Source organism: Ambystoma mexicanum, chromosome 4p, assembly GCF_040938575.1.
Source record: "Ambystoma mexicanum isolate Mex_15411 chromosome 4p, UKY_AmexF1_1, whole genome shotgun sequence".
In the NCBI taxonomy this organism is placed as follows: Eukaryota; Metazoa; Chordata; class Amphibia; order Caudata; family Ambystomatidae; genus Ambystoma; species Ambystoma mexicanum.
In genome coordinates this window covers 241,275,087-241,563,444 of record NC_090927.1, presented here as the reverse complement: position 1 = coordinate 241,563,444, position 288,358 = coordinate 241,275,087, and the positions used below count along the sequence as shown (strand labels likewise).

The following is a 288,358-nucleotide window of genomic DNA, read 5'->3' as shown; positions in this document are numbered from 1 at the left end:
CACTCATGTCTCCCACCACCCCCACCCCCCAGCCACCAGGGGCACCCTCCACCAGGCCCCCACTCATGTCTCCCACCACCCCCACACCCCAGCAGTGCAGGGTCACCCTCCACCAGGCCCCCACTCATGTCTCCCACCACCCCCACCCCCCAGCCACCAGGGGCACCCTCCACCAGGCCCCCTACTCATGTCTCCCACCACCTCCACCCCCCAGCCACCAGGGGCACCCTCCACTAGGCCCCCACTCATGTCACCCACCACCCCCACCCCCCAGCCACCAGGGGCAGCCTCCACCAGGCCCCCACTCATGTCACCCACCACCCCCACCCCCCAGCCACCAGGGGCAGCCTCCACCAGGCCCCCACTCATGTCACCCACCACCCCCACCCCCCAGCCACCAGGGGCACCCTCCACCAGGCCCCCACTCATGTCTCCCACCACCCCCAAATCCCAGCAGTGCAGGGTCACCCTCCACCAGGCCCCCACTCATGTCTCCCACCACCCCCACCCCCCAGCCACCGGGGGCACCCTCCACCAGGCCCCCACTCATGTCTCCCATCACCCCCAAACCCCAGCACTGCAGGGTCACCCTCCACCAGGCCCCCACTCATGTCTCCCACCACCCCCACCCCCCAGCCACCAGGGGCACCCTCCACCAGGCCCCCACTCATGTCTCCCACCACCCCCAAACCCCAGCAGTGCAGGGGCAGCCTCCACCAGGCCCCCACTCATGTCACCCACCACCCCCACCCCCCAGCCACCAGGGGCAGCCTCCACCAGGCCCCCACTCATGTCTCCCACCACCCCCACCCCCCAGCCACCAGGGGCACCCTCCACCAGGCCCCCACCCATGTCTCCCACCACCCCCACCCCCCCAGCACGGTGGGGCACCTGCCAGCAGGCCCCCACCCATGTCCAACTCATGTCCCCCACCACCCCCACCCCCCAGCACTGTGGTGCACCTGCAGGCAGGCCCCCACCCATGTCCAACTCATGTCTCCCACCACCCCCACCCCCCAGCCACCAGGGGCACCCTCCACCAGGCCCCCACTCATGTCTCCCACCACCCCCACCCCCCAGCCACCAGGGGCACCCTCCACCAGGCCCCCACTCATGTCACCCACCACCCCCACACCCCAGCCACCAGGGGCACCCTCCACCAGGCCCCCACTCATGTCACCCACCACCCCCACCCCCCAGCCACCAGGGGCAGCCTCCACCAGGCCCCCACTCATGTCACCCACCACCCCCACACCCCAGCAGTGCAGGGGCACCCTCCACCAGGCCCCCACTCATGTCTCCCACCACCCCCACCCCCCAGCCACCAGGGGCACCCTCCACCAGGCCCCCACTCATGTCTCCCACCACCCCCACACCCCAGCCACCAGGGGCACCCTCCACCAGGCCCCCACTCATGTCTCCTACCACCCCCAAACCCCAGCAGTGCAGGGTCACCCTCCACCAGGCCCCCACTCATGTCTCCCACCACCCCCACCCCCCAGCCACCAGGGGCACCCTCCACCAGGCCCCCACTCATGTCTCCCACCACCCCCAAACCCCAGCAGTGCAGGGGCAGCCTCCACCAGGCCCCCACTCATGTCACCCACCACCCCCACCCCCCAGCCACCAGGGGCAGCCTCCACCAGGCCCCCACTCATGTCTCCCACCACCCCCACCCCCCAGCCACCAGGGGCACCCTCCACCAGGCCCCTACTCATGTCTCCCATCACCCCCACACCCCAGCAGTGCAGGGTCACCCTCCACCAGGCCCCCACTCATGTCTCCCACCACCCCCACCCCCCAGCCACCAGGGGCACCCTCCACCAGGCCCCCACTCATGTCTCCCACCACCCCCACACCCCAGCAGTGCAGGGTCACCCTCCACCAGGCCCCCACTCATGTCTCCCACCACCCCCACCCCCCAGCCACCAGTGGCACCCTCCACCAGGCCCCCACTCATGTCTCCCACCACCCCCACACCCCAGCAGTGCAGGGTCACCCTCCACCAGGCCCCCAAACATGTCTCCCACCACCCCCACCCCCCAGCCACCAGGGGCACCCTCCACCAGGCCCCCACTCATGTCTCCCACCACCCCCACACCCCAGCAGTGCAGGGTCACCCTCCACCAGGCCCCCACTCATGTCTCCCACCACCCCCACCCCCCAGCCACCAGGGGCAGCCTCCACCAGGCCCCCACTCATGTCACCCACCACCCCCACCCCCCAGCCACCAGGGGCAGCCTCCACCAGGCCCCCACTCATGTCACCCACCACCCCCAGCCACCAGGGGCACCCTCCACCAGGCCCCCACTCATGTCTCCCACCACCCCCACCCCCCAGCCACCAGGGGCACCCTCCACCAGGCCCCCACTCATGTCTCCCATCACCCCCAAACCCCAGCAGTGCAGGGTCACCCTCCACCAGGCCCCCACTCATGTCTCCCACCACCCCCACCCCCCAGCCACCAGGGGCACCCTCCACCAGGCCCCCACTCATGTCTCCCACCACCCCCAAACCCCAGCAGTGCAGGGGCAGCCTCCACCAGGCCCCCACTCATGTCACCCACCACCCCCACCCCCCAGCCACCAGGGGCAGCCTCCACCAGGCCCCCACTCATGTCACCCACCACCCCCACCCCCCAGCCACCAGGGGCAGCCTCTACCAGGCCCCCACTCATGTCACCCACCACCCCCTCCCCCCAGCCACCAGGGGCACCCTCCACCAGGCCCCCACTCATGTCTCCCACCACCCCCAAACCCCAGCAGTGCAGGGTCACCCTCCACCAGGCCCCCACTCATGTCTCCCACCACCCCCACCCCCCAGCCACCAGGGGCACCCTCCACCAGGCCCCCACTCATGTCTCCCACCACCCCCACACCCCAGCAGTGCAGGGTCACCCTCCACCAGGCCCCCACTCATGTCTCCCACCACCCCCACCCCCCAGCCACCAGGGGCACCCTCCACCAGGCCCCCACTCATGTCTCCCACCACCCCCACCCCCCAGCCACCAAGGGCACCCTCCACCAGGCCCCCACTCATGTCACCCACCACCCCCACCCCCCAGCCACCAGGGGCAGCCTCCACCAGGCCCCCACTCATGTCACCCACCACCCCCACCCCCCAGCCACCAGGGGCAGCCTCCACCAGGCCCCCACTCATGTCACCCACCACCCCCACCCCCCAGCCACCAGGGGCACCCTCCACCAGGCCCCCACTCATGTCTCCCACCACCCCCAAACCCCAGCAGTGCAGGGTCACCCTCCACCAGGCCCCCACTCATGTCTCCCACCACCCCCACCCCCCAGCCACCAGGGGCACCCTCCACCAGGCCCCCACTCATGTCTCCCATCACCCCCAAACCCCAGCACTGCAGGGTCACCCTCCACCAGGCCCCCACTCATGTCTCCCACCACCCCCACCCCCCAGCCACCAGGGGCACCCTCCACCAGGCCCCCACTCATGTCTCCCACCACCCCCAAACCCCAGCAGTGCAGGGGCAGCCTCCACCAGGCCCCCACGCATGTCACCCACCACCCCCACCCCCCAGCCACCAGGGGCAGCCTCCACCAGGCCCCCACTCATGTCTCCCACCACCCCCACCCCCCAGCCACCAGGGGCACCCTCCACCAGGCCCCCACCCATGTCTCCCACCACCCCCACCCCCCCAGCACTGTAGGGCACCTGCCAGCAGGCCCCTACCCATGTCCAACTCATGTCCCCCACCACCCCCACCCCCCAGCACTGTGGGGCACCTGCCAGCAGGCCCCCACCCATGTCCAACTCATGTCTCCCACCACCCCCACCCCCCAGCCACCAGGGGCACCCTCCACCAGGCCCCCACTCATGTCTCCCACCACCCCCACCCCCCAGCCACCAGGGGCACCCTCCACCAGGCCCCCACTCATGTCACCCACCACCCCCACACCCCAGCCACCAGGGGCACCCTCCAGCAGGCCCCCACTCATGTCACCCACCACCCCCACCCCCCAGCCACCAGGGGCAGCCTCCACCAGGCCCCCACTCATGTCACCCACCACCCCCACACCCCAGCAGTGCAGGGGCACCCTCCACCAGGCCCCCACTCATGTCTCCCACCACCCCCACCCTCCAGCCACCAGGGGCACCCTCCACCAGGCCCCCACTCATGTCTCCCACCACCCCAACCCCCAGCCACCAGGGGCACCCTCCACCAGGCCCCCACTCATGTCTCCCACCACCCCCAAACCCCAGCAGTGCAGGGTCACCCTCCACCAGGCCCCCACTCATGTCTCCCACCACCCCCACCCCCCAGCCACCACGGGCACCCTCCACCAGGCCCCCACTCATGTCTCCCACCACCCCCAAACCCCAGCAGTGCAGGGGCAGCCTCCACCAGGCCCCCACTCATGTCACCCACCACCCCCACCCCCCAGCCACCAGGGGCAGCCTCCACCAGGCCCCCACTCATGTCTCCCACCACCCCCACCCCCCAGCCACCAGGGGCACCCTCCACCAGGCCCCCACCCATGTCTCCCACCACCCCCACCCCCCCAGCACTGTGGGGCACCTGCCAGCAGGCCCCCACCCATGTCCAATCCATGCCCCCCTGCACCTGGGTCCCAACATTCCCCAATCATGTCCGTAATGCCCATCCTCCCCTGCCAAAAGGCCCAACCAACTATCACACCCACCCACATATCAAAGGCAATTACATGTTACACCCCCAATTTAAATAATGCAATTGAACACATGTCTGTCACACACAATGGCTGCAAGTGAATGACAAAACACCCAACATGACATGCCTGAAAGCAATGAGATGATACGACACATTGAAGAATAAAAAAAAATATGTATTGAACAGCAAGTAGAATGGAAATGAAATAAGAAAAAACACAAAGCAAATCAAACAAAACAAGATGAATGTCCAAGAAAATAATCTGAAAAATTAAAATAAGCCAATGAAGAACCATGAAGAAGATCATCCTGGGTCCATGAGCCCAACCAAATTAAACCTAACTATGACTACTAACTAAAAACTGAACTATATACAAAAAAGTGGTGCATTGTCCAATCGCAACCAAAAAAAAATCTAAAAAACAAAGGAAACCTAACCCTAACTATACAACTATATACAAAGGCAGCGGGCTATTCGGACGGCTCACTGGTTGTTGTCATGGGCCAGGGCATCATCGAACTCCTGGTCAATGGCTTGGAGGCGGGCATGTTCCCTGGCCCCGAGGTCCCGCAGGGATAACGCAGTGTCAAGCTCAAACTCCCTGCGAAGACCCTCGAGGCACTCAGCCCGCCTCAGCGCCCTCCGCATGGAGTCCTCCGCCCTGACCATCGTGAGCCGTTCCTCCTCTGCCCGCTGCCGCTCCGCACCTATCCGCTGGCACAACCGCTCCCACACGGAAGCCACTCCCATTCCAGGGTTCTCCTGCCCTCCGGCCGATGCCTGCACCCCTGATGTTGATGGCCCCGAGCTATGATGCCTCCCACGTTGAGCCTGCTGCTGCCTCCGACGCAACTGCCTGTGCCAGCACGACGGCATCCAGGCTGATGGAAACCACCGACGCCGTCGTGCACGTGCCCTGCCCGATGATGCCGTCACATCCTCCATCTGCTGGGGTCCAGTTGCTGTGGTGTCCACCCCTGCTGGATCTCTGACTCCCGACTGTGGCAGGGATGGGATCCCCACCGAGCTGGCTGCATTGGTCGGGGCAGGTCCACAGGGGGCCCTGGTGGCATCTGGGCTGGAAGACGGCAAGGAGAACGACTGGTGGACAGCCTGCACAGAGGAGGAGAGGGCCGCCACATTGGCCAACACATGCAGGAAACCCCCGAACATGGCCGATCCCAATTGGGCCACGTCGGCACGGTGCACTTCGTGATGACGTGCGTGCTCCTCCCGGGAAGCACGCACGGCATCACGAATCACAGCCGTGCGCATCGCGACCCCAATCAGGACCTTCTCCGCACGGCCAGGGGTTCCCACGTCCGCAGGTGGAGGGGAGTCAGGTGACATGGACATCCCCTCTACCTGCGGACAGTCCTGGGACGGGGCATCCCTGCTGGTGCATGGTGGTGCACTCACAGGGTCAGGGACAGCGACATGCACAGGCCCCTCCACGGTGACCTGTGCTGCCTCCTGCCCCTGGCCCTGGACTGCACCACTTGCACCAGCAGGGATGCCCCCACCAGGCCCCATGTGTGCCCCAGTGGCGGCCTCCTCTGTGCAAACCACCAACCTGGATGGCTCCTCACCGTCTCCCACCGTAGCAGGCCCCTGTGGGGGCTCACCCACCCCTACCGCTGCAGCCGTGGGGCATCCCCGCCACCTTGCTCCACAGCGCCGTCTCCGCCCTCTTCTTCACTAGCCGCTGCGTAGAGGGAGACAAAGAACACAAGCATCAGGGCACTGTACAATGGTCCCCTAGACAGGAAGCAATAGCAGATGAGCACCACTGTCAAAGTACACTTCCATCATGTCCCTCCACAACACATGGGTCAGTCCAGGCAAAACACACACAGTAACAGGCATGGTGCATGCCATGGACATTTCCATGCATGTCCAATGGACTCTTGAAACATTCAATGATATGTAACTCACATGCATCATGGCTCATGCCTATCACATGCACACACTTCACCTCAGTCACATCCATCTGGCCCCAAACACACCAAACACAGCGGATACAAGGGTAATTTGGCTGCTTTACTGAATCTGTGCATTGTCACACACATGTGTCATGCATCCATGGCATGCACAAGTCACAGACACGCAGGTCAGGCACACAGACATGGCTACCATATATGTACCTGGCATCAGCACCCATCCCTCACCCCCACCCATGTCCAGGTACAGAGACTGGCATGCTCTCATGTTCAAAATCTGCATAGGGCTCCCCATGCGGCATTTCAACACATGCAACAACCATGTGCATCACACATCACTGGTCGCACATGCATTACCATGATGTCCCTGCACACATACATGCATACATGGCCTATGGCACACATACAGGCAAGTATCATAGAACCAGCACACCGCAACATGCCCTGTCTCACACAGTAATGCATGGACACTTACCGCTCAACTCCAGACGGGCCTCCCTCTCAAGGATCTGGGCGTGGAGCGCTGGGCGTACGCGTTCCAGGACCCTCATCTGGATGGAACTCATGTGGCCCCGGCCCCCCTCCACGAGGCGCCGGGCCTTCACAAGGGTCCTGGACCTCAAGTCCTCCCAGCGTTTCTTGATCTTCAGGACGTCGCGGGTTGCCACCCCCTCCGCGTTGATGGCAACCACACAGTCGGCCCAGATCCTCTGCCATCCTTCCTTGCTGGCGCGGGACGATCCAAAGAGGGCATCATACTGCCCCAGGACATGCTCCACCAGGACACCAACTTCGGTGACAGTGAAGCTGGTGCCCCTCTGCCCCTCTGGCCTGGGGTTGCCACTGGTGCCAGATGTGGAAGTGCCCGACATGGCAACCCCAGAGGCAGGTGTGGGTGGGCAACTGGGTCCTGGGGCTGGGCTGTGGAGCGATGTAATCCCAGTCGGGAGTCTTCAGTTCCAGCAGGGGTGGACACAGCAACTGGACCCTTGCAGATGGCTGATGTGCAGGCACCAAATGGCTGGGCACGGTGGCAGCAGGCAGGCAGGCAGCAGCAGATGGCACGTGGGAGGCTGCTCGGGGCACTGGGGGGCAGTAACTCGGCCTTCTGGGCAGGAGCGTGGTCTTCCGTGTGTTTTCGCGTGGCCAGCTTGATACGGAGTGATTTGGCACGTGAAAATCCTGCACGTCAGCGTGAAATCCGAGGAAAGGCCCTTAGCGCGTAAGCGCCTCAGCACGCATACGCGATTCCATTGGACCAGAGTCCCTCAGCGCGTAAGCGCGTCTGTGACGTGACCCGCACGGGTGTTCCCCACTCAGCACGTGATGACGGGGCACACGTGGAGATACTGCACGTCAGAGTGTCATCGCGTGTAATTGGACAAAAGTGCGCGTACACGCGATTGGCCTATGTACGTGTATTTAATGGGTGCGCGGGCACTTACACACGCAAGTACGTCAGCGAACCTGTATCCCGTGGTGCGTGTGAATTTCCACACGCTATTGGACTGGGAACTGGATTCCAGGGGTGCGCGGGTCACACGCTGTATCCCGTGGTGCGTGTGAATTTCCACACGCTATTGGACTGGGAACTGGATTCCAGGGGTGCGCGGGTCACACGCTGTATCCCGTGGTGCGTGTGAATTTCCACACGCTATTGGACTGGGAACTGGATTCCAGGGGTGCGCGGGTCACACGCTGTATCCCGTGGTGCGTGTGAATTTCCACACGCTATTGGACTGGGAACTGGATTCCAGGGGTGCGCGGGTCACACGCTGTATCCCGTGGTGCGTGTGAATTTCCACACGCTATTGGACTGGGAACTGGATTCCAGGGGTGCGCGGGTCACACGCTCGCCTAGAACACGCGCAAAGCATAAATTTGCGGACTTTAACAATAACAAGCTCAGACGCCAGGATGAACATACCGTTCCTAGCAGCAGTGGCAGTGGGCTACCAAAGGAGGAGGAGGAGGATAGTCAGGGCCAGAATATTCACACCCAGAACCAGCCTTTTCGGGATGCCTGATGACCAGGTGCATGGGAGGTACAGGTTTCCACCACACATCATACTGGACCTGGTGAGTGAGTGGGAGGACGACCTCACATCACCCACCCTGTGCTCCCAAGCACTCAGCCCCCTGGAGAAGGTCTTCAATGTACTGCACTTCTTAGCCACTGGATCATTTCAGCGGACAAGTGCCATTGTGGGTGGTGTATCACAGGCCACCCAGTCATGGTGCCTACACCAGGTCTTGAACATCATCACTGCACGCCCATCAGTCCGCAGGCACATATACCTGCCCAGAACACCTGCAGAAAGGCATGCTGCCGCCCTGGATTTTTACGCTGTGGCACGATTCCCCAAAGTGCTAGGTGCCATCGACTGCACCCATGTGGCTCTACGTCCCCCCAGGGCATCTGAGCACATCTATAGGAACCGCAAGCACTGGCATTCCATCAACGTGCAGGTAGCATGTAATGCCAAGGGAATCATCACCTCAGTATATGCCAACTATCCCGGCTCCACCCACGACAGCTTCATTTACCGAATGTCCACCCTAAGCCGGGACCTAGAAGCTGGGCGGCATGGCGATACATGGCTGCTTGGTGAGTATGTATGCCACTGCACATGCATGCATGTTGGATACTGAGCAAGGTCACAACCCCACCAATGATACCAATCACCACCTCCACAGGGGACAGTGCCTACCCTCTCAGCCCCCACATGATGACGCCAATTCGGAACCCCACCACGCCACCCCAGGTAAGATATAACACAGCCCACATTACAACCAGGGGCATAGTGGAGCGCACATTCGGAGTGCTAAAGTCACGCTTTCGCTCCCTTGACCGTTCTGGCGGGCAGCTGTTATACGCTCCCCCAGTAGTGTGCAGGATCATAGTGGCAGCATGTGTCCTGCACAACGTTGCAACACGCCGGGGCCTGGCCGTGGACATGGTGGTGGCCCCACATCCCCAACCACATGCACAGCCACTGCGCATGGGAGGGGAAAGGGCACGGGGGGAGGCAGCCCGTACACAGCTAGTGGCTAATTACTTCACATAGAAATCACACCCCTGTGGAGTGCACACTGCCCTGGCACATTCCATCTGACAATCAATGATGACTCAACCTGACACTGATCCTGAATGTCTGGAGAATGAACCGGGAATACCATGTCAGCCTGAGATTGTTCACCTGGAAGTGTCACAATGTGTGCATCCCTACCCACACAGACACCACCAATGCAGTTTTGTGAAGTTACACATTGAAGCAGCTAAAATGAATACCCACTTGCAAAATGCAACAAGAGGACAGTGCCATGTCAGCCAACCCAACCCCAGCACCGCCACACGACACACCGTGCCATGTCATGCTAATTGCAGGTAAACAAAGTAATCCCCACAACATGACATCAGTCTCACTATGTACAGTGGCACTATTAGAAACCTGCAACACCTGAAATGCTCACAGCAATGCCGGACCAACAACATACTTGAGCACGTAGTACCATTAACATGACATCACAAATGTTACATATTAGTAGTCTCACCACCTGGAAATGCCTGCACTCCCACCACTACCAACTGTGCAGTGTTGTCGCCATGTAGAGTTGTAGGTGCACTGCTGCCAACATGGACCCCATCTCCAGACTAGAGGTCCTTGTGTGGACATGAGGAAGGGACCTGCAAATTGGGAGGTAGACACAGAAGAAGAGTTACACATCAATGCAACATGCAGTGTACAACACAACAGCAATATGCACTAGGAATGTATACACAGTATTGACTACAGACTGCCCACACAGCTCATGGGAGTCCAACGTCACTGTGTAATTCACTGTCACTTGGGCACACCCTTTGCAAGCCCATGGAAACGGGAAGCAGGAGGGGTGTGTGTGACTCAAACCCAAGCATCTGAACCAAATACATTACAAGCCTGCATGTGCCCAGCCACAATGCAGCGTATGCCCACAGGAACCACGGAAGCCAACAGATCGTCCCAAAAAAATTGGGAATAAAAGAAATCAAAATAAAAATAAAAATAAGAAACAATCAAAAATGGCCATTGATGGGCCCGGGGGGGTTGGGGAGGCCACCCAGGAGGTCCGAGGACAGGATGCACACCAGAACCCACCTGCGTGGATCCTGGGAAGATAAAACACCTCCATGGGCTCATGGCCCACACGGCTACCCTATTGTGGGAGTATCACTGCTGTCGCTATTATCACCCTGTGCAGCTGCATCCGGAGGTGGTTGCACTGTGGGAGGCAGCCCACGCAAGGCCCTAGTCTGCTCCTCCATGGCTGCAAGCATGCGGGTGTGGTAGGTCTGGTTCTGGAGGATGAGTGTGCGGAGGTCCCCATGCAACAACTCACGGGATGCCCGGACCTCCGCCCTCGTTGCCTGCATCTCAGCTGAGAGGGTACGGGTGAGACGCTCCAGCTGCTGTTCTGTCCTTTGGTGTGTTGAAGCCTCAAGCTCAACAAGAGTCGTCCTGAGGTGAAGGAGCTCCTGCCTCAGGGCTTCCCTGTGGCCCTGGGACTCAATGGAGATGGCCTCCTGCAGAGTCGCCAGTGCCGCCCGCCTGTCCCTGTTGGACCCCAACATGTCCTCCCTGTGTGACTGGCAGATGGAGTCGGTTGCCTGCTCTAGTCGCTCCATCAGCCTTTCTGGGGGGACAATGGAAGTGGCCACCCTATCCATGGCCTGAGCCATCATCTCGGATGATGCAGCCTATTGGGTTGCCATACCGTAAATGGATTGCTCCCATGCGGTATTGCCGGGTGGCGTACGGCCACCACGTCGGCGGGCACCACACCTGTCTGGGGCAAGGCGAACTGCGCCTTGCTGTGCCGGCACTGCCTGAGGCTGCAGGACTGCATTCCCCCTCTGATCTGCTGGCCCAGGAACAGGATCAGATGTCGCGGAGTGTGACCCTGCATCCGTAACCACCGAAGGCATAGCTGCCAACACTGACATCCCCATGGAGGGTTCTGACCCTGGTGCAGGTGGGTGAGACAGAACAGAATCCCTCCCTGGAACACTCACCTGCGACGGCACGTAGGTCTCATCCGAATCAACACCTGAGTACAGCTCGGGGGAGGTGCAGCCAGAGACACCCCTTGAGAGCACGACCTGCAGCACTTGTGGGTTCTCCCCCACCACCACACCACGTCCCTCACTGGTGGTTGGTCGGCCCTCGGACCCCTCCTGGGTCTGCACCATCTCCACAACCCCAGCAGTATCAGGTGCGTCTTCCCCTGCAAAGACATGAAAACAAAGAAATGGAAACAGGCATTAGCACCATGGCACACATTGAGGGCTGAGAAGCAAGAGAACCAGTACTTGATTGACACATGTCCCACATGACTAAAACCCTCCCATGCATGCACCCTCACTGCGTATGAAGTGCAGGCAAATGGCACACACTGATGACACCAAGATGGAAGATGAACACATTTTCTGCATGCTGCCTGGCAGTGGCATCACACATTGGCCTGTGATTGGCAGGTGAAACACACATGCCATCACACAGATGGCATGTACCATTGCTATTGAGTGAAGATGGAGAGGAGGGCAGCATCTATTCATTCAGTCCAGTTCCCGCATGTAATTGCTTTTCTAATTCTAACAGGTCAGATTTTTCACCTGGAGCTGCCAGTCTGAAATGGTCCAATTGCACAGGGACATGTGTGTACAAATGATATCCAGGTAACAAAGTCACTCCACTTTACCATACCCATGTCAGACATGTGACTAGTGGACAGCGACATGCCTAGTGAAAGTGGTGGAATGCAAACAAACTGACTGAATGAACAGTGAAAAAGAATAAAATATGTTGTGGCAAGGTGACACTTCAAGGGCAACTGGCGTGCAGTTGGGCTAGATGTCTACTGTTGGCAGAAGGGATACTGCTATGGCCAAATGCAGCTGCGCAGGAAGGATTGCATGAAGCACATGGCTGACCCATACGACTCAGGCGCACACACTCTCACCTGGCACCCGAACAGAAGCCCTCACACACACACCATGCACATGGATGACACACACATGCATGTGCACTCACCGGACAATGCCTCGTAATCAGCCAGATCTCCCACGCCTTGGATCTGTTCCTCCGTGACGTAGGTCCCAGCGACTGACTCATGTGGAGTGAGTTCCATGTCTACTACTGGAGACCCACCTCCAGTCACTAGAGTTGCGGCATGACTTGAGGCCAGCTTACTATTTGCCCTGCGCTTTAGGTCATTACAGCGCTTATAGCAATCATTGGCTGTGCGCCTCACGATTCCAAGGGCACTTACGATGTCCGCAACGGTCTGCCAGTGTGCCTGGCGTTGTGCAGGTGTGGTCTTGGATCCTGCAACAATGACCATCTCGTTGTCATGTCCGGACACATACTCGACAAGTGCATTCAGTTCGTCATCCGTGAAGCTGGGCTTCCTGGACGGGCCGGACTGTGTAGCCGTGTCTGGGGCAGCAGCCTGTGCCGGACGAGCACTCTTCCTCTTCCGCTTGGAAGGTGGTGGTGATCCTGAGTGTCCTGCGCCGCTCTGGACACTAGGGGCAGGAGCCCAGGTGGACTCTGTATCAGGAGTGTGGGATTGCACACTCAGCATGGGAGTTGGTGCAGGCATTGGCTCTAGTGTGATGGTGTCAGGGGGAATGTCAGCAGCATGGACTAGGACCGACACTGTCCTGGCTGGGTGTGTGAGGGCTGGGGTGGATGGAGCCGCAGCTGCCCCTGCAGCCTCTCCGCCCTGCCTCCTTGGTGCAGCAGATGACCTTGCTGCCCCAGATCCACGTGGCATGATGGCATCAACGTGCACCAGCGCACGTGTCGTAGCCCTGCTGACCTAGAAGTCAGCCATGGAGTCAGCCAGGTCTGGTGCCACAATGGGCTGGTCCAACAAGGGCTGAGCATGGATGGTGTCAGCCACATCAGCCTCAATGGGAGGGGGGGTGGGGGGGGAATATGGGTGCCCATGACTGGTCCTCCACACATGGGGGGACAGGCTCACCCTGCAAGTTACGACCACGTCCCCTACCGGATCCACCACGGCCACCACTTGTGGCTCTTCCACCTTTGCCACCCTTACGGAATCCTCGCCTCCCAGCCATGGCACTGATGTTAATGTGCGTATGGGAGTGGATGTAGACTATTGTCCTGGGCAATTGAGGGTCAAAGGGGTTGGGTACCAGATGGTAATTGTACCCTAGTGCTCTAGCAAGGCTGAATGTAACCCCTGGGGAAAGATGACGGGTCACGCAACGCACAGGAGGCCCAAAAAAGGGAGATGACGTGCACGCAACCCCTCCTAGACCACGTGTGCAGAAAGAAAAACCTGCACTACGCTGTGGCACCCAGAAACACAAGAATGAACGTATGCGTGTCACACGCAGCCTAGAATGACCTCTGAAGGGGTAGGCTACACACGGGGCAAGCACAGATGTTAGATACGTGCGTGACTCACCGTCTGCCTGGTAAACGAGCGTGTAAAAGGAGCACGTTTGGTTGGCAACACCCCCGCCAAAAGAAGATTTGTCCGCTGTCTGAGGAGACAGGACAACAGTAGAAGGGAACACTGTTTGAGGGAACAGGCCCAGGTAAACCAGTAAAAGAGAAAAAAGAGAAAAAGCTGTCAGAGGTAACAGGGAATACGAACTTGAAACGCCGTGAAGTAAATCGCGTGTGAAACGACAAGAAGTACAGAATTCACCCACTCGCTCTCCACGAAAAGCACGTACAAGGAAAACGTGTTCTACACGTACCTTTTATACAGGCCCACACGTCCAGCGTCACTTACGCGGCGTGTACGCGCTAGGGCCATTTCCACCTATTACATGCTTTGTCACTTCTGTGTGTAGGGCCATTTCCACCAATCACACGCTTTGTCACTTCTGCGTGTAGGGCCATTTCCACCAATCACACGCGATTACACTCTGACGTGCAGTCTTTCCACGTGTGCTCTGTCATCACGTGCTGTGTGGGAAACACCTGTGCGGGTCACGTCACAGACGCGCTTACGCGCTGAGGGCCTTTCCTCAGTTTTCACGCTGACGTGCAGGATTTTCATGTGCAAAATCACTCCGTACCAAGCTGGCCACGCGTACGCACACGGAATACCACGCTCCTGCCCGGAAGGCCGAACTACTGCCCCCCAGAGCCCGAGCACGCTCCCACCTGCTGCTGCCTGACTGCCTGCTGCCCCTGCACTGCTGGGGGGTGGGGGTGATAGGGGACATGAGTGGGGGCCTGGTGGGGGCTGCCCCTGGTGACTGGGGGGGTGGGGGTGATAGGGGACATGAGTGGGGGCCTGGTGGGGGCTGCCCCTGGTGACTGGGGGGGTGGGGGTGATAGGGGACATGAGTGGGGGCCTGGTGGGGGCTGCCCCTGGTGACTGGGGGGGTGGGGGTGATAGGGGACATGAGTGGGGGCCTGGTGCGGGCTGCCCCTGGTGACTGGGGGGTGGGGGTGATAGGGGACATGAGTGGAGGCCTGGTGGGGGCTGCCCCTGGTGACTGGGGGGGTGGGGGTGATAGGGGACATGAGTGGGGGCCTGGTGGAGGGTGCCCCTGGATGGTGGGGGGTGGGGGTGGTGGGTGACATGAGCAGGTGTGCAGCGTAGTCCCCTGTTTTGTGGGCTGCCTGCAGGGGCCGTGGAGGGTGTACAGGGAACACCTGTGAGGACCCACCCAGCCTAATCGCGTGTGTAACTTCCCACGCACCCCTGTAATACACGTACCAAGCCAAATCGCGTGTGAGAATTCCCGCGCATACCTGAAATACACGTACCCTGCTGAAGTCGCGTGTAAAACTTCCCGCGCACCCCTGAAATGCATGCGCCCAGGCTATTCGCGTGTGGAACTTCCCGCGCACCCCTGAAATACACGCGCCCAGGTTATTCGCGAGTGGGACTTCCCGCGCACCCCTGAAATACACGTAGCACGCTGGGAGACATGAGTGGGGGCCTGGTGGAGGGTGCCCCTGCACTGCTGGGGGGTGGGAAGGGTGGTAGACATGGGTGGGGGCCTGGTGGAGGCTTCCCCTGGTGGCTGGGGGGTGGGGGTGCAGGGGGACATGGGTGGGCGCCTGGTGGAGGCTTCCCCTGGTGGCTGGGGGGTGGGGGTGATAGGGGACATGAGTGGGGGCCTGGTGGAGGGTGCCCCTGCACTGCTGGGGGGTGGGGTGATAGGGGACATGAGTGGGGGCCTGGTGGAGGGTGCCCCTGCACTGCTGGGGGGTGGGGGTGGTGGGAGACATGAGTGGGGGCCTGGTGGAGGCTGCCCCTGGTGGCTGGGGTATGGGGGTGCAGGGAGACATGAGTGGGGGCCTGGTGGAGGCTGCCCCTGGTGGCTGGGGGGTGGGGTGGTGGGAGACATGAGTGGGGGCCTGGTGGAGGCTGCCCCTGGTGGCTGGGGGGTGGGGGTGGTGGGAGACATGAGTGGGGGCCTGGTGGAGGCTGCCCCTGCACTGCTGGGGGGTGGGGGTGGTGGGTGACATGGGTTGGGGCCTGCTGGCAGGTGCCCCACAGTGCTGGGGGGTGGGGGTGATAGGGGACATGAGTGGGGGCCTGGTGGAGGCTTCCCCTGGTGGCTGGGGGGTGGGGGTGGTGGTAGACATGGGTGGGGGCCTGGTGGAGGGTGCCCCTGGTGGCTGGGGGGTGGGGGTGATAGGGGACATGAGTGGGGGCCTGGTGGAGGGTGCCCCTGCACTGCTGGGGGGTGGGGTGATAGGGGACATGAGTGGGGGCCTGGTGGAGGGTGCCCCTGCACTGCTGGGGGGTGGGGGTGGTGGGAGACATGAGTGGGGGCCTGGTGGAGGCTGCCCCTGGTGGCTGGGGTATGGGGGTGCAGGGAGACATGAGTGGGGGCCTGGTGGAGGCTGCCCCTGGTGGCTGGGGGGTGGGGTGGTGGGAGACATGAGTGGGGGCCTGGTGGAGGCTGCCCCTGGTGGCTGGGGGGTGGGGGTGGTGGGAGACATGAGTGGGGGCCTGGTGGAGGCTGCCCCTGGTGGCTGGGGGATGGGGGTGCAGGGAGACATGAGTGGGGGCCTGGTGGAGGCTGCCCCTGGTGGCTGGGGGGTGGGGGTGCAGGGGGACATGAGTGGGGGCCTGGTGGAGGCTGCCCCTGGTGGCTGGGGGATGGGGGTGCAGGGAGACATGAGTGGGGGCCTGGTGGAGGCTGCCCCTGGAGGCTGGTGGGTGGGGGTGGTGGGAGACATGAGTGGGGGCCTGGTGGAGGCTGCCCCTGGTGGCTGGGGGATGGGGGTGCAGGGAGACATGAGTGGGGGCCTGGTGGAGGCTGCCCCTGGTGGCTGGGGGGTGGGGGTGCAGGGGGACATGGGTGGGGGCCTGGTGGAGGCTGCCCCTGGTGGCTGGGGGGCGGGGGTGGTGGTAGACATGGGTGGGGGCCTGGTGGAGGCTGCCCCTGGTGGCTAGGGGGTGGGGGTGCAGGGGGACATGGGTGGGGGCCTGGTGGAGGCTGCCCCTGGTGGCTGGGGGGCGGGGGTGGTGGTAGACATGGGTGGGGGCCTGGTGGAGGCTGCCCCTGGTGGCTGGGGGATGGGGGTGCAGGGAGACATGATTGGGGGCCTGGTGGAGGCTGCCCCTGGTGGCTGGGGGGTGGGGTGGTGGTAGACATGGGTGGGGGCCTGGTGGAGGCTGCCCCTGGTGGCTGGGGGGTGGGGGTGCAGGGGGACATGGGTGGGGGCCTGGTGGAGGCTGCCCCTGGTGGCTGGGGGATGGGGGTGCAGGGAGACATGAGTGGGGGCCTGGTGGAGGCTGCCCCTGGAGGCTGGTGGGTGGGGGTAGTGGGAGACATGAGTGGGGGCCTGGTGGAGGCTGCCCCTGGTGGCTGGGGGGTGGGGGTGGTGGGAGACATGAGTGGGGGCCTGGTGGAGGCTGCCCCTGGTGGCTGGGGTATGGGGGTGCAGGGAGACATGAGTGGGGGCCTGGTGGAGGCTGCCCCTGGTGGCTGGGGGGTGGGGGTGGTGGGAGACATGAGTGGGGGCCTGGTGGAGGCTGCCCCTGCACTGCTGGGGTTTGGGGGTGGTGGGAGACATGAGTGGGGGCCTGGTGGAGGCTGCCCCTGGTGGCTGGGGGGTGGGGGTGGTGGGAGACATGAGTGGGGGCCTGGTGGAGGGTGCCCCTGCACTGCTGGGGGGTGGGGGTGGGGTGGTAGACATGAGTGGGGGCCTGGTGGAGGCTGCCCCTGGTGGCTGGGGGATGGGGGTGCAGGGAGACATGAGTGGGGGCCTGGTGGAGGCTGCCCCTGGTGGCTGGGGGGTGGGGGTGCAGGGGGACATGGGTGGGGGCCTGGTGGAGGCTGTCCCTGGTGGCTGGGGGGTGGGGGTGGTGGGAGACATGAGTGGGGGCCTGGTGGAGGGTGCCCCTGCACTGCTGGGGGGTGGGGGTGGGGTGGTAGACATGAGTGGGGGCCTGGTGGAGGCTGCCCCTGGTGGCTGGGGGATGGGGGTGCAGGGAGACATGAGTGGGGGCCTGGTGGAGGCTGCCCCTGGTGGCTGGGGTGTGGGGGTGCAGGGGGACATGGGTGGGGGCCTGGTGGAGGCTGCCCCTGGTGGCTGGGGGGCGGGGGTGGTGGTAGACATGGGTGGGGGCCTGGTGGAGGCTGCCCCTGGTGGCTGGGGGGTGGGGGTGGTGGTAGACATGGGTGGGGGCCTGGTGGAGGGTGCCCCTGGTGGCTCGGGGTGCAGGGGGACATGAGCAGGTGTGCAGGGTAGTCCCCTGTTTTGTGGGCTGCCTGCAGGGGCCGTGGAGGGTGTACAGGGAACACCTGTGAGGACCCACCCTGCCTAATCGCGTGTGTAACTTCCCACGCACCCCTGTAATACACGTACCCAGCCAAATCGCGTGTGATAATTCCCGCGCACCCCTGTAATACACGTACCTGGCCAAATCGCGTGTGATAATTCCAGCGCACCCCTGTAATACACGTACCCAGCCAAATCGCGTGTAAAACTTCCCGTGTACCCCTGTAATACACCTACCCAGCCAAATTGCGTGTGATAATTCCAGCGCACCCCTGTAATACACGTACCCAGCCAAATTGCGTGTAAAACTTCCCGTGTACCCCTGTAATACACGTACCCAGCCAAATCGCGTGTGATAATTCCCGCGCAACCCTGTAATACACGTACCTGGCCAAATCGCGTGTGATAATTCCAGCGCACCCCTGTAATACACGTACCCAGCCAAATCGCGTGTAAAACTTCCCGTGTACCCCTGTAATACACCTACCCAGCCAAATCGCGTGTGATAATTCCCGCGTACCCCTGTAATACACGTGCCCTGGCTAATCGCGTGTAAAACTTCACGCGTACCCCTCTAATACACGTACCCTGCCAATCGCGTGTTAAACTTCACGCGTACCCCTGTAATACACGTACCCTGGCTAATCGCGTGTAAAACTTCCCGCGTACCCCTGATATGAACGTTACCCGCTTTGCGTTCCTTGTTTGGAAGCCCTGTAAACTGGTCCAGGGTTAGCGCAGCCCTTTGCGATGATTTAGCGATTTTGATGGCTTTTCCTTGCGCGAGGGCGTTCTTGGGGGCGTTACTGGCGCTGCTGCAGGGTCGCTGCGATACTCTGCGCCACGGCTGGTTTGGGAGCCTAAAATCCATGAATACGCTGTGCACGGAAATCGGTTTTAGCGCACGTGCCTGGCGCAGACAATCGCACGCGGACACTCTGCGCCAGCCGCTTGCGACACTTTTCTGCGAAATTCTATGAATTACCCTGCATATGTGGATTTAAAAATTGGATGAGCAGGACTCTGATCCCATAATCTCCTATTACATGACCTCTGACCCAGGAACAACATTAGCAAAACCACAGTCAATGCTTGGGGATAAGTGTGCCACAGGGGAATAGCAGTGGTACGAGAAATGCCCCATTTTGTATCTTCTTCTTGCATTAAAATATCTAATGCTGGACAAGGTTCCAACTGCATGTTAATATCGCCTGCAGTTTGATGTATGTCATCTGGATTACTATGGGTAAGTAGAAGCCGTATATCATTTTCAATTGAGTCAATAGTTATAGGAACAGGTCTGAGATAGAAATTAATAAGAACATAACTATGATTGCAGGGGAGAGTAATTCTAATAGGTTGCATATCTTGCGGTGCAAGGTTAAACGTTCTACATTGGGAGTGAAGAGAAAGCTTAACCCAAATAGCCAGGACCATCTTAAGCACTTTTGGGGCCCGGGGCACTGAACTCTTTGGGGCCCCCCTCCACCGAACTGATCACAACTCCAAGTTTGATATGCTGCATGACAGCAATCAAAATTAGCTGTAGTGAATGCCCACACTATGTATACCACAGTGAACACAAATCATTACAGGATGAATTGATCAGAGGATAATGTATTTGTCAACAGGTAGTCATTAGGTTTAGAACCTCAGCAACATGCCATAAAATATCCTAATGTGCCATTTAAGTTAATGAACAATGGAAACAGACTTCTTTAGCTCAGGCAGCTCCGTGTGGGTATGTGCCCCTTTTGCCCTCCCATAAAGACGTCTCTGCAAATAGCAAGCCCAACTTTTGGCCTCCCCATTTGCCTTTTAGCAGCTAAGGTATTAAATACCCTAAAATCTGGGTGGTCAACAGCTACCTTCACCCAAATTTCCAGGAAGCAAATAATTTCGTGGGATTATGGGATCTCAGCAATCTAGGGCCTCTATTCTTCTATTTACACCTTGTGCATTCAAGGAGAGAAGGGAGATTGTGTTTGAAGGCAAAATAGAGTCACAGTGAGATGGATTTAGGTTTAGTGTAACCATATTATTAGGGTCATGGGCAGGCACTAGCGCCAATTGTAAATTATGGACTTAACTCATTATTTTAAAATCTGTTTACTGGTGTAAATTGTAGGGCATAGATTATGACATAAATGAAAGGCCTACGTGAAAGGGCAACAAGCATTACATTTCTTCAAGCCATTTAATACAGGAACCTTTGAAAACCAGATTAAACCAAACAGAAAAAAAAACAACATAGCTAAGCACCTACCAAACATTCAACTGGTACCCAATTCCATCGCATTACCCCAGCCCTGATACATGCGGTTTTGATCTGGCACCAAACGGATTGGGCATAGGTGCAGTGCCAAAACATGTGCCTCATATCTGCCCCGTTGACACCAAACCATGGGCAGCTAGAAGACCAAGTTCAGTCAAATGCAGTAACATAGAGGAGGGTCATGTAACCTCTGTATAGAACATTAATTTGCAAAAGACAAAACCTTATGTTTAAACCTTTTTACTGAAAATCGATGCAGATTTTCACTGATTGTCACTAACTCTCCTCTCCGAATCTCTTTCCCATTTTCTTTTCAGTCCTAGATGTTTCACAGTATTTATTGTATGCATGTAGTTGTATATCCTGGACACAAGGTGCCACCCATCTTCTAGCTCATACAACAGGTGTAGCATCTGGTACAGTTCAGGTACCCCTGCCAAGTCAGTGATCTCTTTTTTGCTGTCGCTGTCAACCTACGGTAACATAGGGACTGGCACTTGGGTAAACCTTCTGATTGGATCAAGTATATGAGTGTCATGATGCCTACCGCCGGAGCACCAGGCCAAGCCCAGCACCCCCGGGTGCAGGCATCACGCCCCCGGGTAAAAGCCCAGCGGCCCTTTATAGGGGCTCTTTGGACTCTGTCCTGGCACGGTTGGCGCCAGGCTCATGTTGGACATCAGTCCTGGCGCCATAGGCGCCAGGCTCATAAGGGGAAGTGTTTGGTGCACTTACCTGAAGCAGACCATGCTGCACACTCACCTGATGCAGACCATGCTGCATGAAGAACCAAGCCAAATGAGGCTTAGGAGGGACTATTTTTCTGAAGGAACTATTTTGTTACTTGGGTGGGGCTGTGGAAGAATACTCACCTGGAACTTCTTCCAAAGCTATTTAAGCCACGCCCGGACAGCCACACGTGCTTCGCGTAGTTCTGCATCCCAGCAGCTGAACGCTCACCGTGTCTACTCCTGCACCTGGACTCCAGTCACGCCCGCTTCGAACCTGGAACACCTGTAAGGGAATAAGAGAAGAGAAAGGTGAAAACCAAGAACTTATTCAACCTTCTTACCTGCATCCGGAATCTTCACGCCAGCATTCCTGAAGGAAGACTTCCATTTAAAAGCACCGTGTTGCTCGCTGCAGCGCCGCGCTTCACTCACCTGTTCCCGAGACGCCGCCTGGCTCCATCGCGGCTCTCAGCACCGGTCGCCTCATCTATGCACCTAGGGGAGAGAAGAAGAGACAAAAGGTGAGCAAGGGAACACAAGAGGAAAGCCGAATTTTCAGCCATATTACTTACCGTCTTTTCTTGGTGAACCATTCCACATCTCGGGTCGGCGCCGAATCTTTGGCAGGTACCGCAACCCGGCCCCTATGGGGAAAGGACAAAAGACATTACTGGGGAATTATAAAGACATTTAGAAGGGTCGCCCTCATCACTAACTCACCTGATTTTACCACCAGCAATTTAACCCCTCAACGCATCGCCTTTGTTCTGCACCTGAAGTAAAGGACAGAAAAGACAACATAAAAGGAGGCTCACACTTGAACTTTTGCATCTTCATACTTACGGCGAATCGCTCAGAAAAGTCAAGTGGATGTGCCAGCGCCATTCTGAAAACCAGTGAAGTAACTGGACGAACGCGCGCCCCTCCACCAGAAGCAGGATGGAGAGTTCATCCTTCCAAACCATAAGGTGAGTTTAAACCGGGGGTTTTGGAGGAATCAGAGAAGAACGAAGGGAGGAAGGGGGGAGCAAGCACACTATTCAGCAGACAGTTAATCCCCTTTCTCATCTGCAGAAGGATATTCCTACGGGCCCGTCAAGCAAGATTTGGGGGTCCTGTTCAATCGGTGGTCCGAATTCTGCGCATCACGCTTGAAGAGGCCACAGCAACCCAGACCAGACCAGCGCCTCCGTGGGAGCCAGGTGAGCGTTACAGAACGCAAAGCCTTCCTACAAATTCCCACCCAGGCGCTATGGAAACTTCAGAGACTGACCAGTTGGCCCAACTACTGGGGGAATTACGGGCCGAAGTACACGCCGCTCGTCAAGAGACTAATGCTCTCAGGAGGGGAGTGATTGTAACAAAGGAAAGAGCTGATGACCTGGCCAGACAGCTTTTGCAAGGTCAAGCTGCACAAACCCCTTTACCCGGTTCCAGAGGGAACCCCGCTCACGTGCTTTCCAGTAACCCGGTGCAGATTAATCTACCTGGAAACATACCGCTGGCCCCACCCGAACGCTTTGCTGGGGACCCCAAACGGTTCGCCGTATTCATGAATCAGTGTCGTTTGCATTTCCTGTGCAGACCTGGGGCCTTCCCTAATGACCAGACCAAGGTAGCCTTTGTATTGTCATATCTCAGCGGCAGCACTGCAGATTGGTCAGTTCCACTGGTAACTCAAGATGACCCGATTCTTCGTGATTTTCAAGGATTTCAAGCAAGCATGGAAAGGTTATTTGCTCGTCACTCCCAGGGGCAGGCTCTAGATGACGAACTTCTATCTCTGCGACAGGGCAATCAAGACCTCCTTTCCTACATTGCAACCTTTAATAGACTAATTGTGGAAACTGGGTGGCCAGAGGATAAAAGTATCACGTTATTTTATCAAGGTCTACGCAGAGAACTTAAAGATGTCCTGGCCCAAGTTGTAAATCCGCCCCAAGAATGCTCAGAATATATAGACTTAGTGGTCCAATTGGATCACAGACTGCAAAACAGAAAAGCTGATCGGTCCAAGTTTGAGACCCGGGTGTTAGTCAAGACCCACGCTAACCTCAAGTGGGCTGAAGCCTCTGAGCCAATGCAAATCGGAGGAGTTAAAGGACCTTTAACGCAAAAGGAACGTGAAAGAAGACGGCAGATGCACTTATGTCTTTATTGTGGATCCTCTGGACACTTTCTACGCGATTGCCCGGCAAGGCCGCCCAGGAAGGTGGTAGGAGCCTCTGATAAAATCCATGAAACCTCTGTATCGGGAAACGACCCCGCCCGACAAGCGTAGGGGTCCGCTTGCCGAGCTTGAAAACAAACTCTCAGACCTCGCATTTCACTGTGCCAATGGTCCTCGTAGATCCGGAACAGCCTAAGCGGTTGCATGCAATAAAGGCATACATCGATAGTGGGGCTATAGGAATCTACGTGGATCGTGAATTGGTCTCCAGGATTAACCTTCCCCTGCGTCTTAAAACCAGCAAAGATGTCATCACCACAGTTGATGGAACCGAAATTGCCTCGGGACCGGTAACACATTCCACAGCTGAGGTGACACTTGTAGGTCCGGACGACCATCGGGAGGCAGTTGTGTTTGATGTAATCAAGGCTCCACAGTTTCAGGTTATTCTCGGAATCCCTTGGTAAGAGACACATAATCCTCGAATTGATTGGCGAGTGAAGAGAATAACCTTTCCGGAGTGTGCACGAACCTGCTACCCAGAAAATCTGAAGATCAGTCTAGCATCAGTAACCTCTGTCTCCATGCAACTACCTCCGGAATACCAAGACTTTCAGGACGTCTTCCAAAAGGAACAGGCCAACACGTTACCTCCTCACAGATCGTACGATTGCCAAATCGATCTGGTGCCCGGTGCACAACCCCCTTGTAGCAGGATTTATGCCCTTACTGAGCCGGAGAATCTGCATTTGAGACAATATTTAGACCAATACCTAGCCAATGGTTTCATTCGCCCGTCAAAATCTCCGGCATCCTTGGCTTTGTTCTTCGTGCCAAACTTAGAACGTGTATCGATTACCGCGCATTGAACCAGATAACTGTTAAAAATCGTTACCCTCTGCCTTTGATCCCTGAATTCCTTGACCAGGTGAAGGACGCTTGCATATACACCAAGTTAGATCTCCGGGGGGCTTATCATCTGGTACGAGTAAAAGAAGGCGACGAATGGAAAACGGCCTTCCGTACAAAATATGGACTATTCGAATACCAGGTGATGCCTTTCGGGTTGTGCAACGCGCCTGCTGCCTTCCAATTCTTCATAAATTATGTCCTTCGGGAACTCATCGATGTCTGTGTTGTCGTGTATATCGATGACATCCTGGTGTACTCCTCTTCGGAATCTGATCACAGAAAACATGTCAGGGCCGTCCTTGAGAAATTGCGCCAGCACAAACTGTTTGCAAAGCTGGAAAAATGCGTTTTCCATACCACCGAGGTTGAGTTTCTTGAATTCATCCTGACACCTAAAGCGGTCCGAATGGACTCACGGAAAGTGGATGCCATCCTCAAATGGCCATCACATAGTTCGGTGAAAGGTGTCCAAAGCATGCTTGGTTTTGCGAATTTTTATCGCAGGTTTATCCCGGAATTTTCACGGGTGGTGCAACCCATCACTGCACTCTTGCGGAAGAATAAACGTTTTGAATGGACCGAGGAAGCTGAACAGGCCTTTCAGGAATTAAAAGCTAAATTGACGTCCGCACCTATTTTGAAACACCCGCGTCCTGATCTGCCATATATAGTCGAAACCGACGCATCCAGCTTAGCCATGGGAGCTGTCCTGTCTCAGAGAGACCCCGAAACCAACCAACTGCACCCTGTAGCATTTTGGTCCAGAAAGTTCTCGCGGCCGGAGATAAATTATGCAATCACCGATACGGAATTATTAGCCATTAAGTCCGCCTTTACGGCTTGGCGGCGTTATCTTCTTGGCGCCAGGCATACCATCACCGTGATCACTGATCACCGAAATTTACAATATTTAAAAACTGCCAAGGCTCAGTCTTCACGACAGCTCTGATGGGCTTTATTCTTTGCTGCGTTCAATTTTGTAATCACCTACCGTCCCGGCTGTAAGAATGGCAAAGCAGACGCGCTATCTCGAATTGGAATGGGAGAAATGGACACAAACTCAGAACCTGTGCCGATAATTCCCGAACAAAGAATCTTGGGGATAACCACTTTACAAACCCTTGAAGACATTCAAGCACGGGTAAAACTATTCCTGGACTCTTCAGCCTTGCAGGATTGGATCAAAAGGGGATCTGCCTTTTCAATCAACGATGGCTTACCTTACTTCCAAGGACGTTTATTTTTGCCAGAAAAGGAATTGCAAGAACTGGTTATTTCCCGTCATCACGATACTCTGATGGAAGGACATCCTGGCATTGCCAAAACAGAGGAAAAAATTAAACGACAATTCTGGTGGCCATCCTGGCGAAAGGATATTAAATCTTTTGTGATGTCCTGTGGAGTTTGCACCCAAAACAAAGGTCAAAAAACAAAACCCGCCGGTCTTCTTCAACCCTTAGACATTCCACCAGCACCTTGGCACACCTTGTCACTAGATTTTATCACGGACCTGCCCTCTTGTAATGGATACAATACTATTCTGGTTGTGGTGGATTTATTTTCCAAGATGGCCCATTTTATTCCGTTGAAAGGATTACCTTCAGCTTTTGTTCTTGCCAAGGAATTCCTCGAAAATATCATCCGTCTGCATGGATTCCCGTCCATACTAATCTCCGATCGGGGAAGCCAGTTTATTTCTCATTTTTGGAAAAAGTGTTGTCAACTGGCACAAATCGACGTAAGACTCTCAACCAGCCACCACCCACAGAAAGATGGTCAAACGGAGAGAACGAACCAGACCCTTGAACAATATCTACGATGTATGTTGCACCAATCGGAGGGTAATTGGAAGGATATTTTATGGGTGGCTGAATATGCATACAATAACTCGATACACTCTGGAACTGGTCAGAGCCCCTTTTATACCCTATATGGACATCACCCTTGTACTTCAGACTTGGCCTCACCTTTGAGCCTCGAAATGCCCGCAGTGGACCATTTGCATTCTACGATTACTCAAGCCTTCAAGGATGCTACTGCACACTTACAACATGCGAAAGGCAAATACAAAAAGAATGCGCATCTGCATCGAAAGGAAGCGCCTCCATACCAAATAGGGGATCAAGTATGGTTGGCTACCAAACACTTATCGCTCAAGGGACCTCGGACTTTTAACCCAAGGTATTTAGGCTCTTACTCGATCATAGCTATAATTAACCCAGTGGCAGTCAAGCTAGATCGACCAGCTACCATGCGGATTCACCCCGTTTTTCATGTGTCGCTTTTGAAACCAGTGCAACCAGGAACCAGATTAATAAAGCCACCAGAACCAATCCAGATAGATGGGGAGCCTGAATTCGAGGTGAAGAACATTTTGGACTCTAAGATCTCAAAATCAAAACTTTTCTATCTAATTGATTGGAGGGGGTACGGGCCTCAGGAAAGATCTTGGGAACCCAGCTACCACGTACATGCACCTCGGCTAGTAAAAAGGTTCCATCGGAATTTCCCGAACAAACCGAAACCTCCTGGGGAAAAGACCTTGGGAGGGGCCTTGGGGGGGAGTGCTGTCATGATGCCTACCCTCGGAGCACCAGGCCAGGCCTAGAACCCCCGGGAGCAGGCATCACGCCCCCGGGTAAAAGCCCAGCGGCCCTTTATAGGGGCTCTTTGGACTCAGTCCTGGCGCCATAGGCGCCAGGCTCATAAGGGGAAGTGTTTGGTGCACTTACCTGAAGCAGACCATGCTGCACACTCACCTGATGCAGACCATGCTGCATGAAGAACCAAGCCAAATGAGGCTTAGGAGGGACTATTTTTCTGAAGGAACTATTTTGTTACTTGGATGGGGCTGTGGAAGAATACTCACCTGGAACTTCTTCCAAAGCTATTTAAGCCACGCCCGGACAGCCACACGTGCTTCGCGTAGTTCTGCATCCCAGCAGCTGAACGCTCACCGTGTCTACTCCTGCACCTGGACTCCAGTCACGCCCGCTTCGAACCTGGAACACCTGTAAGGGAATAAGAGAAGAGAAAGGTGAAAACCAAGAACTTATTCAACCTTCTTACCTGCATCTGGAATCTTCACGCCAGCATTCCTGAAGGAAGACTTCCATTTAAAAGCACCGCGTTGCTTGCTGCAGCGCCGCACTTCACTCACCTGTTCCCGAGACGCCGCCCGGCTCCATCGCGGCTCTCATCACCGGTCGCCACATCTCTGCACCTAGGGGAGAGAAGAAGAGACAAAAGGTGAGCAAGGGAACACAAGAGGAAAGCCGAATTGTCAGCCATATTACTTACCGGCTTTTCTTGGTGAACCATTCCACATCTCGGGTCGGCGCCGAATCTTTGGCAGGTACCGCACCCCGGCCCCTATGGGGAAAGGCGGCAATTTAACCCCTCAACGCATCGCCTTTGTTCTGCACCTGAAATAAAGGACAGAAAAGACAACATAAAAGGAGGCTCACACTTGAACTTTTGCATCTTCATACTTACGGCGAATCGCTCAGAAAAGTCAAGTGGATGTGCCAGCGCCATTCTGAAAACCAGTGAAGTAACTGGACGAACGCGCGCCCCTGCACCAGAAGCAGGATGGAGAGTTCATCCTTCCAAACCATAAGGTGAGCTTAAACCGGGGGTTTTGGAGGAATCAGAGAAGAACAAAGGGGGGAAGGGGGGAGCAAGCACACTATTCAGCAGACAGTTAATCCCCTTTCTCATCTGCAGAAGGATATTCCTACGGGCCCCACAAGCAAGATTTGGGGGTCCTGTTCAATCGGTGTTCCGAATTCTGCGCATCACGCATGAAGAGGCCACAGCAACCCAGACCAGACCAGCGCCTCAGTGGGAGCCAGGTGAGCGTTACAATGAGCTCCCTCAAGGCCCCCTCCTTGTACATGTCACCCCATGATCTAATCACAAACATTTGACAGCTTCTAGCCACAGCCAACTACTCCATTTCCAAGCAGGCATCAGGCACCATAAGGGCCTGTGGGGAGTATGGATTACGCACCTGTTCTTTCTTTGACCTTGCCCACACTCGTCTCCCTATCATTATTAGAAGTACCGTCCGTACGCCAATATCCATTCACCCAAAAAACCTCCCACAGAGAGATTGGACTGGACAGTACCTGAAATAGCTCCAACTCGGCCGAGGTATCGTCCAACAGCCAGTATGTCACATATTGTAGTTGTGCAGCCAAAAAGTACAATTCAACATGTGACAATCATGTACCCCTATCTTCGTGATGCATACAAAGTGTCTTCATGCTATTTTCTGCCTACAGTGTCCCCGTAGGAAGCCCCTAATTAAAGTGTTCAACCTGTGAAAGAACCCTGCAGGTATATAGTACCAGACATTGGCAAATGGGTAAAGCAGGCGTGGCAATAGAATGATTTTAACCTAAGCAATCCTACCCATGAGGGACAGTGGCAACCTCCTCCAGAACACCATAGACCGCTGTATATACTACAAAGTCCTCTCTGTGTTCATTGTGTGCATGTCTTCAGGGGAATGTGTTATATTAATTCCCAGGTAGCTAAATGCTTTTGGTTCCCATTGCAGCGCTACTTCCGGTAGGTTTCGGGAGTCGTAATGTCTCAACCTTGCCAATGGAAACAAGTGTGATTTCTGCCTATTAAAGGATATACCTGACAACTTTGCAAAGATATCCAAAACCTCCAATGGCATGGTTAGGTTATACTCGTTCACTCACATATAGAAGAACATCGTCAGCATACAGGGAGACAAGGTGCGCCGACCGTCCCACCACTACCCCTGACTCCAGAGATTCTTGTCTTAAGTACACCAATATATAAAGCCTATGTGATAATGGGCACCCCTGCCGGGCACCCCGCTGTACTTCCCAGGCTTCGGAAATCCATTTCCCTATCTGTACTCTAGCCATAGGCAGAGTGTACAACACTTGAACCCATTTGATGAAACCCTCTTCAATTCCAAAGTTTTGCATCGCCGCCAACATCTAGTCCCAATATACGGAATCAAAAGCTGCGCAAAATAACACAGGTGCTGCATCCAGGGACAAACCCAGTCTGATCCTCGTGGATTAGTCTATCACTTTCCTAAGTATGCCTGCAAGCAGCGCCTTCAATATCTTCAAATCTTGATTCAGCATGGCTAAAGGGCGGTATGAGTCATATAGGTCATCCATTTTCCCAGGTTTAGGCATGGGAACCACCTCTGTCTCGCTCATACTGGTGGGTAACCTGCCCTCATTATAGGCCTTATCATATTCTTTGAGGAGCATTGGTGACTGGGTGGGCGCAAAAACTTTGTAAATCTTTGCCGGGAGCCCATCCAAACCCGGGTGTCTTCCCGGCGGGAATGGACCATATCACTTCACCTATCTACTTCTCCGTCAGTGGTATTTCCAGAGAAGCAGCCTGTTCCACAGTGAATTGTTGGGTTTTAATCTGGGAGAAGGCCTCCCAGAGCTCCTCCAGAGCCACTGGAGTCGTGTGTTGGTATAAGGTCTGGTAAAACATGCTAAATGCACTGATTGTTTCACCCTGTGATCTCCAGGTTTCCCCCACTCATCTTTAATCTGCGTTAGCAGTTTTCAGGGTTGTTCAGACCTACATAACTATGGCAACAGTCTCCTTGCCGTATCCCCTTCTGCGTTCATACACGCTGTGTTTTGCCACATGGTCAAACTGCCAAAGCCTTTCCCACTTTATTTCAAGTTGGTTACGTAGGAGGTGTAGGTCTCTTTTGGTACCCTGTGATTTGGCCTTGACCACCTCAATAGCACATATTTCACTTTCAATATATCCCAGTTCCCCCTGCAGTGTTTTCCTGATCCCATCCACTCCTACCATAGCTTGCCCTCTCATAACCACCCATATTGTGCTCCATATGTCTACATTTCCTATGTTTAACTCCAGGAAGTTAACCAGGACTTCTCCCAGCTGGTACCTAAACATTTTGTCCAGAAGGTATCCGGGTCAGGGGTCTCGGGGGGGATGGTCCAACTCACCACCAGTGGGGAATGCTTGGAAATAGTCTGTCCTATATTTACCGCGTTCATGAAGTCTGCCGCATGATCGGCACAAACCAACATATAGTCAATGCGATTGTAGAACCTATTTGGAGCTGAGTATAAGGAATACCCCCTCACCTCCTTGTTCTGTTCCCTCCAAATGTCCACCAGTGCTAAGACTCCAATTATTGTATTCAGGGCGTCGGGTGCCGATAGTGATCTAGGCCGTGAGGAATCAGATCTATCATGGGCTGGGTTCCTCACAGAGTTAAAGTTCCCTTCCACAGAATGAGGGCCCCCTCAAATGGGCTAGTTTAAGTCCTAGGAATCAGAGAAACTGAGGTATTGTGTGTTTTGTGCAGTAGGAATTCCCTATGCACACCACCTGGGGCCTATATATCCATGTACAATCGCATACCTGCCCTCTTTTTCCAGTTCGGTACTGAGATGTCAGAGTGGGACTTTTGTGTCAATCCACAAGAGGACTCCCCTAGCGAATTTGGAGTAAGTAGCTCTGTATCCCCCCCCATTTGACTAGAAGGGACACGTGATCTGCACGCAAAAGGTGTCTCTCCTGCCACAGTGCGATCATGATCTTTGTTCTATGCAAAAAGGACCGCACTCTGTTCCTACATAAATATGTACCCAACCCCCTGACGTTCCAAGTCACAACCTTAGTCAATGCCATCATTATTTGATACACACACACTGTCGCCCGTACCAAGAATCACAGTGTGGGGACATCCCTCTCTCCCACTGCATCACTCCAAGTGGTCCAGTGCAAAGCTCGTGGCAAACCATAGTAACAAAACAAACTGTATCCCAAACAGTACAACCTAAAATGTGGGATAGTAACAGTACCAACAGCTTCCAGCTGTTTGGTGTGTACCCTTACTCATCGTAGCAACAGGCTACCAGGTATACACAGGTGTACTGATTTTCTGGTACCAGTAGTGAACACTACATTGGGGAAATCAGAAGGTCTGCACCCTAAGCAGCGCAGTTGCACCCCTGATAAACAGTGACTATTCCAAGCAGTCAGTTGAATCAGCACCTGTGAAATGAACAGGACCGTGCTTGACAATTTGGCAAGCGCTGTGGGTCTATCCCTTACCCTCAGTGTGGTCTCCATGTTCTTTTCTTGAATCCCATTGTGGTACATCCACATGTTAACCACTTCTGGGGTTTCAAGCATATGTGCCTTCCCTTTGTGTAGCAATTTTGGCCTGGCTGGGTAAATTAGCATCTATTGCAGACCTTGCTGGCACAATCGATCCTTCGTAGATATGTACGTGTTGCGCTTCCTCTGGACTAAAGGAGTGTAGTCTGGGTATATTGCTATCTTAATGTTCCCTCTTTTCAGGACACCTTTCTCTCTTGAGTGTTGTAGTATTACTTCTCGATCCCTGAAGTTGAGGACCCTCGCAATAATCGTTCTTGTGTTGGATCCTGGTGGGGGTCTTATCTGCAAGGATCAATGTGCCCTTTCAATTGTAAATCCCTGAGACAACTTCCCAGTGCCCACCTCCTGCAGGATCAAGTTTTCTATATACGATGTGGGGTCTGCACCCTCACTCCCCTCTGGTATTCCCAGTACCCTGACATTGTTCCATCGGGGGTGTTCCTCCGCATCCTCCGCTCAGTCTTCCAGCATAGCATTTTTAGTGTCTCCAGGGCTTTCAGCCTTTGCCTTAAATCAGCCGTAGTGGAGGTGGTTTCCTGTAACAATGTTTCTGTTGTGGTAGTTCGGTCCGTAAGCGACCTAACATCATGTCTCCGAGGTGTACGTCAACCTTAACTTTGTCTATTTTACACTCTAGGGAGGATCGCAGAGCAGAAATGGCCTATCGAATTTTGTTATCCTGCGAGCCCGAAGGAGTCCTCTGCATGGGGGGCTCATTGTCCTTGTCACCGTTATGGTGGGGGCGCTTTCCCTGAGCTGTGAAAGAGTCCATGATGTTGGGCTTGCTTGTGCCTTTTGGTTTGGAAGATGGCATATTGTGGGCACCAGCAAAACCCCTTGTCCGCAGGCAATCGAGATATGCCTAGCAGGTCATTTGGCATGACCTCCCCACCAATATTTTATCAAACATCTAGACCTTGCAAGGAGGATATTAGGATATTATATAGCACCACAGTGGGTTCCGTTTTCCTCAGAGGAAGTAGACTTGACACGTACTGTGTGTGGTGAAAAAAGACGGGGGGGCCTGCAGCCACGCTGTCTTGATGCCATCTGAAAGGAGGCCAAGTAGGATTATCCTGTCTTCCTTGTTATCAGTGTTTATGTCCCTGAGGGCCCAGCTCAGCACACTGCGCCCACACCTCCCAACGTGGAAGGGTCAGCCAAGTCAGGTGTCCAATTTAGTTCATGGGCCCCCAAATGTGGCATCTGGAGGGCACAGCAGTCTCCTGTCACTGCCTCTCCAGTCCCCAGGGAGCCAACCACCCAAGCCTTGCAGACTGCTGTAGCACCATTCACTGCTGTTATTTCAAGGCATGGCATTCAACCTTGTCTTGTCTTTCTGTCGACTCTTTTCTCTTTGTGGGGTAATCCAGCCCACAGTGTCTTATCAGCCGCTGCGCACTTTGACCCGTGGCTGTCAACCCTGTGCCCCGCTGTGTGCGTAAAGCAGTCAGGCGGCAAATCTGTTGTTTCATAGGGTACCTAAGCACCTTGTCCCAGTCAGGCAGCTCGCGCACAAGATGTGTGCCATGCCAGTACCTCCTCTGAGTGTTAGTGTCATAGAGTCATCATTGTTTCGACATGCCCACCAGCTTGCCTGCTGTTTTGCTCAGGAACCAAACAGCGTATCTTCCCCCAGGTGGTCTGTTTTTACAAAACAATGTTCCACAAGCACCACCAGTGCCTCCTCACCAGGGCTAAGTAGTTCACAGAGGAGACATCCAAGTCCTGCCTTTGCTAAGGAGCTTTTATCAGGATCTAGGCAGGAGCTCTCACTGCACGCATCCTCATGGCATGGACCCTGGCCACACACCCCCATGGACTACACTCATAGGTGATTGGTGGGGCTGAGAATCAGAAGACCTGTGAATTTGTTCCTCTTTGAGTGAGTTTACCAGTATTTTCCTCACCACAAACCGGTTGGACAGAGAAAGGGTGTATTGTTGCAGCTGAATTGTTTATTCCCCGAAAGTAGACTGTTGTGTAGAGCTGTGTCAGTGGGGAGAAATGAACAGTGGAATGTTGCCTTGAATGTCCCTTTATGTTCCTTAGGGGAATGTTTAGGTTGAAATTGAGGCAGTTGAAGGAGGAAGCTGTGAGAGGAGGTTGTGGGTCTTTTGTATATATCTCTACATTGAATAAAGCCTAAACTGTGCCACAGTCTGGAATCTCAGCAGCATCCTTTCATTGCCGACGAGGATGGGATGGCCCCATAGACCCCCCTGACTCAGGACTCCCTCTGACATCACCACGGCTGTTCACTGAGGAGCTGGAGACAGGGACCTGCGCATTGGACTATTGGACCACAGTGGCTGCAGTTGTGTGCACTTAGTTTGTCACTCGACTTGACGGTTTTGGGTTCATGCAAGGTCATTTCATGAGCACTGCGACAAAGGTGCTGGCTTTCTCGACGGCACCATGGTGCAGGGTTTTGATTCAAGGAAGGACCGGCCTGTCTGGCATCATGAATGGGTGGTCAGGAAAAGATAAAACAAATATTGGATTTATAGTTTGTTAATTGTACCTGGGAGCTGTGCGACAGTTTATGGTGTGCGTCTTTTGAGAGGCTGGCGCTTGCAAGGGCGTCCCTCCAGTGTTGGGGCTTACTGAGTGAAGCTTCCCTGCTGATGCAACAAGGTATGTGAGAACGTAACATGGCAATGCTCTGTCATGCCTGGATCTTCTGACCAATAGGGCACTTCTTATTACGAAAAGAAGGAGTGACGTACATCGACAAGGTCACAGGATTGAATCACGGCGACGACGTCTGTTGTGCCTACGGTAGAGATTCTAATTGCCAGATTTTGAGGATTTTGGATCGGAGCGTTCAAGGAAAGGAGACAAGCTCCACAGTCAGACGGAGTGTGCGGTGCGCCCAGGGCCCTTTTCTGGGAAGGCGCACTTAACGAATATGCACTGCTTCGGTTCAGTGGATTTCATGGAACTGCTGGCACATGTAGTTTGTCCCACAAGGTACTAGTCTCCCAGACATTTGATCCTACATCATAACTGTGGCGCTGTTTAGAATAGCTTTCAGGTGCAGGTTTGGGTTGGAGTAAATCACAGGTTCATCATTTTTTTTTAGGTGCTTTTAGGTTTCTGTTGTTTTGTCTTCTTTTACATTGTGAAATAAGGAGACAGACACCCAGCATGGCTATGGCTGGGGTGCCGGGTCGGGTCTGCCAATGTTCATGCCTACTCCTGGACCGCCAAAGATCAGGTGGATGCCCTGGAAAAAAAGGTTTTTACATTATATGAAAGCTGCTTGTGGGAACAATATGTCTACAGAACGGAAGGTGTTGATGTTGATGTATTTTATTGGTTATGAAGGTCAAAGGATCTTTGACACTTTGCCTTACATTGGAGAGTTAGAAGTGGAAGGAAATGTGTATGAATTTGATTTAGCTCTACAAAAACTGGACAGGTATGTTGAGACTCGAATTAGCACAGTATTAGAAAGATATCATTTTGGTATGAGGGTGCAACACGAAGGAGAGTGTGTTGAAGACTATATCACGGCCTTGCGCTAACTGTCATTGAATTGCAAGTTTGGGGACAAGCTCAAAGAGCACATCGGGGTTCAGTTTATGTTACATTGCTCCAATCGGCAAAGAAATTCCATTGAAGGATGACCCTCAAATTGAGGAAGTTATTAGTATGGCAAGGAGGGTTGTGCATACCCTACAGTGTGTAGCAAAAGTTACCGAAAAGGAGACCAAGACTCCCATGAGTGAGGTGTTGAGGGCGGGGGAACAAAAGAAAGAATTTCTCAAGGGTTCGTAAAAGAAAACGAGAGATAAGGAGGGCAAGGGTGGCCAGGTGGTGGAAAAATCTTATGGTGTGAGAGGGGAGAGAAGGGAGGATCGGCTATGTTTTCGGTGTGCTATTTCCAGACATTTTGCAAACTCACCTTTGTCCCGGAAGAAAGGCTGTGTGTGGAAAGTGTGAGAGGTGGGGCCATTTTGAAAACTGCTGTAAGAATTATTCCATAGGAGATGGTAGGAAGGTTTTATATGTTGGGGAAGATGTGGGACAGCCTTCAGAAGATGATGAGGATGATATGGTGGAGGTAGTCCCGGTCAACATGGTGAGGTGTGGAGGTGAGGATGACTGTGAACACCCTTATGCTCTCATTGGGGTAAATGGGAGGATGGTGAGAATGATGGCGGATTTAGGTGTCAAGATAACTCTTATGTCTCGGGAAGTGTATGAGAATGTGGTAGAGGGTAGTGTCAGTGAGTTATTGCCTTCGCATAAGAGGCCAGGTGGGTACAACTGTGGAAGAATGGACGTGATTGGATGTTGTATAGCCCAGTTTGAGTTCAAAGGTAGGCAGACATAGTGGAAAATGTATGTGACGAAGAGTGGAGAGGCTCTCTTGGGTTGGAGGGAGCAGAGAGGACTGTGAATAAGGCTGGATCCCAATACTGATGGACAGGTTCTCCATGTAGGGGATAATTTGAATATAACTGAGAGGTAACCAGAGGTGTTCAAAAAATGTGGGATGCATTAGAGGTATGGTACATAAGATAGTGATGAAAAAGAAGTGTGCCAGTGTGTGCCAAACTGCAATCTGTGCCTTTATACCTCAGTGATGCTGTGCATAATGAACTTGAGAAGTTAGAGGGCTGGAATTATTGAACCGGCAAGGGATGTGGAGTGGATTTCTTCTTTGATTGTCGTAAAGAAGGCGAGTGGGGAGTTGAGGGTATGTGTAGACCTGAGGGAACTGCATAAGTGCGTGGTTGCCGAGAGACATCCCCTGCCAAACATGGGTGAGATGCTGAGCAGAATTGGAAGGGCCAGGTATTTTACCAAATTGGACATGGCTAGTGCTTATCATCAGATTGACCTTAATCAGGAGTCAAGGAAACCTACTGCGTTCATAACATGTATTTTTCAATTTCGCCGCATGTCGTTTGGGTTGATTTCAGCTTGGTCGGTTTTCCAGAAAGTTGTGGACACGATTTTGGGTGGAGCGAACAATGTGTGGTGTTTTCAGGACGATCTCAAACCCAAGAGGGATTTAGTTCAGGGGATTAAGAAGATAAGGTCTCAGAGGGACAAAGCTGAACTGCTGTCATTTCTAGGCACAATATAGTTCTCCCATAGATATGTTGAGAACTTTGCAGATGGTGTGAAGAAGATGAGGGGGTTGTTGAAGAAAGGGGTTGATTTAAAGCGGGATGATGACTGCAAGAATGAGTTTTGTGAAATGAAAAGGAAGTTAGACATGTCTAAGGCGTTAGCCATGTTTGTCTCCAAGAAGAAGAGCATTGTTTTGGTGGATGCTAGTGAGTTAGGGATTGGCGTGGTATTATCGCAAGTGGATGTGGAGGGCATTGAGGAGGTGGTGACTCATGTGTCCAGGATGCTGAGGGGTGCAGAATTAAATTATTCAGTCCTTGAAAACACACATTGCGCACAGATAATAAACCGCTCAAATCTATTTTTGAGTGTAAAGGGTTGGAAAAAGTGTCGAGGCGGGTTGCGTGCTGGTTGGCGAGGCTGCAGTGCCACAAATTCAGCATTGAGGTAATTCCGGGAAAAGCGAATGTGCGCTGACCAAGTTTCGAGATTGCGCAATGATGATTAAGAAATTAATCTGGGGGATTCGGAGGATGTCATTACAGATATGGTTTATGTCACCCATGAAGGGGTTATTACCAGGAAGGAGTGGGAAAATGGGTTGAAGTCAGAAGAGATGTGGAAACGCATTGTTCATTTTGTCCAAAATGGCTGGCCGGAAAAGAGATTATTGAGTGAGAAGGAGAGGGCATTATGGGAAGTGAAGATGGAATTGAGTGTGAAAGGTGGACTGTTATATCGCTGGGATTGGCTTGTGGTTCCGGGGAAGTTGCGTAGGAGACTTATTGAAATTAGTCATTGAGGCCATATTGGGATTTTTAAGACTAAAGAGATCATAAAAGGAGATTATTGGTGGCCTGGATTGGATCGAGAAATTGAGAAGGTGATTGGGTCTTGTGTTGAGTGTGAGAAGTCTGCTAAAAATGTTCATGCTAAGGTACAACCCATGATCAAAGTTGATGCTCATATAGGGGTGTGGCACGATTGGCCATGGACATAGTTGGGCCATGGATTTAGGATGTGGGCGGGGAAGATTTGTCATGATAGTGGTTGGTATGTTCTCCAAGTGGACTGAATTTAGAGTGGTGAGGGAGGTGTCATCTCATTGTATGGTGGAAATTTTACAAGACATTTTTGAGAGTGAAGGTTTTCCGAGGACTATTTTGATGGACAATCGCACGCAGTTTGTGGGAGGTGTGTTCCAGGAGTATTTGAGGAGGTCTGGGATTAAGCATAGATGTACTGCTCTCTATCAGCCAATGGTATGATTGAGAGGGTGAATCAGAGTATTATGGAGGCGGTGCAAATGTGTGCTGTGTCTGGGAAAGATAAGAAAATTGCATTAAAGGAACATTTATATGCTTTGCGATTAGCTCCCCACGTGGAGACTGGTATTAGTCATTCAAACTGATGAGGGGGAGACAACCTAACACATTGGTATCACCAGCATGGCTGCGGAGGGCCAGAGAGACTAGTGTTTTGGTGGATGAAATCAGAATTAGAATGGATATGATGAGGGAGAGATGTGTGAAGAAAGTGAATGAGAGAATTCCAAAGCGTCCAGGTGTAGTTGAGGTGGGAGATTTGGTTCGGGTGAAGAAAGACGTAGTAAGGAGGAAGGGTGACTTGTATTCCGAGCCGGGGCGTGTGTCTCAGGTGTTAAGGGGGGCAGTTAGGTTGCAGAGTGGGCAAGTGTGTGCAATGGTTACTATGTGGTGTTGAAAAATTGCAGTCATTTGCTCGTTTGAGTTTCATCAACTAAATCTTCACACCACTGTTTTTTTGTGTATGATTTTATTTGCAGTTCATTGGTCTTGTGCATCTGTTGTTGAATCTAATGAAAGTAGTGTTGGGCCGTTTTGTTTGTTAGGGTAGGGGGTGTGTTGTGTAGAGCTCTGTCAGTGGGGAGAAACAAACAGTGAAATGTTGCTATGGAATGTCCCATGATGTTATTTAGGGGAATGTTTAGGTTGGAATTGAGGCAGTGCAAGGAGGAAGCTGTGAGAGGAGTTTTTTAAATGTTTTTTTTAATGATTTAATTTAAAAATAAACTTTTTCATCATACTATTTCCATGTTTTATGGTAATATATTTCTAAAAAAAAGTTTTAATTCTTTTTTTTTTTTAAATAACATGAAAAACAATAAACCACAGACAAAGTTCACATTTCTTCTTGGGGGTCTTCTGTATATATCTCTACATTGAATACAGCCTAAACTGTGCCACAGTCTGGAGCCTCAGCAGCATCCATCCGAAATTCAATTGAGAGTAATCCTTTTGCCAGGTCCACATGTGCCAGAATCATTTTAATATAGTCCAATGCTTTGTCTACTTGGTCAGGTAGTCTTTCTACCTCTAAAATGTCAGAATGTATGACCGATAGGCAGCCTTTCCTATGCCTTAACCGGTGAATGCACTTGTTCATAAGTGCATCACCTTTTTCATAGGAGGATGCGTCCTGAAGACCATACGGCCTTCTATTGGTGTATGATGAATATTCTGGAGCCCAAAATTACCTTGAATCGGGATAACTATTGGTATATCCGCATTGTTGCAGTAACTAGATACCCTTCTCCTCGAAGATTTTGTGTCTCCTGTCTCGTGTTTGTGGGTTTGGTTTTTCCTTGGTACAGCATGCCGTTATTTGAAGATGATAATTAGGGAGTAAAAGTGCAAGGTATATTGGACACTTATGGTATTTTGGCCATTGCTTGTTTGTTAGGCAGAAACTTGTGCATTTCCCTCTGGGACCACTGCAAAAAGTTTAAGTCTACAGGAGTTAGCAGTAAACCCAATTGGTAGCAGTCTGCACCACCCAGATTTACCTGGTAGCTGTGGCTGAGCAGTCAGACTTCTCTCAAGACGAGTTAGGCCGTATTTGGAGTATACAAGATAGGGCAATTTACACAGTAGAACAAGCAGACACTGATCAGAGCTTGGGTGTAAAGATATATAATTATTTATTTAAAAACACATCTATGGAAAACACACTGGCACTAATATGGCAAACAACTTCAATCACAGTTACTATAAGTATATATCAATACCGTCACGGGAGAGAATCTGTACGGAGCAAGAGAATGGTAAGGAGAGGACAAGTAATAGCAGGAGGGGGATAGGGTGATGCAGGAGGGAGAGATGCGCAGTGAAAAGAGAGAGTAGAGGAATGAGATGGCAATTTAAAGGATATTATGAAGTTGAGGTTCAATGGTGAACAACGATTCAAAGTAGACATGCGTTAAATGACCACAAGCTGTAATTTTTTAAATACTGGACCTTAGGCGAACAAAAAGAGATGCAAGGTGCAAAGTACATATAACAGAGCAGCTCTGCCAAATGCTAGCCTGTTAGTAATGCATGTTTTGACTAATTACAATACACTTTCATGTTTTGCATTCAGTTACTTGTCACAGTCTGAATGCCACTAGAACAGTCCGAGATTAAAAGAGTTATTTTCACCAGGTGCATATGGACCATCTCACAAATGACATGCCCTTCAAAGCAAACTGTATCACCTTTGACCACTCAATTGGACTCCCTAAGGAAGCTTCAATGCTACAATATTTGGCCAGGAGGCAACTGTGTGCATGTACAGATGTTATAGCACATCCCACGGGATGTTGGTCTTTGGGAGAAGGTAGAAGAAGCACAATGGATTGCTCCATTTGAACTGGGATTTTTTGGCAGTTGACAAGTCCAACATCAATGCTTCCCCGTAGATTGTCAACACAATGCAAGGCTCTTGTTTTGTACAATCCTCCCCTTGTGGTCACACATTCTTTTAGCCATTGCTGGACACTTGATGGTATGATTGTTGTGGCATAGAACATCTAATCGTATTTCACCCTCTATAGTGCCAAGAAAGTGTCCTAAATATTGAAGGAATGCCACAGATTGTGATGTCATTAGCTAAACAATTAGATGTCAACCTATTGGACCTTTGCTTTGCACGTGTTCAAGCTTCTACACGAAAAGCGAATTTTAAAGGCTTACCACTAAGCAGTTATATCCAGGCGTTGGAAGGAACAGGCCTCTAAACAAATTAGTTTCATTTTCTGCCTGCTCTCTGCAACATCTGTTCAAGGAAACCTCCATGCAGGTTAGCATGCATCAAATTGGAACTGCACAACACAGTTTTAGCACATGTTGTGGCTATCATGCGAAATGCAGTTCATCACTCACTGTGTAGCAGGATTCATTCATGTGGTGCTTGGATTATCTCTGCTGGGCCCCGTGTGCTTCCCTCCCCATATGCTTCTGCATGTGCTACTATTGTGGATCAGTCACAATCCAACTATTGTGTGTAGTATTTGACATGTTAAGGAAAATGCAACTCTTGATATGACTCTGACTTGGTTTTTTAGAAACACAAGTGCATAGCGATAGGACAGAAGTGATAGGCATCAAGCTCATCCTCTGACAAACTTTCTCATCATTCTCCTTCATATGTTAGGAACATCCATCCAAATACACGTTTTCATAACCTGTGTGAGTAATTCGACCATCCGCACTGTGGGTGTGCGCTCACCTGCGCTTTTTTGAAATTTTATATGAAATTGAATAATGGTAGATCAGCCTCTGGAAAATGTGTGAGGCTAATCTGCACACATTTTCTTACGCTCACCGCCCAACAGACACAGAGCTGTGTACTCTGGGTGGACACAGCCTAAAGGTGCAGTACTCCCTGCCACATTTAGTTGCAATGTGACACCCAGGAGTACATTAAGGCATCTCAAAAGGGGGAGTGCAAAACCTTCCTCTTGCCATGCCACCGACTTCAAAGGCAATACAGTCTCTCCATCTGCTCTAAGAAGAGGGCTCATGTCCAAGCCTTCATCTCTGGAGCCACCAATAACATGAGCGTTTTAATTTAAGTACCAGTCTATTATGCAAGTCTATGCAAAAAGGACGAGCATACTCGTCTTTGGCACTTAAGGGGTTAAAATATGCAAGGAACCTGCCAATTCTACCGCAGTCTTCTCTTCTCCTCCTCCCTCCCAGGTCCTCTACTCTGCACCGGCTGCCCACTTTTCCTCCAAAACTCTGGACATCCTGTCCTCTGTCATCTTCTCCCCACCGCAAACCCCCTTCTCTCACCTCCATTGGCCCCTCTCAAGCCGCCATAATCTCCTCTTTCTCTCCTATTGCACCACATGAGATCTCTAGAGTTGTCTGCTCTATGAAAGTCTCCTCTAAACAGGTGCTTCCCTGCTCCTCCAGAACATTCAAGGACAATATCACCTCGCTCACTCCATCCTTGGCTGTCCTCTGCATCCACTCATTTATGACTGGCTCCTTCCCTCAACCCCTTAAGCACTCTCTTGTTCACCCGCTCCTAAAAAAACTGGCTGCTGACCCTTCTTGCCTGGCTAACTATCACCCTGTCTTTATCACCCATTGTTTGGGCAAACACATGGAAAAGCTGGTAAACACTCAACTGTTGCTGCACACCAAAACGGTACGGCACGGAAACTGCTCCCTGAACACCCGTGAAGACCTACTCTCTTACCTGGACTCTAACATCCCTCTGTTCTGATCCTCCTCGATCTTTCTTCTGATTTTGACACAGTCAACCACTCCATCCTCATTGTAATTGTAATTGTTTGTTTGTATAGTGCTTATACACAAGTGAAGTGCTTCAAACTGCTTCAAGGCAGGAATGGAACAATGGAATACAGCCGTCATTCTTAGGCCTTGAAGATTCCAAATGGTTTAACAACAATAACTAGCACAGAGGCATATCAACTAGTGAAGTGCTTGACAAAGGATGAGTGCTGACATACAGAAGGGGGAGAGGGAAGGGAACATACAGATCATGAACTATATGAACTATATGAACTACATGAACTACAGTACTGGTCTGGTGAACAATTCAGATTGTTTGATGGCTGGTTATCCAATGCGCTTATGCATGATTATTCAAGCACAACCAAAACCTGTGGGGACGACAAGAGGGAGGATTGGACAGACAGATTTACTGGGCCTAGAACATTCAAAGTTGAGTAAGTGCACAGAAGAGGAAGTGCGCGGGAAGGGAAGAGCGACAAGTTCCCCCAGACCAGCTGAGGCCTGTATTAAGTGCAGAGTGGTTGGCCCTCTGATGGGACCTATTGCAGTAGTGCCAGGCAAAGTGCAGAGGCCTGGAGGCAAGTGCAGGACTGGCGGAGGAGCCTGAAACCTGTGACGTCCTGCAGGTGCACCAGGAAACCAGTCAGCTAACTGAACAGGGGTTGAGACGGAGAGAGGGAAACAGGCAGAAAGAGAAGGGTTTGCAGGGAAGAGAGAGACAGAGAGAAAGAAGAAGAGAAGATTAAAGTCTTGAGAAGTTTCCAGAACTTGAGAAGTTCTGGCTCAATACGAAGAGAGGAAGGGAGGCTGTTCCAGAGGGAAGCACCTGCAGAGGATAGGGATCGGCCCCCAAATCTCTGTTTGTAGAAACAGCTCAATCACAGAGAGTTAGAGGAGGCTGAACGAAGGGCTCTAGAAGGATGGTATTTGGGAAGAAAGTTGTAGATAGTAAGGGCCCAGGCCCCAGAAAGCCTTGTGGACTATGCAGAGGGTCTTGAACTTGGTCCTTGCAGCCATGGGGAACCAGTGGAGAGATTTCAGCACCAGAGAGATGCGGTCCATGGGCTTGAGGCCAAGGATAAGTCTTGCAATTCTGTTCTGGATGCGTTGAAGAGGTTGGAGAGTAGACGTCGGCATATTGAGAAAGAGACTGTTGCAGTAGTCAAGTCTGGAGAGAACCAGGGCTCTGGAGACAGTGAGCCTCTGGGGGAAGGTGAGAAAAGGCAGACTACATCTGAGGAGGTGCGCTGGTAGTGGGACTTTTTGGACATGTACAAGATGTGAGAAGAGAAGGAGAGAATAGAGTCGAAGATGACCCTCAGGTTTTTTGCCTCACTGGTGGGTGGGGGCGCAGGACCAAGGGAGGCCTGGCAGAGTGAGAGTGGGAAGATGGGAGCCAGTGTCCCATTGAGGATGATCTCTGTCTTGCTGGCATTAAGGCAGAGGTTGTTGCACACCAGGACTGAATTGCGGTCAGACAGTCAGGAATGAGCGCGGAGGAGGCAGAGGCAGAGGTTAGCTGGAAAGAGAGCTGAGTGTTATCCGCAAAGCACTAAAATATGGAAGGAAAAGCAGAGATTTTGTGGGCCAAAGAGGCCATGTAGACATTGAAAGCCAAGGGTATAGATTAGATCCCTGGGGCACACCACAAGTAGAGAGGGTAATAGTGGACAGAAAGGACACAAGTTCCATGTGGGAGGGACGGTCAGAGAGAAAAGACACAAGCCACGCCTGGGCCTGATCTGTGATGTCCAGGGTACCACAGACATGGGGGATCAGGATATTATGGTTTACTGTATCAAAAGAAGAGGAGAGGTCCAGGAGAATGAGGACACAGGGAGAGTTGGAGTCAAGGTTTTAGAACAGGTCTTCATGGGTGTTCAGAAGAGAAGTTTCCATGCCTCTGGATGCTCTAAAGCCAGACTGATGGTCATGGAGACAAACACAAGATCCAATGTGGAGGGGAAGTTGAGAGATAGCCAGCTTCTCCAGGAGTTTGCCCACAAAAGGGGTGATGGAGATCAGGTGATAGCTGGCTGGAATGGAAGGGTTGGCAGAGGGGTTTTTGAACAGAGGGTGCACAAGAGAGTGTTTCAGAGAAGTGGGGAAGACTCCAGTGGCAAAGGAGTGTTTGCATAGGTCTGCCAAGGTTGGTGCAAGTTAGTCAATGTTACCCTTGATGGTTTTGGAGGGGCAAGGGTCCACCTGTTTGGAGGAGGCTCTGGAGGAGCAAGGGTCCATCTGCTTGGTGGAGGCTTTTATGGACCAGACTTGTCTAGAAACCTCCTAAGGTGTGACAGGAGAGAAGGGGGAGAGGAGGGAGGGGGGAGTGCTGGATGGGGCTGAGGGGGGCCCAAAAGATGGTGGTGCATTAGTGGGTGCGGTGTAGAGAAAGGAAAGGATGTTCTGTGTGTTGGTGGTGAAGTGTGCAGCCAGGGCCCCACAAAGGGTCGGGTGGGTGGAATAGGGGGTCATGCTGCAGTAGGGTTGGCCAGTTCCTAACAGACTTTGAAAAGTTTGGTCATATTGTTGGAATCTGCAGAGATGCGGGCTTGAATATGGTTTTTTTTGTTGCTGTATGCTGAGTCTATATTGCCTTTGCAGGAGGCAGCAAGCCAGTTCATCATAAACCACCTCCATGATAACCTAGGCACCAAGGACAAAGCTCTGGCGTGGCTGACCTCCTTCCTTTCAAATAGACCTTCCCAAGTGAAAATGGGTCCTTTTGATAGGATTTGATAGGTTATTTATAACACGCTTAATACCCAGAGGTTTCTAAGCGCGTACCTGGGGATCGAACCTGTGGTGCTCCATGTCACCTTGCTTCCAAGGCGAGCATGTTGCCCCTGAGATATCCTCCCAAGAATTTCTCTCCTCCACTTCACTCTTTAGTGGCATCCCTCAGGGATTTCTCCTATCACCATGGCTCTTCAACATCTACCTGGCCTCTCTGGCCCATCTGATCTCCACTTTATCCCCTAATTTCCAGGGTTATGCAGACGATACACTGCTCTCTTTCAAGATTCCTTTCCCTACCTTGAGGATAACTCAGTGGCAACGTGTTCGCCTTCGAAGCAAAACGACACGAAGCAACACAGGTTCGATCCCCGGGTCCGCGCTTAGAAACCTCTGGGTATTTAAGCGTGTTATAAATACGCAACTAAGAAAAGAAAAAAAAAGACAATTACGCAACTAAAAAACAAACAATTCCTGTAACAGTGCCTCGATGCCCACAGGCTGTGTGAGCGGTTTAAAAAATAAAAATAATAATAAATAAATAAATAATACAATAAATAAAATATCTCCTCCTCCTCCTCCCTCATAACTGACTGCCTGAGTGCTCTGCCAATTATCTCTGTCTTGATTCCAGTACAACAGAGACCCTTCTCATTGGGATGCCTATTCCTTGCTTATCCCCCACTGTCAGACCTGACTCGCTCGCCTCGGTCCTCTGCTCTGACCCACTTGTGAGGCAAAGCACCTTGGGATCATCTTTGACTCCTCTCGCCTTTTCTCTCCACACTTCATGGGAATTGCCAAGAAGTCCAATTTTCAGTTGCATCTCCTCAGGGGCATTCCACCTTTCCTCTCCTTCTCCCAGAAGCTCAGCGTCACCAGATCCCTGGTTTGCTCTAGGCTTGACTATTGCAATAGCCTCTTCATCAACCTGCCTCTTTCCTCCCTTTGCCCCCTTCATCTGATCCAGAATAGGACTGTAAGATTTAGCCTTTGCCTCAAGCACAGGGAGTGCATCTCTCCAGTTCTAAAATCTCTCCACTGACTACCAGTGACAGCAAGAATCAAGTTCAAGGCCTGTTGCATCATCCACACGGCTGTCTGGGGCCTTGGACATCTTTACCTCCAGATTTCCCTCCCTAAAAACCACCTGGCCAGAGTCATTAGGTCTTCTGGCTTCAACTCTCTGCATGTTAAGGCAAACGTTTCTCCAAGCAGAGAGTTGGAGGTAGATTCCCTTCCTCGGCTGGCTCCTCCTTCTGGAACGGCCTCCCTCCCCCTTCAGACTTGAGCCGGATCGTCTTAAGTTCTGGAAACTTCTCTAGACTTTTCTTTTCTCCTCTTCCTTACCTTTCACCCTCCTGTGCGAACTCAAAATCCGACGCTGCCACTGTGAGCTGGTTCCTTCAGAGTCTTACAGGGGCCAGACCATCCCTATCAGTCCCCCCAGTATCCTTTCCCAGTACTGGTCCTTTGACTCCCTTTCCAAGACTAGTCCAACTTGGTCCTCCTTGTCCACAGCACTCATCGTCCCTTCCCCCCTCTCCCCCTGGCACATACCACCTTGGCCCACCCAGCAGTTGCCCGCCCCCAGCCTGGGGGTACCCCACTGCTGCACTTCTCCCTCTACCCCTACCCCTTGAATTTACCACATCATCATGCACTTGCATGATAGGATTGTCACAAGGCCAATTTGACCGTTTCTGTTGTTCTACTTTTTGATTCCCAAATCCCCCCACCCCCGTCGTGTCTTGTGGTTCCTGGAAACACATGTGTATAGGCGCCATATACACATGTGTTTCCAGGGTTATTTTCTTTTTCATGTCCAATGAAAAAGAAAATAACCCTGTGGCTTTACGAAATGTGCTATATATTATGCTTTTCATAACAAACTGTATGTCCACTTCTTTGTAAAATCAATAATTATTGAATTTAAAAAATAAAAGGTCAGTTATATGAATATCAGAGTCATCAAGTACTTGCAGTACCTTCTATGATGAGCAGTCCTTGAAAGATATCAAACATATTCGGATGTACCCTCCATTTGCAATGTGCATCTGACTCAAGTTCAGTGAAGTATGAGAGGGCATAAACAGAGCGTTAAGCAGTAGATCATAATTGTGGCCCTGCAAAACAAATGTGTGAGATTCTGAGTCAAAAACACAATAGACACATAAAATAAATGAACCAGTGCCAAAACCCTGGCATACAATGTTAATGTTAATGGGTCTTGTATCACGCACTGTTGCCACTTACATGACCTATTGCACCTTCACAGATCTACAATAGGAGAGGGTTGAAGGTTTTGTCAGTGTGGTTGAGAGGGAGAAGAGCAAGACAGCTTTGATGTGCTGTTGGCAGCTTCAGTTCTGAGAAACCGGTCACCGATTGTTAGTGCATTTTCTCTGTAGCCATCATCATGTGGTGTTGATGCCTGGTTGTGTATGGTCTGGTTTTGTGTTGGATGTTATGAAGTGCCTGCGGTTTGTGGTGTGGTAGAGGTATGCTTGTGCATAGTTCAATGTTTGCGGGTTAGTGTGCTGAATGATGGGTGTTCCCAGCAATCCAGATACATATGGTATATTTCTTTCCCCCAAGAATCCATCTAACTGTGGTATGTTTCCTAGCCCCTACCATCCATCCAAGTTTGACACATTAATGTTCCCAACAATACATCTCAATGTGGTACATGTCCTACCTCCGACCATCCATCTAAGTGTGATACATTTCTGTTCAGAGCAATTCATCTAAGTATGACACATTCATGTTTCCAACAATCCATCTAGGTGTCAGAAGATTCCTACCCCAACAATCCATGTAGTAGGTATATTTCCTATCGTAATAATCCATCTAAGGGTGGTACATGTCCTACCTCCAACAATCCATCTATGTGTGACACATTAATGTTGGCAGCAATCCATCTCGGTGTGGTACATTTCCTACCACCAACAATCCATCGAAGTGTGGTACATTTCCTACCTCCAACAATCCATCTAGTAGGTATATTTCCTATCCCAATAATCCTTCTAAGGGTGGTACATATCCTACCTCCAACAATTCATCTACGTGTGAAACATTAATGTTGGCAGCAATCCATCTAGGTATGGTACATTTCCTACCACCCAACAATCCATCTAAGTGTGACACATTAATGTTCCCAACAATTCATCTAAATATGGTACATTTACTATCCCCAACAATCCATCTAAGTGTGGTATATTTCCTACCCCCAACAATCCAAGTGTGGTACATTTTCTATCCCAACAATCCATCTAATTGTGCTGCATTTCCTATCCCTAACAATCCATCTAGGCGTGGTATATTTCCTACCCCCAGCAAGCTATTTAAGTGTGGTATATTTCCTACTCCCAATAATACAAGTGCGGTGCATTTCCTACCCCCCAACAATCCATCTAAGTGTGACACATTAATGTTCCCAACAATCCATCTAAGTGTGATACATTAAAGTTCCCAGCAATCCATCAAAGTGTGGTATATGTCCTATCCCCAACCATACAGCTAATTGTGGTACATTTCCTACACCCAACAATCCATCTAAGTGTGATACATTAATGTTCCCAACAATCCATCTATGTGTGGTATGTTTCCTACACCCAACAAACCATCTAAATGTGGTACATTTCCTACCCCAACAATCCATCTAAGTGTGGTACATTTCATACCCCAACAATCCATCTAAGAGTGACACATTAAAGTTCCCAACAATGCATCTAGGTATGGTACATTTCCTACCCCCAACAATCTATCTCAGGGAGCAAAGCATAGCACGGTACAGTAGCTACAACATGCTATTCTCTGCACACATGGGTAATTTACTATGGCAAGAAACGTATTCTACATCCCCATATACAAGAATCTAGACAGGCTGAGGAGGATGTCAATTTGACCAATGTTTATCAATTACTGGTAAGTGCAGTGGGGCGATTGTGGTAGTAATGAATCTGAAAGTGATAGTAGCAGGGAAGGCTGAGTGAACAGCAAAGCTAATGACTTTGAGTGATGGGTGGGTTAACATATTGTACTGTTCAAATAGAGCCATTATCTCACAAAGGACCTTGCCCCCATTTCCTTTCCTCCCACTCTCTCAATGAACAGAGCTAGTCAAACACATTTGTAGCACCTCCTGAAGAGCAATGCCATTCCCTGAATTGTTCAGGCTCTTGCGCAGAATGGAGTCAAGCCCGTGATTTTCTAGGCTCTTACATAGACAGTACCTATTCAATGAATGTTTCTGGTTTGCCCACAGAGAGGAGCAAACCCAGCAATTGCACAGGCTACTCCCAAGAGCAGAACATCAGCTGTGGTTTTTAGAAATCTACCACATAAGAAGTCCCTTCCTTTAATGTTTAAACTTCCTACAGAGTCGAGACTTTCCCATAATTCTTCAAGCTCTCCCTCAGAGGATAGTCACAGCAACATGACTGATTCTTTCCTTGAATCATTTCTTCCCATTGGCCAAGTCCCTTATGTGAGGAACTGATGGTGTTAGATCATGTGGCTCTACAGAGCAAATCTTTTGACAGTATGCCCCAGCTCCTTTTTGGCTGGCTACCTGTAGACAGTGCCTGTCCTGAGTAACTATTTCCAGAACTATAAGAGAGGTCGGACCATCCACATCAGAGGCGTTGCTAGGGGATGGGGGGATGAGGGGGCTATAGCTCCGGGTCTTTTGGTTGTAGCCCCGGATGGAAGCTCAGGGACTACAGCGAAAAGGCTAGTTGGCCCTGAGTCCCGCCAGTCCCGACATTAGCTTAGCCCCTGATCTTTTCCAGATCTAGCAATACCCCTGATGCCCATGTCTGTTGGTAATTTGTACCACAGTGATGGCGTGTAAAAGGAGAATGCCTGCTTCCTGGTCGACTTGCTGGCATTGTATGGTTTCTAGTATTATGATGTTACTGCTCCTGTATTTGCAATCTCCTCTAGAGACAGCAGGGTTTTTAACTCAGTAAGATGTGCTTTAGTTGACACTCCTTTATATGTTAAACAGACAGCTGCGAAGATGACCTGGGCTGGCATCAGTAGCCAGTGTTGCTCTGTGACAGTGTGCAAGCTATGCTCGACTTTACTGATGCTGGCACTTAGTCTTGCTGTGGCATTTTCCAATGTTTTAAGGACACAAGGGCTAAGGCAGGGATACCCCTGCGGCCTGAGATAAACCCCTTTCCAGGTGTGACAGTATTAGATATTAGAGGGCAGTCTTGAAGTCAACATTTGGTAAAACATTCTAAATTAGCATGGGAGACTCATATGAACTAAGCCAAGCATTTTATGTGAGGCGCTTTTTGAAATTAGGGCCACAGTCTATAATGAAACCGAGGGATTTGGCACACGGGAGTGGTTTTGCTGTGAAGATCCACGATTCAAAGCAGCTATCCCTGATTGGGGGAGAGTTTCTCTGGTTGGGTTGCAGAGGTGCCCAAACTCAGTTTTAATGGGGTTATGTATTCACCATTCAATATTGTATATTTTCTTTTCTGATGTGTGTGTGTGTGTGTGTGTGTGCGCGCGCTCATTTGTGAATGTGTGTCTGAGACATAGCTGTAAAACATGTGGTCATGTGGAGTATAGTACAGGTACACACTGCCACCTTTTTGTGTACTGGTGTTTGTCTGGGAAACCAGTTAATGCTTTCCTTACCTTTTGTGAATGGGCTATTGTTAGCTGGAAGCCCAATACCTGCCACTTACATCCTTGCATGAAGAGAACATGTAACCATGTATTTGCATGCATCCCCTTTTCTGGGCTTCTTTTATAACAACTTCTTAGTGATGCCTTTCATTTAACATGAAGTGCAACTAAAGAACAGGCTTTTTGAAAATAATCCACCACCTCGATTCTTCAGAGCTCTGTAAAAGTTAACATTAATGAACTTTACGTCTCTTCTCTGCAATGTGCTTCCTTTGAAGGAATGTGCATTAGGGATGATGCGTGGATGCAAGTACGCCGTGTCTGACGTGTGGGGTCAATTCAGCATGGCAGCTGTAAGCCGGTGACATAGACGTGTGTTGACACAACCCTCTTTTTGCTGCAGAATCACAAAGCGAAAGCACCCGAGGCTCTTCTGCCCTCTCCAATAAGATAAAATATAAAAACCTCTTGCTTGTATTAAAAAGAGATCTGTCATCTTGCCGTGTACACTAAATGGTCCATTTTGACTGCCTTGCTTGAGTCCAACCCCAGCCAGAAACTGGAAACATGTGTTAACATTCCGCATGTTTTGGGGCTAGTTGGAAGGGCCTCAGGCTAAGCTGCCGGTTGCCGGCTGGAGGCTAGTCAATAATCATTAGACTTTCAAGTGCTATATGCTGAACTTAAACTGCTCTTATTTTTATTTATTTTTTTAAAGCTCAGAGAAATGCATTATAGAAAGAGCAGCTCCCTTGGAACTGTGAAACAAAAATAAAAATAGAGCTTGGCATATTGAGGCGAACTATTAATCCAATACATTTTTATAGCATAGGCCCACCAAAGTGGAATCATGGCACAGTTTGTAATATGTAGGGCACAATACCCTGTGCACTTCGTAATTAACATTCCCTTTGACTTTGTTATTCCTGCAACCAGAGCAACTACTGTAAGCTTGTTTGTAAGAAAGTGCCCAGATGCCCTAAAGCTTGGCGCGCTATATAAGCAACAAAAAATAAAATTAAAATAAATAGTTATTTGAATAAGGTAATTTAATATTTTTCTCTTCTTTCCTGTTTCTATGAGCAGCATTTCTAAATTGGTGTTATTAGGCAGAACATGTGTAATGCAATTATGAATTTGGTGGTAACTCAGTGGTAAATCTGCCAATTGCCACAGGATTATTAGTGGTGAGAGGGTGGTGTCAATTGTCATTTTTGGAATGCATAAAACTGTATAGGAATTCTGGGCAGATTCACTTCGAGTGGTAGTACCATATGGCAAATCTCCCAATGTTAACGTCAAGGATTTTACAACCACCATCATCCTGGAGGTAAAGACTCCATTTCAAAATCATACTTGCAATTCATTGGTGCAGGGAAAGTGGCAGTAATGATATTACTGCCAAAATAAGTAACAGAATTAATGCTAATTTTTTTACTGTGCTGTTGAGCGAATGAGGCCAATGTATTTGTGCCTCTGTGTGTGTTCAGGAGTCAGGAATGAAACTCGGACACAAGGGGCCTCATTACGACCCTAGCGCTAATGGGTTAACGGTGCCGTAAAAGGCTGTGGCGCCGTTAACCCATTAGTGCCTAATTACGGGGTCCCTTTGCGGGACCCGACCTTAATGGCTGGTCTACACCAGCCGTTAAAGTAGGGACCCGCAAAGGGACCTTCGCGGTAAGTATGGTACAAGCAATTTGCGGTACCGTACTTAACGCCTTCGCCATTCCCATTATGCCCTATGGGGCAAAAATGGGAATGGTGAAGGGCCATGGGGAAATGGGGAAATACCACCCCACCAACCTTGGAATGGGGCGGTATTTCCCCATTTCACCATGGCGGACACGTTACGATACCGGCACCAAACATGGTGCTAATAGCGCCATGGTTTAGCGCCGGTATCGTAATGAGGGCCAAGGGGTTCATAGTTTTGGTCAAAGATTTTTATCAAAATGAAATGGAGTTGGGAAATACCTCTATGTCACAGCCATATAGGAGTTTCCCTACCGAAAATCAAAACTAAGGATCTGTCAGTGGTCAGATTGTCCAAAACAAAACATCCTATGCCCAAAGTTCTATTCTGGCACTCACATTATAACAAATCAACTCTAAAAATAAAAGGGAACATGTCTTTTGCCTTAAGTGATGTATTCATGTTCAAAAAGAAAATGCATAACTCCAACACATAAAGTTCCAAAAGGATAGCATAGCTTGCTCCAGAGGATGGTTCCCTTTCCCTGGATTCCCCTTCACTCTGGTTTCCGTTCAGTATTATCAGTCTCTTGGGTGTTAACACTACTGGCACACCAAACAACTTGACTCTTGGACTTTGTGGTGTTAGGATGCGTGGCATACTCTACTGATAAGTTTTCATTCTCCTTCAAAGTATTACCTCTGCCTTTTCCTGATGTTCTCTGACAGGATTTATTCATTCAATTCCATTTTACTCATCTTTATGCTTGATATGCTTTCCTGTCAGGGCTTTCTTATAAAGACATATATTGACAATTAGCATCCACCTGGTATACTCTCCTGGCAGGGAGTTTCTTTTATGAACACTCTTACAACTTCCATCTGCCTGGTATACTCTCCTGCCAGGGCTTTCTTACATAGGGGGTTTCTTATGCTTTCAAACTGCCCGGTATACTCTCCTGCCAGGCCATTTTTATATGGGCTCTACACACATTTCCAATATTGATATTCTCTTACATTAGCTTTTTCTGGTATCGTATCTGCTTGGTATACTATTCTGCCAGGACATCTTTCATATGTGCATACACTCACACTGTTGCAAGTCTCTTATTCTGGCTGCTGTTCCCTTTTCATATATATGCTCACTTGCATGTTTTCTTTCAAGGGTTGTCTTATTCATAAGTGGTGTTTGTCATGTCTGCCAATATGCTCCGGTGTCTTTGCTTCTCTTTATTGGCTCACCGGTTCATCCTGGAGTATTTTGTCTATCTTTTGTGGTAAACTGGTAACAAGCATTCTGTGTCCTGCTTGCTGTTTCTGTTTCTCAACTTCTCTGCCCCTCATGGTTCCTTATGGGTTAATCAACGCATTCCCCAGCTCCCATAAGGTAGAGGTTGCTTCCTAATGCGGTATTGTTTTTTAAGTCATCTTGATTTTTTTTAATTTGTGCATGTTTGTACAATTTGTGTTTACCTAATAAACAGCCTTTTAATAAAATGAATACTAAACATTGAAAAATAGAGCACTGTAAACAAACATAATGTATTTATAATACTCAACTTTAACAAGTTTAATCAAGAAACCTGATGAAATCAAATGGAATATCATAACCAAAAACGAGGTCTAACATCTCCCACCAAGTTCACATCAAAAATAAAACTGTATCACCATCTACAGACATCGATTAGCGGAGATTGTAACATCTTAATAAAGTGAGGTTTTAGTTCACTTTTTAAGGCCAATCGTTGAAGTCTGAAGGAACATGCTGCCAACAAATCTCAAAATTATAACATTACATTTTATTTGGTCAAGAAAAAAATAATTCTTCCCCAAGATATTTTTGGAGCAGTATGATTTTAACCAATATTTTTGGAAAGAAAGCTATTCTTGTTAGGTTTCTTTTATGTGTTTTTGGAATTCATTGCAAGACATCCTCCACCAGGCCCCATCCGTGATTCTTTTTGAGGGGTGTTTCATGACTTTTCCATTTCCCTACAATTAAGAGACACATGTTTAGTTACTGCATCGGTTATCTTTGCTATTAGCTTTTCACACATAATCCTGGTTCTACTGAGCCCTGTTGTCTCTGGGTAGTTAAAAAAAAAACATCTTTAATACAATAGCAAAAGAATGCAAATTAAGATCATATATATTTGACAAGTTTGAAGAAAGGCCATTTTGAATATCTGTTCTCAAATGATTTTTCTTCCATCGGAAGATGTTCCATTGCTAAAAACCCAGTTTGTTTTTATGAGAAATGCCTTAAAAATAGTCATCATAATTTCACTTGAGCAGGAATGATGAAGGGTAGTCAATGCAAGTAGAGCAATATTGGAGTGGCATTATCATACTTTCAAGCACCACAGCTAAGAATGCAACCTCAAGGAAAAGTTTTTTTTTGCCATCAGTGTGCACACTGATGTCCTCATGAAAATGGAGTCGTCCCCATGAATTTCAAGATCAACAGAATTTAAAGTGTTGTGAACTATGTGATAGGCGGACACCATGTGAGTGGAAGTGGAAAGGAAGGAGGCTTGCTATACTCTACCTGATTTTCCAAAACACCCTGATCCAGCAAGTTCTGATGTAAACCGAAATGGCTTCAAGTGTCTTTGGCTCCACTTTAGTACTTTGGCATAGCTAACAAGAAGTGGATGCCAAACAATAAGAATTAGGCTTAATTTAGTATAGAGATAAATGGGTCAAGATTAAGGCAAATGCACTATTATGAAATTACTTGTGTAACATTGCACAGTATCCATATGGTATCTTAATCAGTTTAGTGCATTGATCACAACACCATACACCATCATAATACATCAACAGTCCAAATCAAAAGGTCACTTTACAAGCTAGACATCAGCAATTCATCATCGATCATAAAGTAGATATCATTGATTCTAGCAAATTATCTTAATTCATAATTCTTATAATTCATTATTTAATTACCCATAATACGTATATCATATTAATACCCGGCGAGAGTCAAGCAGAATGCAACACGCATTCTGATTGGCTCTCGCTGGGTTTACCCGGCCGAGAATCCTTCGATTCTCAGCTGGGATTCCAGCCCCTTTGTCCTCAGCGGGGGGCGTGGCTGCCCCTCAGCCAATGAGGAGGCTCGAAGCGGGGCCAACCCCACTCCGAGCCTCCCCACGGCTGAGAGGCTGCCTTCGTTCCCCACCAGGGACTCAGGTAAGGGTTTTTTCTTTATTTTTTTCGTCCCTTCCCTCCCTCCTCCATGCCCTCCGCACCCCACTTACCCGCTTGCTCCTGCGTCCCCCGTGGGGGACGATACAGCTCCAGCAGTGTGGAGACTCGGAGCGGGGCCATCCCCGCTCTGCGCCTCCACACGGCTGGAAGCTTCCACCGTCCCCCGCCGGGGAAGCAGGTACGTTTTATTTATTTATTTTCTTCCCCTCCCTCCAAACCCCACTTACCTTCTGCTTCTTTTCCGCTCCCGATGGCCGCCATGCAAAGGGAAAATGGACTTCGTTTTCCCTTTGCATGGTGGCCATTTTCTTGGTCGTTTTTGCTTTTAGTGTCCCGGTCACACACATAATGTGGGCCGGGGTACTTATAGCAATATGACCCTCGCGGCAGGGGCATTACCGACTCAGGTATTGTCCCTGGGCTTTCGTTAAGGCGCTCGCTTCGCTCGGGCCTATAACTATGGGCCCCGGGGCATTACCTGAGTCGGTAATGCCTCTGCCGGTCAGGTCAGATTGCCTAATTAATCCCCCTGTTAATCAGTACGGACCATTCATTTTCATAATCATCTACTGACACGTTCAATCGAAATGATACATGCCACTAAATACATATTCAGTGCTGAGAAGAACATACTGTTATTCTCAGCATAAGCATGCCATGGACGCCATTTCTTTATATTGACTGGGCGGCGCAGAGAGTCCGGCTCGAGTCCAGTCACTTGCCAGTCAGCAGACTGTTACTGAGTTGACTTGGCTAAGGACTTGGATGGATCCGGTGCCAGGCCCCCAACATAAACTGAGAAAACTGGTGAGGTGAGATGTTTTTGTCATGAATGAGGCCTCAGACCGATCTAGAAGCCTTTGAAGTACCAAACCGAATTTACACCTACAACTACAAGCTCCTTGCAACCCACCAGCAGAGGATCTGGAGGTATGTGTTTGCGGTGAACAAAAGGTGCAAGGGGAATCAATGAAACAAAAAAGAAACCCTCTCGTGGTTCCCTCGTCCCTGATCTACGCTCCACCCCTACTTGCCTTGCTGTAACTGAAAAATACATCAGACACGGCAGCCACCCTTTTAGAGGTGCCAGAGGTCTCAGAGACCTTGTCAGAGGCATCACCAGCAGCTCTGCCAGTGGCTTTTGTAGCATCAATAATGGCTGCTAATGAAAGCAAAAGGGGCAGAGACACCACTTGCCTCTCCGACCCTTCTTTTAATCATGCTGACAAGGTCGAGGCTCTTTCATATCTTCGCTCCAAACCAGTCATTCACTCTCGACTTGCAAGAGGGAGAGCTTTCTCGACACAGTGACTGTCCAACAAGAGTCTTTCCGCACACCTCCAGGGAACTACGTAAGGACTCACAAACAACTGCAACCCCCCCTCCCCAAGCGCCTGGAGGCTGCTTCAGACATCAACAAACTAAGCAGGCACCCTGGTGGCTCGACAGGAGATAGTACTCTCCCTCGAGTAAACAGCAACTCAGTTCAGAAAAAAAAACCTGATGAACGTTTAGAACTGATTTTGGCTCCAACCTCTCCCTCGCTACAAGAAGAGGAAGGCACACAGATGACAACAGACCTTCTGGAGTCACTGCTTGAGTCCTACCATTCGATTGATACAGGCTCTTTTTCCAATCTGCCCTAAAAAGTGGTCCGCTTAACTGTTCCTTTTGGGAAGAAACTCTTCAGCTTGGCATTGACCAACATGAAGAGACAAGCCCAGCCTAAATGGAAATGGAAATGGAAAGGCAAGCTCCCACAGCCTTCTGGTTCGGAGGTTGGGTGATACCGAAGAGACCAGCGGACTCACCTGCCCAAACATGGATTGGGACGAATGCAACAGCCACTTATGAACCCTCCTGCAGGGACTTGATGGATGGTGAACTGTTGGAAGGTTTCGGAGTCATCGATTGTTGGGATTTGAATCCATCAATGTTGGCTCTACAATGATGATGACAGGGGCAAGAACGCCCATGCATAAAAGAGCCTGCTTAAGCTCAGACTATTCACCAGGGGAGGAAAGTGACACTGAGGGTCTCAGTGTCCACCAATCCTTTGACACAGTCCTACCCAGTGCAACTCGTGATAATGGGTGGCTCTCTGAGACACAATGCACTCAATCTATAAGTCGTAGCGTACGCCAAGATATCGACATCCTGAATGAAAATAATATATTTACTTATGGCGTCTTCAAAACCGTCTAAGGGAGTCAATCTTAGTAGCAGTTCATCAAACTTGGGAGACCCCACAGGGACTAAATTAGTGAATAGAGGCAAACCTTTGCCTGAAAATACAACTGAAACAAGTCCTGAATTATGTCCACCTTATGATAACTCTTAACAAAGACCAAGCAGGCCATCAGGGGAAAACATGCAGAACAGCCGACTTTGATCTCCTGAGAGCTCATCTCTGCCCCATGTGGACCGAGAGGGGGACTGTCCGAAACATCACACAAAGGATGAGAATGCACAAAGAAAATCAGGGAATGACGTCTTTAGCCAAATGTTGGTGGTAACAATTGCAATGGCGCCATTCATGAAACTTTACAAGGCCGTGAATGATACCATAAAAGATCTAACAACCTTTTTGGCAATGCTCCATACTAAAATATCCTATATAGAAAACTTTGTGACTGCATCTATTCAGGTGGGGGAGCAGAGAGTTTCGAATTAAGCAGATTACCAAATATCCAGCAATTGACAGTAAAATGGCAGGAAGGCTTTTAAGGAACTGGCTCCCTCAATTCCAGTGGACTATGCTCTACTGGAAAAACCACTCCCCCTGGGGTAGGGGGAATGGTGCACTTGGGTAGACTTTCAGGGGGATGTGGCACACTTGAATGGATTCTGAGGTTGGGAGTTGTGGTGCACTTGGGTGACTTTCGGGGATAGGAGGTCTGTAGTACTTGGATGAATTTCCAGGATTTTCACCAACAATCCATACTAATAAATTAACTCCTCTGCATGCACCTCTCAAACTCTGGACAGTACACAACCAGAACTCAACAGATCCACATGAACGTACTTCACAACACCACAACAACAAAACAAACCACACATTATCTTGCGGGAGAGCACATGGTGGCAAACTTCCAAAATCACATTGATGCTTAGTGAACATTGTTTCTGTACTGAAGCTCACAACAGCACATCACAGCTCTCTTTCACTTTTCCGCTCAACTTTACTAACCATCCAACCTCCCTCCTTGCATTACAGATCCACTTAAGCATCTAGAGAACACACGCGTGGCATCAGTGCTAGTATAAAAACCTTTAACATTAACATTTACACATGTGTTAAATCTCATATTATTAGTGTCTGAAACTTGATCCTATTTTGTTTTTCTTCTTGTCAAATTTGAATATCCATTACACCATAAGTACTTGCATTAGGACACATTGTTATTCAATGAATAATTACTTCGCCATATTCGTTAGTTATAAGGCATAAAGTTATTTACCTAAATAGCTTTCTTATTTTCAATTGTTTTGTCACATTTGCTGCATCTCATTTTATTAGTTTCTATTTTGTTTTTCTTCATGTGAAATTTGAATATCCATTAAACCATACGCCCTTGCACTAGGACATATTGCTATTTACTAGTATTCAAAAAATTGGTAATTGCTTAGAATTCACACAGTGACATCATGTTAATTGTATATCTCCTACTCATTATTGAAACATTTCCATAGATAAAACCTATAAAATCCTTTTGTTTTTCTTCTATATGAGCTTCACACCGCTTAGCTAGCTTTTTAGCAACACATGTTTTTAGTTGTTTAAAAAAGGTTTTATTATCATGATTCTGAATTGTAAATATTCAGATACATTTATTAAGGTAGACTAGTTCTTTGTGCATGCTAAATTGTAGATTGTTATATTATTTCTCCATTTTATGCCATACTTTACAAAAGTATATTCATGTCATACTCAGCTGTCTATCCTTTTTGTACCTCAATTTTGTGTACATATACTTTAAAAAAACACATTCATCTCAGGCTCAGTATTCAGTCTGTCTTGCGAGGTTTGTAGTTTACATATGTATCTGGATTCCATGTGTCTCAATTTGAATTCACTATTGCCATCCCTCATTCCATAATGTATTCTGTGTACATATTTCTGTCACCATTTTTATGGTATCTTTGCCAACGTGAAGCAAGTGACAATTTAAGGTTTTAACATCCGAACATCCTCTAATTTAGATCTTCTGACAAACATAGAATAGATCTTATACAATAAAAGATATCCAGTGATAATATTGGTGGGGAAATGGCCTCAAAATGGTGACATTTCCCTAGAAATGCACCCTCCAGACAATCAAAAACTTTCCTCAAATATTCTAGGATTGGAGGTAATATTATAAAATTATATCCATGATTCTTCTACCCTGCTCCCCCCCTCACCCTCCTCAAGCTTACTTCTGCAGGAGTCTGTCCTGATAAATTCTGGTTTCAGCATTACCGTCTTGTGGCCAATGCTGGATTTGACTTTTATGGACTTCATTCATTCACGGTGCGCCACCCTTTCTCAAATCTCATGCTGGACTTCCTTTGCATCTTGTACTCACGATGGCCCTGAATCATGCTGTTCCCATATTTATCTTGTATCCTGGCTTGCAACATTATGTGCTACTACTGACTTCTGCAATTGTATTCACTCACCCCTCTTGCTTCTCCACTCTTTTGACTGCTAAATCTCTGTTCTCTCCTCCTTTCCCGTCTCCCTTTTCCTATCTCCTCCCCTTACTTTCTTCTATGCACTTACTCTATCAGAATTGTCCCTGGACCTAGTATGATAGCAACCTCATCTGTCTCCTCCCCCCTCCTCTTACTGTTTTTTTCCTCCCCACTTCCCCTCCAGCACTATCTGAAATGTTGTCAGGGCCAGTATGATAGTCGCTTGTTTTGTTCCTCCCCTGCCTTTCAGTAAGCCTCTCCCTCACCTTTTGTTTTTCTCCAGCTGTACCAGAAATGTCATCAGGCCTAGTATGGTAGTTGCCTGTCTGTTTCCATTTCCTTCCCACTTTCCCCCTCCCTTCCTTATCTATGTATTAGCTCTTGCACTATCTGAAATGTTGTCAGGCCGAGTATGATAGTTAATTTCACATCCTTACTGTTCATGGCCTGTAAGAATGTCATTGTATTTTCCCTTGCCCCCCTCCTTGCCTTGAAGTGCTTTGAAACACATTCTGTATAGGCTGACTTTCTCACAGTGACATTATCACATAGAACCCAATAAATCTGCTCTTACAATTGATACCTTTCAGTTCTCAAATTGTGTTTTTTTTTCATTGCATATTCACACACTGTACAGCCTCTACACTTAGAAAATTCTTTTATATTTAATTTTCTCCACCATGAAGTCTTCTCAGATTCTCTCCTTTTCATGAATGACAGACACAATTGTGCTCTAAGTGTAGCACTTTCGTATATATCGGCATGCCGGTTCCGGGCAAATAAGTTGATTAGTTTCATTGCCCATTAAAGGATGTCCCAATGTCTGTTAAGTACCCCATATGATATATTATCGTCCTTACCTATCTTGTCATTAGTCTGACTTCTCTAATTGTATCCACTGCAAGATTCCTTCTAGGAACCAAAAGTTCCTTTCTGTCTATAACATGTCATGTTTGTTTTGCTTCATCCAATGTGCCTTTTCAATACCCCCTTTCCTGAAATATTCATACTTGAGTATCACATTCCTAGTTACAGTTTTTAACTATGCTTGTCACAATTGATTCTTTTTCCACCAATACTTCTTATGTTAAGGGAAAGGTAGATGTTAAAACAATATTCAGTCAATGCCACAACATTTTTGCTGCTACGACAATATTTTTCAAGAAGGCTGCAGATGGGTTAATTGTGGTGGGTTGACTTTTGAGTACTCCCAACAATGATGTCTAAAAGCCCTGAAATAGTGTAGGTGTTGTTGAGGAACAAACTGTAGGGTGAAGACTTCATATTGGTGGACTTCCTGAGGAAATTCGTCGGATTGATGATTTTGTATCTCTCTTTGTTTTTTATGTAGCGGTTGTAGCAGATGTGCTAAAAACTGTCTTTATGAAATTTAATTGTTCTGACAGAAGAAAACAATATTGATGAAGAATGTAACTTGAAGTATTCCTGAAAAACTCTGTTTGATATTAAATACATATGGCCAATGACATCAAAAGACAAAGTAATTGCACTAAACAAGATGGAGTCCTGTGTCATCTTTCTTCTCCATTTAGTGCAGCACATAGAAGCAACAAATAAATGATGACCTGGTTTCTTATGATATTCTCCACCAAAACCTATGGATATAAAACAAGTGACTTTTTCCTGAAACGTGTCATAGTACAATGTATTGCAGGTATCTATCATTGCTCTGTAGGGATTCCAAGCATGTATTCATGCATTTGCAGGTCTCTTTCCAACAAGGAATCAGAGGTATTCTATGCAAGCAACACATTTCAGAGAGTTCTTCATAGTTAATCCATATGGCTACAACCACGTCCATTTTCGCCCTAAAAAATTGATAGTGCATTCCCATTCATTTATATATCTAGATTAAATAATTTTGTTTCACTGTGATTTTATGTTTTCAGAACATTTCCCAGTGGCTAAAATCAGTTGATTTTATCTTACGCTTTGTTTTGTTCACAGCAGGATGTTTTTTCACGTAGAGTATTCTGTCAACACAAGGTGTTTCAGCCCTTTGATGAGAATGTGCGCATCCCTGCGATTATCTTTCGGAATGTTCTACTGGGCCTTTATCAGGATATACAATAACTTAACCACTATACACAAATCATTTAACTACCCTTTTGTTATATCTTCAGATACTGTAATATAATCAACATGAAACAAGTATAAGTAAGGACTCTTGTATTTGCATATAAGCTGTTTAATGATCAGCTTAATTATAGAGGACTATTGACCTGAATCGTATTCAGACACTGGGGGAAGATTCATTATTTCTTTTGGCTGATGTGTCTTATTGTGTTGATTTGGGTCAATGCCCCTCTATTTCAATTTTCAGTTATAACCTAGCCAGAAGCCTACCATGGCTAGCAATTGTTTATTGAACTTGTTTTTCACTGCAACATTTAAAGGTATGGCTAAGTTAAATGCACCCTGTATGCACTGAGTCTGTCTTTGAGGGATCTGTGGGAATCTGTCTTCCCACATTTTCTGATGACATTTATTCACACCCAGTAAGTATACTCTAAACAATTTCTTATATCTGCTTACCGGTTGGTGGCATAAGGTTTAGGAGGAATTGGCTGTTAAGAAATACTCTTTGTAGTACCTTTGGAGAGTGGCCATGTTTGCTCTCTTGCTGTGAGTGTGTTTTGTACCTTGCTTGTGATTGAATTGCTATTTTAAATTTCTGATTTCAGTGCTGTTATTGTTGGGGCTTGCCCGGATATTAGGGTGTATGTCCTTTCAGGAGAGAACAACGATACTTGACCTTTCAATTGTACTGCTGTTTGCCGCAAAAATAGAATCACAACTGTGAAAAATGTGCTAGCGTTTTTGTGGCCTGTTCAGATCTAAGCAGTGTATCCTGATGTTGTGAGGAATGTATGGCGTGTGTAATCTCCTCTTTAATTGTTTTCAGCAGTATCTGCCACAAAAAACACCACTTTAAGTCAAGTGTTAATGCCTGTACAACATTCAGCCTTATTGGAAAGATTGATCTTTGCATTTTCTCACTCCTCCTTACTAGCAGTGATTAAATGCGCCACCCACACCTAGAGCACAGGCCCTATTTCACTCGGCAATGACAATGATGCAGCAGACAAGATTGCCGAAGAAGCGGCATATCACAAGAACCCAGATGTCACTGTCTATCCTGAGGTGGGAAATCATCAGTTACAGTTAACTTTTACATACACTGCAATATCAATTACAAAAATAATTGAGTTGCAGGGATGGGAACGCCAAGAGAAGAGAAGAGAAGAGAAGAAAGCTATTTGGGTGAAGAGGGGCTACATGCATTCCCTGATGAACCTGATTTGGAGACATCATTTTACAGGTAAGGTGGTAATGTTGCAGGAGTTGCTAATGGTTGCTTTTGAGGAGTGCCACTACCCAGCACATTTGTCGAAACAACACACTACTGGAGATATTTTGGAGGACTGGTTTGTCCCCAAATTGCAAACATTTCTCAACACGTTTTTGGCAAACTGCACAATGTACCTTTACAACACTGGCCAGATGCTCAGGACATTGCGCAGCACATTGCCCAGTCCCACTGGGCCATCACGGGAGCTTCACATTGACTATGTGGATATGTCTAACAGGTGTAGTACTTACTGTTACTTTATTTTTTCAGTATGTTCATTCTCCTGTTGGGTTGAGATTGGCCCCTGTGTGCACCCAGATGCAATATCTGTGGAAACAATTTTATTACGCAAGTTAATTAACTCACTGGGAAAGGTGTGAGGTCCTAAAATCTGATAATGGAACTTACTTTTTAAATTATTTCTTTAAGGAACTTGCATCTCTATTGGCGATACAGCATAAGTTGTGCTCCATATACCACCCACAAGCCAACGGGATTGTGGAAAAGGTGAACAGACTTTTGAAGAGCAAATTGTCTAAGTTATGTGTAACGTTAATGCAGAAATTTGGTGCAGTGTCTTCCTCTGGCTCTAATTAGCCTGAGAACAAAGCCCAGCAAAGATCATCACTTGTCCATGCATGAGATAGTGATGGGGAGAAGGATGTACACACCTCTTACTCCCACATGCACAGCATCAGATGCTCAGAGGGCAGCATGAGATTTGGGGGGGGAGTTTGCTGGGTGCTTGTTTGAATTAACAAAATGTATTATTGTAACCCCCTAACAGATTGTTCCTAGAAGAGATGATGAGCAGTAACATCGGTGACTGATAAACTCACCTTGCCACTGCTACGACTATTTTCAGGAGAAAAAATGTATATTCAAAATTCTGAACCAGCAGAGTTTCGTGGGCCTATACACTAGTGTTTATGGCCCCTTTACTATGATAGTGAAGAAGTTGGGGTATTAGGGTGGCCTATATGACGTTCGGAAGGCACTTGACACCGCTCTACCTTCCCATGAAATGGACCTAAGTATTGACCCAGACTAAGATACATATTGCATTACGTTTCTGATTACCATATTCAAGTTTGACCTGATCCAATTATTGATCTGTGATAAATTGCATCATGCATTACGTTTCCTATTGACCAATTACAGTGTACGGTACACAAGGTTTCGATTTTGACACAGTTGCTCATTGAGATTAAAGTGCATAAGCTATCACAGTCCCTTTTTTAATGTTACAGCTGATTTTAATACCTTTTCAATAATGATGGATTTGTGGTTGTTTGCCTAGGTGTCCGTTTTTTCTCTCCATCTGCAGGTGCAACACCACAGACTTCATGTAATATATATTTTATGTTGTATATGTTGTATATGTTGTTTTTTCTATGGAGGTTTTATATTGTTTCTGTGTGAGTATATCAGCATTATATTTGACATCAAGGCCAATGAGCACCACCAACCCAGAATTGGACAACCTGCGGTATAACTGCATGCTTGATGTGGGGAGGCAAGGTCAAATGAGAGCTGCTATGTATGCTCTTTGACACCACATGCGACAAGCACACCCAAGTTGTTTATACCCCAAGAAATGCTGCCTCTTATAGCCCAGTGTCTGGTGCACTTAGCCCTGTGAAGAGTAGTCTTTTTTTAAGGGCACACTGCCCATGCTGTAATTATGGACAGGGATGATGAAGAATGTGCCAAGAAAAAAGAACAGTCGTGGTCCAGGGAGCAGCCATTCTTGTAGATGGACAGAACCTTTTTTGCCAACAATAGATGGTTGGCAGGAGTAGTCAGCTGTGCAGTCGGGGGCTTACAGGGGTTTCCTTAAGACATGGCTTTCTCAGCTTCTCTTCTAGGGAATGGGAAAGGAGATTTGTCTTTGGAGCTGAACTATCAGTAGAGGGGCTCCCACACTCTTTTTTAATTTTGTAAAACTTGGGGTTTCACCCTACGTAACCACAGGTAATCCAGAAGTGGATTCCTTGCTCACTGTGCCTTAAAGAGGCTCAGCTTCACCTCACTGAGGAGGCCCACTAAGGCTGAAACATGTTTCTTAGTTGCTGATGGTACTCTTGTTCAGAGGGGAATTGCCTAGCATTCCGGTGCTGGACTGTCCTTGTGGGTGGGACAAGGACTGATAAGCAAATGGTATTTTTCTCTCTGTGAAGGGTGCAATGATCCAAACCATTATTGTAGTCCCTCCTGAGTGGAAGAAATTCCATAGAACAGGTTATTTGACCTATGCTTGTTCTCAGTAGAGGGGCTCCCATACTCCTTTTCAATATTGTCTATTCAAAGTATAGTTGGTCTCGCTAAATTACTTTGATAACATCTGGAACAGGAGGGTGCACATCACTTGATGGTCATATATTTAAGAACCTATTGATAAGAATCCACCAATCATATACCTGGGTTTTACAGTGATGATGTAGGGGACCATGTATCTAGCGGAATGGGGGTAGAGTAGATGCGGCCAATCGGTCAAGGGACTATAGGGGGGATTAGCATGTTCTATAGATGGTGGCCAGTGAGGGTGGTGTGATTATGCTGTACTCATCATTATGCATACTACTGTTAATTTTTGGTCTGGCCACTAAAAAACTTGTAACCCTTTGGATAACCAGACAACTCTGTGCCAGTTTGGTTCTACAGGACCATCTGAGACCTTTCTGCATGTAATAAACTTTGCTTTCCCTTGCAAAGAGGTGCAGTGATTATTTTGTCTTTTGCATTGTTGTTATTCCCCAGTTTTTGTGCTGCCCTTCTTTCACACTGTTGAGAAAGGGACGTGACTTTTATTTTTGGCAGATCAGTGTTGGAGGGACCAACGAAGGTGCATGTGCTGTGCGCAATATGTGTCCAATTGTGTTAGGGAAGGAGGAAACAATGTGACTTGGCTAAGATCACAAGTTTGAAAGAAAAGTGCTGTAGAGATCCACACAACAGCATAAGAGCATGGCATCCACACTTGAACCAAGTGGCTTGTACAAGCAACTTCTGCAGAGAACAGAATGTACACATAAATGCCCATGTAGGAGTTCTCAGAAGGCAACCAAAGCAGTGCTACCGAAATAGGTCAGATACAAGAATATTTTTAGATGAGGGGAGAAGATCTGGACCACCTTTCAGGAGCTCAGGAGCTCACCTGGAAAATACATATTCATGCCAGGACTCCTCAGAGGATAGAAGACACTTTCTTGGAGAAACAGCAAATATCACAAAAGTAGGGGCCGTTCTGAATAGATTAAAGGAAGGTATCAGTAACACACGGAACTGCTGAATGGCCCATGGAAATACACTTGCATGATTCTGATCCACCCCCTACAAAGGGATTTGAAAATTAAGATTATAATCACTGCTTTGAGAGACAATAATTTCATATGTGAGTGAAATTAAAATGTACCTTTTAAAGGTAACCACCCATAAAGTCCCGAGCTCTCATTTTGCATTGTGCCAGGAATAGCAGTATAAAAGCAAGGCAAACTGTTTTTACATCTCCATTTCATTCTACAGTCCATTATAACCTTCACACAAGGCGAAGAAGGGTCACAAAGGGGAGTTTTCATCTCTGAACACTTGTTTAAAACTTGCATGAGTATGACAAAATGGAAACTGCTCTGCAGGAGTAAAGGGATGAGAAGTGGCTAAATTGCCTACTCAATTGCACAACACTTCAAAGCAATATTGACCCCAATTGTGAAGGTGGAACAGGCACATTCAAGCAATATACCTCCTTTTGTGGTAGAATGTGCTAAGGGCAAGCTATGCTCTTAGGTGTGCTGTGAATTTGATAACACTAGTGTGGGAGTAACAGTAACAGCACAACCAGCAACAGTACAAGACTCCAAAAGAAAATAATGTCCAATCAAGTTTCTGTAATTATATAGATATTTTAATTAAACAAACCAAGATTCAGATAACTGAATTAAACATAGTCACAAAAACCCACACAGGTGGAAAGAACACAAAAACAGACATGTGATAGCACTCTAGGAAATGGAGCAAGGCTGAATGTGGAGAAAATTGCCAGCATTGTCAATTAATATTATATGTGTTGGTTGAAAAAGTTTCAAAAGGGGGATTATCAGCCATTAAGGTGAACAAGTTGGGAGCAAGATCAGTGCCTCTCATAAGTACCTTATTCTGGTTCTTGGGCGTTTCAAAACCATCTAACTGGGAATCTAGGCTATGCCTTGCTGGTCAAACCAGTGTTGAGCAAGTCATGTTGATGTGGTGAATCATGTTTGAGGAGGGGCTCTGTGGTTTGAGGTGGCATGCAAGCAGTTAAGTTTGATGAGTCCACAAGTAGCCTTTTGATGGTAGAGCTAGTGCAAGACGGTGGGTTGAGTTGACACATAACATAATCCTTCCAGTGGTTCAAGTAAATATCCGGGTTGAATAGATGCAAAGTCCCTCATGAATTGACATGCTGCTCGACGATGCAGTGGTTTGATAACTTTGTGCACCAGTGAGCTGTTGTTCCGATGCAGCAAGGAACTGATTAGAAAGATGGAAACACCAGTTTGAAGGTCAACAGATGTGCCCAAGCCAGCACTGGCGGTCCTGTGTGGCTTGACAGCTTCAAACATTGGTGAATTAGTTTGAGAATGTTTCACAGTGGCAGAAAAAGGGATGTAAACTGCTTTGGGCTTCGAAACTTGCGATAAGAACTGTTCCAGATGCTCTAGAACTAGGTGTGCCAATGTTACTTCTCATTTCCAGTCCAGGAAGTATGGCTAGCACCTGCTGGAGATCATTAAGCCCCATTGAAGAGCCTTGTTCCAGAACAGCTGCTAGAGTGGCAACCCTTGCTACAAACAGCCATGGTTCCCATTGGATGGTTGGAGGAAGAGCTTTGCACTTGTCTTCACCTCTATAGCAGAGTACATTGCAATGGACTGCATTCCCAACAGGCTTCCTGTGGTGACATTCACTTGATGTCCAGGAAAAAAAACAATGATTCCGCTGTTCTGTCAACCACCAGTTTTAATGCCTTCCAGGCAGATACCTAAGTAGTTAAGGCCAGTTCCAGGCAGACATCATTTAGGATGCTGTTCTTCACATGATGAGCACCTGCCACTCAGATGCACTGCCCACCAACCAGTCCTTCTTAGATGTCCTCAGCAATGGATGAAGCAAAGGACCTTACCTGTTTGTGCCTATTCTGTGCTGATAGGGCCTAGGACCATGTCTGCTATCCTGCATTTCATGAACAAAATAGTTTCTACAACTATTACTCGCCAAAATCCATCACTATGTATTGCCTCCCTCCACACACTATCCCCATCCTCACTTGGGTTGGAATGACAAAGCGCCCAAGACAGCCCCAGCAAGCTACCCTCCCAAACTTATTCAACATCAATATTGCCCCAATTCAACAACTACGGACCACATGCACATGCCCCCTCATAATGATCAATGCTTTATTAGCAGTCACTCATGCCGCAGATGTCTCCAACCTAATCTTGTAAAACAAACTTGATACCCTTGACTCCAGCAATTTATTTATTTATTTATTTATTTATTTATTCACATTTGTTAAGCACACAGCAGCCAGTAAGCATTGTGGCGCTGGTTACAATGATAACTCAAATCTTAGTTACATAGATCATACAGTATGTGTGATGGAGAAGAGGCGCTTGTAGTCGTGGAGTGTCTTCGCCTGGTTACAAACAATAATACATTATAAGTTAGCATAATGGCATGGCACTCCAAGTTGTGGGATGAGGTGGTGCAAAGGTGGGTGAGCGGGAGTGGAAACTTAGTTGAAGAGGGCATTTTTTAGGTTTTTTCGGAAGGCATGGAGAGATGTTTTCGGCTCTGAGGTCGGTGGGGAGTGCATTCCATAGCTTGGGAGCAAGATGTGGGAAGCCTATTCCTCCTGCCTTAGCCCTGTTAACTCAGAGCACCATAAGTTGATTGTGTACCCAGGTCTGATGGGCCTTGTTGATAGTGTTCTGGGGAGTGTGCTCGATAGGTATGAGGGTGCAGTGAGATTTATGCATTTGTGGGTGGTGGAGAGAATTTTAAATGTGATACGGTCTTTGACTGGGAGCCAGTGAGCTGATTTTCTAACTTGTGTAATGTGTTCTCTTTTGGGTATATTGAGAGCTGCTCTCAGAGCGTTGTTTTGGGTGGTTTGGAGTCTGGCTAGGTTTTCTTTTTTGATGTACCAGCTAGGAGGGCATTGCAGTAGTCCAATTTGGCTTCTATGGTGGCTCTGGCAATAGAGAGTCAGTTGTCCCTGCTTAGAAAAGGCTTTATAGCATTCATCAGTTTGGTGCTCAATGCGGATGCTGAGACTATGGCGCTAACTTGTTTGTCCATGGATAGAGTGGCATCTATGTGGACTCTGAGCGTTTTGACCGAGGAGAGAACTGGGATGATACAACTGTCGATAAGGAAGATATGTGTCACCTAGTTTGGCTAACGTAGCCTTTTGACCAACAATGAGGATTTCAGTTTTATCCCCATTGAGGCACAGCCTATTCATGGCCATCCTGGCTTGAATAGGAGAGTAGATTTGCTGAAGGGTTGCAGCGTCGTGGTGATAAATCCCTGTGAGGGGAAGGAGCACCTGGCTACCATCAGTATAGTTTGTTTATGTGATCCCAAGAACATCCAGTTTATCAAAGAGGGGCTTTGTAAATAGATTGTACAGAGTAGGGGCTGTACAAGAGCCCTGAGGGACACCACAGTGGATGATGAGAAATATGGCTTCTGCATTGGCTATGTTGGAGAACACTTTCATAGATCTGCCTTCTAAGAAGGAAGTGACCCATGTTGCTGCGTGATTCGAGAAGTGCGCAGCCTGCGTGAGATGCTTGGTGAGGGTATTATGATCCACCAGATCAAACACTGCTGAGAGGTCAAGGAGCAGGAGAAGGGCAGGCTTGCCCTTGTCTAGGATATTAATGATTTGTTTTTTAAATCTAAAATGGCAGTTTCAGTTCTGTGTCTTTTGCGGAACCCAGACTGTCTCTTTCCTAAAATCGAGTTAGTTTTGAGGTATAGTTGAATTTGTTTGTGAGCGGCCTTGTCAAGTATTTTGAGGAGAAACAGGACGGTGGTTATGGGTTGATAGTTGCTAGGTTGAGAGGGGTCTAGGGATGGCTTTTTTTAGGAGCGGGTGCACCCATGCCTCCTTAAGGCTGCCTGGGACTATGCCTGTTTTGAAAGAAGCGTTGATGAAGGAGGTAAGGAGAGGCGCAAGTTGCTCAGCGCATTCTTTGATGATTTTAGGTGGGCAGCTGTTGCCCTTGGATTGTGAAGGTTTGAGATGTTTGAGGATGTCTTATACATCTACTTCAGTGATTTCTGTAAAAGAGAATTTGGGAAGGTTGCTTTTACTGGGTGTGGGCTGGTTCTGTTTCTGTTCAGTCTGTTTAGGCAAGTAATTTTGTTTTGGTTGGAGATCTATTTTTTTTAGCATAGCGGATTGTATGCTGTTGCACCAGGCCTTATCTTTAATGATCTCGTCAGTGCATATGGGAGGTACTGTTAGTTCTTTAAAAATAGTAAAGAGTTCTTTCGTTTGGGAGTTGGCAGAGGTGATCCGATTGTTGTAGGCGTCCGATTTAGTATTGAATATGGAGACCTTGTATTTTTTGGAGATGGAAAGGAAGTTAGCTTTTGTGACATTGCAAGGGTTGGTCTGCCATTTTTTTTTGTGCCTGATATTTAGAGTTGTGGATGTTTTGGAGCTCTCAGTGAACCATGAGTTCGAGTGGAAGGATTTTTTCTCTTTTTTACTTTCTATTGGAGTGACTGTAGATGGCATTGGTGATAGTATTTTTGAATAATTCTGCTAGGATGTTGGTGTCTAGTGAGAATGACGGTGCTAGGCATGGAAGGTTCAGACAAGCCCTGACGTTCTCAGCAGTGAGCTTTTTAGCGCTTGTAGTTAAGGTAGCAGGAGCTTGTATAGTAGACTTAGTGCTAGGTGTGGAGGGGATGGTGAAATGTATGTCCAGGCGAGGCAGATATTAGATACAAGGGCTGTATCGCAGTTATGGTCTGTGATCCAATCAAGGATACAACCTTTTGAGTGCGTGGGCGAGGTAACTTTCTGTGTGAATCCCAAGTCAGTTAGGTCTTTGGTGAGAGAGGAAGCCATTTTATCATTAACGTTGTTGAAACCAAGATTGAGGTCGCCTAGGGCTAGTGTCCTAGTGGATATTTTGATATTTTTCCCTAGGAGGTGGGTGACTTGACCCTGGAAGTCCATTTTAGCTCCTGGTGGACGGTAGATGACATGGATATTTATGGTGTTCTTTGGAGAGAGGGTTAGTTTGGATGATAAGATGTCTACATTTCCTTCTCTTTGGTGGGGTATAAGCATGTCTTCTTTGAAGATTAGCGCTACTCCCTCTCCTGTTTTGTCAGGCCTGTGCTGTCGAAGGATAGAGTAGCCTTCAGAAAGTGTTAGCGTGATGGCCGGTCCGGAGGCTTCGTGAAGCCACGTTTCCGTGATGGCTATTATGTCTAGGTCTTGGCTAGTGATTAGATCATTCACTTCCAGGGCATGGGCATTCAGCAAGCAGACATTAAGTAGGGCGCATTTGTATGGCCGATGATGGTTGCAATTTATAGTGAGATGGTGGGTGTCTTTTTTTGATTGGGAAGAATGTTGTTTTGTGGTGTTGTAGGCAGGTATTTGGTGAGGTGCTTTAGTGAAAGAGTGTTTACAGATTGTGGTGGTGCAGTGGTATCTGCTGTATGTTCTGTAGGGTGTCCGTGATCCTAGGTGGTAGTTTCTGGGTGGTACAGGAGTGGGTACGGTAGTAACATTTAGTGGGTGGGTGCGTGTCCTAAGTCTATGTTGCATGGCGTGAATTAAGGGTGTGTGCGTGGCTGTGTGCGATGTATGTTGGGTGGGGTAGCTCATGGTGTCAGGGTTCTGGCTGCTGGCGGAAATGTGGCCATTTAGCTCTAGTCCGTGCGAGTTCTGTGTGCTTTTGAGGATGGTGAGCACGGAGCCTATCATGCAGATGAGGAGAGGCACGGTGTACATGATGTTGTAGGAGTAACAGTTATAGCAGGTTCTATATGCAGTATTTAGGCTAATCAACTTTTGTTAAGGGTATTTGATAGAGGCCCTATAGGCGTGACAATTTTCCAGATGTGGACTTTGACTAATCAGCAATACTAAAAGGCATTTGGTACAAAGGCACAGCCGGCGTGACAATTTTCTAGATGCAGACTTTGACTAATCAGCAATACTAAAATGCATTTGGTATAAGGCACAGTCGGCGTGACAAGATGCAGACTTTGACTAATCAGCAATACTAAAAGGCATTTATTATAAGGCACAGGCGGCGTGACAATTTTCTAAATGCAGACTTTGGCTACTAAAATTTATTATGGGAGTGTGAATTTAAACAAAGTGCATTATGATCATACAATACAATAGTAAGCACTGGGGCAAGGTATGTAGATGCGCTCGTCTAAGGTGCTAATTACTCCAATACAGTAGCATAATGCAGGCAGTTTCTATGGTGCCGTTCATGCGAGAGTATGGGTATATAGTGTTAGGTAGGCAGATTTCACGGAGCAGGTGACTACTCAGATCAGGTGTGAGGAATATACTTTAGTTCGATTAGAGAGTGGGCCCAGTGGGGAAGTGATAGCTCTGTGATAATGAATGTAGGTAGGAGTGGCCACAACAGCTACTAGGATAAGTTACAGCAGAAGCGGCTGGCCTTCACCATGGGGACCCATGATTATGGAAGTTAGGCTGATTATATAGATCTTGCTTGTATTGTAAAACATGGTATACCCATCGCCCTTGCAGGACAAGGCCACAATGTTGAGCAAACGAGGTGCGCAATAGACGCTGTCCGACTACAAGTTGCATGCTTCGCTACGTCCACACATATGTGCCTATAAGAACCGAGGCACGGACCCTCTGCAGCAAAGCCCTGGCATGACAAGGCCACTGTGTAGATCGATGCAGGTGTTTGGTGGAGATGGGGTTTCAGCATAGAAAGTGACTGCGGACGAGCTTACCCTCCTGTTTGTGGCCACCAGGCAAGAAGTTGCGGGGAGAGTTAGCTTGCTTCATTCCACTAGACCCCCCTGACCTGGTGCCCCTTCTCACTTGTGCACACACATTGTGTTCCCCCTGTGACCTGACCTCCTGCCCCCACGTTGCCCACCGTTCCTTGTGCTTCCTCACATCCTTGGCCATGTGCGTTCACTTGGAAATCCTAGATTGCGTGCATTCCCTCACATCCTAGGCCGCGTGCATTCCCCTCACAATCTGGGATTGTGTGCATTCCCTCACATCCTTGGCCACATGCATTCCCTTGCATTCCTAGATTGCGTGCCCTCACTCGCATTTTAGGCTGCGTGCACACCCTCACATCCTAGATCACGTGAGTTCCATCACAATCCTATATTGTGTGCGCTCACTTGCGTCTTAGGTTGCGTGTGCCCCCTTGCAACTCTAGGTAGGTCTCTCTCGACTCAGTCACATGCCCCCACATTCCCTGTGGGCCCTCTCCTTCCCCTTGCTAGCCTCCATCTCTTTTTCCTTGCACCCTTCCCCTTTCCTATCCCACATCCCCATGCGTTTTGTGTACTGTTTCTGAGGTTTTGTTCTGCACGGTTGTTGGCTATTTTGTATTGCTTGCATCTTTGCTGTGTTCATTTTCTTCTAGGTTCCTTCTGTTTGTTGGCATGTTGTTATCCATGGTTGTTATTGCCTGCATCCCTGCTGTGTTCATTCTTTTCCTCTAGGTCCCCTGTTCAATTGTTCTTTTATTTGGCATCTCTTGTTATCCATTGTTGTTTTCTCACATTGTAGTGCCTGTATCCCTGCTGTGTTCTTCCTTAAATCTAGTTTCCCTAAGTGATTGTTTAGTTCTTTCGTTAAGTTTCTCTTTGGTAGCTTGCTTACATTGTATTGCATGCATCCCAGCTGTGTCCATTCTTTACTCCCAGGTTCCGTTGGCAACTGACTTGTCTATATACTGCAGCTAAATCTCTGTCATTGTTCTGTCCTAAATGTGCTGCTCCCTCCTTCTATGTCCCCCCGCCCCAGTGTTTCCACCCACCTGCCTGCTACCTAGCCCCTCCCTCCACTCCCCACCACAATCTCCCCTCTGCACCCCCTATGGTTCTCTCTTTCTCTACTATCTTATCTAAATGCTTTTCTATCAACTATGCTATCCTTCTCACTAAGTCTGGCAGGAAGAAGTTCAAAAGGGATAGCCCGGTATCCAACCCAGGACTCCCAAACGCTGATACCTACACCAGTGCTTCCTCCAGACAGACCCTTACTGACATCCTCTTTGTCATTCCCTCTCCAGGCCTATGGACCCCCATATGGTCTCTGTTCTCTCTCCTTTTTCCTCTTCACCCATTAATGGTGCACCCGATGGGAGGCCCTCCTGGCCCGTTTCCACTCCTCCAAGACCATCATTGATGTTTACCTAAATGGCACTGTCTTGGTCCAAGGCCTTCAGCCAACCTCCTCCTGTTTAATAGATGCTTCCTGTGCCTTGGCTTCTCATTTCATCACTAAAACAACTCTGGATATCCTGTTCACCCTCTCCTCCTCTTCCTCTTTCTCTTCCTCTTCCTCTTGCTCTTTCTCTTCCTTCTTCTCCTCCACTGCTGGACTGCCTGTGGCCTCCTCTCCTCCTCCCTTTTCTTCCTTTCCATTGTTAATCCCCAATGATGTTTTTAGACAAGTCCGATCTATGAAAGTCTCATCAAAACAGGTTGTCCCCTGTGCTTCAACAACCATCAATGACCACATCAACACCCTTAATCCAGCTCTGTCGGATTTCTGAAATCACCCTTTTGCCACTGGAACCTTCACCCGACCCCTTAACAACTCCCTTGTGCATCCTCTCCTTAAGACATCCTCTGCCAATCCTTCCTCTCTGGCTAACTATCGCCCAATCTCCATCACTCCTTTCCTGGGCAAACTCTTGGAAAAGCTGCCCATCTCCCAGCTTAATCTTCACGCTGAATCTGTTGGTTGTCTCCATGACCACCAGTCTGGATTCAGAGCAGCCAGAAGCATGGAAACTACCCTCAGTATCACTGCTCAATCACCTCAGTATCACTGATCAGCCCTTGGCCTGGCTGACCTCCTTTCTCACTGACTGACCCTCACAGGTCCAGCTGGTGTCCTTCCTCTCTTCTATCTCTCTACCTGTGGTGTAACCCAGGGGCCTAACCGTTCTCACTGGCTGTTCAATCAATACCTGGCAACTCTTGCCCACCGTATCACTGATCTCTGCTCCAACTTTCAGTGCTATTTGGATGATACCCAGCTCTCTTTCAGGCTCTCCTCTGCTGCCTCCACTCCATTCTTTCAAGACTGTGTGTCCGCAATCCCGGAGTTGTGTGCTGCTAATGATCTCTGCCTTAATGCCAGTAAGGCTGAGATCATCCTCATCGGAACAAAAGCTCACTCCTTTCCTCTCTCTTGCTGCCCACGCTTGGCCTTCTTCCTACTCTTACCTGTGAGGCTAAGAAGATTGGGCTCATCTTCGACTCAACCCTCTCCTTCACTCCTCACATCTCTGACATCTCTAAGAAGTTAAACTATCAGCTGTATTCTTCCTTTCCTCGCTTTCCCCAAGAAGCTCACTGTCTCCAGAGCTCTGGTTATCTCTAGGCTGGACTACTGCAACAGTCTCTTTCTAAATCTTCTTGCCTCTACTCTCCTTCCTCCATAATCTATCCAGAACAGGACTCCAAGACTTGTCCTTGACCTCAAGCCAAGGGATCATATCTCTCCATCACTGAAATCTCTTCACTGGCTCCCAGTGGCAGCAAGGATCAAGTTCAGAACCCTCTGCATCATCAACAATGCGTTCTTTAGCCTGGAACTGCACTACCTTCAACATTCTCTTCCCAAACATCTCCCTTCTTGAGCTCTCCGCTCATCCACCTCCAACTCTCTGAGGGTCAGTCACTTTTCCAAGCAGATAGTTGGGGTAGATCTCTTTCTTCGCCTGGGGCCTCCGTCTGAAACAGCCTACCTGGCTCTCCCAAACTTGAGCAGAATCACCTCCGGTTCCAGAAGCAACTCAAGACCTTCCTCTTCACATCCACTTTCTCTCTTCCTCTCCAATGCTGATGACCTATCTGGTCGATGCACTGGTCACCTGGGCACCCTCTGAACTTGGGCTCAGGTCCCTGCATGTCCAGTTATACCTCGCACTGCCTCTTGGGGCCCCCTGCATGTGTGGCCTGTATCTGTAACCCTATAGTCCTCTCTCTCTGCACTTAAGAGCCACCCCATTGGCTGCACCTTCTATTACCTGAACTGATCCACCAGCTGGCTGTACTTTTGATTACCTGCACTTCTCCACCCTCCCACTTTTGGACTTCTCCCCATCCACTTCCCTAAACTTGGAAGATCAGTATGACACAATGCCTATTAAGGTTGCTGTTTTGTCCTATCCTCTTCTGCCCCTCCCCCCTTGTCGTGTTGTGCCTAGAAACACTTGTGTACAGGTGAGTTAAAAATGCCATATCATATCGTGTCCCCCCATGTTTTTGATGTCCTCCTACTTCCAGGCTACTGTGTCACACATGCCAACCGGCTAGGACGGACAGAAGGTGGAGTGGCAATCATCCTAATGAGGGATTGGCCATGCTCCATCATCCCATTTCCCAGAAGAAGTTTGTATGAACCACTTGCCTGCTGGTTCCATTTCTCTAATAAGGAATCAATCACCGTCCACCTCATCTACACACCACCAGACATCAGTCACTCTTTTTCATTGTGGACATCTTCAACTTACTCTCCTCTGCCAAATTAGCACTCACATATAATTTCAGACTCAGAGATTTTACTGTCCCCAAGTTTAACATATACAACCACACTTGAAATGCACTTTTCACACTGACCTTATGAAAATTGTGCTGTCCACTGTGCACAAAAACGGCAAAACCCTAGACTTATTCTTTACTTTCCCACTCCACCGGTCTAACCATGCTGCCATTCCACTTGTGATCACCCACTTAACCATGGCATACAAATGCCAGTCTAATGCCACCCTCACTCAGAGCCACTCATTTAAAACCTTCCTGGTCAACAAGCTTAAAGCATTCTTCACAGACTTCCCCACAGCAGGGAATGCCTTGGTCCTCCTAGAATTATTCAACCACTGAACTCATCACACCCTAAAAAAACAGCTGCACTAAGATCAAAAAGTCTTCCACTGGGTACACCCCAAAGCTCACCTTCAACAAATTCTCTTTCAGAGCTTAAGAGATATGGTGGTGCAAAAACCATATCCTTGGAGTTCTACCTAACCTCAGACCATGGCAGTCTCTAATATGAGCAAAGCTCTCTTCAAAGTAGTAAAGCATTGTACCAAACACTCAACTAACCCAGGCATGCCACCAACACAGGAAAAATGTAACAGAGCCATCTTGTTATTGAAAAATAGACACAATACAACATATCATTGAATCAACCTCCCACAGCATCCACCCTCAGCACACACACTGCAGTTGCCACTCTAGACTTAAGCCTCTCCTCTCTCATCACAGACTTGCTAAAAACAATGGCCTCCCTCAAACCTGCCTCCGACTTTGGTGATATCATTCTGGCCTACATCCTTAAACAATTATCCTGGTGCTCACCAGCATCACTAATGCCTCCCTCGCTGTTCGGCAGAATCATGTGCAGTACCCTTTGGGAACACTACACACAATTAATACTACAAGTGTAAGTACAATTTCACCTTTGGTACAAGCCTGTACTACACAGTAAAGTGGTAGCGGTGGCTGAGCAGCCTGACTTATCTCAAGAGTAAAGTGAGCAGTACTAGAGATTACACCAAACACAACAATCAATATGGTTCAAACAAACACTGATTCAAGGTTTCTGAGTAAAAAAAATACACATTTATTTACACCATCATTTATAGTACAGTTCACGTGGAAGACCTCACAACTCACAGTAACGAAGAACGCATTGAATCAATTAAGATCAGAGAAACCGATGCCACAGAAAGCAAACTCCTAACCACGAAACGCGAGAAGCATGTCACAAAAGATACAGAGGATTACCCTCAGAAAGACCATAAAGCAATAATGGAACTTGAAACATCAAAAAAACATCTGAGATCACATCATGATAAGAGCAAAAATGAGCACTATAAAACCAAGAATGACTCAGTACACAACAAAACAACGAAGAAAGAAAATACGGCAACGCCACAACAGAAATTAACTATAGATGGTACCACAAAAATTACCTGCACGCAAAGAGTCGGCTCAACACCCATTGCTCAACGCAAACTAAGTTCAAACACGAGCAACAAAACAGGAATCTGGGCCTGGTTGCCACGAGCATTAAACTTACATCGTAAACAATAGCCACTCAAGATAGCGGAAGCAGGCACATGCAACGAACCAACAGAAATCACCAATGACATCAAGTTATGTTCATGGAACACACGAGGTCATGTACATCTGACTGCACCGGGAGGCCCCAATCTTGGAGAATTCCATATAATCTGTCTACAGGAAACTTGGTTGCAGCAAACTCCTACACTAGAAGGTTATCAAATCATTCTATCCCCTGCTGCAAGAGGATCTAAAGGACGTCCAACTTCAGGTCTCCTAATAGCCTGCCGAAACGGTTCTGGAGCCTCCATTGTACAAACGATGATTGCAAATCAATCAATTTTGGCAGTAGAAATTGCCTGGCAAGGCGACGCAAATTACAAGACAGAATTTTCAAAACTGGCTATAATAAATCTCTACTGGAACCCAGCTGCAATCACTACAAAAAAATTCATAAACCTTTGTGAAACAACAATTGACGCAATAAGAACTGAGCACGACATAGAAAACATCCTGATATGCGGAGATCTAAATGTCACCCAAACAATTAACACGAACGCAACGGAATCACAAAAGGCGTCCGTACACCGTGGCACAATCTGGCGAAAGTTCACCGACTCTAGTGAGCTACACAACTTGGATGAAGTGTTCATGGAAACAGATAGAATAGCAACCTGGCAGAGAGTATCCTCAGCCTCCACGATCGATTATATCTATGTATCTAAATCCATGTTGCAACGCCTACAATTTTTCAAAGTACGGCACACTCCAACAAGTGACCACAACTTGCTGGAAACTGCATGGAACCTCAAAACCAACAAAAACCGTCAAATGAACACACAAATTGAGGCAAACGCGAAAGGCACCAGAATCAAATTAAGCACTGCTGAAATTCTCAAAATCACAGCAAAATACAAGGCCATTACCACCTCAGCGACATGCCTCAGCATCGACTACCAACCTTTATTGCTGCCGTATATACAATCACGAAAAGAAAAAGAAATGCAATAAACAAAAATCCAAGGCATGCATATAACAAAGTTCTAATTGATAAAAGACGCGAATACAGAAGACTTCTTCGAATAGCTTCCAAGCAAATGCCCACAAATGGCACATCAGAGATGCAAAATATCAAAACAAAATACAAAGCCTGGGTAAGATCATATAGACACAATTTGTACCAAGAGGACGCCGAACAAATAACAAAAGCGCTCATCAACAACAATAGCAGGAACTTCTGGTCCTTAATACATAACGTTGAACAATCCCAGGACAATCAAATTCTAAATAACATCAGTCAATACACATGGGAAAGTCACTTCAGCAAAGTCTTCAAATCCGATCTAAACGCAAAACCACAGGCACAACAACTAACAGGTGAACAATGGTTGAACTTAGACAAAAAAGAAGACATCATCGACATCATCAACAAATTGAAAAACTCTCGTGCGCCAGGCCCAGATGGCATCAGTAATGCAGAACTAAAAAACCATCCAGAGGAATGGGCCACCTTGCTAAGTGTCATCTTTAGGCGATGCAACGAAACGAGATCAGTGCCACAATCCTGGTCCAAAGCAATTGTGGTACCAATCTACAAAAAAGGTAGTCTCACGGATCCAACAAACTTCCGACCTATCGCCCTACTAGATGTCATGGGGAAAGTATACGCCTCACTACTCTTGACGAGATTCCAAAGATGGGCGGCCTCTGCAGAATGTAATGATGAAATGCAAACGGGGTTCAAGAAACACACAGGCACAACATGCAACATACTAGTGTGCAGTATACTAAAAGCAAAAACCCTAGAAAAGAAGCACCGTCTATTTGCAGCTTATATTGACTTTTCGCAAGCGTTTGACAGAGTTGAAAGATCTCTCCTGTGGAACAAACTTGAAGCATGGAAATGTCCCCATGCTCTGTTAGAGCCAATTCAAGCTCTGCACCAGGAAACATCCATAAGAGTCAGACTCAGCCGTGAAGGTGACCTATCATCCAAAATAAACACCACGCGAGGAGTCAAACAAGGTTGCCCATTAGCATCAGCGCTCTTTATCACCTATATAGGTGACATTCAAAATATGAGAAGTCCAACACGAGTCTTCCCACCAACATTAGGTAAAACACAAATTGGACACCTACTCTACGCCGATGACCTAACGATTTTTGATCAAACCCAAATTGGCCTGCAGCGTAAACTTGATGCCCTTCTAATCTACGCCAATAGCAACCACCTGGAAATCAATATCAATAAAACAAAAATCATGATTTTCCAATCCCATCCAAGAAAGGAAAACTTTCAATGGCATTTGGGCAAAACCAAAATCGAAGTGGTCTCAAACTTTAAATATCTAGGAGTCCACATGGACAGTTCCCACCATGAGACCACAATGCAGCAGGAACTACACACAAAAATGAACAAACTAACAGCGCAAGCAAAAAAAATCAATAGTAAATTTGGAAAATTCTCCCTGAAACCAATAATAAACTTCTACAAGATGAAAGTCGTACCTACCTGTAACGCTCACCTGATTCTCGCAGAGGCGCCGGTCTTGACTGGGCGACTACCGTATCTTCAAAGGTGATGTGTAGCACCCGGTTGGCTCTTTGGGCTGGACCTCTGTGCACTGTATGCCTGACGTGTAGAGTAAGATGTCTGCAGATAGAAAATATGGGGTTAATGAACTGGGGTTATTGGGGTGTCCCTATCTCTTTCCTCTTCTCCTCTCCTGTAGACCCCCAAAGGTTAACGCTCTCACCTTAGGTAAGTGAATGCCGAGCTCTCCATCTGCCTCGGGGCAGGGTGCTGTAACCAGTTTCTTCACTGGATAGGTAGCGCAGGCCTCTTGACTTCAGAGGACTGCTGTCCGTCGTTTACTGCACGAACGGTAAGTTTCGAGTCATTCAAATGTCTTTAAAGTCTTTAGTAATGATGTCTCTTGTTTTGCAGGGTTCCGGCGATGGCGGATGACGGGCTGAAGTGAGTTGAAGATGGAGCCCGTGTGATGAATAGAAGCGCCTGGAAGCACGTAAGTAAGCGCTTGTTGCCTGCTTCACTATGCGCTCTAACTGTCTTTTTATTTTGCAGGTACGAGTTCGGAGCGGCTGCAGGGTGCCGGAATACCCACTGGATTAGATGTGGAAAGGAGTAATGGCACGTGAGTATTAAAGTTCCCCAATGTTTTTAAACGCACCTTGTTTTGTCTTTCAGATGCGGGATGCAGCGCCGAAGGCCTCCGGAGCGTGCGAAGAGTTGGTAAACTTTTGTCTTTCAGATGCCGGAAAGCAGTGTGAAGACCTCCGGAACGCACGAAGAGTAGGTAAGCCTTTGCCTTTCAGATGCCGGAATGCTAACCTGTTCTTTCTTGTCTTTATAGGTGTTGCTGAAGACTGGATTCAGGATGGTAAGCCTTTGCCTTTCAGATGCCGGAATGCTAACCTGTTCTTTCTTGTCTTTATAGGTGTTGCTGAAGACTGGATTCAGGATGGTAAGCCTTTTTCCTTAGGCCCAGGACCGGATGCAGAAGACACGATGAGCGTTCTGCTGCAGAGGTTGCAGAATAACGCAAAGCAAGATTCATCCACCGGGTGTGGTTTAAATAGCCTCCTGTAGTGCTTAGAAGTCTCCTTCCACAGCCACGCCTAAGTAAGAAAAGAGTTCCTGGTAAGAAAAGAGTTCCTGCCTTCCAGAAGAGTTCCAGTGTTCTGAATCTAGGGAGTGGCTCCAGCCCCACCCAACAGGAAAAGTAGTTCCAAACAGAAGAGGATCAGAGGCTCAACTGGCAGGCAAGTAAGCAGCATGGTCTGCTGAAGGTGAGTCCACCCAAGCATTATGAGCCCGGCGCTTCCAGCTCTGGGACTGGGCATATTTATGAGCCTGGTGCCACTGGCGCCAGGACTGGGTCCAAAAGGTCCCAATTGGGACTGGTTGGCACTCGGAACCTGGGTTATGGATCTGCTTCCAAGGGAGTTGGGAAAACCCTGACCTTTTGGAAGCAGAGATCATGACAGTACCCCCCCTCAAGGCCCCTCCCAAACCGGGCTTCTCCGGGGGTTTTGGCTTGTCAGGAAATGTTCGGTGAAATCTTTTGATTAGGCGAGGAGCGTGGACATATTCAGCAGGTTCCCAGGATCTCTCTTGGGGGCCGTAGCCTTTCCAGTCAATTAAGTAGAATAGTTTAGATTTGGAGATCTTGGAGTCCAGAATGCTTTTGACTTCAAACTCGAGTTCTCCATTCACTAGGATAGGTTTAGGAGATTTGGTTAGTCGGGTTTGAGGTTGCACGGGTTTTAATAGAGAGACGTGGAAGACCGGATGTATCTTCATGTGCGGGGGCAAGTCCAACTTGACCGCTACTGGGTTTACTATGGTAATGATGGAATAGGGACCAAGGTATCTTGGGTTGAATGTGCGTGGCCCTTTTAGAGATAGATATTTCGTGGATAACCAGACTTGATCCCCTACTTGATAGTGAGGGGCTTCCTTCTGATGTTGATCTGCTCCTTTCTTGTATTGTTCTTTAGCCCTTTGAAGGTGAGAAACAGCTTCCTTAAAGGCTTGGGTGATTGTAGAATGCAGGTAGTCTACTGCTGGTGTTTCAAGATCTTGGAGGGGATCCAACTCCGAGGTTCGAGGGTGACTGCCGTACAAAAGAAAAAACGGGGTTTTCCCAGTTCCCGAATGGACAGAGTTATTGTAGGCATACTCGGCTATCCAAAGGATATCTTTCCAGGTTTTTTCAGTTTGTTGCAGCATGCACCGTAAATACTGTTCCAGAGTTTGATTGGTCCTCTCGGTTTGTCCGTCGGTCTGAGGGTGGTGACTGGTCGATAGTCTCACATCAATTTGAGCCGACCGACAGCAACTTCGCCAAAAATGAGAAATAAATTGACTTCCTCGATCCGAAATTAGAACCGAAGGAAAACCGTGCAGTCGGACGATGTTTTCGAGAAATTCTCGGGCCAGAGTTGCTGCTGTTGGCAAGCCTTTGAGCGGAATGAAATGCGCCATCTTGGAGAATAAGTCCACGATTACTAGAATCGTATTGTATCCGGAGCATGGAGGTAGATCGGTGATGAAGTCCATAGAAAGCGTATGCCAAGGGCGAGGTGGGATGTCAATAGGGCGTAAGAGGCCTGCTGGTCTTTCCTTTTGACTCTTGTTTTGGGCGCATACTCCACAGGACATTATAAAGTCTCTGATATCTTTTTTCCAAGACGGCCACCAGAAGTAGCGCTTGATCTTTTCTGAGGTCTTGGCTATACCGGGATGACCTTCCATTAAAGAGTCGTGATAACAAGAGATTACTTTTTTCTGTAAATCTGTGCTGGGTAGGTATAATCGTTCTTGGAAATACAATAAGTTGTCCTTTACTGCAAAGTCCTTTCCCTGCAGATGCCAATTCTGTATGTCTGCTGGAGTTACAAGTTGCCTGGCTTTATCCTTAACTTCCTCTATGGATTCTGTGACGATTACACCCAGAATTCTTTGTTCGGGAATGATTGGTACAGGTTTAGGGTTGACCAAGTGTTCTTCCACTCCCATCCGAGAAAGGGCATCGGCTTTACCGTTCTTTGTACCAGGTCGATAGGTAATTATGAAGTCAAACTCGGCAAAGAATAATGCCCAACGGAGTTGTCTAGAGGATTGGGCTTTTGCGGTCTTCAAATATTGCAGGTTTCGGTGATCCGTAATCACAGTAACGGTGTGTCGGGCCCCCAGCAGATAATGCCGCCAAGCCTTAAAGGCAGACTTGATAGCCAGAAGTTCCTTGTCAGTAATCGTGTAATTGATTTCAGGAGGCGAGAATTTGCGGGACCAAAATGCCACGGGATGCAACTGATTGGTTACCGGGTCCTTTTGTGATAGACCTGCCCCCATGGCAAGGCTTGAAGCATCAGTTTCCACGATGTAGGGGAGTTCGGGGCGAGGGTGTTTTAAGATTGGTGCAGAGATAAATTTAGTCTTCAAATCCTGGAAAGCTTGTTCCGCCTCGGTAGACCATTCAAAACGTTTGTTTTTCTTTAACAAGGCAGTGATGGGCTGGACTATTCGAGAGAATTCGGGGATAAACCTGCGGTAAAAGTTAGCGAAGCCTAACATGCTTTGCACACCTTTTACGGAGGATGGTGATGGCCATTTGAGAACTGCATCGACCTTCTTTGAATCCATACGCACTCCGCCAGGTGATAATATGAATCCCAAGAATTCAACTTCAGTCACGTTGAAAACACATTTTTCCAACTTAGCGAAAAGTTTGTGTTGACGCAATCTTTCGAGGACCATTTTCACGTGTTTCCGATGTTCAGATTCCGATGAAGAATAAACGAGGATGTCGTCAATGTAAACAACAACACATACATCTATGAGCTCTCTGAGGACATCGTTCATAAAATATTGAAAGGCGGCCGGGGCATTGCAAAGTCCGAAGGGCATGACCTGATATTCAAATAGCCCATACTTGGTGCGGAAGGCCGTCTTCCATTCATCGCCCTCTTTTACTCGTACCAAGTGGTAAGCTCCTCTAAGATCCAGCTTCGTATATATGCATGCTTTTCTGACTTGGTCCAGGAGTTCAGGGATCAAAGGTAACGGATATCTATTCTTAACGGTGATCTGGTTCAGGGAGCGATAATCGATACAAGTTCTAAGGTCTCCTTCCTTTTTTGGAACGAAGAACAAAGCTGAAGAAGCAGGGGACTTGGAAGGACGAATAAACCCATTTGCCAGGTATTGATCCAGGTATTGTCGAAGGTGAAGGTTCTCAGGCTCGGTGAGGGCATAAATTCTACTACAAGGAGGAGTAGATCCAGGTATCAGGTCTATCTGGCAGTCATAAGACCTATGAGGAGGTAGAGAGTTAGCCTGATCCTTCCGGAAAACATCTTGGTATTCTAGGTATTCGGGAGGTAACTGGGGAGTCTCTGAAGAAATTGCGGCCAGTGCAACACCAGGTGGAGGGTGACAAGTAGAGACACATTCTGGAAACTGGACCGTTCTTGCTCGCCAATCGATCAGAGGATTGTGTTTCTCTAACCAAGGTATTCCTAGAATAATCTGAAACTGAGGGGCCTTGATCACATCGAACACGATCTTCTCATGGTGTCCATCTTGACTTACTAGCGTCACCTCTTGAGTGGTATGCGTTACTGGCCCGGAGGCTATCTCCGTACCATCCACCGTAGTAATGACGTCCTTTACAGCCTTGGGACAAAGAGTTAGATTCATCCTCAAAACCATTTCATGATCCACATAATTGCCGATGGCACCGCTGTCGACGTAAGCTTCAATTGCATGTAATCGATCCGGATTATCAGGGCTAATGAGGACCATAGGTATCACGAAATGCGAGGTCACGGAACTGGTTTTCACGCTCGGCAAGAGGACCTCTATTCTTGTCGGGCTAGGTCGTTTCCCTGCTCAGAGTTTGTAACTTTGGTAACTGCAGCTCCTACTGCCTTCTTGGCAGGTTTCACCGGACAGTCTCGAAGAAAGTGCCCTGAGTTTCTGCAATATAGGCATAATTGCAACTGTTTCCTCCTTTCCCGCTCCCTTTGTGTTAGAGGACCTTTCAGACCCCCTATTTGCATGGGTTCCCCGGAGTCTACTCCTTTGGAAGGAGTTGGCGGTTTGGAAAATACTCGAGCATCAAACTTTGAACGATCGGCCTTCCTGTTCTGCAGCCTGTGATCTATTTGAACGACCAAGTCTATATAATCCGAACAGTCTTGTGGGGGATTCACTACTTGGGCTAAAACGTCTTTGAGCTCTCCACGTAGACCTCTATAAAACAGCGTAATCCTTTTGTCCTCAGGCCATTGAGTTTCCACTATTAGCCTATTGAAAGATGCAATATAAGCCAAAAGGTCTTGATTACCCTGTCGCAACGAAAGAAGCTCATTGTCCAAGGCCTGCCCCTGTGAATGTCTTGCGAACAGTTTTTCCATACTAAGCTGAAAGGCTTGAAAATCATGGAGAACCGGATCATCTTGATTAACTAGAGGGATCGACCAGTCTGCCGCATTGCCACTAAGGTACGAAAGTACAAAAGCTACTTTTGCTTGATCAGTTGGAAAGGCTGCTGGCCGGCATAAGAAGTGCAACCGGCACTGATTGATAAATACTGCAAACCTCTTTGGGTCACCAGAAAATCGTTCGGGCGGAGCCAGAGGTACATTCCCAGGTAGGTTGATCTGCACTGGATTCATAGAGGATGTTGAAGGAAGATTTGCCCCTGATGCGGGTAACGGGGTCTGTCCGGCTTGTGACTGTAGCACTTGTCTAGCAAGATTGTCTGTTCTCTCCTTGGAAATAATTAGTTCCCTTCTTAGAGCATTCGTTTCCTGACGAGCTGCATGCACTTCTGCCCTTAGTTCCCCAAGTAACCGGGCTAGGGGGTCAGTATCCGAGGTTTCCATAGCGCCTGGGCGAGAGTTTTGCGGTAGGCTTTGCGTTCTGTAACGCTCACCTGATTCTCGCAGAGGCGCCGGTCTTGACTGGGTGACTACCGTATCTTCAAAGGTGATGTGTAGCACCCGGTTGGCTCTTTGGGCTGGACCTCTGTGCACTGTATGCCTGACGTGTAGAGTAAGATGTCTGCAGATAGAAAATATGGGGTTAATGAACTGGGGTTATTGGGGTGTCCCTATCTCTTTCCTCTTCTCCTCTCCTGTAGACCCCCAAAGGTTAACGCTCTCACCTTAGGTAAGTGAATGCCGAGCTCTCCATCTGCCTCGGGGCAGGGTGCTGTAACCAGTTTCTTCACTGGATAGGTAGCGCAGGCCTCTTGACTTCAGAGGACTGCTGTCCGTCGTTTACTGCACGAACGGTAAGTTTCGAGTCATTCAAATGTCTTTAAAGTCTTTAGTAATGATGTCTCTTGTTTTGCAGGGTTCCGGCGATGGCGGATGACGGGCTGAAGTGAGTTGAAGATGGAGCCCGTGTGATGAATAGAAGCGCCTGGAAGCACGTAAGTAAGCGCTTGTTGCCTGCTTCACTATGCGCTCTAACTGTCTTTTTATTTTGCAGGTACGAGTTCGGAGCGGCTGCAGGGTGCCGGAATACCCACTGGATTAGATGTGGAAAGGAGTAATGGCACGTGAGTATTAAAGTTCCCCAATGTCTTTAAACGCACCTTGTTTTGTCTTTCAGATGCGGGATGCAGCGCCGAAGGCCTCCGGAGCGTGCGAAGAGTTGGTAAACTTTTGTCTTTCAGATGCCGGAAAGCAGTGTGAAGACCTCCGGAACGCACGAAGAGTAGGTAAGCCTTTGCCTTTCAGATGCCGGAATGCTAACCTGTTCTTTCTTGTCTTTATAGGTGTTGCTGAAGACTGGATTCAGGATGGTAAGCCTTTGCCTTTCAGATGCCGGAATGCTAACCTGTTCTTTCTTGTCTTTATAGGTGTTGCTGAAGACTGGATTCAGGATGGTAAGCCTTTTTCCTTAGGCCCAGGACCGGATGCAGAAGACACGATAAACGTTCTGCTGCAGAGGTTGCAGAATAACGCAAAGCAAGATTCATCCACCGGGTGTGGTTTAAATAGCCTCCTGTAGTGCTTAGGTGTCTCCTTCCACAGCCACGCCTAAGTAAGAAAAGAGTTCCTGGTAAGAAAAGAGTTCCTGCCTTCCAGAAGAGTTCCAGTGTTCTGAATCTAGGGAGTGGCTCCAGCCCCACCCAACAGGAAAAGTAGTTCCAAACAGAAGAGGATCAGAGGCTCAACTGGCAGGCAAGTAAGCAGCATGGTCTGCTGAAGGTGAGTCCACCCAAGCATTATGAGCCCGGCGCTTCCAGCGCTGGGACTGGGCATATTTATGAGCCTGGTGCCACTGGCGCCAGGACTGGGTCCAAAAGGTCCCAATTGGGACTGGTTGGCACTCGGAACCTGGGTTATGGATCTGCTTCCAAGGGAGTTGGGAAAACCCTGACCTTTTGGAAGCAGAGATCATGACACTACCATCACATACGGCAGTGAAGCCTTGCCAATGATTCCACAGAAAGTCTGGTGCAAACTAGAAGCTCATTTTTGGCGCAAAGTTCTCAATCTACCAAATTCGACTCCAGGGACAGCAATACGACGCGAACTTAGTTTACAATCCCTAGAATGTGCCGCAACCTGTAATGGAGTCATGCTATACCGCAAATGCAGAATGGACAGCAAAAACAAAATCTTCAGCATCATTAAACAAGAAATGAATGACAACACGTGTAACATGATAACCAACTGGCAAAGACAACATCAAAAAGTATTAGAGGCAATCAACTCAGATGAAGACGAACTCATCACAAATCCATGCAAAGTGCTGAAGAAGATAAAAGACATGGACTGGGCCAAAACGATCGATGACACCTCGATGTTAAAACTCATTGCTCACCTACCAAGTTTCACTGCAAAAAGAAATGAACTACAAAATTATATAAAGCAATTTCCAAACAGGCAAGCACAGATCTTAATTCTACGCGCTAGGCTCAACCTGTTCAAAACAAACGAAATAAGATACGTACGAGGACAAACACAGTCAAACGTCTGCAGATTCTGCTCCAACGATGCACAACCCCCAACAGAGACAATAAGACACTTACTCATGACATGCCCAGCGACCGCAGCACTCAGACAGTGCTATCTGCCAATGATATCAGGCTTCAACGCACTGCCAGAAGAGCAACTGTGGTGGTGCAGACTCATCGGGGGAGACAAAACAACGTGGCAAATAGCAACTGCAAAAATGCTAGAACATATTGATGCAAAGTTACTAAACGCGAACAATGAATAGCAAAACAGAAGTCTGCAAAATAGAAAACAAAGACATGTCTTCCTTTTGTCTTCCTTTGTAGTTCACTACAAAAAGCTTAGAATTGTAAAATCATATTTTGATAAAACAATAAAAAAAAAAAATAAAAAAAAAAAGTACAGTTCACTATCATAAAGCAGCAGGAAATCACAGTCTTAATATACTACAACAACACCCAATCAATTCTGGACAAGTTAAGCTCAAAATGAAGTGTGAGCAAAATGGCACTCCAGCAATTTAAAAGGGATGAAAAACAAGGTTATCCAAAATCAATAGCACCAGCAAGTTACAGGCAGGGCAATCTAGAAAAGGCTACTACAACTGGGATTCAAGTCAATAGGTCTGGGCCAGTGTTGATGGTTCAGAGATTTTGCAGAGGATCGCACAGTTTAAAGTAGTTTGTGGTGAAGTCTTTGCCAAGAGTTCAAAACGAAGTTGGTCGGAGGAAACGTTACTTAAAGGAGAAGGGAAGGACACGCATTCGTAGAGGCAAAAGATTTCCTGCGCCTTCACCGCGGTTGGACGAAACGAACAACCGAATTTACACAGTACCTTTAAAGAAGAAGAATGCTGTAGCTGAGACAGTTTTTCGTGGCAGTTCCTGCAGGCTCATGATTCCTGAAGCTTCTGTCATGGTGACAAGATGGAGGTTCCTGCACTGCCCAGGGGAGAAGCCAGCAACGGAGTAAAACAACGAATAAAGGTGTGCTCCTTAAAACCCAAATTGATTCTCTTCCCACTGGCTATCCGATCTACTACAGAGATGCACAGTAAATTCAACCAGGATGAGGACCGGTGTCTGGTGTTTTGCGAGCTGGTTGTTCCCACTAAGGTCAAGGGAATAAGATTCCTTGCAGATCTCCTCTGTCGTCGAAGTTTCAGGCAATTCGGACCTGCATCAGGGCTTCACTGGGTGTCCAGTAGCTTCAGCTTCCCTTTGGTTCTCTCATTCCAGTGGCGACTCTGTCTTCCAGTCCCAGAGACTGGCTTTTTATGCACCAAATCCCCCATTCACACAGCCTGGCTGTCAATCACACAGCAGGGTGGCTGTCCTGGCAGGGCAGCCACCTAGCCAATCAAACAAGAGTGTGACTTGGGTCTCCAAGAAGACCCTGTGCAGCAGGCTTCTAACCCCTCCCTCACATCCTGTTCACCCAGACACTCAGGCACCTAAGGAGGGCTTCTGTGCAGAAGCCCGCCAAAGGATGGCGAAAAAAGGAACCAAACCTGGTTTGGCGCGCAGAGTAAAACACTATAAAGATCTTTACAAAATTATATGGCAAAAGAACTCGATCGGAACCAAGTTAAAGAAAAAGTGGATTACCGGGTTTGAGATTGAGGCTACCACCATAGCCTCAAATGTTACCGAAGGCTATTTTCATACTCTGCAGTGGAATGAAAAGGTTAGATACCATTGCCACCAGCAAAATGATAGAGAAATTGAAGCATACTAATGTTCCATGAGAATCAGACAAAAGGAGATAACTATTAACCCCTCCAGTACTCTATTGGAAGATAGGGTGTACTGGGTCTGTAAATTTAAAAAGACTAGTAACGTCAATGGTAACTTTACATGCTCTGGGAGACTGTAGTCAGTTCCAGAAAATGGAGTTTAAAGTGGGAAGTCTGAATGTAAATGTACAACACACAACAAAACACATGTAAGAGTGGGAAAAAAGGCTCACACTCTTACCAGGTAAAACAATGAAACCCTAGAAATCCAGCAAAGCTGCTGAGGTGCTCAAAAGGTAAGGGAAATTAGCCATTCTGGAGAATTCTCCCTAACACTCGCTGATAGATCATTCCTGGTTACCAGCAAAACTGGACTCTTATGACCTTCACTTTGAAAAAGAAAATTCTAAACCCAGACTACATGGCCTACTTCCAGCCCATTATGAACCTCTCTTTTATTGCACAATCTTGGACAAAAGCAGTCGCTACACAGCTACTCCCGAGAATAGAACTACACCTCCTAAACCACTATCATTTGGGGATCCCCCACAAGTGTACCATTGAGACAACAGTATGTGTTTATTCTTGTGTCTTGTTTTGTGAAAAATTTGTTTTCATGTTTTTATGGAGTTTTATGTAATGTGAGGGTTTAGGAAACAATCAGAAAATCAGTGTGTGATAAAAAAAAGAAATACAACGCCAATGTGAAGTTTCACATGATGTTGATCTAGTGATCAAGAGAAGTAACCCACAGTATGTGTTTATTCTTGTGTCTTGTTTTGTGAAAAATTTGTTTTCATGTTTTTATGGAGTTTTATGTAATGTGATCATTTTATGAGTACTATTATCTATGTGTTTAATAAAAAGACATTTTAAGGTTTATAAGAGAAGTTTGGGGTAATAGATATACCTTTTTCATAGGAATCGTGGTTTTCAGACACATATCAGCATACCTTCTTTTTTTGGCGAATATATAGCTTAACCGTGTGGTAAGAAGCGTATGATCCCCCTTTACACGGTCCAGGCCGATTGAGAACAGTGACCATTGAGACAACCTCCATATAGGTAGTGGATGATGCACCACACATCATGGATAAGGTCCACTCATGCCTCCTTATCATCCTTGACATCTCAGTTGCATTTCACACCATTGACCACCACAACTGCCTCTCTCTCCTTGCCGACAGAATGGGATACTCTGGTTCTGTATTGTATTGGTTGTCCTCCTAACTCTCGGACAGACACCAGGCTATCCAGATACACAAATTGCATTCTAACTGACTCCCATTCTCCAGTGCAGTCCCCTCTGGCTCCATCCTCTCACCAATCCTTTTTAACCTTTACATAGAGCCGATGGCCAAGCGCCTAACGATATCGATATAAGGCTATCCACCAATAGAGGGATGATACACAGTTGTACATTAGCCACAAATGCCCACACTGGACATCTGTCATCTTTACAATTACTTAGACATCATTCCATCCTGTAAGTCCACTGTCTACCTCAAATCTAAACCGTCCAAGAACTCATTTGTTCTCATCGGCTCTGTGCTAAACAGCAACAATGGCTAAATGATATGCACCTACAAGTATTTGATCTACAACTCTCAGATTCAAAAACATGCTTAGGCTTCAGTATTTATTTATTAATTTTAATTCTTGTAAATTACTGCACAACCATGGGCCTCAAGTGCATGGAAGCAGAAGGGAGTTGGGAAGCGATGGCAAGAGCGAGACTATTCCACTGAGAAGAGTTTTTATTTCCCTTTCAAAGGATGTGATGGAATCAGAAGGTAAGGCACTCCATTCCTTATATTGACAGCAGCCTGTCCTTCATGAGACACGTGGCTAAAAAGTTTCAAATGGTCTGGCTCCTAATTTCAACCCTTCACAAAATCAAACCGTTCAGCCCACCGGAAGGACTTCTAGACCATACTGCATGCTCCTGTGGTCTTGCACATCAATGGAGTTCATGCCTGCTGACAGGGCTAAAAATGAAATTAGAACAGCTTTTGGTAACGCACACCTTATTTTTAAATTGATTAAAAAAGACTCAAGATTATTATTAATGGATTAGCTGAAACTAATCACTAGACATATAGTGTCCTCAATTGATGGACACTCCCGTGCACTGCACACCATCTTAGTTGGTAGCAAGTCCAGTCAAGATTCATATGATAAGTAAACGATAACATGAGTTAGTTCAGTCATCTAAGAGATGGGAGTATCTCAAGTAATGAGATACATTCAGTGCATTATACATATTACAATTTAGTGAAACATTGGTTTTATGCAATGTGGTTATGTTCAACAACATAAATTCTACAAAATAGAATGCACAGAACAAATTAAAAGAGCTCAACATGTTTCGGGAATTATTTTCCCTTCATCAGGAGCAAATCAATTAGAGTTCATTCATATGATCAATATTTGTTCCAGAAAATTGCATATAGAAAACAAATTAAAGACTTATATCAATTCCTAATAATTCAGTGTGAATGTCACATAGTTAACCATGTCAACACAATGTCTATCACAATCATCATATGTCTTAAAACATTAAAATATCACCTTAGTGAGAATGGAGTGTCTGGTCAATGGAGAATAAGACAGGTCTCATGGATAAGAATATTGGTGTGCAACTGGTTTCTACAGGGCAGATTTGCAGGATCTGTCAAATAGAATGAAGTATGTTTGTACAGAGGTTCGTTACGGAATTTCATCAATGTCCAAGTTCTCAGGTACTGTCAAATAACACAAGTGGACAGGGCGATTCCGTATATACTAAACACCCCTTTTATATTCTATTTATTTTTCAACTGTGTCAAAATAAATACTATACATTCAGAATTTTCAAACAATGATCTCATACAGTGCAAAATACATAGATATAGTAACACAGATATAACATACATTACATGTTTATTTGTTTGTGACTCAAAAAACAGGAGTGAAATATATCCTTTTTCTCCAATCAAACTCTTTTGATAGGGTTAGTTACATTTCTACTCTTAATTGCATGGATTGATGTGGTAGTATATGTACCACTACTCATCATCATTAAGTTTATTTGGATTTGCATGTAAAAACAATCCATAAAATCATTACAAAATACATATAATTAGAGTACAGTAAAAACATGTCAAATCAAGAACACAGAGAGGACAAATAACATGGGGGAGAAGAGAAAGAATTGCAGGTTCAGTTCATGAATCGGTAAGTAAAAACACATTATCAGGGTAATGTATCAAGCAGTCGTTTCCTTTGACAAAGTGCTATTTTTAAATATGAAAGTAGCGACCAACCAACTTGTGGTGAGTTTGTCCATAACAGGTAAGTGAAAGCTGGCCTATATTGCACAGCACCCATTTCCCAAAGTAGTGGTCTTTTAAGCCTTTTTTTTCCGCTTGCTCATATGCAGGGCAAAAGTGAATCAAATGTGCCAAGTCCTCGTATGGGCTTTGCAAGTTGTGCAGGATCTATCTGCACCCCCTGGCCAATGCTGCCACCACAGCCTTTAGCGGTATGCAATTAAACCTTGCCCTAAATACAAGTGCACAATCCTTGGGGAATTCTCCCACAATATGTGATGCTGAACTCCCTGAGACGACATGGTCAGCATCCCTCAATTTTGTGGCTTCATCATTTTACTGCTTTCTCTATGCAAGTGCACCGTTTCATAGAAATGACCAGTCCATCGGTTGATTTCTCCCCTGGAAAGCACACTAATGGTTGGGTTCAAGTGAGTGCAGTTTATCTACCTCAGCTGCTTCCTGATGTTGGCCAATTCTGGGATATTATCTCCTGTGTCCTTGACTATTGGGAAGGTAATCAGTTCCTGAGTGAGTATCGCCGTGCTATTCCCCACAATCTGAGCCAGTGAAAAACTGGCTGCATTGAGATCATATCACTAATTAAAGTACTGCCCAATTCTGTCCACATTCCTAAACTAGGGGCGAAGTCCGAAGTACCTGCAGGTTTTTCAGGAATTGGGTCTCCAGGATCTGTACCACACCAATGCTAGAATAACCCCATAGCTCCTGCCGAATTTAGCAACCAATGCTGGCTTTCTCTTCTACAGTGGAAGCAGAAGGGCCATTGGCTTTGCTTTAAGCACGTACTTGGCCCTAGACACCCCACCCAAAGCCTGCTTGAACTGTAATGCTTGTTTGTTTACATGTGCCGTCGCACCCATACTTCCAGAGAATCTGACGCCTAAATAATCAAAGTGGTGAATATTGAGAATTACAATATTTCTACAATACATAGCCCTGATATGAATCCTTGGATTCCCCTTCCAACAAGACATAATCGCCGACAAAGCAGCATTTACCACCAGATCCATATCCTCCATGAAGACAGCATACTCTGAAATAAGTGCCTGCAAGGTCCTTGGAGTACGGACCATCAATACGGAATCATCCGAATATACCAGAACTGGTAGTCGCCGGCCACCCAACTTTGGGACATCGGGAGAGGAATTTAATAGGTGCTTGTAAAACCATTCATATATAAGCAGAATCGAAGAAGGGCCAGGACGCATCCCTGGCACACCCTCAACTCTTCTTTTAAGGAGCTCGGGCGGCGCCCATTGACCCCACACTCCTCACACATGCTTGCTTAATACCCTCTAGCCTCGCCATAAGGTTTATCAGTGCACCTGGGCAATTTATGGACCTGAGCATGTCCCAAAGCTTGGCACGATTAACTTTGCGGAATGCCGTGCTCAGGTCAATGAATGCTAAATATATTGGCTCCTCCTTCAGATAGAGTGAGTGTACAAATACTAAGTAAAGATTGAGTTCCTGTTCTGCCGTAGCCAGCCCAGCCTAAATCCTAACTGGACCTGCGAAAGAACTCTAATACTCACCACCCAGTCCTCCAGTTGGGCTAGTATGGCACAAGCCAATATTTTAAAGATTGAGTCCAGGAGTGAGATCAGTCTGTATGAGACAGACAAGACATGGGATCTCTTTGTATAAAAAGGATGAATTACTGCCATAGACCATGATGATGGAATAGCTCCTCCTGCACATATAGCATAATACTTTGAGTGAGCACTGGTGCCCTGAGATCAGGCTCCATAATAAATAGGTCTGCCTTGATGTTGTCCAGCCCCTGGCTCGATTGCCTCGTTGGAACCCAATGGCCTCCTTTATTTCCTCCACTGAGAATAGAATACTATCCTCTGTGCCCATCTCGTCACTATGTCCTAACCTACCCCTTTCTGATTCTCTCCCAGAAGCCTGCTCTCCATACTAAAAAGTGAAGAGAAATGGTCCAACCAAGCCTTGTCTGGGACACTGCTAATTGGGGTCTCCATAGTGGATTTATAGTGAGGGCCCTTCTGGGCTATGTCCCAGAACAATTTGGAATCATTGTCCCTTGCGGCTATCACCCATGCTTCCTATCCTTCTTCCTCTATTTTTCTTTTTCTGGTGGCCAGGACTTTTGTGTAATTTACTCTGGCACTTACAATGGTAGCTTTGGATGCACTGGTGCTACTCAAACATATAGCAGGTTCTTCCTGGCTCTAGTGCAATTAGAATGAAACCAGCCTCCACTGCTTTTCCCTCCTTGCTTGCCTGTAGGACAAGAAAACTCCTGCGAGAGCTGGGTCAGCATACTCTTGAACTCCTCGAGTATGCCTTCATTCTCTAGGTTCCAAAACAGCAAGTTACCAAGCTCAGATGGGCTTGACATTACTGCCTTTTTTATTAGTTCCTCCTTCCTGTCATCCTTCCATTTAAGTCTATGCCCAGAGGTATCAATAGATACCTCTAGTGGATCAGCTTGGATCAACATGTCTGTTCCTGCAGCTGACTTGATCTGAAGTTTGATAGGAAAATGATCGCTACAAATATCAACCAGTACCTTGGACCCCTTTATGAGTCCCCAATGCATAGCTGGAATACAGAAGTAATTTATTGTGGAGCTGCCTATTGCAGAGGAGAAAGTGACTCTGCCGGGAATGTCCCTGACCAATTTCCCATTTGTAAACCATAATCCCAACTCATAGAGATAATTCCAGAGGTGTAAGCCTTATGCACAATGCCTTGTGTCTGTCATAGTGGGAGGAAGTATCCCTGCAACGGCATCTTCTGCGTTATCGTATAAGTTCCCCACCGTACCGTCCTGCCAACTTTGCTTTAAAATCACCTCCAAGTATCCGACATGTATTGCCCATGGGGAAACTTACAGCGAGTTCCTCCAGCACATGGGCTAGAACACCAAAAAAATGTTCTCGTGTTGTTTGTGGGGACTATTATAGAAATTCATCACCAAGAGCTCAACTTGATTTGGTCTACGGATTTTAACCACCATTATAAAAGGTACCTTAGCTGCCAGGACCACCTGCACACTCTCCAATTGTGTTTTAACCAATATACATAGCCCACCATAACTTCTTCCTCTTTTATTTTTCTCTGCTGCCGCTCATATGAAACAAAACCATTCACACTAATTTCATCCCTAGACCATTGTTTTGCAATGTCTATCTTGCAGAATTCCCTCTGTGACTCTGTGAACACTAATCCATTTTTTATTCCAGCCAAAATCCATAACAGTAATAACAGGGTATCTCCCCCCTCCATAGACTCCACACTGAGGATACCTTGAGCAGCATTCGATACCAGCTCTTGCAGGTGCCCTTGGGTCGCCCCTGGGCACAAACATCATTAAACATCATCCATATTAGTGAGGCAAGCAAACTGATTCCTGGACAGTACTGGGTCTGGTACTCTACCAGCCCATTCAGTCACCCTCCTTTCACTATTCAGCACACCATATGGAAATTGGGCCCCTTGGTCTGCTACTAAGCAGTCACACGCTATTGCAGTCTGAAACACTTGAGTAAGAGCACGATAGAAATAAAATATCAATATCAATATCAATGTTGACTTGTCCTTGGTGCCCACCCAAGATGTTCTATGGGCCACTAGGATCATGCGAGGGTCTACAAGACCTCCCTCAGCATCTGAGTTAACCCACTGAGCTGATTTATTAATCAAGACCCCGCAATCTTTGCTACAACCTACTCCCAAAGTGGGTATATTTAATATTACACCCACCTGCGGTAATGGTTCCTGTGGCAACTGCAAAGGATATTGCCTTGAGTCTACCTTCTCCTGTTCCTGTGCAGCAGTTCTTCTAATAGAAGCTCAGTCTTGACTTATGCTACTTAAAGATTTCAAGCATGGAGGTAGAGTGTGGGAACATTCAGACCCCTGAGTAGTCATGCATTGGCTGGGAGGGTGGGTCCTTCTGACCTAGCCTGTACCTGTCATGATCACTAGGAGGTCCCCTCACCACCCTAGCAATCACTCACATCATCACACCCACTCTACACCTAGTGCCAGTAATAGGGAAGGCTGGACCTCACTATTGCGCGCCTGGCGCTCACCATGGCAATAGGTTTGGCCTTGAACACTGTATGGGCCGTCCCTCCAAGATGGTCACCCTGGATGCCCAACCGGATTCATTACCAATATGACTGCCAGCAGGGTCATAAACCACACCCATGCTTTCTTCCTTGCTTTGCATTTCTCTGCTTTCTGCAGCGTGACGTTTACCACTGGCTCCTGGAACCAATCTCTGCTTCCAGCATCTCGGTCCTAGGAGAGAAAGAACAAGATTATAGTGGATCACAACATAGATACAACAAAGGCACAGACTGCTCACCATGTAGAAATCCTGTGCTCCAGCATTTCCAGCTGTCTACATGCCGCATCTGTCCCTCAGCAGCTCCTGGCTCCCTCAGCTCCAGTCTGGGTGTCACATCTGTCCCTCAGCTGGAGTCCCAGTGCCGCATTTGTTCCTTAGCAGCTCCCAGTCAGCATCAGATACTACGGCTCCTGCCCGCCATCTACAAAAGACAAAGGAAAGAAAAAGAAAGACAGTGGGCCTCATTACACGGATGGCGGTAAGGGTTTACCGGTACCGGTATTTTACCGGTACCGGTAAATCCTTACCGCCTTACTACGAGGTCCCTTTGCGGGTTGGGGAATTTAACGCCTGCTTTTTGCAGGCGTTAAAAACCAACACGCAAAGGGACCAGGGAGCTAATTACGGTACCGCTATTTGCGGTACCGTAATTAGCGCCTTCCCCATTCCCATTATGCCCTATGGGGCAAAAATGGGAATGGGGAAGGGCAATGGTGGAAGGAGGAATTACCGCCCCGCCAACCTTGGAATAGGGCGGTAATTCCCCTTTCCACCAAGGCGGTGCCAGTATTTTACCGGCATGAACCATGGCGCTAATAGCGCTATGGTTCACCGCCATCCGTGTAATGAGGCCCAGTTAAATTACGAACACATGCATGTTAGCGTGTGAAAACAGCAATAAATACAGCAGCATTCTAGGCTTGCACACACGGAAGAAGCCAGCAGTGCAAGCAAGCTAAAGACACTGTGAGGCAGCAGTTACTAAAACAGCATCTCAGGGCATGCAAGCCCACGAGGAGCAAGCAGTGCATGCAAGCTAAAGACACCAAGAAAAAAAGAATGGCCATCAAGAATTCAGTGTGCAGAGACAACAGGCAAAACACAGGACTAAAGAGTGAAGCAGCCATTAGCCAACCCCATCCGACAAGCCACCGCCGGTCTGGGCACAGTCAGTGAAGCAACTGGTGCAGATGAAGAATAGGAACCTCAACTCCCTGTGACATTCAACAGGTGAGTCCACCATTCCACGGGAAGGGGTGATAGCCAGGGTTTATTACAGACATTCTATCCCATTCCATGGCGGAAATCTTTCTCAGTTGCAAAATTCTGGTCCGTCGTCCAAGCAAATAAACACACTATTACTCCTCCAGTCTCAAGGAACACAATCATAATAAGCGAAATTACTACAGCCATTGGTGGAATTCCGGTGTCATGGAGTTCCACAGGGTCTTTATTGAAGCACTCACATTGGTCAGACCTGTAACTATGGACATGCTAAATATTCACCTAACCTCCATAGAAGAACCAGTATGCCCAGTAAACTGCCATTGACAGATGCCAATACTTTTGTATCAAATAACAGTACAGCAACAAGAACATTAAAACAAAAACAGTGTTTCCTATTTTAAACAGTTGCACATGTAAACTTCAAATAAACCATCCCAACATTGTACAACCTCTAATTTGTGTAATAAAATTGCATTCCTTAACACATAGTGTGTCTGCATTTATTGGGGCAATTCGCACAGAAAAAAACATTCCATGTATTTTTTACATAATAGGAGTTTGCATAGCAATATGCCCAAAGCCAATGTGGCATTCCTGTGCCAGATAATGCCTCAAGGTCCTTATTTTACCTCTCACATTAGTCATAACCTGTAACCATGGGCACACTAAATAGTCAATCCCATTAGATGCCACACGGTTTAGTTTGAAGAGAAATATTGACCCTCTTCACTTCCCTGGGCTAACTCCCTTTTCCTTTCCCTGGTTTTATTGCTAGTCTCTTCCGATTAAGCCAATCGAGAAGAGAGTGGGCTGAGACTCTCATGGTTGAATGTATTACTTACTGTAGAAGTGGCAATTTTACTCTTATTCTGTCTCTAATAGATAGGCGTTGTAACACCGCAACCTAGCTAAATGAGCACTTTAGGTAGGGATAGTACTCACGTTTCGCTCTATCCTCCTGTCTTCGGTCACAACCTTGTTCTATTCCTTCTTGAATAGATTTGAGTCCACCCCACAGTTAAATAAGTAAAATAAATAAAACCCTGTTTTTTAGGGTTTGGTTTTACGATCTGGACCTAATCTTGGGTTTTCAGGTTGTTGCTAGTAGCTTTCATACAGTTGTGTTTTGCCTAATTTTTTGTGTTAACAATATCTATCTAAGGGCAATACCCTGTCAACTATTAGAAACTGCCCCTTTGTTTGCTAATCACACTAAATAGTCACCTTAACTCCATGTAAGAACCAGTATGCCCAGAAACTGCCATTGACAACTAAACATATTTTTATATCAATTAGCAGTACAATAACAAGAAATACAAAAAATCAGTGTGTTTCCTAATTTTAAACTGTGACACATATAAACTTCTAATACACCATCCCAATTTGTAACAGGCAATTTGCACCATTTATTATTTTGCATAATAGCAGTTTGCACAACTAATACCATTTTTATATTCTTTATGAAAACATATTTAAAAATAAAACCAAACATATTTTTAATGAAATTAAACACTAGGTTTCACACAAAAAAACAAAGAAACACAATGGGCCTCATAACGAGTCCGGCGGTAACCGAGGTGGTAAAACCGCCTGGTTACCGCCGGACTCGTATTACCATTCCGCCTCCGTGACTCCCGGAAATACCAGGGAATTACGACCCTGCTGTCCCGGGAATTCTGGAGGTGGAATTCGGTAAATCCCCATTCCCATTGAGTCCAATAGGACTCAATAGGACTCAATGGGAATGGGGAAGTGGAAACACTGGCACCATCTCGTGATGGTGCTGGTGTTTCCACGTCCGCCTGCAGGCGGGCGGTGTTAAACCCGCCAGGTCAGACCTGGCGAGAACATCACCTCCCGCCTGCAGGAGTCGGGATCGGGCGGTCTGGAATTAACAGTGGCAGCGGGATAACCGCCACTGTTATTTCCGGACTGCCCGACCTGAAATGAGGCCCAATGTATTTTCTCTTATACATAACCAACCGCACAGTGACACACTTCAGCAATCCAAATCTTTTTTAAAACACACATTTTCAAATCATGCCACAACAGCAAAAAACATCTTTTTAAAACAAACCCATTTTTATATCACCCAAAAAAATCACTTTAAGACACACCATAAGTGATTATAAAAGCTTTGTAGATAAAATCACATTTCTTCTGCTCTTTTATTTTGAATGCAGCAAGTATATTTCATGATTCTATATCATGCGCCTCACTAAAATTCAAATTTGTTCCTAATAAACAACTTCCAATAATTATTCCCACCCATTTTCTACATATACAGCAGCATTGTTAACAAACACAGTAACAAAAAAACAAAAAAAACCACACCCAGTTCCATTATATGACCATATTATCAAATCAAACTTTTAACAAAACCATGCCAATGAACTGATTAATAGCAATCATATTTTATCATAGTTAACATGAACTGCACAGTGTCAGTTCTGCAGTCAAAAAGAGGAAAGTAGACAACATGGAGAGTTTCATACTTTCCAAATTCAAAACCAGAAAAAGAGGACTATATTGTAAGAAAACTAATATAATGGGTGACATATTCAATGCAACCTATCACAATGAAGTAAATATTTACAACATTAACACCAGCAAATTAGAAACACTGAAACGCATACAAAACCCTGCACAGCATTAAAAGCAGCCGCAGATTTTCAAGGCGGCTACAAAGCGTACTTGTAGCCACGGGTACACGTACATGTTCTACAAACTAAATACAAAAGTAAGCCAACCTTCAAAACTTTAAATAAGATAAGACAACACCATGACACACAAAATAACATACACAGATACATTTCTGTGCTATATTATTCACATAACAATATGATTATTGCACAGAAAATGTATATTTATATATGCGGCTATAAATATAACTGTGCCTACAGAGACAATCAATGTAAAATATGAAAAGCATTGATGTGCCTACACGTGTGCATTTTATACATGCGGTTATATAAGACCCAAACATGGATGTTTGCTGCTACCCGTGGCTATTCATAAAAACAAATTTACTTCCACTCCCCCAAACTCCAAACAAGTGTCCCTAGCACACATACCAGCCCCACCTCCAATCTCCACGATCCTCCTCCACACCCCTGATCCCTCCCAATTCCCCAAAACACTCAATATATCAATGAAACAACTGAACGCAAAATGTCCACACACACAACATTCCATTTGCCCTAAAATAGCTGCGGCTGCACAGGGTAACACGTCTACCCACGAATAACAATGTTGCACACTTGATAGCTACTGTGTAGCCTTGAATACAGTTCTACATAGACAATTTTTATAAACATAACTCAGAACACCTAGCTGATGAAGAAAATGCAGTGTAAATGCACAAATACAATAAAATAGAAAACAAGATTTTTATTATACCGCGGTTACATTTCATTGACTTTCATCATAACCGCAGCTACATTATTTGGATAAAAAAGGAGCCTCACTTCAGGCGTAATACTACAATACAACTCAAAATATCAATACAGTACAAAGCTACTCATGTACTTATATAAAGTAGTTGAAAATAAAGCAACCAGAGAATAATACATAAAGGTAAGCTGGGTAAACAAACATTTGACAGTCACACAACATAATACCATGAGTAAGAACACACAACTTAAAATACATTGCACGGTGCATCTAAAAATAGAATACAATTGATATTTTCTATATCAATTTTGTTAAACTAATTTTATCTATTTTTCTCCAAAGTCTCACACATACAAAAAGCCTAAAAACACACATCCAAAATAAAAAAGAATTCCTAATACCTATCAGGTCACTGAACATGAATTTTGGCCAATGCCAGTAATTGTTCACCCCCAACGTCACTATACCTATAAAAATTACTTTAAAAAAGAAATGAAACCCCAAAATATAAAGCCTACTTGTACCTGTGGTTATCTGTCCTCCTTTGTAGCCTCGGATGTAGCCACAAATATTGGCAAACAGCCCAAAAAATGCTTTCCTGCATCCCCAGCACCTCACCAACTGCCTCCTCATCTATGCCAGCTCCCCCACACCCAGATGGCCTCCTTACCTCCTCTGCTCTCTCCCTTCCCCCTACAACACACAGTGTTTCTGTGACGCAGTTTGCTTTCAGATGTCTGCTATCCGCGGCTATAGCCGAGGGTACAGAAACCTCTCTACCTCTACCCTAATGCAACTTCTGTGTTTTTTGACCTGCAAATAGCTTTTTACTGAGTTTCATGTTCTCATAACATAGGCTATAGCCGCGAATATCTCTCGCATTTCATGATCCTGCAATGCACCATGGGAGATATATCTATTATTTGGGGGTAACCCCCTTTTATTTGGGGGGTACCCCCTTCTCTGTCAAATATTTAAATAACTACTGCACATGATAACCCCAAACCAAGCAAAGCACTATTTTGAACGCTTTGTGACCAAGTTGTTTCAGACCATATCCAAATACGTCCAGCTGTTTGGGCTGTGCGCTTTGGCAAAAATTGACCTTTTTTGTCTATGGGAAAATGAATGGGAAGTAGGGCACACTTTTGGCAAAACATTTTTTGACACTTAATAACTTTCTTATTTTTTAACAAATCGTTATGAAACTTTGCAGTCTGGGGTTTCCGCAGACCATTAATCATTTTTGAAATTTAAGTCAAAATGTATGAACACTAGAATTTTGAGAGGTTCCTAGGTGTCTCCAAACTCACCTTAACTATAGGGCTTCTATCGTTGTCCTACTATATATATCTACTATATATATTACACAGCCATGGTAGTTATGGTTAAGTTGCTAATTCCATAGGAAGAACACTTTCTGGGCGGCTTATAATTTCGCTCCCCCTGGACGAACCCTCACCAAACTTTGCAAAAAAGTATATGGCCCACTCTGAATTATTTTGTAAATTTTTGTGAGCTTTGGTCCAGGGGGGGAAGGGAGCAAAGTTATAGGGGCGTCCCAAAATTTCTTTTTTTTAGAGATAGAGATAACAGCTGAAACCGGTGGACGGATTTTCACCAAATTTGCGGCAGGAGCAGCGGCTTAGTCCCGAAAGCATGCTTTTGTTAATTTGGTGTAAATCCGTCCAGTCGTTTTTTTTTTAATGGCTGAAATGTAAGGCAAAACAATTAGTGATATCTATGTCCTCTCCGCAGACACACTTCACTGTTCACTCCGCGGATAGGACGCCGATTGGATAATCGGTTTACGTCATGTCCGTGGACATGCAACATGTTCACCGATTGGCTGGGGTGAGGCGTGAGGCGCATCACATTGTTTCAATGCGCCCGCCATCTTGGATCCGCCGACAGCACGGTGGCGAACAGAGGCAATATGCAATTTTGGGGAGAGTGTTGGTGTGTAGCAGTGATTGGGGAGGGTTGAGGAGTAAGAGATGGGTCACATACTGTATTTGTTTAGGTGGCATGTGCCCTTGATGTGTTTGCCATGCCCGTGGTCATAGCGGCTCCCAGCGGAAATAATGAATGCACTACTTTAGTATGATGTTGGTTTTGAGTTGTTAGTACAGCATTGATTATTATTAATAAGATCTATAGGCAGCCCACAAACCACAGTCAAAATGTTTGGTAGTATAGGTGTGTTATGCTGCGGTGGTTGTGGCCAGGGCCTAGAGTCTTGGGTGTATGGCCGAAGGGTGTAGACCGTAGACCATGCACCCAAGACTCTAGGCCCTGGCCACAACCACTGCAGCATAACACACCCATGGAATCAAACACCCAACAAATATGCACAACCTAAAGGTTTGTGTACTGTTTCATTTGAAGAGTTTGTATGTCAAGTTTTGGCTAGGTTATGCTGTTAAGATTGTAGAGTTTGTAACGAGGAGTGTGGTGTTTCTGAGTTTATTTATTGGATACTTACTGGTTGAGTTGTTTGTGGTTGTATGCATTTTTTTATGACATGGGTGACTGGACCAGAGATACTTTTTCGATCTCTATGATAAAAGAAAATATCATATGTTAGAGCAGGTAGTTCATAATGAGTTATTGCATTGCATACTAGACATTTATGTCTTTCTGTTACCCTCTTATTTTTTTTTTTTTTTTTTTTTTATTTACTTGATTTTAACCAAAAAGAAATGGTTTTTACAAGGTGTAGAGAAAAGAAGAAAAAGAGATCAGCAATTTCGCCAGTTTTTCATCTCAGCTAAGTTCATTGTTTGAATCAAAGTTCTGTGATTTGTTTTAGAGCAGCTTCCAGAATCTTGACTGCCACTATAACCCATTTTGTTTTTTCCCCGGCGATCAGTCTGGGCCACCAAGTCTGTTCTTCTCTAAGAGTAGAGTCCTGAAGTAGCGGTAGCAGGAATGTCGTTCGGAGGTGGGAGGTTTTCGGACAGTTTAAGATCAGACCCTCTTATTTAGTAATTTACAAGTATTGTAGTTCAAACCAGTGTACTGCGCAATTTGCTCAGTTTCTGTATTTGTTTTATAAATCATTGGGTCTGTGGGCAAAGAATCCATGCTGGATTAAAAAAAAAACTTCTATGTTGTGGTACAATATATTTCTTTCATTGTTTTACTGTTTATTTCTTGTTTCTTGCTAATCGTCTATCGGTTGGCTTGTTGCAGATTCTTGGGGCAATTAGATACCTGTTGGCGTATTCTAATTGTTTATTTTTACTTTTTTGCTATTCATCTATCTGTTGGGTTGTTGCAGATTCTTTGGGGCAGTTAGGTACCTGTTGGCATATTCTAACTGTATATTTCTTGTTTGATTTTAGTAGTATTTTTTTATCTGTTTGCTTGTTGCAGAGTTTTGGGGCAGTTACATACCTGTTGGCGTATTCTAACTGTATATTCCTTGTTTGATTTTAGTGGTATTTATTTATGTGTTTGTTGCAGAATCTTGGTGCAGTTAGATACATGTTGGTGTAGTCTAACTGTGCACAGTTTTGAAGTTGAAGTTTTGCTTATGTTCATACACAGATTACGTATGCAATTTTGGTTTTAAGAATATTAAGTAAGTGTTTACAAGATTTGCTGGCAATCTCTACTTTAGAGTAATGGTACTATCATTACATTCAAACCATCCACAATTATTTTTTATATATGCAGTGTAGTGACCTGCATTGGTTGTGGCTCCTGCGTGGTAGATTATACCTATTGTTGTGAACGTTTTCTTACTCAGTGATAGTTAACTATGTGTGAATCCAGTCAGTTTACAGTTGTTTTTGGTACCATCTGCATTGTAACGTAAAAGCATTACTATTACATATTTACTATGCGTCTGTATTTGTAAGGTGGAGCGATTATCTGAATTGCGGGTAGTACATAATCTGCCTTGGTTTGCATTTTGTACAAGTTGCTGAAATTGAATGGATTAACAGTTAGGTGTGCATACATAAACAAAGTATTCATTAGGGACTTCTTCCTGTGCCACATGGTTGCAGACAGTGCATGTATGTTTTCACATGTATGAAATCTGAAAGATTCCATAATAATAATAATATTTATTGTGATTTAGTTTACATTGAAACTTTACACATTGATATAGTTTTTACGTAAGGAAAAAAAAAACTATATAGACTAAAAATTATCATAAAAAGGGAATACATAAAAATGTAACTGCAAAGTTATAAATAACGAGAAAAAAAATACATCAAATTCTCTAAACAATCAAACCATCATGTCTTCATCTCATAACTTTTAGCAAACAGTAGTTGCGGTTTTAGCAAAAAAGCATACAATGCCTCATAATAGCAGCTAATCTTCAGGGCGCGCTTCCAACATATAATTAACAGGCAATAATGGTTTACCATTATAATAGTTTTTGCTTAGATGCACACCCATGATAAATGGCGGGGTCATTTAGGCTTAGACAGTAACTGGTCAGTAGTTCCTCTTTTTGTCCTCCTATATGGTTATATTAAGGCCTGTTTCCACCTTCAGCCAGATATTATACAATGCCATCAGGAGTCTCATGCTGTTAGAATTGATACAATGATACCAGAATAGTTCCTCTTTGATGTATCTATGATTATGCTCAAAATTGCCCAAGCCGAGGTTAATGGCACTTAGCATCTGGTGGCATTCAGTCAACAAATGTCTGGCCGTCTCTGGCTGATTCATTTCCTTACATAAACGGGAAAGTCGTAGTTCAGGGGCGATCCTGTCTCTTCTTCCGGTGATCATTAATGTGGGTATTTGTTCGAGCCTTAAAAGTAAGATGAAGCGTCTAAGTCTCATATCAGGGCACAGATTGAGGTAGCTCTGAGGTTTTTTAAAGTTATAGTCTATACTGGACAAACTGATAGCTTTTCAGTTTCCGGAGATGGGCATAGTTCTCAAGACAGTCCCAGAGATCTATATGTTTACCCAGGGCCCTCTGTACTTCCTCTGTAACACTACCCACACGGGTTTGCCACCCAGTGGCCGCCAGCAGTTTGGACATTTGCTCCTTCATGGTACACGGGGGGTTTTCCTTAGAGATCTCTTAGTAGACGGCCTTTAGCAGCCCATTATTTGTTTCACCACTCATTCTCAAATAGAGTAGGGCTCGCTTTTTTAAGACTTGCGCTTTCAGCAAGTTCAATCCCAGTTCTAATCTTATTATTGCCATGGGAATTCCTGGTGGTAGACCCAGGATAGAGCGTCAACATTTTCCTTCTATCACCTGTAACCATTTCAAGTCAGTATTAAGGAGAGGAGAGCTTCCAGACCATAGATGATCATAGGGCACAATACTTGAACATAAAGTTGACGTGTGCCGCAGATAGTGAAACCCCCCCTAATTTACTGTGAATTTATGGAACAGGGTGGTTAATTGTGCCGCTCTTGAGATACACGACTGTTTGAATGTTCCATAATCCCCGATGGTCTTAAATTCGACCCCTAAATAATGATAATAAGGAATGTAGGCGATGATATCGAGGCCCACACTCAGCTGGACACGAGAGGTATTCTTTTTAGTGAATCTCATGGCCTTAGTTTTTTCCAGGTTAATGTTAAGGCTGTTTCTCTCGGCATATTCCCACAGGGCAAGGGCCGATCTGCGTAGCCCACTGATGGTGTGATCAAGTATTACTAGGTCATCTGCGTAGGCACGAACAGGACAGATGGAATCTCCTATTTTCATTGGGCAGTTGGTTGCGGCCCTAATGGCCACGGGGATGTCGTGTACGTATAGATTATATATTAAGGGAGCCGTAACACAACCATGTTTGACCCCTCTATTTTGGAGCACACTTCTGGTGGTATGACCTTCCTGGTCCAGTTTTAATTTTACAGAGGTATTCTGATGGAGCAGTCTGAGATAATAAATCAGGCCCTCCGGGCAGCCCATTGATTTTAACTTCTGCCAAAGACAATCTCTGGGAATAGAATCGAATGCCGCAGAGAAGTCTATATAGAGGGCATATAATGGGGGCTGCCCCCTGATCTAGCTCGTGTCCTTAGGAGGTCCATAACCATGATGTTATGTGCCGTGGAATATCCCTGCCTAAATCCACTCTGAAATTTGCAAAGTATATCAGCTTGCTCTGCCCAGAGCTGTAACTCCTTTAATAAGAGGGAGGCAAATATCTACCCCCTGGTATATAACATTGAAAGGAGTCTATAGTTGCTGGGGTCTGCTCGATAGCCCTTTTTAAAGACCGGTATAAGAACCGCCGTTTGCCAGGACGTAGGTATTTTTCCCTCATTTAAGATCTTTTTGAACATAATAACTAGTAATGATGCCCACAATTCAGGTTGAGACTTCATCACAATGTTTGCTAGTCCATTAGGGCCCGGGGCACATGAGGATTTTAATTCCGTGATCATATTTATCACCTTTTCATAAGAAGGGTTAATAGGTGGAATGAACGGCATATTGGTCAATGGACACGTTCCTCCGTAGCTTCCTTGAAATTGCGATTTTCAAGGAATGTTGTCCATGTTTCGGCCTTAATAGGGTTAACTAATGGGCCTTGTACAGTGCTCCGCGCTTCGCCCAGTAAAGACCATACATTATGGGTGTTACCGGTACAGATCATGTTTAGTAGCCTTTGCCAGGACAAGATTTTATCAGATTTCCTTTTGGCCTTGATAATGGCTCTGTATCTATTTTTAACACTACTTACCTTAATATAATACTGGTCGGGATCACATATTTGTCTCTTAGCAAGCCGAAGTTCTGCTCTACACTCTCTCTTGGGATCGCTGATCATTCTATCAAAAGGAGGCTTTTTTCCCCCCCAACTGGTCATAGCTCCTATACGACAGACTGCATGGGTCTCAACAAAAGAGTAAATCCAATTTTCGATGGAATTGATCGACACCTCCCCAAAAATCGGTAGAAGTAGTAAGTTATCATTAGTCAAAGTTGCCACGGAATGGGCCACATTTTTATCCGACCAACTAATCCGTGAACCAGCTTTGTTTAGCTTAATGTTACCCATATTGATGACAGGGGGGTCTGTTACCCTGGTTTTCAGTTTGCATATAAGTGTGGCATGGTCACTCCACTCGTTAGGGATTACTTGCATGTCATCCACCGTCTCATGTAATCTTGGGCAAACAAATATGTAATCTAAAGTACTGCAGGAGGTTTCCATTAGACCAGGTATGGCGTCCTGGATAATCACTAATGGTTTTACCATTGACCATTTCAAAGTCCCATAAATGAAATAAATGTTCCCACCCTTGGCCTTCAGAATCACTATATTTAGTATGTTGCATGTAACTATTAGATTTTAACTTAGGGTTATGGGCCTTCCCTCTCATCCCGGTCATGTGGCAGTTAAAATCTCCAACCACTATTACCCCAGAGTTTCTGAGTTTTAACAACCAGGTAGCCAATAGGTCATGAAGAGCCTCCTGCAGTTGTTCTCTTAGTAATGCACCAGTGGGTTTATAAAGGCTGACTAATAGGAAGTGATCCTTTCCTGCCTCATTGTCATAGTAGACTTCAACCACCATCATGTTACTTGCACATTGGGTTTCTACTTGTTTTGAACCAAAGGTGTTGGCTATCCCCGTGATAAGGCCACCATAAGGTCTACCCTTAACCCTTTTGCTGCCATTTGGTAAGTGAAAAAACCATCCAAAATCAAACGATCCATCGCCCAGGTTTCTTGAAGACAAAAACAACTATGTTTATCCAAGATTTTGGTTGAGCCCTCTGTTGACAGCAAATGAGCAAAGCCCCTGCAGTTCCATGACAAAATTGTAATATCTCATTGTTTTATCAACACTCCAGGTAGTGAATAAGTCAGCCATTTTAATACTTGTTGGATGTCCGAAACTTCCACATTCTTCCCTTGAGGGAGGTTAGGACAGGCAATGGTCTCAACTGGTAAATCTACCTTTTTAGGGAGATAGCTTATGTCGGCGTCATTCAAGTCAGCATCAACCTCCACCTCAACTGCTTTCAATTCAATCTTATAGTTCGTTAGCAATTGTGCGGTTGATAAAAACTTGCAATGGAGCGCTGTGACCTGGAAATATGGGCCTTTTAATGGCTCCACTAATTGGAAGACGTCTGACTTAAGGACCCTCAGTTGTGGTACGTAGCTCAGTCTAGATAACAGTTCTGAGCGAGAGAGCCATTTTGGCTCTTTACTTAAGTATAAGTTCTTTATCAAACACATTCGATTTCCTTCCGTGGCAGCTTTAGTTTCAGTCGGTAGAGTTATATTAGTTGTTGAAGCCATTGGCTCGGATATTCTGTCGAGGCACTCCACCTCCGAAGCCTCATCCTCGTCGCTCACATTGTTTCCCTCCAGTTTGCCATCCTCCTCATCAAGCTCATTCATTTTTTCCCGTTCAGGTAGTAACCAGTTGGTCAGGCTGCCCTCTCCACAGTTCCTCCTTTTCCTTGCTCTGGCTGCTCTTTTTTTGGCTTTCTTTGAGGGATGCCCAGTGGATTCCCTACCGTGCCTGGAAGGAGCCATTGCTTTGGCTCTTTTATTCTCAGCCACCCTCCTAGCCATTCTTCATTGCTTACGTGAGAAGAAAGGTTAATTGATTTCATTATCAACCTCTGGCCCCTGAATTTGTTGTTCCTCAGTTTGCTGTTCTTCAATTTCTTTGACCAGTTGTATAGCTTCCGAAAGGTGGGAATCTGCTGAACAGTAAACGTCAGTAATTCCATCAGCGTTCTCCCTTTTGACCATATCTAGGAAATAGCATTGGAATTGTCCAGTATTCGCCCAGTCATTTTCAGTAGGATTTTAAGGGCGAATTGCAGGGATGCAACTGAAGACTGAATCTCTGCAATCTCAGCCGCCCCTGGATAGGTATTAGCTAAACATTCACTTTCGACTTCAGGGCTATCTTCCATAGAAGCCATCTCCAGGTTCGGAGATACTGATAATCTTCCCATTGATTCCACTGGGGTAGGAGTTTCATATGATGTATTTCCTTGCTTATTTGCTTGGGTACTATCAATGATAATAGGCAGTGATCCTGGTGCCGGTGTCATATTTCTTTGTATGTTTAGGCATAGTTCCAGTAACCAATTGTTATCTATGTCGTCATAATTTGAGGCACATAGAGAACCAGAGTTATGTGGCAAAGGAGCAATAGCCTCCTCGATAGTAGTGGAGTTGGTTTCAGGGAGAGGGTTTTGTGGGAAAAACTCAGTAATCATGCCCTGGTCAGCCGATATAGTGTTCTTGACTTTCTTCCTGGGCTTTGCCCATTCTGTGTCATTACTCAGAGGGCTCTTTACTTTCTCGGTTCCCTTAGTTCTTCTAAGATTATGCTTAAGCTGTGTGGATCTCTTCATTGGAGACATTCAGGTTTTCACCAACTCTGGTCCTCCGCACCTTGATTGTGTCACAGGTCAGTATCAATGGGAATAAGTTCCACAATCACCTGTCTATGGCAGGATGCAAGATCAAGAAGGAACAAATGCCCACCAGCTCCTTAAAATGTCAGTGGTCAGGATCAAAGGGAGCAAGTCCCAGCAGTCTCCTTGCCCCAACTGCTCACTGCGTGCCAGCTCTTTATTAAGGGAGGGGATTTAGTTGACCGCTGTTCCAAGTAACACCCTGCCACTTTATGCAGTCAAATCGCTACTTTCAGTAGTGCTAAAAAATGTATGAGCACACACATACATACACTCACAACCAAATATAAAAAAGGGGGGAAATCAGCAGGATAGAAGCTAATGGGCATCAATGGCACATATTGGTACCCAATGCCCACCACAGAGGCGATGTTAAACACCTCGCAGTAATTTCCCACAGCAAGACAATCCGTAAAGTGGCCCTCAGCTCGACTCCAGGGCCCTTCGGGCTGCTGGCAAGTTACAATTAATATCAGCAGCCCTGCAGTCCCACTCAGCAGTTGCCGCTCAGCGCAGTTCAAGCACCGTTCGTGCACCGCTCACTGGTTGATACTCAGGGCACACGCCTCCCAACTCGGCCCCTCTCTCACCAGCTGTGATCTGAAGATCTTAGGGCAACAGCAGGCGGCAGCGGCGGCGGGCGTACTAGCACCGTCAATCCACTCCGGGGCTATGTTAATGATCAAAATGCCGGGTGGCGGCCGTCAATGCTCTTGAGTTCCGAGGCTCCAGGTTTCAGTATAAACGGAGGAAAACCCTTTGTTTGGGAGCTGCGGACCGAAGGTTGCAAACTGCAGGCAGCGAGGGGCGGCAGCCCGCCGAAATGCCTGCTTCCAACGGAGCACGATACACAATACTCGCAGCTCGTGGGCGTGTCAAGCCGCACCTCCACCCACAATAGCAGCAACGAAACGCAGCTCAGCAACGCAGAGACACGTAAAGGGAGAGGCCGCTTCCAACACTCAGGCACGGTGTTGCAAGCATGAAAGATTTCATGTATAGGTATGTTTTTTTTATCCAGTACTTGTAGTAAGTACATTAGACATTCTTGTGGATCTTCTTGTGAGTTTATAGTAAATTTGACCATTCCAGCACAGTAGTCCAATTTCTGTTTTATTCCATGAACACTGTAAGTGTTGTCAGGATTGTTGGTTGCATTTCTATGAAGGACTAACATTTGCAAACACAACTGGTCTGTACTCTGTAAGTAAATGTTCTCAATAATTGGTGGCAATTGGAATAGAATATTTATTGCTACATTTGCATAGCAATTTACAACAGTTACAATTGAAAATGTGAATGTACCTGATAGTTCTGTGTGGAAGTCATTTGTTTGGAGTGTGTGTTGCTTCTTTGAAGACGTCATTGAGTTACTTCGACCACTAGATTCTTGTTAGATTGTGGTACTTGATGAAGTATTCGTTTTTTTTTCTTTGGAGGAATTCAGATGTCCTGTATCATTTCAGTTTGAATAAGTTTTCTTTTACAACGTTTTTCTTGTTATGTAACAGGATAGGTTTTCAGATGGGGAGTGTGGAGTGCACGCAGCCTATTGTATTCTAGAATACAAGGAATATCAGCATTTACTTTACTTGCATCAAAGTTGATTAGAAATAGCCTGTCAAGTGTATGCAAGCGTGATAGTTCTACATAGCTCATGCCTTCTTTACTGTGCTACCAATTAATAATTTATCTTGGGTAAGAGCTTGTGATTAGTGAATGGTCACTGCGTATGCTAGAGTTAGTGAAAATTGTTCTCTGCGTACATAAATATCTTGTTCTCTGCGTACATAAGAGTTGCCATCAAGGACATACAATTGACATTTTTGTGTGCTAATTATTGCATGACATCAGTAGCACATGAGTTATGGCCTTAGAGTGCATGGATGTGACTAGTTTTTAATATTGATTCTGCTTCTTGAGATAGTACACCAACTCTAATACTTTTTCAAAATGTTGGCGTATGTAAAGTCTGCAGACTGATGCATGTTTTCAGTTAATTCTCTGTATTGGGAATGTTGCCAAAGGTTGACATTTCCTATGCTGACAAGAGTTTTACGGCAGAGTTTGTGCCCTCAGGTTTCAAAAATAGGTTCAGTTTTCACTGGTGTCAATTGAAGATCTCCGAAAACAATAATGTGTTTTCCTCCAAAGAGCTGGTCATACTCTGTTTTGAGGTCCTCTTGTAATCTGAGGCGAATCAAAGCCAACATTAGGTTGGAGACCATGCTCACCTCAGCTATTAGCAGCATTTTCGTTAGTTTGAAAACTCTGCATAGTCCCATTGCAGCTTCTGTGGAAAGTTTGTAATAGTCTAATTTCTTTTGGTGTTCTACTGAAAGGAGTAGTAATCAGTGTAAAGTGACACCACCTATTCTGTAGGCAGCTAAACCTGTGGGGGCAGTTACAACAGCTGACAGTTTGTTTGTCAATTGTTGAAGGAATTTGCTGATGATTTTGATTAAGAATGTTTTGCCTGGACCAGCTTCACCACTCACGTATAGAAGTATAGGTTTGTAGTCTTGGCAGGTACAGTTTTTATTTTCATGTTCCACATCATGTTCAATTTGTTTTGTTATTTCTTGGAAAATTCTATGCTGCTCATTGTTCAGTTGTGATTTCAGCACAGCAAAGTCTTCTGTAGCTTGTTCATACTGCCACATGGTGTTTTCTGTCATGGCTAATTCTGCCTCATGTGCTATTAGTGCCCGTCCAAGTGGTTCTTGACTTCCTGTTACAGAAGGTTGACTGCTGTCGGGAGTGTTCACTTGTAGTTAGGCCTGGAGTTCATCTTTGTGTTGCTGTTCATTGTGCAACATTGTTTTGTACTGTATAAAGTTTACATCTATTATAGTGCTTTCATTTGCTTTGAACGCGTCTTCATAGGAGTCATATGTATCCAGTAACTCTTCTTCTTTTCTCCATGGTTTAAAAAGTTGTAGCAGGGACATGTAATACAGTTATTTATGTTGAGGATTTTTTAATGACAATTTGATATGATTAATTAAGCTGCGTTTGGTAAGTTTCACTAAGCTGCCTTCACAATTTACCACTCTGTATCCACCTTTCTTTTTATCTGGTTCAACATTATTTTTGTATGTGAAGTTTTCGGCTACATGGTAGAGACACATGGTTTCCAAAGTGGTACTCCTGTTTGGGTAGTAAGTGTCCAGTAAATTGTTTTTCAAAATGTCTTGGCTGTTGGGATCATTTTTGGCTATTGTTTATATATCCTCATATGATTTGAGAACTCTTTTTCTAGATTTAGCAGGACCAAGACTTAGCCATACTATATTGTCAGATTTTCCATACAAGGCAGTACCGGTTAAACAGTCTGCAGCTTCATAACAGCCACATTCTCTATGAGAGATCATTTGTATGCCCAAGCTGTACAATTTCTGTGATAGTGTTTTGCCAGATGATATGTCATCCCAGAGGTCCTGAAGCTCTGTTTTCTCTGCTTTGGTTAAGTAGGCTGTGACATATCATGCAGCTGCAGTGGAATTGTCTGCAATGTACTGCACATCTATGTTTGCATTCCATAGGAGGGCAATAATTGCATTGTAATCATTGATGTATTTTGATTCTTCTGTTCTTTTTATGTAATATATGTTCTTAGGTGATTTACTTTTGACACTTGTCTGACTGAAGACACACAGTTGTTTACTTGACCTGTTGCTGAAACTGGTCTAGAGAAACAAAATCAGCATTTGGTGTAGTATTTCTGTTTTTAAATTAAAATATTTGTGACAGCAATATTTCCCACATTTGTGTCTTTGAAAGTGTAAAATGTGTGCGTGAAGGTCACTATGTGTTGTTTGTGAAGGGATTTCACAAGTGACATATTTTTAGATGAACTGCAAAACAGTGGCATTACTTTCCTGACCAAATTTAGGAGCATCTTTAATCCATAATAGCATGTGAATGTGTGGTGCTCCTCTGGCTTGGTATTCTTTTATCCAATAGGAATCTTGAACTTCTCAGAGGAGAGGAACAGTCTTATTACAAATAAAGTGTAGCAGAGCAATGAAGTGATGATGGAAATATATTGATTCATTTGCAGGATCTAGAGAGCAGAGTTCTCCTTGTGTTTTTATATCTGTGTTTATTTTATTTTTCTTTGCTATGCATAGGAAATCGTGTAAATCTTCCCATGCATATTCTGCACAACTTAATGTTACAAACCAAGTAGGTGGACCAAGCATTCTTATCATACAGCGTACATCTCTGTGACATCAGAACCAGTATTCTTTTGTACCATGCATGTTTGCTAAAAGATTTGTAATACTTGACTGTAAAACCTCATTTTTTTCTTGCACTTTTTGTAATAATTGCGTGGCTGACATATTTTGAAAATGGGTACCTGATTTTAATGTGTGTGCAACTCCCTAGCATAGAGTTGCTAGTTCACTTTCAAAGAGAAGGTGGAATATGTATTCCACGTTTTGTCTGAATCTGGGGTAGTCAGAATACATTCGTAGAGAGAGATATTCTGATGCTGTTATCTGTGTGGGTCTATCATCGTACCTACCTCCTTTTCCAGTAGGAAAAAGTAGCGGAAAGGCCTGTGCTTCTATACTTTCCCCATATACTGATTGGAGATTCTTTGGCTTGCCGCGTTTGGTATGGTTCAAGTGCATCATCTATAGCGTCTTTAGAGTGTAAAGGATCAATTGTATAAAGGTCTAAAATATTGGATTCTGTAGTAGGATTTAGAAGTTCAAATTTACCAGTTTCTGGCGACTCTTGAATTATTTCAATGGTTTCTCTCAGGTTTTCTTCAATATTAATTTCTTTGTAGTATTAATTGTTGTTTTTTAGATATTGCAGGGCTTGTCTAACTTTATGTAAATCCACGAGTTGTTGTCAAATTTCTACGCCATTTACTAAGAATATTAAAGATTGATCTATTGGCTGTTGCACTTCTATAGTGTGTACATTTTCTGTGAGATCTAATCGTAAATAAACTACTTTTCCACAAATGCCTTTGACTAATTCAGAGGGAGGTCATTTTGATGTGTTTGGTTGGAGGCGTTTTAATGCTTTAAATTGGTGCACTGTTTGAATTATGATGTTTTCGTATAAATGTAGTTGTTGCAGGGGTTTTGGTAGTGGGAAGTTATTTGTGATAGAACGTGAAGGCGTTTGGTTATTGTCAAGTTTTGCAGTGAAGTAATTGCAAAGTATTAAGGGGTCAGTGATGTCGTATTTGTTTTCTGCTATAAGGTAGAGAGCTAATTGGAACCATTTTGAATCTTCATTGTCTTCTATTTTGTACGTTATGTCTATAGTTTGTGTGGTACCTTTATAAGAAGTCCTGCAGCAACACACGCAGACATAGTTTGGTACTTCAGCGGAGGTACTTTTAAACTTTAGTATTTCTTTTTGGTATGTGTTTAATAGAAGGTTGCTATTTGTACAATAGTTGCTAGTTTGTTGTACATCTATTTCATTTTGTAAGTGGCTTTCAATTCCAAAATATTTTCTCTGGATATGGTCTATTTCTTCGAGTAGTTGTTTGGCTGTACCATGTGGAAGATTGTTATTTAAGCTGGCTAGTGCTAAAGCAGGACTTTTAGCATAGTAGAGTTTTTGGACTAGATTTCTTATAGTTGAATGTTGTGGTGATATCATTTTGATATGATGGAAGGTGCTTTTGCAAATAGGTACTGAAATTCAGGCTAATGAATGTTATTGTAGTCCTGTGTATTTGTGCACTGGACAGGCATCCATATTTTGTAGTCGTTTCATTTTGATTTTGTCTTTGCTCTTTAAATACTGATTGAGGAACTGGCGTAAAGATTTGAAAGATTTTTTGCCAATGTTACACATTGATGTACACGGCCATTTGTAAACTACAAGTTTTGGTTCAGTAGATTGGGGAGGTGATCCTGAGCTTTCTGGGGATATTTTTGTGAGCAGTTCCATAATGGTGTTATTAAGTTGTTTGTACCCTCGTACACTGCTATGTATGGCAATTGGGTTTGTTTGCTTTTGTTCATATGCTTCTTCATTAAAATATGGTTCTGTGGTCGTGGTGTGACTCCATTCACCTTCTCAGATGTTTAAGAAGATATTTTTGGTGACATTGCGTTTATTGAGAAGTCTTTTTTGTAGTTTAGTAGTTAGTTTTGTTAGTGGTTTCATCCTGTTAAAAACTAAAATAAATAACTTCCTTTTGAGAAGGATTGCACTGTCTATGAGAGCTTCTAGGATACATTTTCTACGGTAGGTTTTAAGGGTTGTCCTTGATTTGTCTCCTGTTTTTAAAAGGTTCTGAAGGACTCTGTGGTGGAACATTTTTTGTAAAACATTTTTTTTGGTATGCCTACTTGCCAGTACATCAAGATTTATAGGTTGAGTGTTAGCAGTAGTGGTAGCAGTAGTGGTAGATGAAGTCTTGTTAATCACTTTCTGTTTGGTTTTACATTTTGATAGAGGAGGCAAAGTGTCTGTACTGGAAGCTTGTTTTGTTTCATTTAATGAATGTATTAGCTGTTTTTTTAAAAACTTTTTGTACAAAATCTGCTAGAGCTGTATGCTTATTTTGGACACTTTTATTTGATTTGCTCTACGTATGCGTTGCTTTCTACGGAGTTGCTTTTTCATAGGCATTCATTGGGGTCTTTTGGAGAAAAAAACAAAAGTGTTGGTTGTACTGTTGTGCAGTGTATGCATGCTTTGTGTATGAGTGTTTGAGTTTGATGGTAAGTATGATTGTGGAGGTGTGTGATTGTGCAATGGGCAGGTACATTAAGTTGGGAAGGCTATTCTTGTATTTGTGTGTTACTATACTGGGCTTCAGATGACAATACAAAGTATGTAGCTGGCAAGGGGATGCACTAATACTACATCTAATTGTAAAGGGTTAATATATTTGTTTCTTATACAACACTAAAATGCTAGTGTTTTAGTAACAGTTAGAACATTATGTTGGTTTTGTACTTACTTTTTTGTATGGAAAGAGTATGTTTCTTCAAAGTCCTTGCTCGTACTTCAAACACTGCTGCTTTTCAGGAGACTGGTGTTCACTGAAAGTGTACAAGAAAGAAGTTAGTGCGGATGTGTTTTTATAGCACTTTTAGACTTTGTTTTGCACTTTTCTTTGCCTATGTGCATCCTGTATATTTTATTTAGAATCTGTTAGTTGAATATGTTTTTCAAATGAGTATAATTGCAAACGTATAGAGCACACTTGTTTTTTAATGTTATGTTAATGGATGTTACGAGATATTATTCATATGCATGTTGTTCTATTTTTACAGGGTAAATGGCAGAGACTGTACATACAAGCATTCAATGTATGCCTTTGTGAAGTTGTGGGTAATAAAGCAGAAGGATTTGATATAGAGGCAGTGGTGTTGTTTGATCTGGGAGCCTTTCTAATGATATTGTCTGTGTGTGTGCTTGAATGAAGATGTATGTACTTATCTTGAATGTGTGTAATTTTATAACACACTGGAGATTCTTTTTCATAATTATACTGTTATATATATATATATATCAGTATAATATACAGTATATACATATATCAAGGATAAGTCTACAAATATAGTACCTTTTGAATTTTTAGTTCCTGACTGTTACTGAAGAAAACCATGTAGCCTAGATATGTCAGTAAATGAAAAAAGAGGGAGCCAGACATGTGATATCATCAGTGATGTCATCAATGACATTTGTGATATCATCTTTAATGTGCTCGGTGTTAGTCTTAGCAGTGCAATGTGGCGGCACGAGTTATGGTTGCTTAGTTTACCATAACTTGTGAATTTCAGGGGTTTTTCGGTTTTACTTCGAACCATAAAGTCCCTTTAACAAAGTTTCAGTCCTTTGTGTCTTATTTTTTTAAAAAGGCAGTTAAGATGTCTTCAGACAGCGCGGGTGTCCTGAATGTTCGTAATTAACCAAAATGAGGGTGTCCTAAGGACACTACACCCGTCCGTACTGTCCGCAAGCAAGATGCAACTGTTCTAAGAACACAATCGGTGTCCGCAATATCCGCAATTAACCAAAATGGAGGTGTCCTAAGGACACCATGTCTGTCCGTAATGTCCGCAGGCAAGTTGAAACTGTTCTAAGAACATGCGCGTGTCCGGGTTGTCCACAATGAACCAAAATGGAGGTATTCTAAGGACACTATACCCGTCCGTACTGTCCGCAAGCAAGATGGAACTGCTCTAAGAACACACTTGGTGTCCTGAATGTCCGCAATTAACCAAAATGGAGGTGTCCTAAGGACACTATAACTGTCCGTACTAACCGCAGGCAATTTGAAACTGTTCTTAGAACACATTCGGTGTCCAAAATGTCCGCAATTAACCAAAATGGAGGTGTCTTATGGACACTATGCCTGTCCATAATGTCTGCAGGCAAGTTGAAACTGTTCTAAGAACACACTCGGTGTCCTCAATGTCTGCAAATAACCAAAATGGAGGTGTCCTAAGGACACTATGCCTGTCCGTACTGTACGCAAGCAAAATGGAACTGTTCTTAGAACAATATTCCTGTCCATACCGCCTGTAGAACATCTACGCAAATGCGCACCACACCCATAAATCCTACGAACATCGCACCTGTCTGTAACTGTCCGTCTCACTTGTGTCACAATTTTAATTAGTTTCAGGACCCAAGCACTGTCTGGAGAACACCTGCGCGCATTCGCACAGCCGTTCCTGTACATTTGGTGTCCTGCGGACACCCGTTCCCTTCGCGGATGTGTTTGCGACATCATCATGTGACCGCACCCACGCTGAGCATGTATCCTGAATTGCGGCCACTGTCCGGGTCCCCGAACATTTTTAAAGTACCTTTTCAGGCAATCCACAGTATTTTATAGTAAAAACTTCACCATAGCATATGTCCCAGACAATGACCTTGACTTTCTACATCATTCCTGGGACCTTTTGAGCCTTTTTGGGGTGTTCAATCTGTCCACGGACAGCATGGGTGTCCGCAAAGTGTGCACCAGCACCCCTATAAAAGGCCACACCCCAGAGCTGATCTTCATTGTGCTTCTGGCTATCTCACAGAGCATTATCTACTTTGCCTTGAAATCTTACAGATTTTGCTGCCTTTGCTGAAACCTGATGGCATCTATGGCTGCTGTTCCCCTCCACCACCACCACCTCCCCAAGGGCCTGAAGAGGGGAACAGGTGTGAGGATGTATAGGAGGATGAAGAGGATGAAGAGGATGAGGTAGTGGAAGTCCCTACTACCAGCAATCGCTGTGAGTCTTGGGTGTGGCAGTTATTTACCATTCATGGTGATGTACCCAAAGCACGTGCAAACAAGGTCATCTGCAACCAGTGCAAAATGTTGCTGAGTCACGGGTGGCCTGGTACATACAGCTTTGGTACGACATCTATGAAGCGACACCTAAGGTTGTTCCACGGTGGGGCCATTCGCAAGGTTGTACCTTGTGATCAATGTAGTAGGTTGAGTTCCTCTACTACATCCTCTGTTTCCGCTCCTCTCACCACAAGAGCCACTCCTGTCGGAGAGTGCATCCCTCCAGCTGCCTCACAGGCCTTTCATGATGCTGATGACCCTTATCTTTCGAGGGTCACAGTTTTGTGTATGTACTGCGACGCAGTACTCTGCAGGGGTAGCGACTTCGAAGTGCTTTCCAGACTACGGTCAAGGAGCATGAGAAGACCTGCTACCTACCTAAGTAAGGCCCACCCTACATCTTCCTCTCTCCACCTCCCCTTTCTTATCCCCATGGTTGGTGTCCCCCTTTGCCCTCTTTTCCCCTCCTCTCCTAGTGTGTCGTGTGTAAAAAAGCAAACAAAATATAAAACAATAAAAATCCCCCCTAAAAAAAGGCTCTTTTCAGAACCGCCTTTCACAGTCTAAAAATAGAAGTGACAAATAAATGGAGCAGGGCCCTGTGCATTTCTTGGTGCAGACAGACAGTTCGCGGACATCATACATTTTGGGGTGCTGCCCTATCAAAACCATTGCACTTTTACGTTGGAGGAAGTGGTGGGTCTGAAAAGAGCCTTTTGGCAGTGTTTGTTTGTGTTTGAAAAACTTGAAATAGTCAACACCTACTGCAAAAAGGATGGCTGTCATTCCACAAAATGTTACAATGCATTTTGTACATTTCTCAAAGCAATCTGATTACCAGCATAAATAAGATGGACCCCATCACTGCGAAAAATGCATGTTCTACGAAACATAATATTTTCATTGTGGAAAGAGGACATGCCAACATCTCTTAGAAAGGCACAAACAGCCTTATTAACATTCCGCCTCGCTTTCTCCATTTATGGACCAAATGAAGAAGAACGCAGCCACATATGTCTGCGCAATACGAGAAAAAATTACTTGGGAATTTGGAAACGTGTGCATGACCTTCCCAAGTCCTTCTTTAATCGCAAATTGCAAAGAAATTCCTGACACATGTCCTAAACTGTTCTGTATACAATGAATCATAATCATGTCTGGATGAAGCTCAGTCTCCAAACTAGCACAGAGAGGTACCAAGTCCAACCACTTCATTCCACTCACTCCATGCATGCACTTCGACATGAGGGAATCCAAGATCTGCAGCTACTCCACAGCATTCTGCATGTACCTCCAACCAATGTATCCATGAGTCTCCCAAAATCCAGATAATCTCTTTTCTGAAACACACAGCCACAGCTAACTGTTCTTCTCTCAAGAAAAAAGACTTTATGATAAACTCTCTCCTTACACAACACACCCAGTAAACTTTACTGACCAATCCCCTGCTCTGCTCATTCTCATTTTCATGACTCACTACCCCAAAATCCCCGTATGTAATACGCGATGTCCACGGACTACCGCCATGTCCGCGAACATATCGAAAATCTGAGCATGGTGAATGTAAATTTAAATATTGTGCCCCATTTCCCCTTTGAGGATGGCTCTGAATAGAGCTGTTTTTTGTTTTCTTTTGCAGATGCTTGACAGACTCCTGTTATTTTGTATTTCTTTTTTCTTCTTACTTTACTACTAAAATCTTCTCCAAAACAACCCTTACATTCCAAAACAGCATAGCATTTCCCAAAAAAGATAAGGAAATGCCATCTTTTTTAAAATAAACAGCATTAGTGGAAACAATATTCTCATTATTACAGAAAAACATACCAGCTCTAAGCATGAAAGCCGACATGCCTCGGTTAATTGCACACCTGCCAATGTTTTGCTGAGGACAAAAAACAGAACTATTGTCCCATATTGCCCTAGGTAATGATCCAGAATAAAAATTACTTTGGCATTTGGAAGGATGTTCATTATTGCTTGAACCAAGTGTTCCAAATCTGCCAACAAAGTAGAGGCACTGACATAGCCCAAAAGGAAAGCACCATAATGCAAAACTACCAAACGGGGACTGTTCATCCTGCCCACATCTTCGCAAACTTGTACAATCCCCTGTACATTGCAATCAGGCACAGTGCTCCACACCACCTCCACTCCTTTAATATCAACATTGTTTGCCACATGCCTGCATTGAGCATACTGCTGTAAACCATGCACACACATATCTCCAAGCACCAACACCCAACTTTCTCCACCTCTGCCACCTTCACTACACACAGCCTCAACCTCAACATCTGTTTGGCTGATCCCTACAGTCCCCTTTCCATGCTGGATTTGCTGGAAAACTCAGGATGTGGCACGCCCTGTCCGTGGACAGCCGCGATGTCTGCAGAGCACGTAACTCTTGGACAGCCCTTTACACTTTACACTTCACTCTCCATGCCATTCACTCATTGGATACAGCTAGCAGTCACACAACCACCCACCAATCACATCCAAGACCTCTACATCTAACTCCATCATCAGAGTTCAGCACTTCAAATTTACTGTTGATCACTCTGAGTACAAGTCTCATATCATTGGGAAGCACCTACTACAAAAACTACTCTTCAAGTCTCCAAAATGTCTACTTGCAGCTGCATGCATATCCACATGCATGAATACAAACTACAGGTATGCCTAGTTTCTGCACAGTACATGTACAACTTTTATAAATGCATATAAGCAGAGTAACTGCCATTTAAACTGTATAGCCTATAAAATGAACTTACTGTCATTGTTTCCATCTGCTATAACAACTGTCACTTCCAAACCTGTCTGCTATCTATTTTTTTTACACACACACCTATTAAAAAAATTATAATATTAGAAGAAATAGCAATATAATTGTGTAAAAACACTTATTAGTGTATCATAGAATTACACAGCCAGTAAAAGGTCATGCATCTTCACACACTCACACACATAAACACTATAATTAAAAAGCTCCCATCTGCAATAACACCACTACCTGTAAATCACAATCTTCTGCTTTATTACCCACACCTTCACAAATGCATATATTCCATGCTTTTCTATTCAGTTTCTGCCATTTACCTTATAAAAATTGCTAAATAAATATATGATTATTTCTTCTTTCTCCTAACATTCTATAACACAGCTTTAAAAAACCAAGTGAATTTCATACACTTAATATTCTACTCATTTGCAAAGCAAGTTGAACTAACATAATGTAAATAGAATATAAAGGCTACACAGTCAAATGAAACTGCATGCATACACTATGTTCAGAAATCAAACAAGAATACTACTACAAAGACATACAAATTAACCTCTAAATTAACATTAGTGCTTTAAACACACAAAATTACTAACTTCTTTCTTTTACAATTGCAGTGAAGACCACACTCCTGGAAAACAGCAACATCTGAACTACAAACACCAACTCCAAAGAAACCGGCTCATTCCACAAAAAAAGAGTAAGTACAATACTACCTTAATTTCTCTGCCTATTCCTTAAATCTCTCCACGATCTTGCTCCCCCTTAACTCACCTCTATCCTCTCTTTCTACACTCCCTCCCATTCTCTTCGCTCTGCTGACAACTTTCTTCTCACTGTTCCTCTTTCCCTTTGTGCCACATCCCGTTTCCACTCTTTCCATCTCCTAGTACCCTTGCACTGGAACTCCTTACCTCTCTCACTCCACTCTATTGTACCTTTTCCTCATCCCGCACTTTCCTCAAATCTCTCTTTCTCTATTCCCCACCATGAAATACCTCCCCCTTCTTGCCCCCCCCTTGCCTTATATCCTTAATCATCTCCCTCCCATCCATCCTCCACCATTCTCACCCTTTACCCCATCCATTTCCCTCCTGCTCCTCTTCCCCAAACCTCCCTCTCTCTCTCTCTCTCTCTCTCAGTTCTACTGCACTACTCTACTTCTCCCCTTCAGTTTAATTGCTCTACTTACTGTTTTCTTGGTCTGATTCTCAATTGTAAATTGCTTCTACTGTTACTTTTATAATGTTAATTGTTATATGTATCCTATTGTTGTTAAAATGTGCAGCACTTTGGTGTAAAGTACTACATAAACTAAATAAATACAAACACAAATACAAATATTCTTACTGTTACTCAAACACACTGTGTGGGTGATTCCTGGAATTTGTGCACCAAAAAAACAACAAATGTGTGCACCATTCTGCCCACAAATCACCATTTATTAAACAGGGATTAGCACACAGAATGGCACACAAATCCCTGTTTTTCGGAGCACAAATAACACAACTCAGCCCCTAGAATGTTAGTAATACAAAACAAAGAATTTTTTAATTTTATACCATTTGATTTACTATTAGTGCTTATCCTCACCACTAGCTCACTTTCAACTGTCATCTGAACCGCAGTATAGTAACACACAAATAGACGAATAGCCTTCCCAACTAATTGTAGATGCCCAATGCACAATCACACACCACCAGATACATCTTTACCATCATACTCAGACACTCATGCATACAGCACGCATACATTGCACAACAGCCCAACCCATACCTTCTTTTTTTTTGTTTCAACAGACCCCACAGAATGACTACCAGAAAGCAAGTCCGTAGACAGCAATGCAGAAATAGAGCAAATGAAAATAAAAATGTCCAAAATAAGCATCCATCTGTAGCAGAGTTTGTACAAAAAGTTCAAACAAAACAGCTAATACAGTCATTTGGCAAAACTAAACAATCTTCAGTACAGAAACGTTGCCTCCTCTATCACAATGTAAAAGAAATCAGAAAATGATTAACAAGAATGCAGCTACCACTACCGCTAAAACTGCTCCTAGAAATCTTGATATAGTAGGTAAAAATACCAAAAAAAGTATATTAGCAAACATTTTACACCAGAGTCCTTCAGAATCTTATAAAAGCAGGAGACAAATCATGCACAACCCTTAAAAACTACCGTAGAACATTAATTTTAGAAGCTTTGATACAGTGCAATCCGTCTCCAAAAGAAAGTTATTTATTTTACTGTTAAACAGAATGACACCACTAACAAAACTAAGTACTAATTATAAAAAAGACATCTCAATAAATGGAATGTCAACAAAAATAACATCTTGGATATCTGTGGAGGTGAATGGAGTAACACCGTAAGCACAGAACCATATTTTAATGAAGAAGCATACAAACAAAATCAAACAAACACAATTACCATACAAAGCAGTGGACAAGGTTATGACATACTTAATAATACCATAATGCAACAAGAAATACTGATTGCAAAAATATCCCCAGAAAACTCTGTATCAATTCTCCATTCGACTGAACCAGAACGTCCAGTATACAAATGGCCATGCACGTCAATGTGTAACATTGCCAAAAAATCTTTCAAACCTTTACACCAGTTCCTCAATATGTGAAAGGCAAAGACAAAATCAAAATAAAACTGCTGCAAAATATGGATACCTGTCATGTGCGCAAATACACAGGACTGCAAGGACATTAATTGGCCTGCATTTCAGGACCTATTTGCAAAAGCACCTTCTATCATATCAAAATGATATCAACACATCATTCAACTATAAGAAATCTAGTCTATAAACTGTACTATGCTAAAAGTCCTACTTTAGCACTAGCCAATTTAAATATCAATCTTCTACATGGTACAGCCAAAGACCTACTCGAAGAAATTGACCATATCCAGAGAAAATATTTTGGAACTGAAAGCCACTTACAAAATGCAATAGCTTTACAATAGACTAGCAACAATTCTGCACATGGCAACCTTCTACTACACACATACAGAAAAGAAATACTAAAATTGAAAAGTACATCTGCTGAAGTACCAAACCATGTGTGTGTATGTTGCCGCAGAACTTTTTATAAAATTAACACAAAAACTATAAATGTAACATACGAAATAGAAGACAATGAAGATTCCAAATGGTTTGAATTAGCTCTCTACCTTATAGCAGAAAACAAATACGAAATAAGTGACCCATTAATACTTTGCAGTTACTGCACTACAAAACCTGACAACAATCAAACTCCTTCACGTGCTATCAAAAATAATTTGGAATTATTCCCACTACCAAAACCCCTGCAACAACTCAATTTATATGAGAGCATCATAATTCAAACAGTGCACCCATTTCAAGCAATAATAGGCCTTCACCCAAAAACAGCAAAATTACCTCCCTCTGAATTAGTGAAAGGCATTCATGGCAAAGTAGTGTATTTACCATTAGATCTAAAAGAAAATGTGCACACTCTGGGAGTGCAATGTCCAATAGATCAATCTTTAATTGTCTTAGTAAATGTGTACCTACAAAAGACAAAAAAAATGGCAACAACTGGTAGACTTACATAAATTTAGACAAGCTTTGAAATATCTAAATGACAATAATGAATACTGCAAAGAAATAAATATTGAAGAAAACAACTGAAATAATTCAAGAGTCACCAGAAACTGGTCAATTTGAACTTCTAGATCCTGCTACAGTATTCAATATTTTAGACCATTATACAATTCATCCATTACACTCTAATGACACCATAGAAGATGCACTAGAAATGTACCAAATGCGACAAATGAAAGGATCACAAATCAGCATATGGGAAAAAAGTATAGAAGCACATGCTTTTCCTCTACCCTTTCCTACTGGCAAAGGAGGAAGGTACAATGATAGACCAATTCAAATAACAGCATCAGAATACCACTCGTTACGGATGTATTCTGAAGATCCCAGATTTAGACAAAATGTGGAATACATATTCCACCTACACTTTGAAAGTGAACTAGCAACTCTATGTTACGGAGTTGCACACACATTAAAATCAGGAACCCACTTTCAAAATATGTCAGCTAGGCAATTACTACAAAAAGTGCAAGAAAAAGATTAGGTTTTACAAGCAAGCATTACAAATCTATTTGCAAACATGTGTGGTACTAAAGAGTACTGGTTCCGACATCACAGACATGTACATTGTATAAGAAACCTTGGCTCACCCACTTGGTTTGTTTCATTAAGGTGTGCAGAATATTCATGGGAAGATTTACATGATTTCCTACGCATATCAAACAAAAACAAAACAAACATAGATATACTAACACCTGGAGAACTTTGCTCTCTAGATCCTGTTAATGTTTCAAGATATTTCCATCATCGCTTAATTGCTATCCTACACTTTATTTGTAATAAAACTGTTCCTCCCCTCAGAGAAGTGCAACACTTCTTTTGGAGAAAAGAATACCAAGCCAGAGGAGCACCGCATATCCACATGCTTTTATGGATTAAAGATGCTCCTAAATTTGGTCAAGACAGTGATGCCACTGTGTTACAGTTTATCGAAAAATATGTCACTTGTGAAATTCCATCAGAAGCAACAAATAGTGATCTTCATGCACAAATTGTACAATTTCAAAGACACAAATGTGGCAAATATTGTCATTGAAAATACAAAAAACAAAGGGAAATACTACACCAAATTCCGCCTTGGTTTCCCTAGACTGGTTATAGAAATAGGTGTAGTGAACAACTTCATGTCTTCAGTTAGCCATAGTGTTAAAGGTAAATCACCTAAAAATACATATTATATAAAAAAAATAGAAGAAGCTAAATATATCAATGATTACAATGCAATCATTGCTCTATTATGGAATGCAAACATAGATGTGCAGTACATTGCAGACAATTCCACTGCAGTTGCACGATATGTTACAGCCTACTTAACCAAAGCAGAAAAAACGGACCTTCAAGACCTCTGGAATGACGTATCATCAGACAAAACACTGTCTCAGAAATTGTACAGCTTGGGCATAAAAATGCTCTCCCATAGAGAATGTTGCTGCTATGAAGCTGCAGATTGTTTAACCGGTACTGCTTTGTATGGAAAATCTGAAAATATAGTATGGCTAAGTCTTGGTCCTGCTAAATCTAGAAAAAGAGTTCTCAAATCATACGACATAGAGACAATAGCCAAAAATGATCCCAACAGCTAAGACATTTTGAGACAACAATTTACTAGAGACATACTACCCAAACAGAAGTACCACTTTGGAAACAATGTGTCTATACCACATAGCCCAGAACTTCACATACAAAAATAGTATAAAACCTGATGAAAAAAAAGGTAGATACAGAGTGACAAATTGTGACGGCAACTTAATAAAACTTACTGAACCAAGTTTAATTAATCATATGAAATTGTCTTTAAAAACTCCTCAACATAAAGAACTATATTACATGTCATTGCTACAACTCTTTAAGCCATGGAGAAAAGAAGAAGCGATACTAGATAACTATGACGCCTATGAAGCAAATGAAAGCACTATAACCGATGTAAACTTTACCTAGTACAAAATGTTGCACAATGAACAGCAACATGAAGAAGAACTCCAGGCCCAACTAGATAAGGACATTCCCGACAGTAGTCAACCTTCTGTAACAGGAAGCCAAGAACCACTGGGACAGCCACTAATGGTGAATGAGGGAGAATAAGCTATGACAGAAGTAGAAAACACCATGTGTCAGTATGAAGATACAGAAGACTTAACTGTACTACAATCAAACCTAAACAATGAGCAGCGTAACATTTTTCAAGAAGTAACAAAAGAAATTGCACATGGTGTACAACATGCAAATAAAGAAAGCACGTGCCAAAATTACAAACCTATACTATTATACGTCAGTGGTTAAGCTGGTTCAGGCAAAACATTCTTAATCAAAATCATCAGCAAGTTCCTTCAACAATTGACAAACAACAAACTGTCAGCTGTTGTAACTGCCCCCTCAGGTTTAACTGCCTACAACATAGTTGGTGTCACTTTACACCGATTACTACTCCTGCCAGTAGAACACCAAAACAAATTAGAATATTACAGACTTTCTACTGGAGCTGCAATGGAACTACGCAGAGTGTTAAAACAAATGAAAATGCTACTAATAGATGAAGTGAGCATGGTCTCTAACCTAATGTTGGCTTTGATTCACCTCAGATTACAAGAAGTACTTAAAACAAACTACAAAGAGGTCTTTGGAGGAAAACACATTATTGTTTTCGGAGATCTTCTTCAATTGACACCAGTGAAAGGTGAACCTATTTTTAAAACCTTAGGACACAAACTCTGCCGTAAAACTGTTGGCAGCATAGGAAATGTCAACCTCTGGCAACATTTCCAATACAGAGAATTAACAGAAAACATGTGACAGTCTTCAGACCTCACCTACGCCAACATTTTAAAAAGTATTAGAGTTGGTGTACTATCTCAAGAAGCACAAGCAATATTAAAAACCTGGCACATCCATGCACTTTATGGCCATAACTCATGTGCTACTGATGTCATGGAACCATTAGCACACAAAAATGTCAATGGTATGTCCTTGATGCCAACTCTTGCAAGCTGTTCCAAATTCAATGAAACCATGTTGAAAAAAGAAATGCAACCAATAATTGAAATTTCCACAACAGACAAACTGGACGTACATGGTATGACACTACCCATGTGTCAACAAGCCACAACAAGACTAAATACCTTACAACATTCAATCTCCAACACAGCAGCCACACTTGACTATATAGTTACTATTCACATTGGATTCCACTCAGTTATTGATATGGGAGTTGTTGAGAGGGACAAAAGTGACCATCTACCTTTGTGCCTATTATTTGCTATCCCAGGTAATGTTGTTGAAAGTGATGATTATGATGAAAATGGGATGCTTAGTATTAACGAAGGAAAATATAGAACAGTTTGGCACAGCCGTAATATTGAGCAGGTAACCCAATTGGTATCTTCCTTACTTCCAGAGTTTATTAAAGAAGGGGTGTCAGGAATGTACACCAGAAATAAAATATTGCAAAATTTTACATTGCTTGTGCAAAATATTCAAAAACAAGTGGGTGAACGTAGAAATTATTAATCAGTTGGTGAACGGTCCAATATGGTGATATCACGTAGGCCTGGGAATGTCAATATGATCAATGAAGCAAAAAAGAATCTTCTTAACCAAATTCGTATTGTAGTAGGGAAAAATGACTTTGCTGACAGAACACGAGGTAGCATGCCATATTAAAAAACTTAAAAAGAACTATAAACATTGGCTTAAATTGCACAAACGTGAATGTGAAACAAAACTGTGGAAAAAAATTGCTTTGATGGCACTGTCAAATAACAACCAAGGCATTTGGCATCTGCTTAGAAAACATAAAACATGTGATCTGACAATCAATTGTATCACTGAAGAAACATGGGCCCTTTACATTAATGGTTCTCTGGGTAAGGTTGAACCACTCAAACATATTATTCCAATCCCAGAAGTCCTGTGGGACTGTTAAACTTCTGAGCTTGACATTATTAAGATTATCGAAAATCTCAAGAACTCACAGGCAGCAGGACCGGATGGGGTTTGTAATTTAGTTATAAAAAAACAGCCAGAATTGTAGGGGGCTGCACTTATATTGTTATTCAAACAAATAGGAAAGTTGGGTACAATTCCTCCCTCATGGCAAACTAGCCACATATTAACGGTGCATAGGAAAGGGTCATGGGACAACCTGGCAAATTTCAGAATGCTGGCAATGCACGATGTATCATCTAAGATCTTTAGCAAGGTATTGCTCCAGGAACTCAATGCATGGATAAGAGTGCATAACATACTACCTTCGAATCAAATTGGATTCCGTGATAAATATAGCACTACCCACAATTTGTTGATATTAACATCTTCGATTGAGCACGCCTGGAGCAAATGTAACCTTGATGTATATTGTGCATATATAGACTTTTCTGCTGCATTTGATACCATCCTTAGAAATAGATTGTGGCAAAAACTGAACTTATGGGGGATCCCACAAGGTCTCTTAAAGATGTTAATGCTGCTACACTCAGAAACTTCTATTCATATAAGACTCAATGCGACTGGCAAGCTCTCCAAATTTATGGCTACTAGTTGTGAAGTGAAGCAAGGTTGTATGATTGATATTATTCTTTTCAACCTATATTTGTCAGATATGATGAAAGGATTCCTGATAACAGAGGCAAATCCTGTGAGGGTAAATGGCGTGACTATTGGTTGGCTTGCCTATGCTGAATACCTGCTGTTATTGGATGATACCCCAGCAGGTCTTCAGCATATGTTAGACTTCCTGGTCACTTATTCCTCCGAGAATGGTTTGACCATCAATATAGACAAAAGTAAAATGATGGTCTTTTCGAAGAAACGTATATTGAACCAATACGCTTGGAATCTGGCCCTCAAAAAAGTCTATCAGGTGAAGTCATATAAGTATCTAGGAATCATTGTTGATGAAAGGTTGAATTGGGATGACCAATGGTCTGCAATCAAAAGCCGCTGTACTGTTGCCACAAATGCCCTGGGTGTTTTTATAAGCAGAAACTATTGTTTCTCGGCTACTGCAGTACTTAACATATATTTGGCGAAAATTAGATCAATGTTGCTCTACGCTGTCGAAATATGGGGACATAAGTTTGTTAAACGCATTGTGGTTGTTGAATTCAAACTATTAAGAAAACTCCTATGTTTGCCTCCTCAGGTTAGTGTTGAATATCTGTATCTGGAGTTTAACATCAAAAGCATTTGGTACGCATATATTTGTCAATGTGTCATGTCCTATGAAAAAACAGTGCGACTATCAACTGATACAATCTTTGCTTCATATATAAAAGTGTATCTCATTCTTGAAGTGAATGTGTTGATTGGTACTATTGGTACCATACAAAGACTTCATCGCACATGGTCCCTTGAGTGTGTCCCAGGTTCTTTGTCATTATCAGTCTTCAAAATGAGACTTAAGGAAAAAGTACATGACTTTTGCCATGAATAAAACACAGTAAATTTGGCATCAAATAGGCTTAGCGAGTGGTACTTGGATGAGTATTTGAGCAGAGATTCGCCTCCCAAATATATTGTAGCCTATCCAAGTACTGGTACCTTCCGATCCTATTTGATGATGAAATTTAACACTACTGAAGCTTTGGAGACAAAAGGTCACAGAATGGGAATTCCATATACCTCATGGAGCTGTCGCCTACGTGGAATCTATGTTGTTGAGTCACTCCATCATCTTATTATGTGTTGTGAAAGTCTAAATGAATTGCGATCCAAGTGTTTTAAATCTTATAACAGTGGAATTGTGATGTCAGACATATCTGATCAGTGGATGATTTTTATGAGAGGAAATTATATTAACCTGATATATTTTATTGTTGTATTTTATTTGAGGATTGTGGCGATTTTAAAATGCATTGAATAATATATTGGAAATGTAAATGTTTTGGGCTTTTTGTATTAATGTTGTATGTCAATGTGTTATACAAAGCCTATTGGCTAGATGTGTATCTAATAAATAAATTAACACAAATTAAATAACTAAACTGTACTTAAACATTAACAAAACTTCAACAGGTATCTAACTGCTCCAAGGTTTTTAAACAACCAAACAAATAAATCAATACCACTAATAACTAATCTGTGCATAAACATTAATTACACTTGAATTAAAAATCTGTAAACAGTTAGAATACGCCAACAGATATCTAACTGCCCTAAGATTCTATAAAAACCAAACAGATAAATTGATACCACTAAATTATAACAAGAAATAAACAGTTAGAATACTCCAACAGGTATCTAACTGCCCCAAGATTCTGCAACAACTAAACAGATAAATCAATGCCACTAAATTATAATAATATTAAACAGTTAAAATACGCCAACAGGTATCTAGCTGCCCCAAGATTTTGCAACAACCCAACAGATAGATTAACAACTTGAGAATATAAATACAAGTTATAATCAGTTACAAATCAACAACAAGCATCTAACAATCTGCAACACGCCAACATTAGCCAGAAACAAGTGAACACTGAAAACACAAAAATAAATGTACTATACCAAAAGAGAAAAAAACGTTTTTTTTTAATCCAACATGGATTTTTTTTTTCCACAGACCCAATGATTTAACAACAAACACAGAAACTGAGCAAATGGCACAGAACACTGGTTTGTAATCTACTAAATGTGAGGGTCGAAATGAATAAAACATTTCTATTATTCAATGTTATAAGTCCTTACAAACTACTGATACTAACATGATCTTTTCTTTTATCACAATAATTGACAAAGAATATATGTACTCCAGTTACCATACCAAACAGTAAGTATATTATAATAAGTACAACTCATAATACTGCTCCATAACACAACCATTGAAGCAAACATGTGACCGTACACCACAATGCAAAATGCTTACTTCCATGGATATATTATACTGCAGGGCTTGTTACCAAACTCTACAATCTTTAAATACTGCTCCATAACACAACCATTAGAACAAACATGTGACCGTACACCGCAATGCAAAATGTTTACTTCCATGGATATGTGATACTGCAATGCTTGTTACCAAAGTCTACAATCTTAATGGCATGATGTAGCCAAAACTTCACATGCAAACTATACAAATCAAACAGTGCATAAACTGTAGATTTGCAAATATTTCATACATATTTGATTCTATGGGTGTGATCTATGGGTGTGATATGCTGCGGTGGTTGTGGCCAGGGCCTAGAGTCTTGGGTGCATGGCCGAAGACGGCCATGCACCCAAGACTCTAGGCCCTGGCCACAACCACCGCAGCATATCACACCCATAGAATCAAAGCTTTTAACCATGCAGCATGGGCATTTTTATGTCCGTGGACACCTACTAAGAACAGTTTTATTTTGCTAGCGTACAGTACGGACAGGAATAGTGTCCTTAGGACACCCCCGTTTTCCCAATTACGGACATCCCGGACACAGCACATGTTCTTAGAACAGTTTCAACATGCATGCGGACACTACTTACAGGAATAGTATCCTAAGGACACCCCCATTTTTGGTAAGTGCGGACATCCCGGACACGATGCCCGTTCTTAGAACAGTTTCAACTTGCCTGCGGATAGTACGGACAGGAATAGTGTCATTAGGACATGCCCGTTTTCCCAATTACGGACATCCCGGACACCGCGCCTGTTCTTAGAACAGTTTCAACTTGCATACGGACACTACAGACAGGAATAGTGTCCTTAGGACACTCCCATTTACGGTAGATGCGGACATCCTGGACACCAGGCCCGTTCTTATAACAGTTTCAACTTGCCTGCCAACCAAACGGACAGAAATAGTGGCCTTAGGACACCCCCGTTTGCCCAATTACGGACATCCCGGACACCGCGCATGTTCTTAGAACAGTTTCAGCTTGCATGCAGATACTACGGACAGGAATACTTTCCTTAGGACACTGCTATTTTGGTATGTATCCTGGACACCAGGCCCGTTCTTAGAGCAGTTTCAACTTGCCTGTGGACAGTACGAACCAGAATAGTGTCGTTAGGATAGCCATCGTTTGCCCAATTACAGACATCCCGGACATGACAAACACAACAGGGGTGCCTGCCACCTAAATAAATAGAGCATTTGACCCAACTCTCACTCCCCTACCCTCCCCAAACACTCTTACACACCAATACACTTGCCAAAGTTGTTTTTCTCCACCATTTGTCACTGCGCCATCCGCGGATGTCCACGGATCCAAGATGGCGGGCGTTTCCAAAAATGAGACGCACTTCACACTCTTCACCACCCAGTCAGCGAACACGTCGCATGTCCGCGAACATGACGCAAGCCGATTAGCCAATCATGACACTGTCCGCGGAGCAAACAGGGAAGTGTGTCCGAGGAGCGGACATAAATAACACACATTTTTTGTGTGACCTACTTTTTGGTTGTTTTTCCAAAAACTACTGGACGCATTTTCACCAAATTGACAAAAGCACGCTTTCGGGACCAAGCCGTTGCTCCTGCCGCAAATTTGGTAAAAATCCGTCCAGCGGTTTGGGCTGTAGGCATGAGCAAAGTTTTTTCCCCTTTCACTCTATGGGAAAAAAAGTAGTTTTGGGACCCCCTCTATAGCTCCCCCTCCCCGGACTAAACCTCACCAAACTTTGCAAAGGAATTCGGAGTGGGCAATATACTTTTTTTTGCAAAGCTTGGTGTGGATTCGTCTCGGGGGAGCGAAGTTATAAGCCGCCCAAAAAGTGCTCTTCCAATGGGAATAGCAACTTAACCATAACTACACAGTCACTATTGTGGCTGTGTAATGTGTATATATATTCACTGAAAAATCTTTTTATTTTTATTTATTTAAGTGCTTATAGTTAAAAACAACCTTGTACACTATAAACTTTTTTAAAGGGACTTTATGCTTAAGTTGCACTAACAAAAACCCATTCTAAGGAAAGTGCCTTAACAACATACAACAAGGCTAATGTCTACATATATCTAACATGTTTTGATTTCTAAGATTGTCTCTATCAGTGAACACAACCACTTGTCCTAGATAGGTCAGTGAACAAAAAGAAGTGTCCCAGATATGTGATGTCTGATTTCACCAATGACATTTGTGATGTTATCTTTGATGTCCTGGGTGTAAGTCTTAGCAGTACACGGAGGTGGCGTGAGTTATGGTTGCTTATCGTACCATGACTGGCGAATTTGAAGGGCTTTGCAGTTTTACCATAACCGTAACATCCCTTTAAAATAGTTTTTTTCACTGAATTTCAGGGGGTTTTGTTAGTGCAACTTAACCATTATGGGCCTCATCACGTGTTGGGTGGTAACGCCGGCGGTATTACCGCCGGCGGTATTAGCCCTACTGCCAAACCCCCCAGCGATATTAGCGCTGGATCACGGGTTTGGCGGTAATGGAATTCCCCATTCCCCACTGAGCCCATTCAGAAATGCCCCTTTCCTCATTGGGCTCAATGGGGAATTTTCGCGCTCTTACCGCCGGCGGATTTCCCGCCGGCGGTAATAGCGTGAATTTTCGACGGATTTCCCCCCAGCTCAGAGCTGGGGAGAAATCTGCCGAAGCCCTGATTTGGCAGACCCTTAAATCCGGTGGTAATAGCACGACCGCCGGATTTAAGGGTTACCGCCAAACTCGTGATGAGGCCCTATGTCCCTTCAACAACATTTATTCAGTGAATTTCATGAGTTTCTGTTTGTGCAACTTAACATAACGTCCCTGTAACACAATTATTTCAGGAATGTCATAGGTTTTTACTAGAGCACCTTTAATGTCAAGATGAAGGGAGGTCTGACAACCCCTCCCGAACCATGGAAGCCAACTGAACTATGACCCTCCTACGGTGGTTGGCACAGGTACCTGTTGTGAGTATAACAGGACACCATGTGGCAGCCAATGGGGGAAGAGGGTTAGGGAGAGGTTGTGGATAGGTAGGGGAGGGGATAGGAACACCGGAAAGAGGGTTAGGATACACATGTTGATAGGATGGGGGAATTCGGGAAGGCACAATCTACATACAACATACATGAGCATTCACCTGGTCCTTCCTATATCGCATGACCTGACTAACTCAGTGTGAATTTCCTACATAAGATACATATCCAACCTGCAAGCTGACAAAGACACGATGTAGCACATGAATGAAAGCATGAAGGGTGGAACACAGTGACCACAGTAAGCAATATGAGCAACATGAACACAGTAGTCAAATATCCACAGCACGTTTTCTTTTCCACAGAATGAGGGACTGACTTCCTTCTACAGTCCCTTTATATTTCCCAGTGTCCCAGTCAGGCTCTCCTGTGTGCCATACCTGTTACTTCACAAGTATGCAACCTCATAGGAAGTGAGTGTTGGATTGCACTGCTCCTAATCGAGTCTGTAGCATAATCAAGAACAAGAGTGCCTACATAACCCACTGCCAAGTCCTAAACAGTCAAGACTTTTGAGCTGATTTACTGTTGTGCTTGCTAATAGTTATGGACATACTTCTGGCCCCAAGTACTTATCTTTGGCTTGGGGTGCTGGCCGTGACCCTGAGCAGTTGGTTGTATGCAGTAACTGGTGGATGCCCACCCTACTCTACAAACAGCTTGAGAATGGGAAGCCTCCTACACAAATGACCACGCGTAAGCCATCTGGCTACATATCCCATCACCACTGCTGCCTGTGAGGTCTAGGCAAGTGCCCAGAGAAACCATTGCATGGACCGGGAACCCTCAACGCCATTTACCACACACCATCCTGCCTTTGCCTCATCTCCAAAATTAGTAGCACTTGTCATGGCAGGACAGCTTCCTTATGTAACCAGTATGCACATATGCTGGATGTGCACGCCTTCCTGCACTTCCTCATGCGAACTGGAGTTCCCTTCAGAAAAGATGGTCCGGGGCCCCAACACAAGGCACCTCCAGGGCTTGTTAGCCCATGTTTGGGGGATCCGGCAACACAGGCCCTTAGACGTGATTCCAAGTCCCCCCATTCTTCTGACATTTAATCTTCTACAATACTCCCCCCCAATATGGCAGAATTGGAGTCTGCGGACAGCATGGTAGTCTGCAGACATTGTGCACCATTTACAATGCTCAGAATCATAGGGGCGAAGCCAGTATCCACTCATGCTACATGTGCATGCCTTCCTACACGGCCTCATGTTAACTGTAGTTCCATTTAGAAAAGATGTTCTGCGGCCCCAGCACAAGGCACCTCTAGTGCTTGTTAGCCTGTGCTTGGTGGCTCTGGCCACATAGGCCCTTAGACGTGGCCCCAAGTTTCTGCCATTTAATCTGCTACAAGTCCCTCATATTATACTCAACCCCTCCACCCCCAAACTGTCCCCACACAGCGTAGTAGTCCGTGGACAACAGGAAGCATTTAAAAGGCTCAGAATCATAGGGGAGACCCAAATAGCATGTACACATCAACCAACAAAGAGATGTACATGAAATCACAACTAATGTTTACAACATGCAAATATACATTTTGTACTAACAATTATGTTAGAAAATGCTAACTATTTATTTATTTATTTAGCACACATTACAATGGAATGGAACACTCACAACCCATATCTGTACACTTCAGATAATCTCCTCACTACAACTTTGCATATAGATTGAGAAACACCAGGTGCCTATTGAAAAACAAATTCTTACTAAACAGTAAGTGCATTGTAGTTATTTCTCTATTATTCTCTGTCATTATATAAATTTGTGTTATAAGACAGACACACTTTTTATTCTCATAGAAATGGTAAGCACACTTGAGTGTTTGGAGGAGAACCTCCCCAAAGAAGTGTGATGATAACATCTCCAATGCTATACAATGCATATTTTAATGTAAAGAAATAATGTATTTTGTGCACCCCTTACTCACATAATAATTTCTATTTTTCTTACAGTACATAGTTTCCATGAAGATACCACACCACAGTTTAATTACAGACAATCCCAAGAATCATAAACAGAAGTCCTATCATCAGCTGTGAATAATCAAATCACAAATCATGAACTTGTCTAAAAAATTGGATGAACTGAGCAACAATTTCAAGGAACTTTTACAGTATGGGAAGAATCATGTCATTAAAAATGTTCACTATCAATGTCCTTCTTGCAACTGTCCACCTTGTCCCCAGCAATAATCCCCATTAAATTCTGAACATTTTAATCAAATACGCATTGAAGAAACATCACTCCCTACCTTCCCTCATAAGTATTGTACAGAAATTCCTAATCCTCCCATGTATGTTTACCATTCCTATACCCCATCCCTTTCTTGAATAAATATATATTTTGTAATATAAATGTTTTGTTTATTGTTGTGTGATATTTCCCATTTTCTCCCATTATGAGTCCGCAGACACTACAACTGTCCGTGGTGTCCGCACTCAAAATGGAGGCGGCCTCAGACAGGCGCGATGTCCGGACATGCCTGTTTTCGAGTGATGTACTTTTAATTAGTCTGCGGACAATGCGCCTGTTCTACGGACATCCAACGCATGTGCCCAGTGATTCCCACCTGAAGGGTGTCCACGGATGTCATCATGTGACTGCACCAGTGTGGCATGAGAACAGTGTCTGCAAACAGTGTCCAAGGACAGTTTAAAAGTGATTTCCAGCCAATGTAGAGTTTTTCAAGCAGAAACGTTACCCTTGCACAGATGCCAAATCCATTCTACGTTCATCTCACAACTTTTTACAACTTTTCAAGGCTTATTTCTGACTAGGTATTCCGCGGACAGTATGAATGTCCGTGGACGGTTCCTCAGAAGGGACCCACCCATTACTTTTCCTCATTCTCAAAATGGCCATTTAGGAGAGAGCACCTGCTTCACTGTTGTGCACATTCCTTTTGCAGATGTTGTTCTTAGAGACCATAGCATCTCTTATGGTCATTGATTAGTACCATGCACACCCGCCCCCAACCCCACCAGCATCTGCCTTGGGATTCTCCCATCGCATTCAGGAACCTACTCACAACAAAGTGAGAACCCTTGATTGGCTGCTCGATCTGAACTGCAGAATCAACATAGAGTCTAATACACTGTGTGCCTAGCCAGATCAGGATATGATAACTTTTAACATCAAAGCCAAAACCAATGTTCTTAACAGAACACTGCTCCCATCAATCAGCACGAGAAACAAAAGGGACATAATTAGGGAAAAACTGCTTCCACTTATTCTACCTATACTAAACAATGCTTCGGTGTCTTGCACAGTCCCCACAGTCCTAGTTGATACCTTCAACCAAACCATACTTAAAGCCCTGACCACCATTGCCCCAATTAAACTGCGGAAACCCAAACCCCGTACACACCTCAACACGTGGTTTACACCACAACTGAGAGCACTTTGCAAGGAAAAGAGGAATGCTGAGTCCCGATGGAAAAGCCTTCCTTCAGCCGCGAATAAGGACAACATTATTATAGCATCCCTTAATTACAAAGAGGCAATTTTCGAAGCCAAAAAAGACACTTATAACAAACCAATCTTGAGAACTGAATCTAACACCAAAGAGCTCTTTAAGATACTTAAAGAACTTCAATCACCATCTGCCCCACCCGACACCTGCAGCAAAGATAGTACATGGTGTTCCAATATACAAAAAGCACACCTGGACAAAATCACCACTATACAAACCAAAATCAATGCCAAAAAAAGCTGCTTACCTAGCATCTCACAGTATAGTATTCCCACGGGAAACACTGCCCTTCCTCTTCACACCCATAAACCTTTAAGCTTTTCACCACTTTCTATAAAAGAGGTTGAAAACATCATCACTAAAATCAAACCCTCCAATTGCCATGGTGACACATGCCCAGCCCCCTTCATTAAGTCGGATAGTCCACTTATAAGCACCTTATATCACTGCTTTCATAAACTCTTCTTTCAACACAGGTACTGTAACAGATAACCTCAAGGACGTGTGGGTCATCCCCCTACACAAAAAAACATCCTTAGACCTGTGTACTCCCACTAACTACAGGCCTATCCCGACTGGTCTTGTGCAGAAGGGATGTGACCTAGCAGTTCGGGCTGGACTGCCCCTTTTGGGGTGGGACCAAGCCTGATTTACATATGATTTTTCCCCTTCTGTAATGGCCTGGCAGGCAAAGAACGATGGTCTGGAGAGTTGCCCAGAGACATCCTAGTGGTTAATATTCATTCTAAACCTTCCAGCCATTACCTCTTTGTTTTTGCTTTGTCACCCCGAGTGGGACGGGTATGCCCAGACGTGGATCCCGTGCCTGTTGGGACTAGAGACCCAAGCTACTCCTCACTGATGAGGGCCAACAATGCCAAAACATGTTTGGGGATGCTTGTGGTCTCGTGCAGAAGGGATGTGACCTAGCAGTTCGGGCTGGACTGCTCCTTTTGGGGTGGGGCCAAGCCTGATTTGTATATGGTCTTTCCCCTTCTGTAATGGCTTGGCAGGCAAAGAACGGTGGTCTGGAGGGTTGTCCAGAGAAATGCCAGTGGTTAAGATTCATTCTAAACCTTCCAGCCATCACCTCTTTGTTTATGCTATCCCCACTGGCCCCTTTTTACCTAAAATCCTGGACCGAGCTGCCTACTTGCAAATCCAGGATTATCTAGAATACAATAAACTACTTGGCTGTAGACAATCTGGTTTCTGGCCAAGCATGGAACTGAAACAGCCATAATTGATTTAAAAACTCAAATTGAGGACCTTAAAGATAATAGCAAGCTGGCCCTCTTACTATTGCTAGACCTATCGGCAGCATTTCATCTGGTCAACCATAAAATTCTTTGCCACCATCTCATATCTGCAGCCCACTTCTCCGACAAAGCCACCACATGGATTAGATCCTTCCTGGCAAATAGATCCATGAGGGTCTTCTCCCCATCGGCCCCCGCTGAACCCTTGCCAGTCCTATGCGGGGTCTTCAGCCTACACATGTGAACTTATCACAGCACGCCGACCTTTCCTTACCACGGCCAATTGTATCATCCTTGTCAGAACCCTCATCATGACGAAACTCGACTATTGCAATTCGCTCTATCTTGGGACCTGTCAATGTAACATTAGCAAGTTACAGGTAATGAAAAACAACGCTATTAGGGCAGTACTAAATATACAGAGGAACCAGCATATCTCTGACAGTAGACGCAGCTTTCACTGGCTCTCGGTATCCCAAAGAATCTCACTTAAAACTCTTGCGCTCACGCACAAATGCCTGGCCAAGCAGGCTCCAAAATACCTGGCAAGCCGCTTTACACCCCACACCTCCACTAGCCTCTTAGAGCAGCACAAGATAACTGTCTTTCACTACAAAGGTTCAAACTACAGAAAGCAGGAGATGGCAGTTTCCCTGTCCTCACCACCAAGTTGTGGAACTTGCTACCCAAACCTTTCAGATCTGAATCATCCTTCCACTCTTACAAGAGAAAAGACAAACTGTGACTTACAGCGCATGACTCTTAAAGCCTCCACCTGCCACTCTACACACCTTGACCATAACAACCTACTCTGCTCTTCTTCTGCTTGGCTTTGCTAGGCCATGCCGTGTCAACTAAAACCCTGTAAATATCTTGTAATTATTTTGTAAATATTGAAATGTATATTGTTCTATGTTCGGTGTACATCATGCTTCTGTAACTTGTAAAACATGCACGCAGATGCCTTTGGGCCAGGCGCGCTATATAAATAAACAAAATACAAATACAAATACACCTATGTGATTAAGTCCAGTCCAACATCTTCCTCTTTCCACCTACCCCTTCATCCTTGTTATTGGAGCCCCTTATCTCCCTAGCCTCCCCTACATTACCTCTCCTGAAAAAAGCCCCACATAAATACAAAATCGTAAAACACAAAAGAAAAAATTCCTTTAGGAGCCACCTTTTACAGTTAAAAAATAGAAGTGAGGAAAAAAGTCATAGATCCCTGTGCGGCCTGCATAGTCCCTGGAAGGTGTGGTGAGGACATCTAAAAAATACCAGGCACGGGGTGGGACAATTGAAATAATTTTAATTGTTTTCCGTTCAAAAACGGTGGCTCTTAAAAGAACATTCAAAAAGTGTTTTTGGCTTTTATATTTTAAATTTTTGGTTTTACAAACTGAACTAAGAACTTTTTTTACTGAATTTAATTATTTCTTCTCACTTTCACAAAAACTGCTTCAAAAAATGTTTTCCACAAAAATCTGATTCCCAACATCAGTTAGATGGACTCCATCGCTCTGAAAAATGTTGTACCGATCAAATGTAATGTTCTCATTATGAAACAATGTCATTCCAACATCTCAAACAAAAACACACACTGCTTTATTGATGTTGTGCCTCGCTTCTTCCATTTGCGGAACACGTCAACTCGAACACATTCACATCTGTCTCTGGGCAAAGTATGAAAACATAGTTTTCAAATTAGGGAACATTTCCTTCTTTTTTCCCAATGTCTCCTTCAAAGTAAACTTCAATGAAATTCCAGTCACCTTCCCCAAACTGTTCCCCCCACAATGAACAATAATAATGTCTGGATGTTTCAAATCAACCATATTTGCACAAAATGGGAGCATGTACAACCACTACATGTCTCATACTCCATACCCAAACACTTCCAATTCAAAGAATCAAAGATTCTTGGCTATTTCACAATGTAGAGCATACACCGTCAATCAATGAACCCAAGAGTCCCCCAAAATCAAACCCTCTGCCTGCTGAAATACATTGCCATGGCCATGTTCAATCCTCTCACAAATCCTACTAAAAAAAACATGCTACCCTGCCTTCATGTACACCACACACTGAAAACCTGATTGGCTGATCCTCCGATGTCCACCGACACCAATGACTGTCTGCAGTTTCCGCAGTCCCCTTTCCATGCCAGGCAACCTTATAAGACCCGGATGTGGCACTTGCCTTCCATCTGCAGACTAACACAGTGTCCACGGACATCACAGCCACTGAATAGGCTAGGTGGGAAAAATAACACAATTTAAGTTATTTAATCTTTAGTGGTGGCTCTGAAAATGACCTGTTTTGTGTGGGGGTTGTTAACAAATACCTTGATTCCCTTTTTTTGCTTTTATATACATCTGTCTGGTACACTATCCATCTTCCTTTACAATTTTCTTGCAAGAACCTTTTCAATGTATTCCTAAAATTGTAAAGGAACATTGCATTTCCGACATCTGCGAAGTGAACTCCATCTTGACAAAAGAATTCACACCATCAGAACTTATATTGTCATTCTTAAAAGATGACATTTCTGCAGTAAATAAAAAAGCAGATACAGCTTTATTTACAAGCTGCCTTGATTCTTTAATTTATGGACTGAAAATGTTTGTTGGACATCTCCATGTTTGCCTCTGATTTATTAAAAAAAAATATCTTAGCATCAGGAAATAGTTGCATTGGGCTTTTACAGAAATCCTTCAGGGCAAACTGCAAAGACATTGGAGTCACAAACCCCAAACTGTCCCCTCCACAAGGCACAATCACAATGTCAGAACATGTAAAGTGAGCCATACTCTCACAGAATGAAAACAGGCTTGCCTAGTTTAACCCATATACTGCATGCCACACAACTTCTACTTCAGCCAATCTAATATTACTAAGGATGCCATGGTTCTCAGCATACATCTTCAATGACTGAATTGGAGAATCCCCTAGAATCCACACAGTCTACCTTCGTAAAGACATAGCCATTGTCAGTGCTCTCAGAACTCCTGCAACCAAAACTCCTGCTACCCTCTCTTCCTGTACACCAAACCCACCAAACTTGATTGGCTAATCCCCACAATCCCCTTTCCATGGCAAACATCCACAAAGGAGCCAGGTGTGGCACGTGCCGTCTGCGGACTATCACTGTGTCGGCGGACCATGTAACACGGGGGCAGCCCTTCACCCTTTCAACTTCCATGTTCTCAACACTCCCTCATTGGCTGCTTTCAAATAGTCACACTTCCATCCACCAGTCACATCCAAAAACTCTACACCTAACCCTCTCATCTCACTTCAACACTTCAGATGTGTACTTGAACTCTCAGAGTGCATATATCCTGTTCATAAAAGGCATCTGAATCAAAAGCTACTGTACAACTGTCCAAGACTTCTATTTCCAGATTCAACAAGATCTAACAAAACATAGCACAGGTATGCTTATATTTACTTCAACTTTTTCACAAATATATATAACAAGGCCACGGTAGTGGCCATGTAGTTATGGTTAAGTTGTTTCCATAGGAAGAGCACTTTTTGGGTGGCTTATAACTTCGCTCCCCATGGACGAATCCTCACCAAACTTTGCAAAATAAAGTATATAGCCCACTCTGAATTTATGTGCAAAGTTTGGTGAGTATTCGTCAGGTGGGGCAAAGTTATAAGGGGGGTCCCAAAAATGGTTTTTCCCCTAGACTGAATGGGGAAAAAATTTTGCTCGCGCCTACAGCCCAAACTGCTGGATGGATTTTCACCAAATTTGGACCAGGTGTAGCGGCTTGATCCCGAAAGCGTGCTTTTGCAAATTTGGTAAAAATCCATCCAGTAGTTTTTTGTAAAATGACCAAAAAGTAGGTAAAAAAAAATTTGTGATATCTGTGTTAGGTCCTCGGACACACTTACCTGTTCCATCCGCGGACAGTGTCCTGATTGGCCAATCGGCTTACGTCATGTCCCCGGACATGCAACGTGTTTGCTGATTGGACGGCGTAGTGTGTGAAGCGCGTACGATTTTCGGTAGTGCCCGCCATCTTGGATTCGCGGATGTCTGCGGACAGCGCAGTGAAACTTGGTTGAAAAATTGTATTTAGTAGAGTGTGTTGGTGTGTCAGAGTGTTTGGGGAGGATGAAAGAGTATGAGATGTATTTTTCTTATGTGGTAGACCCTCTTGTTGTGTTCGATTTGTATGCGAACAACACGGCTGTTCTGAAATGTTCTAAATAAAGTAAATGGGAGTGTTCTGAGGATGCAATATGTGTCCGTCTTGTTCGCAAGCAAGGTGAAAATGTTCTAAGAACACTCGCAGTGTTCTGAAATGTCCTAAAGTAAAAATGTTGGGAGTGTCCTGAGGACGCTGTCCGTATTTTTCGCTGGTAAGCTGAAATTGTTCTACGAACACTCGAGGTGTTCTGACATGTTGTTAAATAAATAAAATGGGGGTGTCCTGAGAACGTGGTGTCCTGAAATGTTCGTAAATAAATAAAATGGGGGTGTCCTTAGAACGATATGTCTGTCTGTTTTGTTCGTAGATAAGTTGATAGTGTTCTAAGAACACTCGCCGTGTCCTAAAATGCTTGTAAATAAACAAAATGGGGGTGTCCTGAGGACGCTGTCCATATTGTTCGCTGGCAAGTTGAAAGTGTTCTAAGAACACTTGCAGTGTCCTGAAATGTTCGTAAATAAAAAAAATGGGGTTGTAATGAGGCCGCTGTCCGTATTGTTCGCTGGCAACTTGAAAGTGTTCTAAGAGCACTTGCGGTGTCCTGAAATGTTCGTAAATAAACAAAATGGGGGTGTCCTGAGGACGCTGTCCGTATTGTTCGCTGGCAAGTTGAAAGTGTTCTAAGAACACTTGCGGTGTCCTGAAATGTTCGTAAATAAACAAAATGGGGGTGTCCTGAGCACACTCTCTGTATTGTTCGCTGGCATTTTGAAAGTTTTCTAAGAACACTCGCCGTGTCCTGAAATGTTAATAAATAAACAAAATGGGGGTGTCCTGAGGCCACTGTCCGTCTTGTTCGCTGGCAACCTGAAAGTGTTCTAAGAGCACTCGCGGTGTCCTGAAATGTTCGTAAATAAACAAAATGGGGGTGTCCTGAGGACGCAGTCCATCTTGTTTGCTGGCAAGTTGAAAGTGTTCCTTGAACACTCACGGTGTCTTGAAATGTTCGTAAATAAACAAAATGGGGGTGTCCTGAGGACGCTGTCCGTATTGTTCGCTGGCAAGTTGAAAGTGTTCTAAGAACACATCATGTGTCCTGGGATGTTCGTCAATAAACAAAATGGGGGTGTCCTGAGGACGGTGGATATTCGTCAATAAACAAAATGGGGGTGTCCTGAGGACGGTATGCCTGTCCGAACTGTTCGCAAGGAAGATGAAATTGTTCTAAGAACACATGAAGTGTCCTGGGATGTTTGTAAATAAACAAAATGGGGGTGTTCTGAGGATGTTATTTCTGTCCGTATTGTTCGCAAGCAATCTGAAACTGTTCTAAGAACACTTGCGGTGTCCTGTAATGTTGTTCGTAAATAAACTAAATGGGTGTGTCCTGAGGACGCTGTCCATATTATTCGGTGGCAAGTTGAAATTGTTCTAATAATATATCATGTGTACATGGAATGTTCGTAAATAAACAAAATAGGGGTGTCCTGGCAATTTTGGACTGGTCTAAGAACACCCAGTGTCCTGAAATGTTTGAAAATAAACAAAATGGGTGTGTCCTGAGGACCGTATGCCTGTCCGTTTTGTTCGCAGGCAAGTTGAAACTGTTCTAAGAACACATCATGCGTCCTAGATGTTCGTCAATAAACAAAATGGGGGTATCCTGAGGACGGTGGATGTTCGTCAATAAACAAAATGGGGGTGTCCAGAGGATGGTATGCCTGTCCGTACTGTTCGCAAGCAAGTTGAAATTGTTCTAAGAACACATGAAGTGTCCTGGGATGTTTGCAAATAAACAAAATGGGGGTGTTCTGAGGATGCTACATCTGTCCGTATTGTTCGCACGCAATCCTAAACTGTTCTAAGAACACTTGCGGTGTCCTGCAATGTTCGTCAATAAACGAAATGGGTGTGTCCTGAGGAAGCTGTTCGTATTGTTCGGTGGCAAGTTGAAATTGTTCTAATAACATATGTGTTCTGGGATGTTCGTAAATAAACAAATTTGGGGTGCCCTAAGTACGCTATACCTGTCCGTATTGTTCGTAGGGAAGTTGAAATTGTTCTAAGAACACATCAAGAGTCCTGGGATGTTCGTAAATAAAGAAAGTGGGAGTGTTTTGAGGACGCTAGCCCTGTCCGAATTGTTCGCAAGCAAGCGGAAACTGTCCTAAGAACACACGCAGTGTCCCGAAATGTTAAAAAATAAACAAAATGGGTGTGTCCTGAGGACGGTATGCCTGGCCGTTTTGTTCGCAGGCAAGTTGAAACTGTTCTAAGAACACATGCAGTGTCCTGAAATGTTCGTAAACGGACGAAATGGAGTTATCCTGAGGACGCTGTCCGTATTGTTCGCTGGCAAGTTGAAAGTGTTCTAAGAACACATCATGTGTCATGGGATGCTCGTAAATAAACAAAATCAGGGTGTCCTGAGGACGCTATGCCTGTCTGTATTGTTCGTAGGCAAGTTCTAAGAACACTCATCATGTCCGCGGACATTAAAAGTGTCCATATGGCATAGTTAAAATGTTTGACTGTATGGGTGTGATATGCTGCGGTGGTTGTGGCCAGGGCATAGAGTCTTGGGTGCATGGCCATATGACTCCATGCACCCAACACTCTATGCCATGGCCACAACCACTGCAGCATATCACACCCATAGTGGCTTATAACTTTTGGATCCAAGCACAAATTTATAAGCAATAAAGTTATAAAACACTATGGGTGTGATATGCTGTGGTGGTTGTGGGCAGGACCTATAGTCTTGGGTACATGGACAAGACCAAATTTATAAGCACCGAAGTTATAAGTCACTATTGGTGTGATTTGCTGCGATGGTTGTACTTATTATGATATACTTACTGTTTGGTTTAGTAACTGGAGTACATGTATTCCTTGGTAATTTCTGTGATAAAAGAAAAGATCATGTTAGTATTGGTATTTTGTAATGACTTATAACATTGAATAATCAACATTATTTGTTGACTCTCATATTTATTAGATTACAAACCAGTGTACTGTGCAATTTGCTCAGTTTCTGTGTTTGTTGCTAAAATCATTGGGCCTGTGGGAGAAAAAAAAATCAATGTTGGATTAAAAAAAAAAAAACTTTTTTTGTTATGCTACAGTCTATTTGTTTGTTTGTTTTCAGTGTTCACTTGTTGTTTCTGGCTAATGCACTATATATTGGCTTGTTGCAGATTTTTGGAGCAGTTGACATATTGTAACTGTGTATTTTTTGTCATAATTAAGTGGTATTGATTTATCTGTTTGGATATTGTAAAATTTTGGGACAGTTAGATACCAGTTGGCGTATTCTAACTGACTATTTTTTGTTATAATGCAGTGGTATTGATTTATCTGTTTGGGTATTGAAAATCTTGGGGCAGTTAGATACCAGTTGGCGTATTCTAACTCTTTATTGTTTGATATAGTTTAGTGGTATTCATTTATCTGTTTAGTTGTTGTAGAATCTTGGGGCAGTTAGATACCTGTTGGCATATTCTAACAGTCTATTTTTTGTTATAATGAAGTGGTATTGATTTATCTGTTTGGATATTGTAAAATTTTGGGGCAGTTAGATACCAGTTGGTGTATTCTAACTGTCTATTTTTTTATATAATTTAGTGGTATTCATTTATCTGTTTAGTTGTAGAATCTTGGGGCAGTTAAATACCTGTTGGCATATTCTAACTGTTTATGATATGATATGATAGGTTATTTAATGCGCTTAATACCCAGAGGTTTCTAAGTGCGGACCCCGGGATCGAACCTGTGTTGCTCTGACTCGTCTTGCTTCCAAGGCAAGCACGTGGCCGCTGAGCTATCCTCCCACGCCTGGCGTTTATAGTTTTTTATAATGAAGTAGTATTGATTTATCTGTTTGGTTATTGTAAAATCTTGGGGCAGTTAGATACTAGTTGGCATATTCTAACTATCTATTTTTTTGATTTAATTTAGTAGTATTCATTTATCTGTTTAGTTGTTGTAGAATCTTGGGGAAGTTATATAGCTGTTGGCATATTGTAACAGTTTATAGATTTTTAATAGAAGTTTGCTTAATGTTTAAGTACAGTTTAGTTAATACATTTTGGTTTTAAGATGATTAAATAAGCGTTTGTAAGATTTTCAGGTAATCTCTGCTTTAGAGTAATGGTACTATCATTACATTCGAACCATCCACATTCTTTTTATATATGCAGTATAGTGACCTGCATTGGTTGTGGCTCCTGTGTTGTAGATTATACCTATTGTTGTGAATGTTTTCTTACCAAGTGATACTTGACCATGTGTGAATCCAGTCAGCTTGCAGTTGTTTTTAGTACCATCTGCATTGTAACATAGAAGCATTAGTATTACGTATTTACTATGTGTTTGTATTAGTAAGGTGGAGCGATTATCCGAATTGCAGGTAGCAAATAATCTACCATGGTTTGCATGTTGTACAAGTTGCTGAAATGGAACGGATTCACAATTAGGTATTGATACATACACAAAGCACTCATTGGGAATTTGTTCTTGTGTCACATTGTTGCAGAGAGTGCATGTATGTTTCCACATGTATGAAATCTGGAAGATTTCATTTATAGGTATGTTTTTGTTTTCCAGTACTTGTAGTAAGTACATTAGAAATTCTTGTGGATCTTCCTGCGAGTTTATAGTGAATTTCACCATTCCAGTACAGTAGTCCAATTGTTATCATATCCCATAAACACTATACGTGTTGTCAGGATTGTTTGTTGCGTTTCTATGAAGTACTAACATTTGCAAACACAATTGGTCTGTACTGTGTAAGTGAATGTTGTCAACAATTGATGGTAATTGAAATAGAATATTCATTGATACATTTGAGTAGCAACTTACACCAATTACATTTGAAAGTTTAAATGGACCAGGTAGTTCTGTATCTGAGTGCTTCTTTTTGAGTTTGTCTTCCTTTTTTGAAGAAATACCTGGTTTACTTTCCCTAATAGTTTCTTTTTTGTTTGTGGTACTTGATGAAGTATTCGTTTGTTTTATTCTCTTTGGAGGATTTGCAGTTACATCCTGTTGCATTTCTGTTTGATTTAGTTTTCTTTTAGAACATTTTACTTTTTGTGGAACAGGATATGTTTTTAGATGGGGTTTATTATATTCTAAAATGCAAGGAATATCAGCGTTTACTTTACTTGCATCAAAGTTGATTAGAAATAGACCGTCAAGTGTACGTAACCGTGATAGTGCTACCTAGCTCATGCCTTCTTTAAAGACTATGTTACCAATGTTTATCAATGCTTTGTCTAGGGTAAGACCTTGTGATTTATGAATGGTGACTGCGTATGCAAGAGTTAGAGAAAATTGACCTCTGCATACATACATGTCTTTGAAGAGAAGGAATCGAGCTGTTGAGCGTTCTATCCTTTTCACTTCTGAAAGTTTGTCAAAGAGAATATTGACAAACTGAATGTTGTTGTCACGTGGGTTTGTTTGAAAGCCAACAACTGAACCCAGTCCTCCATTAACTAGTCTTTGATCCATGTCAAGGTTATGTTTAAGCATTACTCTGCAATTTAAGGACAATTTTAATATTTTTTCCAATCCAGCTGTGTTGGAGATTGAATTTTCTAAACTATTTAGTCTCGTTGTTTCTGGTTCACACATGGGTAGTGTCTTACCATGTATGTCTAATTTGTCTGTGGCACTAATTTCAATTATGAGTTGCATTTCTTTTTTTAACATAGTTTCATTGAATTTGAAACAGCTCGCAATAGCTGGCATTAAGGCCATACAATTGAGATTTTTGTGGGCTTATTGTTCCATAACATCCGTAGTACATGCATTATCGCCATAAAGTGCATGAATGTGCCGGGTTTTCAATATTGCTTGTGCGTCTTGAGATAATATACCAACTCTAATACTTTTTAAGATGTTGGCATAAGTGAGATCTGCAGATTGCTGCATGTTTTCTGTTAATTCTCTGTATTGGAAATATTGCCAAAGGTTGATATTTCCAATGCTGCCAAAAGGTTTACGGTAGAGTTTGTGTCCTAAGGTTTTAAAAATAGGCTCACCTTTCAATGGTGTCAATTGAAGATGATCTCCGAAAACAATAATATGTTTTCCTCCAAAGAGCTCTTTGTAGTTTGTTTTGAGTACTTATTGTAATCTGAGGTGAATCAAAGCCAACATTAGGTTGGCGACCATGCTCACTTCATCTATTAGTAGCATTTTCATTTGTTTTAATACTCTGCATAGTTCCATTGCATCTTCTGTAGAAAGTTTGTAATAGTCTAATTTATTTTGGTGTTCTACTGGCAAGAGTAGTAATTGGTGTAAAGTGACACCGCCTATGTTGTAGGCAGCTAAACCTGTGGGGGCAGTAACAACAGCTGACAGTATGTTGTTTGTCAATTGTAGAAGGAATTTACTGATGATTTTGATTAAGAATGTTTTGCCAGAACCAGCTTCGCCACTGACGTACAGTAGTATAGGTTTGTAATTTTGGCAGGTGCATTCTTTGTTTTCATGTTGTACACCATGTGCAATTTCTTTGTTACTTCTTGAAAAATGCTACGTTGCTCATTGTTTAGTTTTGATTGTAGTATAGTTAAGTCTTCTTTATCTTCATACTGACACATGGTGTTTTCTACTTCCGTCATAGCTAATTCTGCCTCATTTGTTATTAGTGACTCGTCCAGTGGTTCTTGGCTTCCTGTTACAGAAGGTTGACTACTGTCAGGAGTGTCATCATCTAGTTGGGCCTGGAGTTCTTCCTCGTTTTGCTGTTCATTTTGCAGCATTGTTTTCTACTGTGTAAAGTTTACATCGGTTATAGTGCTTTCATTTGCTTTGAAAGCATCTTCATAGGAGTCATAGTTATCTAGTATTTCTTCTTCTTTTCTCCATGGTTTAAAGAGTTGTAGCAGGAACATATAATATAGGTCTTTATGTTGAGGAGTCTTTAATGACAATTTGATATGATTAATTACATTTGGTTTGGTGAGTTTTACTAAGATGCCTTCACAATTTGACACTCTATTTACCTTTTTTTTCATCAAGTTTTATATTATTTTTGTATGTGAAGTTTTGGGCTATGTGGTATAGACACATGGTTTCCAAAGTGGTACTTCTGTTTGGGTAGTATGTGTCCAGTAAATTGTTTTTTTAAATGTCTTGGCTGTTGGGATCATGTTTGGCTATTGTTTCTATATCATCATATGATTATAGAACTCTTTTTCTAGATTTAGCAGGACCATACTATATTTTCAGATTTTCCATACAAAGAAGTACCAGTTAAACGATCAGCTGCTTCATAGGAGCCACATTCTCTATGGGAGAGCATTGTTATGCCCAAGCTATATAATTTCTGAGACAGTGTTTTGCCTGATGACAGGTAATTTCAGAGGTCTTGGATCTCTGTTTTTTCTGCTTTGGTTAAGTATGCTGTAACATATCGTGCATCTGCAGTGAAATTGTCTGCAATGTACTGCACATCTATGTTTGCATCCCATAAGTGGGCAATGATTGCATTGTAATCATTGATATATTTATCTTCTTCTGTTCTTTTTATGTAATATGTATTTTTAGGTGATTTACCTTTAACAGTATGTCTAACTGAAGACATGAAGTTGTTTACTTGACCTGTTTTTGTAACCGGTCTAGGGAAACCAAAGCGGCATTTGGTGTAGTATTTCCCTTTGATTTTATATTTGCAACAACAATATTTGCCACATTTGTGTCTTTGAAATTGTAAAATGTTTGCATGAAGATCACTATTTGTTGCTTCTGATGGAATTTCACAAGTGACATATTTTTCAATAAACTGTAACACAGTGGTGTCATTGTCTTGACCAAATTTAGGAGCATCTTTAATCCATAAAAGCATGTGGATATGTGGTACTCCTCTGGCTTGGTATTCTTTTCTCCAAAAGAAGAGTTGCACTTCTCAGAGGGGAGGAACAGTTTTATTACAAATAAAGTATAGCATAGCAATGAAGCGATGGTGAAAATATCTTGAAACATTAACAGGAACTAGAGAACAAAGTTCTCCAGGTGTTAGTATGTCTATGTTTGTTTTTGTTTGATATGCGTAGGAAATCATGTAAATCTTCCCATGCATATTCTGCACAACTTAATGTAACAAACCAAGTGGGTCAGCCAAGGTTTCATATCATACAACGTACATCTCCATGATGTCAAAACCAGTACTCTATAATACCACGCATGTTTGCTAATAGATTTGTAATACTTGATTGTAAAACCTCATCTTTTTGTTGCACTTTTTGTAATAATTGTGTAGCTGACATTTTGAAAGTGGGATCCTGATTTTAATGTGTGTGCAACTCTGTAACATAAAGTTGCTAGTTCACTTTCAAAGAGTAGGTGTAATATGTATTCCACATTTTGTCTAAATCTGGGATCTTCAGAATACATCTGTAACAAGCAGTATTCTGATGCTGTTATTTGAATAGGTCTATCATCTTATCTTCCTCCTTTGCCAGTAGGAAAGAGTAGAGGAAAAGCATGTGATTCTATACTTTTTTCCCATATGCTGATTGGTGATCCTTTTGTTTGTTGCATTTGGTACGTTTCTAGTGCATCTTCTACTGTGTCATTAGAGTGAAATGGATGAATTGTATAATGGTCTAAAGTATTGAATACTGTAGCAGGATCTAGAAGCTCAAATTGACCAGCTTCTGGTGACTCTTAAATTATTTCAGTGGTTTCCTTCAAGTTTTCTTCAATATTAATTTCTTTGTAGTATTCATTATTGTCTTTTAGATATTGCAAGGCTTGTCTAATTGTATGTAAATCTACCAGTTGTTGCCAATTTGTTTTGTCTTTTGTAGGTACACCATTAACTAAGATAATTAAAGATTGCTCCATTGGACGTTGCACTCCCAGAGTGTGCACATTTTGTTTTAGATATAATGGTAAATACACTACTTTTCCACGAATACCTTTCACTAATTCAGAGGGAGGTAATTTTGCTGTTTTTGGTTGAAGGTGTATTATTGCTTGAAAGGGGTGCACTGTTTGAATTATGATGCTTTCATATAAATGAAGTTGTTGTAGGTGTTTTGGTATTGGGTATAATTCCAAATTATTTGTGATAGCACGTGAAGGAGTTTGGTTGTTGTCAAGTTTTGTAGTGCAGTAACTGCAAAGTATTAAGGGGTCAGTTATTTTGTATTTGTTTACTGCTATAAGGTAGAGAGCTGATTCAAACCATTTAGAATCTTCATTGTCTTCTATTTTGTATGTTAGGTCTACAGCTTTTGTGTTACTTTTATAAAAAGTTCTGCGGCAATATACACACACATGGATTAGTACTTCAGCAGATGTACTTTTAAATGTCAGTATTTCTTTTTTGTATGTGTGTAGTAGAAGATTGCCATACATAGAATTGTTGCTAATTTGTTTTAAAGCTATTTCATTCTTTGAGTGGCTTTCACTTGCAAAATATTTTTTCTGGATATAGTCGATTTCTTCAAGTAGGTCTTTTGCTGTACCATGTAGAAGAATGTTATTTAAATTGGCTAGTGCTAAAGCAGGACTTTTAGCATAGTACAGTTTATAGAATAGATTTCTTGTAGTTGAATGATGTGTTGATATCATTTTGATATAATGGAAGGTGATTTTGCAAGTAGGTCCTGAAATGCAGGCCAATGAATGTCCTTGTAGTCCTGTGTACTTGCGCACTGGACAGTTATCCATATTTTGCAGTAGTTTAATTTTGATTTTGTCTTTGCCTTTCACATATTGATTGAGGAATTGGCGTAAAGACTTCAAAGATTTTTTGGGAATTTTACACATTGACGTACATGGCCATTTGTATACTAGACATTCTGATTCAGTTGAATTGAGAGGTAATTCTAAGTTTTCTGGGGATATTTTTGTAAGTAAGCAGTATTTCTTGTTCTATTATGGTATTATCAACTTTTTCATAACCTCGTCCACTGCTATGTATGGCAATTGTAATTGTTTGCTTTTGTTTGTATGCTTCTTCATTAAAATATGGTTCTGTGCTTGTAGTGTGACTCCACTCACCTCCACAGATATTTAAGAAGTTATTTCTGTTGACATTTCATTTATTGAGAAGTCTTTTTTGTAATTTAGTCATTAGCTTTGTCAGTGGTTTCATTTTGTTTAACACTAAAATAAATAACTTTCTTTTGAGAAGGATTGCACTGTCTATCAAAGCTTCTAAGATTAATTTCCTACGATAGGTTTTAAGGGTTGTGCCTGATTTCCCTCCTGTTTTTATAAGATTTTGAAGGACTCTCTGATGGATCATTTTTCCTAAAATACTTTTTTTGGTATGCTTACTTGGCACTATATCAAGATTTATAGGAGCAGTTTTATCAGTAGTGGTAGCTGAATTTTTGTTAATTGTTTTCTGTTTCGTTTTACATTGTGATAGAGTAGGCAAAGTTTCTGTACTTGGAGTTTGTTTTGTTTCGCTAAATGACTGTATTAGCTGTTTTGTTTGAACTTTTATTACAAATTCTGCTAGAGATCGATGCTTATTTGGGACACTTCTATTTTCATTTGCTCTACTTCTGTGTTGCTTTCTATGGACTTGATTTTTGGTACGCATTCTTTAGTGTCTGGTGAAAAAAATAAAGAAGGTATGGTTTGGGGTGTTCTGCAATGTATGTGTGCTGTGTGCATGAGTGTCTGAGTATGATGATAAAGATGAATGTGATGGTGTGTGATTGTGCACTGGGCAACTACAACTAGTTGGGATGGGTATTCTTGAATTTATGTGCTACTCAACTGGGGTTCAGATGACAGTAGAAAGTAAGCTAGTGGTGTGGAGAAGTACAAATAGTAAATCTAATGGTATACAATTAAAACAGTTGTTTGTTCTATATTATCAAAATTCTACGGGCTGAGTTGGGTCATTTGTGCCACACAAGTTTTCTGGGGATATTTTTGTAAGTAAGCAGTATTTCGTGTTCCATTATGGTATTATCAACTTTTTCATAACCTTGTCCACTGCTATGTATGGCAATTGTAATTGTTTACTTTTGTTTGTATGCTTCTTCATTACAATATGGTTCTGTGCTTGTAGTGTGACTCCACTCACCGCCACAGATATTTAAGAAGTTATTTCTGTTGACATTTCATTTATTGAGAAGTCTTTTTTGTAATTTAGTCATTAGCTTTGTTAGTGGTTTCATTTTGTTTAACACTAAAATAAATAACTTTCTTTTGAGAAGGATTGCACTGTCTATCAAAGCTTCTAAGATTAATTTCCTACAATAGGTTTTAAGGGTTGTGCCTGATTTCCCTCCTGTTTTTATAAGATTTTGAAGGACTCTCTGACGGAACATTTTTCCTAAAATACTTTTTTTGGTATGCTTACTTGGCACTATATCAAGATTTATAGGAGCAGTTTTATCAGTAGTGGTAGCTGAATTTTTGTTAATTGTTTTCTGTTTCATTTTACATTGTGATAGAGTAGGCAAAGTTTCTGTACTTGGAGTTTGTTTTGTTTCGCTAAATGACTGTATTAGCTGTTTTGTTTGAACTTTTATTACAAATTCTGCTAGAGATCGATGCTTATTTTGGACACTTCTATTTTCATTTGCTCTACTTCTGTGGTGCTTTCTATGGACTTGATTTTTGGTACTCATTCTTTAGTGTCTGTTGAAAAAAATAAAGAAGGTATGGTTTGGGGTGTTCTGCAATGTATGTGTGCTGTGTGCATGAGTGTCTGAGTATGATGATAAAGATGAATGTGATGGTGTGTGATTGTGCACTGGGCACTACAACTAGTTGGGATGGGTATTCTTGAATTTATGTGCTACTCAACTGGGGTTCAGATGACAGTAGAAAGTAAGCTAGTGGTGTGGAGAAGTACAAATAGTAAATCGAATGGTATACAATTAAAACAGTTGTTTGTTCTATATTATCAAAATTCTACGGGCTGAGTTGGGTCATTTGTGCGTCGAGAAATGGCAATTTGTGCGCCATTCTGCCTGTAAATCTCTGTTTAAGGAATGGGGATTTGTGGACAGAATGGTGCACAATCTCTATTTTTAGCCGCAGAAATAGCATGAATTAACCTTACAGTGTGTTTGAGTAATAGTACAAATATTATGGTGGTATTTAACTAACTGTTTTTCTGGAATAAGCAGGTTTCTACTTAGTTGTTTTTTGTACTTCAAATTCGGCTGCTTCTTTTCAGGAGAGTGGTCTTCAATGCAATTGTAAAGGAAACAAATTAGTAATGTTGTTTCTATATAGCACTGAATTTAATTTAGACATTGATTTTTATGTTTTTGTACAAGTATTGTTGTTTGATATTTGAACATAGTGTGTGCATGCAATTTTGTTTGAGTATGTTAACTCTTTATATTATACTTTAAATATGTTAGTTCAACATGCATTGCAAATGTGTGTGTAAAAAGAAATTGAATAGCAGATAGGTTTGGAAGTGACAGTTGGTTATAGGAGATGGGAAAAATGACAGTAAGTTCATTTTATACGTTATACAATCTAAAATTAAGTTAATCTGTTTATATGAATGTATAAGAATTGTACATGTACTATACAGAAAATATGCATACCTGCAGTTTGTGTTCATGCATGTGGATATGCATGCAGCTGCAAGTAGAAATCTTGGAGACTTGTACAGTATTTCTTGTAGGAGGTGCTTTCCAATGATATGACACTTGTACTCAGAGAAATTAACAGTGCATTTGAAGTGCTGATCTATGATGATGCAGTTAAATGTAGAGGTCTTGGATGTGATTGGTGGATGGTCGTGTGATTGCTTAGCTATATCCAATGAGGGAATGGCACAGAAAGTGAAATGGAAATGGTAGAAGGACTGTCCATGTTACAATATGTCCGCGGACATGGCGGTAGTCCGCGGACATCGTGTGTTACATCCAGGGATTTTGGGGTGGGGAGGCATGCAAATGAGAATGAGCAGAGCAAGGGATTGGTTAGTAAAGTTTAGTGGGTGTGTTGTGCCAGGAGAGAGTTTCTCTGATAATCTTTTTGCTGAGAGAAGAACAGATAGCTATGGCTGTGTGTTTCAGAAAAAATATTGTTGGGATTTTGGGCGACTCGTGGATACATTGGTTGAAGGTGCATGCAGAAAGCTGTGGAGTAGTTGTGGATCTTGGATTTCCACATGTGGAAGTGCACTGGCATGGAGTACATGGAATTAAGTGGTTGGACTTGCTACCTCTCTGTGCTACTTTGGAGACAGAGCAACATCCAGACATAATTGTGATTCATTGTGGAGGGAGCAGTTTAGGACATGTGTCTGGAATTTCTTTGCAATTTGCAATGAAAGAAGGACTCAGGAAGGTCATGGACATGTTTCCAAATCCTCAAGTAATTTTTTCACGGATTAAGCAGAGAAAAATGTGGCTTTGTTCTTCTTCATTTGGTCCACAAATGGAGAAAGAAAGGCGCAATGTCAATAAAGCTGTTTGTGCCTTTCTAAGAGATTTTGGCATGTCCTCTTTTCACAATAAAAATATTATGTTTCGTAGCACATACATTTTTCGCAGAGATGGAGTCCATCTTACTTATGCTGGCAATTACATTTTTCTGAGAAATGTTCAAAATGCATTGCAACCTTTTTTGGAATTACAGCATCCAGTTTGCAGTAGGTGTTGAGCATTTCAAATGTTTCAAGCACAAACACCACCAAAAGGCTCTTTTCAGAGCCACCACTTCTTCCCAGACAAAACTGCAATGGTTATGATAGGGCAGCACCCAAAAATTTTAGATGCTCATGGACTGCCCGCAGACTTCTAAAACATACACAGGGTCCTGCTTCGTTTATTTTCACTTCTATTTTTAAACTGTGAAAGGCAGCTCTGAAAAGACCCTTTTTTTTGTTGTTTTATATATATATTTTTTTTATATACACAACACACTAGGAGAGGAGGGAAAATGAGGGTAAGGGGGGACACCAACCACTGCGATAAGAAAGGGTGGGTGGAGAGAGGAAGATGTAGAGTGGGTCTTACTTGGGTAGTGAGCAGATCTTCTCGTGCTCTGAGACCAGAGTCTCAAAAGTCCTTCGAAGTCTCTCCCCCCTGCAGAGTACTGCGTCAGAGTACATACACACAACGGTGACCCTCGAAAGGCAAGGGTCATCAGTATTGCGTTTGGCTTGTGAGGCAGTTTGAGGAATACGCTGTCCCACAGGAGTGTTCCTTGTGGTGACAGGATCGGAAACGGAGGATGTAGTAGAGGAAGTCAACCTACTACGCTCCTCGCAAGGTACAACCTTGCGAATGGCCCCAGTGTGGAATGACTTTAGGTGTCGCTTCATGGTAGTTGTCCCAAAGCTATATGAACCAGGCCTCCCATGAATGAGTACCATTTTGCACTTGTTGCAGGTGACTTGGTTCGCACGCGCCTTAGGTACATTACCATGAATGGTAAATAACCGCCACACCCAGAACTCATGCCGAGTGCTGGTAGTAGAGACTTCCACTACCTCATTCTCATCATCCTCTTCATCCTCATTCCTGTTCCCCTCTTCAGGCCCTTGGGGATGTGGTGGTGGTGGAGGGTGTCGGGGTGGTGCTGAAGCAGATGTGGCAGTACTGCAGTCATGCATGCCATCAGGTTTCAGATGAGAATCTGGAAAGTTGGCAGCAAAATGCACTGCTCCAGGGTATGGCCTTTTATAGGGGTGCTTGTGCGCGGTTTGTGGTCACGTGCACTGTCCGTGGACAGATCAAACACCAAAAAAAGGTCCAAAAAGTCCCAAAAAGTGTGTAGAAACTCAGGATTACTTTGTGGGACTTGTGCCATGGTGAGTTATTATTGAAAAATATTGTGGATTGCTTGAAAAGGTAGTTTTAAATTGTTTGGGGACATGAACAGTGTTTGCAGTCAGAACACACGCTCAGCGTGGGTGCAGACATCATATGATAGCTTCGCAAACATGTAGGCGAAGGGAGCGGGTGTCCGCAGGACATCAAATGCACTGAAACTGTTTTGCGCATGCGCATTGGTGTTCTACGGACACTGTTCGGGTCCTGAAACTAATTAAAAGTACGTCACAAGTGAAACGAACAGGCGTTTGTTCTTAGAACAGTTTCAACTTGCTTGCGAACAATACGGACAGGCATAGAATCCTCAGGACACCCCCATTTTGTTTATTTGCGAACATCCCGGGACACTTGATGTGTTCTTAGAACAGTTTGAACCTGCTTACGAACAGCACAAACAGGTCTAGCGTGCTCAGGACAACCCCATTTTGTTTATTTATGAACATTTCAGGACACAGCGTGTGTTCTTAGGACAGTTTCAGTTTGCCTCTGTACAATACGGACAGGCATAGCGTCCTCAGGACACACCCATTTCGGTTATTTATGAACATTTCAGGACACCCCGTGTGTTCAAAGAACAGTTCCAACTCGCCTGCGAACAATACGGACAGGTATAGCATCATCAGGACAACCCCATTATGTTTATTTATGTATATTTCAGGACACCGTGTGTGTTCTTAGGACAGTTTCAGCTTGCCTCCAAACAATACGGACAGGTATAGCGTCCTCAGGACACCCCCATTTTGTTTATTTACAAAAATTTCAGGATACTGCCTGTGTTCTTAGAACAGTTTCAACTCGCCTGCGAACAATACGAACAAGTCTAGCGTCCTCATGACACCCCCATTTTGTTTATTTACGAACATTTCAGGACACCGCATGTGGTAGTTTGATTGCGGACATCCCAAACACCAGGTGTGTTCTTAGAACAGTTTCAACTTGCATGCAAACAGTACGGACAGATATAGTGTCCTTAGGACGCCCCCATTTTTGTTTCTTCACAGACATTCCGGACACCCGCGCTGTCCGCGGACACCTGAATTGCTTTTTAAAAAAAGACAAGAAATGAATTAGGACACAATTTAATCATTTTACTTATTTTATATGGATGTTAAATTTATGACAGAGAAGGTGAGGCAGAAACTGAAACAAAAAGAGGAGAATTGGGGGTTTGAAGAGGATTCATATGAGGTGAAGAAGGGATGGAAGTTTCATCAAAACGTTTTTGTTCATGGGGAGGATTTGGGGATAATTGAGTGGGATATGGTGAGGGGGACAGATACATGTGGGACAATGGAATCTAGTTTTTTCTTTCAAGTGATCCTCCACAAAGTTTTTAAAATTGTTGAAATTTTCCATGAGTATGTCCATTTTTTCTTCTATGTGCTGGAGAGTCTTATCTAATAATTATTTTCGTTTACGAAAATTTCAATGTTTGTATGGTCTGTACAAAAAAAAATGTATATGTTAAATATATATAAAATAATATTTATTAATTGGTTTATACAGAAAAGTGTCTACCATTAGGTTCACTATCTTCAGACATTTCCTCATGAGGGAAATGCTCCTCTAGCCACTCCAGAGTACTAGACATTTCTGTGAGAAAAAAAAAATATATATCACTTTTTTTGTATCTAATACAATCATTTTAGAAATATATGAGTAAAATGAAGTACACTTACTAGCTTCTGGTAAGGTGTGTTCTTAATGGTCTGCTGTTGCTCTTAATTGTGGAGTTTCTGTGAAGTAATTATGTTGGAAGCCTATCTTTCTTATTTTGGTATATTCCATTTTAGAACATATTGCATTTAAATGAATGGTTGATGTGTTAGATATATAGGTTCCACTTCTTACTTATTAGTACATATAATGTGTTTGTGTGCTGGTTTTTGAACTTATGAAGTGTTCATATGGCATGATGTAACAATTTAAGGTACCCCCTGAGTTTTTGGGTAGTATTGCTGTTGTCCGCGTCCGTCCGCGGACATTCGCACAGTCTCCGGACATCAAAATCACTAGCTGGGGTTCAGTATGTTCTATGTTACATGTATATAAAGTAAGGGATATTATGGTTAAGTTGCACTACTAAAAACCTATGAAATTCAGTAAAAAACTTTGTTAAAGGGACGTTATGGTTCCAAGTAAAACCGAAAAAACCCGAAATTCGCCAGTTATGGTAAGTTTAGCAACCATAACTCACGCCACCACTGTGCACTGCTAAGACTAACACCCAGGACATCAAAGATGACATCACAAATGTCATTGATGGCATCACTCAGCCAACAAAGTAAGTGCATTAATGTACCATGTATAGGTATGTAATTACGTCAGCTCAGTTCCACTGTATATTATCCCAGACTACTCTTTTCAAACCACATTGCTTTCACTATAACCCATTATATTCCACCATTTGCACTCTTACTATTCCCATCTACACACCACCATTGCAACAACCACTCTTTTGCTCAAAATAGCACAATGACCCTACGGATTCCATCACAACACCACTCCCTTCCTCACTAACCCAACACCATCACATCTCTGCAGACTATTACTCTCACAACCTTCCCAACCACACCTAACATACTACCTCACAATCAAACAGCACTCTGTTCATCGCTACAATCACACCCACAGACCCATGCACATACATTGCCAACTTTCCAATGCAAACTTTCTCTTTTCCCAACAGACACAACAAAATGCCTACTAAACAGCAACCCAGTAGAAAAGAAAGAAAATAATAGAGCAGATTTGAATAAAACTCCAGCATATAGTCATCCACCACTAAAGCAATTCATAGAAAACATGAAATCAAAAGAGCTAGTAACTTCACTCAACATAACTAAACCTGCCACGACTAAAAAAGCGAATGCCCTTCTTGCAAAAACTAAAAGTAAATAAATACGTACAAAGAAAAGCAGACCTACTAACAAACCTAACCCTCTGTCTACCAGTGTTAACATAGTCACGGTAAAGCAATCCAATACATTAATGTTACAGAAAATGTTCCACCATAGAGTTCTTCACAATCTTATAAAAACTTCTGAAAAGTCACGGTCAACCCTTAAAAACCTCTATAGGAGACTAATCCTGCATTGACGGTGCTTTTCAACTAAAGAGAACATTGTTTATATTGATTTTAAATGGAATGAAATAACAAACTAAATGAATCAATAAATTACAAAAACGACTTCTAAACATGTGCAGTGTCACACAAGCAGCACAGAACCATATTTCAATAAAGAAGCTTATAAAGAAGAACAAAAATCAATTGCCATAGACAATAATGGTTGAGGGTTTGAAATGGTGCAACACACCATTATGGCAAAAAAAACATATAGAAAAAAAGTCTGCAACAAACTTTGAACCAACTGCTCCTTTCACTCAAACAAACCATCCATTGGAAACGGACATGCAGATCAATGTGCAAAGTACCCCAACAATGTTTTAAATCTTTAAGACAATTCCTCAGTCACTGTGAAACTAGAAGACAAAAGTAAAATGAAAACTTTGCAAACCATAGACTCATGTCCAGTTAGCAGCCACACTGGTCTATGAGGACATTCATTAGCCTGCATTTTAGGAACTAACTGCTTGCAAAAGCTCTTTCCACCACATCAAAATGTTAGCGACACATCATTCTACTATATGGAATCTTGTACATCGACTACATTATGCAAAATGTCCTGCTCTTGAACTGCAAAATTTAAATAACATTCTCCTTCATGGAACTGTCTGACTTGGATGGTTTAGCTGTACCCTCCTGTGACCCCTTCTCACCTCCTTCTTCTGATTAATCTTGCAGAGAAGTGGATGAAGAATGGTGCTTGATCCTCTGTGGCTCCTTATCCTTCAGTGTCTTCTTTTTCTCCTTCTTTGTTTGGAGATAAGTTCTGGCTCCCCGGAAGCCACCTTGGCAGGATCAGAATTCCTAGCCCAAAGGGAACCCCAGGGAGCCAAACCCACATTGCAAGGAAAAATCCTGACAGCAACAAAAAACCCTGCAGATGGCATACTCCTTAGGTTCTTGCGAGGCTCAAGTTTGTTGGTATTCCTCTTCGTGTGAAAATCTGACAAACGTCTAGAAAAGGTCAGACTGCGAGCAGGATTGATCCAGAAGGGGTGTAATGGCAAGGAATAGATAAGTGGATGCAAGCAAGAGTATAGATAGAAAAAGGAAAGTGCAGAAAGAATACCAGATTGTCTATAGGTTGTACAGACGTACAAACAAAGCAATTACAAAAGTAGTCAAGAAACAAAAGAATTTAAGAAAAGAAAACAGCACTCCACAGCCACAGGAGAAAGGAGCACTGACACACAGCTGTGAGAGAGAGAGAGAGAGAGAAAGGAGACAACAGAAAAGTATCACAGACAGCAGAATAGAAACAATTGAAAGGGTATAGAAGGTACGCTGTAAAACCGCAATCGGGAATGGAGGAGTACACAAGCTGGAAGGCTGGGGAAAACTGTGAAACAAGGCAGCAACGGATACTCGGAAGAAAGACCGATACAACACACTACGTGGACCGCGTAGTGCGTTGTTACAGTGATGAAGGCGGCCATGTTGGAGGAAGTCTAGACCATAACTCAGACTTCAGGGCTGAATAAAACCATTGAACCCTTCGGTACTGCTTCTTACAACGTTGCCAAAGCCGCCACTGTGGGTGCATGACAGGAACAGCCAAAGAACTGCTTCAAGAAATAGAGCACATCCAATGTAAGTACTTTGGAACTTAAGTTGCACCTACAGAAAACATTACCGAAAACCACTTAAACACCAACGTCCTAATAAAGATATACAAAACACATCTGCTAAAATGCCAGACCAAATATGTTTCTGTTGACGCAGGACATTTAAAAAAAAAGAGCCCAAATATAGTAGATCTAGCATACATGATTGACGATGCATTAGGAACATATAAAACACACAACCGTGAGTGCACCGGGAGTGTACTGTCTGCGTCTGCTGAAGCTTCTGCCCGCCCTTCCATTGCAACTTCAACTCTTTTAATCACCAAATTCTAAGGAACTACTGCAACGGTAGATTGAGTAAACATTTATAGAGCATTTACTATGCTTGTATAGTCCTATTGGATACTAAAACCCTCCAATTTTATATTTATAGGCAAGCTATGCCCATTACAACTGCTGCCTCTACAAATACAGGTGCACACAACCCGGAGTGTACTGTCTGCTCTTCGCTCATCAACGAGGCAGCTTGGCATACCCCTTAGATTTCCATATCAATCTTACTTTTCGAAGCATTGGAACAGAAATTCACATACTCTTGCAACCCCACCTCCCTTCGCCGGATATCAGCAAACAAAGCCCCGACCGTAAACATGACCATCTTGCACTTGACAACCGGCATGCCGTCTCTACCCCTTACCTGTCTACGAGACAAGGCCAGGCACCCACTGCAAATGGTCCAGAAAGAACTAACTTCTCAACCTTTTTTACAAAAAACAGAACTCTACAAATTCTGCCGACATCCGCAAATTCTATCTACAGAACAAATATGGAGGGATGGATGAAATCATGACGGCTGTGTCTCACCCTTTCAAACCAACAGCTTCCTCTCTTGGTGCCGTACATGGTGACAGTGTTGTAGATGGTAACCTAGCGGCTGCATCTCCTACTGCTATCCCTAGTACAATCTCGGATGCCATGCTACAAGAGTTTTACACTCCGTCTACACAGAAACCAGACGCTGACCTTTTCCTAACAGATCAAGAGAAGCTCTCTACTGAAACAATAGCAGCTGCCATTCACACAATAGACAATTCAGACATTCCCCTTTTCTATTCACAAGTCGTAAACAATCCAGTACCTAAAACGATTTTCTACGACTCCACTCCCCGAATTCCCCAAAATCAGTCAACTCAAAGTAATCAGCAAACGTCCATTAAAAAGGCAATTATCACCATTGCTGATCAGACTGCGAGATTATCGACATTTCTGAGACTGTTTTCCTCTAAAGAAGTCCTGGAAAACCCACGCCCTTCCTACGCAGTTTCCTAAACCCACCCCTCGACCCTCATTTGGCTTCCCTTCTTCTATACAGCCGAATTTAGACATTGCTTTGAATGCAATAAATGCAAGTATATTCTCATTGACCAAGTTGTATGAAATTATCGACGGGAAAGTTAATGAACCTTGGAACACCTAACTTCACCTCAGGCAGAGGGCTTTGGAAATGACTATACTCCCAAGAGGATCAAAACAAGTTCTTATATCCTTAGAAGTCTAAGATGAATCAAGGAAGAAGTGGGAGACCCTTTCCTTATAAAGGCAAAACAAAGGGACACCCACCTTTGTGTAAAAGCAGGATGCTTTAAACAGAACAATCCCTGTTAAGGTAACAAGTGATTTTTTTCCTTCTGGCATCATACCCAAAGTGATTTGTTCTACAGTAAGGGCCTTGTTATGAGTTTGGAGGTAGCATGCCCTTAATAAGCCCATAGGGCTGTATGGGAATGGGGAGCATGGGGAGCATGGTAACAAAGGGCCCGTTAATGATGGGCCCGTTGTTAGCATGCTGGGCAGCTCGCGGGACCCGCTAAGGATGCCTGGTAAAACCAGGCATCCTTAGCGGGTCCCACGAGGAGACCTCGTAATAGGGTGGTAAGGGGTTAACGGCTCTGGCACCTTTACCAGTGCCGTTAACCCCTTACCGCCCACCTCGTAATGAGGCCCTAAGTGTAGGAAACAGTATGGAGAGAGAAGTCCATAGAACACCACGATGAAAGAAGCATTCCTCCAGCCCTTCTGTCTGACTGTCCTAAACATGCCCCTGACTGCAGCTTCAAAGGCCCTTTGGTATGGTTTGAGGCTGTGAATTTTGTTGTTGGTGTGCTCTTTGAAGCTTGGTTCAGATTTAAGCCTCCTACTGGGAGTTTCATGTGCTAGAGTGCTGAGCAGAGACGGGTTGAGATGGGCAGCCTGACCAGGAATCACGTAACCTATCCATAGCTGGCCTGGGCTCACAGTGTTAACATGTGTGTTAACAATTCAGATGTGGCTTTAATAATTGTGTGAGTTATTAGTCACTGTACTAAAACTCAGGTATGGCTTATTATTACAGGTTACCCTGCCACCATACAAGTAACTCACCATAATTGTTATGGTTTTAGGACAGAGGTGCAGATTTAAATGCAAGCTCTGTCGACAACAACTTTGCTGTCACAGCAGCCATCAAACAGGGGATCTGGGACCTTTGAACCTGCTCTGTGCCACTTAAGAGGAAGAGTTACAGATCATGGAGACTGCTGCAGTAGGGCACAAGTTTAAAATATGTCTTTGGCATGGAACTTTACAAAAGGAGTGTTCTCTTTAGCTGACCACCCTTTCTGAGATGGAGTACCCACATCATTGTTGTGTTAATAAAATAAATAAATCCACAGCTTATACGCCCTTGCCAGATGGCAATCCCTCAAATGCTGTTAGCCCAACTTGGTTTATTTATTTTTCCTCTGCCACTTGTACTGGTCCTTTTTGTGCCTAGGGCCAGATTCATGGAATTATTTCCACGTAAAATACCAGATTTACATGACAAAAATGCATGCTGATTCCTGTCTGTCGATTCATGGATTTGACTGCGTGGGAAATTTTGCCGACTTGTATGGATTACCAGCATGCTCTGCGTGTCTCTGTGATTGACTGAGTGTCTTGTGCGACCACGCAGGGTGTGGGCGAGGCCTATGCAGAGGGCGGATTTGTGTGTAAAACATGCAAAATGGGAAACAACATGCCAAAAAGTGGATGTTACAAGGGATGGCATGCAGGCAGTCTATGGCATGCCCAGAAGTATGATATGATATGTTATTTATAACGCACTTAATATCCAGAGGTTTCTAAACGCGGATCCAGGGATCGAACCTGTGGTTCTCTGTGTCATCTTGCTTCCAAGGTGAGCACGTTGTCCCTGAGTTATCCCCCTGAGATGTGCCCGGTCTGTGAATCAGGCCCATAGTATGGTACACACGACAAAGTGTATTCGTGAATGTAACCACGCAGCCTCTCGCCTGCGACATGCCCATGCAAAGCCCTCAATCTCTCTGCCACCTAGAAGCAAGCATACAAACTTGTGTGGAGAATTGTGCAGCTTTGGAGGTAAGTTTGCATGTCGGATTTAGGGATGAGTGCACGCAGAGGTGGTCTGATCGTAGTTAGTGGGGCGCGCACTTAGCCTAACGTGGTGCAGAAACGATTTACAGGGGTTCACACACAGATTTTCCTCAGTGATAACCGAGTTATGATAACTCTTACGCACGTTGTCGGGGTGCCAGTGACCGTTGTGTTGAACCCTGCGAAGGGTCCCCAAGGTGCAGGCCTGCTTGCGTGGGATCCCATGCACTATTTACAGGGTGCATGTATGCGCATCTGAGGAGCACACAAATGTAGCTATTTCTGGCTGTTTTGGCTTTGCTTGGGGGCGTGTTGGGGTCGTTCCAGCTGCGACTTGCGAATACGGTGCATTTGCGGTACATGGAGCGCACAGTGTAGCATCTACGCACTGGCTCCAGCAGTCACTTCTCGGCGTGAAGGAATGTAGGATAAATGCCTGCTTTTCCATGAATTAGCCCTAAATATTGATTGTTTAGGTACTCAAATGACACTCTTTGCCTGGTTACGAAGGCACCTTCTTTCAAACCCTGATCTTCTCTGTCGTCCTTTATATTTAACCACCACCTGTGCAACTACTTTGCAGACATGCATGCAGAAGTGCTCACTGTTTGCATGTCGGGTGGCCAAAATCATCAGCAAATCCATACATAATTATATGGCAAACAGAACTAGAGCACACATGCAGTTAGCCTGGTCCACATATCATTTAAATACATAGGAAAACGCTCTGTGAATCAGGCACATAGTATGGTACAATGGCAAACGTTCACGTTTGTTATGACTTCCAGGAAGTGTTGCCTAAACGTGTTTTATATACTCACACAGTCTGCATGATGTTTGAAATTATTAGCGAAAAGGTAGCAGATTAAGACATTACAGAGATGATAAATGATGCATTAGCTTGATGTGTGGCTTGCATCCACAGCACTGCCACTGCGCATTATCTGACGCTTTGACTTCAGATCAGTCAGCTATATTCCCTTTCCTCTCAAACTGAGTGTGAAGTGCGGGAATGCTGCTAAGTGCAGAACAAAAATGGCTCTTTTTTGCATCCCATGACTGCTCGAGGCAACATTCTCGAAAAGCTCTGACTAGGAGGGAAAGGAAGACCCGGAGATATATACACTGTGACAAGCCAGAAGGCTAAGCTCCACCGGTAAACCGCCCTGTGAACGGCAGTCGCCTGTGGCAGTGACATTACCACACTTTGCTCAGCTTCAGACAAGGAAATTCAACTGACGACTGCTATGAGCCGAAGCTACCGCCTAAACCAGATAATACGCCCTGACAACACTGTCAGGCGAGGAACGGCTGCGCTCCCATTGATTGGACCGCACTGGAGAGATATTACCCTAAGCTGTGTATGTTTGAGGGTGGATGCAAACTCAGTGGGACTATCAGAGAGAGCGGCACGCGGATCCGGGCAGCGAGGCTGCTGCCCACGTGTCCCATGAGTGACATTTATATTACAGGGAACAGAATTCCTTTTCTCTGTTTACTCTAATGCAATGCAATGCAACTAGTGCACTGCATAGCTTTAAAATGTATCGGTGTGCGGTGCATTAGATAAATCGCAATGCGTGGGAGCATTGCATGGCGGAGCGCTGTATATACCAAATATAATTGGAAACCTGGGAAATGAGACCTCGCAGTCATGTTTTTATGTGTTGCATGTGTGCATACTAATTTAATTTCAAGATTCAATGCAAAATACAGGAGAGCATGTACCAATACAGGAGAGAGGCAGAGGACTAATACAGAAGATTTAACATTGTGACTCCAGTGACCAGTTCCTTTCCCTACGCCATCCTTTATTAAGCAGCATAAACACACACACAAAGGCCTCATTACGAGTATGGAGGCAGCTATGCCCTTAATAAGGGCATGGCTCCCTCCATACCGGGTTCCAGTACCGGGTTCCTCCAATGAGGACTTACTGGGCTATTCCAACCATGGAGGACCCGGTAAGTCCTCATTGGAAAAACCCATCCCCATTTGAGCCCCCACAGGGCTCAATGGGAATAGGGAGGGAGCTAATAACGGGTCTGTTACTAGCTCCCTGGTCCCCTCGCAGGACCTGCTTTGGACGCCTGGTTTTACCAGGCGTCCTTACCGGGTCCCGCAGGGGAACCTCGTAATAGGGCATCCCGTAATGAAGGGTGCCGGTCCCGTACCGGCACCCTTCATTACGGGAGCGCCATGTCCGTAATGATGCCCAATGTATTCTAAATGGGAACATGGCAGCCCAACGCAAACAGTTTCTACACCTTCACGTGTACACCCGAATTTAACAAATTTACAGATACATTTGATGCACTGCGGTGGGTCACATCCCGCAAACAAAAAATACATCTTACAAATACGAATATCATAATGAACAATGTTGGAGGGATGGTGGCCACGGTTTGCAGTAAAAAAACGAGCGAGAAAGTAATTTTCTCGGTGCAAAATCTTCTTTCACACACATTTTTGTTCCGACCTCACAATTATATGGTTGTTAGGAAAAGTTAATTGGGAAATCAGAAAACAAGTTTAAGAAAGAGGGTTGGGGAAAGAGAGTAAGTGCGGGAGGAGGTGTGCCCTATTTTTAAAAACACTGGGACATATTAGAAAACTATTGCACCATGACAAGCGCAGTTTGGCATTGTAGAAGCACCAGAGCAAAAAATGCCAGAGTGCAAAGAAGATATATTTTCACTGCATTATTTCAACAGGACATAGGGCCTCATTACACGGTAGGCGGAGAACCATGGCGCTATTAGCGCTTTGGTTCATGCCGGTAAAATACCGGCACCACCTTGGTGGAAAGGGGAATTACCGCCTCATTCCAAGGTTGGCGGGGCGGTAATTCCCCCTTCCACCATTGCCCTTCCCCATTCCCATTTTTGCCCCATAGGGCATAATGGGAATGGGGAAGGCGCTAATTACGGCACCGCAAATTGCAGTACCGTAATTAGCTCCCTGGGTCCCTTTGCGGGTTGGTTTTTAACACCTGCAAAAAGCAGGCGTTAAATTCCCCAACCGGCAAAGGGACCTCGTAGTAAGGCGGTAAGGATTTACCGGTACCGGTAAAATACCGGTACCGGTAAACCCTTATCGCCTACCGTGTAATGAGGCCCATAGTTTGCCCTAGTGCTAACACAGAATCGTATTAGCACTAGGGCACACTTTTCCTTGGTGAAAAAACACATCTAAAATGTATCTTTTTTGCATGCTTATACCATCCCAAACTGGAATTGCCATGGTGAAATAGTTTTCTTATATGTCCCTGTGTTTTTCGAACTAGGGCAAACTTTGCCCTAGTGCTTATATCGTGCAGCTTTGCAGTTGCACCGGTACACAGTTTCTGTAATCTGGCCCAGCTGGTTAAAGCAGAAAGATTCCATGAGAATCCATTTTACATGCTGCGTGAAATGCATAGTATATGGACAGCATTTATACCTTTTCCAAAACATAGTGGACAAGTGAAGAGTTAAGGTGATTCTGGCTGCGTTTTAATCTTTGTATATCTACGTTTTGGATATAACCACAGTTGCATGGAAGGGACACTTAAGTGCAAACAGACATGGGCTTTTAATACATGTTTGTTGTTATCCTGTCCATACATTTGCCAGGATACCGGCTAACTGTGAAACCGTTAGCGATACTAGTCCCATGGAATGTTCTCCAGATTCTGAGTGCCGGTAATGTATTACCGACGCCTGTAATACTGCCGATTTTAACCAGTAAGGTGGCGGAATGGCCTCCAGATTTTAGCTGGAGGTCATTCCGCCCACCTCACCGACAAACTTGGTATGCAGCAAAACGGCACGTTAATTCCACAGCGACCAACTCGTAATGAAGACCTATATAGTCCCATTCTGTGAAATTAACAATTTCTATAAAATGACAAAGTTCCTTCAATCTCTATCATACACATTCCCAAGACTACAGGCTTAATATCACATAGCTATGGTTGCATGTAACCAATTGCTTGGGGAGTCAATCAACTCTCAGCACCTTGCAATTAAGAACCCTTCAGGCCCATGCAAAGTGCCCCGGGCACATGTTTCACTAACACCATTGCATGTCTCACATAATCACCTTGTCTGTATGTATAAACAAGCAGTATGGGAAATGCTACAAACAGGATGGCTACGAGGAGTCACGCATGGGACAGGGAAATTTGCCTGCCATGCCCTACACAACCGGAGTACACACCAGATTGTAGTCAATCTGGACCTCTGGAGCCGGCCAGTCCTCTGGGCCTACCATGCATACCCAAGGTCCACCATAACATGATCGGTCATTCCAAAGGATCACGATGGTCAGAAGTGGACCATGGTACAGGCCCGCTGGGAAAGCCCACCCCCCATAAGTATGGCCCTGTGAGGTAGAGCACAGGGGCATACGGATGGGAAGTGAGTCTCTTGGTAGGGTGGACAACCACTGAATGCATGGAAACATAGCTGGTCTGGGATACTGAAGGGAACATATTATTGTCAAGACACTCAGTTGTATGCAGGATCCAACAGGTCAGTCATGATTTGACTATGCCAAGAATGGGCATGCAAGCAGGTGGAGAGGTCTCACGATACCTGCTTAGGCACCTGTTCACCCAATTACATGTAACAACATGACCTATACGCATGCAATACTACAGGCACACATTGCTGAGGTACAAGTGCTCATGCTTTTGCCCACAGCACAAACACGTAGCATAATCACATGTCAACTCTGGATTCACATTCAGTGGGATGACAGATCACATTGCCATCCATGAAAGGTCAATGCAACAACATGACATTTACAGACATCCATACACATGTGTCACTCTTAACTGATGAGCGTGGATAGCTTCACTTGCAAATGGGTAACCCATAGATGGGTGCGGTATGCATATACCTCACATGGCCACAACATCGTAATCTGGTACCCATACTGTCAGAGAACTTGTTCTTATCAACTCACATTGCTTGTGCACAAGTCCACCAAGTCACCAGGAACCAACAGTGCCCATACCAGCACATGTCCAATCATCAGATCTCTGCTGTCACATACACCCAGCATTGGCAGGAGGCTGCATGCCATTGTGGATCACTGCAACACACATTCTGTACACAGAAGGGAGTCCCTGCCATCATGCATGTCCATGCACTATACACATACACTGTAGAGCAGTGCACCACATGGGTACTCACCAGCAGCTTCCACACATGCTTGCCATTCATGGATCTGGGTGTGGAGTGCTGTGTCAAACCTCTCAAGGATGTGCTGCTGGACAGATGACATCCAATGGCAGCCCACACCGTGCACCTCCACAGTGGCACCTGCCTCAAGGGCTGCCGCCGCCTCAGTATGACTCCGGTTCTTGAGGTCCTCCAGCAATTCCTGACTGTCTTCATGGAATGGAATGGCACCCTTTCCATGTAGATGGCAGCCATGATGAGTACCCAGATCTGATGACGTCCTTCAGTTCTAAGCTGCGTCTCTGGATTGAAGATGGAATCATAATTCTGCCAGGACCTGATACACCAGGGTGCCAACTTCAGTGGTGTGGAAGGTGGCAGCCATCTGCCTTGCTGCCATGGGGTGCCATTCAATGGTGAGGAGGATGGAGCAGACATGGCAACCTCTGAGGGAGAGGTAGGCTAACTCGGTCCTGACAATGGGCTGTGGAGCTGTGCTGGTGAAATAGAGATGTGTGAGTCCCAAACTGCAGATGAGGTGGTCACAGGGCCTTACAGGCCAGCCACATGAAATAGGCGATAGGAGGGGGGTGGGCAGTGGGCAGTCCGAGGCAGTGCTGATGGGCGGCAGGCACTTACACTCAACAATATAGGGAAAGCCCTCTTGGCATGTGGACCCATTTACTCAGGTCAGCACAAAGTATACATTGTCCATTTGGTTTTAGGGTCCCCAGTAATGGGTTGTTAAAGGTACTGTGGAGAGGATGAATTATGCCACAGGATTCCAGATTTCTGATCATCTCAGTGAGTGATTCCATTGATGAGACAGGCAACCAGCATTGTCTTGCAAATAACAGAGCCATTTCAGGGACCGTAGGAATTGTTGTTGAATTAATAGTCGTATTCCACCAACCTGGCACGCCATGTAATAATATTGATTCCTAATAGCCTGCCTCCCCTTTTGGGACAAAACACATGCAGGGTTGCACAGAAGGTCTATTAATTAATACAAATAGAAATAAACTGAATCATTTCCAACATCAATAGTTAAATCATCATTATTATGAAAGTGAACTTTTAAATCACACATACATTTGAATTATCCTGAGCATGCATCCCCCATACACTGATTAGTGAATGAGGCCTCAGAGTAAAATTATAATTGTATTCAAAATCAATTTAAATCAGAACATCACTCTACTTCTCATTCATTGAGAATAAGCATGTCCTCCACACTCAATAAACTTGTCAGAAATTTAGAAAGAGTCCTAGAAAACGCAATTGCAAGACAAGCTACTTTACATTCCTGATGTGTATCACTTAGAAAATGCAAGCATATGTTTGGTAAACTTCCTTGAGTGCTGGTTCTATTGCATTGGCATGTGGAGGTGTTCCTTTGTGTTCTTCAATAGACAATTTAAAGGGTGGAAAATAGGTGGCAGTTGATAACCCTTTCATGCTCTTCTTGAATGTATAAGCACCAAAAGTAGGACTCTGCTTGGTGTTGTAACTAGGCAATTACTTCAATTACTTTATTATTCTAGGTATGCATGCAGTGAGATGTTCTTTGCTCTTCTGTGCTCGTACATTGCACACCATAGAAAACATTTCGACAACTCTATAATTCCAGAAGCATATACACTGCTGAAATATGTTCTTATTTCCAAGGTTGTACAGTGAATTTGTATATCCTGCCAATCAGTACTTAAAATTGATAGATGGAAGGTTTTAATCTATTTTCATTTAGACTATTGCTTCCCTCACTATTATTTCCTCTTCGTATTATGCTTACAACTGAGTTTCCTTTTGGCTCTATGACAGACTGGTGGTCACCCTTTTAAGAACTTGTTCAATTCTCCACTTCTTGGAAGAGGTATGCATCATTAAGCAAGATGGGGTCAGCTTTGCTCCAGAGCCTGGTTTCCCTCTTTTTATATTGGACCCTTCTGCTGTTACTTCTACTGAAGAAGGCCAGTGTCATCTCCATGTCGGTCTCGCTTATAATGCTCTGCTGGTAATACATTAAATGGGACCAAAAAAGATGGCAATCTATTCTATTCTCCTTTCTGTTGTTATCAATTTTCATGTAACTCCTTCTTCCTCTCCATTAGGCAGTTAGTGAAAAAGTGTCTGAATGTATGGGGTTTATCGTTCATAGAACAGAAACCACAACCCTTAAAGGTGTGCATTACTTACCTTATCTAATTGGTTAAGGTATGTGATAGGATAGTGTTCGAAAAAGTACTTCACACTAAACCAACTGATCCAAAGTCATTTGGCAGTTTAATGAAAGGTAAGCATGATGCGAGTAACTTCTGAACTCAGTGTCCTTCCCATTTGATGTGATGTCATCTTGAAGATCCTGATATTAAACAATAGTAACCTTCTGAAATCGCATATTCCACACATGTAATCATGTGACTAACCGGTTCATCAGATTTCTCTCACTCAGACAAATTAAATGATGCAACTCTAATCTCATCACGACATGGTATGTGTGTGCCACACATTTCTGTCTTCTTTGATCTGATACTTTTGTACTTGCAAAGAAATATACACGCAAAAACATGTTATATGGAGTAGGTATATTGGGCTAGGTAGAAGAGCCTGGCTGCAGCTGGCAAAAGCACACCCGTAGAAAAAGCTATATATATATATATATATATTCATATGTGATTTCCTTCTGTCTGTTTCTATCTCTACAGCACACCCATGCAAATTCACGGGTTAAGTGCAAAAAGGGGCTTTCCTATCTGCACTCCCTCCTTTAGTATTGGTGGAGCATAATTGTTGCTTTGAGGTTTTATATTGGGCCTCATTACGACCCTGGCGGTAAGTTCCGTAAATTACCGCCATGGCGTAAATTACGTTAACGCCGAGTAGCGAAGACGTAAATAGCACCTAATTCCGACCCATCGGGCACGTGCTTTACGCCATGGCGGTAATGTAAAGTACGCCATGGCGCTAATGGGCCAAAAACGGCCCTTACCGCCATCGCACACCGTCCATGGAGCACTACCGCCACGCACACCATAGCGGTCACCGTACTTAGCGGTCACCGCAGTTAGCGGTCACCGTAAATAGGCGGAAGCGGAAATAGCGCCATCGCGCAGGAACGGGAAATGGCATGGCGGCCATCTTTAAAAACACAATCCATCGCCATCCTCCACTACCATACCTCATCCGGCCCCCATAACCATCCACACCCATCACCCACCCCAAAACCACATCCAACATGCCCAAAGTTGTAAAAAAGGCATGTGACAGGCAGCGCCAAGACCGCTTCACCAAGGAGGAACTTAACATGCTGGCAGAGACCCTGCAAGAGAATGCGGAAGTCGTATTCTCGACACAGATGACAAGGGCGGCTATCATGAAGAAGAAGGTGATATGGGCCCTAGTGGCACAGCGAGTGAGTGCAGTGGGGGCCGCACCCCGCACAGCCCAGCAGTGCCGGAAGCGCTGGGACGACCTGAGGCTCCGTGTCCGTAGCATCATTTCGGCTAACCGCAACCTAGCCATGTCAACTGGCGGAGGCTCAGAATCACCTATCCAGCTCCAGGCGTGGGAGGAAATATGCGCATCCACCATAGGGATGGAGAGCATTGAAGGTGTCGGAGCCATGGAGAGAGGAGTGCCGACCCCAGGAGACGCAGGTAGGTGGCCAGAGCTATGCATGCCACACTCAACAAAGCCCCACTGTGCGAAGTACCCAGTCGCCCCATAGTGCACATGCAACACATCGACAGGTGAACGTGCACAGACACATCCCAACACCACCCTGCAAACAAGCAGCATGCACACCCTAACTGCTGGAACACACATAGCACCATGCTACCTCCACACAAAAGCCACCAAACCTGTATGAAATGCGCTGCATGCACCGACTGTATAGATGTCATCCCCTAATGCACGTCCAATGTCTGCGGACCCATCAATAACACATCCCTCCTTTGCTCCACCACAGATTCCGACACAGAGCCCCAGGAAGAGGGCAACACCGCATCCTGTTCCTCCAGAATGGCCAGCCCGCAGGCATCCACCCCAGCCGTCCGGAAGGGAACCCACCGGCAGCCACCAACCCTGCCTGGGGTAGAGGACAGGCAAGTGCCAGCCCCCACTACTGCTGACACAGACACAGCAGCAGCAGCAGACATGCCACTAGTTGTGGCCACTGAGGGGACAGCCTCTGCCGCAAGCAGCACCCTTGGGGAGAGTGCAGCCATAGCGGCAGACTCTGACAGCGGGCCAGGCAGCATTGAGGACATTGATGTTGAAGGGCCCACTGCCCATCCACATTCCCCCGCAATTTCCCTAAGCCCCCTGCAGGCGGATGCCACACAGGGGCAGTCCGACTCCGACGAATGGCCAGCCACCCCAACCCCCCAGCCTGAGGTGGGCATCGCACCGGAGATGCAAATGGCACTGGCCATAGGCCAGCAGAACCAGCAGGCACTACAGGACATTGCAACACGGCAGCAACAACTAACTGACCTCCTCAATGCACATGTGGCACAGTGTGGTGGGCCAAGGGATGCCATGGAGCGGTCAGCTGACCGTGTCACAGCTGCCATAGAGAACTCCACAAGGAGTATATGCACTGAGCTAGCGGCTGTGCGCAATGAACTCAGTGAACTTGTGCACACCATCAGGGACATGCGACCGGATGTGGGGCGTGGAGCCTCATCAACCACCAGCTCAGCACAGAGCAGCCCCGTCCGTAGATCTGGGCGCACTCTCCGCAGCACGGCCAGGGGTGCCCCAGGGGCCATGGGAGGGGATACACATCCTTGACTTGCCTGTTCAGCAGGACTACTCCGCACCTTGTAGCACGGACACTACTGCACCATTGTTGGGGTGTTCAGGGGGGAGGTGGGAGGGGGTTGGGGGGGTGTTGGGGTGTTCAGGGGGGAGGTGGGAGGGGGTTGGGGGGGTGTTGGGGTGTGCAGGGGGGAGGGGGTGTGTCACAAGATTTCACTGTTGCAATACACATTTATCATTACCACAAACCAAATGTGTTGACATCTTTATTGCGTCCATGTGCTACATTGTTGTAGAGTCCACAGTGTGCATGTCCCACACACACACAGTGCGCCGAGTGCCGTCTCCATGTGACACGCATACGCTGTGTGTGCTAGAAGCATTGGTCAATGAGAGTCTGACGCATGACACGCCCCTCCTGTGCATCGCTGCCTCCTTGAGGTGGTGCCCCATCCCCACCCTCATCATCCTCATCGTCAGGTGGTAGCAATTCTACGTCAGGGGGCAGGGGCACATTTCTTCTGACGCACATATTGTGTAGCATGACACATGCCATGACGACCATTGCAACCTTCTCATGCCGGTACAGGAGTGCCCCGCCAGACCTGCTGATGCAGCGGAAACGTGCCTTCAGTAGGCCAAAAGCTTGCTCGATCACTACACGCATACGGGAATGGGCACGGTTGAAGTCCTCCTCATGCTGGTTCTGTGGGTTTCGGACTGGTGTAAGGAGCCACCTCTTCAGGGGATAGCCTGCATCACCTGTATGTGGGCAAGAATGTATGCGTCAGGGATGAGCTTGAGTGATGTACATGAAATGCCACCATGAATTGCATTGAACATTGATTTTGCAGCAGTTTCTTCTGTGCTACTGGTTTCACACCGTGCAACCGCTATATTGTTATTGTTATTTTGCACTTATATAGCGCCTTATATACCATTGGTATGGTCTGAAGGCGCTGGTAGGTTGAACGTCCTTGGGTACCGAAGTTCAGATCAGTAGAGAGAGTAGGGAGAGTCAAAAGGTGCGTGTGAGCACCGGGTATGTGTGCAGCTCGTGCGGTACTTGTGTAATAGCTGCTTCTTAGCGGCAGATGTGGTGGTTGAGAGATCAGGATAATGTGTTCATTCTGGCAGGATTTATCCAGGACGGATGTGGCTGCGTTAGGCCTGGGGAAAACGCCTGGCTGGGGGTGTGAAACCAGCAGTGTTTACATAGATTGATGTGGAGTAAGCGGTGTTAGTATGGGAACAGTTATACCGAATGGTGTCATAGTATCTCTGTCTTCTAGTTGAGTGGTGATGTAAAGGAGAGAGTAAGCGTGGTGGTGTGATTTGATGGGTTATATGCTCTTTCAATGTGCACATTTATTAATGCAACTTTTCCCAGAGAGGGTACCGGGCAAACTACAAAATTCATTTTCCCACGAGAGGCTAATGGGCGGTTTTCTAAATACTATTTTCCATAGAGAGGCTATTGGGCACACTTCTAAATTCAGTTATCTAGAGGCTATTGGGTACATTTCTAGGTGCAACTTTATGGAGCGTCTATTGGATATACCTCTATAATCGACTTTCACAGAGTGTGCCACATGTCTCACATGTGCCGCTTTTGAATTCCAAGGCATGAGGTATGCAGGGGTGACATGTGCCTTGTGAGTGCCGATCCACTGTGTCCGTTCAGGCTGTTTCTGTAGGTGACCTGGCACGTGTCCCGTGAGGGTTGCATTCACATGATAGCGGGAATGCAGTCTGGCTCATCATTACCCCAGTGAACAAGACTGTTGCCCATGGGGACAGTCTGTGGGCCTTGCTGTCTGTGTTTTGGTGCATTGTTCTTCCAGTCCATCATGTGCCTCCTTTGGGCACAGTCATGGGGAACAGGCCTTTCAGTAGGAGCTGTTGGTGACGTGCATGGACGTACATTTCTTTGGAGTGTATGTGGTCACGGTATGGTCAATGCACTTGTAGGTGGTTGTGTCAGGGTTGGGTGACACCTTCATTGACATGTCAGGTCTTCTTAGGTCAGGCCTCATGTATGCAGGTGTCAGGTGACGTGAATGCTGCCTCACGGTGTGTTGTGGCTAATGCTAGTCGCAGCCAGATGGAGCATGCATCATTCCCCCCCCCCTTCCCGCCAGTTGGAGTATGCATAATTCCCCCCCCTGCATTGGTATGTCATTTACACACCCACTTCACATTTCAATGCCCATGACATTGGACTCACCGAGTAGCCAGGTTCTGGGCCCTGCCTGTTGCTCCATGTAGCGTGGTAATGTTGAGTTCCTCAGGACCAATGAATCATGGGTTGATCCGGGGAATCGGGCACAACAATGTGTGAAGATACTGTTGGAGTCACAGACCATTTGCACGTTGATTGAGTGAAATTGTTTGCGGTTCCGGTACGGTACCTCCTGGGCACGTGGGACCGTCAATTCCACATGGGTGCAGTCGATGGCACCGATGCAACCAGGTATGCCAGCTAGTGCATGGAAACCCACTTTGGTGTTGGCAATCTCCTGGGCAGTCCGTGGTAGTGAGATGTGGTCATCTGTGTGCTTGAGGAGTGCATCCAGCACTTGCGTCAGTGTACGCGAAAACGATGGTTGTGATATGCCATGCAAGTGCCCTACTGTGTGCTGGTAGGTGCCTGTGGCCAGGAAGTGGAGCACGGACACTACCTTCAGTAGGGGGGGGGTGGCGGTGGGTGTTTCAATCATGCTGGCGATGTCGTTGTGTATCATGTCCACGATGGTGGTGATGGTGTCCCGGTCCAGTCGATACAGGGTGTGGATCTGCTCAGCAGTGAGGTTGAATGGGTTGGGTCTGACGCGTGGGATTGGGGGCTGCCTGCGTGGTAGCACTGGCTGTGCTGGTGGGGCATGCTGGGCCTGCCTTGCCCTCCTTCTCCTCCTGCGTCTCCTCTGTGCAGCCTGTTGTTGTTGTTGTAGTTGTTGTTGTTGTTGTAGTTGCTGTTGTAGCACTCGCATTGCTATCAGGTCCTCCAGCCCCAACATTGCTAGTCCTATCGGTAGCATTGTGGTGTGTGACTGGGTGTGGGCAGGGGTGGGGTGTGCTCTTTTTGTGCTTCCTGTGTCTGTATTGCCTTCACCTCTGCTGTTTCTGTGCACCTGTGGCAGCTGCATTCACTTAACTTGTCCCTTTGCGGTTGATTCGCGATGGCGTTGTTAGCGCCATGGCGGTAAGGTACTTTACGGGCTGGGTGATGGCGTACGGTGCATGTCCGCTTGGGTCGGCATTCGCGTACCTTACCGCCATGGCGCTAGTTACGGTGTGGGAGGTCGCGTGCACGCGCCCTTGGCGCAGTTAGCGGCAGCGTTGTCTACGATGCCGCTAATGGCATCGTAGTTAACGGTCAGGGGTCGTAATCGGCCCTAGCGGAAAACGATGGCGGTAATCGTTTACCGCCATCGTTTTACGCTTAGCGCCAGGGTCGTAATGAGGCCCATTGTCTTTTAAAACACATGATGGTGACCACATGTATATATTTGTATAGAGATAGGTAGAGATAGTGATAGGAGTAAAATAAGAGTCCAGAGATCTGCCATGTTTTAGCAGGGTTACGGCAGACTTGATAGAAGTCATTATTTTATTTTAGTAAAAAGACTACAGCTCATAGACAGACAGGTGCAGTGGGCTAAAGATGAAGGGAACCAATCAGGAAGGTACTATATGGTGTTCCAAACACAATTAAGTTGTAGCTTTGAATTTATTTTTGTATATTGAACTATGATAGCCAATCATAACTGAGAGTTTTTCTGCTGGTCAGCTTAGTGATGTGATTCAGGGGTGGAATATTAAAATATTATGATGTCAAAAAAGGTGTTCTGTTTTTTTTTGATGAAATGTTTTGTCCAATTGAGGTGTCCCAATGTATGGATCACTACAGGGGCCTGATAATGTTTTACCAATCATTTTTTTTTTCCAGCCCCAAAATGTAATTAATGCGGATTATGTTAATGTGTGTTTAGCTGTATAAGTATTATAGCCTATCATGGGCAGAGTTGAGAATATTTCAACCAGTTCAGTTGAAGGAGTATCTGAATTGTTATCTCCCAGCTGTTGGAGGTTAATAAAGCTGTGTTCTTCTCGTACAGAGTATACTTGTCTTGGGATTTCTTTTTGTTCTTTATTTTGATTACTTATTAAGGAGCCCTTCTTAACATACATAGTTTTTCCATCTCAAGGCAACAGTCTCGCTGGCACAGATGCTAAACTATATAATTAACTAAAGTGCACCATTTTAACGAGAAACTATTCACATTCAATTAATTAATATAATGAATGCATATAAAATAATTATGTTTTAACCAGGTCTTTTCAAACTGAATATTTCTTTTAAAATTTTGATGCCGATTCATGGAACAAATGTGCACCAAAATTTGTTGCGCAAGCTGGCGCATGCCTGAAAAAGCAAATGCACACGCACGCGTGCGATTCATGGAAAGCCCGGCGCATGTTTTTCTCCGGATGTGCACCAAATCCATGGGTGGCACACACAGGCGCACACGTCACTGCGACATCCCAAATGCCAGGCGCGATGCGCACAGCGAAAGTGCACAATGTGTAGCGCACACACCAAAAAGGGGGCGGAACACGTGGAATGGGGACATACGCGTGAAAATGAGAGCATAATGGGAGAAGTACTGTTGAGAAATACACAAAACGGCCACACGCACGCAAACAACATGTATTCACGGTATCGAATTCGGGAAACCCACTCATGCCAAAAGGCACGCCCAGGCGTAAACACGTCCGCCACATGAAGGCAGGCGGAAGCATCCCTGTGCAGTATAAAAGTGTGCGCAAACAACAAACACGCATGTACAGCTACGATGAATGTCCCATTTATCACAGCAGTGACCATGGGACACCGCAGGAGGAAGAGAATAGCCAGGTCCCGCATTTTTTTGTTTTGTTGCCCAAACCAGACTTTTTGGGATGCCCGATGACGAGATCTATGGCAGGTATAGGTTTCAACCTTGTATCATTCTAGACCTGGTCACTGAGAGGGAGGATGACCTCACGTCACCCACCTTGTGCTCCCAAGCACTGAGCCCCTTGGAAAAGGTGCTCAATGTCCTGCATGTTTTGGGCACTGGGTCATTTCAGTGGACAACTGCCATAGTTGGGGGTGTAGCACAGCCAACGTAGTCACGCTGCCTACACCAAGTGTTGGCAATCATGACTGCGTGCCTCTCAGTCCGCAGGCACATATGCATGCCCAGAACACCTGCAGAAAGGCAGGCCATGGGCCAGGACTTTTACAGGGTGGCACACTTTCCCAAAGTGCTCAGTGTCATAGATTGCACCCATGTGGACCTACATCCACCTAGGGCCACTGAGCACATCTACCGCAACCGCAAGCACTGGTATTCCATCAATGTACAGGTTGTATGCAATGGCCATGGAATCAACACCTTTGTCTATGCAAACTATCCTGGGTCTACCCATAACAGTTTCATATAATGAATGTCTGCCCTGAGCGAGGACCTGAAAGCTAAGAAGCATGGCGACACATGGCTCATTGGTGAGTACCAAAGTCTGTGCACATGCATGTATGTCACACACAGACAAATACACAAACCCAACTAATGACAACCATCCTCACCTCCCAACGGGACAGTGCCTACCCTCTGAGCAACCACATGATGACGCCAATATGGAACCCCACAACACAACCCCAAGTAAGATACAACACTGCCCATATCGCATCCAGGGGCATAGTGGAGCGCACATTCGGAGTGCTGCAGTCTTGCTTCCGCTCCCTTGACCGCTCTGGTGGGGAGCTACTATATGCACCCGAAGTAGTATGCAGGATCATTGTGGCAGCATGTGTCTTGCACAATGTTGCAACACAGCGGGGCGTATCAGTGGAGATGGTGGTGCCCCCACATCCCCAACCACTGCTCATGGGAGGGGAAAGGGCACGTTGCGAGGCAGCCCAGACCCAGCTTGTGGCCACATTTTCACCTAAACTCCTACCCCTGCGGAGTGCACACATGCCTGGCACATACCAGGTGACAATCGATGATGAGAAAGAGACAGTCAACTGTCACAACCTTACCACCCAGAAAGTGTTGCCACAGAAGTGCTATATTGTGTACATCCCTAGCTACTTAAACATAACCAATCCTTTGTGAACATAAGTAACACATGCAAGGTGCATATCACACCGCCCTCCTGCAAAACAGGCCAGGACAATCACTGGTATGTCACCCAAACCCTCCCAACCCACATTACCCTTGTCGGCCACACCATGACATGGCATGCAACAGCAAAAGAGCAAACCAAAAGCACAACACATGACCAATTAGATACAAAGTGACACGTGATAAATGGAAAGAGGCCTGAGCCAATCACCCCTGACATGGAATCAGATGAAATGACTGACCAACAACCTCCCACACATACAAAGTCATACGCAAATGCATGCCACCAGTGGTACCATCAACAAAAGACAGAATGCCTGTTGGCATGCACATTGGCCAATCCAAATCTGCAAATCCCAAACCTGTGTGCTTTGTGTGTCTCCTGCAACACACCACTCAGCACACAGGACAATGAGCAGCCATTGTTCTGGGGATACACCTTGAGCATCATATATAAAAGACAAGCAGCAAAAATAATCCAGTGACGCATGTACACGCTCGCAAAAGGGAAAATGATTGTGTGCTGCAGGGACACAGCATGCCAGAGAAGGCAATCTGTGTGCACGTGTGGGCATGGAAGGGTAGTTGTATGTGTGGTGGGGCATTGTGTAAGTCTGTGTGTCAGTAGTGACATGCACTGAATACATGCATGTAAAATCAAGTGACCCTCAGTATACCGTACACATCACATGTGAACATTGCCCATGTGTACACCCCAGTATGTCAAACCACAACAATCCCCTGACACCTGAAAAGTAAACCCAACACAGGAACAGCCATTGACCAGCAGAACACATCATGTACATATGACTATGGGCCTCATTACGAGTTTGGAGATAGCCATGGTGCTAACAAAGCCATGGCTGCCTCCAAACCCATGTCTGGGTCCGTGTAGTCAGAATGGGGACTTACCGGGTCATTTTGACCTTGGAGGACCCAGTAAGTCCCATTCTGATAACCATTCCTCATTCCCATTGGAGCCCCGACAGGTCTCAATGGGAATGGGGAAGGAGCTAATAACAGGCCCACTAACCAGCCGCCCTTAGCAGAACCCACTAAGGGACCTTGGAAATTATTTCCATCCTTACCGGTGCCGTTAACCCCCTACCACCATACTCGTAATGAGGCCCAATGTCAGAGAGTGCCCAAACAATGTAGCCCAAGCCTACCATTCAACAACAAAAGCCCCTCCCTCATTTACTCATCACCATGACCTTCAGGAGAACTGTGTCTGGGGTCCATTGGCTTCTTCCTTCTAGTCACCTGGCTTCAGGATCCCCCTCCCCCCTGGTTTCCTTGTTCTTCCTTTCATGTAAATAGGGTTCAGCCCCTTCAGAGGCCACCTTGACTGGTAAAAATACCAAATTGCAGAGAACTCCAAGGAGCCAAACCCCCAAACCAGGGAAAAAGCCTGTAGCCACCAAAAAAACCCTGGAAGAGTCTCCAGTAGATGACTTGAAGTTGCTGAATATGGCCAACCACATGTCCAAGCAGAATGATAGAATAACTACCAAGGTAGCACAGTTCAACAATGGTTCAACAGGATGGGTAGCAATTTCAGTACACAATAATCAATGAGGATACCACAACTGATGGGTAGTGTCACAGCTCCGGTCTGCAGGCGCAGGACTGGCACGAACCAACCACCCCCTCAGCGGACTGGGCGCCTGCAAGGTAAAACTTACAGTGGCCTCAGAGACCCCAGCGGGGAAAGTAGGTTAGGGATCCATTGATTGGATAGGTATCGGTATTTAGGATAACCAGAAAGAGGGTCAGGAGAGGGGAGGTGGATGGGCAAGGGAAAGTAGGGAAAATACAAAATACAACAATTTACAATTACACATACTTAATCAAAGAAACCATGTTCTTCATGCACATTGTACAAAATGGCTCGATGGCGAGCCAAAGAGAAACATATCTCTGGGGTGAGTGCTGGCCTCCTGCCAGGTCCGTAATAGGAGCAGTTCAATGATGCAAAGATAGCATGAGTTACTATTCTGTGTGTGTTTTCCCCACACACACATAACATCATTCATACCTCGAATTTAGTGACTCCTCCCCAAACAAGTAGTCTTGTCTGCTGCTTTGTTCGTATAGTTTTGCTTGCCCAGTGATGGTTTATACACTGTTAATGCAGTAAGGTAGCCGCACGTGGCCCCGCCGTAAACGGAAGACCATGTGTTAAGAATCACACATGATAGAATGGGCCTTGGATGTGCTCCTAGCCACGTGTGGCAAGGTGTGACTTCAGTACTAGTCGCGTTCTGCCAGCCGCGGCTTTCTTTAGGCAGCGCACATGGCTAATTGCATATGTTAATGATATGCACTGCGTCGATGGGTGCCCCCCCTTGCGCTGTATTAGTTTGTGGCTAGGATCGCTACTGCGTTAATAACTTAGCTTCTCTGGAGCAGGGGGGGCTTGAGGATATGGGTGACGCCCCTTGCGTGTGCCCCTGACAACTTGGAAAGCTTCTTGGCATTTGCTCCTCAGAGCAGCTTTGCTGTACTGTGCGCGTCTTCCCCAACACCTGGCTAAGCTCCCCAGCACCGGCGCTACTTAGCTTGCATGTGCAAAGGGTCTGGAGGAAGGTCGGCTGGGGCGTGGCTCCTCGTGTTGCTCCCCTTGCTTGGAGCTCCTGGAAACACGTCTGCTTCTGTTGGACATCTGAGCACAAGCCCCATGCTTCTGCTCACGCGCGCATGCGCACGTGTGCCCCGCCCAATGTGGGCAGGGTTTTGTAGTTCTTGGCCCGCTGTCTGCTGGGAAAGGTAGTCTGGAGTCTCTTTTTTTCCTGCAGAAAGGGCATAAAAGCCTTTTATTAGGCTGGAATATTTTCTGTGTGTATGTCTTAATGCTGCTTGTTACTGGGCCATGTCTGAGACCTACATCTGACCTCCTCCCACACAAACCCAGGGTCTGTACCCTGACAAGTAGAAAATAACCAAGGAGGCTGGCACAACTGGATGGTTGAGCTGAAACCCAATATATCCTTGATAGCATGAACAAAGAGAGGCAGAGACAGCACAAGTCTGGAAAGGCAAAGGTGAATGCGAGATAGCTGGAAACAAGTTAAGAGCCACAACAGCTGAATAGCATTGGTAAAAGCCAAAAGTCAACATAAAGGCATGGATGTAATAAATGAAAGACAGGAGGAGCGACAGAGAGATGCTGTTGAACAGAAGTGTACTGAGGCAAACCGAGGCAGTGTAAGAGTACGCAGAAATAACTGCTCGAGAGACAGGCAGATAGATCTGCAACAATGACAGTAGCAGGAAGAAAAACAGGGACTAAAGGCACCAGAGTGTGAAAAACAAGTAAAAGATCTGTAGTCCAGTAGGAAAACTGCGCCGTCAGGGAGCATCAAAGTCCAAGAGGGAAGACAGACACAACGTGTCGTCCATACCGAACAGAGCGTAGTAGTCGTATAGGCGGACATCTCAGGTGAGGACTGGACTGTGAGTTGTGCCTCTTGGGTCACATTCCTAATGCATCCTCCTTTGCACAATCCCCAGGGGCTGAACTCAACACGTACCAACTTGACATTGTCAACATCTGGCCCCCTCGCACCATCAGTGTGACTTTGACAGCTGAAGGGTGCAGGCTACCGTCTACAGCATGAAGTGCATCAAGCACGTATGCAGGCAAGAAATGAACTTACATCACAATCAACATCAATAAATGGACAGTTCAAAAATATACTCACCAAAATTGATTGCTGACATGCCGTGGAGAAACCATCCATAATCCCCACTAGAGGTGTAAACACAAGTAGTACAGCAGCAGACAGTCCACAAATATGACTAAAGTCTAATGCCCTTGTGTAAATGGTTGTCACACCAAACCATCCTTGCACGCCCATGGAAAGGGGAAGCAGGAGTGGCATATGTGTCAGGACCCCAAGCCACAAACACATACACGAGACAAGCTTGAATGGGCCCAGCTGGAACAGACAGTGAATGCTTTCAAAAGCCACAAAGCACCACACCATCACATGAATGCACAATAGACAAACAATATTAAACTAATTTAACTAATTAAACTAATAATATAAAAAATGGCCACATACGACAAGGGGGGGAGGCACCCAGGAGCGGGGAGGTACAGGGTGGACCTCAACACCCACATCCAATGATTTTGATATCAACATAAAAAAATCCATGGGCTCAACGCCTGCACGGCCGACCTGTGTGGGAGATAAGTAATTTTCCTGCTCACCAAATGGATGGAAACCAGAAGGTGGACGTGGCACAGTACTATGACCATGCCTAAGCACGGCTTGCCCCTCGTCGGCAGCAAGTCTGCGGGACTGGTAAGCCTAGTCCTGTGCGGCGATGACATGTAGGTCAGCATGCAACACCTCACTAGATAAGTGTGCTTCCTCTTGCAAGGTAGCATGTGTAGCACGTGTAACACAGAGTTCGGCCTGCATGGCCTCTCATCTGGAGCACCTCATGGCATGCACGTAGCCCAGCCGAGATGGTATTAGTAGATAGTAGATCTGAGGGATTGATGGTCATCCCTCAGGGCTTTCCTGTGTGCCTCTGCGTGAGCAGCAAGTGCTTGACGCAGAGACACCATTTCAGCCCGGCGTGCCCTGTCTGAGGCCTCCATGCCCAGCCTGAGTGAGCGGGCCGTGGACTGTGCTGCCGGCTGCTGGAGATCCACCTCCTTAGCAGGGGGGAGCACGGATTGGGCCACACATTCCATGCTCTGAGCGATCTTATCAATAGCTGCCCCATGTTGTTCTGAATTGGCATACATGGATTGCTCCCACTCAGTATACCCTGGTGGTGCACGCCAACCACGTTGCTGGTCTTCACACCCGTGGGGCCCAAGGAGCCGTGGTCCTTGCTGGATTGACACCTCCCGCGGCTGCAGGACTACATTCCTCTGTTCATGTGATGCCCCAGGCACATCAGCAACTGGTGTGGAGTGTGACTGTGCATCCCGATCCACCACAGGCAGAGTTTCCAACACCGTCTGGCCCCTCGGTGCAGGTATCAAGGTCGTCCACATCAGAATCACTCACCATCAACGAATGAACATGACGCGCATTCAACTCAACATTGTTGTCAGAGTGATCATCCGAGCTAGACTGATAGCCAGCCCTGGACACAATGGTCTGGAGCACAAGTGGGTTCTCGTGGCCTACCACCCCACAACCCCCACTTGTGCTGGGTTTCTGATGTAATAGCAACCCTGTGTCAGGAATGACATCGTCATCCTCTGGCTCCATTGCGTCATCATCTGTAATGTGGAAAAAACAAACATGAGGACACATGTCAGATGCACATAACCCACACACACATAGACATCACATCGACAGCCAACACATGAAGGAGACATATCAGACACAAATGAAATTCCGGCATGCATCCAATTGCATTGATATGCAAACACATCCCAAAAGCAGAAATGGATGTGTGTAAATAGCAAAGCCTACATATGTACTGAATGTAGTATATCACCTCCATCACACACCACCTCTGCCAGGCAAATGTCACAGGCAGAAATGACAGATGGCAACAAAGAGATGGCATATACCATAAGTATGTCTGAACTGCCAAATGGCCACATCTGCAAGTGAATCCAAACACACCATGACACACGTAATATGCATGTACACATGCATCACTAAATCATCGTCACCAATATTGCTTCATCCATTTACAGCTCGGCCCGTACCGGGCGTCATGGGCCATGTAGACATAGTGAATGTCCCGAGCAAAGAGAGTGCCTTCAACCAGGCATGAGGGACCAATACACCCGAATTGTGATCATGAATAGCGTCCTATACAGCAAAGCAAGCAGCTACAATGTTGTTTGCTTTGATGAATGTGAAAGTGTACACATACACATGTGCAGGCAGCTCCACAGTCATTACAACCCAATTGGCAGGCTACAGTCAATCTGCGGCCTATACCAGTTAGTATAGGCTGCAGATTGACCTACCAACTTTGCTAAACACCCACTAAGGTTTTCAATACTGAGTACACGTGTCACAGGATGCACTTGTGCCCGTGCCTTTCATGACAGTGAAGGGATGATAATCTGACCATACGTGCCAGGTCACTTTGACATTGCAGCAATGAGAGTAGGCATGTAGAACGGTGTAACATGGCTCAGAAGTGGGTTGGTGCAGTGCAGAACATGTGTACATTATGATGTCAATCAATAAACAAGAAGGCAGTGTAAGGGCAACGTCAGGCATCACGTGCAATGTGCATGCAATGGGTTGCATGGCTACAGGCACCCCCCACCTCCTTAGGGAAAATGCAGGGAGGCATTGCATGGCAATGAAGGTTGACCAGATAACTGTGTATTGCCAGACAGTGTTGAGTAGCGTCAATTGCATCATCTGAATCAACTGACAACACAGCAGATGAGAATGGGACAGTAAGCAGGACACATGATGAACCCTCTGTAGTACACCCCTTTGTGCAGAAGGCACTACACCAGTTGAACAGAGTCGGGGGGCCTGAAACAGGGGCAGGCCTGTGCCCCACACAGACTATGACACCTTAAACATGTGCGTGATGCAGAACTGAGCCAGAGTGCGCATGGAATGGATGATCAAATGCCATTAAATGTATGCCATCCTGGACACATCCTACAATGATCAACCCGCCAAGGACACAGAGGACACATAGGGGCATGCATGGAATTCACATGGAACATGAATGGGAACTCATGTCCCTGCAGACCATCTGCACAGTCCGAGTGAGACACCCTGCATCAAGGACAAAGGATGTACCCCACAGTATGTGTCTGGCAGGTTGGCAGAGGGAAGTGTGCATGTACACAGGAGCATTGAACAGGCCATTGCAGTAGTCCAACATGTTACCCACCAGAGCAATGGTGTAATACTGGAGCCGGGGGGGGTGGAGGGGCAAGGGAGCATGTGGTACCCGCATGCAGGCAGAACACACATGGACATCAGTCATGCGATGACATAGTCCGAGTGCTGAGTGGAAAGACACCCCAGGCTACATGAAGAAGGGCCAGTGAGTTGGAACATGGACCGGAGGCACAGCCGGGTGACTAGCATGTGAGTAGGGTGCAAGTGTGGTGATGAGGACAATCCCTGTCTGCACTACATGTCCAGCATGCTGCAAAGCAGGCACACATCAGTGAAGCATTGCATGACTCGCACATGAGAACCATGTACACATAGCATGTATTGGTAGTCAAGCACAACACATTGCACAAGCAAACCACACATGGGCTGGACAAACACGCAACAACACTCACTGGATGGGGCTTCAAAATCCAGCATCTCTCCCACTCCTTCGACCAATTCTGCCGGTCATGAACTCCACAACGATCACCTTGTGCAGAGTGAGTTCTTCTTCCTCAGGTGGTGGCCTAATGCCAGTCACCCGAGTCATGGCATAATTGGAGGCATGCTTTAGCTTAGCACAGCGTCGGAGGCCATCCCAACACTTTTTGCACTCCTGAGCTGTGCGCACCTCATGTCCGAATGAACTAACACCCTCCGCAACATGCGTCCAGTGGTCCCAACGCTGGGCAGCCGTAGTGTGACAATTTGGGCCCACTAGCATATCACGGTCATGTTCTGACACATAGCCCACAAGGAAGTCCTGTTTCTGCTTGCCGAAAGGCTTCTTCCTCAATGTGCCAGAGGCCGGAGCCGTGTCTGGGGTCCCAGCCTCTTGTGCAAGTGCAACCTTCCTCCTCTTTGGCAGTGATCCAGACCCTGACTGGCAAATGCTGTCCTATCAGTAGGGGCAGTGGCGCTGGTGGATTGAACCAAGGGAGTGGCAGCTGGAACTAGGATGGAAGCCCTGACTTGCATCAATAGCTGCTGAGTGCTCTTGACTGGACCCAGCGCAGCAACAGCCGCTGTGCCATGTTCATTGACCGAGACTGTCCTGGCTGGCAGACTCACAGCCAGGGTGGTGTCGGCTGCATCTGCCCATGCAGTTGCCAACACCCGGCTGCAGGGGCAGCAGATGACAATACTGCCCCAGGGACATGTGCCTTGGTCAGAGCAGCCCTGTGTGCACTTACCACGTGCCTCCTGACCACCTGGAAATCATCCTGGGACTCTTCAGGTGCCAATGCAGCATGCGCTGGCCGACCCTGTTCCTGGGTGGTGGTGGCCACAGCTGCACCTGCAGCTACTCTACCCTTGGGCCCGTGGCAGTCGATGAAACAGACTGCTGGGTCACATGGGCGCCAGTGTCAGATGCAAGAGTTGCATCTCCTGGAACCACAGGGGGTGGTGGCATGACTGCACCAACACGTGGCAGAACATCCTGCCAAAGTGGCACACTCCTGCCTCTTCCCCCTCTGCAGCCCCACTGGACACCCTGGAGTCCTCCTACTCACCCCAGCCACATCCCTGACCATGCCTACCACATGGAGGACACCCAGTTGAGGTGCCCCTCACCTTTCATGACCTCCCAACCATGGCACAGATGTAGTAGTGCCAATGGGAGGTGTACACAACAACTGTCCTGGGCAATTGGGGTGAAGGGGGTCGGGTACTAGATGTAAACAGAACCCCTGTGCACCTGCAAGGCTGTATGTGACCCCGGTGATAAAGTGACCGGTCACGCAATGCTCAGGCACCCCAAAACTGTAGTAAAACCGTGCACACAACCCCCGGTAGCCCAGTACGCGGTGGCACCCAAGGACACGAAAACACATACGCGTGGGATACGAAGGCTACTATGACCTCAAAAACGGGTACGCGATACACAGGGGGACCCGCAGTGGGAAAAATAGCATGCGCGACTCACCGTCTGACTAGTGTGGTAATGAAAAACATGTGTAGCCAAAACCCCTGCCAAAAGAAGAGATACATCCTTGATCTGCTGTGAAGTAGTGATGGCGCGTGAAACAACTAGAAGTAGCAACACACATGTCAGTCTCCACAAAAAGCTTGTACAGCAAACTGCTGGCCCCGCTCACCTTTAACCTGTGCCGGGAAATGCCTGCGCGCGTCACATCACTTACGCGCTTAGGCCCTTTCCTCGAATTACACGCATTAACATGCGGACGTGCTGTTTTTGCACGTGTGGATTCACTATGCACCCTAGGGCCTTTCCTCGAATTTCACACTGACGTGCTGTTTTTTCACATACCAAATCACTCCGTATCAAGCTGGCCACGCGACAATGCACAGAAGACCATGCTCCTTCCCAGACGGCCATTTTCCTGCCCCCCAGAGCCTTGAGCCAACTCCCACGAGCCATCTGCTGCTGCCAGCCTTCCTGCTGGCCACGTGCCCTGCTATTTGGTGCCTGCACGTCAGCCATCTGCAGGGGTCCAGTTGCTGTGACCACCCCTGCTGGAACAGAAGACTCCCGAATGCAGTTACATCGCCCCACAGCCCAGCACCAGGACCCAGTTGCCCACCCACACCTGCCTCATGGGTTGCCATGTCAGGGGAAACACCATCTGAGACCACTGGCAACCCCCAGCCAGAGAGGCAGAGGACTGCCAGCTTCACAGCAGGAGAGGTTGGCATCCTGGTGTAGCAAGTCCTGGTGCATTATGATGCCCTCTTCGGAAGAACACGCGCTGACAAGGATGGACGGAGGAGGATCTGGATGGACATCGTGGTTGCCATCAGTGTGGAGGGGGTGACACCACGTGACCTACCACACATCCATAAGCGCTGGAGGACTTCAGTTCCAGGACCCTCAGGAAGGCCCAGCACCTCTTGGACGCAGCGGATGCAGTGGGGTGCCGGGTCTGCCTTACCAACCACCAGATGAGGGTCCTGGAATGCATATGCCCAGCACTTCACCTTCAGGTCCTCGAGAGGCAGACCCGTCCAGAGTCGAGCGGTAAGTGTCCATGCATACTGATTGGACGCAATGCATTTTGAGGTGTGACAGGAGTGTGCAGCTTGGACATATGTCTGGAAAGGCCCATGTATGGATGTGTATGTGCAGGGACATGAGCCTGCCACATGTGAGTCCAGTCATGTCTGATGCACATTAATGTTGTATGTATTCTAAAGCATGATGCACAAATGTATGTGGAGACGCACACATGTTAGCATTTCTGTGTATGTACTATGCCATGGTTGGTGTGTTGCACATGGATGCTGGTTCCACCTTCATGTACGTGCACAGTGTACATGTGCGTGTGTGTGTGTTTGACATGTGTGCGACTGTGATACGCCATGGATGAATGTGACACAGAAATGTAGGAAGCCGATTGGCAGATGTGACATAGTTGCCGATGATTGCACTGTGACAGGTGGTGGAGATGTACAGATGCATGTCTGTCTGGTGGCATGTGTGCATGTGTTCGGCACTCCCCATGTTGCTTGTGACGTCAGGCTAACCTTCGGATGTTCATGCTGTGTGTGTGTATGGATGCTGCTGCCTGCTGCACCATTCCTGTTAATTTGTGCATGTGTGTGGGTTCAAATGACATGTGTGTTGGGGAGTGTGATGCCATCTGTGAAGTTTGACACTGCCACTCATGTGCAACTGTCATGTGTGTATCAGACCATTGTACAGTGCCCTGATGCCTGTGTTCTGTCTCTCGATGTCTGCAGCATCAACTGATGAAGAGGGTGGAGACAGTGCTGTGGAGCACAGCGGCAGGGATCCCACCGCCAGCCGGAGACGCAAGGCCCAGCTCCCCTCCCAGGTAGTCATCTCCTCGGGGAGTGAGGAGACTGGTGCCGCGTCCATGGCCGCACCTGCCGAGGGAAGGTCCAAGAGGCAGAGTTTGGAGGTGGACTCCTCGGCAGCACTAGGGCAGCTGAGCCCCACAGGGGCCCATGGAGGAAGATGGCACAGAGTCTTCCAGGTTGGTGGGGGGTTGGGTTGAGGAGGAGGCCATGGAAGGCCCACGCTCGGGCCTGGAGGAGGGATTCCACTGGTGTTAGTGGTGCAGTCCAGGGGCAGGGACAGGAGGCAGCACAGGCTGCCACAGAGGCGCCTGTGTGTAATCCTGTCTCTGATCCTGTGACTGCATCATCCGGCACCAGCAGGGATGCCACCGTCCAGGCCCGTTTTCAGGGAGGGGATGCACATACAACAACCGGCCCTCCTCCCAGCAGACGTTGAAATCCGTGACCATCTGGATACCTATTTAGCTGCGTCGACCTACTAACACAGGTCGTCAGCACTGGGTTCATCTGTGTGCTGTAACTTCTTGCATCCCCCTCCTCAACTGAGCCCCCTATGCACCAATCATTCTCCCTGCCATCTTCCTGCCCATGTATCACCTAGGCCCCCTATGGAGCAGCCCCTGAGCCAGCGGCCAGGCTGGTGGAGGACACATCCCTGCCACAGTCGGCAGTCGGAGGTCCAGCAGGGGTGGCCACCCCACCAACTGGACCCCAGCAAGAAGAGGACGTGCAGGCATCAACAGGCAGGGCATGTGCACGGCAGCAGCAGGCTCAGGGTGGGAGCGATCATGGCTCGGGTCCATCAACATCCCAGGGGAAGGCATCGGCCATTGGGCAGGAAGGCCCAGGATTCGGAGTGTCTTCCGTGTGACAGCAGTGGGCCAGCAAATAGACGCAGAGCAGCGGCGGGCGGAGAGGGCATGGCTCACAATAGTCAGGGCGGAGAACTCCATGCGCCAGGCATTGAGGCAGACTGCGTGCCTGGAGGCAACTCGCAGGGAGTTGGAGGAGGCCATGGCTGCATCCCTGCGAGACCTCGAGGCCAGGGAAGAGGCCCGCCTCCGGGACATTGAAGTGGAGTTTGATGAGGCCCTGGCCTGGGACATCAATGAGTGAGCCGTCAGACTAGCCCGCCGGCTTTGTAAATAGTTATGTAGGTGTAGGTTTCCTTTTGTTTGGTTTGGGGGCTTTGGGGCCCACCTTTTTGTATATAGTTATTTATTAGGTAGGATTTAGGTTAGGTTTCCTTTGGATTGTTGGGCTCATGGGCCCTTGGATATTCATTTGTATTTAGTTATGGACCTGGATTTACTTTATTTTTTGACCCATGGTGGAATACTTTGTTTTTTTTTTAACTTGGAATTTTGTTTAATGGACGGACCCTTTGGAGCTCTTTTACTTTTGATTTTATTGGTTACAGCATTCATTTTTTTTAATCATTTTTGGACGTCCGGACTTGGATTATTTTCTTTTCTTATTGTGTGCTTTTGTTTTATTCATTTAGTTTATGATTTAATACCGTTTTTTTCTCTACTTTACTTGTGTGGTCTTCTCTCATTTGTTTTGTGCATGTCACAATGTGGGTTTTCTCAGTCATGTGTTGCCATTGTGTGGGTCTGAGGGACATGTATTCATGGGCATGCTGGTTATTTCTATCATGACATGGGGAATACAATGTGGAATGGATGGACTGCTGGGTTGGGTGTTTGAACTGGGGTGGCGTGGGGTGGGATTTGGGTGGCCATAAGGGCCATGGCTATGGATTGTGCAGACGGGGGGACATAACTTGGGGCCTGCTGGCAGGTGCCCATTACTTGGGGTGTGGTGGGGGACATGAGTCAGGGCCTGCTGGCAGGTTGCTGTCACTGGGGGTTGGGTGGGGGGCATGAGTCGGGGCCTGCTGACAGGTGCCCATCACTGGGGGTGGGGGACATGTGTCGGGGCCTGCTGGCAGGTTGCCGTCAATGGGATGGGGTGGCGGACATGAGTCGGGGCCTGCTGGCAGGTGCCCATCACTAGGGGTTGGGGGACATGTGTTGGGTCCTGCTGGCAGGGGCCCATCACTGGTGGTGGGGCGGGGGACATGAGTCGGGGCCTGCTGGTAGGTTGCTGTCACTGGGGGTGGGGTGGGGGACATGAATCAGGGGCTGCTGGCAGGTTGCCGTCAATGGGGGTGGGGTGGGGGACATGAGTCGGGGCTTGCTAGCAGGTGCCCATAACTGGGGGTGGGGTGGGGGACATGAGTTAGGGCCTGCTGGCAGGTTGCCATCACTGGGGGTGGGGAACATGTGTCAGGGCTCCCAAGTGCATGGTGACATGCCCAGGGGTGATGGGCTGCCTGCGGGGCATGGCCAGGGGCGATGGCCTGCCTGCGGGGCATGCCCAGGGGTGATGGGCAGCCTGCGGGCCATGGGGAGGGTGGACGGGCCCATCCAACCTCCCCATGCCCCGCAGGCAGCCCATCACCCCTGGGCATGCCCCGCAGGCAGCCCATCACCCCAGACCATGGACCGCAGGCAGCCCATCACCCCTGGGTATAACCCGCAGGCAGCCCATCAACCCAGTCCATGCCCCACAGGCAGCCCACATGGCACAAGTGGGGTATGCGTATACCGAGGGGTGTGCCGCATATACCACGGGGAGCGCAGGGAGTTTTCCACGCAATTTTGCTGGCGCGAGCGGGGTACATGTATACCAAGGGGTGCGCGGGGAGTTTTCCATGCGATTTCGATGGCGCGTGAGGCCTGTGTGGCGTTTTTAGTGCATTTTCGTGGTTGGGGGGCTGTATGCTGGTCCACTGGCATTTGCGCCATGTAGGGTATTTTTTTGTGCAATGTTTTTGGTGCACAGGCGTGTTTGGGGGCATAACTGGTGCTGCTGCAGGGTCGCTGCACCAATCTGCACTACGGCTGGTTATGGATGTGAGTATCCATAAATACGCTGTGCGTGAAAATGGGTTTTGGCGCATGTGGCTTGCGCACGCTCCCTCTTTGCGTCAGCCGCGTGTGCTACTTCTGCGCTAAATTCTATGAATTACCCCCTAAATCTCTATGGCCTTTCATCAAAAGTTATAAGTGAAACAGTTAATCCAATGTAATTTCAAATTGGCCATTTCTTTTCTTATTTACAAATGTTATATTGCAGCTCCAGTCAATCTCCCCAGAAACAGAACATATGGTGTTCCATCGTGTTAGTTATGACTCCTGTGAATGCTAGATCACCATGGCAAATTAAATTTTTAGCTAATCTGACAGGGTTTGTATTGACTTCAGTCCAGTCTCTTTGTGTGATTGCAGAACTTGGTTGCCCCTTTGAGGCAACTCCCCCGTTACGAAAGATGTTAAATTCCTTATTTTAGTAAAGCCTGGCTGATTGTGAGATGGGATTATTGAAGAACTGACCAGTACTGATTGCAGAATGAATAAAATGTAAATTTAAGGTATTTAGTCCAAGCACAGAAAAAGATGGAAGTTGTAAAAGGGGGGCATTTGTTTACATTGCATGGCACGAATCCCGTGAAGCAACTCCAGGCACATGCATAATGTTTTATGGTTTAGTTTGTAAAGCCTTGAGCTTCATTTCCATGATTTTACATTTTCAGAATACACAGCAATGTTTACATTTCTTTGCAATAAATCTTCTTTCACAAGGACATATTTTCAACATATGTAGGTTTCAAGATACTGATCCTTAATCCTTTAAAGGAAGTAAACACAATGCAAGGCCCAATGTTTTCCTCTGCTGAGCGTTTCAACTCTGATTGGATAGTTCTCCATTTTAATAGAAGTTAGCTGGATTCTTTCTGATAATTGGAGGGACTTTTTTTCTTGGTTTTATCAATTACCTATGAAATACATTCTGATTGCAGCTGGGCTGCAAACAGTGCACATTTCCTTGCACATTCGTTTTTCATAGAAGCTTTCCTTAGGCCTTAGCTCATGTGTTTTTTTTTTAATTTAAACCATCACTTTTCTGTCTTTGCATACTTTTCTTTGATGTATATTTCCCTTCAGAACTACCACACATTTTTCTTTCCAACTCTTTTTGAAAGCTCATCTTTTAGCTATCATCCTTTTAAAAAATGTAGCATCAGGTTTCTGTCTTTCATCTCTCATGTATTACTTGCTGTTGCCTTTTCACAATTTTTTTACTCAAAGCACTATATACATTTATGTAAATACATATAATGCCATCATTCTGCAGTAATGGATTAGTCGAGATACACCCTTGTTCTCCCCCTGCCATGCCTGGTGCCTTGACTACTGCAAAGGTAAGGGCAGCTAAATTGGTAAGACATTTATTTAATTTTATTTTATTGTTTAAAGCGCAGACTTAGCTCGGGTGGAGCACTATACAGAGTCTGAGAAGCTAGCATTTGGGCTGGCATCTTTTAACTGTAGCACAGTACTTTGAATTGCGGTCTGTATGTCGGTTTGTGTCTCCATTGGAGTTAGTCCTTGGTCAGGTGTTGCTGACAAAGCCATATTTTGAGAGATTTGCAGGATTGGATAATTGTGGGGGCATTCCAAACTGACACCGGACCGAGTTTCAGAGGGGGCGCGTGACCAGACAAGGGTTTGCTATGGTCCCTTCTTTGCAGACCAGTTATGATTCAAGCTGTCTGCTCGTTTTGATGTGCGAGGGGCTTGTGCCACCAGATATGTGGAGCTTAGCCGCCAGGTACGGATGTGTGTTACTCGATACATGCAGTCTTGAACAGTAGCTTCACCTTTAGAGGAAGCCAGTGTAGTTAGCATCAGACAGGGGAGATTTGGTCAAATATCCATGCATCAATATCTGCATGTCGCAGGTTCGAATCCTGGCAAGAACAACTCAGTCTTTCATCCTTCCGCGTTCGATAAATGAGTACCAATTTCAGTTGGGTGATATTGTATGTAAATATGTGCTCTGTAAAGGGCTTTGCATAAAAGCACTATATAAATAACACATCATTATCATTATTACACATGTGCATGCATTATAGCGGGTGAGCAGGTATGTTGCCTCACTGGGATTCACAGATGACTCACTGGCAAACAAAGTTCTATATGTCTCATGCATGTCAACATACATTATTTTGGCCTTCATGTGTGTAAACCATCAGCAGAAACAGAACACAAAATGAAAGTAGAAAACCAGGCCATAGGGGCAGAAGCATGATTTGCAGCGCGTTTCAAAAAATATATGTTTCAAATAAAGATTAAGCGACATAAATTGCTCAGAAGCAAAAACACTGCGTTAGAAGAAACCCTCCTTTTTCCTTAATCGTGATTTCTCTGTCATTTTGCTGCGTTTTGCAAATGCCTCGACATTAATTCTGAACATCTTCACTTTAACACTGGTTCTCCACACTTTTAAACAGATACTAAAAAGAGATTTTGCAGGAATGGTTAAGGCGCCCTTAGCAATGTTCACAGTAGCGAAAGAAGCATGACAATGATAATAGCTTTCAACCTACACTAAGTTCTTTTTAATTTGTCGAGTTCATGGGGTGTTAAAGGATATGTAGGAACATGTAACCATCACAAATGATTATTTAATCTGGATTTAATAAGGTAAAGACTAAATGGTACAAAGCACTTACATGTACTGGAACCTACAGAGCAGATTTGCCTCCTGTAGATACAATCATATTTGCAATAGTTCTTGATGCTTAAAGCTTGTTCTGAGCAGTTAATACAGACCTCCTAGTAAGATCAGAATACAGCAATAATATCTGTATTTCTGTGTGTTTATATTGCTGCTATAATCTCAGGGACTATGGGACAGCTCAAGGCCAATGTGTTTTGCCATGGAAGCAAGACAATGCAGGGCGTCCTGGGTTCGAATCCTAGTCCCATAAAGCTTCCATTTGCAATAATTATATATCCTCTTGCCCCACCCTCAACTCACTATTACTGTGTTACTATCGGCCAATTGACAAGAGAAGGAAGAAGTGTTCTGGTTGAGATTTTAATCTGTGTCCTGTATGCTCCGATTTTTTTTTAATTTGTTTTTATCAATAAACACTCTTGCGACCGAAAATATAGAAGTGAGTCAAGCTTTGTAACTGTTTTCTTTCCCAAAGGGACGCCAACACCCGTCTCATTAAATTAAACCTCTCACACCACTGAAAGCGTTAAATGTTTCTTGACAATAATGCATGATAAACACAGTTGGTATGCTCTGCTGTTGCAGAACATTTGTATGCAATAATATGGACCCCATTATGAGTTTGGCAGTAAACATGGTGGTACTGCATACAGAATGACTATTACTGCCAAAGTGGGTCCGGGAAACACCACAATGTTATGACTACATGGATGAGGGCATCTGCCCTGGTTGTGCTGATAATTTGTTACGAATATTAAGCAATTACAGCCTAAACTGCTAAGTACATTCACCAAATATGTGTGCCATTACCATTGCAACCAACTCTAATTGGTGCAATAACCATGGGGTCATTCCTCCAGAAACTAACATAATTAATGCTATGAGGAAAGACCATACACTGACAATGGAGAGCTGAATGGTGGGCGTCATTATGATTTGAATTTTTTGGAAATCATGCACTGCCTGCTGCTATACACGGGTGAAGGAGGTTGGGATCATGACAGCAGAAAACTAAAGAGATAAGTGCCTGCAATGAGGATGAGGAATCCATCATGCTCTGAGGCATGGCAGAAGAGGTGGTGCTCCATTCCAAAACGGTATTTTGTGTCCAAAGTATGAAAACCTCCCGAGGAAAACGGCAATCTGGAATTAATGTGAGATAAGGTGGGGACAGTGGGCATGATGCCCCAAGGCACTGAAGAAACTGAAGAAATAAAAAAGAGGTTTAAGACCTCATGTCCAGGGTTGGTGCACTAATGGCACACAAGAGCAAGGAACCCAGAAGATTGTCTAGATGGTCAGCGCCATCCTGCACTTGGCTGCATTTGTCTGCACTTGGCTGGCCTACACGGCTTTGGTGGATTCAAGTTCAGAGCTGGAAACCAAGTAGACGAATGACCGCTTTACAGTGACATTAGCAATAGCCATATGCTGACAGTCATCCTTCAGACGTGGTAGCCACCAATGCACTTGCAAAGTCAATAGAGTGGCCTGAGCAATGGGAGCCCAATGTAGGTCACACCATTAAACTAGTCATGACATGATTAGAGCATGTACACAATGTACCAAACCAGTGTTTCACATGGTGTGTAACATGACCTGGAGTGTATGTGCCAACCCTGGCTCCTCCCCAACAACCAATGCCTGACTGCATTCACAAGCAGACACACAGCATGTCAAGTATTTTGACCCATGTTGAATCAATAGACTGGGTAGATATGGGGATAAACTGTCGCCACCCACATTCACGCCAGAATCCAGGAGAACTGCACAGTTTGCGCACACCAAAATGGTCACCTAATCTGCCACCCACCAGTGCAAAGAAAGGTGGTTCTGTTCGAAATCCGTTTTTATTGATGTCAAAAAGTTGCTAATATCATGGGCACAAGACCACTCTAAAGATACAACCTTCTTGTGAGGGGTTCCACATCACCACTCTACTGTAAGGATGCCATCAAAAACAATGTTAAGCAAGGATCCTATACTATCAAGCAAAAGACCACTCTATTGAAATGCATTAATTCAAGACAGATCCCAAAAATGGGTGCAGTACCAGCTTTGTCCACAAACTGGCTCTAGCGGTCTAAACTCTGACAGGAGAACTGCTACTTCAGAAGCTAATCATCCTCCTGAGACATCTGGAAACTTCAAAGGCCCGCTGGGTAATTAAAACTCTTAACCACCTGCTGTTCCCAGAGGCAATCTGATTGCATTAACAGGCCAAGAGGCTGGGAAACCTTCTCACCTCAGAGAGCCACACAACAGCCCAGGAGATCACATGGACATGTTAACCAAATGCAGAGTGGCCCCCTGGCCTGCTGACCTCAGCCGACACAATAGACTCTCTCCATTGAATGGGGTATGTTCATTTTCAGTGTGGACTGTAAACACAGCCCTGCCTGGGAAAGGAGAGACATGTGGTACTCCCAAGTTTCTGGGGGAAGGGACCAGACACTTTTGTGGAATCATATTGCAGCAAATATATGTTTAAGTTAAATGCTTCTAAAATATTGTATTAAGCTTACAAAAATGTGCAATTTGGAGAACCTCAATCTAAGAAATGTACCCACAATTCGAGACTTGATTCAACTGTGTACCATGTTCTGAGGCAAAACCCCGCTATTTATTGATATTGCAGAAACCGGGTTTATGCTAGAAACCTAGTAAATTACTGGAATGTGTGTAGAAGGAGGGTGTACATTGGTGTACATTTTGATACAGATTTAACATTGGTAAACCAATTAAAAATGAAATTAAGTTGTCATTTTTTAATGCAAGCCCCCAGGAAGATCAGAGTCGGACAAGCATGGACCATAAGGAATCTGTAATATGTAGATGTAATTTCAACAAATTGTGTATCTGGGAAATATGTATTTGGATCAGAAATAGATTTGTGTGCACATTGACAAGGGGAGTGTCTTTCTGTAAGCCATAAAGATGACTCAGAACCCAGCTCCCCAATCAGGGAAGAGAGGAGGAACTGGCCAATGATAAGTTGAGAGGGTTGGGCATGCAGAATTAGCCGACCCACCCACTTTCTAAACACATAAAAAGAGACTGCTGGGACAGGTAGAGACACTCAATTCCAATTTTCTGCTGAGAATTTTTGACTTCAGACTTCAAATCCATCAATCTCCAGAGACCAGAAATTAACTCCAGAATTTGTAGCAGAGAGGCCTGAATCCACAAGCTGAATCCTTTTTCAGCAGGCCCCCAAATCATTTGCAAACTATTCAACAGCCGGGCGAGCTGTTTGAATTTTTGCTGAGAACTTTTGTCAGAACCAGAGATCCAGACCGCTGTGCAGCGCCGCTAGCAGAGCTGACCCAGATTGCTGTGAGCAGAACCAGGCAGAGATCGTCCGTGGCAAGAGAACCGCCAGGAGTCCAGTCCAACCAGTTGACCCGATCCGTGACGAAGTCGCATTCCTGTCCAAAATCTAGTGTGAGTACCCAGCTAGCACTGTGCCAAAACCAATCTCTTGGTTTAAAATAATCAAATCCAAACTATTTTAACCTATTTAGAACTGCCTCCTAGAATCGTGTCATTCTGTCATCTTTAAACCTGAAAACTGTGACCTGTCATTCTGAGCTTTAAAATTTCAAATACGAAAAACTACCTTTACTAAATCGGCCGTATCTCCGGTACCGTTTGTACCGGAGATTTCCAACAAGCCCTAAGCCGACTTGCTACCCTTTATACTCCCTCAGTAATTGAGCTCGACGCACGCAACTCAATTTGCCGTGATTTGACATTTTGCTTAATTTCAGCCACGTGTAAAAAGATTTGTCCTTGCTTTGCTGAAATTCGTTTGCAACCTGACAATCATTCATAGAGCATTGCTAAAGTGATCCTGAACTAATACAAAGTAGCTGTCACCCACCCTGAAACTCTAGAGGGAATTAAAATCATTTTAGCACATTTTTCACTTCTTTGCATACCACATCAAAGTATATTGCCTATGTTTCAAACTCCTACCTGTTTTCCTCTGAGCTTGCTAAGTGGGAACTGAATTATATTTGATTGCATTCCTGAAACTGTGTGCTTTTCTTCCATCTCTTTACATTGCATAAAGGGGGGGGGGGTGAATTGCTACCAGGGGGAAAAGTGATTGCATTGTTTTGGTTGAAATCATATCAAGTTTATTTTCTGTACTGCATTTTCATTCATCATTGCATTGTCCGTGAAGCCATAAAAGCATTCTCAGCTACTTTATCCTCTCTATATCACTTCTAAGCCATCAAAAAGAGTGTAGCACTGTAACATTATCCATTGTTGATCACTATCATCCTCACAAGTGTGCTATCAAATATTAATTTACTATAAAAGTGTGATAGATATATATTGTTTAATTTTCAAATAAACCTTTTAAATTTGCAAAACAAACCTACTTCTTGGCTCAGCAGGGTCAGGGGGATTCTGAGAGGGGTTGTCATCCAGAGTAAACGAACTGGATATAAAAATACATCAATAAGGGCTTCCATCAGACTAGGCATTGACTTAGTTGTAGTGTTGAATTGAAGTCGCTTACAAGCATGATGAACCAGATGTATGGACCACATATGCAGTTCACATGGCATGATCCTATTGCAAACATACTGAATGAAGGCAGCAAAGAGCAGTTGCAATAGATCCAGTGTAAGATGTAACAACCATGAATAAAAGGGTGCACCGTGTCGAGTACCACCAAACCTCACTTGCCCCAGTCTTACCTTGACCCATCTGTGACTTGCGGTTTGCCCACCTGCATTGTGTTGATTCGGAGCACAACTCAACCAAAATGTTACCAGTGCTGTAGTATAATTTATTGTGTTTTGAAGTACAGCGCCACTGCATGGGATCACATTTTGATAGATATATATTGTTTAATTTTCAAATAAACCTTTTAAATTTGCAAAAGAAACCTACTTCTTGGCTCAGCGGGGTCAGGGGGATTCTGAGAGAGGGGTGTTATATAAGGGTTGTCATCCAGAGTAAACGAACTGGACATAAAAATACATCAATAAGGGTTCCATCAGCATCCCAGACTAGGCATTGACTTAGCTGTAGTGTTTAATTGAAGTTGCTTACACTTACAAAGTGGGGGCTCGGAGCCGGGATATTCTGGGTTAGATTGACCACTTGTGCAGCTTAATACAGTGTGCCAACTGACCGGATACATATATCTGGTTAGATCACAACGCTGTTTTACACTGTGAAAGCACCCCTCAAAGGAACGCTCTAAGGAAACGGTCTGTTTTGCAAAATAAAATACAAACTTCTGTAAGTCAGGAAGGAACTCAAATTCCAGAATGACGACACTGGTATACATCAAAATAGCCAGATAGCACTTCTTACATAAGTTATTTGTGAGAGGTGAATGGACTGAGCAGGGCCAGGATGCATGGTTGCAGGCAATCACACAACTGGTCACTGCAACTGGGTTAGATATCTGGAGAGATCAGGGTCCCTTACATGTGGCCCTGAGTGAACTATACATGGCTCCTAAAGCTAAAGATGAACACGACAAGATGGTTAGGATAGCGGCATATTTGTATCTATATATGGGAGCCATGCAGGACAAATGTGCTGAAGGCCAAGATCTGGCAAATAGGCAACAGATTGCGTTAGAGAAGGCCCAATCTGACCTGGTCTCTTCTGAGCAGAGGATGCACAGAAGCCAGGGGTCAGAAAATGAGAGCAGACAGTATCTCATTAAAATTAGAGAGGACATGTGTATCCTGCAACAGGATACCAGATTTCTGGCCTTGCAGAAGGAGTACCAAGAAGGTTTGGACTCCCTACTGCAGAGCCAGAAAAAGCTGGAGCAACAATTAGATTTCAATAGCGCATGTGCTGAGAAGGTAGTCACCCTACAAAGCCACCTAGATAGGGAAAGGCAGAGAGCAATAAACTGATCCTGAAAGACCTGGATACCCAGGCAGATATGATCAGGAGTGCCAGAAAGCTGGTGCCTTTCAAAGGCAAAGGGACGACCTGGCGGCACAGATGCAGACTCTTAGTCAGGAAAGGGACACCTTAGGCCAGGAAGTCTGCCATTTAAAAAGAAAAACTGAAGAAAATCACTTGGCCCTCCAGGGGCTGGGTGACCTCCAAAAAGAGCATAAGAACTTGTTAGAGCACACCAGGAGGGTGGAAGAGGCTCTGGCCAGAAAGGAGCAGGCCAGTAGGGATGGGACTCAGTAGGTAACCCTCCTGCATCAAAGACTGGCCCAGTACTCCAGGACCAATAAGGAGGCACACATAGAGAATGAGGCTCTCTGTCACCACAATGATAGGCTCCAGCAACAGGTAGCCATGCAGGAGAGACTGATAGAGTCTAGTAAGGCCTTAACTGAGGAACTGAAAGCGCAGGCTCTTGCATTGCAACAGGGAGCACGGGCTGATAGAGATGAGGTTCGCTGGGAAAGGGAAACGCCTGAGCATAACCTCAGGAGCCCTAGTACCAGAGGCCTTCATCTCTCCTAGTCCCTGAACACTGCCACCCCCATGTCCCCTGGCGCACATGAGCACAGGGCCACAGGGATGGCAGATTACTATCCAGCCAAAAGGATGGGGCTCATAGGCCAGTACCACCCAGGAATGGATGGGCTGGCATCCGGGTATGGGCACCTAAGTACAGTGGAATTTAGTGTGGAACCCCAGGAGAGTAGGCCCACTAAGGGCTTCCTGAAAACCACTGCCCAGTTAGGTCAGTGGGGGGGTATCCATCAAATCCTGGTAGCAAGGAGGGATTGGAAGACTCTTCTGAGCGTCACAGGACACAGGAGACCAGGTCCCCACATTCTGCCAGCTATTCCCAGGCTCGCAGAGTTCGGGAAAACCTGGAAGATCAGACGGGCACCTCTGGGAGCAGTGCTTCTGAATCAGAGGATGAATGGACCAGGGTTACCCGAACCAAAAAGGCCAATAAGGTGAAAAGGACCTTGTTTAAGGACCCCTTAAAACAGATTAAGGCAATCAGGAGTGTCATCACGCCTTATCATAAGAACGCCAAGTATTCTGTTTGGGAACACTTGGAGCTCTTTGAGCAAATGATGGAGACTTTCCATTGGAAGGACAGCAGTAGCTGCATCCAGTACGTCAAATGGACATTCTCCCCTGAATACTCCAGTTTCTTTGTGGGGCTGGAGGACCAAAACCATTCAAGATGGTCCACATATAGGGCGGCCATCTTGAAACATTTTTCTGTACATAGAAATCCCCAAGAGGCTCGCAAGGCAGCCTACAATTTGCAATGTGGGGAGGATCAGGCCCCACAAGAATTTGTGCAAGAATTAAAGCATGCATTTGCGCAGACCACCAGAAGGGTGCGCACGGACAGCAGAGAATTCATCAACACATTTTTCCATGCTCTTCCCAAGTAAATAATGACGCAGCTCGTGAGAGATTTTCACGAGAAAAGATCTTTAGACTGGGTCATTGAGCAAGCCACCCGGATCTATGAGGTGCAGAAGCCCATAGAAAATAAAAGTAATGCGCAGTAAAACCTCAAAACTAACAGCACCCCTGCTGCTGCCAAGGTGGCAGAGGTAAAAGTGGCTCCCGTTTTAGATTTGGAGATAGGGGGACCTAAAAACCTGCCTGCGCCAAATAATTCACAGCCCAGAAGGCCCTCGGGCCAGTCACAGACAGGGAGTCGAGGAGGTACTCCCACAAATGGGGTCCCCCGCTCCCCTGACTATGTAAGTCCCCGCTACAAGGGAAACCGACCCATCCTGGGTTATGTGTGGACTCCTCCAGCCCAAGGGGGGGATCCAGTCAAGCACCTAACCCAGAGAACTTCCCTCCAAACTTCCCACAGGAGGCCAGAAATTCAACCAAACCATGGGCCGAACTTTTTCCCCAGGTATCCACAAGGTTTCCAGCCCCAAACTCATCCATCCTTCTTTCCCCAATTCCCTGAGCCCAGACAACCTAATCCGGGAGAGGGGAGGTCAAGGGTGGAGGGGTACCCAAATCTTCCCAACGCGTGGTATTACCAGAGAAGGCATAGCTACCCTTCCCGGGATCAGCCCAGGGGAGAAAATAGAGCCCCGTATCAGCCTGAGCGGGTTTCACAATTAGAGCGCCAGGTTCAGAACATGGCACAGGATTTGGGCCGCATGCTGAGGGCCCAACAGAACCCTCAGATGGGCATGCCGGCACAGAATGCCCCAAACTCTGGACCTCTGTGCTCCAGAACAATGACGGGGGCAGCACCCCGATAACCCACCGGTTCCCAGGGAGGAGGCACAAGGGGAAGGGGGGTGTAAAGCCTTGGAGGAAGCTTCCTTCCCAACTTGTAAATGGCCCCTGGAAAACCAGGAACCGGAAACAAAATCTCCTACCCCTGAAAGTCTGCCACCCAAGGAGCAGAGAGGAGGTAGGAGAAACAAAGGACCCAAACAGACCCACTTTGTGGAGGAGGTACAGGTCTTCCAATTTGAGGGAGAGGGATCCTCAGAGGATGCTAGGAAAAGGATCTTCTCCTTCAGAGATGGGGGAACTCCTCCCAAGGAAAAATGGGTCCCAAGAGATTCCAATCCAGACTTGGTGGATGTGGGGATTGAGCTGTCGCCGCCCATCATCCTATCCCAGAACCAACAAAACCAAACTTCCCTGGTTCAAACCCATCCTGGTGACTGCCGCCAAAAAGGCAGGGGCAGCCCAGAACTGGAACCAGGGGAACCTAAAACTGAATCAACAGACTGGGTAGATGTGGGGATTGAGCTGTCGCCGCCCATCGTTCTATCCCAGAACCAACAATACCAAAATCCCATGGGTCAAACCCATCCTGATGACTGCCTCCAAAAAGGGGGAGGGGGGGCGGCCCAGAACCCAAAACCATTTCCAGTTGCCAACTTTTTATTTCAGATTCCCCAGGCTCTACACAGAATTCTGCCCAAATCTCTTCTCTCGCCATGTCCAAAACCAGAAAGTTAGCCCACCAGTTGTCCAAAAATGTGCATTATCTGTGCCCCCTTGAGGAGAAGGAGGGAAGATACTATGCCCCGGTACAAATACAGGGGCAGGGTATAATTTTGGCACTGGTGGACACTGGATCCCAAGCTACCCTTCTGTCCAAAGGGGCCTTTGATGAACTAAATGCAGGAAGGGGGGAGAATTACCGCATTCCTCTCACCTCTTTTCCTGGACAACTGCAGAACTTTGACGGGAAGGAAATTCCCGTCGAGGGGACTGCAGATTTGGACATCATAATCGGGCGACACAAGGTGAAACACCCGGTCATAGTAGTGACTCCAGAGGGCACCCCTTGTTTACTAGGGAATGACCTCCTGAGAAGGTTGTCACCCCTAATAGATTGCGTAAACAAGGTCCTCTGGACCCAGACTAGCCGACCAATAAAATTAAAACAGAGTATCAACCATGTTAGTTTAAACGGCACCTGCCACAGGGTTGAACAAAAATCTGACCAAGTAGAATTTCACTTCCAGAACAACCAAATTCCAGACGTGACAGTAATAGCAGTAGGACAACAGACTGGTGATGGGGAGTCCTCTCTATTTCTGAAAATCAACCTTCCTTCAATTTTAAGGTGGTATTCCACACTGGAAGGAAATACTCTGAAATTCTTTACCAATCCACAATCAGACACTCCCACTCCTATAGTCCAGAAAGATGTGAAATCAGCTCAGAGCCTGGCCGATATTCAACAAATTGGAGAGCAGTTGTTCATCCCTCTTCAGTTAAATGATGGGAAGGACTCTGTTCTCGCTCGAGTGTGTGTGAACAACGGTAAGAGCTTCATCAGCGAAGCCATGTTCCGCCAACTCCCAAAAGATCCAGCGATTCCCACATTCAAACTGATAGACAAATGGGAAATGGATCTGGAAACACCCAATTCGAAACATCTCCTGCCAAGCAGGTGTATGCTCAAAATCTCCATTGGCAACAAGAGCATAGTCCATAATTGTTGGGTCGTGCGAGACGTCACTGCTGCCTTTTACTTAGGCAGTGACATTCTCAATCGCTTCGCCATTAGTTTGGACCTAATAAACTTCAAAGCTTGGTCCCGATTAGTGGATAATCCCATGGGCTTTGATGATCCAGAAAAAGCATGTAGGTCAGCTCAATTGCTACCTTATGCAGTTGAAATTCAGATTAAAGAGGAAGTCACCATCCCAGAAAGGACCCGACAATTTTCCCTGGAAGTGAAAGTTAAAAGAGGACAAAAACTGAAAAACCCTGATGCTTATATTCATCTAAATGCTTCTCTCCAACAGCAAGGGTTGGGGGTAAACCCCACACCATTAGTCAACATAGAACATGACACCATTCCAATAAAGGTGGATAACAGTGACTTACAGTGTATTACTCTACCCGCAGGTACCATCATTGGAATGGCAGTTGATGACCGACATTTCTCCATTGATTTAGGAAATGAACTGTTAGGACAAATCCCCAAGGACTGTTTTGACAGTGACAGTGAGGACAATACAACACCAGACAGGATTTTCACCCGGCATGGGGGGAACTTCCTGGTGTACACTTCTTGCCCTTATGGTAAGGAAGATGTGACTTGGGATTCAGGAGGGATGAGGTGATTTTTCAGGTCCATGAGGGCTGCCTTTCCCACCTGAAGCCTCCAGTCCAAATCAGCACTCTGACCAGGGACTCTCCACCCAGCTGGAGGAGGCCGCTGAGATAGCCATACCAGAAGACTTTCCAGGCTTCAGGCAGATGGTGGAAGAGAGAGTCAACCTAGCTGATGCCTGTGTGACTCGGGAACAGAAGCAAAAGTTGAAACAAGTTTTCTTGGATTTCCAAGATCTCTTTGCGGTAGACTCATATGACTGTGGTCGCACCGACATCCACACAACAACAATTCCCACGGACCCTGGCATGACTCCAGTGTTTGTGAAGCAATATCGCTTGCCTCTGGCATCCATGGAGTCCCTTACTGAAATAATTAAGAACCTTGAGTCCCGGGGAATAATCCGTCCAGTCCACAGCACTTTCAATAATCCGGTCCTGGGAATATTGAAGCCAAACGGCCAGTGGAGACTCTGTGCCGACCTTAGGGAGCTCAACAAATGGGTCCATACTTCCCGATGGCCTCTGCCCTACATTGACCAAGGGCTGGCCCAGATTCAGGGGTCACAGGTATTCACTGCAATAGACCTGCCCAATGGATACTGGACTGTGCCTGTCAGTAGGGAGGACCAATACAAACTGGCTTTCACCTTTGGGGGCCAGCAGTACACATGGACCCGAACTGCCTTCGGATACCTCAACTCCGGCAATGAATTCAACATTTTCCTACATAAGGCCATGCCCGACCTGGGTGCGAGGGGTAACCTGGCTTATGTAGATGATGTCCTCATTAAAAGTTCATCTGTGGAGGAACACATAGCGGAGATCCGTTATGTTCTGACGCAGTTGAGGGCCGCCGGAGCAAAACTTTCCTTTCAGAAAGCACAATGGTGTAGAACCTGTGTTAATTTCTTGGGGCATTAGATTACTCCTCAGGGTCTCTGTCCCCAAAAAAAGAAAGTGGAAGCACTTCAGAAACTGAAGGATCCCACAACTCTGCGGGAACTAAGGAGCTTCCTTGGACTGACTAATTACAGCAGAAAGTTCATTGAGGGCTACGCAGAGATCACGAGACCCCTGATTCATCTTTTGAAGGGGGGGTCAAGTGGGAATGGGGTCCAGAACAATCCGAGGCAGTAAGACAACTCAAGAGAAGCCTCTCACAAGCGCCTTGCCTAGCTTACCCTGTCAGAAACAAGGAGTTCTTCCTGGAGACAGGATTCTCTAATACGTGCTTGACGGCAGTATTATACCAAAAGCATGACAAGGTCAATAAAGTAATCTCCTATGCGAGCAAAACTTTATCCTCTGTGGAGGAAAAATTCAACGATTGTGAGAAGGTTCTCCTATCAACAGTGTGGGCATTGAAGAATTACCGCCCGTTTATCCAGGGGGAACACATCATAGTGGAGACTCCACACCAGCCTCTTCAATATCTCCAAAGTGACAGAATCCGGGCCGGAAATGTGAGTAATTCCCGAATTACTTCCTGAATTCTGTCAATGCAAGGCTTTCCTGTGGAGGTCAGATATGGCCAAAACAAGAAGAGTCCCCTCGCGCAAGGCCTGGCTGACTTGCATGATTGTGCCAGAGAAAACTGTCTCGAGGACGAAAGTCTAAAAAACATGGAGGCATACCTTAATTCCCCACACAAAGTCTTTGAAGAAGACAAGTGTGAGGGAATGCCCACGGTATATGTAGATGGATGCTCTTACCATGTTGACAAGAATGGGGAGAAAGAACTGGTGGCCGGCGTAGGGAATGCATGGGTGAATGAGTCCCCAGAACCCTCCGCTGGATACAAAATTGGTCCCCGAAGTAGGCAGGTGGCAGAATTGATGGCTGTGCATCAGGCCATCCTCACTGCTGTCCAACATCAACTCCACGAACTGGTCATAATCACAGATTCAGATTATGTACAGAACGGGCTCGTGGAGCACCTGGTTAACTGGAAAACCAGAGGCATGCTATGTGCTAATAACAAACCTTTGAAACATGGGAAGTTAATCCAAAACATTGATGATCTGGTCACATCGAATGGGATGACCATCTACTGGAAAAAGATCAAGGGTCATTCCAAAGTAGAGGGACCAGACAAAACTGGAAATGACTTAGCTGATCAGCTGGCCAAAACCGGGGCCATCCAAGGGGATCTAATAGAAATAGAGTCCCTGTTGGGGGAAATCCAGGTCACTGCTATCACTAGGTCCCAGACAAATGCTCACAATGATCTTTCAACTGCACAATGGAGTAAGGAGACCCCTGATGCTGATTTAATTACGGCTCAAAAGGGGATCCAATAATTGGTAAGTTTTACCAACACATTGAGGACCCTGAGAACTTTCCCCTGACGGATACCGATTACATTGGGAAGGAGGACCTTAGAGTGTTGATGAAATGTCCAAAGATGTTCCGAATCCAAGATGGTTTGTTGGTAAGGAAATCCCAAGCTGGCCATGATCAGTGGGTGGTTCCTACCTCATTCCGAAGCCTGATGTGAGTCACGCCCATGATGCAGCCACCACCGGTCATAGGGGGTTTCATACAACACTGGAAATCTTAAGAGAGGTTGCATACTGGCCACACATGGGGCAGGACCTCGACCAATACTTGAAGGGGTGTCTTGTGTGTGCACAATTTAAGCCAACATCCCTCACAAACTGGGTGCCTCTCCAAAAGAGGGGGATGACACTGCCATGGTCAGATTTGCAAATCGACTTTGTAGGCCCTGTAATTCGTTCATCTAGAGGAAACAAGTACATGTTGACCGTCACATGCTTGTTTACCAAGTGGGTGGAATGTCTCCTGGCCCCAAACTGCAAGGCAGAAACAGCAGCTGCCCTGATGATTAACCACATCTTTTCCCGTTTTGGTCTACCTCAAAGGATTGAGTCAGACAGAGGTAGCCATTTCACCAGCGAGGTAATGACAAAGATGTGGGAGATACTGGGGGTTAAAAGGAAGCTACACATTGCTTACAGGCCAGCTTCTTCTGGTGCAGTGGAGAGATATAACAGAACCATTGTGAGCATATTAAAAAGTTTGTGGCAGATTCTGGGCCAAGTTGGGTTATCCGATTACCTCTGGTCCTAATGGCCATCAGATCTACCCCTTCATCTGCAACTAAAATGTCACCATTTATCTGCAACTAAAATGTCACCATTTGAGCTGATGACTGGATGCATGAGTATGTGGAGACTTTAAGGAAACACCTTCAGCATGCTTTTGCCTATGCTCAGAGGAATCTAGAAAGATCAGCCGAGAGCATGAAGACCCACTATGACCTGAAAACTTCCAGGAAAGTATATGATGTGGGAGACCGGGTCTATCTATACAATTTCCAAAGGAACCAGGCCAAACAGCGAAAATGTTTGCCTACATGGAAGGGACCGTTTGAAATTATAGACAAAATCTCCCCTGTAGCCTACAGGATCCGTATCCCCAAAGGCAGTTTGGCAGAGGGGGAAGATAAGTGGGTCCATATAAATCAGTTAAAGTGTTGCCATCCTAGGCACACTCTGCAACATCTGGAGGAATCCTCTGGAATCCCAGAGGGGGCCGCACCGGATCAATAAAAGCTCCAACCCTAAAATATTCCACATACAAAAAAATATAGTAACCTAATGTCAATATTTCCTGTTATATCTTGTTTTTCAAAATAAGAATGCTATGTCTCTTTATTTATAAAATGTACATGCTGCCCCACTAGATCAATAGTGGGGGAGAAATGTCTACGAATAGGTATTGCCGCTTTTGCTTTATCATCCTAGGAGAGATGAAACCATGGAGACTGACTAAGGAGGACGACTGGGGACCAGGAGCAAAGATCCGAGGGGCCCGGGCTACCGCTCAATATTCCCATCAGGACCGACGAGGAGAACCGATCGATCCAACCGGATGGAGGAAAAGATGCTGAACTGTGCCATCTACGGAATTGGAAGAAGATGATGCTGACATACCAGCGCGTGGATCAAAAACATCCTTTGCACCCGACTCCCCCTCGATTCGAAATCAAAGCGCAGACGGGCGGGGGGGCTTGTCAAGGGTTTTGACCCATGTTGAATCAATAGACTGGGTAGATGTGGGGATAAGCTGTCGCCGCCCACATTCACGCCAGAATCCAGGAGAAATGCGCAGTTTGCACACACCAAAATGGTCACCTAATCTGCCACCCGCCAGTGCAAAGAAAGGTGGTTCTGTTCAAAATCCGTTTTTATTGTTGTCAAAAAGTTGCTAAAATCATGGGCACAAGACCACTCTAAAGATACAACCTTCTTGTGGGGGGTTCCACATCACCACTCTACTGTAAGGATGCCATCAAAAACAATGTTAAGCAAGGATCCTATGCTATCAAGCAAAAGACCACCCTATTGAAATGCATTCATTCAAGAAAGATCCCAAAAATGGGTGCAGTACCAGCTTTGTCCACAAACCGGTGCTAGCGGTCTAAACTCTGACAGGAGAATTGCTACTTCAGAAGCTAATCAGCCTCCTGAGACAGCTGGAAACTTCAAAGGCCCGCTGGGTAATTAAAACTCTTAACCACCTGCTGTTCCCAGAGACAATCTGATTGCATTAACAGGCCAAGAGGCTGGGAAATCTTCTCACCTCAGAGACCCACACAACAGCCCAGGAGATCACATGGACATGCTAACCAAATGCAGAGAGGCCCCCTGGCCTGCTGACCTCAGCCGACACAATAGACTCTCTCCCTTGAATGGGGTATGTTGATTTTCAGTGTGGACTGTAAATAGAGCCCTGCCTGGGAGAGGAGAGACATGTAGTACTCCCAAGTTTCTGGGGGAAGGGACCCAGACACTTTTGTGGAATCATATTGCAGCAAATATATGTTTAAGTTAAATGCTTCTAAAATATTGTATTAAGCTTACAAAAATGTGCAATTTGGAGAACCTCAATCTCAGAAATGTACCCACAATTCAAGACTTGATTAAACTTTGTACCATGTTCTGAGGCAAAACCCCGCTATTTATTGATATTACAGACACCGGGTTTATGCTAGAAACCTAGTAAATTACTGGAATGTGTGTAGACGGAGGGTGTACATTGGTGTAATTTCTGATACAGATTTAACATTGGTAATCCAATTAAAAACGAAATTAAGTTGTCATTTTTTAATTCAAGCCCCCAGGAAGATCAGAGTCGGACAAGCATGGACCATAAGGAATCTGTAATATGTACATGTAATTTCAACTAATTGTGTATCTGGGAAATATGTATTTGGATCAGAAATAGATTTGTGCACATTGACAAGGGGAGTGTCTTTCTGTAAGCCATAAAGATGACTCACTACCCAGCTCCCCAATCATGGAAGAGAGGAGGAACTGGCCAATGATAAGTTTAGAGGGTTGGGCATGCAGAATTAGCCGACCCACCCACTTTCTAAACACATAAAAAGAGACTGCTGGGACAGGTAGAGACACTCAATTTCCATTTTCTGCGGAGCATTTTTGACTTCAGACTTCAAATCCATCAATCTCCAGAGACCAGAAATTAACTCCAGAATTTGTAGCAGAGAGGCCTGAATCCACAAGCTGAATCCTTTTTCAGCAGGCCTCCAAATCATTTGCAAACTATTCAACAGCCGGGCGAGCTGTTTGAATTTTTGCCGAGAACTTTTGTCAGAACCAGAGATCCAGACCGCTGTGCAGCGCCGCTAGCAGAGCTGACCCAGATCGCTATGAGCAGAACCAGGCAGAGATCGTCTATGGCGAGAGAACCGCCAGGAGTCCAGTCCAACCGGTCGACCCGATCCGTGACGAAGTCGCATTCCTGTCCAAAATCTAGTGTGAGTACCCAGCTAGCACTGTGCCAAAACCAATCTCTTAGTTTAAAATAATCTAATCCAAACTATTTTAACCTATTTAGAACTGCCTCCTAGAATCGTGTCATTCTGTCATCTTTAAACCTGAAAACTGTTATCTGTCATTCTGAGCTTTAAAATTTAAAATCCGAAAAACTACCTTTACTAAATCGGCCGTATCTCCGGAACCGTTTGTGATAGAAGCGAGATTTCACTTTTATTTTGAAGCTCAGATTCTAAGCTTTCCAACAAGCTCTAAAGTGACTTGCTCCCTCTCCCTCCGTAATTGCGCTCGACGCACGCTACTAAATTTGCCGTGATTTGACATTTTGCTTAATTTCAGCCACGTGTAAAAAGATTTGTCCTTGCTTTCCTTTGCTGAAATTCGTTTGCAACCTGACAATCATTCATAGAGCATTGCTAAAGTGATCCTGAACTTATACAAAGTAGCTGTCACCCACCCTGAACCTCTAGAGGGAATTAAAATCATTTTAGCATATTTCTCACTTCTTTGCATACCACATCAAAGTATATTGCCTGTGTTTCAAACTCCTACCTGTTTTCCTCTAAGCTTGCTAGGGGGGAACTGAATTATATTTGATTGCATTCCTGAAACTGTGTGCTTTTCTTCCATCTCTTTACATTGCATAAAGGGGGGGGAGTGAATTGCTACCAGGGGGAAAAGTGATTGCATTGTTTTGGTTGAAATCATATCAAGTTTATTTTCTGTACTGCATTTTCATTCATAATTGCATTGTACTTGAAGCCATAAAAGCATTCTCAGCTACTTTATCCTCTCTATATCACTTCTAAGCCATCAAAAAGAGTGTACCACTGTAACATTATCCATTGTTGATCACTATCATCCTCACAAGTGTGCTATCAAATATTAATTTACTATAAAAGTGTGATAGATATATATTGTTTAATTTTCAAATAAACCTTTTAAATTTGCAAAACAAACCTACTTCTTGGCTCAGCGGGGTCAGGGGGATTCTGAGAGAGGGGTGTTATATAAGGGTTGTCATCCAGAGTAAACAAACTGGACATAAAAATACATCAATAAGGGCTTCCATCAGCATCCCAGACTAGGCATTGACTTAGCTGTAGTGTTGAATTGAAGTCGCTTACAAGCATGATGAACCAGATGTATGGACCACATATGCAGTTCACATGGCATGATCCTATTACAAACATACTGAATGAAGGCAGCAAAGAGCAGTTGCAATAGATCCAGTGTAAAATGTAACAACCATGAATAAAAGGGTGCACCGTGTCGAGTTCCACCAAACCTCACTTGCCCCATTCTTACCTTGACCCATCTGTGACTTGCGGGTTGCCCACCTGCATTGTGTTGATTCGGAGCACAACTCAACCAAAATGTTACCAGTGCTGTAGTATAATTTATTGTGTTTTGAAGTACAGCGCCACTGCATGGGATCACATTTTTGCTATAATGTGGCACACATATAGCCAGCCATATGTCGCCAGTGGGTATGCAAATGGAGACAGGTTACAGATTTAAAAGCATAATAGAATTTTCTTTTCTCTTTCTTATTTGAAATGCCTCATTCACAGGAGACCATATTAGCTATCTAATTGACTAACTTAATTAACAAATACTAACACCAATGTAGAAAAGGGAGGCAGGAAAAACATGTTCTGAGATTCAGTTTAAACGTGCATTTTTCTCTGATTTTCTATGGCTGCGTTGAAATGTGAAGGATGGAAAGACACCAGGAAATCAAACAGAACCAGTTATTACAGTATGAAGATCCCATTGTTTGTGAAACAGGGGTGGCAACCTAATACACTTTCTGTTAATATGATTGGAAGGAAGTATATCTGAAGACAGGCTACGTAAGCCTGGGGGATGTAACAGAGGTTTGCTGGACGAGCTCTGACAGAATTAAGGGGAGGACATTTGCTGAGCTGCGGTGAAGAGATCGCCTTTACAAATGCTGTGAGGAATCGGGCTGCTGACCTTCAGAGACTGGTTATTTCTGGTCTCACTTGGCGCAGGCTTCAAAACTGTGTTTTCGCCGTGCCCTTCAAATTGCAAGCTTACGAGGGCAACCCTGGGTCATTCCTCGGAGGCAACCAGCCAAGGGAGTTTGCTTGTGGGAGAGCTACAAATAGCTGGTAATTATCAAAAGTAAATTGAGGGTTTGCCGCGTGGATGAAGTGTTTCTCGGGCAGGAAAGATAGCAATAGGGAATTCCTGTGTTTAACTGCCACGTTATAATTTTGCAATGCAACTGCTGTCCTGTTGATGTAACTTTTGTTTTTCTTGTTGCAAATATAATGTGAAATTCGTTGTATTATTGCATTTGTTTCTCTTCTGTTTATTTCAGAAAGGACTGTTTCACCAGAATGGTAATGTATTATTTTGAAACAAAATTGTTATAACACTCAGTCTGTGTAAATACATGTGCCAAGTCTCCCATACAGATTAAGCAATGCCATTAGCAATTATAAATAGCTGTGTGCATCATTCCACTCAGTGTATGTGTGTGTGTTTTCTGAGTGGAATATAATACAATAGTTCTTGCTGAGCGTACATGAATCAGCAAAAAGAGGCCTATAGAAACATAATCTCACTAATGTAAACAAATTAATGATAATACCACAGGGGATTGAGAATGCTATATGTGAAAATTGTGGTATCTGTGAATGCAGGTCTGAGGCCTCTAGTGATCACACGAACAGTCTAAGCAAAAAGAAGGGGTTTTGTATATTGGGGCTACAAATAAAACAGAAAATTATGCTCACCAAAATACCACCAACAAAATGTATACCATCAATTCATTCTGTATACTGAAATAAGGAATGGCCCCTGAAAGTAATAAGGCAAAACCCAATCTAAATGCAAGGAGTAGTCATTGCCAAATTACTATTAATTATGGCAGTAAGAAAATACCACCAGGCCCCAAATCTACACAAAATACCCTACATATTTATGGTGCGTTGCAGGCCGGGAAAGTGATCATAGAGCACCTACTGGGCGTGGCAAGTGTGTCTCACAAAACCATCTGTACATTAAAGGGAAACCATTTCATAATAGCAGTGTGTTACTAAAAACGAATTTCGGAATGTCTCAAATGGAAGCCACATTCTCAGAACTAGTGCAATATTTAGAGGCAAAGTTATATGCACATGGGACGTGGTCATCAAACAGTGCCACAGAATGGCATGACCGCATTCATGGTGAAGTGCAGAAAGAAAAACTAGACAATATTTTTGCAGAAGGCAGCATAATTCAGGTCTGCCTTCTAAGGTTGTTAAATGCAGCCGATAAACATGCAGAGAAAGATTGTTTGATACAGCTATGCGCCAAGATCTGGTTTATTTTGAATAGGTCCCTGCGAATGCAAGAAAATGATCTCAAGCTGATTAACAGGTTAAAAGCTGACCTAGATGGGGCAAGTAAAAAGGAGGAAATGTTAAGAGCAGAATTAGAAGGATGTCGAAACGACATGCAGTTAAAATGCAGAGATTTTGATATTCAATTGTCCAAAAGCAAGAAACATTTTGAGGACAGTGAAGAAGAATTGGTACACTTAAAAGCATTAGTGGACCACATTAGACATGATAAATATGAGATGCAGGTCTTACAAAAAGAACTTTTTGAAAAAGAAAGTGATCTCCAAAATGCAGAACAGGAAATGGTTAAAATGCTTCAAGAACAAGACAAGAGAAACAAAGAATTCAATGAATGCCAAATGCAAATGTGCGACATGCAGGAGGGAATTAATAAAATAAGGGTTGAAAACAATTACTTGCAAAACAAGGCAGACAGGCTCCTTAAGAAGTGTAAGGATTTGGTACAACAAATGTGCATTCCCAGGTCCCAGGATAGACGGCAGCGCACCACATTCAATGGAGTTGAGGTTGATTCTATTTCTACCCAAAGAGCTAGTGCCCTAGTGACTGGGCTGGTGACTGAACTTGGTTGCAGCACCCTTGGGGGATTTGATACTCCCAGTGGGGGCCGCCACCAATCCCATACACCTGGAACCAGGGTTGACTCACCAAGTAGCGCAATTCCATGCATTGCAACAAGTAGCCCCATAAAGATACTGAAATCCATCAAAGCCTTGATCAAACCATTTAAAAAGGGAGGGGAATGCTGCATAGAGGATCATTTAGAAGCGGTTCAAGACATTGTTAAAGCCCTCCAGATACCTAAGGGACAATACAGGCAGTATTTTCATTTAACTTTAGATGCTCCCACGGCTAGTATCATAAGGGGATTGAATGAGCAGCAGAATATGACGTGGGCAGAGTTTGAAAAAGAGATTAGGTGTCATTTTTCTCCCTTCCAGTCATTGTAGGAGGCAAAGAAAGTTGCTTACGCGATCACTGCTGGACCTAATACATCCCCTCGCCAGTTTTTATAATCCTTAAAAAGAACATTTTCTCGATTTGATGTATCTTTTGACCGCAATTCTAATGATTTTAAAACTGCTTACTTCTATGGGCTACAGAAAGACATTATATCACAATTGGTCAGTGAATTTTACTGTGACAAGTCCCTTGAATGGATTGTACACCAAAGCACAAAACTATATGAGGTACTATATTGTCAGGGTAGAGAAAGTGATAAAATGAAAGATACTAGACCTAAATCTAAAGAACCCTGAGCAACAGGGATGGAAAAAAGGTCAGCCAAAATGTCCCTTGAGTCTGCTCAAAGTCCAGGTAAAAATAATTTGGCACCTGAACAAAGGGGTAATCATCAACAAAGGTCATCTCACCCTGCACCAATGTTTCAATCACATGATCCTAGTAATAGGGAGACCTACATTAGCCCTAGATACTATGGAGACAGGCCCCTGGCAGGATACCGGCCTGATATTTCAGGTATGAATAATAATCAGAGACAAGGACAGGATCAAAGAAATAATGGTCCCTACCAGACATTGGGGACACACAGTAGACTTGATCCTAATACCATGATATATGGTAATCAGGACAGACCCCGATATGTGGATCGTTTTATTGATAATGGGAATCAGCATAGGGGACAGTACCCACAAAATGGGAGACAGGAAATGAGGCAGAATATGAATTATGCCCCAAGTCAATACAATGAATCACCACCATCAGGGGACTACAATCAAAGGATGGGTGCACCGTGCTCCCCTCCACATAGGAATCAAGAGTTCAGGAACAATCCCAATAGAAATCATTCCCCTGAGAGTTATCAGAATAGATCCAATCAGGGGGAAAACAGCCAATATCGATCTAGGCCACAGAGAGAGGATTCTAGAGAGATGAAAAGATTCCAGTGTCTCGAGGCCCAAGTGAAAATGTTAGCTGAACAAATAGGAAAGTTCTGTAGAGCACAAAACAGTCATCAAAGGAGGGGGCAGAAGGACATAGCAATGATCGGATGGCTTCTGAAAAGTGACTAAGTGCTTGTAATACCTGCAGTGCCAAAAAGACAGATTGCTCTGATGTAATTATGCATAATGACTCTGAGATGCTTAATGATTTAAAGGTGAAAGCACCAGTAAATGAACATGTGACAGAAATTGCCAATACACCTAAAAGAGAGATAGGGTTTAACCTAGAGCTAAATCAAACATTGGAGATTTGTGCAAATGAAAAAGGAAAACCTGAAATTCCAAAAGAACAAAGAGACAGATTTGAGAAAGATGACTCATGCATGGGGAATATCAATGAACAGGGAGTAAGTGGGGATGCTATAACTCTTTCCCTGGGCAATCAAAACAATGACCAAACACAGGCAGAAAAAAGAAATACTCAAAAGGAGGGTACAGGTCAATCACCTGAAGAATTCTTTGAGACACATATTTTTGAAGAAGTTAAAAGGACTTCACCATACCGAATAACCACAAATGCACAGAGTTAGACAATGACAAATTGCCAAGTGATGTTGTTACACATGTTCAGTTGGAGGATTGTAATGATACCCGGATAAATGGGCGAACAGTGGCCACACTCCAAAAAACCTCTGAACATGGGGAAATGAATAAAGTCTCTCACACAGAAATGGCCAAAAAGGAGAGAAAAATCTCTTTCCATTTACCAATGTGCTTAGCCAAAAGTGATAAAGGCCTGAGAAAGGCGAGCCCGAACCCTGAAATCAGTAAGAATTCACATTTCTTATGTGTGTTAGAGGAAGTTGAAGACAAGTATTATGCTCCCATCACTTCAGAAGAAAAATGCAATACATTTGCAATGATTGACACTGGCGCACAGGCCACAATTATGTCTAAAGAATTGGTAAAGAGTATCAATGAAGGGAGATCCCCACAGAATCAGATCACAGTGAAGGAAAATCAAGGTCTGGTGCATAATTGTAACGGGGAGGAGGTACCTATTATAGGTGTCACCGAGATTGACATAAAGATAGGAAAACACAGAATGAAACAAGAGGTATTGATCACATCTATTTGTGAAATTCCATTTCTGATGGGAACAGATTGCCTGAAGAGATTGTCTCCTCTCATAGATGGGGTGAATGGAGTATTGTGGTCCTTAACCAAAAAACCATTGAGACCTAAGAATCTAAAATCACAAAACAGCAATATTAATGAATGTCACACTGTTGCCAAAACAAATGATGCAGTGGAGGTATATCTCCAGAATAGCTGTATACCTAGCGTCACTGTTATCTTAATGTGTCAAGACAAAATGCAGAGTGAAGATGAGAAACAATCTGTACAAATATACTTGGACCCAAGGAAAAAGTGGTAAACTGCCATAGATGATTACATTTTTATTTAGAAGAGAAAACATGCAAACAGAATACTGCTCCTAAAACAAATACAGAAAAACACATCACCACTCTTGCTGAAATACACATGGAAGATGAGCAACCATGGGTTCACATTGGTATAAATGACTATTCTAAAACAATAAAAGCCATTTTAGCACTTGAACTGGAAAGGAGTTTCATTAATGAGAAATTGTTGCAAAAAATAATGGAGAGGGAGGAGATCCCGAAATTTAGAATCAAAAACGAATATGTCTCTGGTTTGGATAGTCCAGACTTTGAAAACTGAATTGCAGGCAGATGCATGCTGAAAATTAGTATTGGACAAAAAAAATTCACCATAATGTTTGGATAGTGAGTGGGACACAAAATGACTGTTACATGGGCAATGATATAATGCACAGAATGTGTATGGTATTAGATTTCCTTTATCAAAGAATATGGTCACGCCTAGGTGGCCCGGCAGCTGCATTTGTAGACAAAAGAAGGGCTTATCATTGCGCACAACTTGTCCCATATACAATTGAATTACAGCTGAGGAAGGATACTATTATCCATGCATTCACCAAACAGGTTACAAAATCACTGAAATGCAAAAAATGGACAGCAGATGGAAGACTCTGATGCATGTGTGTGCTTGAATGAATCCATAAAACAGCAAGGCCTGGATTATGAATACATTCCATTGATAGATATTGGTGAAGGGTCTGTAGAAATTATGGTGGATAATAAAGGTTGTCAATATATTCATTTAGAAGAAAACTCCTCATTAGGAATGGCCATACAAAAATCACATTATGCTGCAGATCTAAATAACATGGTGATTGGAAATATACCTGAAAAGTATGTAGACACCAATGGTGCGTTGCCAGAATACCTTGATTCGCAGCCCAAAGGAATATTTAAAATTCATTCTGTGTACCCTTTTGCTTCAAATGAGACAGTGGGCCTCATTACGTCCCAGGCGGTAAGTTACCGCCTGGGCCGTGACTTTACCACCATGGCGTAAACTACGTTTACGCCATGGTGGTTGGCGGACTTACCGCCCCATTCCGAGGTTGGCGGGGCAGTAAGTCCCCAATCCCCATTTACCCTTCCCCATTCCCATTTTTGCCCCATACGGCATAATGGGAGTGGGGAAGGCGTTAATTACGCCACCGTAAATTACGGTGGCGTAATTAACTCCATGGTGCCTTAGCGCCATGGATTTTAACACCTGCTAAAAGCATGGTGCTAAGGGACCTCGTACTCAGGTGGTAAGGGTCGGCGCTGTTTACGCCGCCGTAAAACCCTTACCGCCTGAGTCGTAATGAGGCCCAGTGTGCTGTCATCAAGAGGATTGCATAACATTTAACTTAAATGAAAATGAAACAGAAAATCATCCCATTGAAGTGGAAGCTGATGTGCCAAAATATTTAAACGTGGCAGCTTTACAGAGAGACACAGCCACACAGTTAGAGGAAAGCACAGAGATTCCTCTACTGGAAGATTTTCAAGAATTTTCAAAAATGGTGGATGAGCAGATTTTATCAGCAGATGCATGCGACAGCGATGAAGATAGAAATGAATTGAGGAAGATATTTATGGAGTTTTAAGATGTATTTGGAAAAGATGCTTATGATTGTGGTCTAACTAATTTACATGTGGCCAGCTACCGGAAGGGTGTAGTAGAAGTCCAGTATTTGTGCGCCAGTATAGATTACCACTGGTATGTTTAGAGTCATTGGCAGAGATAATTCAAAATTTGGAGTCTCGGGGAATCATCAGGCCCATTCATAGCACATCCAAAACACCTGTTTTAGGTGTGTTAAAGCCAAATGGTCAATGGCGGCTATCTGCAGATTTGAGAGAATTAAATAAAAGAGTGCCAGTATCCAGATGGCCACTGCCATTCATTGATCAAGGCCTAGCTCAGGTACATGGTTCAAAAGTGTTTACCACGTTAGACCTTACCTCTGGATATTGGTGCGTGCCATTGGCAGAGGAGATTCAGAATTTATTTTCCTTTTCATTTGATAAGACTCAATACGCATGGGTTAGAGTTCCATTTGGGTATGTCAATAGTGGGAGTGAATTTGGAATATTTTTGAGAAAGGCCATGCCTGATGCAGCGGAAAGAGGTACCATATTTTATGTGGATGATGTACTGATAAAAAATGAGAGCTTGAAAAACCATTTTGATGAAATAAGACATGTTCTTGGACAATTGCAGAAAGCAGTAGCAAAGTATCTTTACAGAAAGCACAATGGTGCAAGAAAAAAGTTAATTTTCCAGGCCATGAGGTGACTGAACATAGAATAAATCCACAAAAGAAGAAAATAGAGGCCATACAAAAATTAAAAAACCCTAAAAATGTGAAAGGGGTAAAAAGTTTATTAGCAATGACAGGCTATAACAGGAAATTCATTGAAAATTATGCTGAAATTACTCAACCATTGACTAAACTGCTAAAGCTGAATACACCCTGGAAATGGGAAAAAGAGCAGTCTGAGACAGTGGCTAAAATTAAAGGAATGTCTTGCAAAGGCACCATGTTTAGCATACCCCATAAAGGATAGGGATTTCTTTATAGAAATAGGTTTCTCTGAGCATTGTATGTCAGCAGTGTTATCACAAAAACATGATTTGAATCACAAAACCGTTGCCTATGCAAGTAAGGCATTTTCCCAAGTTGAAATTAAATTCAGTGAATGTGAAATGGCCCGTTTGACCACTGTGTGGGCGCTACAACATTTCCGCCCAATCGTTCAGGGAGAAAAGGTCATTATTGAGACAAATCATCAACCTTTGCAGTTTTTAGAGAGTAAAAGAATTAGGTCAGGTAACCTAGCAAAGTCCAGAATGACTTCATGGATAATGGCATTACAGGCTTTTCCTGTAGAAGTGAGATATGGCCAAAATAAAAAGAGCCCAGTTGCTCAAGGTTTGGCAGATCTACATGACTGTGCAGCTGAACATGTATCAAACGAAGTAGAAGTGGAATCTAGTTTACAGGAATTTGGGCAATCACCACACAAAGCTTTTGATGAAAAGACATGCCAGGATTTCCCAACTGTATATGTTGATGGTTGTGCTTTTCACATTGAAAATGACAGTAATAAACAATTAGTGGCAGGAATAGGAAATGTCTGGTTGAAATGTGAAGGCATCCCCAGTATAGGGATGAGAATTGGAGCTAGGAGCAGTCAAGTAGTGGAATTTGCAGCCATTTATAAAGCAATTGCTACTGCAGTTGAAAATAATTGATTCTGATTATGCACGGAATAGTTTTGTGGAATATTTACCTGGCTGGAAAGCAAGAGGCATGGTTACATACAACAAGAAGCCCCTTAAACATGGAAGAATGATACAAGCCATAGACAAATTGATGTCAGAGAATGATTTGACAATATACTGGAGAAAAATTTGTGGACATTTAAAAACTCCAGGAGAGGATAAGAAGGGGATGATAAGGCAGATCACCTGGCTAAAATTGGGGCTGTGATGGGAGAGTTGCTACCTATTGAACATTTACTTGGTGAAATACAAATTGATGCAGTAACACGCTCTAAAGCGCCAAAAGAGGTGGATGAACCAGTAGTACAATGGAGTTACGATACACCAGATCAAGATCTGATTAAGGCACAAAAGGATGATCTAATTTTGGGAATATATTATAATCATTTAATAGACCCTGAACAAAACCCTTTAACAGAAAATGATTGCGTGGGAAAAGAAGAGTTAAGAGTGCTATTAAAGAATAAAAAACGAATTAGACTACAGGATGGGCTCATGATTAGGGAATCCATAACAGGACAAATACAGTGGGTGGTACCCCTTTCATTTAGATGGCTAATGCTACACCATGCACATGATGCAATAACTGCAGGCCACAGAGGTTCACAAAAAACATTGGAGATACTGAAAGATTATGCTTACTGGCCACATATGTCCCAAGATGTGGAATTATACACTAGAGGATGTCTAGTATGTGCCCAATTTAAACCTGCTTCACCAATGCATAGAGCCCCATTAATGAAAAGAGGCTTAACTCTTCCATGGTCAGATTTGCAAATAGACTATGTAGGGCCTGTAAAGAGGTCGAGCAGGGGGAACCGTTATATTTTGAGTGGGTGTGTTTGATGTCAAAATGGATTGAGTGTATTCCTGCACCAGATTGTAGTGCGCAAACAGCAGCTACATTACTGGTGAATCATGTGTTTTCAAGATTTGGGTTACCACAAAGAATAGAATCAGACAGGGGCAGTCATTTCACAAGCGCTTTAATGAGTAAGGTATGACAAATACTGGGAGTGAAAAGAAAATTACACATTGCATATCGAGCTGCTTCTTCTGGGGGAGTTGAACGCTGTAATAGGTCTGTTGTGGACATATTAAAGAAGTTTGTAGCAGAAGCAGGTTCCAGTTGGTATTTACATTTACATTTAGTTTTGATGGCACTCAGATCAACTCCTGCCAAAGAAACAGGTATTAGCCCCCATGAGGTTTTGACAGGTAGGAAAATGGTGTTGCCGCAATACCTGCTATATAGAAGACATGAGCAGACACTTGTGAGCGCAGCTACAGTTCATTAATACATGGATGAACTGAGGAAGCATTTACAACATGCATTTGCTTTTGTACAGTGAAATCTAGAAAGAGCTGCTGACAGTGCAAAGTCATATTATGATAAAAAGACATCAGTGAAAGAGTATTGTGTGGGGGATCAGGTGTATAAATTTAATTTTGGGAAAAGTAAACAGAAACATTCTAAATTTCTGGCAGCCTGGCAGGGGCCATTTTGAATTACAGATAAGATATCTCCCGTAGTGTAAAAAATTTTGAAAACTGAAGGTGGAACAGCAACAGAACAATTTGTTCATGTAAATCAAATCAAGCCATGGCATCCTAAACATGAGGTAAGGAGACTTGAGCGTGTAGAAACAGATAGAGTCCCTTAAATACATAAAAGTAAATTAATGAGGTTAGTCATAGGGCAATGACAGAGAAATAAAAATAGATGTGATTGATTATTGTGATAGAACACAAATACTGTGACATATATATATATATATATGTATATAAAAAAATGTGATTTATATAAAAATAAAATGGAGGCTGAAACTAATGGAGTTATTTTACAAATTAAAATGTGTTAAATGCTGTTTTATATATGTTTGTTTTCTCTCTAACATGTGCTTAATTTCAGAAGGCGAGAGGAAAAGGGTGAAATGGCTTGCAAAGCATGTTTTATTTTTGGCAAAAGGGTGAAGTTAGTATTGTGCTATGTACTTAATTTGTTTCTTTTCTATTTGATTTAGACTTTTGATTAACACATTTTGGGTCAGATGTCATGGGACCAGAGGACACGGGAGAAAATGGAGTCCTGGAGTCCCCTGGATGAATATCAAATGATGCCTGCCTCCGGATGGAGGTGAAGACAAAGTAAGCGAGATGCCAAAAGAGATGTCTCCTATGAAAAAAACATCCAAGAATGCCAGGATGGAAGAGTGCCCCAAATGAACCAAGTGATGTGACGTTGCTGGTCGGGACATATCAAGTGTCCTGGAGAATGGAGTTCCACATATTTATCATTTTAATTAATTATTTTAATCTGTTATGTTCATTCTTTATTTTAATTATTTATTTTATTTTATTGTTTTATGATTGACTTCAAGTATAAAAGCAAGACATTGGACTATGGACATTTCAGTTGGGAAGAAATATCTGAAATATGTTATAAGAACCGATGGACTCAGAGATGAATGTTGATATTGAGATGGTTGAACAGTGATTTTTCATTTTTCATTTTTCATATGGAATATTAATTTTGTTGGATTGCTATGATTTAAAAGAAGAAAAGGAGCAGGTTGGGTTTCTTCCAATTGTGGCTTGGACCATTGCCAAATTCTCAGAAAAAGGAGGGTATGTAGTATAATTTATTGTGTTTGGAAGTACAGCGCCACTGCATGGGATCACATTTTTGCTATAATGTGGCACACATATAGCCAGCCATATGTCGCCAGTGTAACATATGGGTATGCAAATGGAGACAGGTTACAGATTTAAAAGCAAAATAGATTTTTTTTTTCTCTTTCTTATTTGAAATGCCTCATTCACAGGAGACCACATCAGCTATCTAATTGACTAACTTAATTAACAAATACTAACACCAACTAAATAACATTATAATGTGCTCTCCATGTAGAAAAGGGAGGCAGGAAAGACATGTTCTGAGATTCAGTTTAAACGTGCATTTTTCTCTGATTTTCTCTGGCTGCGCTGAAATGTGAAGAACGGAAAGGCAACAGGAAATCAAACAGAAACATTTATTACAGTATGAAGATCCCATTGTTTGTGAAACAGGGGTGGCAACCTAATACACTTTCTGTTGTTATGATTGGAGGGAAGTACATCTGAAGACAGGCTACGTAAGCCTGGGGGATGTAGCAGAGCTTTGCTGGACGAGCTCTGACAGAATTAAGGGGAGGACATTTGCTGATCTGCGGTGAAGAGATCGCCTTTACAAATGCAGTGAGGAATCGGTCTGCTGACCTTCAGAGACTGGGTATTTCTGGTCTCACTTGGCGCAGGCTTGAAGTGTGTTTTCGCTGTGCCCTTCAAATTGCAAGCTTACGAGGGCAACCCTGGGTCATTCCTCGGAGGCAACCAGCCAAGGGAGTGGAATATAATACAATAGTTTTGCTGAGCGTACATGAATCAGCAAAAAGAGGCCTATGGAAACATAATCTCACTAATGCAAATAAATTAGTGATAATACCTTTTTTTAATTTAGAACTAATCTCCAGTGAGCGTTTCCCTCTTGGTTTCTGGGCTAGGATCAATTGTGGCTTTTTTGTTGCTTCAGTTTTTTTCTCTTTTGCTCGATTGTTAGAAATTCCCTAGTCACTTCCAGCTTTTTCACAGATGGTATGCCATTAGTTTTCTTTTTAAGCAGGTCTTTTTTTCCAGGCCCCTCTGATATCTTAACCACTAGACCTTCAATTTGTACCCATTCAGTTTCAGATAGATTATTCCTGTGGGCATCTTCTTCATCTTGCTCATTAGTTCTACCAAATCACTGAGGCATGTGTCATCTTCTCCGCCTGTCTCCTCTTCAGGAGTAACTGAGTCTTTCTAGATTGGGGTAGATTCTCTACCACTGTAGCTAGTTCTTTCCTAGGTCTCTTAGAGGGTTGTTCAACTTCCAACGTGGGAGGAGTTCGTAGATAGAAGAAAAGCTCTTGAACCAGTAGCTTTGTATTTCTTTTTCGGTATTGTTTGGTTTTTTGTTTTCTTTTTTCTTTTATTATTGTTTTCTCTGGTAATTGTCCTCAAGCTCTTTTACCTTTCACTAGGTTTTTTCTGTGAAAATAGAAAAGATATTTCCTGAAGTTCTGTTTTATTGATCTGGCTGAGTTAGATCTACCCTTATTGCAGGTGTCTCAGATTTCTTCGGTTCAGGAGCAAGGTTGTCTACTATAGATGTTGATTCTTTTGGTTTCCCACCTTTCTACATAGCACTCATCCATCAACACATTTCTAATATAGCTTCTTTTAAAATGGATTTGTCAGAGGATTCTCTGCAAGCTTAATCACGTAGATGGTTTTGCCACACCACCGAAGATTCAGCTTCTTTTTCTAGACGGGATTCCACTTTTACTGCTAAGTTTTAAATTGTCAATAATTTAGATTGTAATATAGCAGTCAGAGTACTTTGGTCTCTCAAGGCCTCATGAATTGCTTCATATAATTTATAAAATGGTGATATTGAAAGTGAAATAGAGGCCATATTAGTTCTCTGGAGTTCCAACGGGTCAATGTTCATTATAGGGAGGTTTAAATTCTCTTTCTGAGGTTCCCAACTCCACTCCGCTATGCTTGAGTCAGAGGTATTACTTGAGTCATTTCAACTAGAGTTATTCCATAGAATATCATTAGTCGATTCCAGACTCATCCTAAGCGATCGTCTTAATGGAGGGGTCACATTGCTGATTTCATGTGGTTTCCTTTCTTCTTTCTGTTGCTCAAGTGAGACTTGAGGGTCACCTATTGTTGCTTCTCTAAGGAGGGGTCCTGCTGATGGTACCTCAGTTGACATATGACTTTCAATCTCTGAGAGCCTGTTTTGGATGGAGGCTAGACTCTTCCTCTTTTGTGTTGAAATTTTCTCTGCAAGTATTGAAAGATCCTTGACCAGTCGTGCGGCTAACTCCAAATTTCAAAGTTTTTTCAAAGGGTCCGCCACTTCAGTAAAGCTTTCACGCATTGTGAACTCTTGCAAGATGTTATACTGAGACAGGGTTCAGCAGTTACAAAGATCGTCTGTTTCATTTTTTTCCTTATGCAGGGACGCGTCAACCTGCTTTGGTGAAGACATGGGCAGATCAGGGATCTCTGCCTCTGTAAAGACTTCATCCAGGTTAGCATCGTTTAATTCTATTTTAGGTGTTATCCGCATTAGAATTCCATTTGTTTCTTTGTTTTTTGATACTTTACTTTGATCTTTTTCTAAATGCAGAGTAGATTGGGCTTCTACCTTCTTGGTTGGGGTCCCTTCCATCGATATTGTTTTGTTTGGTTGCGGATTGTTATTGGTAGTGTTGGTTGTTGCATTATTCTCCATCAATCAGGGAGCACCAATGGACGGAGTTAGAGTCTTTGGGCCTCATTACACCTATGGCGGTAAAGCAACAACGGTGTTGGTATCGCTACCGGCACCGTTGCTACCGTACCACCATACTAGTTCTGCTTGGGGGTGTCCTTGCAGCCACCAGGTCTGACCTGGTGGCCGTACCGGCACCTGTGACCAGAACATGATGGTAGCACCGGTCACGTTATTAATGGTACAGGTGCCACCAGCCTCCCCATTCCCATTGAGCCCTATGGGGTTGAATGGGAATGGGGAGTCCCTTATTACTCGGCATGACCCGATAATTGCCCATTAGCGGGTGCTGGAAAATAATGGATACCGGTTACGGCTACTGCCTCGTAATGAGGCCATTTGAGTTGGTAAAAGTTGTGGCGATTGTGTTCTCTCCAATTTCCAAAACTGAGCTGTCTTTAGCTTCAACTTTGGTTGAGTGCTTAAGGTCATCTTTATTTGTTGAATTTTCATCATAAAGTTGCGCTTACAGACGTTTGGGGGGCGCAACTTCTTTAATTGGGACAAATGCTCGAGATGGATTGAGGTTCATTCGGGACCTCTGGGATCAAAGGGCCTAGTCCCACAGTCTCCCAGAAGCCATTAACTTTAGTGAAACCAGTAGCGGGCTACGACCGGCACTCTGTCCCCAATAGAGATATTTTAAAAGTTACTTACTGTTTAATCTGGAGATGAGTAACCCGCTCTGTCGTGAATAACACATCTCCTTACTGCGAGCAAGGTGAGCAGTAGGTTGGAGGTAGCTGCAGCAGTTACGGCTGGATCGGACCACACTGCGACTGCTTCCTGCTAACTGCCCACTGTCACTTGACTCACATCGCTCTGCTTCACGGTTTTTGGAGCTTTTGAGTATCATTGGAAGCGGAGCTCGCAATGTTCACGGCGGTCCCAGCTTATTCCCAGCGTGCTCAAAGGGAACCTTTCTTCTTATTCGCAGAGGTCCGTTCTGCCATGCATTCCAGGAAATGTAGCAAGATACTCCTAGTCAAGCAAAACTAAGTGAGATACAGCAGCGTTACACCCTGCCAACTGTCACTTGACTCACTTTGCCTTTCACTTCAGCATGTTTCCAAACGAGCATCAATAATCTTAGGAAATTAGTGGTGCTGACTAATGCACATGTCTCACTTTGAACGCACACTGCATTTAAACGTTACATGTGAATACATTTTGTTTTCTTAAAATGCAACTCTCAGCAGACTACTATTATTATTTATGGTATGGTATTTATTGAGCGTGGACCTAGCTTTAGAAGCAACAGAGCGCTTTACAAGGTATACAACAGTACATATGCATAACCAGGCGCTTTACAGAGCTACCAACAGAACAGCGGGTGGTAGGATATAGAGGGGCACAGAGGAGGGTACAGCTGTACTGGGTGCCAGGGAGGGGAGGAGCGGGTGGGTGGGCAGCCTCGAGCAAGTCAGGTGGCGCGAGGGGTGACGTAATGGCCGAGGTGTTGAGGCGAAATTTGAATTGCTTTCAGCGCCCAGCCCAGCTTTGTGATTTTTTTTTTGTCCATCAGAGGCCTGAATTCCATCCATACTATTCCTTACTAAAGCGACTGCAGTGCGGTTCTTTGACACTCGTTTCACTCTGCACGATTTGATGAATAAATCTCATGGCTCTTCGAAGTCGAATGCATTTAATCAACTATGCATAATATTACAGCGAGAACAATACAATGTATAGAAAACAACATTTTTTGTAATTTTTAAACTGGACATAGTGGCAGACTTTTTTTGTCAAACACAAAGAGAAAGAAAGGAGAGAAACGTTCACTTAAAACTACGTTTGCTGCAGCAGGAGCCTGCATGGAATTCGGCCCGGAGACAGCCTCCTCATCTACGGAGCCACACCTGGGTAATGGAGCGTGCACTTACATGTTCTCATTGGAAAATATCAGTTTTCACATTTTGGGAATTCATATTTGAAAATGCAGGTTTGGCTTGGCTCTCCCACTAAGTGATTACATTATTAATCTAGTTGGAACATTTGGTTTCCTCTTTTTTTTTTCTGGGCCACAAACCAAGGCATTTGGTGGCCCTTTCCTGCAGGGTGGTTATGTGAGGATATCATAGTAAATTGAACCTAGGACAGGGAGAGAGTTCATATTGAGGATCAAGTAAAATAGATTGTGGGTGTGATTGGGTTTGGCAATATATAGAAGCACCTTTCTGTGTCACAATTCTAGATGTTTTGTTTTCAAATATTTGTCATGTATCTAATGTGCAATATTCACAAAAGTTATTAGGCTCACGTGACATAGGGCCTCATTTGGTTTCTCGTATTATTCTCTTCGGCATTACCGTTAAAATGTATTAACGTATTGCCAAGCGGTAATGATGCAGTAACGAGCAGCGTCTTTATGAGTCAGGGTCATGCTGACCCATTAGTTATTCCGCATTTTGGAGGCACATTACCCTTCATTGGGGGCATACAGTATTAGCGGATGAGGTAATACCATATGAATAATATCATATACATTAACACAGCTGTGTGATGGATCGAAGTTTCATGCCACACAATAAGTACAGCGAGCAGCAGCCACCCCAGCCCCAAGATCCCCTTCAACTGCCCCAGGTTCCAGAACCACTAGTCATTCTGGAACCCAACAGAACACACACATCATAACATATCTTCCCCCTTAATGATAAAAGAAAATCACAGAACACCCCAACAGTAAACCCCTTAACAATGCATGACAAGCAACGAATTAATAAGTGAATACGTGAACTGACCAATATCACAAGTGTGCAATAAAATGCAAAGGAAATGCTTAAAATTGACAGGAAATTTCCTGACTCTTCCACCAACACGTCCCTCATCCATCACCATAATACTCCTAGCATGACCATCACTACTTACACTTCCCTATCCATCACTATTGCTTTCATCACTATCACTCCCCCCTACTTCACTCTGTCCTTTACTCAATACCAGCCTACCCTTCGACCACTCTTCCCCACCATCAACAATCACCACACTATCTCTCATTGCCGCAATCCTTTTGGGACCCAGAACTGTACTTTCCAAACATTTGAGGCCATAGCTGGGATTTTTTATAAGAACAAAATGTCCAATCACCCAATCCCGTTCCTTTACTTTAGAGGTTTCATCAAATGCCCTCTTCTATTGACACTCCCACACTGCTTTCCTCTTGTCACTCGCTAAACAAACACCACATTCTCTTACCTTTCTATCCACTCCACTATCCATTATATTAAGTATTCTAGCAAATAACTCTGCTGCCCGAGAGCAATCGGGCAGCAATCTGCTCGGATACAAAATGGTGTCTCCGGGCAGGGGCATGTGCTGTGTTATTCATCTAATTGCTGATGTTGTTTGGTGCAGCTGTGAGTCACAGTGGTATGGGTATCTCCCTCCTTGGCCCACACATAGTTTATTTGCCCCAATTGGGACGAGGGAGGCTGGTTAGGACCATCTCCTTCCCAACACTATCATCACTGGAATGGGTGCATTAGCTTGAATGCAAACTCCTATTTTCCTTTGCTCTTCCCATCCTAGCAAGGATGATCCTTTCTTTGCCACTAAAATGTTAGCTACTCATTCTCTACCTTTATAACCCACGAGCCCTTGAAATGTACCTAGTAACTCTTTTTCACTCCCATTGTAGCCACATGGTTGTATTGAGGTGGCGACAATTCCTGCAAATCTCTCGATAAAGTACTCTTGAAAGGGTCCTCCGATACAATGGTCCAAGGAGAGGCAAAGTTTACCTTAATTGATAACTTTGAGCCATTGATTTGAAATACATCCACAGGACCTTCTGCTCCCGCAGTCAGCGCTGATATTTCAAATATGTGTCGAGGTTCGATTTCCCTACTTTGGGCGAGTGGGGCACCACTTTCTTGTTCACAATGGTTTTGCTTGTGCTCCACAGTGCTAATCATAGATTCTAGGGATCGCGCTGGATAACATGAACAGCACTCATGCGCATTTGAAATTATTTTATTTTACTTAAAAACTCATGTAACAACAAATACATACCGCACAAGACACACACAGTATTCTTAATAGTAAAAGATACATTTGTTAGTCAAAACAATACCAAAACATGCCTGCAGGGCATAAAGGTTTTTTTTTTTACTTTGAAGTAACAATCATCGCGTTTATTTAAGTAATTACTTAGCAAGCCACATATACAATTATGTTTATTTACCATTTAGGTGGGATTGAGCCCAAAGAATTATGAATGACTTGATACAATCATCCACGCACCTTGGACAAAATTACCTACTGGGTAAGAAAACTCAGTCACTTTGTATAAATCAGTGATTTCTTTGGTAACGTTCGGATACAGGCAGATTTGCATGATAAGCAGTTTATGATTTCCAGTCATCCCTTATCATCAGTCCCTCACCCGCACTTACCCAGACTCTGTACATTAAGGACCTTGAATTTATGCACTTAACAACCGTATACCGGACGATATATAATTTAACACAATCATTATTTTCTCACTCTTTCTACTTTTTTCCTTTTGCTTTTGAAATCATGATACCAGTCACCAACCACATATGGGTTTTTTTGTGATTAGTATACATGTACAAATCAACTATGTTTTATATTTCTTGTGATTTGTTTCTCTTTTGGTTGACAATTAAAAATAGCCCAGATTTGAGAAAGGCAAAGCTCGGTTGCCAAATCCATCCACCAAGGGCTACAAGAGCACAAATAAAGAATCTTTGACAATAAATCAGTCCTGGAAGTTTTTTTCTTATATTGATTGAGGTCTAGCTTGTAGAATCTCCACTCTTGATTAAGTGGTATTGTTTAGCTGGACAATCATATCCTCTATCTTCGTTCTGGGATATCTTTCCTGTTGTATTGCGGTGTTGTCCACCCTCATGTCAATGCAGGGCCATAAATGACCAGCGTCTTTTGGCACCACCACCAAAGAATATATCCAGGGTGTAGGGCCCAATGATTTCACAATGATGTTATATTGCAACAGCTGACGTAGCTCCTGAGACACAGTTTGTTGCAGGTGAAACCCCACTCTTCTTGGATGCTGAGGGAAAGGGCATACAGATTCATCAATATGGAGTTTCACAACAGTCCCTTTTAGCTTCCCTATGCTCTGGAAGAGGCACATGAATTCCTGCCACAGTGCTAGTTTTGATTTGGGGTAAATAAGTTTGGGGAATCCAGGTATGATGGCGCTGTGGCCAGAGAAGTAGGTGAGCAAGTGATGTGTCAAATCTGTTATCAGCTGCAGACTATTGAACTCTAGGCTACCCCTGCTCAGTGTGACAAAACAGATAAAAAATGTGTTCCATGTACATGTGCTGTTATTTGCGAAATAAGCAATATAACATAACAGTACTGATCAACATAAGTAAGTTGAAATGTCAGTGTTTATCCCAATGCCGACACGTGTTTCAACCTCATCAGTCTTTTTCAAGGCAAATTATTCAATCTCTAGTAAAGATATTATATCAACATAAACAGTTGTACATATTGGTATGAATTACAGCAAAAAAAAAAATAATAAATTCCACATTATGTATCCAGATGAGAGTATGACCATGTTGTGTTCCAAAAATCATTAAAACAGGAAAGAAAGGAAGACAAACGGGAAGGGGAGGAAACAAAAGAAACCATAAAACAAATGATATGTAAAAATAACAAGTAATACACTTTGCCATCTACTGTATTTTTGAGACATACATTGGTATTACCCATATCATACTATGTGTCATTCAAACACACATTTGTGTTGCCATTATCTTCTCAGCCTTACCAGAAATATATGTACTATCGAAGTCACAAACCTATAAGCACAGAGGAATGGCAAAAAGAAACCTTGTTAACGTTAAAATTAGTCTATAACAAAGATGTAACTATCACCAGAGAAAACCAAACTGAGCATAACAGGATACCAAAGATATATGGCATACTTGCCGTATATAAGCTCTGTTCCTTACCCCTGATCACATGTGTCCTTGCCAAATGGCACAGAGAAGTGTCATATTCTTATTGCTGTTGGATTGCGTAAATCTGGCGCTAGAAAACTCCCCCAAGATATACGTTCAGTATAGACAGATCGCAACATTAAGTTGCATCAGTAACCCTTGTGTCAATGTGGTTTGAGTTTGATGCATTGTTAATGAAAAGGCAAGGCATGCGAATATGTGAATGGGTCTCAAAGGAAAACGTGTAACATTGATTACATCCGAGTTGTGCCTGTTCAATAATCAAGCAGAAGGTGTTAACTGATGATTGATATGAGAGGCTTGTATGTGGCTACAGGAGTACTGGACCATCCAAGCTGTGCATATAAAACCCTATAAATCTGTGACGTGCTATTAGAAGATAATATCTCAAAAAGTTATGGATAGCCGGTAGCAAGCGGTGCAGAAAACCCAATGGCCTTATTACACTACATAGTGTACTCACCTATAGTAGCTGGTTACAAACGTTGGGTTAGAGATGGGCGTGGTTTCCCTCATGAACAAATTAAATTGTCCGTAGCTTGGAAAAGCACATGGTGCATTCATTAGAGTTTTAGTATATGCAACCGTATAGAGAAATGCTGAGCCAATATGAAGTATGTCTTAAATTGACTTACCATCAGTCATTACGGGTCTGTCCAGCTCCCGATCCTGCCATCGCCTGACGTGCGCAAAGAAAAGTAACGCAGGCGCCGGCAAAATAATCAAACAAATAGTTCAGGGAATTATCCACATGATCTCCGGATTCAGACATCACGTGATGGTTGTGCGCAATGATTACATCAGCACTGTGAGATTTCTTAAAGCACCAGTGAGAAAAATGCATAGCTAAGAGTGATTGTTTGGATATTTGTGAATTAGATCTGAGAGAATTCAATAGCATTATGTGCTTGGAAAGTAACAGAAATGTGCGTTTGAAAAACAGTTACAAGTAGCATTTCGGTATAATATTAAACGCGACTAGTGTTGTGTTATACGCGATCGACTGGGGGCGCTAGAAATATGCAGGATTCAATACTTAGAAAAGTTAGAAAGAGTATGAAAAAATATATTAATAAGCAAAGGTTTTAGTAAAACATGTAAAGTGTGATCCAACTATTGGGCCATAAAAAACATTGTTTGGCATACAAAGTTGTGGAAATGTATGGTATGATTACAACCTAGTATGAATAGGCCTGTTTAAAAAGGTACGTTTCTTCAGTGTATATTAGAGGTATGGGTCAACAGGTGTGGTGATCCAGATATACGTGGATTGCCATGCCTACTGATATGTGATTGATTGGCAGTAGGTCCATGACCTGTGAGTTGGTTTATTGCCTCATTTGGTTTGGTCAGAAAAATAATAAGGTTGAGTATGTGAGATTGGGCAGTACATCACATACAATTGTTATAACTTGGCTAGATTACCCTTGTTATCGCTCAGTTGGGCCTTTCTCATTTTAGCTGTGAATCAGTGCACATATTGTCACATCAGGGCTGGTGATAGTGAGAGACACTAAAGATAAACATGTCATCACATATCATAGAGACAATATTCATCACAAATTGATACAGATAGAATTAAGTGGGCAAAAAGAAGGATGTCCTATAGATGATGGATGTTATTCTGACAAATAAGGGGTTATTGCTTGATCACAGGAAGACATTAAGGGGTCGATTCATGGAATTAATGTGCGCCGAAATTTCCCGCGCAGAGGTGCCAAAACGTGCGATTCGCAGTAAAACTGCGAAAATCGCAGTGCAAGTGCAAAAATCTCAGGGAAACCAGCGCACATCGATTCATGGAAGTCCGTGCGTGAGAAAAACATTGGATGTGCGCTGAAAAAGTGCGCCGCGCACGCCGGCGCACAGGTCATCCAACAGCGTGCGCCACAGCCACTGCGAAATCGCACATAGCGCGGCGCACATCACAAAAGTAGGCGGAACACGGGGCGTAACACTCGGAATGCGGAACAACGCGTGAAAATATGGGCGTCACGGGGGAAGTACAGTAGGCAAGTGCGCGGAACGCCCACACGCTCGCCTACAACCCGTATTCATGGAATTGAATAGGGCAAACCAGCACACAGTGAAAGACGCACACAGGGCCAAACAAGTACGCCACAAGAAAGCAGGCGGTAGCGTCCCTACGCCTGAAATAAATGTGCGCCAAAATGTGCGCTAACAAAAAGCACCCATTTACAGCCATGATGAATGGACCATACAGTGGCCCTCTAGGACAAATGAGGTGCAAAGGGGTACCGACAAACATGGACACCCGCTGTGTGAAAAATAGCGTGTGAGTGTGTTTCTGGGTGCGTGGGAAGTTCCACACGCGATTAGCCTGGTTACGTGTACTTCGGGGTGCGCGGGAAGTTGCACACGCGATTGGCCTGGGTATGTGTACTTCGGGTGTGTGGGAAGTTCCACACGCGATTAGCCTGGGTACGTATGTTTCGGGGTGCGCGGGAAGTTCCACACGCGATTGGCCTGGGTACGTGTACTTCGGGATGCACGGGAAGTTCCACATGCGATTGGCCTGGGTACGTGTACTTCGGGTGCGCGGGAAGTTGCACACGCGATTGGCCTGGGTATGTGTACTTCGGGTGTGTGGGAAGTTCCACACGTGATTGGCCTGGGTACGTGTACTTCGGGGTGCGTGGGAAGTTCCACACGCGATTAGCCTGGGTACGTATGTTTCGGGGTGCGCGGGAAGTTCCACACGCGATTGGCCTGGGTACGTGTACTTCGGGATGCACGGGAAGTTCCACATGCGATTGGCCTGGGTACGTGTACTTCGGGTGCGCGGGAAGTTGCACACGCGATTGGCCTGGGTATGTGTACTTCAGGTGCGTGGGAAGTTCCTCGTGCGATTGGCCTGGGTATGTGTATTCCGAGGTGCGCGGGAAGATTCACACGCGATTTCAGCAGGGTACGTGTAGTTCGGTGGTGCCGGGGAATGCTATACGTGATTTGGCCGTGTGGGTCCTCCCAGGTGTTCCCTCTACACCCTCCACGACCCCTGCAGGCAGCCCACACCACAGGGGACTACCGTGCACCCCTGCTCAAGTCCCACAGGCAACCCATGCACCATGGCCATGCCCCCCAGCCAACCCACATGTCACCTTGCACTACTGATCACCAACACATGTCTCCCAGCACCCCCACCCCCCAGCACTGTGGGGCACCCTCCACCAGGCCCCCACTCATGTCTCCCTGCACCCCAACCCCCAGAGGTGCAGGGGCAGCCTCCACCAGGCCCCCACTCATGTCTCCCACCACCCTCACCCCCCAGCAGTGCAGGGCATCCTCCACCAGGCCCCGACTCATGTCCAACTCATGTCTCCCTGCACCCCCACCCCCCAGCATCCAGGGGCAGCCTCCACCAGGCCCCCCACTCATGTCTCCCACCACCCCCACCCCCCAGCAGTGCAGGGCAGCCTCCACCAGGCCCCCACTCATGTCTCCCACCACCCCCACCCCCCAGGAGTGCAGGGCAGCCTCCACCAGGTCTCCACTCATGTCTCCCACCACCCCCACCCCCCAGCAGTGCGGGGCAGCCCCCACCAGGCCCCCACTCATGTCTCCCACCACCCCCACCCCCCAGGAGTGCAGGGGCAGCCTCCACCAGGCCCCCACTCATGTCTCCCACCACCCCCACCCTTCAGCAGTGCAGGGCAGCCCCCACCAGGCCCCCACTCATGTCTCCCACCACCCCCACCCCCCAGCAGTGCAGGGGCACCCTCCACCAGGCCCCCACTCATGTCCCCCAGCACCCCCACCCCCCAGCATCCAGGGGCAGCCTCCACCAGGCCCCCACTCATGTCCCCCAGCACCCCCACCCCCCAGCATCCAGGGGCAGCCTCCACCAGGCCCCCACTCATTTCTCCCACCACCCCCACCCCCAGCAGTGCGGGGCACCCTCCACCAGGCCCCCACTCATGTCCAACTCATGTCTCCCTGCACCCCCACCCCCCAGCATCCCGGGGCACCCTCAACCAGGCCCCCACTCATGTCTCCCACCACCCCCACTCCCCAGCATCCAGGGGCAGCCTCCACCAGGCCCCCACTCATGTCCCCCAGAACCCCCACCCCCAGCATCCAGGTGCACCCTCCACCAGGCCCCCACTCATGTCCCCCAGCACCCCCACCCCCCAGCATCCAGGGGCAGCCTCCACCAGGCCCCCACTCATGTCTCCCTGCACCCCCACCCCCCAGCAGTGCAGGGCAGACCCCACCAGGCCCCCACTCATGTCCCCCAGCACCCCCACCCCCCAGCATCCAGGGGCACCCACCACCAGGCCCCCACTCATGTCCCCCAGCACCCCCACCCCCCAGCATCCAGGGGCACCCACCACCAGGCCCCCACTCATGTCCCCCAGCACCCCCAGCCCCCAGCTTCCAGGGGCAGCCTCCAGCAGGCCCCCCACTCATGTCTCCCTGCACCCCCACCCCCCAGCATCCAGGGGCAGCCTCCACCAGGCCCCCACTCATGTCCCCCAGCGCCCCATCCCCCAGCATCCAGGGGCATTCTCCACCAGGCCCCCACTCATGTCTCCCTGCACCCCCACCCCCCAGCAGTGCAGGGGCAGCCTCCACCAGGCCCCCACTCATGTCTCCCTGCACCCCCAACCCCCAGCAGTGCAGGGCAGCCTCCAGCAGGCCCCCACTCATGTCTCCCTGCACCCCCAACCCCCAGCAGTGCAGGGGCACCCTCCACCAGGCCCCCACACAGGCCCCCACACATGTCCCCCTGCACCCCCCACCCCCCAGCAGTGCAGGTGCAGCCTCCACCAGGCCCCCACTCATGTCCAACTCATGTCTCCCTGCACGACCACCCCCCAGCAGTGCAGGGGCACCCTCCACCAGGCCCCACTCATGTCCCCCAGCACCCCCACCCCCCAGCATCCAGGGGCAGTGTTAGGGAGAATTCTCTGTTTAGGCTGAATTTCCTAACCTAGTGAGTCCCCCAGCAGCTTTGCTGGATTTCTGGAGTTTGTTTTTTTTCCACCCTGCCAAGAGTGAGACTCTTTTTCTCCCACTCTTGGACATGAATGTGTGTAATTCCTTTGAATGTCCATGTGTTCTATGGGCTATGGGGTCTTTTACTCCATAGGGTCTCATATGTTTTACTATGTGTGTTACAACGCACCCTCCGTGCCGTAGCACTGGGGCGTCCTAGCGGACCTCCATCATAGACTCCATACCCGGGGACTGACTACTGTCTCCCCACGCATGTAAAGTCACCATTGGCTTTACTAGACCTAAAGTGACTAACAGAACTAGTACAAACCATCCTATTGTGGACGTACGAGTAGGGGTAATTTGATTACTCCTGGGTCTGTTATTCGAGGGGGCACTGTCCCGTCCCCCCTTGGCGAGTTTTGGCTGGTGGCAGTGGAAACTACTTATTATATTCGACCCCGAATATAACCCTATGGGATTCTTCCCATTGTTGGAGATTGATACTTTTCCTCGTTAATCTCTAACATACCACCGGTTTACTTATCTTAAATAAGTCTATCGGATGGTATATTCTGCCAGAACTCGGTTTTTAAAATGGCGTCTGTGTTCGTCTCTGTGACTCCTAAACCAAAGGTTGAGCCCTTTGTTCCACTTTTGGCAGGCTTCTGTACAGAGACCCTCCAAAGTGGTGCCATTCTGTCTGGGTTACCACAGGGTTGTGGGAGGGGGTTTAGACACCCTGGACCGAGTTGCCTTGCCAACTCCGGTCACACTCTAGTGTGATTGGCCCAAGTGGTGAGCCACCCCGCTCACCACTTAGCGTGTTTTGATTGACAGCTAGGCTGAATGAATGGGGGTTTTCTGCATAAAAGCAGGGCTTTTGGGACTGGATCTTCAGAAGTCGCCACAGCACCTAAGAATCCGACGAGGGTAAAGCTGAGCCGACCTGCAACGACGACACCTCCGGTGGAGCCCTGCGGAACCGACTCACCACTTCCCGACGACAGAGTAGATCTCCCTGCCGGAGAGTCTCTTCCCCTGACTGGTGGGAACAACCAGTCCCCTTTGCTTTTTCTTCGCTCCAGGACGCAGTGGTCGAATTGCCCGTGCAGAGCACCTCGGCAACCGGATAGCCACTACCCCTGTACCGCGACCAAAAGGTGGTGCCTTGTGACGGAGCACTCCGCAGCTGGTCTCTTCCCTGGTGGTGCACCGGACTTCACTTTCCATCAACGATACGAACATCTCTACTCTTGGCAAAGACCCAACGTGCATCCACCACCAGGAACAACTGCCCCCGCCGGAGCTGTCCCTCCACAAACAAGGTACCGTGTCCGCCTGGCTTCCCTTTCTGCCAGATAGAGTGAGGTGTCTTAATCCTCACCTTTCCATTGGGTCGCCTCCAAGCTTTCTTTAACGTGTTGTTCTGAACTGGTCCGATCTTTCCATAACAATTTGCGATAAAGACTCGAAGCGCATTTCCACTGAGACGCTTTTTGGGACACATTGCCTTGCCTCTCTCCGAGTGGGTCTGGCCTCTGAACTTTGGAATCTACAGTGGTTCCTGTCTTCTTGCCTTGCATTTGTTCTTAAAAATATTGGTATCGAGTTGATTTATTAACCCGCCTTTTCTCTCCCATCCTAACGAATACTAGAGTGCCATCTAGGTTAAAGCATACACCTCTGTCTGCAAATAAGTGATGCCGTTGAACCAAGACTTGTCGAACTATTGTTAGGGGGATTAATATTTTCTTCGTATAGTAATTGTGATTGAAATCGTTTACCGTATTAGTGCCAGAGTGTTTTCTATAGATGTGTTCTTATAAATAAATAACTATATATCTTTACACCGAAGCCTTGTTCCGTGTTTGCTTGTTCTACTGTGTAGATTGCCCTTTCTTGTATACTCCACATACTGCCTAACCCTTTTTGAGGGAAGTCTGACTGCTCAGCCACAGCTACCAAGGGAATCTGTGTGGTACAGACTGCTACCAAGTGGGTTTACTGCCAAACACCTGTAGTTCTAAATCTTTTGCAGTGGTCCCAGAGGGAACTGCACAGGTTTCCGCCTAACCCTGGTGTACAGCGGTGGGATTTGTATCGAGTATACAGTTTAGAGTGCTTTTCGACACTTTAGGATAACTAACCACAAAGCTTAGCACTAAAAAGCAACTTTCAAAAACATGTCTACTATGGAAGCTTACAATCAAGAATCCTTGTCAGGTGAAAATACTGAGAGTTTACGATCTCTCTGTAGGCAAGAAAATCTTTCTGTAAGAGGCAAGAAGTTAGAACTGATAGCGAGATTGCTGGAAAACCAAAGTCTGGGTACTGGTTCAGTGGAACCAACTTCTCCAGCAGATGTAGATAACGGTGATGGTGATGATCTAAATCGTAATACTAACGATAGTGATGAAGAGGCTGAAGAGGAAGGAGAGGCTAATGAAACTGTCTCCCCTGCTCCTCTACCTGCCTTACCAGCTGTACCTACGGGGCCCATACCAGGTCCCACATGTAACCCTGCTTATTTTGAACTTGAAAAAATGAAGTTCGAATTAGAATACAAACGGTTCTTGGCTCAATCTGAAAGAAACCAAGAGCTCGAGTTCAGACTGATAAATCCCCAGGCTGAGCAGAAGCAAGCTGAGTTAAGGCTCAGGGAAATAGAACTTAATCACGAGTTAGAGATGAAAAAGTGGAAAATGCTTCTCTCTCCTCTGGTTCCTCTAGGAGCTCCAGTCCCAAAAGACCCCGGATGCTGAAGGAATTAGTGGGTATGTATGAACCGAGATTGGATGTGTTGGATTGGTTAAAACTGTTTGAGTACAATCATGGGCTCCAGGACATCACCGGGAATGATCTACTCTCCTGGTTGTTCTCTAGACTCCCCCCTGTTGCGACTGATGTGGTAATGGAGTTGGGGGAGGCGGATAAAATGGATTACGAAAGTGTGAAACTAGCTTTGATAGCTAGATTCGGGAAGACCCCTTCCCAGTATCTTAAGAGGTTTAGAACCCTCAAAAAGCATGACGGTACCCCTTGGGCTACCTGGGTGAGTGAAGGGTTGAAAAATGTAGAGGGATGGATTAAGGGTTACAAAGTGAACACTTATGAGGGTATGAAGAATCTTTTTATGTTGGAGTCGATTAATGATGCCTGTTCTCCCGAGCTCAGACAGCACTTGGCTGATTCGAAGGAATTGGATTCCAGGAGGCTAGCGAAGGCTGCTGACTTATGGGTTGCCAACAGGGCTACTCATAAGGATTCTGGGGCAACTCAGAAAAAGGATGAGGGAAAACAGCCTAAAAAAGACTCAAAAGAGAATTCGAATAACTCAAATTCCAAAGAGGGCCCCAAAACAAAACCAGAAGGGTAAGCCACAAGGAAAACCGCAGCAGAATAGTCTGTCTTCTGGTGCCAAACCGGAAGGAGGCCAGAACAAGCCACCATTCCAAAAAGCATTTGGTAAATGCTTTGTTTGTGGCTCGACTGACCACGTGAAAGGAGATCCCAGATGTAAGGGTAAACCTTCAGGGGTCCAGCTTGTCTCCTTAGCCTTCGCTACAGAGGAGGAAGTCCAAATGGCAAGTGGAAACTTTCTACTGCTAGCTGACGAACCCATTGGAGTCTCAGCCAGCGTTTCTTTAGTATCTCTGGGGTTGTGGGAACAACAGAATTTAGAGGTCTATAATTATATCCCCGATAATACTAAAGAGTATTATAAGGACAGTGTCCAGGTGAATGGTCAGGAGACTCCTGCCATTAGGGACACTGGGGCCAGCATAACTGTGGTGGATAAATCGTTTTTTCAGGCTGGGGATGTTGCTAAGGCACCCAAACGCCTCACCAAGTTAGCTGGAGGGCCTGTGCAGATGCTTCCCCAATTACCAGTTCTCATCCAGTGTAACGACATGACTGTGAAGATACCTGTCAGCATACAGAGTGAGGTACCAGGACGCGTACTGTTGGGTAACGATTTGAAAACTCTCGGAGTTGTATCGCATACTCCCAGACCTCCTAGTAAACGGTTACAGGAGCTAACCAGACCTGCAAGAGAGAGGACCATGCGCGGTACTCTCCAGGAGATGATGAAGAAAGAAATCACTCCTGCTCCACTGGAATTGTCGGCCACTGTCTCGAAGAAACCAGGAGCAAAAGGGGAACCTAAGACTTCTACCCCAAAACCATCAGCCAGCATTTCCATGCAGTCAACCAGGAATTCCCCGCGGTTGTCCAAAAATACACCCGTAACTCCACCTCCAGCTGAGGCTGAGAGGGAGGTACAACCCTGTGTGGTAGAATTAGACTCTGACGAAGAGCTAATGGAAGGCCAGGAACTCATTGGAGACCTGGATCCTGTTGACCATCCTGAGCTGCAGTCTTTACTGGCAGAAGGTGGACCCAGCAGGGCAGACTTCAGTAAGGGATAGAGAGAATGTCCAACTCTGGAAGGTCTTCGCCACCAGGCTGAAGCTCAGGCTGAAGGGCAAGAGCCTGGGAAATACAGGTTGCACTGGGAAGATGGCCTCTTCTACAGTGAACCGACCAAGTCTGCACCTGGAGACTACAAGCGGCTTGTAGTACCCCAAGAGAACAGACCACAGTTCTTGCAGTTAGCTCACGAGATTCCTTTGGCTGGTCACTTGAGTTTCAAGAAGACTAAGGAAAGGCTATCTCTCTACTTCTATTGGCCAAAGATGGGGGGCAAAGTAGAAAAACACTGCAGGAGCTGCCACACCTGCCAGACCTCTGGTAAGGTTGGCTCCAAGAATGTGGCACCTTTAGTGCCTCTCCCAGTTGTGGGAGTCCCGTTTGAGAGAGTAGGGATTGACATTGTTGGTCCCCTTGATCCTCTAACCTCCTCAGGCAACAGATTTATACTTGTTTTAGTAGACCATGCTACTAGGTATCCTGAGGCAATTCCTATGAGGACTGTTACAGCTCCGGCTGTGGCTAAGGCCCTCCTTGGTATTTATACCAGGGTCGGGTTTCCTAAGGAAGTAATCTCTGACAGGGGGTCAAACTTTATGTCCCACTACATGAAGGCCATGTGGAAAACCTGTGAAGTTACTTACAAGTTCTCAACAGCTTACCACCCACAAACCAATGGGTTGGTAGAACAGTTCAACCGAACCATGAAGAGCATGATAGGTGCTTTAGAGGAACCCCTTAAGCGTAAGTGGGACCTTCTACTGCCATGCCTTCTCTTTGCTTATAGAGAAGTCCCTCAGGAGGGAGTAGGTTATTCTCCCTTCGAACTTCTCTATGGTCATCCCGTCAGAGGTCCATTGGCCCTGATTAAGGAGGGGTTGGAGAGTGCTCCTTCCCCCAAGCCAGTCAGAGTGACTGACTACGTGATAGGTCTCCGGAGGAGAATGTCGCACATGATGACAGAAGCAAGCGATAACTTGAAAGCTGGACAAGCATTGGTCAAGCACTGGCACGATCAAAAGGCTAACATGGTTGAGTTCGCTCAAGACCAGCTCGTTCTTGTTATGATCCCAACAAGGCAGAGGGCCTTGCAAGACAAATGGATGGGACCCTTCAGAGTTGTGGGTAAACTTGGAGAGGTCAACTATCTGGTGGACTTGGGCAATCCCAAGGAGGCTCCGACCGTCTTCCACACCAACCGACTCAAAGCGTATGTCTCCCGACCTGATGTAGGAGCGTTGCTTCTAGCATCATCCGAGGAAGAAGAAGAGAGTGAAGCTCTTCCGGATCTCGTCAGAGGCTTACCTTTGGACGAAAAAATGGAAGGAGTAAATCTCTCTTCCAATCTGACACCCGAGCAACAAGAGGAGTGCAAATCCATGTTGAATCAGTTTGCCTCTCTGTTCTCGCTTTCACCAGGCTTGACCCCTTGGGGCCAGCACCACATACTCACTGGTGACTGTCTGCCAGTCAAAAGCAGAGGATACCGAATGTCAGAAAACGTACGAACCCACATCAAAGGTGAGGTCAGCAAGATGCTTGATCTCGGGGTAATAGAGCCCTCTACTAGTCCATGGTCTAGCCCAGTTGTGTTAGTACCAAAGGCCGGATCTAAAGAGCTTAGATTCTGCATGGATTATAGAGCTCTTAATGCAGTCACCAAGACTGATGCCCACCCTTTGCCAAGAACAGATGAGTTGGTGGATAAACTTGGCGCCGCCAAGTTCCTCAGCACATTTGACTTGACGTCAGGCTATTGGCAAATAGCCCTGACAGACCATGCCAAGGAGAAAACAGCATTTTATACCCTGTTGGCTTATACCAGTTTAAGGTAATGCCTTTCGGATTGAAGAATGCACCTGCTATGTTTCAACGGATGGTAAATCAGGTTCTGAACGGGATGGAGGACTTCTGCATGGCATACTTGGATGACATAGAAGTGTTCAGCAATTCCTGGGAAGAACATGTAACCCACCTGAGAGATGTTTTGCAGGCTCTTGGAGGAGCCAATCTGACCATAAAGGCGAGTAAATGCCAAATTGGACAGAGTAAGGTAGTCTATCTTGGACATGAGGTAGGAGGTGGAGAAATAAGGCCTTTGCTCAGTAAGATTGACGCTGTGCAAAATTGGACAGCACCTACTACTCAAACCCAAGTGAGAGCCTTCCTAGGCCTCACTGGTTATTACAGGAATTTCATCGAGAACTATGGGACCATAGCTTCTCCACTGAATGTCATCTCCTCACCCAAATTTCCTAAAAAGGTTAGATGGAACGAGGAGTGCAATCAGGCTTTTGAAAACCTGAAAAAGGCTCTTTGCCAAGCCCCAGTACTCAGAGCTCCTGATTACCGCCAACACTTCATTGTGTAGACAGATGCATCAAATGTAGGAATAGGTGCCGTACTCAGTCAACTGGATGGGAAAGGTAGGGAGCACCCCGTTTGCTTCATCAGCCGCAAGCTGAAGGACCCTGAAACAAGGTGGGCAACAATCGAAAGAGAATGCTTTGCTATTGTGTGGGCTCTGAAGAAGTTTAGGCAGTACTTGTATGGTTCTACTTTTGTCATTCATACTGACCACCAACCCTTGAGATGGTTAATGCAAATGAAAGGGGAAAACCCGAAACTATTGAGATGATCGATCTGCCTGCAAGGGTTTGATTTCACCATTGAGCACAGGTCAGGGTGTCACCACCAAAATGCTGATGGTCTCTCTAGGATGTATGTCATCGACTAGAGGTATGAGATTCATCCAGGAGTGGATTAAATCCTCCTGTCCCTTAGTCTGGGGGGGGGGCGAGTGTCAGGGAGAATTCTCTATTTAGGCTGAATTTTCTAACCTAGTGAGTCCCCCAGCAGCTTTGCTGGATTTCTGGAGTTTGTTTTTTTCCATCCTGCCAAGAGTGAGACTCTTTTTCTCCCACTCTTGGACATGAATGTGTGTAATTCCTTTGAATGTCCATGTGTTCTATGGGCTATGGGGTCTTTTACTCCATAGGGTCTCATATGTTTTACTATGTGTGTTACAACGCACCCTCCGTGCCGTAGTACTGGGGCGTCCTAGCGAACCTCCATCATAGACTCCATACCCGGGGACTGACTACTGTCTCCCCGGGCATGTAAAGTCACCATTGGCTTTACTAGACCTAAAGTTACTAACAGAACTAGTACAAACCATCCCATTGTGGACGTACTAGTAGGGGTAATTCGATTACTCATGGGTCTGTTATTCGAGGGGGCACTGTCCCGTCCCCCCTCGGCGAGTTTTGGCTGGTGGCATGGAAACTACTTGTTATATTCGACCCCAAATATAACCCTATGGGATTCTTCCCATTGTTGGAGATTGATACTTTTCCTCGTTAATCTCTAACATACCACCGGTTTACTTATCTTAAATAAGTCTATCGGATGGTACATTCTGCCAGAACTTGGTTTTTAAAATGGCGTCTGTGTTCGTCTCTGTGACTCCTAAACCAAAGGTTGAGTCCTTTGTTCCACTTTTGGCGGGCTTCTGTACAGATACCCTCCAAAGTGGTGCCATTCTGTCTGGGTTACCACAGGGGTGTGGGAGGGGGTTTAGACATCCTGGACCGAGTTGCCTTGCCAACTCCGGTCGCACTCTAGTGTGATTGGCCCAAGTGGTGAGCCACCCCGCTCACCACTTGGCGTGTTTTGATTGACAGCTAGGCTGAATGAATGGGGGTTTTCTGCATAAAAGCAGGGCTTTTGGGACTGGATCTTCAGAAGTCGCCACAGGACCTAAGAATCCGACGAGGGTAAAGCTGAGCCGACCTGCAACGACGACACCTCCAGTGGAGCCCTGCGGAACCGACTCACCACTTCCCGACGACAGAGGAGATCTCCCTGCCGGAGAGTCTCTTCCCCTGACTGGTGGGAACAACCAGTCCCCTTTGCTTTTTCTACGCTCCAGGACGCAGTGGTCGAATTGCCCGTGCAGGGCACCTCGGCAACCGGATAGCCACTACCCCTGTACCGCGACCAAAAGGTGCTGCCTTGTGACGGAGCACTCCGCGGCTGGTCTCTTCCCTGGTGGTGCACCGGACGTCACTTTCCTTCGACGACGAGGACATCTCTACTCTTGGCAAAGACCCGACGTGCATCCACCATCAGGAACAACTGCCCCCGCCGGAGCTGTCCCTCCACAAACAACGTACCGTGTCCGCCTGGCTTCCCTTTCTGCCGGATAGAGTGAGGTGTCTTAATCCTCACCTTTCCATTGGGTCGCCTCCAAGCTTTCTTTAACGTGTTGTTCTGAACTGGTCCAATCTTTCCATAACAATTTACGATAAAGACTCGAAGCGCATTTCCACTGAGACACTTTTTGGGACACATTGCCTTGCCTCTCTCCGAGTGGGCCTGGCCTCTGAACTCTGGAATATACAGTGGTTCCTGTCTTCTTGCCTTGCATTTGTTCTTAAAAATATTGGTATCGAGTTGATTTCTTAACCCGCCTTTTCTGTCCCGTCCTAACGAATACTAGAGTGCCATCTAGGTTAAAGAATACACCTCTGTCTGCAAATAAGTGATGCCGTTGAACCTAGACTTGTCGAACTATTGTTAGGGGGATTGAAATTTTCTTCGTATAGTAATTGTGATTGAAATCGTTTACCGTATTAGTGCCAGAGTGTTTTCTATAGATGTGTTCTTATAAATAAATAACTATATATCTTTACACCGAAGCCTTGTTCTGTGTTTGCTTGTTCTACTGTGTAGATTGCCCTTTTGTGTATACTCCACATACTGCCTAACTCTTCTTGAGGGAAGTCTGACTGCTCAGCCACAGCTACCAAGTGAATCTGTGTGGTACAGACTGCTACCAAGTGGGTTTACTGCCAAACACCTGTAGTCCTAAATCTTTTGCAGTGGTCCCAGAGGGAACTGCACAGGTTTCCGCCTAACAGGCAGCCTCCACCAGGCCCCCACTCATGTCTCCCACCACCCCCACCCCCCCGCATCCAGGGGCAGCCTCCACCAGGCCCCCACTCATGACTCCCATCACCCCCACCCCCCAGCATCCAGGGGCAGACTCCACCAGGACCCCACTCATGTCTCCCATCACCCCCAACCCCCCAGCAGTGCAGGGCACCTTCCACCAGGCCCCCACTCATGTCCAACTCATGTCTCCCTGCACCCCCACCCCCCAGCATCCAGGGGCAGCCTCCACCAGGCCCCCACCCATGTCTCCCACCACCCCCAACCCCCAGCAGTGCAGGGCACCCTCCACCAGGCCCCCACTCATGTCCAACTCATGTCTCCTTGCACCCCCACCCCCCAGCATCCCGGGGCACCCTCCACCAGGCCCCCACCCATGTCTCCCACCTCCCCCACCCCCCAGCAGTGCAGGGGCAGCCTCCACCAGGCCCCCACTCATGTCTCCCTGCACCCCCAACCCCAAGCAGTGCAGGGCAGCCCCCACTCATGTCTCCCACCACCCTCACCCCCCAGGAGTGCAGGTAGTATGTAATGCCAAGGGAATCATCACCTCAGTACATGCCAACTATCCAGGGTCCACCCACGACAGCTTCATTTACCGAATGTCTACCCTAAGCCGGGACCTAGAAGCTGGGCGGCATGGCGATACATGGCTGCTTGGTGAGTATGAATGCCACTGCACATGCATGCATGCCAGATGCAGAGTTATGTTACTACCCCACTAATGATACACATCACCTCCTCACCAGGGGACAGTGCCTACCCTCTGAGCACCCACATGATGACGCCAATTCAGAACCCATCACGCCTCCCGAGGTAAGATACAACACAGCCCATATTGCAACCCGGGGCATAGTGGAGCGCACATTCGGAGTGCTCAAGTCACGCTTTCGCTCCCTTGACCGTTCTGGCGGGCAGCTGTTATATGCGCCCCTAGTAGTGCGCAGGATCATAGTGGCAGCATGTGTCCTGCACAATGTTGCAACATGCCGGGGCCTGGCTGTGGACATGGTGGTGCCCCCACATCCCCAACCACATGCACGCCCGCTGCGCATGGGAGGGGAAAGGGCACGGGGTGAGGCAGCCCGTACGCAGCTGGTGGCTAATTACTTCACATAGAAATCACACCCCTGTGGAGTGCACACAGCCCTGGCACATACTATCTGATAAGCAATGATGACTCAACCTGACAATTATGACGAACAAAGGGACAGTCAACTGTCAGAACCATAGCAGCCTGAGATTGTTCATGTGGAAGTGTCACAATGTGTGCATCCCTACCTACACAAACACCACCAATGCAGTGTCATCAAAAGACACACTTCCATGCTGCAGAAATGAATACCCACTTGCAAAATACTACATGAGAACAGTGCCATGTCACCCAACACCTCCCCGGCACGGCCACACAACACACCATGGCATGTCATGCAATGTGAGAGCAAACAAATTAATACCCCCAACATGCCCAAAGTGTCACCAATTACAGTGTCCCTAATGGAAACATGGCCACACATGAAATGCTCACAGTAATGCAGGACCTACAACACACATTACCAAATTTTTATTTTATTTAATGTGATACAGATTTTTGAACAAAAACTTTACACATACACAAATTTACACGAAAACTAAATTCTTAATACAATAATGTAAAACATCGCCTTAGAATAGAACAACCAAAAAAAAAAAAAAAAAGGCAAAAGAAGTGTATTTAAAAATATTTAACATATTTAAAATATTCACTTGCATTTCATTATTATAAATTTCATGGGTCACAATCACCTTTAAGTTTTCACTTAACTTCGTATGGAAACTCATTCCCTACTGTTATTTACCGGGAGGTTTGGCCAAGAATACCAATCACCTACACAACCTCCAACCTACCTTAAACATGATATTACAGACTTAAAAAATTGGTAGCCTCACTACATGATGATGCCAGCACTTTGAACACTTCCAAGTATACAGTGTTAGCGCCACGCAAGAGTGTAGGTGCACTGCTTACAACATGGACTCCAATTCCAAGGTGGACCGCCTTGTGAAGACATGAGAAATGGACCTGCAAATTAGGAGGATGAGATGGATGCAGAGACACATATCAATACACCATGCAGTGTATAATACAACAACAATATGCACTATGAATGTATACACAGTATTGACTACAGACTGCCCACACGTCGAATGGGAGTCCAACGTCACCATGTACGTCAATGTCACTTGGGCACACCCTTTGCAAGCCCATGGAAACGGGAAGCAGGAGGGGTGTGTGTCACACAAACCCAAGCATCTAAACTGAATTCATGACAAGCCTGCATGTGCCCAGCCACAATACAGCGTATGCCCACTGGAGCCACACAAGGCAACACACTGTCCAAAAAAAAAAAAAAAAACAAAAATCAAAAATGGCAATTAATGGGCCGGGGGGTGGGAGAGGCCACCCAGGAGGTCTGAGGACAGGGTGCACACCAAAACCCACCTTTGTGGATCTTGCGGAAAAAAAAAACACCTCCATGGGCTCATGGCCTACACGGCTACCCTATTGTGAGAGAATCACTGCTGTTGCTCTCCTCACCCTCTGCAGCTGCATCAGGAGGTGGTGGCACTATGGGAGGTACCCCACGCACAGCCCTAGTCTGTTCCTTCATGGCAGCAAGCATGCGGGTGTGGTAGGTCTCGTTCTGGAGGATAATTGTCCGTAGGTCCCCATGCAACAACTCACGGGATGCCCAGACCTCCGCTCTAGTTGCCTGCATCTCAGCTGAGAGCGTACGTGTGAGACGCTCCAGCTGCTGTTCTGTCCTTCTGTTTGTTGAAGCCTCAAGCTCAACAAGAGTCGTCCTGAGGTGAAGGAGTTCCACCCTCAGGGCTTCCCTGTGGCCCTGGGACTCTATGGAAATGGCTTCCCGCAGAGTCGCCAGTGCCGCCCGCCTGTCCCTGTCGGACGCCAACATGTCCTCCCTGTGTGACTGGCAGATGGAGTCTGTTGCCTGCTGTAGTCGCTCCATCAGCCTTTCGGGGGGTACAATGGAAGTGGCCACCCTATCCATGGCCTGAGCCATCATCTCTGATGATGCTGCCTGTTGGGTTGCCATACCGTATATGGATTGCTCCCATGCGGTATTGCCAGGTGGCTGACGGCCACCACGTTGGCGGGCTCCACACCTGTCTGGGACAAGGCGAACTGCGCCTTGCTGTGCCGGCACTGCCTGAGGCTGCAGGACTGCATTCCCCCTCTGATCTGCTGGCCCAGGAACAGGATCAGATGTTGCGGAGTGTGACCCTGCATCCGTAACCACCAAAGGCGTACCTGCCAACACTGACATCCCCATTGAGGGTTCTAACCATGGTGCAGGTGGGTCGGACAGAACAGAATCCCTCCCAGGAACACTCACCTGTGACGGCACATAGGTCTCATCATCCGAATCGACACCTGAATACAGCTCGGGGGAGGTGCAGCCAGAGACACCCCTTGAGAGCACAACCTGCAGCAGTTGTGGGTTCTCACCCACCACCACACCACGTCCCTCACTGGTGGTCGGTCGGGCCTGAGACCCCTCCTGGGTCTGCACCATCTCCACAACCCCAGCAGTATCAAGTGTGTCATCCCCTGCAAAGACATAAAAGAAAACAAATGGAAACAGGCATTAGCACTATGGCACACAATTAGGGCTGAGAAGCTACAGAAACAGTACTTGATTGACACATGTCCCACATGACTAAAACCCTCCCATGCATGCACCGTCACTGCATGTGAAGGGTAGGCAGATGGCACACATTGATGACACCAAGATGGAAGATGAACACATTTGCTGCATGCTGCCTAGCAGTGGCATCACACATTGGCCTGTGATTGGCAGGTCAAATACACATGCCATCACACAGATGGCATGTACCCTAGCCATAAAGTGAAGAGGGAGAGGAGGGCACCAATTGTTCATTCAGTCCAGTTTGCTCATGAAATTGATTTTTTCATTGAAATGGTTCAAATGTTTAACCTGGAGCTGCCAGTCCTAAATGGTCCTATAGCACAGGGACATGTCTGAACAAATCATGTCCAGGAAACAAAGCAAGTCCACTGTACCATAGCCATGTCAGACATGTGACAATAGGACTGAGAAATGCCGAGTAAAAGTGATGGTATGCAAACAATCTGCCTGAATAAACAGAGGAAAATAAGCAACAATGTTGTGGCAAGATGACACTTCAAGGGCAACTGGCGTGGTGTTGGGCTGGATGTCTAACGTTGGCAGAAGGGATACTGCTATACCCAAATGCTGGTGCGCAGAATGTATTGGATGAGGCACATGGGTGACCCAAACCACTCAGGCACACACACCCTCACTTGGCACCCAAACAGAAGCCCTCCCACACACACCATGCACATGGATGACACACACATGCATGTGCACTCATCGGACAATGCTTTGTAATCTGCCAGTTCTCCCACGCCTTGGATCTGTTCCTCCGTGACATAGGACCCAGCAACCTTCTCATGTGGAGTGCATTCTATGTCCTCTGCTGGAGACCCACCTCCAGTCACTAGAGTTGCGGCATGACTTGAGGCCAGCTTATTCTTTGCCCTGCGCTTCAGGTCATTCCAGCGCTTGTAGCATTCAGTAGCTGTGCGCCTCACGATTCCAAGGGCACTTATGAGGTCCGCGATGGTCTGCCAGTGTGCCTGACGTTGTGCAGGTGTGGTCTTGGATCCTGCAACAATATCCATTTCACGGTCATGTGCGGACACATTCTCTACAAGTGCATTCAGTTCGGCCTCATTGAAGCTGGGCTTCCTTGACGGGCCGGACAGTGTAGCCGTGTCTGGGGCATCAGCCTCTACTGGACGAGCACTCTTCCTCTTCCGCTTGGAAGGTGGTGGGGATCCTAAGTGTCCTATGCCGCTCTGGACACTAGGGGCAGGAGCCCCGGTGGACTCTGTACTAGGAGTGTGGGATTGCACACTCAGCATGGGAGTTGGTGCAGGCATTAGCTCAAGTGTGATGGTGTCAGGGGGAATGTCAGCATGATGGACTTGGACCGACACTGTCCTGGCTGGGTGTGTGAGAGGTGGGGTAGATGGAGCCGCAGCTGCCCCTGTAGCCTCCCCAGCCTGCCTACGTGGGGCAGCAGATGACCTAGCTGCCCCTGATCCATGTGGCCTGATGACACCAACGTGCACCGGCGCACGTGGCCTAGACCTGCTGACCTGGAAGTCAGCCATGGAGTCACCCTGTGCCAGGTCTGGTCCAATAAGGGCTGAGCATGGATGGTGTCAGCCACGTTACCCTCAACCAGGGGGGGGCATGGGTGTCCCTGACTGCTCCTCCACACATGGGGGGCTAGGGGCACCCTGCAAGTCACGGCCACGTCCCCTACCGGATCCACCAAGGCCACCACTTGGGGCTCGGCCACCTTTGCCACCCTTACGGCTTGTTCGCCTCCCAGCCATTGCACTGATGTTATTGTGCATATGGGAGTCGATGTGAACTATTGTCCTGGGCAATTGGGGGTCAAAGGGGTTGGGTACCAGATGGTAATCGTACCCTAGTGCTCTAGCAAAGCTGTATGTCACCCCTGGGGAAAGATGACGGGTCACGCAACGCACAGGCACCCCAAAAAAGGGAAGTAAGGTGCACGCAACCCCTCCTAGACCACGTGTGTGGAAAAATAAACCTGCACTACGCTGTGGAACCCAAAAACACAAGAATGAACATATGCGTGTCACACGCAGCCTAGAATGACCTCTGAAGGGGTATGCGACACACGGGGCAAGCACAGATGTTAAATATGTGCACGACTCACTGTATGCCAGGAACAAAAGCGTGAAAAATATGCGCGTGTGCGCATTGGCAACACCCCCGCCAAAAGAAGAATTGTACGCTGTCTGAGGAGACAGGACAACAGTAGAAGGGAACGCTGTTTGAGGAAACAGGCCCAGGAAAAAGAGGAAAAGAGAAAAAGCTGTCAGAGGTAACAGGGAGTACGAACTTGAAATGCCGTGAAGTAAATCGCATGTGAACCGACAAGAAGTACAGATTTCACCCACTCGCTCTCCACGAAAAGCACGTACAAGGAAATGGCGTGCTACACGTACCTTTTATACACACATCACAGACGCGCATACGTGATGAGGCCATTTCCACCAATTACACGCTTTGACACTCGGACGTTTTTTTTTTTTTTTTTACACGCGCCAATCTCTACGGCCATGCGCGTGACGTCATAGCTGCGCATGGGGGACTTTGGGCAAATGAAATCGCGTATGCGTGCAGATGCGCTTACGCACTAAGGGCCTTTCCTCGAATTACACGCAGACGTGCAGGATTTTCACGTGCCAAATCACTCCGTATCAAGCTGGCCACGCGTAAGCACACGGAAGACCACGCTCCTGCCCAGAAAGCCGATTTACTGCCCCCCAGAGCCCCGAGCACGCTCCCACCTGCCATCTGCTGCTGCCTGACTGCCTGCTGCCCACGTGCTCTGCCATTTGCTGCCTGCACATCAGCCAGGGGTGCTGTTGCTGTGACCACCCCTGCTCGAACTGAAGACTCCCGACTGGGATTCCATCGCTCCACAGCCCAGCCCCAGGACCCAGTTGCCCACCCACTCCTGCCTCTGGGGTTGTCATGGCGGGCACTGCAACATCTGGCACCACTGACAACCCCCGGCCAGAGAGGCAGAGGGGCACCAGCTTCAGTGACAGGGAAGTTGGTGTCCTGGTGGAGCAAGTGCTGGGGCAGTATGATGCCCTCTTCGGAAGTGTGCGCGCCGACAAGGAAGGACGAACTCGGATCTGGATGGATATTGTGACTGCCATCAACGTGGAGGGGGTGGCAGTCCGCGACTTCCAACATGTCAAGAAGCACTGGGATGACTTCAGGTCCAGGACCCTGAACAAGGCCCGGCGCCTCTTGAAGGCAGCGGATGCTAAGGGGCGCCGGGGCCACTTGTTAGAAGATCAGATGAGGGTCCTGGAACGCATATCCCCAGCGCTCCACGTCCAGGTCCTTGAGAGGCAGACCCATCTGGAGTCGAGCGGTAAGTGTACATGCATCATGATTGTAAGCTGTGCGTGTGGTGATGTGCCAGTAGTGTGCCGGTAGCACATCTGTTTGTATGGGGCAGAGTATGGGTGGGGGTGTACAGGGCCGTGAGGCTAACACATGTGAGGGCTGTCATGTGTGAGACATGGATGGTGCTTGTGTGTGTAGGCTTGCATGCCAAATGCAGTTGTGTGGGCACACATGTTTGGATGAATGTGTATGTAAGTAGGCATGTTTGTGATGTCACACATTTATATTGTTTTCAGCTGCATGTATCAGCACTGTGTACATGTGCATGTGTTTGTATTTGACAAGGGTGCAACAGTGATGCAACATGGATGCATGTGACAGCGGGATGTGGAAGCCTGATTGGCAGATGTGACATGGATGCCCATCTGAACACTGCGACAGTTGGCTGGGGTGTACACATGCATGCAAGTGTGGTGGTGTGCGTGCATGTGTAGTGCACTCCCTGTGTTGCATGTGATGTCTGGCTCACCTTTGCCTGCTCATGCTGTTGTATGTGTAGGGATGGTGCTGGCAGTTGCGATGTGGCTGTGGTATGGCTCATGTGTGCAAGTTGAAATGACGTGTGTTGCCAATTGTGATGCCATGTCTGAGGTTTGCCAATGCCACTCATATGCAACTGTCATGTGTGTATGTGTCCATTGTACAGTGCCCTGATGCCTGTGTTATATTTCTCCCTGTCTGCAGCGTCAACTGATGAAGAGGGCGGAGAAGGTGCTGTGGAGCACAGCGGCGGGGATCGCATCGCCAGCCGGAGACTCAAGGCCCGGCTCTCCTCCCAGGTTGTGATCTCGTCGGGGAGTGAGGAGTCCGGTGCCGCATCCCAGGCCGCAGCTGCCGGGGGGAGGTCCAAGAGGCGGAGGTCGGAGTTGGACTCCTCGGCAGCAGAAGGGGCAGCTGGGACCCCACAGGGCCCAACAGGGGAAGCTGGCACGGAGTCATCCAGGTTGGTGGGGGGTTTGGTGGAGGAGGAGGCCGTGCAAGCAACAGAGACGGGTTCTGGAGGTGGGGATTCCACTGGTGCTAGTGGTGCAGTGCAGGACCAGGGACAGGAGGCAGCACAGGTCACCGCAGAGGTCCCTGTGTGCCATCCTGTCCCTGATCCTGTCACTGCATCATCTTGCACCAGCAGGGATGCCTACGTCCAGACCCGTTTTCAGGCAGGGGATGAGCTCACGACAACTGGCCTTCCTCTGCCTGCGAACGTGGCTATCCGGGTCCGGGTTGAGCCTGTCCTGACTGGTGTGGCGTTGCTTCAACGGGCCATGCCAGGTGACCTGCAGTCTTTTCATGAGGAGACTGCACGTCATCTCGAATGGCTCGTTGACCACGTCGGCCTACTGGGACAGGTCACCCAGGCCGGATTCCTCCGTTTGATGGGGCTTGCTGCGACCCCTCCTCAACTGAACCCCCTATGCGCCAGTCGTCCTCCGTGCCATCTTCCTACCCATCAGTCACCTGGGTGCCCTGTGGAGCTGCCTCTGACGGTGCGGCCAGGCTGGTGGAGGAGGCATCCATGCCACAGTCGGGAGTCGGACGTCCAGCAGGGGTGGCCACATCAACGACTGCACCCCAGCCAGCGGAGGATGTGCAGGCAACAGGAGGCAGTGCACGGGCAGAGGCACAGCAGCAGCAGCAACATGGTGGGAGCCATGATGGCTCGGGGCCTTCGACATCGGAGGGGCAGGCATCGGCCGGAGGGCAGGAGGACCCAGGACGGGGTGTGTCTTCCATGTGGCAGCGGTTGGGCCACGCCATAGATGCGGAGCGGCAGCGGGCGGAAGAGGCACGGCTCATGATGGTCAGGGCGGAGAACTCCATGCGGAGGGCCCTGAGGCAGGCCGAGTGCCTCGAGGCAATCCTCAGGGAGTTTGGGGTGAACATGTGGACGGCCCTGCGGACCCTCAGGGCCATGGAGGAGGACCGCCTCCGGGACATTGAGCAGGAGTTCGATGATGCCCTGGTCCGGAACATCCCGAAGTGAGCCGTCGGACTAGCCCGCTGCCCTTGTAAATAGTTCTGTAGTTAGTGTTAGGTTTCCTTTGGTTTTGCATTTTTTTTGGACCTTTTGGACAATGGGCCACATTTTTGTATATAGTTTTTTTTTTTAGGTAGTGTTATTAGATAGGTTTCATTTCTTCGGTTGGGATCATGGACCCTGGATTGTTTATCTGTATATAGTTGACTTTTGGATTTTCATTTTTTTTTATGATTTCCCCATGGAGCAATGGTTTTCGATTTTAATTTTCCATTGGATTTACTTTTGTGGACTGTGACTTTAGACACCTTTCCTTTGGATTATGATTTGTGGTTTTGCATTATTTCACGACCTGCTGGTTTATTTTTTTTAATTTCCATTATTGTTTGTTTATTTTTGATTCAATTTATGTTGCTTTTAATACATATTTTTTCTTCAAATTTCAATGTGTAGTATCATCTCATTGGTTTCATGCATATCATGATATGGGTTTTGACATTCACTGACACCCATTGGGTGTATGTGAGGGACATGTGTTCATTTCCAAACTTGCAATTGGGGTTCTATCATGTTTTTGCCATTTCTAAGTGGGTGGATGCAATGCTCAGGTGGGTGTTTGGCATTTGGAGGCTGACCATAAGGGCCAGGGATCTAGATTGTGGTGACATGTTGGCTGGGGGACATGAGTGGGGGCCTGGCGGAGGCTGCCCCTGCACTGCTGGGGGGTGGGGACGGTGGGAGACATGAGTGGGGGCCTGGTGGAGTCTGCCCCTGGATGCTGGGGGGTGGGGGTGCTGGGGGACATGAGTGGGGGCCTGGTGGAGGGTGCCCCTGCACTGCTGGGGGGGTGCAGGGAGACATGAGTGGGGGCCTGGTGGAGGCTGCCCCTGCACTGCTGGAGGTTGAGGGTGGTGGGAGACATGGGTGGGGGCCTGGTGGAGGGTGCCCCGGGATGCTGGGGGGTGGGGGTGCAGGGAGACATGAGTTGGACATGAGTGGGGGCCTGGTGGAGGTTGCCCTGCACTGCTGGGGGGTGGTGGGAGACATGAGTGGGGGCCTGGTGGAGGCTGCCCCTGGATGCTGGGGCATGGGGGTGATGGGAGACATGAGTTGGACATGGGTGGGGGCCTGGTGGAGGGTGCCCCTGGGGCCTGGGTGTACAGGGGGACATGCGTTGGTGGGCTGTAGGGCAAGGTGACATGTGGGTTGGCTGGGGGGCATGGGCATGGTGGATGGGCTGCCTGCGGGACATGTGTAGGGTAGGCCCCTGTGGTGTGGGCCGCCTGCAGGGGCGTGGAGGGTGTAGAGGGAACACCTGGGAGGACCCACACGTGCAATTCACGTGTGGTGCTCCCCGCGCACCCCTGGAATACACGTACCCTGATGGAATTGCGTGTGATACTTCCTGCGCACCCCTGAAATACACATACCGTGCTGCTTTTGCGTGTGATACTTCCCACGCACCCCTGGGATGCACGTACCCTGCTGCTTTTGCGTGTGATACTTCCCGCGCACCCCTGGAATACACGTACCCTGATGGAATCGCGTGTGATACTTCCTGCGCGCCCCTGAAATACACATACCCTGCTGCTTTTGCGTGTGATACTTCCCGCGCACCCCTGGAATACACGTACCCTGCTGCCACGTACCCTGATGGAATCGCGTGTGATACTTCCCGCGCACCCCTGAAATGCACGTACCCTGCTGTTGTTGCGTGTGATACTTCACGCGCACCCCTGGAATACACGTTCCCTGATGGAATCGCATGTGTTACTTCCCACGCACCCCTGAAATACACGTACCCTGCTGCTTTTGCGTGTGATACTTCCTGCGCACCCCTGGAATACACGTACCCTGCTGCTTTTGCGTGTGATACTTCCCACGCACCCCTGGAATACACATACCCTGCTGCCATGTACCCTGATGGAATCGCGTGTGATACTTCCCGCACACCCTTGAAATGCTCGTACCCTGCTGTTTTGGCGTGTGATACTTACCGCGCACCCCTGGAATACACGTACCCTGATGGAATCACGTGTGATACTTCCTGCGCACCCCTGAAATACACGTACCCTGATGGAATCCTGTGTGATACTTCCCGCGCACCCCTGGAATACATGTACTCTGCTGCTTTTGCGTGTGATACTTCCCGCGCACCCCTGGAATACACGTACCCTGCTGCCACGTACCCTGATGGAATCGCGTGTGATACTTCCCGCGCACCCCTGAAATGCACGTACCCTGCTGTTTTTGCGTGTGATACTTCCCGCGCACCCCTGGAATACACGTGCCCTGATGGAATCGCGTGTGTTACTTCCCACGCACCCCTGATGTACACGTACCTAGGACAATCGCATGTGAAACTTCCCACGAACCACTGAAATGCACGTTCCCCGCTTGGCGTTTGCTGTTTGGCAGTCCTGTGAACTGGTCCAGGGTTAGCGCGGCCCTTTGCGATGATTTGGGAATTTTGAAGGCTTTTCCTTGCGCGAGGGCGTTCTTGGGGGCGTAACTGGCGCTGCTGCAGGGTCGCTGCGCCACTCTGCGCCACGGCTGGTTTCGGAGGCTAAAATCCATGAATACGCTGTGTGATGAAAAGGATTTTTTCACACGCGGACACTGTGCGCCAGCCGTCTGCCCCATTTTTGTGCGAATTTCTATGAATTACCCTGCCAGTTCATGTTCAGTGTTTAAACCAAACTTGCGTGTCATAATTTACAAATCATATGCATTTCAAGTTGCCTGAGGAAGAGTTGCCGATTGCGCCCTCTCGTATGAAGTTGTGTTTGTTGTAATCTGACGAAAAGTATATCTTTCTTGTTGTCCAGTTGGTGATTTGTTTGCCAATGGACTACAAAAGGCAATTTGGGGTCTTGACTACTGGATTGGCTAAGTGCTTTCGTATCCATATTCGTAACTCGTGGATAGTCCTCCCTATTTACACTTTGCCACAGACACATATTACTCCATAAACGATAAACTTAGATCTACAGTTTACAAAGTTCTTATTTTCAATCTTGAGACCGCCAAGGCAAGTGAAATATGTTGTTGCTGAGAGAGCAAAATTGCAAAAATTACAATTCCCACATTTATGGTAACCTGCTAAGGTATGCTTCAGCCAATTAGTTTCAGTCCTAGGATCGGGCACTGGTATGAGAAAAGAGGGACTCAATTTGTTGTTTAAAGTCGGAGCCTTAGTAAAAATTATTTCAGGTCGACTAGCAATGTATTTGTGCAAATCCGAGTCTACCGTGAGTAGGTGCCAATGTTTGTTGAGTAAAGTATTTAGACAATTGCTGTCATGAGAGAATTTTGTAATGAAACTCACACATTGATGAGGTTCTTGCGAGATTAAAGGTTTTATTTGAAACATATAGGCCCTCATTACGAGGTAGGAGGTAGCCATGGTGCTTTTAGCACCATGGCTACCCCCTTACCGCACTCCGGGTCCGGGTTCCCGAAATAGGGACTTACCGCGTCATTCCAACCTTGGAGGACCCGGTAAATCCCCATTCCAGGAAACATTTCCCATTCCCATTTGAGCCCCCATAGGGCTCAATGGGAATGGGGATGGAGCTAATAACGGTACTGCAATTTGTAGTACCGTTATTAGCTCTGAAGTCCTTTAACGGGTCCCTTCCATAACGCTTGGTAAAACCAGGCATTAAGGAAGGGACCCGCTAAGGGACCTCGGAATAGGGTGGTAAGGGATTACCGCCACCGGTGTCCTTACCGGTGCCAGTAATCCCTTGTGGCTGTATGTGGCTGTAGCTGGAATGGTAGTGACTTTATAAGAACTAAAGCCCTCACATTTATGGGCCGAGGAGCTTGCCTCATCTCAGGCCCACCAGCATCGTTCTCCATCATGGACAGAATGGTTTAGATTGTAAGATATCTCATAACAGGTGTTAGTATGTGTCCTGCCTTGTGTGTGAGTGGAAATGGGTTTATGACAATAGGGAATGTATCAGATTCTTGCATATGGTTCAGCCGATTTACAGGAGGTGAGGAACAACCAGCAGGAGCAACCCCCATGACTTGGACTGTTTCATGGCCCAAGGAAGGGCTGGATTCAGCAGCTGGCAGCAGGATAAATATCTCAGAGTGGAACGTGCAACCAACAGGTCCTCGATTGGCACCTTGGAATGTCGAGCATATGGAAAGGTGGCATGTTATATAGAACTTCAGAGGAGCACACACTGAAGCGTGGCTGGTGCAGGGAGTGCCACCAAAGTCACTTCTCACTATTTAAAGGAGCACATACCAAGGCATGGCTGGTACATGGAGTGGTCTCAGAGCTACTTTCTTGGTGCCTTGTAGACAACACAGGACGGATACATCTCGCTCGTTGCCATTTGCTAGTATGCTACGCTATGGCGAGGAGGAGACCACACATAATGTGAAGGAACCAAGAAACCTCTTTATTCCTTAATACAATCTCCACACTCTCCTCTGCTCCTCCACCGCACCTTCCCAATACTCCTCCTCTTCCCCGTCTTTCATTTCCTCTAGTCCTAGTTCTTAAAGGGGCAGTTCCTCTGTTTGCCATCATTACATGCATGCTGGTTTTCTTCTGAGGTTTCAAAGAATCGCAGTGAATACAACATACAGTTAATGAGCGAGGGAGTAGGAAAACACATTCATTGTTAGTGTTTTAAGATCACATTTACTGAATATAACTGAGTGTGAAATTCACACTCCTTTTTTTACTGAGGGGCCAGAATATAACAATCAATTGTGAGAGGGCATTTCAGCCACCAACCATGGGAGCTTTTGTATGAACTGGGAGGGGAGGATAGGGCAGGGACAATAGTTTTCCTTGGAAAGATGTGTTCTACAAAGGTTTAACAACCGGTTTAGTGCTCAGAACCTGGATAAGTCCAGAATTATTGTAATTCTACTTTTATTTCTTACAGGGCAGACCTAGTTCAAGAGCAGAGGAGTGCTTTATCATAGGATTGTGCCAGCACTGGGTTTGGCATTTTATACAGCAGCTAATACTGTTGGTGGAGGGATGGATTTTTATTCAGCCTGCAGTTATTCTTGAAAGAGACACATTTTTAGTGTTTTGAAAGAGCAATTGTAGGATGATGAGGGCATTTTGAATGTCTGCCAGGACTAAGTTCCAGAACATTGGAGCATGGCACGAGAAGTGCTCTTTGCTAGATCTATCATTACAGGCTGGTTAAGGCTCACACCTTTTGCTAGTTTTCCTTCATGAGGTGTGAGGGCCACCAGAGATGTGGAATTAAGCTGCCAGGTATGTAGGTATTCAGTACAAGACAGCTTTGTAGGTGATACAAGCATTTTTGAATATGATCCTGGTGACGAGTGGAAGTCAATGAAGCACCTGCAGTTTTGGAGTGATACTGTTAAATTTGGAAGTGCCTATAATGAGGCAAGCTGCAGTATGGTGGGCTCCTTGATAGAGGCCTTGTGCATGGCGGGCTGGCCAGAAAGGCAGCCATTTTCTCTGTCAATGGGTGAGATCAATAGGGCTTTGACCACTGTGTGGAAGTCATGTGGGTGGATGAAGGGTTTAATTTTGCAGAGTGTGGAAATCTGTAGCCACATGGTTTGCAGCTTTTTGCCTAAGTTTAACAGTTGAGTGATTAATCCTTCCAGGCACATGTCATGCAGGCATTGTTGCATGAGATCTTGTTGTTTGGTGGGGGACCCAATGTGGAAAAATTCAGTCTTGGTGGGGTTCAGTCTCAGGTAGGCATTTCACATCCATGTTTGAGTGGTAGCCCCTGACATTATGGTACAGCTAGGAGATATCAGTGCACTGATGTATGGATATTTTAGAGTCATTTAGGTGAGTTCCCATGGGTCCCTTGTATTGATTTAAGTATAATTTGGGAGAGGATAGAGTCTTGGGGTAATCTGAATGAGCATATCTATGTGGCCTGGTGTCTCTGGATACCTAGGATGTAAACCATTTTAGGATGGTTCTGGCAAATCCCATCCTGTCTGTGTTCGGGGAGAAGAGTGTTATCTTCTCAACTGTTTTGAAGGCACCCGAAGGCAGCCCAGAGATCTAAGAGTAGTAGGCGGCAAGAGTCTCCTCTGTTAATGTTTTACAGCGTATATTCCATGATGGTTGCATTCTCAATGCTGCATTTTGAATAGAAGCATGGAGAAGGCCAAGTTATAAGATTTTTGGTAAGTAGTTGGGTCTCAACTAATTTCTCGATAAGCTTCTCCATGATCAAAAGGCTTGTAAGCGGTCTGTAGCTGGCTAGGTTATCTGAGATAGGTTATTTGAGGCCCGATTTCAATGTGTCTGGGAATGCACCATTACCGAGGGAGGCATTCATAATACTAAGGAGTGTGTTGAGTGCTAGGACAGTGAGTTGTTTAATAAGGGAAGTTGGGAGGAAGTTTTCCATTAAGCATTAAGTTAAAGGGAAGGGTGTGTATCTGAAAGATCCCTAGGCAAGAGGACTGTCAAATCGAACCAGAAGGACAGTCCATTCGTGGGATCAATCTTGGGGTTTTGCATGATTTTGAGACATTGATGATACCTCTGATATTATCACATGTATCAATGAAAGAGTTATTGATTCCTTTTCATTTCTCTATTGAAGCCAACATATCAGGATCTGTGTGTGCTTGGCGTAGTGCTTGAAAACTTTGAATAAGGTTTTGTTCATGTCAGAGTATGCCTTAATGATGGAGGTGTAGTAAGGCAGCTTAGCCACTTAAAAACATCTTCTGTTTGCATGGATTGGAGGGATGATATATCCCCTGAGCATTACGAGTAATACAAATTACAAATAAAAGATAACTAAACTTCAGTTGCCCGAATTGTAGGTGGTACTTGAAAGCCATAAATCTCATGTTCAACATTAGCTGGCAAATACCAATCTGGTTTGCAATGCACAGTAGTACATGCACATGTATTGCAGTCTGATCAAGGGACTGAATGGAGCAGGCTCTGTCCTTAAGAGGTTTAACTGTGGCAAATGTAGTAAAGGCACACATAACATCTCGTCCAGGAGACACACGCCAGTGTGTGAGGGAACAGAATATCACAAGTTCAAAACAATATCAAAGACAAGAGCATGGCTGATTTGTATGCAGATGATCCATAGATAGAAAGCAGGAAGGAATGGATGAAGAAATAGCATACATTTAGTGATGCACAATCTCTTAGCAAGAGTTAATTCTCTTAGTGCAGATTCATGTCTGTTTGTGCATTGTCTGTTTTACAAAACGTCTCCAATACGAGCACATTGTGTGCTCTGCTACACCAGGGACATATTTTTTTTTTCAGATAGCCATAGAATATTCTTTTGTACACAATGCAAATGACATGTAATAGCTTACCCAGTGCATATGACAAGTTTGCACTTTCTCCATTAACTATTTATTTTTAGTTCTCGCCCTCTGTATCACGCTGTTTCTGCACTTTCTCCCTCTCTCTGTCTCCTTCTCCACTTTATCCCTCTGTCTCAATCTTTCTCGCAATCTTGTACTATGTGGTACAGAGTCGCCTAGTCAGGTGCATATTTTGTAGACCTACCCCAGCATGAATGCAAACAAGACCACCCGAGACCATGCTGAATGACCCAAAATACATGTTAACAGTGTCTCATGATTTTTATTATTAATAAAGTTATTATTAATATGTGTATCATTATTATTATTATTATTATTATTATTATTATTATTCTCTTATTATTATTATGGTGTTTGTTGAGCACATACATAGCTTTGGGAAGGAACGGAGTGATGGGGGAAGTACACAGTGAGGGAAGGAGAGCTCAGGGGGTCAATGCAAGGGAGCCTGAGGTAACAACAGGACAGGGGGTGGGAGAGCAATTTGGTGCAAGGGATCCACAAGCATCCAGAGGAGGAACCAGGAGGGAGCAGATTGCACAGTCTGAGGTTAGGTGGAGGGAAGAGGATGTGTTGGCCTAGTGGTTATGGAGAAGCCATTTCATCCTGAAATGTAGAAGCAAGGTGGCACGTCTGGTGTTCATGGGGATGAGGTTCCAGAGTCTGGGGAAGTAGACTGAGAAGGTATGTCTTCTAGCTAGTTTTTTTTCCCACATTGGTGGAGTTCAAGTCTGTACATTTTCTTGCTTCTGATTTATTGTGTGAGTGATGTTTGTGTGGAAGGGTTGTGAGTGATGTGTTGGTGAGCACAATGCATTCATGTGTTTGGCGGCTGTTGGCGACATCAGGAAAGTTATTGATAGGGATAATCATGTCTTATAGTGTGTGTTCACCATCATGCAATTTGCTATATTGAGAATTATGTTATATATTGTGGCTACAGCTACATCAACGTGATTTACAGTGCCTGTAGAGGCAGTCATTGTCGCCGCAGCTTCACAAATGTGGCTTGGAGTGTTCATACAAGCCTAGATTGTGTTTGTAGATTCATTAAAGTTATTTACAGTGACCATAAAGGCATAGAATGTTGCCATAACATTCCAATGATTTAGAGTAGGGATGCTGATATAAATTGTAACTTATGATATTATTTACTATTGCAATGCTGGGGTACATCCCAGGAGGACCACTTCAACAAGACTCACAGGGTGGCCCCGCATGTTGTGCCATGCCACTGCTTCTGCTTAACCTTGATGGGATTGTTAACAAGCTCGTCAGCTGAGGATTACATTTTCTGCAAAAAGACCACCCGATCCTCCTCGACCCATTCATGCAAAACCGCACACAGTCCTTTACCCCATGCCAAATTTAAAAATACATAAAACAAGTCAGAAGGTAAAGATACTATTTTAGTATGTAATCGAAGACGGCCCCATTCAATATTCGTTTTTACAGACGAATGGGACTGAACTGGACAAACGGAAGACCCTCCTCCACATGTTCGCCTCCAATGACTGCCATGGAATCGTCTCTTCAGAACTCTGAGCGCCAAAAATCCCCCTTGGCAGTGCCTTTTGTTGATAGTATTTTAATAATGGGAGAGCTGAGAACCTTCCAAATGCATAGTCAAACTGTGCCAGTTCCACTGCAGTTGCCATACATTTTACCTCTAAGTCCTGATGTGGATGGGCTATGCCCCAGCTGGCATACAGGTAACTGCCCGGCAATGTGTTCTGATTGACCACTTCCAGACATAGCCCCTTTAGAGACCACACACATTTTGTTTTTTCCATTTGGCCCTTGCCCCACTGTGCACCATTTGCTACAGTTAATTGGGGTGAGGTCGCAGATGACAATGTCATCCGCGTAGTTCAGGTGCTGTAATCTTGTGGCCCCCAACAAAGGGGGATTGGTCCTCATCAGTGTCCAACAGTCTGCCATGTCTTTGATGAAAAACTAAACAGAAATGGTTGGTGTCAATCCATCTTGCACATGCGCCCTCAGTTTCTAATCTGGCCTTTATTGTTATCCCCCTGCGAGGGGCCTCCAACATACTTACAAGGGGAAGGGGACAGCCATTCACACTCAACTATTTCCATAAAAGTGCCCAGTTCACGTGATCGAACGCCTTGCATATGTCAAGAAAAGTCAAGTACGCTTAGCAACCTTGTCTTCTAACCTGTTTCGCCAATTGTATGTAGTCTTGCCGGGAAGTCTATGCATAATGATGTAAAGTGCTTTCTAAGGCATGCAATACTCTGGAGGCATATCATCGGAAGGCCGAGGGCAAAGGAATTCTATGCGCACGTGGTCACATAGAGGCTGAGTACGACATGCACATGTTTTTTACTTGTAGTAATGTGTGTGTTGGACAACCATCTCAATTGAATTATGTAGTGTCCTTGCAGTGTCATTAAGGCATCTGCCCTGAGGGATGCAGACTTTCGTAGTGAACATGTAGTGTTGTGGATGCTTTTTTATTATGGGTATTATAGTTAATAATGGGACTTGTAGTTGTGTATGATTAAATGGCCTGTGTAAGGCAAATCACAGGTGGGGCATTTAATGTGGTGGGCTTGCCAGCATTGAGTGAGGTAAAGTGCATTCTAGGACATGTGCCCTAATGCAGTAGACCTTCATGAAGGGAGAAGGATGGCCCACTTTGCCATGTACTGTGATGTTGGTGGGTAGAGACGTTATGTACTTGTCCACATGTGACGGATTGCCATCTGGTGGTAAGGGTGAGAAAGGGTGGCCTCTTAATCAGCATCCTCTTTCCTAAAGAACCCTATCAAAAGCATTGCAATAGCATGTGTCATGCTGCATCAATCTTTCCGAAAGCTGTTGGGACCCAAAGTCATTCCAGAGAGAGGCTACATTTAACCTCTACACCTCTGCTCCAAGACATCATCATGTTGGCCTATCTAGGGGCAGGGCAAATGCTAAGCATATTCTATTGCTGTTTTGGTACGTTGACTGATATTGCACACAATGATTACATCCATATCACATTGGTATTATGCAAATGTCAATCTCGTGTTCCAGGTCATCCTGTCTGTCTCTACTTAAACAAATGAGAGAATAGGCAGGATGCTGCCCTCTTGTTTGTACCTTTGGGAGAAAGGGTAACACCTCCCCAAGACAAGGTTCTCTCACCAAGAGATCTCACGATAATCATTTTTCAAAGAGGCACACACATTACAAAGGCTTGCCTCACACTAGAAGGTTGCATAAGAATGAGTCTTTGAAGCTGCATACTTGGTAAGGGGGGGGGGAGTTCAAATAGCCATAGAAGGCAAAAGGGAACTGAGGAGGTGTTTGCCATGTGGATTTTCTTTCGGGCTCGCTTTCCTTCCTGAACACTTCACTTCCTGCAGAACCAGGCATTCTGGGTATGTTGAAAGAAGACAAAGCTCACTTGTTAAGGGGACAAGGACTGGACACCTTACAGCAGGGCTTATGTTGTCCAAACACCTATGTCACTTCGCCTTTATAAGGAAGGAGTCTCCTACCCCTTCTTTGACTCATTTCGGAAGTCCTACAAGACAAGAAGAATGTATTGGACCTTTTTGGGAGTGTAGTAAATTACAAAGTCCTCTGTCAGATGTGAAGAAAGATGCACCAAAGGGAGAGGAGAGTTATGTTCCCTAACCATTCCCAGGAAACGTTGGGGTAAGCTGGTGTTTGGGCCAAGGCCTGATATCCTGAAAAGCTGCACTGGAACCAGGCTCCTCGCTGGAGGTGTAGTAACCCCTTGCAGTTGCCAAACAAGCTACCTGGACTGGAAGTGTAGAGGAAAATAGAAACAGCTTGTCCTTGAGCACCGAGAGTTGGAATGACAAAATGCTGAGAAGCTTGCATTTTCCGCTGCTTAGAACCATCCTCAAACTGAGACAACCATGTCTGTAGACTTCAAACCACACAGGAACTGCAGAGCTGCCTTAGGCACCATCAACCCACTTCGAACCAATGCGTGCCTCCATTAAACTCATTTGTTGCTGCATCACACGAGAACAGCTCACCGCTGTGGAAGCCTTTGAACCACTGCATGATTGAGCAAAGCAGAAAAACTATCAGGACCTTTGCTTTGAACCGACCCAGACCTCGATCAAACCACTGAAAGCATTGTGTCACTTTCCGACTTGGCCCAGTGATAACCATTGTTGTGAAGCAGGTTGACCACTGAACAGACGTGGTGGACTCATTGAATTGCATCACTTGAATAGCATAACGTACAGCACAAAATGCCACTTCATACCCGATTCAACACCAACTTTCCGGCTGGATTAAACTGATAAACAGCAGCCAAACTCGATTCACACCATAAGAATAGCACTGTTAAGCCGAGTCAATGCTGTCAAACCACTCAAGAACTGAACAATGGTACGATTGAGGGCCCAGACTCCATGGCCCACTTGGCTGATAAGCCACACTTTTTCAGCTTTTCTAAACACATACATGTTTTCAAGTGACACTGTTGCAATGCTTTACTTCTTCACCCAAAATTCTATCACATATTACATGGCCATGGTAGTGGCCATGTAGTTATGGTTAAGTTGCTGTTTCCATAGGAAGAGCACTTTTTGGGCACCTTATAACTTTGCTCCCCCTGGACGAATCCTCACCAAACTTTGCAAAAAAAAAAAAGGATATGGCCCACTCTGAATTTTCTTGCAAAGTTTGGTGAGGTTTGGTCCAGGGGGGGCAAAGTTATAGGGGGGGTCCCAAAACTTTTTTTCCCCCATAGACATAATGGGAAAAAAAATTTGCTCACGCCTACGGCACAAACCGCTGGACGGATTTACACAAAATTTGCAGCAAGAGCGGCGGCTTGGTCCAGAAAGCGTGCTTTTTTTTATTTGGTGTAAATCCGTCCAAGAGTTTTTTTAAAAAAAGACAAAAATGTAAGTGAAATAAATTAGTGATGTCTGTGTCCGCATCGTGGACACACTTCCCTGTTCTCTCCGCAGACAGGGCGGGGATTGGGCAAGCACTTGCGTGATGTCCGCGGACATCTGACATGCTCTCCACTGGCTGCAGTAAAGCATGCAGTTCGTCTTATTTTCAGAGACGCCCGCCATCTTAGTTTATTGTTCGTATATTGGCATCTGTGGCAAGCTCTGCAGTGACTTCAGATTTCACAAGTGATTATCACAATGTAACAAGCAAAAATTCCGATGCAATAAGATCAGAGGACAGTGGGCCTCCAATGGGGCTGTGTGAGGTTCATGTGGATTACACTTCCTGAACATCCCAGGCTGCTGCAGACTTGCAGGAGACACTGCGGAGGACCGAGGATGGGATATCCCCCCACCCCCGGGTCATGCCCCGTGTCTCCCTCCTTTACCCCCAACCCCCCGCTCATGCCCCGTGTCTCCCTCGTGTTCCCCCCCAACCCCCGCTCATGCCCCATGACTCCCCTGTTCCTCCCCAACCCCGCTCATGCCCTGTGTCTCCCTCCTGTTCCCCCCCACACCCCCCTCATGCCCTGTGTCGCCCCTGTTCCCCCCCACCCCTGTTCATGCCCCGTGTCTACCTCCTGTTCGCCCACCCCCCGCTCATGCCCCGTGTCTCCCTCCTGTGGCCCCCCACCCCCCGCTCATGCCTCGTGTCTCCCTCCTGTTGCCCCCCACCCCCCGCTCATGCCCCGTGTCTCCCTCTTGTTGCCCCCACCCCCGCTCATGCCCCGTGTCTCCCTGCGGTTCCCCCAACCCCGCGCTCATGCCCCGTGTCTCCCTCTTGTTGCCCCCCCACCCCCCACTCATGCCCCGTGTCTCCCTCGTGATCCCCCCACCCCCGCTCATGCTCAGTGTCTCCCTGCTGTTGCCCTCCACCCCCCGCTCATGCCCCGTGTCTCCCTCCTGTTGCCCCCCACCCCCAGCTCATGCCCCGTGTCTTCCTCGTGTTCCCCCCCACCCCCCGCTCATGCCCCATGTCTCCCCTGTTCCCCCCACCCCCGCTCATGCCCCGTGTCTCCCTCCTGTTCCCCCCCACACCCCCCTCATGCCCCGTGTCTCCCCTGTTCCCCCCACCCCCCATTCATGCCCCGTGTCTCCCTCTTGTTGCCCCCACCCCCGCTCATGCCCCGTGTCTCCCTGCGGTTCCCCCAACCCCGCGCTCATGCCCCGTGTCTCCCTCTTGTTGCCCCCCCACCCCCCACTCATGCCCCGTGTCTCCCTCGTGATCCCCCCACCCCCGCTCATGCTCAGTGTCTCCCTGCTGTTGCCCTCCACCCCCCGCTCATGCCCCGTGTCTCCCTCCTGTTGCCCCCCACCCCCAGCTCATGCCCCGTGTCTTCCTCGTGTTCCCCCCCACCCCCCGCTCATGCCCCATGTCTCCCCTGTTCCCCCCACCCCCGCTCATGCCCCGTGTCTCCCTCCTGTTCCCCCCCACACCCCCCTCATGCCCCGTGTCTCCCCTGTTCCCCCCACCCCCCATTCATGCCCCGTGTCACCCTCCTGTTCCCCCACCCCCGCTCATGCCCCGTGTCACCCTCCTGTTGCTCCCCACCCCCCGCTCATGCCCCGTGTCTCCCTCTTGTTGCCCCCCACCCCCCGCTCATGCCCGTGTCTCCCTCCTGTTCCCCCCTACACCCCCCTCATGCCCCGTGTCTCCCCTGTTCCCCCCACCCCCCATTCATGCCCCGTGTCTCCCTCCTGTTCCCCCACCCCCCGCTCATGCCCCGTGTCTCCCTCCTGTTGCTCCCCACCCCCCGCTCATGCCCCGTGTCTCCCTCTTGTTGCTCCCCACCCCCCGCTCATGCCCCGAATCTCTATCCTGTTACCCCCACACCTGCTCAAGCCCTGTGTCTACCTCTTGTTGCCCCCCACCCCCGGTCATGCCCCGTGTCTCCCTCTTGTTCCCCCCGCTCATGCCCCGTGTCTCCCTGCTGTTGCCCCCCACCCCCTGCTCATGCCCCGTGTCTCTCTCCTGTTACCCTCCAACCCCCCCTCATGCCCCGTGTCTCTCTCCTGTTATGCCCACCCCCTCTCATGCCCCGTGTCTCTCTCCTGTTGCCATCCAGGCTCGGTCATGACCCGTGTCTCACTGCTGTTGCCCCCACCCCCCGCTCATGCTCCATGTCTCTCTCCTGTTACCCCCACCACCCTCTCAAGCCCTGTGTCTCTCTCCTGTTACCCCCCACCCCCCTCTCATGCCCCGTGTCTCTCTCCTGTTGCCCCCCACCCCTGGTCATGTCCCGTGTCTCCCTGCTGTTGCCCCCCACCCCCCGCTCATGCCCTGTGTCTCTCTCCTGTTACCCCCCATCCCCCGCTCATGCCCTGTGTCTCCCTCGTGTTCCCTCCACCCCCCGCTCATGCCCCGTGTCTTCCTGCTGTTGCCCCCCACCCCCCACTCATGCCCCGTGTCTCCCTCCTGTTACCCCCCGCTCATGGCCGTGTCTCTCTCCTGTTACCCCCCACCTCCCGCTCATGCCCCGTGTCTCTCTCCTGTTACCTGCCACCCCCGCTCATGCCCCGTGTCTCCCTGCTGTTGGCCCCCACCCCCTGCTCATGCCCCGTGTCTCTCTCCTGTTACCCCCCACCCCCGATCATGCCCCGTGTTTCCCTCATCTTTCCCCACCCCTGCTCATGCCCAGTATCTCCCTCCTGTTGCCCCCCACCCCCCGCTCATGCCCAGTGTCTCTCTCCTGTTACCCCCACCCCAGCTCATGCCCCGTTTCTACCTCTTGTTGCCCCCATCCCCCGGTGATGCCCTGTGTCTCCCTCGTGTTCCCCCAACCCCCCGCTCATGCCCCGTGTCTTCCTGCTGTTGCCCCCCACCCCCCACTCATGCCCCGTGTCTCCCTCCTGTTGCCCCCCCGCTCATGGCCGTGTCTCTCTCCTGTTACCCTCCACCTCCCGCTCATGCCCTGTGTCTCCCTGCTGTTGCCTGCCACCCCCGCTCATGCCCCGTGTCTCCCTGCTGTTGGCCCCCACCCCCTGCTCATGCCCCGTGTCTCTCTCCTGTTACCCCCCACCCCCGCTCATGCCCCGTGTTTCCATCGTCTTCCCCCCACCCCTGCTCATGCCCAGTATCTCCCTCCTGTTGCCCCCCACACCCCGCTCATGCCCAGTGTCTCTCTCCTGTTACCCCCACCCCAGCTCATGCCCCGTTTCTACCTCTTGTTGCCCCCCATCCCCCGGTGATGCCCTGTGTCTCCCTCGTGTTCCCCCAACCCCCCGCTCATGCCCCATGTCTCCCTCCTGTACCCCCCACCCCCACTCATGCCCGTGTCTCTCTTTTATTTCCCCCGCACATGCCCATTGTCTCCCCTGTTCCCCCAACCCCCGCTCATGCCCCGTGTCTCCCTCATGCTCCCCCCCAACCCCCGCTCATGTCCCATGTCTCCCCTGTTCCCACCCACCCCCCGCTCATGCCCCGTGTCTCCCTCCTGTTCCCCCCCACATCCCCCTCAAGCCCCATGTCTCCCCTGTTCCCCCCCACCCTCCGTTCATGCCCCGTGTCTCCCTCCTGTTCCCCCACCCCCAGCTCATGCCCCGTGTCTCCCTCCTGATGCCCCCCACCCCCGCTCATGCCCCGTGTCTCCCTCTTGTTTCCCCCACCCTCGCTCATGCCCCGTGTCTCCCTCGTGTTCCCCCATCCCGCGCTCATGCCGCCCTGTGTCTCCCTCTTGTTCCCCCCGCTCATGCCCCGTGTCTCCCTCATGTTCCCCCCACCCCCCGCTCATGCCCCATGTCACCCTGCTGTTGCCCTCCACACCCCGCTCATGCCCAGTGTCTCCCTTCTGTTGCCCCTACCCCCCACTCATGCCCTGTGTCTCTCTCCTGTTACCCCCCACCCCCGCCCATGCCCCGTGTCTCCCTCTTGTTGCCCCCACCCCCGCTCATGCCCTGTATCTCCCTGCTGTTGCCCCCCACCCCCGCTCATGCCTTGTGTCTCCCTCGTGTTCCCCCCACCCCCTGCTAATGCCCCGTATCTCCCTCCTGTTACCCCCCACCCCCCGCTCATGCCCCGAGTCTCTCTCCTGTTACCCCCACACCTGCTCAAGCCCTGTGTCTACCTCTTGTTGCCCCCCATCCCCCGGTCATGCCCCGTGTCTCCCTCGTGTTCCCCCCACCCCCCGGTCATGCCCCATGTCTCCCTGTTGTTGCCCCCCACCTCCCGCTCATGCCCCGTGTCTCCCTTGTGTTCCCCCCACCCCCTGCTCATGCCCCGTATCTCCCTCATGTTGCCCCCCGCTCATGCCCTGTGTCTCTCTCTCCTGTTACCCCCACCCCCGCTCATGCCGCGTGTCTCCCTCTTGTTGCCCCCCACCCGCCCGGTCATGCCCCGTGTTTCCCTCGTGTTCCCCCCACACCCCGGTCATGCCCCGTGTCTCCCTCTTGTTCCCCCCCGCTCATGCTCCGTGTCTCCCTGCTGTTGCCCCCACCCCCTGCTCATGCCCCGTGTCTCTCTCCTGTTACCCTCCAAGCCCCGCTCATGCCCGTGTCTCTCTCCTGTTACGCCCACCCCCTCTCATGCCCCGTGTCTCTCTCCTGTTGCCATCCAGCCTCGGTCATGCCCCGTGTCTCACTGCTGTTGCCCCCCACCCCCCGCTCATGCTCCATGTCTCTCTCCTGTTACCCCCCCACCACCCTCTCAAGCCCTGTGTCTCTCTCCTGTTACCCCCCACACCCCTCTCATGCCCCGTGTCTCTCTCCTGTTGCCCCCCACCTCCCGGTCATGTCCCGTGTCTCCCTGCTGTTGCCCCCCACCCCCCGCTCATGCCCTGTGTCTCTCTTCTGTTACCCCATCCCCCGCTCATGCCCTGTGTCTCCCTCGTGTTCCCCCCACCCCCCGCTCATGCCCCGTGTCTTCCTGCTGTTGCCCCCCACCCCCCACTCATGCCCGTGTCTCCCTCCTGTTGCCCCCCCGCTCATGCCCAGTGTCTCTCTCCTGTTACCCCCCACCCCCCGCTCATGCCCCGTGTCTCCCTGCTGTTGCCCGCCACCCCCGCTCATGCCCCGTGTCTCCCTGCTGTTGGCCCCCACCCCCTGCTCATGCCCCGTGTCTCTATCCTGTTACCCCCACCCCCGCTCATGCCCCGTGTCTCCCTCGTCTTCCCCCCACCCCTGCTCATGCCCAGTATCTCCCTCCTGTTGCCCCCCACCCCCCGCTCATGCCCAGTGTCTCCCTCCTGTTACCCCCACCCCAGCTCATGCCCCGTTTCTACCTCTTGTTGCCCCCCACCCCCCGGTCATGCCCCGTGTCTCCCTCGTGTTCCCCCCACCCCCGCTCATGCCCCCTGTCTCCCTCTTGTTCCCCCACCCCCCGCTCATGCCCAGTGTCTCCCTGCTGTTGCCCCCCACCACCTGCTCATACTCCGTGTCTCTCTCCTGTTACCCCCCACGCTCCTCTCATGCCCCGTGTCTCTCTCCTGTTGCCCCCCACCCACAGTCATGCCCTGTGTCTCCCTGCTGTTGCCCCCCCGTTCATGTCCTGTGTCTCTCTCCTGTTACCCCCCACCCCCCTCTCATGCCCTGTGTCTCTCTCCTGTTACCCCCCACCCCCCTCTCATGCCCGTGTCTCTCTCCTGTTGCCCCCACGCCATGGTCATGCCACGTGTCTCCCTTCTGTTGCCCCCCATCCCCCCGGTCATGCCCTGTGTCTCCCTGCTGTTGCCCCCCAGCCAGTGTTCATGCCCCTTGTCTCTCTCCTGTTGCCTCCCACCTCCCTCTCATGCCCCGTGTCTCCCTGATGTTGCCCCCATCCCCCGCTCATGCCCCGTGTCTCCCTGCTGTTGCCCCCCAACCCCTGACATGCCCTGTGTCTCTCTCCTGTTACCCCCCACCCCCCGCTCATGCCCCGTGTCACCTTCGTGTTCCCCCCACCCCCTGCTCATGCCCCGTGTATCCCTCTTGTTCCCCCCCACACTCCCCTCATGCCCTGTGTCTCCCCTGTTCCCCCAACCCCGTTCATGCTCCCCGCTCATGCCCCGTATCTCCCTCCTGTTGCCCCCCATCCCCCACTCATGCCCCGTGTCTCTCTCCTGTTACCCCACCCCCGCTCATGCCCCATGTCTCCCTGCTGTTGCCCCCACCCCCGCTCATGCCCTGTGTCTCCTTGCTGTTTCCCCCCACCCCCCGCTCATGCCCCGTGTCTCTCTCCTCTCACCCCCCACCCCCCTCTCATGCCCTGTTTCTCCCTCGTGTTCCCCCCACCCCCCGCTCATGCCCCGTGTCTCCCTGCTGTTGCCCCCCACCCCCTCTCATGCCCCGTGTCTCTCTCCTGTTACCCCCCACTCCCCTCTCATGCCCCGTGTCTCTCTCCTGTTGCCCCCACCCCCCGGTCATGCCCTTTGTCTCCCTGCTGTTGCCCCCCACTCCTCGCTCATGCCACGTTTCTCTCTCCTGTTACCCCCACCCCCTGGTCATACCCCGTGTCTCCCTGCTGTTGCCCCCCACACCCCGCTCATGCCCTGTGTCTCTCTCCTGTTACCGCCAACCCCCTCTCATGCCCGTGTCTCTCTCCTGTTGCCCCCCACCCCCCGGTCATGCCCCATGTCTCCCTGCTGTTGCCCCAACCCCCGCTCATGCCCCGTGTCTCTCTCCTGTTACCCCCCACCCCCCTCTCATGCCCCGTGTCTCCCTCCTGTTGCCCCCCACCCCCGCTCATGCCCTGTGTCTCTCTACTGTTACCCCCCACCCCCCGGTCATGCCCCGTGTCTCCCTGCTGTTGCCCCCCACCCCCGCTTATGCCCTGTGTCTCCCTGCTGTTGTCCCCCTCCCCCAGCTCATGCTCCATGCCTCTCTCCTGTTGCTCCCAGCCCCACGGTCATGCCCCGTGTCTCCCTGCTGTTGCCCCCAACACCCTGCTCATGCCCCATGTCTCTTTCCTGTTCCCCCCAGTCCCCGCTCATGCCCCGTGTCTCCCTGCTGTTGCCCCCCACCCCTGATTATGCCCCGTGTCTCTCTCCTGTTACCCCCCACCCCCTCTCATGCCCCGTGTCTCCCTCCTGTTGCCCCCCACCCCCGCTCATGCCCTTTGTCTCTCTCCTGTTACCCCCCAATCCCCGGTCATGCCCCGTGTCTCCCTGCTGTTGCCCCCCACCCCCGCTTATGCCCCGTGTCTCCCTGCTGTTGTCCCCCTCCCCCGCTCATGCTCCGTGCCTCTCTCCTGTTGCTCCCAGCCCCACGGTCATGCCCCGTGTCTCCCTGATGTTGCCCCCCACACCCCTGCTCATGCCCCGTGTCTTTCTCCTGTTGCCCCCCTGCTCATGCCACGTGTCTACCTGCTGTTGCTCCTCACCCCCGCTCATGCCCTGTGTCTCTCTCCTGTTACCCCCCACCCCCCTCTCATGCCCTGTGTCTCCCTGGTGATCCCCCCACCCTCGCTCATGCTCCGTGTCTCCCTGCTGTTGCCCTCCACCCCCCACTCATGCCCCGTGTCTCCCTCCTGTTGCCCCCCCACCCCCAGCTCATGCCCCGTGTCTTCCTCGTGTTCCCCCCCACCCCCCGCTCATGCCCCATGTCTCCCCTGTTCCCCCCCACCCCCGCTCATGCCCTGTGTCTCCCTCCTGTTCCCCCCACACCCCCCTCATGCCCCGTGTCTCCCCTGTTTCCCCCACCCCCCGTTCATGCCCCGTGTCTCCCTCCTGTTCCCCCACCACCCACTCATGCCCCGTGTCTCCCTCCTGTTGCTCCCCACCCCCCGCTCATGCCCCGTGTCTCCCTCTTGTTGCCCCCACCCCCGCTCATGCCCCGTGTCTCCCTCGTGTTCCCCCCACCCCGCGCTCATGCCCCGTGTCTCCCTCTTGTTGCCCCCCACCCCCCGCTCATGCCCCGTGTCTCCCTCGTGTTCCCCCCACCCCCGCTCATGCTCCGTGTCTCCCTGCTGTTGCCCTCCACCCCCCTCATGCCCCATGTCTCCCTCCTGTTGCCCCCCGCTCATGCCCGTGTCTCTCTCCTGTTACCCCCCACCCCTCGCCCATGCCCCGTGTCTCCCTCTTGTTCCCCTACCCCCCGCTCATGCCCCGTGTCTCCCTGCTGTTGCCCCCCACTCCCTGCTCATGCTCGTGTCTCCCTCGTGTTCCCCCACCCCCTGCTCATGCCCCGTATCTCCCTCCTGTTGTTGTTGTCCCCCACCCCCCGCTCATGCCCCGTGTCTCTCTCCTGTTACCCCAACCCCTGCTCATGCCCCGTGTCTACCTCTTGTTGCCCCCACCCCCCGGTCATGCCCTGTGTCTCCCTCGTGTTACCCCCGCTCATGCCCCATGTCTCCCTGCTGTTGCCCCCTACCTCCCGCTCATGCCCCGTGTCTCTCTTGTGTTCCCCCCACCGCCCGCTCATGCCCCGTATCTCCCTCCTGTTGCCCCCCGCTCATGCCCTGTGTCTCTCTCCTGTTACCCCCACCCCCGCTCATGCCCCGTGTCTCCCTCTTGTTGTGCCCCACCCCACGGTCATGCCCCGTGTCTCTCTCGTGTTACCCTCCAACCCCCGCTCATGCCCCGTGTCTCTCTCCTGTTACGCCCAAACCCTCTCATGCCCTGTGTCTCTCTCCTGTTGCCCCCCAGCCCCGGTAATGCCCCGTGTCTCACTGCTGTTGCCCCCCACCCCCCGCTCATGCCCCATGTCTCTCTCCTGTTACCCCCCACCACCCTCTCATGCCCCGTGTCACCCTGCTGTTGCACCCCACCCCCCGCTCATGCCCCGCGTCTCCCTCGTGTTCCCGCCACCCCCCGCTCATGCGCCGTGTCTCCCTGCTGTTGTCCCCCACCCCCGCTCATGCCCTGTGTCTCCCTGCTGTTGCCCCCACACCCTACTCATGCCCTGTGTCTCTATCCTGTTACCCCCCACCCCCCGCTCATGCCCTGTGTCTCCCACGTGTTCCCCCCACCCCTGCTCATGCCCCGTGTCTCCCTCCTGTTGCCCCCCACCCCCACTCATGCCCCGTGTCTCTCCCCTGTTACCCACCACCCCCGCTCATGCCTTGTGTCTCCCTGCTGTTGCCCCCACCCCCGCTCATGACCCGTGTCTCCCTGCTGTTGGCCCACCCCCCGCTCATGCCCCGTGTCTCTCTCCTGTTACCCCCACCCCCCGCTCATGCCCCGTGTCTCCCTTGTGTTCCCCCACACCCCGGCTCATGCCCAGTATGTATCTCCTGTTGCCCCCACTCCCGCTCATGCCCAGTGTCTCTCTCCTGTTACCCCCACCCCCGCTCATGCCCAGTGTCTCTCTCCTGTTACCCCCACCCCCGCTCATGCCCCGTTTCTACCTCTTGTTGTCCCCATCCCCCGGTGATGCCCCGTGTCTCCCTCGTGTTCCCCCCACCCCCCGCTCATGCGCCGTGTCTCCCTCCTGTACCCCCCACCCCCACTCATGCCCGTGTCTCTCTTTTATTTCCCCCCCGCACATGCCCCGTGTCTCCCCTGTTCCCCCCCACCCCCCGCTCATGCCCCGTGTCTCCCTCCTGTTCCCCCCCACACCCCCTCAAGCCCCTTGTCTCCCCTGTTCCCCCCCACCCTCCGTTCATGCCCCGTTTCTCCCTCCTGTTCCCCCACCCCCGGCTCATGCCCCGTGTCTCCCTCCTGATGCCCCCCACCCTCGCTCATGCCCCGTGTCTCCCTCTTGTTTCCCCCACCCACCGCTCATGCCCCGTGTCTCCCTCGTGTTCCCCCCATCCCGTGCTCATGCCCTGTGTCTCCCTCTTGTTCCCCCCGCTCATGCCCCGTGTCTCCCTCCTGTTGCCCCCCGCTCATGCCCTGTGACTCTCTCCTGTTACCCCCACCCCCGCTCATGCCCCGTGTCTCCCTCTTGTTGTGCCCCACCCCACGGTCATGCCCCGTGTCTCTCTCGTGTTACCCTCCAACCCCCGCTCATGCCCCGTGTCTCTCTCCTGTTACGCCCAAACCCTCTCATGCCCCGTGTCTCTCTCCTGTTGCCCCCCAGCCCCGGTCATGCCCTGTGTCTCACTGCTGTTGCCCCCCACACCCCGCTCATGCCCCATGTCTCTCTCCTGTTACCCCCCACCACCCTCTCATGCCCCGTGTCTCCCTGCTTTTGCACCCCGCCCCCCCTCATGCCCCACGTCTCCCTCGTGTTCCCGCCACCCCCCGCTCATGCACCGTGTTTCCCTGCTGTTGTCCCCCACCCCCCGCTCATGCCCTGTTCTCCCTGCTGTTGCCCCCCACACCCTACTCATGCCCTGTGTCTCTATCCTGTTACCCCCCACCCCCAGCTCATGCCCTGTGTCTCCTACGTGTTCCCCCACCCCCGCCCATGCCCCGTGTCTCCCTCCTGTTGCCCCCCACCCCCACTCATGCCCCGTGTCTCTCTCCTGTTACCCCCCACCCCCACTCATGCCTTGTGTCTCCCTGCTGTTGGCCCACCCCGCGCTCATGCCCCGTGTCTCTCTCCTGTTACCCCCCACCCCCCGCTCATGCCCCGTGTCTCCCTTGTGTTCCCCCACCCCCGCTCATGCCCAGTATGTACCTCCTGTTGCCCCCACTCCCGCTCATGCCCAGTGTCTCTCTCCTGTTACCCCCACCCCGCTCATGCCCCGTTTCTACCTCTTGTTGTCCCCATCCCCGGTGATGCCCCGTGTCTCCCTTGTGTTCCCCCCACCCCCCGCTCATGCCCCGTGTCTCCCTCCTGTACCCCCCACCCCCACTCATGCCCGTGTCTCTCTTTTATTTCCCCCCCGCACATGCCCCGTGTCTCCCCTGTTCCCCCAACCCCCCGCTCATGCCCCGTGTCTCCCTCATGTTCCCCCCACCCCCCGCTCATGCCCGTTGTCTCCCCTGTTCCCCCCCGCCCCCCGCTCATGCCCCGTGTCTCCCTCCTGTTCCCCCCAAACCCCCCTCAAGCCCCTTGTCTCCCCTGTTCCACCCCACCCTCCGTTCATGCCCCGTTTCTCCCTCTTGTTTCCCCCACCCCCCGCTCATGCCCCGTGTCTCCCTCGTGTTCCCCCATCCGGTGATCATGCCCTGTATCTCCCTCTTGTTCCCCCGCTCATGCCCCGTGTCTCCCTCGTGTTCCCCCCACCCCCCGCTCATGCCCCGTGTCTCCCTGCTGTTGCCCTCCACCCCCGCTCATGCCCAGTGTCTCCCTCCTGTTGCCCCATCCCCCGCTCATGCCCCGTGTCTCTCTCCTGTTACCCCCCCCACCCATGCCCCGTGTCTCCCTCTTGTTCCCCCCACCCCCGCTCATGCCCTGTGTCTCCATGCTGTTGCCCCCCACCCCCGCTCATGCCTTGTGTCTCCCTTGTGTTCCCCCCACCCCCTGCTAATGCCCCGTATCTCTCTCCTGTTGCCCCCCACCCCCCGCTCATGCCCCGAGTCTCTCTCCTGTTACCCCCACACCTGCTCAAGCCCTGTGTCTCCCTCGTGTTCCCCCCACCACCCGCTCATGCCCCGTGTCTCCCTGTTGTTGCCCCCCACCTCCCGCTCATGCCCCGTGTCTCACTTGTGTTCCCCCCACCCCCTGCTCATGCCCCGTATCTCCCTCATGTTGCCCCCCGCTCATGCCCTGTGTCTCTCTCCTGTTACCCCCACCCCCGCTCATGCCGCTTGTCTCCCTCTTGTTGCCCTTCACCCCCCGGTCATGCCCCGTGTATCCCTCGTGTTCCCCCCACACCCCACTCATGCCCCGTGTCTCCCTCTTGTTCCCCCCACCCCCCGCTCATGCCCCATGTCTCCCTGCTGTTGCCCCCCCACCCCCTGCTCATGCCCCGTGTCTCTCTCCTTTGTACCCTCCAACCCCCGCTCATGCTCCGTGTCTCTCTCCTGTTACGCCCACCCCCTCTCATGCCCCGTGTCTCACTGCTGTTGCCCTCCACCCCCCGCTCATGCGCCATGTCTCTCTCCTGTTACCCCCACACCCTCTCAAGCCCTGTGTCTCTCTCCTGTTACCCCCCACCCCCCTCTCATGCCCCGTGTCTCTCTCCTGTTGCCCCCCACCCCCGGTCATGCCCCATGTCTCTCTTCTGTTGCCCCCACCCCCGGTCATGCCCCGTGTCTCCCTGCTGTTGCCCCCCAACCCCCGCTCATGCCTGGTGTCTCTCTCCTTTTACCCCCTACCCACTCTCATGCCTGTGTCTCCCTCGTGTTGCCCCCCACCCCCCGGTCATGTCCCGTGTCTCCCTGCTGTTGCCCCCCACCTCCCGCTCATGCCCTGTGTCTCCCTGCTGTTGCCCCCCACACCCCTCTCATGCCCTGTGTCTCTCTCCTGTTACCCCCATCCCCTGCTCATGCCCTGTGTCTCCCTCATGTTCCCCCCACCCCCCGCTCATGCCCCGTGTCGTCCTGCTTTTGCCCCCCACCCCGCACTCATGCCCCGTGTCTCCCCCCTGTTGCCCCCTGCTCATGGCCGTGTCTCTCTCCTGTTACCCCCCACCTCCCACTCATGCCCCGTGTCTCCCTACTGTTGCCCGCCACCCCCATTCATGCCCCGTGTCTCCCTGCTGTTGGCCACCACCCCCTGCTCATGCCCCGTGTCTCTCTCCTGTTACCCCCCATGCCCCGCTCATGCCCTGTGTCTCCCTCGTCTTCC

The 288,358-nt window shown here is 46.5% G+C and overlaps 1 long non-coding RNA gene across 1 annotated transcript; it reads right to left on the bottom strand.

Annotated features, from left to right (window-relative positions):
* Positions 1 to 54,050: 54,050 nt before the first annotated feature.
* Positions 54,051 to 240,827, bottom strand: LOC138452575 (uncharacterized). Its single transcript, XR_011260227.1, has 4 exons — positions 240,764 to 240,827; positions 93,791 to 93,890; positions 54,931 to 55,022; positions 54,051 to 54,374 (listed from the first exon to the last, which is right to left on the bottom strand). It is a non-coding gene; the product is annotated as an uncharacterized lncRNA (long non-coding RNA).
* Between the last annotated feature and the right edge of the window lie 47,531 nt (positions 240,828 to 288,358).